The following is a 288,358-nucleotide window of genomic DNA, read 5'->3' as shown; positions in this document are numbered from 1 at the left end:
TATAACAAGTGTATTTAGGTGTGTGTATACTTATAAAAATATAGAATAAGTCAGAACATATGTTTATTGTTTTTACGAAATCTTAAAATCGCCACATATCCTGTCCACGTCCTCGGAACTTTCCTTCTCTCCTTGTTTGCCACTGCTGCCTCAGCACTTGAAACAGAAGCTGACATCAGCTCATCGCCCTGTTTATTTGAAAATATACTTATTTCTTAAAAAATAATTTCAAGAAATATTCCAAATTATAACTATATTTTTTACGATTTAAATTTGCACCTCTATAATGCTTCGCTTTGCACTGATTTAAAAGTCTAAATTATAAAATGACAGAGATTACTAGCAGAAGTTAATGATATTAATGCACCCTCGATAAATAATTTAACTTCCCGACACTCCCTATCAGTTAATCATAGACCACCAGTGGTTCGTGAGTGACAGTTTCATTAGTGGCTTCCAGCTGATTAATAGTTGTGTGACGATATTGATTATGTGACGTGTTAGTAGTAGGAAATAGATTACAGGTACATTAGGGATTATAATTATGTCCTAGAACTCCAAAGCAAATAAACAGATCAATTATAATTCATTTTTATTTATAATATACATCGAGGACTCGTCGAATTTTCTAATATAAAAATAGGACGAAAACCGTTGAATGTTATCCTACATATAAGCTTTAAAACAAATGTTTAATATTTTAGCGGTAGGGAAAAGGTTTTTATAAGGATAATAAGAAATTTATATTTAAAACTTTCCAACTATTGAAATATGAAAAATGTAATTATATCTCGTACCCCCTATTATACCAACTTAAGACGAAGCTTAACAGTATATTATTTCTGGGATTTTCAGACTGTGAACGTACCAACATTATTGTACTAGCAGGTTAAATACTAGTAACCAGTTAACATAGTTCAAACTGATTAAAAAGGTACAAAATATACTACTACAATATCATTTCTTATAAAGTTTGTAAACAACTAGTTTACGTAAAATCCAGATTGTGATAAAGCTACCTCTGGAGTTATCCAGTTTGTGTCTATATTTTGGGTGCTGAAAATCAACATATATCCCACACACTCTTTGGTAAATAAATATACGGACTAGATTCCATAAATTGCGTTATAAATTTGAACCATGAGGTCAAAATAATTTGGTTTATTGCCATTATTATTGCTTGTATATTCAGTTAGAGTTAGAGATAGCGTGGCTCTGTAACAAATCCTATCTTTAACTGTGACACTTTTTATCAGTATCTTCGACATTTTAGAATGTATCAACTCCTCCCCCTTATTCTGTTTGTGACGAACCTCACACACACCAGTGGTCTTTGAAGACTTAAAAGGGAATCGGCCTCTTTTTAAAAAATTAACCTTTTAAACTTTTACTTTAAATTAAATTAAACTTTTATTTCATTGAAGGGAGATCGCTATTGAGTTTAAGTTAAAAATATAAAGGATTCTCTCTCTCTATCTGTGCAATTAATATTAGAAGGAGGATCCTAGAGACTAGAGAAAAAGTTTCCTCTTACGTTTGTAACGTTCGTTTGATCTTCTAATACTCAGTTTCATTGGTATATTTATAAGATTATTATGTATACACTGTTACAGTTCAATTTGAACAAAGAATATTACTTAAAAACTGCTAAGGTGTCCCTAGAATAAGTTAGGTTATTTGAATTTAATACAAAATATTGTAAGTAATAATAAATAATATAGATTTTACAATGTCTTTTGCTATGGGAGGTAGCATCATATAAAACGTGTGCAACTGGAACAATAGAGCTCCCTTGTACAATATACTGGTTCCATAACTCAACATACAGGACACCGACAACAAGTCAGGAGTCGATTAAACAGGACTCATCATGTCAATGTCATCACAACAGCTTGTCAATATGCCATTTGACCGTCAAGTACAGCGTCCCACACCTGGTTGATGTGCGGATCGGTTTGCTGTCACATAGCCTCGATTACTCAAAGAGATAACTTACCTGGATTTAGTTTTAACAAAGATTATTATTTGGCCAAACAAACTACCCTCAACAATTTCTTTTTTCCGATATTTTCATTTTTCATGGTAGAGTAGTTTTTAATATTTTACTTGGTCATGCGATTTCTGTCGTCTTTACAATATGCATGATTAGTTACTTAAATAATCTTTTACAATTCTATTCGAACTTCATTTAATGTTTCAATTCCCTGCAGTTTCAATAATTATTACGTAAACTTCTAAAAAACCTTTCTGTAAATATATTTAAAAAACTTTGCAGAATATATTATCCAACTCTGTACTTACAGTATAAATAGGTTTGATCACAGCTATCAAATAAGTACACGAAAAAAGTAGGCATAGTGTGTGTATTTGTGTAGTTGTGGTTTATAAACATGAACATATGACTTGAACATGAAGTAGTACATATGCCATGTCATAAAAAACTATTAGTATTTTTCATCCAATAGCTTTTATAAATTTAGTTTCTTGCCTGCAGACGGTAACTTGTTTTTTTTTTTTGCCGTGTTCCAAACCTTTTAACTATATGTAATTATGTTTTTTTTATGAAAGTTTTATACTTTTGACTTTATTATTATCTATTGGTAATTTATTTAGTTACGTACACAGATAGGTAGTGATAAAAAATGTATATAATGATTCAATTCAATTTAATGTATTAATCAAAATACCGTAAGGGATGAAGAAGGCTCTAACCTGGTACACGGACGGGTCAAAGACTCTGAAGGGTACAGGGGCAGGGGTCTGGGGAGCCAGACCTAGGGTTAACTTAAGCTTTAGCCTAGGTAAACGGGCAACTGTCTTTCAGGCTGAAGTTACAGCCCTTGCAGAATGTGCAAGAGTTAATGTGGAAAGGGGCTACAAAGGCAAAACCATCTACATTAACTCGGACAGCAGGGCTCCTCTGCAGGCCTTGGCCAACCATGACTGTAATTCGAAGACAGTCTGGGAATGCCATAAAGTCATGAAATTGCTGGTGAAAACCAATACAGTTATTCTAACTTGGGTGCCTGGACATAGAGGAATCACAGGTAATGAAGGGGCAGACAGTTGCGCTAACTTGGGAGCCAACTGTCCTCTTACCGGTCCTGAACCAACGTGTGGGGTCTCATATAACTTAGCACGTAGATCAGTTACCAAGTGGATGGTTAACAAACACCTACAACATTGGAGAAATACTGAGGGGAATGTACAAGCAAAGCGGATGCTCAAGGGACCATCAAGGAACATTGCAGCAGATGCCCTTAGAATGAGTAGAACGGAGATCCGAAAGGTGACTGGTTTTATTACAGGTCATTGGATATTCCGAAGTCACCTGAACAGAATAGGTATTCCAGTTCAGGAAACACTGTGCAGGAAATGTGGCGAGGCTGACGAAACAGCCAAGCACGTCATACTTGAATGTCCGGCATTACAGAGCAAACGCTCAAGATCCCTAGGTGTTCTTATGCATACGGAAGAGGGGTTGGAACAGGAAAGCATTGTTCAGAAGATCTCATGGTTTTGTAAAAGGCCTGGGATTTGATACAGCTTAAACCTGGGAGAGGGTGCACAATAAGCCGGATGGCTGAGAGGCAACTACCAGGCCTAGGAAACCTGGCCCTCTGTTAAAACAAAAAAAAAAAAAAGAAATACCGTATATCTAAAAGTGGCATTAAATGTGTATTTTATGTATATGAGTTGTCTGGCTACACCAGGCTGCCTCTAAACGGTTTTACTGCGATTCCAAAAATGACATGCTCATTAAATTTTTTGCAATGCAAAGGTTTTTACATTGTGCAGAAAATAACAATGATCTTTAAAACAATGCGGAAGCTGAGGCCTCAAATGAAAATATAGAAAAAACTTCCAGGAGTAAATGGTGCCTCTATGAAACTTATCTTATAATAACACATTTCATCAGGAATCACCTATCAGATGAGGATTTAGGTCTTGGTTCTTGAATACACCATCTCGTTATCCAAGTAAATTTACCATTTATCGAAGCAATAGTTACTGTAGTTAATGAAAATCCCAACTGACTAATAAGCTTTTTTTTAGGAAACCTGTTAATAATTTTGTATAGATGGTTAACAAAGTTATACTTTGAACATCAGTTTTGCCTTCTAGGCCTTTGGAAAATAAGGAAAAGCTATAAGCTGAAGAAAGAGGTTAACATGATCCAGCTCTTTTTATTTATAATGGTGTTGTGCAAATGTGTTGAGAAAAAATTTTGTTGCTTTCTCTTGAAACTACGCTTTGTTAATCCAACAGTAACACTATACTAAAGGTTTTTTAAGACAAGAGACATGTTTTATTTGGGATACCTGCTTTATTTACAAAATAAATTAATAACGGGAGGGGTAGAAATAATTGACCAAAGTACTACTCAGTATAGAATTGAGACTCGATTCGAAAAGATGCATCGATTTTAAAATGGGTTATAGATGAATTTGAAAATTCCTGGCAGTCGAGGAGAAGCAGTGACATCACACAGCACCAGATTGACTTTAGAAAAGAACTAGAAATCACTTACACCACTACATAGAGGACGGTAGGGGAGTTGTTATGAACGTTTTCACACTGTCACTCACTAAATGTAATACAGTTGTAGGCTATTTTGTGCAACATATTATTTATTGAAAGACGTTTCTGAAAAAAAAAAAAACATTTAAAGAAATATATTTAGAATTGTTAGTACAACTCTTTTATAAATAGTATAAAGTTTCAATCAAACAGCTGTGCAAAGTCCTAGCGTTACCAAGTGCCAACTCGTTTTTAAGCAAGCAAATAAATTTTAGATGATTTAAAATAATTTTCGATGCGTTTTTAATCTACTAAGTTCTTACCAGATAGTTATACTCACTTAAAAAACTAATTCGCTCACATATCGGATAATTATTGATATTAACACATTTATAGAGCGGCATTTAAGTTTCACTATAAATATTTATTATTTATTCATATTTCCAAACTAAATTGGAAACCAACAGTGGTTATTGGGGATTCTGAGTAATACAAAGTAGATAAATTACTCTTCAAAATAAGTACTACCTAATCATGTAAATGTTAAGTAAGTTTAAAACCTCAGTAAATTTTAATTAATATTTATAATCTATAAGTTGTTAATAAATTTGTTACACTTATTACATTTATTACACTGTTTTTACTTTATCCAATTACAAGTATAGAATCAAAGCATAAATAAGTATAATGAGGGCCCTTTAATCAATCTTTAGGAATACAATAGCGTAATTCAAAGTATGATATTTGCTTTGGGTATTGACTTTCATTATCGATAATACCGGTCAAAATTTACCTAAAGGTTGAAACACATCGCTATGGATGTCTGCGGACGTTTTTCAAACGACAAAACAGTAGACGACTTTTATCTAATAGTTGACGTTTTCACTTGTTCCGAGACTGATTTTGTTAAATAAAGTACCGTCAGAATTTCAAGAAAAGCAGCAAAATATTTGGTGCCAAATCAGTTTAAAAATACAAATACGTTTTTTGTTATTTGCCTTTAAGCATTTTAAACAGGGGCCACTTTGTTAATATTAATGCAAATCACAATATTATTCAAAAGCAACTTTCCTCGTATTAAAATGTATGTGCGAAGTTTCATATCTGTAGTTTCATTGGCTATAGAAAAATAACTTTTTATACACAATACAAAATAGCGGATGGATACCAAACGACAGATTCCTTGATCTACGTTCATACGACTTTTATTTTGTAATAACGAGTGCTATCAGCCTAGGAATGTCATGTATAATAATGTTGCATTAATTCCTATTCAGGTATTAGTGATGCTATCACTAAACGGTACTTTCCTCAATGCTCAATACTCACTAATTTCAAGAATGAGTTCCGTACGTGTATATATATATATGTTTTTATTATGTTATATATATATTACTGCTAAATTCGAAATTTCTAATACAACCTACTCGATAGTAATATAACATTAACTGCATTTTCTCGTCAAATTTTTGATTCTTGCCACAAATAATAAGCCGTGGCCGTCATATGTCTTGTGATGTAAAGATATCTATTGGCTTATTCAATTAATACTTGACTTAAACTTAAAAATTTTAATCGTGTTTAACCAACTAACAATTTAATGTTATAGTTCTAGAATGATTTTCAGAAATAATACAATTCAGTAGCATTAGTTTTTTTAATTATATTTTATTTATGTTTTATATAAAAATTGTACTCATATGATACCAAATAGTGCAAATAAACGATGACGTTTTTATGATGATATATTTTCATCCATTTAAAATATATTATTCATTTGAAATCAGTATCATTTAAATATACTTTATCACTAACATTTCGTATTAGTGTAATATGTTGTGGTTACCATAATTATGCTTATAAAATACTCTAAAGTATTTTATTGATATACAAAACTTATTAATACACTATTTATATGGATGCTCCGGGATTATTTATGTATAATAACTTTACAGTTGGATGGTGCAATAAAGAGGAACAGTTACTCAATAAAACCAGTGCCTGGCTGAAAGATTTATGGTTTGTTTTATGTTTACATAAAGTACGTTCTTTGCATACATTTGTATAAAGAAATGTTATAATCTAATAAAAGTAGCAATATCAATAATATATCTTCTGGTTAAGTCGGAAAGCAGACAGACGGATTTCTATATAGCAGTTTTTATATGTCTTTAAGATGTGTAGCTAAATAATATGCAATTAAAATTACATTCACTGATAACCCACATAATTAAATAGAAAATATTCTACCTACTAACACAATAATTTAATGCTGCACTAATCATGATAATATTAGTGTTATAAAAATAAAAATATACTCTTTTCTACAAAATTAATTAAACATGTATTTGTCTTATTATTCCAAAGCAAATTTTTTAAACTAATTTTTAGACGTCGTGTTCGTTTAAATTGAGATTACCTCAAGAAATTTCTACAAAACGTCTGTAAAGTAGCAATGTTCTTAGTAATTTCTTTATCTAAAATCTATTTCAAGTAAGTATAAAATAAATGTTTCCATTCCTTGAAGTGTTCAGTTTTAAGAATTATTATAACCAATCTGCTCTGTTGAAGTTTAATATAAATTGATTTCTAAACGTTTCTCTAAACTTATGAAAAGAAAATCATTTATATGGCTTTTGTGTAATTATTAAACAAGAAAGTTATAAAATTGACACTAAAAACAGATTTTTACCATCACAAAATTAAAGTACCGGCTGAAAAAAAATAAATAAAACCATAAAGAATAAAAGACATTGTAATTGGAAAATTACTACTAAGTGACGTAGAAAGGTCAGCATGTGTCATATTCAGTATTGACTTTGCGTGTTGGAACCAAAGCGCTATTAAAATCAACAGACAACTATTGTATTTTATTTGAGTAAGCTTGTTTATGACACAAAATAACATTAAACATTGTTATTTCCCACATGCAAGTCAACCATTAGGAACAATGAAGGATAGTAGAAACAATGGCCTGATAAAGGGGATGGTAATAGCTATGTATTTCGATAAATGGTCGATTGGGCTCATTATATAAGAATATATACCTAAATATTTCTATCCAGAAAGGTCACATATCAAGTTTGAAAAACCTTTCACTACACACACAAAAATTTATATTTTTAAATGAGATTCGTTAAATACTTTAGGTTGGTACTTTATCTCAAACCTCATGTTAATTTAAACATTTCATACCAATTCCAAATTATTATTTAGATTTTGTTAGTAGGTATGATTTTTGTTGTTGTTTATGAATATATCGCCTCTGTGCACAAAACACAGTAAGCCTTTTACACAGAGAAAAAAATAATGTTTTAATAAAGCTAAAACATGACAGAAATATTTAAAACCTCTAATAATACCAATAAATTCAAATTTTATCTCCGTCATCTTGTCGCCTTGATGGCCAATTTATGATGCTCCCGTAAAAGGATTTTGCCTCATCAGGTTTATACATTAGAACTTTTAAAATAACTTGTTACATTATTATTGTAATTTATGGCATTTTTGACGTTGAAAGACCGTTTTGAGAGGAATTAAATATATTGATAACTATCGGCTTCTTGAGGAAAAACGCGTAGCTAGATAATCTATTGATTTATGAACTTCCTTTTACAATCCTATTGTTAATTTCTAAGTAATAAAACTCTGATATCTTGATGATATCTAAATTTTTGTTCTTTTTTATAGATATTGATTCTATTGATGTTACATACTTATTAAAGTAATTGGGCACCCAACGATCAAAATTCAGGATCATGCTACTGCATTGCTTACATTTTTCTTTTTTGTCATCTTGTATAAGAGTTTTATACTATTCTGATGTATACACTCTCTTTGATTTTTATGGCTCCAAAGGTTCTGTCACACGGAATAAATCCTCCTACAAGAAAATACTGTTTTAGAGGTATTTTCGTGTCGCAAAATATTGCTAACAAGGCTCTCAACATTTTATGGTTCTTATTTTGCCCTGTACAATCCTCCGAGAAGGTTTTTTGCCTTTTCTGGAACATGGCTTTTTACAAAGTCAAAAACAAAAGATGTTTCACGCTCTTTTCTAACAATTCCCTTGTGATAAATATAAGTTGTGCGTTTTTGTCTTTAAGTCATAAACGCAAAAGCAGTTGGCCCAGAGTTGGCGATAATAAATGACTTCTTGTACCAGGATATTAAATAAAGGCAAGTTCTGCATATAGTTAACACAATTTCCATGTCACTGGCTTAACTTCGCCAGTCACATATCGCTTATCTGTTACAGTTTTCAAAGCGGAATAACATTTTTTTCACGCCTTAAATGTACAATTTTTTGGCTGTCGTCGCTCTTTTTGCAATGTCGTTTAGTGTATTGCTTTAAAATTTGGTAGCTCTACTCAGATACTGTAAACAGCTTGCTGTGGTCTACCAAACTGTAATATTTCTACGCACTGTACCATTAATGTTGTTAATTTAAAAGGAATGAAATAAGAACTCGAATAGACTTTGCAAATAATTTACACCGGCGGAGCGGAGACAAAAAGACATGGTGTTACATGGTTGCTGGAAGAGCATGGAGTGGAAGAGAAATGTATTGAGATAATTTCGATTGAAAGCTTTCAATGTGCTCTTTTGGAGTTTTTGCCTTGCAAGCTTCTTGGAGATTTTTTCAGCACACAATCAATGAAATATCCTTCTGAGTCGTTTACTGGTGTCAGAGTACAAACTGTATACGCCTTACCTGTTTTATTGGTAACTGGTTGTGGTCGATACCTTTAGAAATTTATTCTTTGAAGGAATGAGTGTTTGTTTGTTTGTTTGCTCTCAATTCTGTAAAACTCCGTAAACGTTTCCACTTGGCCATATTTTGATATATTATTCAAACAAACTTTTTGAAACCACAAAAAAACCAATAAAACCAATAAAAATTTAGTTAAGTAAAAATACGTATAATAAATGGAAACTAGTCTTAGGCCATGGCCTAAGACTAGTTTCCAGTCGATAAATCATTATTTACAGAGAAGCAAACTTTGATCATCTTTTATTTACAACTAGCTGACCCAGCGAACTTTGTTCCGCCTTAAAGGCAATATCACATGATCACATTTTGTACTTTTTAAATTTAGGATAATTGTAAATAAAAAAATATAATTATTCAATGATTCTTTATTTGCCAATTATTGTAGCCAACTTGTGATAAACCATTTTTTGTTTTTTTTTATTAGGCGCGAAAATAATAACGCGGAAGGTCTTCCGACCTGTGAACATGCCACATATAATGGACCATGGGAAAAAACATGGATGTTCGAGATTTAAGACCACAAAATTTTAACGATTGCTGGTCTTGTGACTTATTTTACAGTCATGGCGAATGCAAGATGGATCAGAAATTGAAGTCGTTTAAAATTTGAAATGGCATGTCGGTTGGGATCAACGAGATACTCGGAATGACAACTTCCTCACCTTTGAATTTTCCTTTGAGTATTGTGGCGTAAATAAAATTGTTCATCAATTTACTTACCACCAAAAGTGTTTCGTTGCACAGTTTGTGGCTGGTTTAAGTGTTTAAGCATGATTACAACAACCAAACTTTAGTTGTAAATTGTGCTGTGGTAAGCCAGGTACATCCAAAGGAGTTTAAAAATTCAATTGGATAGTTTGGTGGCATCACCTTCATTTGCTACACAGTCAATAGATTTGATAGAAATGCAGTGTACCAATGATCTCATTCTGAATTATGTAGTTCAAGTCATCTACATCTTTATTCTTAGCTACCAAAATTGCTCGCTCACTCAACCATTCATTATTTTTGAGGTTAGTAATGATGTTTGGGAATACTTTGTTAATGAGTTCGTCTTTCGATGAGACAAAGTTATAGAAATTCGGAGGAAATGAAATCAATCCGCTCGATTCGTCGACAGGTACTCGACGATTTACCGATAGTCAGCAATTGCTCAGAGAAATCTTCAGCAGATGTATCGTTCAACAATGCAACTCTCATGTTTGTTGTCAGCTGAAGTTTCTTAACATAGATTCGATGATTTGAGGCAGGCGTTTATCTTGTCGGCAGCAGTCGATCTGGGAATTACTGGCAATGTTTGGCGGAAATCGCCAGGCAGTAAAATCATTGAGCCTCCAAAACATCTCGAGTCATTACGTAGATCTTGCAATGTTCGGTAGAGTGCTTCCAATGCACGTTTATGCGCGATTGTGCATTCGTCCCAGATGATGATCTTCGATTCTGATAAAAACTTTGGCCATATTGGAGTGCCATATTGCATGTTGGTTTTTCAATATATTCCAGATTTAACGGCAATTTTAATGCAGAATGTGTCGTACGACATCCTTTTAGTAATGTGGCTGCTATTCCAGAAGAAGCAACTGCAACCGCAGTGTTGGATCTTGCACGAACAGTGGCTAAAATTACTGGACATGAGGAATGTCTTACCAGTATCCAACCAGGGGCATCAGGAAATAGAAACCACCATTTCCATCATCAGTTGCCTTCATTAATGTATCATAAACTTCCATTTGTTGGGGATTCATCAGGGGTACATTCGTTTGAACTTCTAAATCTTAATTCCTGGTGATCATATTTACGTTTCCGTTCCAATTCTCGATTAAATGCGTCATTCATTTCACAATTTGGCACTGGCATTCCTAACCTGACTAATAAACTACCGCATATGAGATAGCACATGTCTTCAATCAAAAAGCAAGGCCCTATTATGTATCTCCTAATTCATTTCAAGATTGGTATTTCTTGAAATTGACACGAATTTGATGTAAAATATCTTCTGCCATATTATCCTTGTATTTGTGCCATAGGTTAGATGGGTTCGATGGAAAGCATGTCGAAATGATTGATAGCAAATAATGTAATCTGACTTGAGATGCAGAGATAATTGCTTTCAATTGTAAAAAATTAAAATTTGAATTGTATTATCTGGAATAGTAAAGTCTATGTTTAACAGTGATTGCAGAAACAGTTGAAACAAAATTTTGTGTTTCTCTTAAGCTTACTCTATGCTTTCAAACTATAAGTGTAAAGAAATGTAAAATAGTAATTAAATGATATAAACATATGTTTCTTTTGTCGCATTATACATGTTTACAAAGAACAGTTGATTAAAATTTGAAAAGGCTCTTTCACTTAATAACATTATGTTTGCTGCAATGCATTTCTTACGGGTATTTCTGTAACTTTTAGAGACCAGTGGGGCGGAATCCTGAATCGGGAACGGGATAAAAAGTATCCTATGTTCTTATCCCAGTTCTTAGCTACCTCCTACCAATTTTCAGCCAAATCGTATCAGGCGTTCTTGACTTATAAATAGTGTAACTAACACGACTTTCTTTTATATATATAGATTTAATACCCAACATACTAAGCGTTATTTTACTAAACTAATAATTTTCTTAAGATATTTTTGAAAAAAAAAAAAAAAAATTGAATTAACTTACCAGCAACTGTTCTTTGACCATTTATCACAACGTCAGTTCCTTTCAAAATCTTATAGGCCTCTCCACATAATCGAACCTTCTTTATTACATTCATTTGGTACTGATCTTCGACAAAAATTCCCCATATTTCCTTTTCTTGCTTAAAGGGATATCTGATGCTTTATCACTATCAGAACTATTTGAGGTTTCCTATATTTCTCTACTAATAAATTGTAATAAATTCAATAAAGTCAAAACAAGATATTCGCTTGACACATAACATTACTATGAACACTTTTAATTATTCATGTAAAATTATTAGACAACAAATAATAATAAATAGCCCATTATTATATACAAGTACATAATTTGAAAAATAAACAATTTATTAAAAAATATTTCTTTAATATTATTGTAAATCTGTATACATTAAAACAATAGAATATATGCATAAGTAAGAATAATAAACGCTTATTGAGAATACAATTTTTGAGATTACAGTTACATAAAAAAACTTTAAAATAATTGATTTTTTATTTACTTTTGTAATCAAACATGTGTTTTCTACATCCATGTAATATTACTTCATATACTAGAACACAATAAAAAGTGGAATACATCGCTTATATTTTTGATGATCGAGGAGTTTTCAGTAACAACTAATATAGTTTAATATATTTTAAAAGTGCGACCCAGCACGGTATAATACACAATGAACTTTGAACTTCACATTTTGTTAAAGTAGGTATAAACTATTTAATAGTAATACAGGCCTCAGGAAAATTTATGTTGAATGATCTAACAGTTGGAGGGCACCATAAAGAGGTAGAGTCACCCGCTAATACTAACACCTGACTGGAAGATTATAGTCGATAACAAGTTTTATCGTTCGTTTTTATGTTTTTCTTTACGTGATCTGTTTGCATTTGAATATAGCTACTTTATAATCTAAGAAAGTTAGCATTGTTAAAAATATATTTCTTCTGGTTAGCTTTTATTCCGTATTCTTTTAATAAAGGAAAGCAATGGGTCTTAAGATATTTCTACATTGAAATTACATAGTTTGTACGTTTCTTTATAAAAGATTATCCTAAAGGCTATTGAATAAAAAATTTGAAATGGAAATAATCAATTCATTGTCATAATAGTTTAAGGTTATTATAATAATACAAACGTTAAATAGATAAAAATACGGTATTATCCACAATATTAATTATAAATACATTTATCTTCTCAATGAAATCAGAGAACTTCACAACTACTATTCTAAGCCAATATCATATAGAATATTTTTGAACGCCAATTCAGGCTGTAGATACATAGAACTTATGTTTGAGTTTTAAATAAAAGCTCAATACACAGTAAACATACAAGTTTAATTTAGATTTACGCCTGAAAAATTAAGAATTACTTACAATATTGCTGTAAATGTTTAATATAGCTTTAAAAAAAAAAACGTTGTAGCTGTAGATATCCAGTGCCAATTTAGATATATAACAAAAATAGGATTTATGTTACACCAGAACTGTAAATAACTAAAAATATTGTAATTATTATTATAGACAACGTATTATTTTTTTAATAAAAACTCAAACTTTAACACTTGGATTGCAAATTAAATATTTAAATAAGATTATTTGCACAGTTTCAGTCAGCTACCACAAGATGGCAGATTCTGAGGCGTTTAAACTGTAAAACACTACTGTACATATATAAATAACTTTAAATAATTTTGCAATCACCTAAAAGTACGTCTAATTACCCAAATATTTTATGGCAATAAACTAATACACACATCTTGTAATTCTAAAAGAAACGAATAGACAAGATAATTTAAATGTGTAAATTGCAATATTATGAAGTTAAAGGTAGACTTAAAAGTCAAGTACAAGGTCGCACCGTGCTCTGCAAAGAGAAGAGGAGAGCAGATATCAAAACCGATCTAAAGCCAGATTTATGCACCATATCTCTCTATCTCATCGCTTATCTTTCTCTGTGTTGGCTGAATTGGAAATTCTGCTCCGTTAGTCTTGTTTATTAGCTTGGAGGAAGGATAAATAGGATGTTAATATTTCATACAAAACAGATATTGCAAGATACAATATAAGATATTAATCTTTGGAAGTTCTCATCTATTAAAGTTATTACGGGAGTTGTATTGTTGGATCAAACTACTTAATTGCTGAACCCGACTTTTCAAACAGAATGTTCTCATAATATTTCCACATCTTATAATGATTTTTTTATGTACTTGTATTCCTTGTACAAATGTATATAATCTTATGCATTGTTTTCAAACATTTAGTTATAAAAACTACATTATCGTGCATGCTATATGTAAAATACCAACTCATAATTTATAGTGGGTTAAGAAATCAAGAAAGCCATTAGTATTTTTTTGAAATCAATGAAGTAGTAAGAGGTTCTTTAAAATAACCACATTACAAATATTGTATTTTTACACTGAATTAAAATTGATCATTGTTGATTGAAATGTTTTTCTCATCCTGTAATGGCCCCTACAATGTAATTTTAGATCTCTGAATCTGTTATTCATTTAACACATTGACTGCCACCATATTAGACATTTTTCGATCACCCCAGGCCAAGTGTGATTATTGTCCGAAATGCGTCTAAAATGTCATTACAAACATGGATATACAGTTTATTCTTGTTTATTGAGGTTTTATTGCCTTTTTATTGATGTGTGCAAAAATGATACACAAGGCCCAGTACATACCAACTTTACGTTTTTTTGCTTCCCAGGCCATGTGTATCATTTTTGCACACATATATAAAAGTGCGTTTGTCCGTTTTATTTGATCATTGCATGTTTGTATTTACTTTTTTACGTGTACTGATGTTGACATATTAATTCTGGTTTCACAAAAGCTATGTCTTGGTTGAGTTCTTTAGATACAATAATGGTATATCCCTAACGGTGTGTTTTTTATGCAGATTTGATTAGTAATAAAAGTTTTTAATTACTTAGTTAATTGGGAAAATGGAAAAGGAAAAACTTACTCCTAGAAAAATAACGAAATTACTGGACAGTGACAGTGACGATGATGAAGGTCCAACAGACTTGAGTGCGGAAAGTGAGGTGTTTGATTCGGATAAAGATCCAGACTTCAGACCTAGTGATGAAGACAGAAGAATTTACCAATCTTCCAGACTATTTGAACTTAAGTACCAAAGACAGTTAGAACCAGATCAAATAGCTGGTTCATCAGCAGGCGCAGTAGAATATGAATCAGATGAATATTCAGAACCTACTAATAAAAAGGTAAAGAAAAAGAAACCAACTATGAAAAAGACAAGAAAAGTAGAAAGCAGAAAAAGAAAAGTTAAAAACATTTCAAAACAAGGAAAAGATAAAAATGCTAAGATAAAGAAAACAGACAATACTGATGAAGAAATTTTGGACGAAGAAGTACTAGCTGAAGAAATAGATAAGATCCTGAAAATTTTGAAGAAGACGTAACTGAAGATATTTCTGAAGAAGATGAAGCAGCTGATGGAAACGAAACACTTGATGAACAGACTGAAACTGACGTTAGCGAAAGGCTAAATAAAAGGAAAAATAAAAACAGATTCAACAATTACATGTGCACCTTATTTGGTAAAGAAAGAGAAATAACATGGAGCGAATGGAGGGATACACAAAAAGACTTTCCTTTCACAGGAAAATCTGGTATGAACGCTGAATTGAGTGGAAAATTATCTGGACCACAACCTATTGATTATTTTTTGCATTTTATTGATGATGATATTATAAATTTTATGGTTGAGCAAACAAATTTATATGCAACTCAGCAACTAAAAAACATGAAGATGTAGAACCTTCTTCACGGTTACATAAATGGACTCCCACAACTCCTGAGGAAATGCGCAAGTTTGTGGCTTTAGTTGGATACATGGGTCTGGTAAAATATCTATCTTTACAGGATTACTGGAGTAAAAGCCCTTTGTGTGATAACACTTTGGTTGGAGAAACACTATGAGTCGCAACCTATTTGAAATACTATTGACAGTGTGGCACTTTGCAGACAACAATGAAGCGGGGAACAACCGACTTCATAAGATTGAAAATCTCATGAATATGTGTATTGAACGGTTCAAAGAAGCTTACACAGCTGGAAAGAAGATGTGTGTAGACGAAAGTATGATTGCATGGAGGGGCCGCCTGGATTTTCGCCAATACAACTCTAGGAAACGTCATCGATATGGTATAAAACTGTACAAACTATGACTGTGCTAGCAAAGGGTACACATGGACGTTCTCTGTGTACATATGTCAGGACAGATCAGAGAATGACTGGTGCCATTTATGTGCTGGACTTGCTTTAACAATCATGTGTATTGCTTTAACAATCATGTGTAAGAACTGATAACAAAACCACATAAAAACGACAATTAAGTTCATTTTATTTTATAGTATTGTTTTGACATATTTAGTAACATTTTACAATCTGTATAGCCAGTAATTTTAGATTGTAGTAATAAAGTTTATACATGACAAAATATTCTTCAATTTTATTTACAGCCTAAAAATGTAGTACTTTTTTAGCTTCTTTTAGCTCAAATTATACGGCTGGGGCCAAAATTCAAAGTATTTTTGTGTTGGTCCAGGCCACAGCAATGTGTTTTAAATGCTAAATCCAATTTATATGTGTGCGTTTTAGATACACATGGGCCTAGACCAAAACATTGCATGTGTATCAGAAATGATACACATGGCTCCAGTGGCAATCCACTTGTGTATCATATATGATACACATGGCAGTCAATATTTCACATTAACTCTTCTACATTTTAATTATAAAATTTAATATTGGATCCTCCTGCTAATGCTAGACTCAATAAAGAAATAAACCTTAAGCTAACGCATGATATTATTTTAAATACAAAATACAATACAAAAGTGTTTCAAGCGTGAAATTAATGAATAAATAAATAAAATTCCCAGTAATTAATTATAATTAGCTTTGTGATTGCCCAAGGACCCCGTGCCGAGGTATTAGGATTGCCTAAGGTATAACTGTTACCGCAAGATAACCTTGCAGGCGCACGCACAACCACACACATGCACACCAGAGGGAATGAGAGAGATTATCAGTAATTTATTATTATTTACTTTGTGATTGCCCAAGGACCCCGTGCCGAGGTATTAGGATTGCCTAAGGTATAACTGTTACCGCTAGATAACCTTGCAGGCGCACGGACAACCACACACATGCACATCAGAGGGAGTGAGAGAGAGAGAGAGATTATCAGTAATTTATTATTATTTACTTTGTGATTGCCCAAGGATACCGTGCCTAAGGCTTCCCTAAGCTATAACTGTTACCACAAGATAACCGAGTCAAACACTATCGACTGTTGCTGCTGACATTATATGTTTCATGGTAATCAATATATGAATTATAAAATATTTGAATTATACCAGATATCTAGTTTTAAACCCGTGTATAATTTTGAATACGAATTTTTTAGATAATTAAACGTCGTTATGTTAAGTAAATGAGTGTTCAGAACATTTAAAAATTACATGTCGATACAATAATTACACTTTTAACTATTCAAATTTTACATGTGTGCTCATTGTGTTATTCTTGTAATTCTCAAACCTCTGCAATTCATAAATATACTAAATTTATATTTTCGCATTAATACATAATTTATTATGCCTGATCATATATTACTTGTATGCGCTCTGTTTTGCATTACAATGTTACTCTTTCTCTTAGTTTATTCACAATTAAATTCTATACTCAACTAATAATCTTTCCCGTGTATTTGATATAATGGACTATTCCAAATCTTATGAAGACTTATTGAGTATTAAATATATTACAATTTATGTTTTATTTTTGTAGTAATATACATTGTACAATTCAAATTTTGTATGAATGAAGAAACTTTTTTTATATTTTGTTAAAACTACACCTTTTGTGTAGTTTGATACGCCTGTTTTATAATTTTTCCCTACTCTATCTTCAATGTTTACTCTTTTTATCAGTTAACCTTCCAATAAAAATGTGATTCAAAGTATAGTTGTTGCACTTACAGTATATCATTGAATTATTCAGCATTCTAAAGGTATTTATTTAACTGCAGCTATTCACAAAGTAAAGCAATTTTGAAGGTTCTAAATTTCTATTGCTCACTTTTACAATAAAAAAATATATACTATTTTAATCTTAAATTTTTTGTATAACATAGGTTGCTAAGCAAATGCATGTCACTCTTATACACAACACGTTTTAAAAATATCTATCGATCAATACTAGATAATTGTCGGTTTTAGTTTGTAACAATTTAACTGTTTTTGATGTTCTTTTTTGCAATTTAAAAAGTTACATTTTCGTGTAGCATTCTTCATATTCTTAACCATAAATCATTTTCTTTCTGAACATCCTTAGTTAACAAAACAATAACTGTGTCACGTGTCTATCTTATATGTCAGTCACATATGCATTAATGTTTTATGTTAGCAATATAAATTGGACGAGTGTAGGGGAGCTTTGTATTCTAAATGTTTGTGTGTTAGCATGGTATAATAATATACGGAAAAATAGATGATGCAATAATTAATCATGCAGACGATAATTGGAATAATTAGTACCATCTGCCTATAATGGAAGTAGTACCAAATGGTGAATCAGGTTCATTAATTAAAATATTAGACCTGCAATTATATTTTTTTATAATGCTGCAAAACCTATCAGGAATAACTAATATAAATTGCTCGAAGTTTTGCTTCCATAGAAAAAACAATAATTAATTACTGACCTGGTACCAGTGATGAATAATTTTATTATAACAGATACAATTCTTGAGAATTTACTAGTACAAGAGAATGTAATAAATGATTATTGTTCTATGCCAAATTGTACTGTAATTTGAAAACTTATTACGATTTTGTTGCATACATGTATATTTATTAGATTAGGACATATTGCACATCAGTAGAAAAACTAATATTGTATCTTCTATCTAAAATTGATATAACTAACAATGATAAAACTATAGTCGGCATAAGAATAGTAATGTAAGTGTTAAGAACACTTTTTTTTAAACATTTATAAATTAAATATAAATATTTATTTAAAACACGATATTTACGATTACAAATACAACTTTATTAACTTACAATAATAGTTACGTTTTACTTAAAATTACGACCTGCCTATCCCAACAACTGTCACTACACATATTTAATAATTAATTTAATAATTATATATATATATATATATATATCACAAATATATATATATATTATATATATATATATATATATTATATATGTATATTTATACGATGTATTAAAATTATTCATTTTGTTAGGTTAGGTTAGTCTACTTAGTGCAATCAACCCCAGAAATGTTTATTCGGGAGATTTTACAATGTAATACAAAGTTTTAACGTGTAAGCAGTAACAATGGTGTGGATCTTGACCTGTATGGCGGTACTGTAGTATTTGCGTTTACTTAGCTAAAGTAGGCTACTAAAACATAAAACTGGTACTAAATCACTCTATACATCCTCACAACTCTGTAAGCAGTGATTTTGCTTTAGATTTACACATGTGCTTTGTTATCGCAAAAATTGTTTTGACTTATCTAAAGTACGGAGCTGAGTTTACGTAACTAACATTGAATAAGGACCGTATACGTACTGCTTCCACATACACGAAGATAAGATTGGTGATAAATCAAATTTACAATGTATTAACCCGATAAGTAAGAGCACTGTTCTATTACTACCTGTGTGGTGATATACCTTCACTTTGGTTTTACTTGACAAAAGTACGGAGCTGAATTTACGTAACTAACATTGAATAAGGACCGTATACGTACTGCCTCCACATACATGACGATAAGATTGGTGATAAATCCAATTTACAATGTATTAACCCGATAAGTAAGAGCACTGTTCTATTAATACCTGTGTGGTGATATACCTTCACTTTGGTTTTACTTGACAAAAGTACGGAGCTGAGTCTACGTAACTAACATTAAATAAGGACCGTATACGTACTGCTTCCACATACATGAAGATAAGATTTGTGATAAATCCAATTTACAATGTATTAACCCGATAAGTAAGAGCACTGTTCTATTAATACCTGTGTGGTGATATACCTTCACTTTGGTTTTACTTGACTAAAGTACGGAGCTGAGTTTGCGTAACTAACATTGAATAAGGACCGTATACGTACTGCTTCCACATACATGACGATAAGATTGGTGATAAATCCAATTTACAATGTATTAACCCGATAAGTAAGAGCACTGTTCTATCAATACCTGTGTGGTGATATACCTTCACTTTGGTTTTACTTGACAAAAGTACGGAGCTGAGTCTACGTAACTAACATTGAATAAGGACCGTATACGTACTGCTTCCACATACATGACGATAAGATTGGTGATAAATCCAATTTACAATGTATTAACCCGATAAGTAAGAGCACTGTTCTATCAATACCTGTGTGGTGATATACGTTCACTTTGGTTTTAATTGACAAAAGTACGGAGCTGAGTCTACGTAACTAACATTGAATAAGGACCGTATACGTACTGCTTCCACATACATGAAGATAAGATTTGTGATAAATCCAATTTACAATGTATTAACCCGATAAGTAAGAGCACTGTTCTATTAATACCTGTGTGGTGATATACCTTCACTTTGGTTTTAATTGACAAAAGTACGGAGCTGAGTTTGCGTTACGAACATTGCATAAGGACCACATGGAGGCAGCTTTTACATACAAGAAAATAAAATCGGTTGTAAATCTACGGTAAAATCTATTAAACTGGTAAGTAGGAGCACTTTTCTATGGATATGTGTATGGTGATATTACTTCACTTGATTGTACTAAACTAAATTACGGAGTTGGGTTTACGTTACGAAGTTTATACAAGAGTCAAAGGCAGCGAGAAACCACAGATAAGAAGATAAAATTTTTTTAAATCCACTTTACAATCGATTAAACTGGTAACGGATCAAATTGTACTATATGGTTATTCAAGCGTTAATAATCGGAAAGTATAATATTTAAAATGAAATAGTTTACGTGTCTAATTTGTTTGTACGTTTAGCGATACTATTTAGTTCCTTCATACCCTTTCCGGGCTGAGTGCTAATCTTTATATGATTATGTTCCAAGTAGTAAATAGTATTAATTCATCTCAACGGCTTGCTACTTGAAAAAAGCTTCCAGATTATAAATTTTAAAGTAATCTACAATTCTTAGCAAATAGTGTCATGTGTTGGTACTATAGAGACTTATAACAATAATAATCATTAGATACATATATCTAAACAAGTGGCTAAAATATTTTAAAACCATTAACAAAATAATTAAAACAGTGTGTGTTATGTGTTCGTGAATAAGCTCTATCCACAGTTGTTCATTCTAATATCGTGGGTCCAATCGATCATTTATGGAAATACATAACCATTAGAAAAACCCTTATCAGACCATTGCCCTCCTCCTCTTGATTGCTTCTAATGTTGGACTTGCATGTGTGCATGTGGAAATGGCAACATTTAAATTAGTTGTTCATGTTGTTTTGTGTACTAGACAAAATTTACTCAAATCGAATGCAATAACTCTCCGACAATGTAAATAGTACTTTTATTCAAACGTGCAGAGTAAATGTTAACAATTGTTAACAACGCGTTAATAGAAATTGTAATGATCTTACCAATGGTTATGATCTTACCTTTAATTCATGCCTTGAAATGAAGTGCAGTAAATATTATTTTATATTAACGTTGATACAATTTTCATACTATAAATTATGTATTAACCTCTGTTACCTCCATATACGGTTGATAATTTTAGTTTGGAAAAGATAAGGCCAGCTTTAAATTTTAGTCAGTCTAGTGTAATCGTAATTTTCCAGCATGAATATACAAACTGAACTATACTTTTCTAGGACAAAGAGTAAGTTGAAGTGACTTTGCAGTACGTAACACATTTTTCTGAGGCACACATATACCACCACATATTTCACAACCAAAGAAAGATGGTTTTAGTAGTTTTAAACAACTTTTATGCTTGATTCCTTTACATTCTATAATATATTAAGATGGTGGCCGTTAAAGATATTGAAATTGGGGGTTACAATTTAGCTTTTCTGGATGTAGAAGATACATTTTTGAATTTTTGATATTTGCATAAACTTTGGCCTTTTATGTAGTTTTATGCGTAGCAAGGTTTGAAGACGGAGACTGTAATAACTTAAATATAACACACCTATAAAATATGAGTGACAATTACTATTGTATTATATATTGCAACGTCAAAATAGATGATTATATTTAATACACAATCAATATTATTATTTGTACTCCACTTCATCTCATTACGTCGGTAAAATGTGTGAAAAATGGAAGATTTTATTATTTTATCACACGTATGAGCCTGTATATATGAATAATAAAGTGTCTATAAGAAACTACTGTTTTTAAAATGTGTAAATTCCTTCAAAATTTCAAAATTTGGTAAAGATTGAAGAACAACTGATGTGTTACTAAGATCTGAGCAAAACTATGGTTGTTGCAATTATGGTTATCCAAGGAACTAACGTAAAAATATTTAATAGCATAATATGGTAATTAAATATATTAGATACGATAAAACTTAGATTTTCATATACAAAATGTTTCTTAGTCTATACGTATTCGACGCTTCTTCTGGACATACAGGAAGGATTGAAACTTTTTCTAAGGACGAATTAATGTATATAACAAGTAAAATATTTTTATCTCAACCAATTAATAAATGTAATTATTTCATTTACTAGTTCCTTAGCTCTGAAAGTTTTATTCACCAAAATGTGATTATAAAATTATTAATGTACAAATAAATATCATGGGGACTCAACCCTATTTTTTTCAGGCAATGCTTACTTAAGAATAGTTTTGTTCGAACCAGCTCAACTACAAATCTAGAATTTATTAATTCCAGAGGTAAGTTTTGATTTGAAATTGATGTAAAATATCACTTAGTCTCATCTTCCTGGCTTGTTAAAGTATTTTCATATGCATAGAGCTTATAATATTTTATTTATAGGAAAATAAAGTATCGTGTTTCTCCATTTTGTCCCATTATTGAAAAAAAGTTAAGTCGTCGAAACATTGCTAAATATTTATTTATTTTCTTTTTTACAATTTTTTTAAATTTACAACTAAATGAATTTGAAAATATTACAATTTTAACTAGTCCTGAACATAAAATTATAATATCGTATATTTTCATTTATAGAACCAATAAATTTCCAAACTATAGTAAAGATTTAAAAAGTAAATAAAAAATTCAGTAAAAATTGTAATTTATTTTTAAATTTATAATGATTACGTTATATTACAGGTAATGCCTACCATAATTTGCACTTATATCTTTCCGTAAATACAGTAATCAATATTGTCACACAACAATTAATCAGCTGAAAGCCACTAATGAAACTGTCACTCACGAACCACTGGGGGTCTATGATTAACTGACAGGGAGTGTCGGGGAGTTCATTTATTTGCCAAGTTTGCATTACCTAATGTCAGCAACTTTGGCAAGTAATCTCTGTCATTTTATACTTGATGCTATTAAATCAGTTTTAAGAAAAGAATTATAGAGATCTCACCAATTCTGGTAAGAATTATAATTTGTAAAGTTCTTTAAACTTTGCCTTTTCTTATTCGTTTTTTACCACCATACACTATATAAAAATGTATAATAAATAAAATTTCATACAACCATTTTTTTCGCGTTAATGTTATAACCTTTGGACAGTAAATTTAATAAGTATATGAATTGTTATATCTCAAAAGTCTATTATAAGTAATTCTCTAAATATATTCTTTAATCCTTTTTTATAACTGTAACTATATAAGTTGAAATTTAAAATCTGAATATATTTACAGAACTAATGTTACTTCAATTCATATCATATCGTTCAGGGCATATTGTTGTATTGTTTGCTAGTAGTAACTCTAAGCACGCAATATATCTAAATTAATGCTTGATATGGGGAAGAATTATTCAATCTAAATTTTCAAATCAAATCATTTCTTTATTGCTTTTAGACAATATATAACATTGTATAGCAGTCGTCATATATTCAAACAGCAAATACTCTACGCACTCACACACAGTCAGACTTACATTTCACTCATTCACACTAATTCACACTTATCTTTGGGATCCAGATTTTAAATTTTGGTAATTTAAGATATTTTTAGATATCCCAGCGACTCATCATAAACTCCTCTAGCGAATAAAATGCTTTTGACACCAACAGGCATTTGAGACGAGTTTTTGAATTGGATTTGATTAGTTGCATTTTTTACACTTTCAGGGAGCTTGTTGATTAAGCCGACGCCAACCTGATGCGGTAAATGCTGAGATACCACCAGTCTATGACTATGGACTCTAAAGTTGTCCCTGGCTCTAGTTTCATACTGATGAAAGTCCCTGCCCCGGACTAAAGTGCACTTCGATTGACAGTACAGGATCACATGAAACATATAGAGACAGGGCAATGTCAGCAAACCTAGCTCCTTAAAAGAGTCCCTACACGACTCTCTGTAATTCAACTTTGCAATAATTCTAATTGCCTTTTTTTTGAAGCCTAAAAACGCGTTCCATCTTGTGTTTGGCACAGCCCCCACAGTCTCAAGCCATACGCAAAGTGCGGATATATGAGACCGAAATATGCCGTCATTAAAGACTTCAGGGGAACAGTATTTAGCTAGGCTTCGCAAGGCAAATATTGCCAGAAGTAATTCTAGCACATATATTGTTAACGTGGTCGTCCCAGGTCAGACCTTGATCAATGTACATCCCCAGGAATTTCGTGGATCCAGTTTCCTCTAAAAGGACATCGTCCACAAATACAGCAGGTTGCCTTGCAAATTCCCTTGGTCTTAGGCAGAAATTGATGACATTTGATTTTGATTGGTTCGTTTTCAAATTCCTGTCACTAAAATACTGAATGCATGAAGTCAGTTCCACAAATGATGTGATTTCCAAATCTTGTGTAGTTTTATTTCCTTTGAAGCAAAGAGTCGTGTCGTCGGCATACTGAATCAGATCACCATGCTGGATCACTGAGTTAAGTCTACAGACGTAAACCAAAAAAAGAATAGGCCCAAGAATAGAAAACCCTGAGGGACACCGTGGGCTATTTTAATTTTACTAGAGATGACATTCGAAATCTGCACGCATTGATCTCGATTCTTAAGATAAGAAGCAAGCCACGCGTTTGGCAGACCCCGATAAACGCCAACATTTTTGTAACTGGTGCAACAATGTTTCATTATGCATACAGTCAAATGCTTTGGGTAGGTCAAGAAATATGCTGAGCACTTGTTCTCGCCTTTCCAAGCCATCAACAACATTGTTCAAAAGACTGTTTACTGCGTCAATTGTTGATGTTTTTTTCCTGAAGCCAAAATTGTTCAGGATTTAGAATTTCATTGCTTTTCTAGAAAGCTTTCAAGTCTTTCACAGAAAACCTTTTCAAAAATTTTGCTGAAAACTGGAAGAATTGAAATTGGACGATAATTGCTGGTTTTGCAAGGATCGTCCTTTTTTTTAAAATCGGTATAACTTTAGTGTTTTCAGTAGACCATGGAAAAGTTGCAGATTCAAATGAAAAATTTATCAATTTTGTGAGTAAGCCTCAAAATGTACCTAAAGCAAACGTTTGAGTAACCAACTGACATCCCGTTAGCGTCACACGATTTCTTTGAATTCAACCCTGTACGACACGAGCTAACTCCTCCACACCCACAGGGCCAGAGCCATGGATGCAACCGGTTCCCTAACACCAATTTCAATGATATCGAGGTTCTGAAATTGACGAATCAGTTGAGGGCCACAGAAGTAAAATAATTATTAAACTCGTTGGCAACCTGCAACTGATCATCAATTACGCGTTCATTAATTTTGATTGATATAGACTCAAGGTTTTCGGTCCAAGTTTGATTTTTGTGCCGATTCATTGATTATTTTCCATGCAGTTTTTAGAAAATTTTTCACAATTTCTCAGGGCTCTATTGACGTCATGAGCGTTTAGCAGCTTGAATGACTTTTCTATAGACCCTTCGATATGATCTGTAAATGTTTTAAAATTTTCGTTTTGTGTTTGGACAAAAATTGAGTGAAAAATTTAAGTTTATCTCTGGAAATGAGAATCCATTTAGTTAACCAGCAATTATTTTTGGGTTTGAAATTGTTTTTGGTTTTTTTTTAAAAGGACACGAAACGTCTAAATAATAAATGAAACGGCCATTGAAAGCTTGATACATGTCATTGACATTCTCAAAGCTGTTTAAAAAAAACCAGGTTTTCGTTTTTTAATAAATTGTTCAAATTGGAAATTTTTTGGAAATTGAAGAAAGCTCTTTTAATTTTAAAAGATTATTTTTGAGTGTCTATTTTACATCCATGTATCACAACTTCCTGCGCAAAGTGATCGGAGACAGCCGTATTCAAAACAGAGACCGTGACGTTAGGAATGTTTGTAATGACGTTGTCGATGGCAGTACTCGTCATAGCAGTCACTCGTGTTGGGGAGTTCACGGACCAATTTAGATTAAATGAGCTTAAAACATCCCGCAGCCGCTGGGTCAGAGGGGTCGGGGGGGTCGGTGGGATCCAAAAAAACGTTGATATTTAGATCGCCATTATAGTAAATTTCGATGAGTTTAAGAAAAGACCATTTCTAAGATTTTTCGAGGTTTGATAAAAAAAGATTCGGCACATCCATTGGGTGATCTATACAACCCTACGATTGGATATTTTTCCCAAGAGTGTTAGATATGATCTTAACACCACTGGCCTCAAAGTTTAGATCGGTAATGTGATTAATTTTGAAATTTTCAAACTTCAATGGTGCTTTCACGAAAATTGCCACACCGCCCCCTCCCCCTTAAAGTGCGTTCGACAAAAATTTGATGCCAATTCATAATTTTAAAAAAATTATTGTTTCGATTCTGAAACCGTGTTTCCGAGACAAAAAATACATCAGTTTTGAGTTCGTTAACACATGAGCATTAGCTCATCTAGTTTATTGGTTGCACATTGGGCGTTTTGATGTAACAATATAAACTTTTCAGTTTGTTTTGAATTAGAAAGAAAACTTTTGATATTTTGGCAAATTTTGAGTTGGGTATTTATCTAAATTTTTAACTGGATCCAAAGTTTCTCCTAACCTTTCTTTAAACAAGTGTCGACAATTGATTTTTTTTTTTGGTTAGGAGAGCGTCCATTTTCATTTTCCCTTTCAGTGAAGGTTCCTGCTACGGCGTCACCGTAGGTGTCATAATTTCCGGGACGAACTATTGGATGATGTGGAGTGTTGTCCGTGCATGGAGTGTCTAGAGAGGGCACTTGGAATGGGAGAAAGAGAGCTAGTTGATTGGAAAGGGGTGGAGATTGGTGATGACTGCAGTTTGTTTGGAGATGTTGAATCAGGATTTATATTTTATAGGAGAGGGAGGGGATTTAGAGAACGGCAATTGAGCTCTCAATTCAAAATAGTGCGTTAAGCGAGAGAGAAGCTATATTTACGTTTATAGGAATAATTCTCTGTGTTATAAGCAGGCGTCTACACTCAAGAGTGGCGAATAGGGGTGGGTGGATATTTTACAATACCATTGAAGTAATGTTTCTATTTAAAGCCTTGGTTAGAAAATATTATTATTATTTTAGCTATAAACAACGGTATTTTGTGTCTCCTAAAAAACAATATAGAGCAATCAACCAATAGCAAGGATTAACCGATAATAAGCCACAAACAATAACGTATACAATTTCTTCATCTTGGGACCAACAAGTCCGTCTCACTATATATCTCCAAATTATTTTAGACTAAATGCCAATTTTTTCGGCCGAACTAAGTTACCGTGACCTTTATAAGATATTTGTTATATTTTAGTCAGGGAATCAGGGCTAGCAAACTTAACAGTGGGGTGTGAAATGTAATTTATTCGAACCATTATCAGAAAAATATTATTGATTACAAAATATTTTATAATCCTAAATCGTGTAGGATAACAGAAATGCTTACAAATAAATAATTACTAGGTAGTGCTCGAAACACCAATAGAGATATATGCTTGGAGAATGCCGAGAAGCGTTTTACTGAAGATTGGACAAACCGCCTAAGTAAATGTGACCAAGGAATTTAATTTTTTCAAAGTTACAATATACCAGTATATTACATTTTACAGCGCATTAAAGTAATAGATGCCACTATTTTACAATTGTATTAATTGTGTCTTTCATTTGTTTATCATAATTTACTTTCAAAGTGAAAGATGCATGTGTTATGTAGTAAAAGAATACTAAAAATATCAAACAATATGAAATTAAATGCTATAATATTTTGTCAATTTAAAATGTAAGTAATGAATATGTATATACTATATGTACATTAGTGACACTTTTAAATTACGAAACAACATAATTATAAACAATACTTTCCAAAAGTTAACAATTTAAGAACACAATTAGATAGGTAGGCATTGTAATACTTGCTACGAAACTTAACAGATCAATTGAGTTACCTACTTTAGTTTGGTAAAAGCTGTTGTATAATGCAGGTTGCCACCATGCAAGTATAAACTTACAGCAGTGTTCGTACTTACGGGGTTGAGAGACTGTAAAGTGGATTTACAACCAGTTTTATAGTACATTACTATGTGTCTGCTCTCTGCATTTGGTTCATATACAAGTTTCATGACATACAATCAACTACATGCTCTAAAACAATCTAGAAACCTGCTACAATGAATTTCATTAAATTAAAATAAATTTACTACTAGAGATAATAAATTATAACTTTTTAATTGGTTCAAATGGCAAGAAAGTTGATAAATCTAATTAAGACACAACTAAAGAATTTACTTAATAATTTAATATGAATAGTAAGAATGTTATTGATAACAAAACTAAGAATGAAATAAAGTATAAAAGTAATAAAATGTGTTTAAAAATAGTGTAAAAAAGTAAAAGAGTAAATTCTTTATTATTATTGAATATATGCATCCCTTCTCTACGAAAATTATAAACTAATAACAATAAAATTAAATTATTATTGAAATTAGTCATTCAATATGACCATCCTTTACCATTTTTGAGACTCAGTTACAAATTTATAGGAAAATCTGTCTTAATTTTAAAATAACGTTTGACTCTGAAACTCTCATACTTATGGCCTTATGTATTATTTTGTGTAAGTAAACTATTTATTTATAGCATGAAAAATATTTGTGTCACATTTTAAATTTCTGGGACATTGATAAGTTGAAAATAAAAAAATGATTTGAGTCTTAATAACCTATTTTACCCCCTATGGTTGTTTCATCTCATACACATCGTTATATTTTACTGTTAGAACATGAGGTAGATGTGTAAAATTTTATCGTAATAGTACATAGAAAATTAAAAATAACAAGTGTAGATCTTATAGGGTTGCAATCCTTTTAAAACCTCTATGGGCGGTCTTTAAAAAAAATGTATTTTTATTTTAAGTGTATAATAGAAGTGAGTGCCAAATTTCATCTTTCTTGGCCATAGATAAGTTGAAAAACAAAGTTGCCTTCTTTTATGTGTTGCAACATAATTTCAACCCCTATGGATGTTTGATTTTCTTGAAAATGCTTTATATATTTTAGTAATTTATGATGCATACATGTACCATATTTAAACTTTCAGGGATATCAGGAGGTTCGTGAATCAGTGATAAATGAGTGAGTGGCCTTTATTCCTTTTGACATAGCGATTACGAACTTCACTTAGTTAGGGTATGTCAGAAATGTGATTATTTCGATTATGGTAGTCCTAAGGGCCATCATCAAATAAAAATTAAAAGTTCTCCGTATATAGGGTGTATTCTAAAAACAATTTGCTTATAAATTCAAAGGAAAACGTTAAGAAATTTAAAAAATTGTTATGGTGTTTATACATGCAACATATATACAAAAACATGACGTAAAATATTTGACTTTCCCTTGATGCAAATGTTAAAAATAAAATATTTTATTCCCAGTCTTTACCCGAGATGTAATAAAATGTGTCTTAATATCAAATACTTAAATACTTGTCCGAATACAAATATGGAATGTATTTTATTAAGAGCATTACTATGTTATTAACTATTTTGACACATAAAGAAATTTTTCAATCGGGATTTCCTATTTAATAACGTAAATAATATTATTTAAATAAGTGTATTTAATTCTAAGAATTACATAAAACGTACGTTATTATTTTTTGAGATATAGTATTATCAACGTTAAATTCAAAAATTATATTTCCATAATATTAAAAAATGTATAGTAAAATATAAGTTCCTTAATTTTTTAAATGACTAATCTAATAGCTAAGAGTATCCAAAACAAAATTATTTTTCTAATAATATGAACCTTACTTTGTATATCACTTATTATATTCTATTGTAACAATAAAACGCTAAAAATTACCTCTATAAAAATATGTAATGATTTATCATTGCTATCTCGGACAGTAACTAATTATTGTTCTTGTTATGGAAACAAAACTTGGTGTATTTGCCTATGTAATTTGTTATAGTTATTCGTGATAGTTTTTGCAGCACTAGAGAAGAATGGAATTGCAGGTCTGCTGTTTTAATTAATGAACCTGTCTCACCATCTGGCACTACTTGCATTATTGGCTCGGACTGTAACTAATTAATTCAATTATCGTTCATTCGTTCAGTCTGCCTGTGTTTTTCTTTTTAGAAAAAAAGTATAGCCTTAAATTAAATAAAGATATGTTATTGGAACCGAGAAAACTATTCAGTGTAACGGAAGTATTGTAAAAAAATATCATCTAAGGTTCTGAAAACGGCAGCCAAACACATTTTCACACTATAATAACTAACAAAACGGTAGATTGTATGTAACATATGTATGGGCACATATACATACAGGTTTCTTGCTGATGACAATTTCAGTACTAAGTTTATTTCCCTCCATAATATACTAGTACTAGCTGAATGGTAAAGGTTCAACCGAGACGCACTAAAGATAGAAGCTATATTACAAACATACAAAAAACATCGTCAAAAATACTCAAATTATACTTACATACGTAGAAATCAAAAGATATTCTTAATAAATACCAGGTTCAAGCGTAAAATCAATTTTCGTAGAAATTGTTAATCAAAAACCAAACGAACCCTATTTTATTGCATAATTTCCTGACCTAAAAAGTGAGTAAAACATATTCCATATATCTAGCTCCTTTTGCCACAGGAGATAAGTGCTAGTTGAACCAAAACTCTTTGGTGACACTAGGTACTTTAATGTTTAAAATTCAATAAATTTATTAGGTAATTAGCAAAACACACAGTTTGTGAATGAATTGGGTATAGAGTTTAATTGTAAAGAAACATAAATAAACTAACTTGTAATAAAAATTGTAGTTACAACAACTACAAGTGCAGAACTACTAAAGATTTTTGACTCAGAATAAACTTCAACAGTGATTTAATAGCATTCTATTAGTAGTAAGAATGGGAACACACGTTTAACGAATGCTGAATTACTCAAAACGACGTTACTGAATTAAGCCTTACATCGAAAAAAAACATAGATTGTTTTACAGGTACATCACATTAGTAACTCAGGGTATGCGGCTGTAAATGATGTGTACACTGTCTATGTGTGTGTTCGGCTTGCATTGTTAGCGATAATTAGTCGGGTTTGTCTCCGCTGTTCTCTCAGACTGTTTGTACTACAGGCGAATGTTTCATATGTGATCCTCCATATGTGTACATATTGTATGGGCAACTACTGGTGAAGATTGACCACAATCCCTGTATAAGTGTTATGAACGCTATTAGGATGGCTGTTTAGTTTTAGTTACATTAATTATAAATCTTTTGCACACATTCATTTTTTCACAAAATATCTTACCCCATCCTTCAAAACATTCCCCTTTATTAGAAAATTAATATATTATTTTAAATAATATTGGTTCACTCTTGTTTATCCTTTAATATGCCCGATTTCTGTGCTTATGAGAAGTGTTCATCGAACGTGGAATATACCATAAGTGTGGAATCTGGAGCCAACCCCCCTCGGGTCTCGTGACAACTTGTATATAAGTATTACATAAAAATATAAATAAAACATAATATGTATAAAAGATACATATAAATAGGTTTTTTTAAACTGGATTTATTTCGAATTTAGATTTACATTGAGGTTTTGAAGGAGGTTTAGATGGATGAATATTTTGAAGTTCTGTTTAAAAATTAACACATATGGCTAGTGATTATAACTTTGATTATTTCCCTAATTTATTACACTTTATTACAGAATTACATAATAGACTTATCTCGTTTCTTATTAATTATCAAAATGAAATATTGACTAAGTTATAGATGTAATAATAAAATCCTGTTCATTCTTTCTCTAAGAATATATACATGGCACATTTGAAATGTCTAATTTAAGAACGAAGTAGTTTGATGCAATAATATAACTACTGTAATATCGTTTATAGATTAGGTCTTAGAAAATGAGTAAATTATTTGAATTTTACAATAATTGTTTTGTATGCAATATTAACATCCTGTTCATCCTTCCTCTTAAGCTAATATACAAGACTAACGGAGGAGAATTTCCGATTCAGTCAACACAGAGAGAGATAAGCGATGAGAGACAGAGACAAGAAGCATAAATCTGCTTTAGATCGGTCTTGATATCTGCTCTACTCTTCTCTTTTCAGAGCACGGTGTGACTTTATACTTGAGTTTTAACTCTACATTTAGCTTCGTAACGTTGTATTTTTTATACAAAGTGGTCGTCTTTCGTGAAGCATTTTAAACTGACTTAATAGTTTGTATTAGTCCATTCCTATAATATCTCCACTTAATTACGTATTTGTCATATTAGAAAACTGTTATAAAGTAGTACAAGCAAGATGACCAGTTTTACGGTGCCAATTGAATTTAAAAAACAGAAAGGATTTATAGGATTTATTTAATTGGGTACTTTTAGTAATAATTAAAATTAAGATTTTAAGATTTGACCACTATCAGCCAACATGAGTAAAAATTATTACTAATAAAACTGCTTGACTAATACTAGAAATTTAAAATACCTAATTATTTATTACTGTAATAAAATATGTTACAACTTATAAATTAAACTAGCATATTAAGACACTAATGGATCTCTTTGTATTGAAATTTACTCAAAATTGTGAGTTGAGAGTCTTTAGATTTATAAAGTAACGGCGTTGTTTCTAAGCAAGAATACAATTTTTTTATACATTTAAATAGTTTTAAAATAAAGAAAATAATATATTTTGATAATTTGTTTTTATTATTTGTAATATATGAGGGGCATTTATAATTTTTAGTTGCAAGAGTGAGGAGATTGACTACAAAATACAAAATTGATGGTAGATAACTGTTCTACACTTGGAACTTTTCAATAGTATATATTTTTACATGTGGGAACTCACCCATTGAACTTTGGGACTGAACATTCGGGAAAGTTAAGTGTAAATTATTGGATTTATAACGTATGAACTGGAATCAATAATATTTATTTATCAATAACAATAATAGGAAAAGTCGAAAAAAGGGTCACAGTTGAGAGTTATCATTTGTTTGTTGCTCACAGCTTTTGGAAACGTATTTTTAAAGTGGTTGTGCTCGCTTATGCGTTGATGGTTTTCGTTGAGAAAAGACCCGTTGAAATTTTATAAAAATGTGAAAATAGCTGATATGTTGTAAAATTTAACTAACTTATGTAAAGCAGCTGATGCCCATGAAAAGGCAAAATGTTTGTTGCTTCAATCACGGTTGTATATGTATCGTTATGCTACTGTGCTGCAGCAGACAATTATAGTACAAATAATGCATTTCAGGTGACGTTGAAAAACTGGTTGAACTTCATCAGCAATTCATAGAAATCTTTTACGAACATATTATGTAATATTGGGTGAATTTAGGAAGGGTTTACGTAATTGATGGAAACAATGAAATTTGAAGAGCAAATTCCATCTTTGCCTTAAGCTACTGTGTCCTCAAATTTAATTGAATATCTACATTTATATGTGGTTACGTACATTTTTTATTGCTGTAAGGGTAAAGGCTAATGTAATTGAATTAACTATAATGCTATAATTTTTTTAATACGTACTTAAAGTTTTAATAATAAAATGTAACCTAATTTAGAAGTGTTATTTCAAACATTTATTATAAATAGGTAATTATTAATATATAAACTATCAATCAGCTTATTGTAAATTTGCAACGTTATTTGAGTAAACTATCTATGAATTAGTACAATATTTTAATTAAAAATTATAGTATTATAAATTACATCCTTTGTCAAAATAAAACGATATACTTTTATTCACTCTCTTAATATATTGAAATCGATCATTTATGGAAATTCATATCCATTACTACTCCCTTATTGAACCATGGCTCTTGGTTACTCCAAAAACTGAAATGCTTGTGGAAATTAGCAATATTAAATATTTTGTTCATGTTGTTGTGTTATAAAGTTTACTCGTAATTAATACAATCGTCGATACAATAATTCTTTTTCGCAGCCTGGTTTAGTCATACAAATCAAATAGTTATTTGTTTTAATTTTGATAAAAATAAGTGTGTAATATCAGTCCAGAAATTCAACATTTAATTGGTTTTTGTTCATGGCTTTTATTCTTGTATGAACCTGTGATACTTCTAGATGTGGTACATCTATAGTTACATACTGAGGATAAATAGTGGAAATATTTATACATGTAGTCAATTAATAGTAAAATGTAAGAATATTTTAAATACATATTGGGGCTACAACCATAACTGTTCAGGAGAAAAGAACATATGGCGATGTGACTGTGCAGTGAGCGATACTTTTTTAAACTCATCATTTTGAAGGCTTTGACTCTATAATTATTTATTTGAAAACAACCTGTTTTAAACGATCATGTGGGTATGACGTTTTTAATACATTGCTCGGTGTACAATTTTATGTTCATTTCAACGATTGTAAATGTCACAAGGTAAGTTATCTCTTTGAGTAATCGAGGCTATGTGACAGCAAACCGATCCGCACATCAACCAGGTGTGGGACGCTGTACTTGACGGTCAAATGGCATATTGACAAGCTGTTGTGATGACATTGACATGATGAGTCCTGTTTAATCTACTCCTGACTTGTTGTCGGTGTCCTGTATGTTGAGTTATGGAACCAGTACATTGTATAAGGTGTCTCCTCCATTATTTTCAATTAAAACACGTATTATATCATCGTACTTCTAAAATCAGTAAGTAAAATTATATTTGTATTATTTACTATTATTATGATTGTTAATAAATATCTGAACATAAATTTTACGTTTAAAGTTTCTATCAAGCCTAATTATATGAAACAGTTGAGGGAGTATTTGTTTAATGTTTATGTCTGGAGCCGTACATACCTTTATAGGCTTATCTCACAGACGTTTAGACGGACAGTTGGACAGGGCTGCCCTTTGAACTTTTAACCTCATGGTAATATAGTACTTTGTTGGACCAAGAGGAATGCACGTAACAAGCTTCAATATCTAAGACCTTTGTATCAATAGTTATAGCTCGGACAGATGTACAGACGGAAAACACAAGGACCATTGTACCACTAGACGATTTCAAGAAAGCCATGTCTGGTACTTTATATTGATTGGTCGATGGAAGAGAAAGACAATTTTTACAGAATTCTTAGACATACGACAATTAAATTTCAACAAATAAACAAAATCATAAAACTCACCAATCTATTGTGGGAGCTGTGTAAAAGTGTCACTTAAAGAATAACTTTCACGAAGTTATTATTTTAATCATATTGGAATTACAAAATACACAATTTTACACTTAAAGTACAAATCAATACACAAAACCCATATACATTTTGCCGTTTGCTTGTCAAACAAAGGAAACTTAGCAATAAAGAAATTTTATTCATAGTTCCCAGATTTAATGGTTCCAGAGTTTACTTCTAATTAAATAACGACTTTACGAAATAATCAGTTTTTATCCTTAAAAAAGAAAGAGAAAGGTAATATTTTATGTAATTCAGTAATTAGCTTTATAATAAGATAAATATACTTCATTGACCATAATATTTCAAGTGTCCAAACGCTTTTAGTATTAAAGTGTGAAAGTTTTTGAAGAATGACGTTTCGAATTTCTCGGGGTAGACACACAGGAGAATAATTTTTCGAATCGATTTTAAAATAACGTATTAATATACGCTTCTAAACTGAAATATATTTTATGAATCGGGGTAAAAACGAAACTGAACTTAGGTGACGAAAACATAATTTGTTCCAAACTTAATAATACGAGCCAGTCAAAGTAATTGTAAGAATATTTTAATTGATGCATGTCCATTTCCTTTTTTAAAATCATCTTTGGGCTCCTTAAAAATACACTATACAAATTCCTCTAAAAACATTAACATATTGTATTCTGGAATATTACTGTGAAATCTGTTTAAGTCATTGGTGAAATAATTGGAGCTATTTATCATATATCATGGAATATTGTAAAGAAATTTGATTTAATCCACTGCTATTTATAAAATCTGCACAGGCCTAAAACTATTTCTCTTTAAACATGAACTCTAATTATTCTAAAACGGAATCAAGACGTTGGAATATTTGCCAGTGACTATTGCTTAATTATAAAAGGGTATTTTATATATAGATTAGAATTTATACTGCTATGATACCTCTGTTGTCCCGCAATAGTAGTAAACTGCTAGAATAATTATATAGCCTAGACATTATGGTTTGTCATTACATATTATACTCTTTTACGCTTTTATTCAAAGCTGATATATTAGGGATACAAGATTGAATTACTCTTCTATCTTTACTGTAACAAAATTTTGAATATCTATTACTTCCTCAATTAGGCTATAAGGTAAGAGAATGCCTCAGCACAGTACAAGCATTCTTCGCTGAAGTTGTATGCAAAAGTTCAAAAGTTCCTATAGCTTACTTTATTGTCAATAGACAGGCAAACAATGCATTTTTTATTGTAGACATTGATTTGTGAGCAACATATTAGGTCTACATACACAGTATTTTTCTAATATCTTGGTACATGATACACTCTTGTTTTGATGGTTAAATTGGTTTTCACATCAGTGTTAAAATAATAAAATTCTATAAATCAAATAATTATAAAACGATGATGGATCTTCTGGGATACTTAAGCTACGATGTAACATATGTACGATGTTAATATGTAACATGTTTTAATCTCTTATGCATGTATTGAGGTTGTTTTAAAATTATTTTTTCTTCTATTTTCTCTCTGCCTTCATGAAAAACCACAAGACCCATGTAAATAATATTCGTACATGCTCAAACAAATCCCATGGAGTGATAACAACATCGAGCTCCAAACATCCCTATATTCCTCATATAGAAATGAAGCATCATGCGAAATTTAAATTATATAGGACAGTTCGTTTTCAAGATGCAAGAGGGCAGACAGACATACGTTTTTTACAGACAGTTCATGACCGAAAATAGTTTTAAAATTTTACAAATTAGTGTAACACGTAAACATTTAGTAGCTATCCGCTGCATTTTCAAGTAAAAAATTCGAAGTTCATTATAAATTAAAATTATATATATTACTAATATACTTAATTCGTCATTGGACTGCAGCACAATTAATTACTATGAGGACATTTATACTACACATTTCTACTATAATTTTGACTTATTTCTCATCAAAATACAACACGTAATCAATATTGTCACACAGCTATTAATCAGCTGAAAGCCACTAATGAAACTGTCACTCACGAACCACTGGAGGTCTATGATTAACTGACAGGGAGTGTCGGGGAGTTCATTTATTTGCCAAGTTTGCATTACCTAATGTCAGCAACTTTGGCAAGTAATCTCTGTCATTTTATACTTGACGCTTTTAAATCAGTTTGAAACAAAGAATTATAGAGGTGGCAATTTTAACAATAACTCAGGAAAAAGCTAAGAATATAAATGTATCTTAAGTATTCATTTTTGTTTCAGTTTTGTAATACTGCAGAACATAAGAATACATAATAACAGTAATATGTATTTACATGCTTTCCCTGACTTTATTTAGAAATTTCTGTACAGTAATTTAGGTATGTACACAAATATATTTCGCCTCTACTTTTATCAGTAGTTCACATCTCTCATGAACAACTTTCGTGATATATACTATACGCAGACATTATATATTGTCAATAACATCATAGTCTACTTAATTCTGCACCTGATGAGACAATGAGAATTCCAATTCACCTGGATTACGCTACATTTTATATTTTTAATGTATGTGTCTCTGATGTCAAAACGAAGTTAATTGTTCGTTTTGAGCTTCTACCTCGTCAATTTTTTTTCTATTCAGACGAACATGGCTCCAGATTCCAGGAGTCAAGTCTGTAACAGCATCAGATTCCAGACGTTGCATTAAGAGGAGGGCGAAACTGTAGCTAAATGTAGCTACATATTAATTCTAAATCAACCCTTCCCACAGTTGTGCCGTTGTGTCTAGAAACCAATGTAACTGTAAATACTTCATTTACACTTCAGAGAGTGTCTATTTTTCTAGAAATATTTTACGAAGTACACCTTATATCTCTAAATTAATTTTCGATATTGGACAATAATTTATTAGTTACAACCTCTACGAAGCATTTTACGCGATATTGGCATACTCCTAGATTACTAGTAAAATCCCATTATGCTCTATCCGTAGTGTAAATTCAAACATGTCTTCCGATTCATATGGCATTTCTAGTTATTAATCAATGACATTTCCTGGGTCGTTGGTTTCAAGATTTAGTTATTTACCCGTTACATTGGTGAAGCTCTCGAATAGACACGATTTAATGTATAAATTTATATGTTTAGTCTACTTTACATTGCATGATCCATTGCAGAGAGACGTAACATATTAGATCATTGGCACTTTAAGGCAACTTACCTCATAGAATTTTATTGAAACATGTATAAATTTCTCAGAACATAATAAAACCTTAATTGAAATATACCGTAGTGCTCAGTCAAGAGGAAGATGTGTCTCTTCATTTGTTGTCTTTAATATTAATCTGCAGTCTCCATATTTCTTATCTCTTTAATGACAAAAAATGTAAAATAAGGCTTGAAAAAAAAATATTTTCATCTGACTAAATTTTACTTAGTTTAAAAGGTATAAGTATGAACTATATTCAACTAAAATAATAACATGAATTTAATGTAAAATATTAAAAGTAAGTAAATTAGTCAAAAATTGCTGCCGTAATCGTGATGATAATTGACTGAATTTTGTCTCCTATTTTGTCACCTTTTTTTCTGTCTTGACGACCGACCTTCATTACTGAAATTTGGTTATTTCTCAGTGATGGGTAGTTTAATGTAGTGCTATTATAATCTGCAGTCTATTTGGGCTATGATAATTAGTCTTTTATTATTGTAAAGTCTAAGTTTATTCATAGTGTTCTTATAGTTGATTCTTCCTGACTTATGAGTGCCTTAATCCCCTGTTGTGATTTGTTATTTTAACCTGGATTGCAGTTCTGTGTCTGGTTAGTTGTCTACCTGAAAAAAAACATTATATTGTATATCTGATAACGTAGCTCATATTTATTCAATCATTGAGCGATGCCAATGTCCAGCAAATTCTTGTCTTCTTAATAACCATTTATTAACATATTTGTTTAATAACCTAAAATCATTTTTTCATTGGAGTAGCAATCCCTGTTAAATATAAATAACAAATTCCAAATACTCCTCATCCAGATTTGGTTTGAGTAAGCACGGATTTAGTGCTATGTAACATGACTAATACATTTACTCTTTAAAGTTCTCAAGCATAAAATCTGTAAAATTCACTATACTACAATTTCGATCGTTATTTCATTGATTTCTGCGTTATCTAATACTAAATTTAATTTATCTGTACGTAAAAATGCTTCAGCGATGCCAAATAAACGTATTTAAGTAAAAACAGACTATTTGAGGTTCATCGAAAGAGCATAACTGAAAATTATTATTTATTGTAATCATGTATTATAGGACTAATAAAAAGATTTACCGACACTACTAGGTTAAGAAATGACATACCATATATTTTATCAAAATTTGTTAGTCCAAATTAATCAAATTATTCAAAAAAACTTTAAAATTTGTATTTGAATAAAAAATTACTCAAATCTTTATACTTATTGATATTAGCTTATATTACAATTGAAGAATATAATCATTCAACCACCGTTTTAAGTTGATTATCAAACATTTATTTTAAGAATAAACCCATTTTTTTGTTTTTCAACGTTGCAACTAACCTTTACCAACAATTCTAAAAATAATTTGTTACTTGCTACCTTGCTCTTTTGTAACAGTAACACCTCATGGTTGTCTCTGTTAAAAATAAAAGTATTTATCATCTGTATGCCAGAATATAATTAATTACTGCTTCCCCAACGAAAACAAAACATCGCGCATTGCCTCTATAAATTATATTTGTTAATGGTGATAGTTTTTGCAGTATAAAAGAAGAATAGAATTGCAGGTCTGCTGTTTTAATTAGCGAACCTATCCCGCCATCTGCTACTACTTCTATTATCGGTGGGCTACTGATTAATTATCTTATCGTCCAAAATCGGTTCGTTAACTTAATACATGATGCCTGGTTATAAAAATTGGAGGAATCATCATAAGTAACTTTAGAAGTTTTACTTGAAGTATTTAAAAATAATATAATACTAATTCCTGATAAACAAGTTGTCATCTTCATGTCATCCTACATATTAGGCAAAATTGTATTGAAGAATTATTTTTGGTTTTAATCCATGTGTTATATAAATGTGTGGTTTTAAAATTCATGTTACTTAGATTGAAAAACTATGGTGTCAAACCTTTATTTAACTGAATAATATCATGCTGAATCTAGTCATTAATAAAAATTATTTTTGGTTATATCCAATTGGCAAAACGAATTTAAGAGCAAATTATATATAAGAATATGTTTTGGTATTTGATATGGTTCATGTGGTCTGATCACTCGAAGAGCTGCAAAAGTTAAATTTTTGTTTGGCTATCTGTCTGGCTATCTGTTTGCGCGATATCTCGAAAACCAACCTATAGACTAAATTCTACATGAAGCTTTACTTCTTTACAACCAACATCTACTTTCCATTACACCATCTTGCATGTCTCTCCATGGGGCTTAGCTGAGTGTTAATAAACATTTTTATATTGGACCTTGTGGGACTGAAAGAGAAGAGAAAATCCCATAAGAAATGAGTTTTTAACCAAACTCTAACCTAAAATTGTTGTTGTCAGGTTTTTGGAACTCCTAAAAACTAATAAGTGTATATTTTATATGTTTTATTGATAGTGTGCACGGATGTTTCTTGTGATTTATTAGGTATGCGTGTCTCAGCCCGCTTCCATGGTTTTATATTTGTCCTATATCGTATTTATGTGATACGAGAGATATCCACTTGCGGAAGGAAACGTGTTGAAGATTACGAAACGTAGTTTAAAAAGTTCGTGTATCATTGAATGATCATAAATGTCAAAAACACTTTGTTTCTTAATAGAATATATTGTATTCAGTTATTAGAAATTGGTATTTTCTTTGTACTATCAAAATCCGTGCAAAATTGAACAATAAGTCTACTTGCCCAAGTTCCCACATTTGAAACTTATGAGAATCATTGTTTTATAGTTTTGAATCTATTTAGTTTAGCTTTTTGTTTATGTCAAACTTAATTTAATTTATTTTTTACGTAACAAGGCTTCAGCGTTTCGGAATGTACGTAATATGTAAAAGTTTTCACTCTCATATTTAAATAAAAAGGTGATGTTTTGTCATAGTTAAATAGAACGTACCGGATAAAACGAGTTACGTACACTAATAGGATAAAATTATGGGATACCACCACACAGGTATAACTCTACAGCAGTGCTCCTACTTACAGGGATGAGAGACTGTAAAGTGGATTTACAACCAGTTTTATGTATTACTATGTGTCTGCTGTCTGCATTTATCTCTAATGCAATCTTTGGGACGTATCCTGTACTTTAAAATAAAAACCAGTTTATGGTAAAATTGATTATTTTTAAATTAATTTAGGAATTCTACGGTAGAGATGATAAGTGATAATACTTTCATCATATAGAATATTGCAAACTACAACTCCTATATACAAGTTAATAATTAAATAGACAAAATCTTAAAAATAATCACTATACAAATATTATATAACTAATACTCGTAATTATATAATAATCATTTATAACAAATAAGACACATGTAGTAATTTAGATAATAGTATTAAAAGAAATTGTTGAAGCAATAAAAGCACATTGTCCCACAATCTATTAAAACTTTAAATAATATAATCAAAAGAAATGATCAATTAAACGACAAAAACTCTTCTGATTATAACTAAAGAATTCCCCATAATTGTATTAAAATAGCGTTTCAAATGCTGTCTAAAATCAGGCAGCTATTAATAATTGAGTTTTCACGTAACTGTTCATAAATCACTGGATTATAAAACCAGGATTTGAAAATTGAATTAAATAATTCAATTATCTATTTACAGTTGAAATGTTAAAAAATAGTTGTAAATTCCTTTCTACTGGTTTGTATTGTATCTTTCCAAAATGAAAGACCAAGTGTAAAACTAACAGCAAATCTTCGTGGAAAATTACAAGTTTAAAAACTTATCCACTTACAAAAGAATTTGAATGGAACAGGATTGTATGGCATTGCAATTCCTACGAAACATGTAAAATACGTTGAAGAATAAAAGAATAATTCTAATGAATACTCCCTTAAGTTTATATTGTATTTATTATGATTTATGAAAAATAAAGAAATTCAATTATTTGAGTTAAAAAAATGTACAAAAAAATTTATATAAGGAAGCATAAAACAGTATTAAAATAATAATACACTCACGAAATTAGAAATAAGCAAAACAATTTTTAAGCCCCTAAAGAGTTATTTTGATCTATCCAGCATCTGGTTTCATCATTAAGTTATAAATAATAGTTTAAGCATCTTATATATAGCATCTCATTGTGTGTTAAAACTTAAATATTTAACGAACTTCACACAAAACTTTTGTTACTATTTCTTTAGACATGATCAATCAATAACAAGTTTCGCCGAATTTGCATTTTAAGTTTCTAAATAGCGGTTAGTTAACAAATAATGTCAACTTAAATCTCTTGAAAAGAGTTCGAATCATAGATTTCGTTACAATTTCACTACTGTTCAATTAACTAAAAAGGCATTGTAAATGTTAAAATTGAATAACAACAATACTTTTATACCTAGCCTATACTTCTTAAAACTAGCTTCATAATTAAGAAATAATGTATTTTTTCCAATTACGATTTTAAATTGTAGTTATTGAACATTTCTTTTAATAGTAAAACCTTTGTTTGCGTTCTTAATTTGAATTATACTTTTAGCAAAAATAAAAATTAGTTTGCTACAAGCTACCTTTCTTTTAAACAGTAAATTCTCACGACTTTCTTCTGGTAAAAATATAACTATTTATCACAATATTGTATATTGGACAATAATTAATGATTGTTTCTGCTACGAAAAAAAACCTCGCGTATGTGTTTGAATTATTTATGATAGTTTTTGCAGTAATAAAGAAAAATCAAATAGCAGGTCTGCTGTTTTAATTAACGGACCTGTGTCGCCATCTGGTATACCTCCATTATCAGTGGTTAATGATTAATTATCCGATCGTCCAATCGGTTTATAAACTTAATACACGATGCCAATGTAAAAATTGTGTAGAAAGACATTGTACAGGTTAAAATGTTTTACTTTAAGTGATTATATAAACGATACGCTATTTATTTCTGTTAACAACATTCTAATCATAATGCCGTCAACAAAGGTATTATTTTATTTACATATTTATTTATGATTGCAATTGAAACTAAACTAAAGGTTTCTAAATTATTTGTAATATACCATATTATGATTTTACATAACTAATCCATAGTACTTATCCACCTAATTTTCTAGTTATTAAGATATTTTAAAATACTTTTATCGGCATTAAAAAGTTTCGGTATCAATTTAATTATTTATTTGTGAATAAAGGTCTTACGATATGGTTTGGAATCTAATATTTAATAATTAAATTCAGTTGTACCTAATCAATATTCGGTAAAACCTATTTCGGAGCACATTAAATAAGTGTGTGTTTCAGTATGTGATGTGTAAGATATTTATCATTCGAAGACTTACGAATATTTCTTTCTTGTATTTTATCTGACAGTTCGCACGATATCCCAAAAACCTATAACGTAAAAACTTACATTTTATGTATTGCTTCATTGCTACGAGAGAAATATCTACTTTTGATTACAAAATCTTGAATATCAAGGACTAGGCTGAGTGTTCTCAAATGTTTTTACATTCTGTGGGTCTGATGGCAAAGAGAAATCGCATATTAAATTAATTTGTGACTTGACTAAGTACAACCACATGAAATTGTAACATGTGACATAGTAACATAGTACATTTAAAACGAGCTATATATTTGAAATGTTGCATTAAACTTGGGATAAGCCTTACGCGTATTAATTGCAGTGGCATACACTTACTGTTAGTAACATCCCAATATGCTCTTTCACTGCGTAAATACAAAAATTTCTTCCGATTCCAGAGGCTTTCCTGGTTATTAATCAAAGTGGTGTGCTGGGGTGTGGATTAAAAAATTATTAATTTACCCTTTGGGTACATTAGTAATTCTAAGGAAATTAGGAATTAGTTAAGGAGGAATTAGTTAAGGAATTAGCTAAGGAATTAGTAATTTAACTTTCGGGTTGGTTAAACTCTCAGATATACATGATAAAGTTTGTATACTTATATTTTTGTCTACTTTCGATTATAGTTTCTATTTAAATGCACGTACAGTTTAGGATTATTAAGTCATTGGAACTGCTAGAAAACTGATACGTGTATGTTTTATTGATACTGTGCACTGAGGTATGACACATATGATTTTTGTGATTCATGACTTGTGCGTAGCTTAGCACACTACCATGATTTGTGTATTTTACCCTAGGTCGTATTTATGTAATATGTGAGGTCCCGTTACTGGAGGAAGCAGATTGCAGATTTCTATGTATCGTTTTATAAATTTATTGTAAACGATGGAAAAATCCATAAAACACTGCTTTTTGTTAACCGAACACATTATATTTAATTATTTGAAATTGTTTTTTCTAAGGAGTAGCAAGGGCTGCTGAAGTATAAATTGTAATATTCTACTAAATAGATTTTTGCATATGTGAGGGGATGACTTAGTGCCTGTTGTCCTATAAGTTTACATTTTTAAGTTCCCACGTTTGAAAACTGTAAGAGTCAATTTTGTAACATTTATTCTCGTTTGTTGATCTTTTAGTTTATTGAAAACTAAATAAAATGTTTAAATATAAATGCTTCATCGATCTAGAATGTACTTATTATTTAATATAAACAATGTTGAGTATATTGAAAGAACATAATTATAATTGATTAATATAATCATATAAATAATTAGGTTAATTTTAATATTTAAAATAAAACCTATCGGTAAAATGAGTTACCTACATACACTAGTAGGGTAAGAGATGTGATACCACCACGCAGGTATAAATCTGCAGCAGTGCTCCTCCTTTCGGAGTTTAGAGACTGTAAAGTGGATTTACAACCAGTTTTATGTATTACTATGTGTCTGCTCTCTGCATTTCTCTCTAATGCAATCTTTGTCATATAAAAAAGCTATAAACTTACCAGAGATAATGTAAATAATATATATATAATATATATATATTATATATATATATATATATATATATATATATATATTAATGAATGTATTTTAGTAGTCCCTTTATATAATTGTTAACCATTTGATCGATCATTATAAAAATGTGTATGTATTTTTCTACGGATAAGGTTTATATGCTATGCCCATTTATGTGTCTCACTACTAGGTGGCACTGCAAAAGATAAGTTTTAAAAGCGCCTGCACAATATAAACTGCAATTATAAGACAGCTACTAAATAGCCAAACACTATTTGAAGGCGCTAAGCTATCATGTCATATTTGTCCTTTAAATAAATTTTTGGTTGAACTTAAAACTTTAGTGTTGGACCACTTTATAATAAAGTACATGTACTTGTACAATGGCTATAAACGTACATTTTTGACAGATTTTCTTGATCGTGTCAACAAAACAAACTCTACATCGGGTTGAAAATATAATTCACTTGAACCAAAATATAAAGGCAAAGCTTATGAAAAGCGGGCGAAGCCGCGGGAAACAACTAATAATTATGAAAACATTCATTAAAGAATATTATAATCTAAAACACATGTGGGCAAACATAATAGTTACAATACTAAAATAATATACACTATCTCTATACCAATATAATAATAATAATATTACACGTAATTGGATATAAATAATATTAGGCTTATAATAAACATACAAAATATTGTCGTAGTTTATTTAAATTGTGATACAATCAAATAATTATGTTAATGATAGAATCAAAATGAAGGAATGAATGAAAAGACCAAAGATTTTGAATCTCCGTTTGTATAAAATCTGTGTTGGTATTAAACTAAAAAATTCCCATATGTATTAGAAAAAGTGTAAATCTTACCTAACAATGGATAGCTTTTAATAATTCTAAGTTTTCTAACAATGGTTAAGAAATCATAATATTCTTAAAACCTTGAATCCATATTTGAATTAAATGCTCCATTTAATATCCTTACAGTTAAAAGGTATTAGAAAATATTTGGAAATTAGTTCTTTTTAGATTTGTGTGGCAACTTTCTGAAGTACAAAACAAAATAAAAACCTAACATCATGTTTTTATGGAAAATTAAATTTTTAACACTAAGCGACATACACACATATTTGAACGGTAAAGGAAGTTATAGTATTGCAATTCGTAAGAAACATTTGAAATAATTTGAAAAAGAATTCTAATGAATATTCCTTGAAGTTCATATTTAATTTTTCGTGAATTATAACCGAAGAAGAAATGCATTTATTATAGTTAAGAAAGCACAAAAACATTTATTTTAAGAAGCAAACTAGCACTATAATAATAATAATAATAATATCACTCACAACACTAGAAGTAATTTTAATTTATTTAAGCCTCCAAAAGAATTATTGGCATTTTCCCGCCATCCAACGTCGTTTTATTAAGCATTTATAACGTATGATTTAAGATATATACCATACCTACCGCAAATAAGTGCGTTAATACGATTAACTAATCAACCAACACTAACCGAATTTTCGTTAAATAGCTATGTGGATTGGATCTATAAATAAATATCGAGTTTTCATATTAAGTTTCTAAATTGCGGCCAATTAAAAAATTGATTAACATTATTTCTTAAAAAGAGTAAGATTCAAAGGTATTGTTAACATCTTTTGTTGAAATAAAACAAAAGGCATTTTAAATGTTGATATTGAAAAAAAATACTGAGATTATCTTAATTGTAAAAAATTACCTTATTTTTCAACTACCACTTACTGAGTTGCATTACACCTTTTCTAAAAATTGAAAAACAATAATTTGTTACAGGCTACCTAGTCTTTTGTAACAGTAACATCTCATGAATGTGTATCTAAAAAATATACGTATTCATTACCAGTATGCCGGACAATGATTAATTATTGTTTCTGCGATGGAAACAAAACATTGCGTATTTTCCTCTGTAATTTATATTAGTTAATTTTATAAATTAGTGTTTGAACATTAAGGAAGAATGGAGTTGCGGTTCTGATGTTTTAATTAACGAACCTGTCCCGCCATCTAATAATACTTCCATTGGATGCGGACTAATAATCCAATCGTCCAGTAATTAGTAATCCGTGGGCCAGTCGGTTCGTAAACTTACTACACGATGCCAACGTAAAAGTCTTGAAAAAAATCATTATTGACATTTTATTTTTCACTCTAAGCAAATCGGGTAATTATGATAGGAGAAGATTTAGAAAATTTAATTTTGTGTTTCAAAATAAACATTGAATGTGGTACTAATTAGTATTATTAACCTAAGTTATTTGTTAAATTTGGAAATAAAACTAAAAATGTATTATGTAATACAAAAATTATACTCTCAAGGGTCTGGGAAATTTCATTTCCGACCGTCTGTCTTTCTATATGTTTCTTTAACGAAACTCAAGAATGAACTAATCCTATAGACTTAAATTTGCATGGAGTTTCATTTCGATACAGGCAACATGGATTTTGATTATATATCATGCCCATCCATTGAATAATATAATTTCTGTTTTCTCAGCTGGGTGATGAAAAATATCTTTTCCGTATGACTGTCTATCAGTATGTCCGCTGAACATCTCAAAAAAGAAATAATCTCCATACGTAACTGGACATTAAGTGTGTTTGTCTTACTATAACAAATACTTGTAAGAAATATTTTAAATACAAATACTGCGTTGACGAGTTTCTGGGAGACCGCCCAATTCAACGACTGACTCCAGCGCTGGAAGTGGGTTGAAATTGGCGAAGGATAAATGGGACTGGAATGTATGAACAAGGATTTAAGTTTAGATGTGATAGTAATGTGGTATGAAAATTAAAATTGAGAATAATTTATGACATTTGCCATAAAATGTAAAATTGTTACGAGCAATTAAAAATTTGATTTCATTTTAAATACATTTGATAAACAATTAGTGGTAAACTACCAATGCAGCGTTACCAAAAATATATCCTAAGTTTTTTTATTCATTTTTCCTTTTAGTCTTGTTATCATTTCCCACATGCAAGTAGCTTACTTGTTTGATTACTTTTGCGGTAATTGTAATATATAAATGTTGTTCAATCTTATGGGACAACGAGTGTTCTCCAATCACAATTAATTAACAGTAGATCCTGCGTCCTCCCCGGGGTATGGGCTGTCAATCATAACAGCATCGAAGGGTTGCAGGGAGGCAGCAGCAATGCGCATGCTATAGATGCATCGGCCGCTCGTCAAGAGAGGCAGTTTGCCGCGCGCGCTACCCTCGCTAACAACCCTACTGCCGCCGCCGCGACCCACCCTGGTAGTACGTCATCAGTGATACCAATCGGAAATAGGGATTCAGTGAGAACTTTACCGAACTTTTATGTAAGTCTTATTACTTCTGTACAAACCTCCTATATTTCGTAAATAACATTATCCTTTGGGAATACTAGTTTTGTGATGTTGGATGTTTATCACATAGTGTAAACATTTTTACGTTTGATAATTATGTCCAGAAGTCATAGGTCTTCATGTGAATCGAAGAACATTTGACATAACTGTTGTCTATTGAATATACAATAAACACGTTACTGACTTCAACTTGAATGTTGGTCAAGTTTCCTTAACTAGGCATTAATTATTTATTAATGGTGAACATTTTAGATTATTCCTGAGAGTTTCTAACTCGGAGTACTCTAGTAAACAAACAGTGTCGTGTGTTTGTTCATGTGGTATCGAATTTCAGGAAGAATATTTGTATATTATGTTTATCTATACGATAATATAACTGTGCTTACTTGTACTGTTATTGCATAACTGAGAACGATTCCTGATTAGTCAATTAAAGGAATGAAAAATTACCACCGATAGAACATATAGTTTGTGTTATTAATATTAGAAATAATTACAATCTGATTGAAAATAAAGCTGATTTAATTCAAATAATTAGCTCTTCCCTATTACTTGTTCTGATTTTTGAAAAAGTACTGATACCCATGCATCACGATCATCAGCTGATATGAAGAACAACGAAATCTGTAACCGATATATCATTACTTGTTCATTAAAAAAACACATTTGGTTACACAATTTTCTGAAAAAATTGCTTCAATTTCAATATATTTTAAAAAGGGAGATCAAATTAAAAGCTATTTATTTTAACTGGAAAATTTAGGGGGGACCACGTGGCTTTTCTTCGCCGCTAATCTAAACATATACCATTAAAAGAGTTTTTTGTACGCGATTTTAGAAACTTATGTTTATCATTTTCTGTACTCATTTGTAATTAATGAAAAGCTCTTAAATTTCAGCTGAACCGTTTTTGGAATTGAAATACGTCCGACAATTGAGATTGTCCCCACGAGCTTTCAAAGATGCATTAATAATTTTATGAAGATTACTTTTATGTAATATAAAACAACCGAATACTGAAACACGCGTGTTACTCAGGTACTCATTCAACTTATCAACTCAATTTCAGCTTTTAAACTTTATAGTAATGCCATCATTACTATAAAGTTTAACAAGTTATCTGCGGCAGACACACTAATGGGATGTAGCCCCTTGAAACAAACAAGAACAATCTGTATATATCAGAAGTGTAGGTGTAAACCATGAGTATTATACTAGGAGAGTTGGGCGATGAACCAAATAAATAGCTTTGTAACTAACCAAACAGTTAAAAATAATGAAAATGGATATGAAGGTCAATTATACAAAAGTAAATGTAATTATGTAAGTCCTAGACCAGCCAGATTTATTTATAAAACTTATTCTGTGGGAGTTATTAAATGTGGTGTTCGTAGTAATACAGTTCACGTTGAAAATGTCACGCGGATAACAATGTCTCGATCTTACAATTAAACTATATAGGATTCCGGTCCATTATGAAGGAAAAGCGTATCCCTGGCTCATCACTAAGTAAAACTATTCTTCCTGTGAGAGGTCGAATGTGTTATTAGTTGAATATTTCTAAACTCAATTAAGATTAAGGCAAGGTTAAATGTACGCACACGAATCCCCACCCATGCTTTAACGTTTTATTCATAATGACTAAACCATATAACTGTAATATTGTATGTAAGTTTTTGCAGAATTAGCATAAATTTCAGCTCATTGCTATTATTTACCTCCCGATCGAAAAAAATTAATATCGCATATCTGTATCTGTAATTAAGATTTCCTTAGAAATTTGCTCTATTTAAAAATTTTAAACAGCGTAAATATAAGAACCTTCAGTTTTAAAACAGATTATCAATTCAGTTATCAATGAGGAGTTGATGAGTAATACTGTTGTAGGTATATTGCAGCCATATTCCTCATTCAAACTGAAATTCTCACAGTAGAATAAGCGGGATAAATAACTTGAGATATTTTTGAAATTTCGTAGTAATCCTAATGTTTATACTGGACCTTTCATAAGCACTAATAATTAACTAATAGGACTATGATTTTTTGCATAAATGTTTTATTTAACTTGTCAAGAAGTTGAATTGTTATGATTATCTACCTGTTACATAACTAGGAATTAGACTAGCGTGGTACATAATGGTACATAATTCCGAAATAACGAGACATTTTCCGATACTGATCAACTGGCAAATCAGTATACACGTACCATAAGCCTTTGGTTGAAACCACGTATAATAGTAATGGTTTTACCGTACACGCTCAGTTCCAATAGGCTTAACTTGGACACTAATTAATGTAAGAGTATCCGCGTACCTGAATACCGAGGGTTTTACAAATAAAATGCATTGAGATCTGCACATTTGTCTGTTATTCATTTAGTATACAATTAGTTGTAACATTGTACAACTGTAGAGATGGGGATTATCTTTATCTCCAGAATGTTAAGACAAGTTGAATTTGTTGATACTGCACTCAATTTAGACATCACCTTTTGCTGGATGTGCTTAAATAATTTTTGTTTAAATAGTTTTTCATAAAGGCGTAAGAAATAAGATTTCTCTAAAAAACCGTCAAACTCGCTCGTTTAGGTGGAGGTCAACAAAAGTGGGTTTCAATAGGGTTAAAAATATGATAAGTGATAATAATTTTTGGCACATTTTATTTTTGGCTTGACACCCTAAACCCTTTGACAGAAACTGAAATTAATATTAAACCGGAGTCAACATGAATAGACAGATAAATTTCCTTGCTTTCATTCTATTTCTCTAGTTTTATTACAGACATATAAATATTTATGTCAAGTCTGACGGTTGGTTTTAACTACATAAAACTATGAAAAATATTATTGTTTATTATTTATAATCACTTTTATGCATTTTGAAACTTCTTCAAGGCTATACTTTAAGGAAAGGTTTCTCTATCGATTTCTAAAATAACTAAGTTTTGTGCTTATACAGTTCAAACCGACTTATTTCCTTATTTCGTTATTTGTATTGGTACCAGTATTAAAGCACGAGTAAAAACTTTTCTAATATACAAATACAAATTTTAAACTAATCGATGACTGGTGTCATAAAAGAGTTTATTAACCATTTATAATAAGTTAAAAATGATAATTTTACTTTCAAATGTTCTCTAATACTTCATAGATATACAAAAAACTTAAACATGCGTATTTTTTATTGCTTGCAACTTCTAATTTTCTTGGCTCTCGTCCTTTTAAACAGTACCACATTTGTCTTTGCTTTCTGCTTTTGTTAATCAACCTAGTTTTCAACTATGGTAATAGTTTTTGAAATTTTGGAAGACTATAGAAAAAAAGTGCTATCTAATATAATAGTTAAAGTTGCAATGGAGATCGCTTGGTAACTATTCGACGGATAACTGTTCAATTCAATAACTAAAATAGTCAAACTAGTTCTCCTAATTGCTTACTATTAAACAATGCCATAGTACCCAGAATAAAATATCCCAAATTATATGTAGCAAATTTACTTATGAACTACGATATTTTATCTGGAATAAGATATTATTATAACATTTCGATACTTTTAACTAGTTTTCAATAATATAATTGCATTAGTGTTTTATAAATATAGTGGAGACAACATTTTCAGATATGTTTTGAATGTCCCAGCTTGTCATGCTTACGTCAACTTATTGGCACTTGGTGTAGCACCAGATAATTGTCAATTGGATGATTTCATGTAGATTGCACTATCACAGGACGTATGACTTAGTAGTGCAGCAGCACAGCTTTTATCGTCACAACCATATTAGGATTGCTACCAAATATTTCGACTCCCTAGCATCAAGGCAGTAGATTTCCTACGTTCAAGTGATTTCTGACTCAAAAAATTTAAAAATATTGAGATCGAAACATCTTTATGTGTAATAATACTCTTCTGTCAGTACACGAGGAAGTCAGTCGCATTTTGTATCTTATTCAATATTTTTGTACGGGTAAACTTATGAAGCTCGAATCGGAATATCAACAATGATAAGATTTTGATTAAGAATGAAACGGACTTCGATCACAGGCACTATTTAAAAGTACCTTATTTATAAATAGAATCCAGAGTAGAATCTAGTAGATATTTTTAACTAGTGAACATCGGTTCTACAAACTAGCATCTCAATCAAACTGCTTCGTCAAGGACGATTATGACAACTCGAGTCACTCGATTATCAATAACGTTCCTCAAAATTAAGAGTGCCGAATTGGGCTTGAGAGTAGCGATTTTAGTGAAAAATATCCAATTGGCGATACTAATTCACGAGGTTTAAAAAATGAGAAATTTTTGTGTCGTGTATAAATAAGTAATTCTCTTTGGTATCGGTTTAGTTTTGTCTTATTTTTATCGTTTTAACCCTGAGGATGTTCGGCAAAGCTAAGACAGGACTAAAGTTTTAATTTTTTCTAGGAATGTATTTTAAAACCAGTGTGAACATACCTTGAAATTACTATATTTTATGTTATGTAGAATGATAACACTTATAAATCTATGTAGCAGCCATTTCAAAATATCTGTACGGTATTTTCTTCCAGCATATTCGCAAGGAAACTCCAGTGGTTTAGTAGGAAACGGAATGAAAATCAGCTGTTAATAATAATGTAGAAGAAGTGTGATAATGACCTACCGAAAACAATTCTGCGAAATAATATCTGTCCTCTTCTTAAACCATTCCCAAAGCCAACGCGTGCAATACACAACACTGGCAAGCTTCTTTAGTTATCTGTTAGATCGTGCTTTTGTATTGTTCCCTCATTCTTATCAATGGGTTAAATAAACTGCGATAGATAGAAACAAAAAAACAGCGATAAATATCATGTCAACATATTTTCGTAAAATTGTAACGGGCATTGCTATCAAGACGGCAACTATATACATATATTAATTTATAAATTTGATAGTGACAGTGAAATATGGGTGTAAGCGGACGTTATTGTGACTTTTTCGTACCTTAATAAAAAATCAGATCAAAGATAGAACCACTAAAAAAATAAAAAAAAAATAAATTATGAAATATAAATGGTTTTGGTATTGGTTTTAATTACTGCTTTGGTGAGTGAAATATGAAAAAAACAGAACTTATCCATACACTTTTACTATGTAAAGGAAAGGGTAAGTTCTTAGTAGTAGGTTAAGTTTTTGATTATAATCTAAAATTTATTTTTTAGATCACGATTTGACGATTAATTGGGTTGCTAACAATGCAAACATTATTGTTCTTTTAGTATTGGTATTTTAATCAATAAAACTGTGCCATGTTTCAACATATTTTATAACCATTTTTTAAATTTCCTACGTTACGTATGTGAATATTTGAATAAGAAAACATCATTTAATTATATATAACTAAGATATATATAATCTTAATTACGAGCGCTCCTATGTATGTGCGATATAGACAGTTGACATAAAACTAAAGTTTACTGGTAAGTAGTGGTGTATTGGTTAGTGCGCACAAACAATAAGTAAAATGTACGCTGTCGAAGTAAGTACTAAACAAAGTTTGCTTTATTGAAGGTTAAATTCTTATAGTAGTTCTTAATACATTTCATATACCTATAATACCATAACATTCTATTTTATTTTGTAAATATGACATGAAACCATCCAATGGGAATATTTAAAATCATACTTTAGCTAATAAATAGGACTTTATATAAAACGAATACGATATTCATTACTTACACCAATACCGCCAATTATGAGATATACCAAATTCATTAGTACACATATTTCTGACTCTCGTTGTGGTATAGGGAGTAAATAGATTTCCCGCATTCCAAAATGACCAATATTAAGACTACTATGAGGAACTTTTCTTCAGCTCAAAATCTTCAATCTAAAAGCGATATGCTGGAAACTATTAATATTTAAGACATTGAAAATATTCCTCTTGGTGCATCGCATTGTTATTATGTGTGCTTGGATTGGGACAGCTTTTATTTACAATTCAAATATACAGTTTGTTTCCAAATTGATGTATGATCATTTGGTAACATTATAATTGCAAGTGGTAACAAACATACTCCTTGCTAGTTACACTCAATACACGAATGTTTTCGTCACTGCCTGACGCATAATTTGGGGGTGCTTTTTCCCTACTTGTATCCTCCATATTATCTAAAAGAATGATTATGCCAAATTTAAAATTTTAACTCTAAAGAACGTACTAGGTGCATTTGAAACGTAATATATATATATATATATATATATATATATATATATATATATATATATATATATATATATATTCCCTACAAAATGTTTATAGAATAGGGCCAAGTGTTTTGTTTATTTAAGCCCTATGCAAATATGGTTAAAAGAGACGTATTGTTTAAATTCTTGAAAATGATGTCTAAGATTCTTTATTTAAAACGTTTAGGAGAGAAATTTTGAATTAGTTGTAGCTCTCATGAGATTTGCTTTCGGCCCAAATTCAAATGTAAATGTCACATTCTCACCGCTAGAATTAGTGTGAAATTCTCTAACATTGATTTTAAAATTCAACCCGCATTCTATTCTCCGCCTTCAGTACGGAGTTAAGATTTGTAATCATTGGTCCCTGTAGAAAACTTAGAATTTTATGGATAGAATAAGTGTACTCTTGGTTTACAATCCATCAAATTATACTATCTATATTTTCCTTGAGGAATAGTAGAAATTAGTTTTTTATTAAAATTTTATTTCTATTTCCTTAGGTTTTTATTACAATAACTCTATATAAAAATTTGTAAATTTACACTGTATGATAAGTTTTAACTGTAAAGGTGCAATTGATAAAAACAATGAAACGTCTCAACTGCAACTGCAGTAGTCGCAACGTAAACTAACTCACAGGGATATCTATTATCTGAAGTACTTTTCAGCGGAAGGAAGTTTGTATTACAGAGGGAACGAATCTTTTGTTGAATCAGATAAAATGGTTGTAAACCGAACTTATGGCAGTACTTTGGCTGCGTCGCCATTCCGATAGCAACATATTCAGCTTAACTCTGTTTTTATTGTAAGAATAGAGCCGGTTGTTTCTGAGCAATATAAACGTTCTGATTTCTTTTGCACAAGCAATAAGATCTTAATTGTTAATTGTAAGATCTTAACCTAAAAATGTTTAAACAGTTGCAGATGGAAGCAATTAGTATGATCATACTTATGCAAGTTGTCCGAAAATTATAAATATATCCCCATAATACATAACCACATTAATGTTTGTCAAAGATAAATCTATGTAATGGCGAAAATTGTAATAGTGAAAAAAGAAGCAAGCTCACAAATGAACTAAGTGTCCTTTGTTTGAAGGTTATTTTTGACGATGGAAGGATTGTGAAAGTAACAGGATTTTTCCGGACATTTGCCATCGTTCAGTGAAACAATAAATCAGTAACACTACGTTTCGAGATCTGCAATCTGATCTCTTCTTCAGGTAAAGAACTAACCTAATACATAATATTACAAACTAGGTTAAAATAAACAAATCTTACCAAAGCGTTGTGGCACGCCTAAGTCAGGAATCACAACCTAAGATTTGTATAGATTTGATTTGTAAGATTTGTTTATTTTAACCTAGTTTGTAATATTATGTATTAGGTTAGTTCTTTACCTGAAGAAGAGATCAGATTGCAGATCTCGAAACGTAGTGTTACTGATTTATTGTTTCACTGAACGATGACAAATGTCCGGAAAAATCCTTTTTCCTTCACGAACTAAGTGTTTTGAGATATATAATAGTATGTGTCCCACAGGAAGGTTTTAAACATTTAAATACTAGTTTTTACTATCAAAACCCTCAAAGAGTGTAAAATAATTTTAGAAAAAACTGCCTTTAAACACTCTTATAATGTTTTTAAATTTTAAGTCTACAAAAGTTCAAAACTAGTTGACTAGATTTTACTCTAGTCTTCAATATATCAACGTGCAATCAAACGAATGTGTTAAAAGAGTCACTGTAATAACTAGAATGAGTGTTAAATTTAATTGATATTTTCTATACATTGAAGAATAATAATATTGTTATTTAAGCTGTTTTAAATCTTTTATTTTTAGGTTTATTACCTAGATGTAAAAAGATTTACTCGAAAAATAAAAAAATAAGGCGATTAATATTATATTTGTTACAATGAGTAAATGATATGCTAAATAAAACAGTTTAGATTATATAATATTTTTAATTTATTTAAATTTCTACTTGTTCGGTGTATTTATTTTATTTGAAATATGAAGCGTAATCTTTAGTTTTGCAGTACTTTAAGACTTTTATTTAAGCGTGATTTTTAAAACTATAGTATGTTATGACTGCAAAACTTAATGCTTTAAAAATAATAAAACCTTCACAGTCACATTGGCCATATGACATTTAAACTTACGGTCACTTCAAAGTTTATACTTTTTAACAGCCTCTTTAAATATAGGTCTAAGTATTGTGGTGAAAGTTTGTCAAATTATTTACTATAATCATTGTAATATTCATCCTAACTGATACCTTGTTAAAGAAATCGTGTAGAATTTCGGTTGTAATTATATATACTTGCTTATCTGCAGGATATATTAACGCCAGAGATTGTTTCAAAAGATAACGCACTTTATCGTACTTTTACTTACCGTATTTTCCGTGGATAAGTAAACACACCAATTAAAAAATCTATACCAAACTTATCTCTATTAGAAGGACAATACATCACTAATTTATCATACGATTATATTATGACTTTAAAGTTTATTTAACCCCATCCTTATATATCTTTAGTCATCTTTTGAACATACGCCTTGATATAATGCTAACTATTAAGATTTCTTTGTAACCACTAAAAGAAGGGTACACATAGGAGTGGTTAGAGAAGTAGAAATGTAGACGGACATTGCCATTAATGGCTATTGATATAGGTATTAGGGGGAAGAGTTCTCCACAATAAATTCATTGAGGCAATAAACGTAAAATATTGTCCCATTTTGGCGGATAATGGCATTGCGTACCGTGATTGTGGCTTCCAGATTCCGGTAATCTAATTGAGGGCATTTGTTTTATTGTGTTTCCCCGCAATAGCTTTGTAATCAAAGTGTCGTTTAATTACCATGTAAAAACTTTCCAATGATAATGCTTCATGTTCTTGTAAAGGTAAATCAACTTATTTTTATGTGGTGGTACCATTATGTAAATTTGGTAGTAAATCATTTATAAAAAAATATTATTTTGTAAAATCCATAAATTTAGAGACGTATAGTTCAAGCGTTATATGGTACGTTTAAACACATATAACTAATTTTGTATGGGTAAATGCCTGTAAAATAAAAGTTATATTAATTATTACAATAGCTATATTATTTATGATAATATGAATAGCCTAATTATTAATCATAAATAATATTAAATATTAATCAGATTTGTGGCATCCCTGTATATCCATGCAACTCTCAAGAGAAGAGTCTGTAGTCTAATTACATGGCAGCGGCCACAACGTTAATGCTCATTTCCTTTTATTAGGAGATAATCAGTCCAGACCACCAACATTTCGTTGTTTTTATGTACATGTCTTTTTACCTAACGAAGAGGATATATATCTATCCCAATAATGTACTGTTAAACACGTGTAAAATATAACGATGTCGAATGTCAAAAATCCTATTATATGTTACAAATTCAGTGCTACAAAAAAATTAACAAACGATTTATAACATTTTCCATGAATTTCTGTATGGCATTACATTTTCCTTATTAAATTTTCCCCGAATGGAAGGCAATTACTAAGAATAATTTGCAAAAATAAAGGCAGCAAAATAAAGGCAACAAGCTAACTTCCGCTTAATGATATGTAAAACTATATGAGTTCTCTTATATAAGTGTGTACAGCTCCCAACCTAAGTTCAGTTCTACAATAAACTGGTAAATCCATTACAAGATTAGTTGCACATAATCTGAGCAAACTGAAGGCTTATCAAAGCTGTCATAACCTAAGTAGCCGTATTTAAATGCAATAGCTTCTCAGAATTTTATTTAGAATACACGAATCCTGGAATTAATACAAAGAAAATGCATGACATAATTGCATAGTTTTTATTTAATCATTAGGATAAAAAATGAACGTTACAATTTAGTGAATAGAAATTTGCGGTTTTAATTAATTTTCTGTTCATTAGTTTAAAGACATTTAAAAGAATTTCCTGGAAACTATAATATGTTATCTAAAAACAGCTATGGCCATTTTTGTTTGCTAATGGATTATGCTTCTGTGGTCATTGATTTAAGTACAATTATTGACACAATATCGTGAACTCAAAACTTTACAAGAAGGCATTTCTATAACCAATACTGTAAGTAGGAAGTGTCCATACCACCAAACTCTATTACAACTCAAATTGGGGTCATATTAGCCTAACTACATCGGAGAGTTTAGTGAGGGCCGGCAGTATAATTGGGAGCGGTATAGGGGATTATGAAGTGGATTTGGCGGGTATCAATAGATGGAAATATACGTACGTTTTTAATTAAATTTTTATATATTTATATAAACATTTAGAGAATTATAAACATTAATTTAAAAGTAATTTTTTAATTAAAAAATAATAATGGTTACTCAGAACAGAAAAGAGGTACAACAGGTGGTAATAAAACAATTTAAATGATTAAATACGTACGAACCTTAATATTTGGTTAATTTTGTAGCTCTAATTTCACTTCTGACACAAACCAGATATAATTAAAGTTTAAATTTTGAACATTACTGAACCTGCAGATGAAATAAAAATGGTTAAGCAAATTCAAACTATGAAATATTTTACTTTCTGTTTATACAGCCCTGTACATCATATTGAAAGTATTGATATTTACTATAATTTTTATATAAATTTAAATATTTAAATTGATATTTACATGAACATTTGTCAAACTATTCAAATAGTAGACATAAATTAAAGAAGTCTTATTTTAACAGGAGAAGTTAGGGCTAAGTATTAGACATTTTTATCAACAAATTCTATACTATGATTCTGCTAGAGAGATTATTAATACCTTGTAATATTTAAAGGTCTTAGTTTTGAATACTAAAACGACGATAGAAAATAAAATTTGGGAAGTGTTTTATATTAAAAGAACAAGTTGATTCCAATTATGTATTAAACGAAAAACTAAGAATGACAAACTATTATAGGATATTCTCAATAGTTTATGTGGGTAACAATAGTTGGATTAAGAAACATTTGTTTCTGATTTAATGTCAATTAAAGTGAATAAATGTAGGCTTTGTCCTATATTTACGAAGTTCGGATTGCTATATCCTTACATGTGAGTGACTGCAAATGATATACCTGATGTTTAAGGTTGGATCACTATTGCACACGAATGTTATCGATGTTTCTACTAAGTTTCGGCTAAATCAAATGACTATAGAGCGCTTTTAGGTTTATCGAAAGAAATAATATGCTATTATTTTATTTCTTAGCCTTACTTAAGTACGCTTGGTGGCGTAACTAACATTAAAGTCTTCTGGTTCTCATCGCGTCTAAATATTACTTACTCAAATAACATAGCAATATTTTAGCCTCTCTGTGAAGAGCATCCTCATATAACATTTATTACACAAAAACTGACTAAACCGGTTATCGGTTAACATCTCATAACTGAAGATGAGTCACCATAGTGGTTACAAAGTAATTCAAATAGTTTATATGAAAGTAATGTTTCAATGCGTTACGAACCGCGTCTTTGATGCTAATAAAATATCATGATAAAATATCTCAGAGTTGGCTACTGTAATTAAAACAATTTTTTCATCAAAGCAATAAACAATGCTTATCAGTTATTTGTATGACCTGAGATTCGTGAACTGAATTATACATGCAATTTACTTTAACGCCTTTAGCTAATAAATCAGATGAAAATCAATTAAAAGACTTTTCTATTATAATTGATCCTAATCACTTTCATGTATACCATCGTGGGGTATAATTAGGGTGTGATCCAGTGTTTACAAACCATCCAAGGGGAAGGGACGAAGCTGTTGTTTGGTCAGCTTAATTAATAGTAATTAAGACATCAAATTAAACAATAACAAATAATGTTGGAGCTTTCTAAACTAATTAATCACTATATTTTTTTAAACGATTTAACTAATTCAAGCATTATTGTAATTTTATTCAACGAATATCCACTATTATCATGACCAGTTATTTTTCGTTTGTGATATGGAAAAATGTCTTTACTCTTCCTCTTGTTTTACTCATTTAAGAATATTGTGTAGAACGTATATTAATGTCACTATTGTACTCAATTTATTAAATGTTTGAAATCAACGTGAGTGAGAAGTTTTTATCGTGTAGTAGCTTGTATCTTTTATTACTTTCTTGTCACTGCTTAAAAGCCGGTTATTTATATTCTAATATCTAGATGTTACGAGAATTGTTCTGAAAATCAATCCATCTGAAAAACGTTTAAATAAATACATATTTTAAATTTATTTATTTATAGACCGTATTATAGCTATGAACCACAATAACGAAAACATTTCATGAAAAGGGCAAAAATGTAGAAACATGTGCAGTTTCGCACACTTCTATTGTTTTTGTACCTATGTAGTGATCCGATATGAGCTCTAACCAGCTGTTTCGATTCTTTTGTCACTTCATTGACGGTTTAAGTTTTCGATTAAGTTCGTTCTTTAACAATTTATGTCATCCTTCAATAGGATTCTCAATTTAAATTCTAGTGTGGCAAAGGACTTTACCTCTGTGAACAAAGCTAAACAATAATTACAAATCATTAGCATGTATGAAGTTGACGGATCACTATTTATGTTACATGATAATCTTGAAACCCCTCTGCTGACCATAACAGACCATATGTGGCAGAGCAAGTAGGCTACTTGGCATTCTATCACGAGCTGCTAAGAGTGCAGTCTCTACGTACACCATTACATTTATTTTAAAATACATTTTGTAGTCGATTCTCCAGTAAGCTTCAGTCTCATGAAAGCCTTACAACTAGGTCTGCTAAAAAAATACCGAGACTTTTTAATTTTCCGTGGGTTACGTATATTCTTTTTTGTGTTATGTTGGTACACATGTCTCGGACATATACCAACAAGTTTGGCTATTTTGAATATTCTTTTGATTGATGAAAACTGATTTCTTGCACGTTTCGTGGCTCGTCTTCGATTTGTGCCTTTTCAAAAAAATTGGATAAAATAATCTCTAATAAATTTTGTGTTAAAAACGAAATTAAGTGCGCGGACGCATTCCGAATGTTGACTGTGGCTTATGGAGAAGCTTCTTGGAACCGAAGCAACATTTCTCGGTGATACACAATGTTCTCAGAGGGCCGAGATCATGTGAACGACGACCAGCGTGCCGAAAAAATTGATGAAGTGCAGAAAATAGTACTGGCCAATCGTCGAATAACCGTTTGAGAAGTTGCTGAGAAGCTGAAATATATAAACTAGCTCACGCGAATCGTTTTTTTTTCCAATTATCTAGGCATTAGATGGGTCGTTGCGAATAACATTGCTAATGGATTTGGAGCTGTTGGACTCTGACCGCGATGACCCAAATTTGCTCTAGAGGGTCATAACCGATGACGAGTCATGGTTTACGGTTATGACGCCGAAACTAAAGCTGAATCATCCCATTGGAAACTGTTGCCAAAAAGCGCCAAAAAGCGCGCTAAGTTCCGCCGAATATGAAATGTTTGCTTAAAGTTTTTTCTTGCAAGGATTTCTTACAAGGAAAATATTGCTCAGTGGTCACCCATCCAAGCAGCAGCCACGCTCGACATTGCTTGATTCGGTTATCTCATGATAACCGCTATAATCGCTACACTGCACCATTTGCAGTATATAGGGTATCAAATATTTAATTCAAAAGATTCCAACAATATTATTGTTATTGTTTGAGTTAAAACTAATTAATGGTAATCGGGTTAACCATTATACTCTAGTTTTGTTTGTAAACATTTGATTGTCCCACATACGCCCCTGGCTGCGGCCACTTAATCCAAACATGGTGTTAGTTACATTTATTACCTGAACTCATACAGAAATGTTTTTGTGATATTATTCAAGTATTTTTTAATTTTATTGTATATATGTTAAAGTCGCCAAATTATTTTATTTATTAACTTTTCCTCATCCATAAAATATAATAAATCCATCATATAACACTCTTATTTTTTTAAATTATAAGTAAAGTTATATCTGTCACTCAAACAAAAGGTTTAGATAAGATTTACGCCTCGGTTTTAATTCATTACATTTTTTAAGGTAATGTTTCATAATGAATCATACGGATAAATATCTGGAATCATGCATTAGTAAAGACTGTAATATGATCTTACTTTGATAGTTATAGTTGGATAAAACTTTGTAAAATACACGATAACACTTCACCCGTAATTAAAAATAGTAAAAAATTTCACAAATAAAATTGGAAAAGCCAAAATAAATTGTATATAATTTATTCACTAAAGTTCTTATACTATAACAATTTGTAACTGCCAATGAGGTCATATTAAATCAAAATAGCCCGTGATTAAAACTTCTTGTATTTGATATATTTGATCGCCTTATATGTACAAAAACAATATAAGTGAACACAACCACATATGCACATGTTTCTACATTTTATGCTGTTTTGTATAACTGTATTCATTACTGTGGCTCAAAGGTATGATACGGTGTATAAATAAATACGTGTAAAAAATGCTTGTATTTTTTCAAACCTTTTTCAGATGGATTGGTTTTCAGACTAATTCATCTTACATCATTTATGTATATCATATATTAGTATAATTTCAAGTGACTGATTTTCTAAGAAGTGGAAATGAAAGAATATCAATTATAACATGACTAAAACTTCTCACTTATGCTGATTTTAAACGTAAAATAAATTGAATACAATAGTAACATTAAAATATGTTCAATATAATATTCTACAATTTTTCGAAATGCAAAAGGAGACAGATGTATATGGACAGAAAATAAAGCCTTATTCTTCTGCTCTTCCATATCACCTACGGAAAATAACAGGTCATGATTATGTGGGATAATTCGTTCAATAGAGTAACAATAATTGCTTAAATGAGTTAAACAGTTTTAAAAACATATTGAGTAATTAATTTAGAAAGACCATGACTTGTTAATTTTTTATTGGAAGTCATAATTACTATTAATTAGGTTGACCAAACAACAGCTATAAAATAATTGAAATAAAATAATAACATTAAGATATATTCAACGCAATATAATTGATTTGTTTTAATATATTTCGCTTGAGGTTAGCCAAATATGGTTCATAATAGTGTAATGTACTGGAAATAGTAAAATAATTTAATTTATTTTAATATTTTAATCCAATATACGTGTAGTCTGAACAAAATTCTAGGAAGCTGTTCATATTAAACAAGATAGATTAATGTTTCAGTGGTATTTTTTTCTCAACTATTCACTAGCGAGAGTAGAAAGTTTTTTAAGTTATGTTTGATATAATAATGAAAATCAAGAGTGGTATTTTGCACTTAAACTCTAATTTAGTTCTTATTCAATAAGATTGAACCTTGAACAGTCTTATTAGTTATTTAAATTAATCCATTAATCAAAATTTCTTGAATAAAAATGGTTAATTTGTTAGGTGCACTCTTTAGAAAGACTGTCACGTTTGAGCCAGAACGTATATGTTCACTATTAATATTCTCCCACATGTAGAAATAATTCCCACATAACACCTTTATCTTGTTGTAACTAACGGAATAAAAAATAATAACTAAATCATGTAGGTCGTACCGAAGTTGAATTTACGGTAAATATACTGTAAAGGTTCAGCCTCCATATAACACTGCCAGACACCTTTTGTAACCAAAGAACATTATTCCTACTGAATAATGACAGGGAAGGAGTAAGATACACGAAGTATAGCGTAACATGCTTCTCTGGTGTTTCGTGCAAAGCGTTTAATCAACAGACCCATGTTACTACGTCACATTTCATACGTTTTCATAGTTTTTTATGTTATCGTTGTCACTATGTTTACCCATTAGATTCATGAAAACAAACTTTGCTAACGCACAAACCAATCTCTCGGAACACCATGCATCATCAAATGAACTCGAAGTTTTCTATATATAGACATGAGACTTCATGAGAAATTTCACGTGTATAGGTCAATTTGTCTTTTAAATCTTATAGTCCCGATTAGCCAATCCAAGCATTCTGATAAAATCGAGTGAAATATTAAAATTTTATTTCATAAAGATATGTATTCTCAATACTTATTGTGTTTTTATGAATTAACACTAATTATTACTGTAAAATATTTAGCAACTATGTTAAATAATATTCTAGTGTGATAGAGTCAACAGACAATCAATGTATATTTTGAGCGCATGTGGATGATATTGAATAATTATGTAAATTTTGTACAGTTGTGGTTGTTATGGTTTGGGTGATTGAACATTTATTCAATTCCAAAAACCAGGGCATCATCATAAATAATTCGTTGGTGGAGCGTCAGCGAAGTCTATCACCCGCGGGGTTGGAGACATTTAATATTTGTTTGTCCGCCTGCCCACGTGATGTCTATAGACTTGTACTCTTACATGAAACTTCATTTCTATACAAGCAACACGGATAACATTACATTTCACTTATTTAGGCTTGGCCGAGTATAGGGAACATTCTTACATTAGTGTTATGGGTGACGGTAATTTATAAAAAGTCGTAGTGCAATCACATAACATTTTAACACGCGACATCGTAATACATGTACTATAATGATATGGGCTATAGAGTTTACATTTAGCATGTAATTTCATTGAAGTATATTACTCTGAGCGTTGTGTGGTTTAATACTACATTGTAAGTAATACAATCAGGAAAACCCGTACTATAACTTTTACATATTCAGACAAATATTTGATAAAACATTTGATTAAAATAATCTCTTATAGACAACATCAGAGCGTTATTTCAAATACTTTCTCGTCTCTTAAGTTCTTCTTCATATATGTATATAGGCTATATAATATAAGACATCCCTTCTCCACCTTCACATCACAAGGACAAGTACTGTTGGCTATCATATCATGGAGGGATAATCATTTATAATATTGCCAATAATTTATAAAGTAGAGCATCGCTCTTTTACTTGTAGCTTCGAAATTAATCTGAAATATCTCAAAATACAAATATTCAACTTGTAATCTGACTGATAGTCAAGAAGCCTAGAGCCAATTCCCATTGCATAACCAAAGTACGAGAATTTTCTTGGAATTAAAAAATTCATTATTATCTAATAATATTTTGTGAGAGGATATCAACAGTTTTAAATAAATAAATTTATATATATATATATATGTGTGTGTGTGTGTGTGTGTGTGTGTGCGCGTGTGTGTGTGCGTGTGTGTGTGTGTGTGTGTGCGTGTGTGTGTGTGTGTGTGTGTGTGTGTGTGTGTGTTTGAAGAAATTTCTCCGTTAATATTTCGATAATTTGATAAAAAAATGTTGTTAATGTTTCGACAAAATATAATAAAATATAAAGTATAAAAAGGTAAATTCAGTAAGTTCATACATTAAATTAAATTATTAGACTTAATGTGAAAATGGATCTCAGAGAAATACGGAAAACAGCTGCATAGTTAGAAAGATAAAAATATAGTTCTATAATCCAGTTACGAACAGCTTATCCATGAGGAGTTTCTCAAGTTTGCCTTTGTTTTCCGAGCAAGTTGGTTAAATCCAAGACACAACAATAACTCTCTCTTAGGACAATACTCGTTATCTAGTTAACTAGCTTATGAAAACACAGTTATATTATTAATTAGATATTATTTAAAATGGTTTAAACTCGTCTTAATGTTATTAAACAAACTATACTATCTATACAATCTTTTATTTCATGGATAGGGTTTGTTGGTTAATCACATTAAAGAAGTAAACAACTAACTGAATGAAAAGTAACTATGCAAGATGTAGTTCAGATAGGAGAAATTTCATTACTGGATTTCAAGAAGAGATATTCTAAACAAACCTTATTCTCCAAAAGATTTTACGAAGAAGAGTAAGAGAACCCTTTATATTACTAGTATTGATATACTCTTGTTATCCAGAAAAGGTAATATTCTTAAAAGGCATTGATAAATGAGATAATATTCTTTTCACGAAATTACTACACATTTAAGATCATATTTCATTGTCAACCCAGTTAAAATATGTCTACTTGAATGGTCGAATGCTTACATGATTAAGCGTCAACTTTGACTAGTCAAATGAAGCTGTTCAATATGGGTTCAAGCAGTAGAAATATTGTCACGGACTGATCAACGACGATCTCAACCATCTAATTCTATATAAAATTGTAGGAAGAAACAATAAATTAGTTACTTTTTGTCTCGTAGCCCTGACAAAATTCCATTGTCATATACAAGTCAACTTGTTAACACATTTGGACTAATGCTTGCGCTATTCATAGATAATACTCAAATTCAAAGAAGTAGAAAAAAGATAATACAGAATTTCTCTTTCGTGGTACAAAGCACAGCAGGAGTAAACAATTGGCATCTTTCGACTATAAACAAGAATACTAAGAGGAATCTTGTGATGGGAGGATTATAATAGAAGCAAATGATGCGTTGCCATTTCTAACAACAAAAAACAAACAATGGAATATTCTTGTAATTAGGGACGTTTCCATAACCACCGCCAATTTAAATATAGAAAATCAGTAAATTAGAATATAGATTTATCAGAATCAACGACACCTACTTTGATACAACTGTAGTTGAAATTTGGATTTATGAAAGGTTTGAAGCTCCTTTGATTACATAATTAGTTTCTTACCTTAAAATATCTTGGCTGAGAGTCAGCAAAGACTTTCACTCGAAGGGCTATAAAATTACATTTCTGAATGCCTCTTTAGCGAAGGACGTCTATAGAAAAAACTGACAAAGAATTGTGCTTTGCGCTTCATCTCAGTATATTCAACATGGAGTTCGATGGTGCTTGTCATTTCATGGCGCTTGGATGAGTGTTAATGTGGTGTTTTACATGCTTCTTATAGGTAATTATGATGGTGACGGAACACCCTTAGAATAAATAGGACACTGAGTGCAATCATATGGTATTTTATCACGTCACAGAGTAACACCCGTAGCTATAGAGTTAAAGTTTTGAAGCAACCTCCGCAAATTCTGTTACACAAATCGTACAATCGCAGTCCTCCTATATAAAATATCACTATTATGCTGAGTGGGCTGTGTTAATTTTTTATCTTTGAGGCATTAGCATCACATAGTTATTTTATTAGTAACAGGACAAAACAACTTTATTCCCACACTGATGATGATACTCTTCATCAGTAAAAGTATAACAAGAGCTCTACAGGCTTTTATATGATCCAGCCTGTTTTTTTTTCAGTTATTGTCTTCAAAGGACTGAGCAGAGGACTAACTAAAAGGAGCGTAATTTGTTTTCATCACTACGCAGCAAAAACAAGTGTTTTGCCACAAGAAATAACATACACGTTAACGAACTCTTTGTCGATAGGTTTCGTTACAGGCAGTGTTTTTCCCCCGTTTCCACATCAAACAATAAAGGTTGTAAAGAATATATCCATATTGTTTTCGCGATGCATCCAACCAGAGCAGATCAAAGACTTGATCAATTATAACAAATCCTTATTGCATGGGCAAAATTAAAATCTTTTTGTTCCGCTGTAACTTAGTTTACCAATTTTTTTATAATCCGAATAATAAAAAAATAGTAGTGTGTTATTTGTGGCCTTTTATAATTTTTTATTCCGCATTTATAAGGCTTAAATTGATTCCAATTTAGGAATAAAATAAGGGAAATCAACAGATCTGTTAGCAGTAGTACCTAGTGTGCTCAAGTAACTAGCGTGTGTTCATCGTTTACAAGAGTCGATTCCTTATTATAGGTGTAGCCTAAGCTGTTTAGTGTGTGTCTTAATTAATGTGTGCTTCAAGTTTGTTTTTGACGATGGAACATTTTGAAGGTAACGGAGTTTTCCAGATATTTGCCACGGTTCAGTGACACATTATTGGCCTGAAGAAGGATTATTAATTTGTTTATCAAAAAAGATGAAAAATGTCTGAAAAATGATTTGAGTTGAAATTATTGCCAGTGCCATGATGCAGGGACCGCTAGAAGTTAGCTAATTAAACCACTTCTCCGACATAAAGTGACGTAGTTGTAGTAACCAAGAGATAGTACAACAACGCTAGAGTGAGCTGAAATTAAATATTGCCATGTACCTTCACAACTACCATTCTAATATATTATTTTTCTTTTTATTCTACGAATAAAAATGTCACACGTTAAAGCATTATATGATTATAATGTGTTCACCTACGCATTAATTTATTCTGAAATTTTCTCTGTCATCATTGTTATATATCATTAAAATTTTGTAATATCACTAAGATTCAGCCAAGTCCCATTTAGTTACATTAAAACTTAGTATGATAAAACTTAGCTATATAAATGAAGCTTCGTGGAAACTTGCGGCCAGACTGAAAATGCAATTTTTCCGGCCTCTCGAGTTATAAGATTTGCAAATTGCTTAGAAATTATTGTCTTAAATTGTACAACTGAGTCTTCAAATTAAGTAATTGTATTTTAGAAATAAAATTCTATTGCACATACATACTATTACGAATGATAAAAACGTGTAAGCAATTTCCTTGTACTCTATAGAGATTTTAAACACTGTAATTCAGGGTTTCATTCCTAAAAAGGAAAGAAATATTAATTTATTCTAAAAATTTCTAATTATTTATTAAGATATAGACTTATAGTCTAGGTCCTGAAAAATTGTAGTTTATAAGCGCAAAGTTTATACAGTAGTTTTACTTTTAATCGAACTTCTCTTAGAAGGACATCCTAATATATATATATATATATATATATATATATATATATATATATATATATCTGTATTCTTTAATTAAATTTATATTAAGAATAATACGTTGGAAATCATATAGTTGTAAATATACAAATATTCTTACTATTAGAGCTAGAACAATTTATATTTCCCAGAAATAACAGATCTATTGTTAGAATAAAGACAGAGTTAAGCTGAATATGTTGCTATAGGAATGGTTCCCCAAGACAGGAAACGCAGCCAAAGTACTGCCATAAGTTTGGTTTAAACACCATGTTCTCTGATTCTTTCGCCCTGTAATGCAAACTTCCTTCTACTGAAAAGTACTTCAGATAATAGAAACCCCAGAGTTAATGGACGTTTCGACTATTACAGTTGTAGATGAGACTTTTAAACAAGCCTGTACTATAACTCCATCAAAAATTGTAAGAGATCCATCGCAATTTTCACTTTGTCTTGATAAGAAATTGGGATTAGAAATAAAGCCCCTTATTCGCGTAAATGGAAGCTTTCAAGATATTGGTCTTAATATTGAATTAAAATAACAACGATAAATAATGTTAATATGAATGTTTTATAGAAAGAGAGCGCACCTTTATTTTTTAAAATTTTACTGTAGCATGTATTTATCGATACGTGGCGTTGGATACTTCATGGGCTTAGAGACTTGAGCCTTATGTACTTAGTAATTTTACTATATAATGGACAGTTTTAATATAGAGTTAATTTAAATATGAACATTGTAACATTTTAAAATCGCTATGAAATCTATGGTTTAACGAATAAAATACTTTTTTATCATAGCAAACTGAATTTTACTGGTTAAATAATTTAGTTCGTAGCAGTTGTCATGTTCCAATTATTTTATATTACCAATAAAGTGTTTATAAATATACCTAAACAAATCCAATGTTATTTACCAATTTTTTAAACTTCAAAATTGTTAAAACTCAATTATTCACGGTGACAAAACACGTACACAACCACAAAATCTACATCTAGTAAAGTATTGTGGTTTTCAGAATATTGTTGATAGTCTGTACTTTCTAAGTTGTACCTTGGACATGAACCTGCTTTTGTGATGGACATATATGTTTAAGGATACAGTAAATAAAAATTTTTGTCTCGTATTGTGGTACATGTCCGTAAACAATTTCTAGATTTGCTTATGTACAAGATGCATGTCAAATATCATGTAGTGTAGGTATTTATACGGACATTGACCTTATTGGTATTTTTCACAGGCATTAGTGTGAAATGTTCTCCACAGTAAATTCATCGAGGCAATGAAAGTAATCTATTATCCCATTTTGGCGGATAACGGCATTGCGTACCGTGATTGTGGCTTCTAGATTCCAGTAATTAAGAGCATTTTATTGTGTTTTCCCGCAATACATTTCTAATCAATAAGTAGTTTAATAGCCCTGTAAAAACGCAGTATGAGACTTCCTGAATGAGTAATAATTCATTTTTATAGGGACCATTTCTGCAGCAAAGCAGCATGATTTATGTTAACGCCTTCCCTTGGCCTGAATGGATTTCATTTTGCTTGGATCAAGTCAAAATTATGGAAGATACAATAAAAATTCGCGTTTTGTCCCAAACAAGAGCCTTGAATTGATAAAGACATTGTTTAGTAAACAAACGGTTAAATTATAAATACAATTAATACTAATGCAAAATAATTTTTATTATATATTACTAAATGTTAATAAAAACACTACTTTTTCCAAATTGTTTATTTGTGGAGTTGCCTGAAGATGAAACCTTTGGTTTCGAAAGGCCTCGTCCGAAAAATAAACAATTTGGAAAAAGTAGTGTTTTTATTAACATTTAGTAATATTTAAAGAATTTTCCAATTGCTCCAAGAGTCTACAATTTTTATTAATGTTTAAGAACAAATACAAAACTATTATCTTTACTCTAAACCGCGTGTGGAAATGTTCATACATTCGTCTTTGTGTAAATATGATACTACAGTATCCAACTAGAATAATGAATAGACTAATCCATTACATTAGAAGAAAGAGCCAGGAAATAATTAAAATAATACTTCTGTAATAAAGCCGGGTTATCGCGTGGGGATTCACATGTCGTAACGTTTAGCGCTATGAATAAATAACAACACTAAGACCTTGTAAATTGTGCATTGAATGAGATAAAGCCGGCCTAAGCTATGAAAGCAATGTGTTAAGAGAAAACTAGATTTAATTACATTACAACTGAATACATCAAAGGAGTCCTTCGTTGGGGATTAGAGTTAAACCGTATTTAGCCCCTCTGAGCCGGACATGGGAAAATTATTCATTTGGAGAGCAAACTCATTCATAAATATCATCCCTAATCCAAACTTCATTTTTCAAGCTACTCTTCCTGATTTACGAAGTTTTTGTTTTTCGAGGCTTGTTTTAATGTAAACCTTTTATGTGAATAATTTGTATGTATAATAAATATTTGTTTACATTAAATTACTAAAGAACAGAGTATCTTGTTGTATGTGTATTTGAGAATATTTTTTTCGGAAAAAGATTGAACCAGACGTTTACAACGGCAAGATGAAGATACCAGGCAATCAATTATTGCCTATTAATCATCATTAATACACCTTAGGATTAAATATGTTTATTTTCTATTTCACTAGTGTTATGTTCTTATGCATTTATTTTATTAGACGCTTGTTTCTATCTCCGTGAACAGTTGTAAATGGTAAAAGGACAGTGGTAAATGGTTCGTAGGAAAGAAAATACCAGAAAGGGGATTTCTTAGCTGGGAAACTAGAGAAGAATTAGAAAATCCAAAGAACATTTTTGAATGGATTTAATTTATTGATTTACGTAAAGAATTATTGAATTTATAACGAGAGACGTCTTTATTTTATTGAAAAGACTTAACGATAATAAAATAAAAATACAATGTTAAGATTAAGAACCAACCCACATATTCGTACTCCTTACCTCTAGGTATAAAAGGGAAAGCCTTCACTGACTCCCTCACTCATTCATTTACTCACAATTTCTCAACATGCCTTTTATACCATGAAGTTAAAAGTTGCCACAAGTATGCCTCCGGACCTATATATATATATATATATATATATATATATATATATATATATATATATATATATATATATATATGACCTTAAGTACTTTCAATAAGAACTTTTTAAGTACTTCCGTAGGCGCTGAATTCGGAATGAACATTTTAGAAGAACTATATTTTGATTTTATACTTTTCGAAGTTCTTACAGATGAAATTTGGCATAAACGTGCCACATAATGAATGGAACATTGTCACATCGCTTAGGCAGAGAAATAAAAGTTTATAATATTATAGTTTATATAATTTTAATGCAGTTATATTAAATATAAGGAATGAAACAGAGCTTGAACCTCTAGTTGAATTGTCTGTGTCTATTATGCCCGCTAACAGAAATAAAAAGTTTAATAATAATAAATAAAAAAACTTTTTGTTCTCTAGCTTACAGATATCCAACTTTCATAAAATATCAGATACACATTCAACATTACTTACATTAAAAAATAAGAAATGTTCATGTAGATATACTACCTAAAGAGAATGAAACAAACCTTTATGAAACAAAGAACTAGATTTGTTTGTTAGCTTTATGATCAACTAGAACAATACAGGTTAAAAAGATCATAACATAACGCTTGAAACGCTCTCAAAATAAAGATTCAAGAATTTGTTTAATGAGTAACCAGCGAATGGAGTAAAATCGTGTGCAAACCATAGAAGAACTATAGTTTTGTTTACCATCCAACCTCTGTTTTAGGAAATTTAGATTTGTCACTGATCTTTATTATGTTCTCTATAGATTAGCTGAAGATAAATTAACCCAGGAGTCGAATATAATGACCTGAGTTTTGTTTTTTGACCGAAGTAGACTTTTATGAAGAACTTGTGTGTATATACGGTCCAAAATAGTTTCAGTTATAATAATCTACTTCTGGAACCTACTAATAATCTTTAGTTAGAACTCGTTGAACTGATCCAAATGATATATACTCGTAAGTAGATATGGTTGTCCATAAATATAATTTTCAGAATAGTATAAATTAACGTAAAATTCTTGTTTAATGTATGTAAATGAATCTATGAAACAAAAAAGAAAAGCGCATGACGTATTGACTAAAAAAAAAAATAAAAAAAAATAAAATAAAACCACTGTTCGCACAATCATATATGAATCTACAGAAAACGAATAGGAAATATGAAACTTATTTTAAATCGTTATAGGTCTACCATGGTATACTCTGGATGCAAATGTTCCGTTCAGCTCCATTTTACCCTTTGATTAGTTGCAGGTTCTTAAATCTTGAACTGTAAATCCGTAAGCAATAAACCCTTCCCTCCATAGCTGTTAATGTGCATGTAGCGACTACAAATTGAAATAATTCCTATAAAGAGAAATCAATAATATCGAAATATAGTTTATAGAATTTTTAATACTTTATGTATCAAACCGTTTATGCATGTGCCTTATATTCATTGCTTGAATATGCAGTATTTTTTGTAATAATATGTGGCAGATAATTCAGTGTTACGGTTTAAACAAACAACAGATTTACCCATCTACTCGGCAGGTTTGTAAACATTGCCACGCAACTATACCCTCGGCTATTTAGTGATTATAATTGGCACTTGAAATATTTAGGATTCTTTTTTTCATGTAATAATACATTAAAAAAATTGTATATCACATGATCTACACTAATTCATATCTTCCATTTCCATGTACATAATCCCACTCCACTACCTGACACTCAATTATAATAACACCGTATGTATATGGCTGAGGGATTCATCTGTGGAAAGTGAACACTCAACAGCTATATAATGGTTTCTCTGTACATTTTATAGTTCGCATTATTGTAAAAATTTCGGAACTAATAAATACTAAGTAATTTTAAACACGTCATAAGGAAAGTTAACTGAGATTTTCGCAGTATAAGTCGTTAAACGATACCGAAACATTAATTAGCTACTTTGTTTGTGCCCTTAACTTCCTGTTTGAATAAGGAAAGCAATAAGAACTAATATTTATAATCGTTGAATTTTTCGAGCGTAGGTGTGGTCAGGACGAAATTCTGAGAAGCGATTCAGTTGATAGTGATTTCCATCAAGTCATCAGTTGATTTAGATAGTTACATAGCTTATATTGGATCTATATATTCGTATCGTGGACTGAAGAAGATGTAGCTGGATCTTATAGGCTGAGCGTAAGCAAGCTTTTGCCAAAGTATAAGTATAAAAATTGACTATCATGCGTAAAGTAATGACACAAGAATTAACAAATTATAAAAGCACATGTTACCAATGACATACCCATTAGTACTAAAACTTATAATTCCATGTACAATGCAGTTCCACAAAGAAAACTTCAAAATAATCAGTAAATATCCGTTTGTTATGAAGTTATTGTAAATCAAACTATTGGACTTACTTATAGTACAATAATGTTAAAGAACAATGATTACTTTTTTTGGTAAATAATGTAGCAAAATATAAACTCAAAAATTCCAATGCAAACAAGAAATAATTGTGGACAAACTCTTGATTAGTTTTTTCATACAAAAGTGGCTAATAATGAAACCAATTTGTAGCAAATACTTTAATCAACAAGTTAGCCTTACATTGTTAAGAATTTAGCACCTTTTCATATTTACCAAAGCGTAAAATTGTAAAAGTTTCATTATTATTTAAAAATAAAACATAGTAAACGAAGTAGTGGTATATAACCTCTATATTCCCAGCCTGAATGAATAAACTTACCAAATTTATTCAATATAAAAAAAAAAGTAAATTACACATAACAAAATCTAACAAAAACTGCATTTTAATAAGTAAAAGATAAAATTAAATTCAAATGTAACAAATAATTAACTAAAATAATGAACTAAACGTAATGAAAGACACTGTAATGTATACAGACACGTTTAACTCAAATTAAACTGCAGATCTAAAAAGTCTATAGAATATCCTAAAACAACTGAGTTCTAAATGTTCGATGTATGGCCTATCGAATTTTGTCTCGTGTATTGGTTCCACACAATGCCTGCCTTTATATGTAACTAAACTGAAATATTTGATTTAAATATGGACAAATAATAGCACGAGGGAAGTTTACTACAGAAAAATACCCAGCACCCGCAAACGCATGATAACATCATCAAAGTGTACAAGGAGCGTAATTTATTGTTGGTTCTTTATAATATCTGATTAATTACGCTAATTTATTGCACCCGTTCTTCTGAGTCTTACTTATAACTGAAAAAGCGAACATAACGAACATAACAAATAATGTACTGGTAAAGGTACAAAAATATTATTGCTGAACTGTGAATTAAGAGTTATCTTCAATTAATTATGGCCATTGACAGACGGAGAAGTCAACATGAAGTTATAACACGTTCTATGCAGAGATAACAGATTACCCTCTAATGTGATTAACACACGCGTGTGCAATCCCAGACTAGATTTGCCTCCCTCCATTGTTTCAGTTGGCGGTGACATAAAGCCGAGGAACACTGCAAGTAAACCATCCTCGTCACACGACAAGTATACAGTAGATAATTAATATATCGGTTGATAACAACAGCGTCAGTTTTTTATTTGTCTTACATTGACATAAATAATATTTTCTTGTCAATCATGGTTATAAATAGAAAAGTGTGTTCTTTTATGAACTAATCGTATTTTGTCCTACTCATGTTTTTTGTCATAATCAATTTCAATTAAACATTTATTCGTTATCTAAGCTACCCACTTTTATTTAGAGCATCCATAAAAGTGGAGCAAAATCATATCAATAGCCGTTAGTTGAGTATATTTGGAATATTTGCCATCTGCCTTTTGGAGATAGTCCATAGTTAATTATTTATACAGGTGGGAAAGAACACCTTCATCGTATATGAACGTAAAAAAGTTGTTAAATATTAAAATATCCAAATCCAAAATAACACGTCTCATATTAAATGAATGTTGCAAACAATTATAACATGACACATGAAGGCAATGACGTCACAAACAGATGCGAACTTCATAGGTTTGAAACAAGAGATCAAAGATTGATCAGCTTTGTATGGTGTACAACAAAAATACTATACGAATATATTATTAACAACCTTTTCTGTTTGAAATGACAAAGTAAAACAGAACATCGTTTGTAATGAAACCTATCAACAAACAATTCGTTAACGTATGCGTTCTTATTGTGGTGGGACACTTGTTTTACTGTGCGCTGATCACGTCAAACAACGCTTTTTCTTTTTATTTTTCACTCAGTCCTTTGAAGGCATTAATTGGAACGACGGGGATGGATCGTTATAAAACCAGGCTCCTGCAACATTGACAGTGATGTACAATTTAGTTCTTTTACAACGAGAAGTGATAGTTTGCGCTTAGATCCTAAAAGGATCATTGTGCTGCTTCCGGAGTTTTAGGATATTCTGGATGGTTGAGGTTGTGAGTAGAGGCGTATACTTTCGAGATCTACAAAGAAGGAGTTTAAGCATTAACTTCATTCATCTGTCCATGGAAGAAGAGGGAACTTTGACCAGCCTAAAACAAGCAAGTCATGGCACATACTTATGTCTCATGGCACTAACAGCTGTCTTAACCGTAAGGGAGCCTCCGCCTCACCAAATCGCAGTAGACTAGACCTATCGTTGTACCCTAGAGTTTAATATCCCAATATTTGGGTTAGAGCTGTTCTGCTTCTAGATATCTAAAGGGCTTCTCAGATTTAATTGAAAAATCAGTTATTGCTGCACCCAGTTTATGTTTAATTGGAAAGCTCACACAGCTATGAACGTTAAAAAAAATTAATAGATTAGACGTTAAAAAGATGTTGCCATTTAGAGGATATAAAAAATTGTCGTTATAAAAATCACAGTTGTAATAATACTAAATAAGCTTTTCAGTAAAAAATTAAGACTTGCACCGAAGACGCTTGGATAAGACAGAGGCATGATTGAAATCAGTGCAGTAATCGTTGTTTTTCAGTTGGAGTTATTGTATTTTTTAAAGTGCTTGTACTAAAATTAGCGTACTATAATGGTTGGTAAATATATTTTATATTTTGAGGAATCGCAAAAATGTCTCAAGGATAGGATATTTATTTCCTTTAAATTTTAAAACTATTGTACTTAAATAGTTTTAATTATGATTTTCCTAGTTCCTTTATACTACGGGAAATATGATATCAATAATTGATTAATAAAGATATAATATATATATTAGTTCATAAATATGCTCTGTAATAACATGATTAATAATCTATTGTACCTAAACTGTATTATTACAGTGGCATAAGTAAGCTGACAAGTAATTTCATAACAGTTATGTTAGTTTCTTGAATTCACCAAACTTGTACAGAAAACAAAAGCAAACTTGAGAAACTCCTTGGGGTTATAAGCTGTACATAACTCTTTGCAGCAATAGAACTCTTTAATTTTACTTTCTACTTTTGCTTCTTCTTACCGCAACTGCTTTTCAAGTATAGTCCTTTCTTACGTATACCATATTGATACAATTTACATTTAATATAATTTTACCCATCACTAACCATTCAATATACAGGGTTTTTCCTAAAGGTGTTCCAATATTTTGGTATTTTGTTCTAGACGTGAAAATGAGCAAAAAACTTCATATGGAAGTATGTCCTAAAAAGTTTATTTTTCCGTCTATCTGTCTATATGTGATTTTTACCAAAAAAGTTATATCTTTTATACCAGTAAAGATAAAGTTATGAAACTTTGCTGTTGTGTTGGCCTTTTTTATGCCCATTTTAGAAAGAAATATGAACAAATTATCTTTACCCGTTTCAAAATGGCAGGCAATCATAAATTTTGATGTTAAATTCCGCAAAATCGATACCCTGTATGAAAATGTTACCAGAATATTAAAATGTTGTAACCTTTACTCTAAATATAATAGTGGTTGTCTCATTAAAATCGGATAACAAACAACTGATTAGTACTATTAAACATAATACCATGTTTTACCCACTACACAACAGGAAGTATAGTTTTCTAAACTGTTTTACTCTGAACAGCTGATTTAAAGTCAATGAGCTGACTAATGTGAACAGCTGTTTATTTCTTCTGTAATGTAAAAGTTGTTTTGTCTCCATTCCAATTACTTTAGTATAATGTATTGTTTGTTTTAATTAGTTTCTTTTCATTAGCAACAGGAATGGAAAATAATGATATTACCAATTTTATCAACTCAGAATTAAACAACTTTTAATAGCTTAAATAAACAGCTGTTCACAATAATCAGCTCATTGACTTTAAATCAACTGTTCAGAGTAAAACAGTGTTTTGTTACTAAAACATTGAATGTACTTTCTTGCTTATTCTCTAAACAAAATTCTTATACCTAACCAATTCGTTTATTTGTAAGAACATGACAGTTTCATATTTATACACTACTAAAAGTTACCCGTGGCTTCATACGGAGTTAAAAAAATCTAAGTCTGTAAAAGACTTGGAGAGAACACGTATGATGTATTAATAAGGTGCCTTATGATTTTTATAAAACAATTAAGCATTAAGCATACACCATGTAAGTATTATTTCATTGTTCATGATTACGACAATCAGATGCTAAAGGACTGACTGATATATATATATATATATATAAGGTTTTAGATGTATAGGTGCATTTTTCGTTCGAAGGAATTGTAATATCAACACAACAGCTGTGTTTGCCTTATTTCCTATATCTAGTGAAGTTCTTTTATTGAATTTTGTGAAAAAGGTAATTTTCATAACTTGTAAGCTACTTCCATTCTGATATAATGTAGTTTACCATGTTGTCTAGATAATTAATATGTATGTAAACACGTAGGAATATGAAGCCAACTAGGGTAAAAAGGTTTCCACTCAGACCATTTAAATTCACTTCTAGTCTAATTTATATTTGTGTCAAATTTGAGATTGTTTCATTGACCAGATGAAGAAAATATATGTGCACACTTAAAACTGAGAAACACACTACGATAGGTAACACCTACTCCCTAATAATATGGTAAACGCTTACTAAGTTATTCTGCAATTAAAATAAAATCTTATACAATGTGATACAAATGTTTTGCACAATAATGGATCTTGGAAAGTATAAAATATGCAACACAGATTTAATAGACAAAGTCTTGCGTAATGATAAGACCAACAAATTAATGTAGTCAAGTTATTTATTAGTTGCGTCGTTCACTAGTTCAAAACTGATTTTGGTCAAAAATTTAAGACTTTTATAACAATCTTATTATTAAATATTATTTAACGGTTTTAAAAACGAAATATGCGCGAAATGTCTTTCCTATTTTTAAATATTATAATAAAAAAGTTTTAAAACTGGCAAGCAAAGAGATGTAGGGTTCAAAGTAAATCTTTTATAATTAATTTATTCTTCCAATTATTCAACTTATAAAATAATAGATTTTTACAGATACTAAATATATCAAAACTACTAAATATTTTATTCTTTCATCGTGAATTTCATCAGGTAATTCGTAAAACCCATTTTTGTCTGTTTGTATGAAAGGAATTGTGTTCCAATTTTTTGGATAGGAAACCTGACTAATATTTCACTGCAACCAGTGATAGAATCAGCTTTTAAGTTCAGTCTCAAAATTACTGTTTTACTGATATTTTTTTAAATAATATTTTAATTGAATTTGAACACGTTGGACGTTAAAATTGAAAAATGACATAATATTGTTCTGTTTATAGATCGTAGACTCTCATTTGGTTTACCAAGAGTGTAAACGCAGTTTTGGTACCGTTTTTTGAGTGCAGTAAAGGAGTAGCCCTGATGTTTAAGTAAGAAACTAAGTGTAAAATCTAAAGTAAAGTTATTGAATTGTGTTAATGACCTATTTAAATTGATTCCGCGAAATAACGTCTCTCCTTCCATTGTAGTCAGTTCTCAAGGCTACGCGTGCAACACACAATACACAGTCATGTTATTACGCACATTAAAGCTTATTTTATTGTGGTATGTTTCAACCTGCTTCTATTGGTCCCTCGCTGTGGTTATTAAGTTAAATAGACTTCAATTTAGGGGCAAGTGAAAACCAACTGTAGCAAATGTTGAATTAATGTATGGCTTAACAATAAGCTAGACTGCATTCAATCAAACAATAGTTTATTGTTGAATACGTTTAGTAATTAATAATGCAACAATAGTTCAAACGTGTTATACAGCGATATTATCAGTACCGTTTAATTAGCAACAAATGTTACACAATATGGAGTCAATAGCTATTCTTTATTGCTCTACAAAACACACATTGTAATATAAAAACATGGTTTTTAATTCTATCGTGAGTCCTTTACATAAAATATATTATCATATGTCAAATAGGGACTAAAGAATTATTGTTACGAAGTAAAATATTTAGGCTAATACAATTACCACGTAAATTTGGATTTCGATGGTGTACATCAACAAGATGAATCAGTTGGTCTTCTAACCAAATAAACATTTTTGTTTTATTTGTGTATTGGTATACAATTTTTAAATAAATTTGTTCTACTATTCTCTTACAATAATGACCTGAAGAAATAGTAGGAGCTAATATATATCGTGTAAGAATGAGTTTAGAAAAAAACTTTATTTCCTTTGGTCACAATATATCAAAAAGGTAACCCTAATCTGCTTGTATAAAATGAAAAAATGCTTAAAAATGTAAAAGTAGAGTGAATGATGACCATAGTTCCGTTAAACTTTAGAGCAGTGTATGAAATGTGACCCAGTCACAGCTATGACTCCTGAAATCTGGAGTCATATTTGTCTGAAGTGATAAAAACAAGTCACCTACGAAGAAGCTTAAAAAGAACTCCATACATATGTTTAACATCGAGGACACCCGCACTAAAAAAGATAGTATAGTTAAGGTGAAGAGGTAGTCTCATCATCTGATCAGGTGGACAATTAGGTGCATTCGTGGCCGATTTTTTTCATCCCTTCACAACTCCAGAACATGACTCCAGATTCCAGGAGTAAAGACTGTGACAGCATCATAGTTTAGACGCTACATTAAGAAAAGAGGGAAAAGATTAGCTTAGTATTGATGCAACCCATCCCACAACTGCTATGTTATGTGTAGAAACGCAGAACTTATGTGATAAGAATAAATTTGCTTGTTGATCAAGAAGCAATAGTCAATTGATATCTTTTATTGTTTAGAAGACATCATTCTCACTTTAACTATAATTATAAAAGTCCTTAACGTAATTACACTAATACAGCATTTATTTAAAATTACAGAATGTATGTAGCAAATTTATTACTATTATATATATTATTTATTTTCTTACTGCAAAATTTATTTTTTCCGGATCAAGTAATGGAGTTTGTAATAAACCAGCTTTTCCTACAACACTGTTACGTCAGTCTTTAAAAGAAATGCGGATAGTATCTATCCCAAGAATAACGTTTTGTTAGTTCCTGACTTATTCTATAGTAGGATCGTATTTATTTTTATGGAATGGCACGCAAAACACTTCATTTACAGTACTTATTTTGATAGTGTACAGTTTATGCGATTTATAAATAATGTAAAAATATATATGGACGTTTGACGAAATTATTACAAACAAATGAAAGTGTCAACTGCATTTGCAGTAGAAATAACTCGCAGGGATTTCTATTATCTGAAGTACTTTTCAGCGGAAGGAAGTTTGTATTACAGGGAGAAAGGATCTTTTGTTAAATCAGATAACACGGTTGTAAACCGAACTTATGGCAGTACTTTGGCTGCGTCGCCATTCCGATAGCAACATATTCAGCTTAACTCTTTCTTTATTGTAAGAATAGAGCCGGTTATTTCCGAGAAATAGAGATTTTCTTAGTTCTTTATTGCACAAATAAACCGGCAGAATCTGAAGTAGTATATATATATATATATATATATATATATATATATATATATATATATAAACACTTTTAGTTTTTAGATTTTGCCGTTGTATATTTGCTGAGTAACTTCAGTAATAATTGGAAGACATTTGCAATTTTGACTTGAGTCATTACGTATCTATCTGTCTTTAATTATCAGTAATTATAAAATATTGAAGTGATGCAACCAAATGGTAATAACAAGAATTAGGAATATTACTCAGCAATTTGTGTATCAAAAAATGCCAATAGAACAAACATTTTATTTCATACATATTCTGTCATAACTGACATATTCATAATTACATGGAAAACTCCATAATCGTAGGGAAAAAATTGAAAAAAAGTTAACAAATATAATATTTTAATGTATAAGTAACAAGAATATAAACTATTTTTCATTTTGTTTAGGGATGGCATTAATAGGCCTACGTAGGAATATAAAAACTTTTATAGAAACTAAATATTCACAAAAAACTTTAATTCCCTTGGGTCCTGGGATTTGCAAAAAAGTTCTGTTAATTGTGCTAGAAATTTCTATTTTTTACCATTGTTTCATATGTATTAATTCCTTCAAGATATACTGCATGTCAATAAAACATTAATATTTAGGATTATTTTGCAAAACTACAGTACAGTATAAACATACGACTTTGGTTAGGCGGAAATAAGCATTTAGACGGACATCGGCTTTACTGACAATTGATTTAGATACTAGGGGTAAGAGTTCTCCACAATAAATTCATTGAGGTAATAAAGGTAAAATATTGTCCCATTTTGTCGGATAATGGCATTGCGTACCGTGATTGTGGCTTCCAGATTCCGGTAATCTAATTGAGGGCATTTGTTTCATTGTGTTTTCCCGCAATAGCTTTCTAATCAATACATCGTTTAATTGCCCTGTAAAGTCCAGTATTGGAAATTCTTCACATTGGGAATATTCCTATATTTTTGTGTATCCTGGTTCCCCAATAACACACGGTTTGTTTTAAAACTGTAACTAATTGTAGCAGTGATAGTTTATGTCTGGAAAAAAGAAGAAATGGTAAAACAAGACTAGAAAAGTCTATCTTTAAATCATTTACATTTTACAAGACTTTTTTGAGCGCTTTATAGCAGGTGCTGTTAGATTTTATATAAATTAATTAATTGTTTTTCCATATGTAAAATTAAATAGTAAGAATTTTAAAACTTGTTAAGTATTATTTATTACCAATTAAACTTAAACATCATCAATCATCATCAAAACTGCCTTTACAAATATCTTTAAAATTAAACCCTTTATCGCAAATGGGGAATTGTATACAATTACATAATTTTATTTTATTCTAATATCAATATTTGAGCAAAGTATATTAATTGATTTTATTTAGGCAAATAAATCAATTAATTCATTCCAAAATTAATTTGATTGATAACTGTATTGATCCGAAGCACTAGTATATGTTAATTTGTGTGCTTACAGATAAAACCGGCATAAAATGTTTTGGAATAAACCATTAATTATTAGATGGTATGGCGTTTTTATAATTTAAAATATTCAAATCACATACACTTATATGTAATTTGTCTTAATTAAAAAAAATTTATAATTAATAATATGTTTTACGGCATCGATCAGAAAAGAATTTAGTCACACTTATGCAATGCTTCGCCATATACTATACATCATAGGATACACATACTTACATATGGTGCTTTGCATAAATAACCCTAAGGTCTCGTAAATTTTACGATGCATGAGGTGGAGCTATATAACTAATGTGGAAGAGAAAACTCAGTTTAATTACATTACAAATGAATACATCAAAGGAGTCCTTCGTTGGGGATTAGAGTTAAACCGTATTTAGCCCCTCTGAGCCGGACATGGGCAAATTATTCATTTTGAGAGCAAACTTATTCATAAATATGATCCCTATTCCAAAACTCTGTTTAAGATACTCTTCAGTAGAAATTTCAGTTTTTTTTGCTGATAAATACATAAATATATATGTATATATAATATTTATACTTACTAATAAATATACACTTATTATGGTAAATATGAACATTCCGGTTCTAGAACACTTTTGGGACTGACCTAAAATCACTGTAATGTCTGTGTAAATTACCATAAAAATACAACAGAAAATCTGTAAAAAATTAATTATAAAATGAGTTACACCAATAAATGAGTATAACTTTAAAAACTAATTTCAACTAAATATGGTTGAAATTAATGCGTTTAACGGAAATCAATGAAAAATATGTTAAAAGTAATATATAAATTGTAATTCAATGAAATTTAAGTTATTTATCAAATTCAAAAACTTGAAAGTTATTTAAAGAATAGTATAGAAATGATAAATTACCTCTCGCAAACCAATTTTTTAAAATTTTCTTAGTGAATAATTTATTTTTTTAATATTTTAAAAACATTTCTTCAACGATCCTAGCAAAAGTTAAGCACAAATAATCCTTTTCATTATAATTCCATCTAGAACATATAACCTCTTAACAAAAAATTATTGATTTGTAAAAAGTAAGGGCTGTGTTGTGTAGTGGTAGCATACTCACCCGGAAAGTGAGTGATTAGGGTTCGAGTCCCGGTAGAGCATGTACTTTTTATGATTCAATGATTATTTAAATGAAATGAGTTTGTTGCCTTACACAAATTTAATGTACAGTGTGTTTCAGGAGGATTCAACCATACTGCACAAGCTTATTCTTCTCGTCAGACTAATGAAAAACGTGTCATATAAGCATGGGATCGGAAATGTTTCTATGCCGAGTTATACAGGGTCAAAGACCCGGAAATTCAGCTTCCTCAGTGTAATTAATTCACACTTAAATTGTTACGGTGTTAATTAAGTTTGTTATTAAATGTGTTTTATGTAAAATGAGATGGAACATCGTATAAAATCTGTCCCAGAACTCTATCTCCAATAATTTAGGAAACAATGGGGTAAAATAAAAAAAATGTTAGGATCGAAAGCACACTTTTTTGTTTGGACTACAATAACTCCGTTAAATGGCCTAAACGATTCCTTTTCCAAAAGGGATCCGTCAACACATAGTGAGCACGACCACTTTAAAGATAACCTTGCACAAGCCGGGAGCAACAAACAACTGATACCTCTAAACTGTGACATGTTTGTAGCTCACGGCTTGTACAAGGACATCTTTTAAAGTGGTCGTGCTCGCTAATACATTGACAGACTTCGTTGAAAGAAGTGCCGTTGGAATTTTCGTAAGCCTTTCAAAATATTTGGTATATTGTAAAACTTTAGTAACCCATTTAAAACTGCTTATATCCATCAAAAAGACAAAATCTTAAATAAAACCGGCTTCTGCAAGCATACCCAGAAAATGATCGTGCTCGCTTGTGCGTTGACGGATTTCGTTACAGAAGGTACCGCTGAATTGTTTTATAAAAATAATTAATTATTCAGTTTCTTACGAGTTTATTATAAGTTTTCTTGTTTTGTTTTGGTTATTTTACTTTAAAAATGACAAGAGGCGCTATTTTTTTAATATTAAATAAAATAACGCAATTTTTCTTTTAATTTTTATTTTGTAATCCTATGTGCCAAATTTTGTTTTTTACCTAAACTAGTTTTAGATATAATAATCTTTATAAAAAACACAAAATGGTGGCTAGTGGCTAAACGACAAATTTCTCAACCTGTATTTATTTGGCCTTTTTGTGTTTGAAGTTATGAGTACTATCAGCCACAGAAGCTTGTGACACTGTTTGAGAACACCCTGTATATACAGCCACCGCAAATTTAACTCACTGACTTGATTGACTTATAGGGTATAAAAATTATTACCCACTTCTAAAAGTGCTGGAAAGAAGAGACTTTTTACGCCCATAGCTTAGATCTTCAAATCTCCGGGAATCGTCTGAAAACATGAAATTCTTACTCTTGGATATGTAAAATAGTCGTGAAATTTGGCGTGTCTCAGGCCTTTCTTCGAAGCCGCATAGCAGGCGAAACGTTAAAGCAACCTCGGATCTGACTAAAAATCGTTAATCGTGAAGAGAACAAAAATAGTCAAGTAATCTCTTGCCCTATCCTCAATGGTTTAGCAAAAAAACACGTTTAATGCAATACTTTTGTAATTTGTACGTCAGAGTTGTGTTTCTAAGCTCGATTGCAGCCAAATTATTTAACTTAAAACAAAAGTTCATTTTAAAAGCAATATCATATGATATAAAAAAATAGTAGGATAGTAAATTTTTCTCTACATTCATTTCTTTGCTTGAAAAATTAATTTAAATGGAAATATTTTGTAATTTTTAAGTAAAAATTTTGTTTTTTGCGGTCGATAGGGCCTAGTCGTTGATAGTAGGTTGAACCTAAAATGTATTAACTAGGCAATGATGGCTTATTCGAGGGCTGTCCAGAAAGTAACAGATGTTTTAAATTAAAATATTATCAATTGAAATTGGACAATTTTACCGGATAGACTTTTAGGCTATATTTTAACATCACGTTAAACCACGTTCAAATTGACACATTTAACATAAAGCTTTTCGATTCTAGCGTTCTAGAATTCGCGATTTCACGTTCTACTTTACGTTATAGTTATTTAACGTTTTACACTTTATGTTTCACATTCATGTTTTTACATTTCACGTTTTGAATTTGCACATTTGCATATACGGTTCACGTTTACACGTTTCACATTTTCACGTTCACGTTATATATATATATATTTACGTCCTAGTTTCATATTTTCACGTTCAAGTATTATGATTTTAACTTATCACATTTACGTTTAAATGTTATCACTTACGCTTTTCACGTTTTCAACTTACACATTTTCAAGTTTTACATTTTTCGGTTTTACAATATTACCCGTTTACGTTCACATTTCACATTTTGGTTTTTACGTTTGAAAGTTTTACTTTTTCACATTAATATTTCACGTATTATATATTCGAGTTTTCACTGAGTCGGTTTGTTTAACTTTGTACGGTGCACGTTTCATATTTTCAAATTTTGTTTTTCAAGTTGCAACTTTTTAAGTTTTTATGTTTATCAATATTACGTGTTCATGTGCTCGTTTTCACGTTTTACATTTTCGTGATTTTATATTTATTATTTTAGCTGTAAAATATTTCAATGTATCGTTTTACGCTTTAATGTTTTTAGGTTTTACGGTTTCGATTGACGTTTTATGTTTTTTACGTTTCCGTGTTTTTAGGTTTAAAAGTTTTGTTTTAACATACACGTTTTAAGTTTTTACAGTTTTAAGTTTTCACGTTTTACGTTTCATGGTTTACGTTTTTACGTTTTATATTTTCATTCTCACGTTTTCAAGTTGTAAATTTTAACCATTAAGTTGCACATTTTCACGTTTTTATGTTTCATGACATCTGCTTACCATCTCCAAACCGATGATTGTTCATTCTCACTCTTAATGGAGTTATGATTTATTCAATATAATCGTACAAATTCGAAACAGAATATACAGGTTAGATGATATATGACTTTTTTTGTAAATCAATGTTTTCTTTAATGGAACATTACTTTTGGGTTGTTTGACGGAAAGTTGCCACACAAATCTTTAAACACTAATTTCTAAATATTTTCTCATACCTTTTAACTGTAAAGATATACATGGGGCACTTAATTCAAATAATATGCATTCATGGCTTTAAGAATATCATGATTTCTTCACAAATATGTAAAATTTTGAATTGTTAAAAGCTGCCTTTTTTTAGGTTATGTTCACATGTTTTTTTTAAATACATATGGGAATTTCTTTGGTTTTATAACTAAAAAGATAGTTATAACCGGATTTTCAAAATCTTTAGTCTTTTAATTCATCATTCATTTTGATCCTATCGTGAAAATAATTAGTTGATTGTGGCACAATGTAAATAAACCACGACAATAATGTTTTATCTTTATTATTGTATGTGTATCCTAAGCCTAATATTATTGCTATCTAATTACGTTTTTCATTATTATTATACTGCTATAGTTATAGGATTTATTAGTTTAGTATTAATTATTATGTTGCTAATATGAGATGTAGCTTGTAATTTTAAGAAGTTGAATGTTTTAATAATTACTAGCTTTTTCCCGCGGTTTTGCATGCTTTTCGTAAGCTTTGCCCGTACATGAGCAATTTTGTTTCAAGTGAATAATATTTTCAACGCCGATGTAGAGTCTTGTTGCCACGATCAAGAAAATATGTTAAAAGTGTATGTTTATAGCCATCGCATGCGTGCATGTTCTTTATTACAAAGTGGTATAACACTAAAGTTTTAAGTTCAACCAAAAATACATTGTAAAAACAAATAATATACATCATAGCTTAGCGCCTTCAAATAGTGTTTGGCTATTTATTAACTGTCTCATAATTGCATTTTATTATGTGCAGGCGCTTTTAAACCTTTTATCTTTTGCAGTGCCACCTGGTGGTAAGGTACGTAAATGGAGATACGAAATACCTTCTCTGTAGAAAAATGCATATACATTTTTACAATGATCGGTCAAATGGTTCAAGATTATATATGGTACATGCAGAGAAGCATTCATACTTCTTGGTCAAAGTGCGGAAGGTTTACCCCTGCGTTATAGTTCATGGTGTAATACCTAATATAAAAATGAAATAACAGGCAAAAAACCAAACCCACACCAATAGGCCTTCTGAAACGAAAAAAATTAGTAAGACCACTAGGAAATTTTTTTCTAATCAGTAACTTTGATTAATTATATTAATCTCGTAAATCATGTTCAAGCAGATTTATTTCTACAAGACTTATTGTTATTTTTAGTAATATACAAATTAATTTAAAATTCCCGCAGAGGCTAAAGGGTGTTTTTTCAATAACGGAGGATAAAGTTCAATTACGCCACATGCCACAAAGCCCCATAGACAGGCGGATAAGGCAACATCAAGTTATAACACGTTCTGTGCTGAGATAACAGATTATCCTCTAATGTGATTAACAGATGTGTGTGCAATCCCAGACGAGATTTGCTTCCCCTATTGTTTCATTTGTTGATGACAGAACTTGTGTGTAGCACTGGAAATAAACTTGGCTTCAGTGTAAACATTTCATTGTAAATATTTCATGTATCAGTATAGTAAGATAATGTTTTAATAAGATTTTGTGGTAAAACATTTTATAATATATCTCAATGTGCAACACGCTAGGGTGTATTCAACTTAGGGATTAGTTATTTTGTATAAACAAAGTAACGTTAAGTCGGTTTGATTCCATAACGTTGTTCTTCTTGATTGTGCAACAAAATCCATAGGAAATGATCGTTTCACGAACATTATAGCTTTATTAATAACGTATGTGCTAAATTTATTACATCATTTGCATATACTGATTGAAAAATTATTAAATATTCAACGTTTGAATGGAGGCATGTGTTCGTTACTTCACAAGGTAGGAGTACCCCACATTATGTATATAATAATAATAATAATTTCATTTTACTCTCCAGATATTATGTGAACCCACAAACGGATAGACACAAACTATATATTTCAAGAGCCTTGAGTCCTTATTGCTTATGCATCGTCCAACCAATAACGCACATATATGCTATTATTAAATACTATAACTGTTAGAATAGTTTATAAAACACGTATTAATGTTATTATATTTATCAAATAAAGTTTATTGCGAATATTCTGCCATAGATAGTGTGCAATCAATTTGCTTAGTAGTAATTTTCGTGCATTTAATAACATGTGAATGTATAATTTTTATCAATTTGTTTCGGGCTAGGTGGAGAAATCCCCATAGTTTTACATTGAGGAAGAAGTCTCCTATAAGGAGAAAGTTAGTTTACTTAGGAATAAAGAGCCTGTAGAATAAACCAGTTCACCGTCGAAGATATGATTCGTGCATTGTCTGAAGATTATGTTGAAGATGAAGTTTGTGTTGGCCTTTCTTAATTCAATCACTTTATTGAAAACACAACCTACCAATACTTATAACTTTTTAACTTGTGAGGCCTTTATATATCAAGTCTATCTTCTTCAGACACGTTAGAAAAGGGAAAATTGTAATGTGTTGCTAAAACCTTCCATTTTCTTTGCCAAAAGAAAATTTAATCGCTTTATTTCCAATGACGTACACAAACTATGAGCCTGGTTGCATTAGTAAAAACTTTTTCTAATATTGTAATAAAAACGTTTCAATGAAACTAATTGCTAAATGTTTGCAGGAGTTAAACTTGTTTTTATCAAGACCCAATCGTGTTGTTCCAATTAATGCTCTCAAAGTACTGAGCGGGGAACCAACTGGAAAGAGCTGAGTTTGTTTTGATCAGTGAGCAGCGAAAACAAGTGTTTGCCACAAGAAAGAACGTATGCGTTAACGAACTCTTTGTTGATAGGTTTTATTACAAAGGATATTTTGCTTCTCATTTTAACTGTCAAAGACTGAGAAGGAAGTATCTATATTATACTTTCGATAAATCCATACAAAATATATCAAATAATTCATAAATTATATGAAACATGTATGTCGACTGTAAGTTTACTAACTATTCGCCATGCATGTAAAATCATTTACCACAACAATCACGGTATTTAAAATATGAATGCATCATTGTTTGAAAAAAGAAATCGATGCAATCATATGATATTAACCATTCTTATTCATACGGACCACTATTTATAAGCTACTTCCAAATAGTGAGCAGTTGGTTTCAATGTTTTACATCTGATCATTTACGAAAAATATCGTATTCTTGTTGTGTCTGACGACATGGTACACAGTTTCTTCTATAATTGTGCCAAGGTAAATTTGAACAAATTGATACTGTAGCTTGCCCAAACCGACTCTCAACAATTAACAGTTTATGACGTCACAAACGAGGTAACTAAGTTCCACCGTGTTGTTTCTGAATTTAACGCACCTATTGCTATAGCAATATTGAGGAAATTATAACAATTCTTCGTGCTCAAAATCCACAAACGTTTTTGAGTAAAAAACTAATCGATCGGTTATCTGGGTTCTGAAAAACAACGTTTACACCGATTAATAATCTAGGAAGAGCTAGAAGACCGCTAACCATCGCTATTTCTTTATCTCCGTTGTCTTGCTGGTGCGACCGTTGTTAAAAACTTAAAACTTATTGAGGAATGTTTAATGTCGTTTAAAAGGAATATATCCATTGTGCCTCTTTTTTTGATAGGAAATTTTGTGCAAAATAGCGGGTAAGAGTTAGTGAAAACATTATTTTATTTTTATTTAGTTACAAATAGATTACAAAAACTTAAGGTGACGTTTTTGTAGTAAAAACTGTAACCCGTATCAGCCCTGGCAATCTAGAGAGAATATCGCACTCATATATTACGTACTACTGTGACGGTATGGCTACAATAGGCTGATGATTACTAAACCATTACTAGAATAAAGCTATTTACATCATGCAATGTGACCTACATTTCAAAATGAGGGATTATTATGGTTGTGCTCCCAAGTGAACTTGTTTTGCAAGGATTCAAACATATAAGTGAATACAACTAACATTAGAAATATTTGTTCAAGTGGGCTTATTGAGTTTATATAAACAACATACAACAAACCATTATTTTTAATTGGGATAATAATGGTATTTTTAGCTTCGGAATTTTTGTGTATTTTTTTTTTCTTTCAAAATTTTACTATAATAATAGAAGCGAAAGGAAAAATGAAAATGGGTAAACTATAAGGCTTAAATTAATAAACTAGATTGCTTTTGGTTTTTTCGATTTCGAAAATTTAATGCAGGTTAAATAGGTTCTCAAGTTCCGAGAGTGACAGAGCCACGATTCAATGAAATTAGATTTATATTTCTTCTGGCGTGGGAACTCTCTTCAAAATAAAAAACCCCAATTTTTTGAAATATTTGTAAATGTTATACAGAAGACACGCAACGCTAACAAGAAGAAAAGATCAAGACGACTGTTTGCAACGAATGCAAAATATTTCAAGAGTTTTATTGCTTAAACGATATTTCGAAGTAGTGTGAATTGAATACTTAGATATTAATCGAATTTCACAATTTTTATACTTGAATATTAGACTTCAAAAGTAATTTTTTTTATAAAATTTGATTTACGTATTTATATTGTAATGGGCAAGTAATAAATTCAAAGAACAGTTATTGATGAACATATTTGCTCTAAGAAAAAACACAAATATTTTGAGAGTAAAAAAACACGTTTGTGCATAAAAAATATATGCATGTAAAAAAGTTTACATTATATATGTAAGAAGTTAGTAACTTATAAAACTGAGTAACGTAACAGCACTATGGAAAAATGAACAATATACTGCTATAAAGGGTGTAAACTAAGTCCTGGATTTCGGGATATATTCCAAATGGAATAAGGTATCGATATAAAAACTTCACCATACATATTATGATGATTATAAAATTGTGGAAGGATAGAAATATTTCCTCCCTTTTCCAAAGGAAGTTAGATGAAGAGGGGTCAATTTAAATTTGAAATTGAAACCTCTGTCTTGTGGCATGGTATTTGAAAGGTACATTAAAAGAAACGCAATAAAATTAACAAAACTGTCTACAACGATTCGTAGCAGAGGTTATGGGTAAACAGCCCTTTATATCTAATTGAATAATAATTAAGCCCTAATACGCATGGATATATTCCAAACAGATTGAGATATCAATGTAATTAACCATATTAAAAAATTAAAATTAATTTAATCGGTTTGATGATAAAAAATCACCCCCCCCCCTTTTTGAAGTGGAGGGGATAAAAGGAGGTAACTTCAAATTTGAAAATTTCATCCCCTATCTTGTGACATTTTCAAGTGACCCCCCTTGTCCTCCCCTTTAAAAAAGGGGAGAGAGAAGTATGTGTATCCCTCATAAAGTAAAAAAAAATAATAGGTATGGTGAACATTTTACATAGATATCTCAATCCGTTTGGAATGTATCCAGGCGTATCAGGACTAAACTTACACCCTGTATATCTGATTCAGGTATATACAGCTTATACATGAGGAGTTTGATTTTGTCTTAGTTCTCTAAACATGTTGGTTTAATCTGCTAGAATGTGCTTATCATCTTGCTTGTTTTAATTTAGTATATTTTATTGCAAATAGATATTAATAGTAGAAATTTAAAGTCAAGGTCGATTTCCATTTCATATTGGCCAAGGTATAGTATAGTTTATAACAACGCGTAATTCATTGTTTGTTATCAAACAGTAGAAAGTGGTTCTATAACAATGTTTTTGAAATTCTGAGCTGTAATATAAGCTAATAATAATAAGCCTTCGGAATTAATTTGGACATAGATTAAATTTATTTGTAGTCAAAAAGAAATCAAAGAATGTAAAACCAACCTTACCTACAATATACTACTTGCATACCCAATTTAATACTTCAACAACGGTGAATTTAAATGGAAGAAAATAATACAAGGAATTGCTTTGCTTAATACGTTTCATAAAAAAGTTGCCGGAAGAATCTTTACAGCGAAATCAGTAATTATAGCGCCTAAAAGCTTTTGTAGTTTAAAAGCCCCGGTCGGAGACACAACTCTACAGCTTTTCTGCCTCCACCACCCGCCATTATACCTCCTGTGTGAAACTAAGCCTCAGAATCACAGTCGCGAAGGGAAATGATTAATGTGTAAAGAATACATTATTTTTTCACTTACACAGTGCTATTGGACACAACAAAATGTAACATTATACTGAGACAAAAAGAAATAAAAAGTAAAGGTAAATTGCTAAAATTACACAGGTGCATATAGTACTGATTTATTTTACATTACCGAACTTCTAGAAGTAGGATAAGTGGACATATTACATGGTGACACAGACATATTACACGGTGACACAGACATATTACATGGTGACACAGACATATTACGTTTTGACACAGAGCTCCTAACTTTAAAAATGTCTACAGCTTACCTTCAAAGCAGTTAATAGGTGGGAGCCAAAATTATTCATAAGATTTACTTAATATGTCTTTTCCAACAATGAGACAATGCTGAAAAGCTATGCAGATACTTTTTTAATTTTCCTACTACCAGCACATATCTATGGAAACTGATTGATTCCAATAAATGAGCAGGTCTGTCTCTTGATCCTGTATTTCTTTAAATGGAATCCATTGCTGCAATACAAGCACGAGGCATAGTCTCCAGGTTTATTTGATTTTCATTGAAGTAGCAACAATTATTTTGGTCTGTTTTTTAGCATTATGTAAACTACTTTTTTAAACTCGTAGAAACAAATACTTTTTAAGAATTAACACAAACTACACATTTATTATTCAAAATAGCAGTACCTGCTTAATAAAACAAACCACAACAGTGTATTAAACTTTGAAGTAAAAACCTGAAAATCAACATCAAGCATGTTAATGAAACCTATCAACAAACAGTTCGTTAACGTATATGGTATTCTTTGTGGCGGAAAACTTGTTTTTTCTGCGAACTGATCAAACCCAATTACAATATTTCTCGTTAGTTCTCCTTTCAGTCCTTTAAGAGCATTAATTGGAACAACGAGGCTGAATCGCGACCAAAACATATAGGGCTGCTGTTATAATAGAGATGAACTTTAAATAAATTTGTCTTTCAAAATATTATTACGAAAGATTAAGTTATATTTTATTTAAATTTTGAACAATCAGACTATAGGTTTGAGTATAAATTTAGTTTATTTTGCTAGGCTGTATTATAATTAGAAATATTTTTTCTACTTAACATTCACTTTTAACACGGAAACTTGTAATAGTATTAAAAATGAACTTAATAAACACAGACAATATAGATGCGTATTCTCCCAAGCACTTAATTGACATTAAGTACTCTAATTATAACAAAATAAACACCAGATTTGCGGGTATTCTGCAATATAATTTATTACGCCCACTCTCTCTCCAACGATGTAGGTGTCGATTAAGATAAACATGACTCCGTAATGTGGATTCCTTTCAGGTCCTAATTGGCTGAGATTTATAAAAGTGGAAGGCTGGAAATATCTCATTTCTGCCTTCACTTCTGCACGCCTACAGACTACACTTTGCAGCATGTTTCTGTGTAAGCAATATCGAATACGATAATGGTACATGCCATAACACGGATTTACTGAGTATTTTTACATTATCTTATGAGTAAATTTGATTGCATAAAGAAAATTTCAGAGTAAATAAATTCGTAAACAAGAGAGTACAATCGTGTAAAATTTTTTCATTTGACATAGTAACACGTAACCTGAGAGCTTTTGACTAAAAATATTCCATGTAACTTTAGAGAAGCCTGTTTCGCAACACGTGGCAAGGCGCCCTCATACATTGTTATAAACTTACTCGCCCCTATATCTATCTATTTGGCTTGCAAATAAAGCCATAATAGACAAGAATGTGGAATAATATAGTATTACACTATATCTGACAAGTAACAGAGTTTATTTCTAACTATTCTCTTATGATAAGTCAGTTAAGCACGTGAAATGAATTTTAAAGTCCTCCAATAGTTTTATTCTCGTTCATTTTCATTCATACTCTACAGACCAAATAAAAATATCGTACTTATAAGTATCCATTAAATGGTGCTTGTTAAATTTATTAAAAGCAACGTTGTATGCCTGCAAAGTCTTGTCAAAATAGTTGAAAATGAGATTAAGTTCACTTAAATTACACTTATACTGTATTACACTGTATACTTAAATTACAATGTTTACATTTGACGGTAACTGTGCATATAAGAACACATAAAGAATTAAATATGAGATATGCAGTGGATAATACATCACAGTCATAGATTAAAAATAGAATGAAAAAGTGATCAGAAGAAGACGAGAATGAATTTCTTAATATTAAAAGAGAATTAGTTTTTTTTTTTTTCTACTGTTATATAGCCCATGAATATATAATGATTCAATGTACTGTATTTTAAATATTTTTCATAAAATAATGTAAGATTTCCTATCTATTCTGTTATGTTTTGCATGCACATTTATTAATAAAACTTGTCATTTGGAAACTATAACATGAGTCCATTTCATTCTTGCTATAGTATTATTTTTTAGTATACACTGTAATACATAATAATGATGTATTATCGCGCTGATGCTCCCAAATGAACGGGTTTGCGAGTATACAAACCATGTAAGTGAATACTAATTACCAACATTTGGAACATTTTACCCCAGGGATGACATTGTTTCTCTAACTAAAAATATTTCGTACATTTTCTCTACTGATCATTATTAGCATTCTTAGTGATGAGCTATTATCAGAGCATTAGCGAAGTTTTTTGTCAAATTTTATTTCTGTCTGTTTTTATGTACACACGATATCTCGAGAAATAACTGACTTATAGAATTGAAAATGTACTTGAAGCTTCATTTCTGTACGAGGAAAACTGAGTTCGATATGTTGCATGTCACTGTATGTGATTTGGCTAAAAGTTATTAAATATTTTAATAATAGTCTAATAGGTAACTTTTATGGCAAGGAGAAAATCGAAGACGCATGTCACTGTATGGGATTTGGCTAAAAGTTATTAAATATTTTAATAATAGTTTAATAGGTAACTTTGATGGCAAAGGAGAAAATGAAAGAAGCATGTCACTGTATGGGATTTCGCTAAAAGTTATTACATATTTTAATATTAGTCTAATAGGTAACTTTAATGGCAAGGAGAAAATGGAAGAATAAATAAATTTATGAAAAAAAACTCAATACACCCACTAAAGATGTGATATATTAACATATGTACCCCAACTATCTCAAATCATTTACAACGATTTGGTGTGTAGAATTTTATTACTTAAACACTAAAAAACCGCATTAGCGATGAAAAATGCAGCCATCTTGATAACGAAATGAGCAAGAGATATGAAATTATGTCGAAAGTCTGTTACTACACTTATGGCCTACTCCCACCTTGTTCTCTTAATCAACTCACAATCTCGATTTGTTGTCTGACTTGTCAACGTTAAATACAATCTCAGTGTATTATATATAATACATTTTAAATCAACCAATCTAACTGAATAAAATGAAATTTTAACCAACTCTCCAAGGTGATGTAACAATATTTTTTTATTTATTTCTGAGCAATGCTTACACAGTGAGCACAAAATGTATCTAAGCCTGTGAAATACTATTGAAGGGTTTTAAATCAAAATAATTATAATTTCTTCTCAATAAATACTCATTTTAAACTTACACGGTAGATTTTGTAAAAACGAACCAAAAGTTTCTTTTACAAGTCTTCAAATTACATTTTACAATAATATAATAATTTATCACTTTTATTGTGGTATAATCATAACTAACATCTTATATTTATAAACATGTAAAAACGTTGAAACCATTATTGAACTCAAAACGTGGTTAGCATTATAACCTGGTACCATAAATAAGAACTTGGATTTTTAAAATATGAAAACTCGTATAATTTGATAACTGCACTTGCAACGTTTTTGAAGGAAGAACTCGTTAATTTAATAATCATAACGGATTCTACCAGCTATACCGAGACCATTGTACCAGTGAACAAATAAAATGTTCACAATGACAACCCACATTGTTTATTTATCTTTATGACAGTGAATCGTAAGGCTACTTGTTACATAGGAGGTATAATGGCGGGTGGTGGAGGCGGAAAAGCTGTAGAGTTGTGTCTCCGACCGGGGCTTTTAAACTTCAAAGGCTTTTAAGGCGCTATAATTACTGATTTCCCTGTAAAGATTCTTCCGGCAAAACTTTTACGAAAGTATTTAACGAAGAAGTTCCTTTTAATATTGTTTTCAATTTCAATTCACCATTGATAAACTATTATATTGGCCATGCGAGTAGCAGAAATATAGACAATATTGCATTTACGCTCTGTAATTCCTTTGGAAGTAGTCATAAGTTTAATATAAATCATATATAATTTTCCACAGTTTTATTTAAATTGAAATTAAAACAGTAATTTTTATCATAGGACCAGAACCATACAAATGTTATTATATAATCACTTTGCATTGTTTGAAAATATTCTAATCAAAGCTAAACTGCCAAATAAGAGTTGTTATATATAGTTATGTTATATGAAGGCATTTATTAATTAGGAGTAAAACTAGAATTTAAATTATTAAAATTAGTATCTAATTTAAATAAAATAAAATTCATTTAAAACACGTTAAAATAATAAGAACATCCCAACAATCTTACATTTATCTAACTTTAAATGAAAACAAAGGCACATTCTCAGTCATAGGTTAACCTCTCTCGATTATTGATATATAAATATTTTATTTATCTTTCCATCTTCTTCAGTAGTTATTCAAAAACTATGTTTTCACATTAACATTGCTTTAACCACAACAGTTTATTCACGCTAAATATTTTTTGCCTCATGTTTGGATATGTTAATAAATTAGGTTTTGTGGTATTTATTGTTAATTTTTAAATAATGTATTAAGTAATTGTGTATTTCTCTGAAATAAAAATAAATTGCATTTTCTGAAACCTAATATGCAGGTATTGAGTTATTCAATGTATCTCTAAATGATCTGGTTTACACCACGTCAAAATATGGTTCAAATAATGAAATAATAAAGATTAAATAATGGAGTAGATATAAAGAGTGATCCAGATTTGTTTACTTTATTTTGTAATGATTCTGTGTGTTTCCTTTACAAACACCCCTTAAAGGTCTATAACTAGTATAAACAGATGTTAAAAAATAATTTATAAAATTAAAACCAATATTATGTAGCATGGATTTTAAAGAGTTATTTCCTTAAAGAGTTTTAAAATTAAATTCTCCAAACAATGGGTGCAGTTTTTTATTACTTTTATAAATAATCTTAAGCCCATTTTGCAAAATCATACTCTTTTGACTAAAATACCTTATATTGTACCTTTAGAACTCAAGTAAAAATTTACTGGCATAGGATGTTCGAAAATAACGACTAACCAAAACAATCCACTGGGTACCTTTTAAGACTCGCTAGGCAAAAATGCCTAGAAACTAACTAAGTCAATCTTCTGGTAGAATATTTCTAATGTTGGTAATTAGTATTCACTTACATGTTTGTATCCTCACAAAACCCATTTATTTGGGAGCACCAACGATATAATCCCTCATTATTCTGTAACATAGATTACATGTTGAAGTAGAATGAGATTGTCTTGATCCAACTTGTTTAGTAATCTACCCGTAACTGCTTTTTGGTAGCCATACAGTACTGTCAAAGAAGATTGTAGTATTTTCACATATAGGCATTTCAACGGATTATCTGGTCTGATATGGATTTGTGTTTGTAAAAATTACATTTTAAATACATTCTAACATGTTATTAAATCTTGTATTATTTAATGTTTAATAAAGGACTTTTTAAATATATATATTTAAAAATGTCCCGGCGGAGCAAGTACTTTTTGCGATTCAATATTTATTGAAATTAAATTAGGCTATTGTTACTTATACAAATTTAATAAAATAATATAAAAAATATGATAAAATAATATAAAATAATAATATATAATAAATATAAAATTCCAAAGGTGTTTTAGGTCATTATGAATGTACGTGTTAATAACTTAAGTATTTAATAAGGTTGTACAATATTTTAATCAAACATTAAGAAATTCCCTAAATAATGTTTACATAATATACATTTTTAGTATAAGTTTATTTATAACATCAGTTTGTGAACAGGTATTAGTAAAATAGTTCCTTATAGTTCTTTCATTTTTCGACATTTCATTATGCCTACCAGGGGCTACACAACGTTAATATATTTACAATATCACGTTTATACAAAATCGAATTCTCATCGGTATGCTATAAGTTTAAAACGCAAACTAAACATAGTTTGAATTTTAAACCCTACATTGTTATTAATTTAAAAGAAATTATAAAGTAGGTATTTTTCCAATATCCAATCTCTTAGACAGGTAATTAATTATCACCGAGAGAAATTTCTCATTTTTGTAAATAAATGCTAAATAAACTAAATATTCCTGTAGATTATATTATGCATGTTAGTGAAAACAAGACTATTGAGCTTATATTATTGATATAATCATAATTAATGTAATATCACATTAAACTACATGTGAAAGATAACACATAATATCTTAAGAGAGTGAGAGAGATAGTTATGGTTGTGTCTTGGGGATTTAACCAACTTGCTAAGAGAACAAAGGCAAACTTGAGAAACTCCTCAAGAATAAGCTGTTCATAACTGGATTAGAGCTATAGAACTATAATATTTATCTTTCCACTTTTGCAGTTTCTTTACGCAGTAGTAGAGATACACAGCTAACATAAAGTTTATTTGATACAATTAAATAAATTCTGAATAAATTAATCAATTTGATTACATCCAAAAATTTATAAATAAGATATTACACGTTTACAATATTATATTTTGTTTATTACCGAATCAATATTTTTGCATACATTTTTACAATATTTCTTTTCTGGTGGACCATGACCCGAGAAACAAAATTTATTAGAACATCTTTATTCTTTTAATCATAGACAAAATTCACCTAAAAACAAATGATTATCAGATCAAAATTAAAGAGTATTCAATGGGTTACAACTATTAAAGTTATTTTCTAATATTATATTTTCCTTTTCTTGACACACAAAAAAACCCTCAGACACGCAAATAAATCTTACATCAGCATCAGCTAACCATTATACATAAAAGTAATAATAAAAGTAGTGATATTCATTTTATCAATGTTTCTGATGATGTCATAACTATTATTTTTGTGACGACCATTCGTGTTTACATGTACCAATATAAGGAAACATGAACTGAGAAAAAAAACAGATATTTCCGTAGTTGTAACCCTTACTGACCTCCTCCAATCCTGAATTTGCTAAGGATCGTTATCTTTCTTATGTAAACTTTTTCTAAAGATTTAATGATAAACCAGGTTCTCCCTTATTCAATGTGCTCCTGTACTATAAAGACAAAGAAATTTTCTTAATGTGTAAAGTGATAATGTGGAACAATGATTGAAGAATTCATTTGATTTGAAGGAGCTAGGTATAAATAATTTCCATACACCCTGTTTTTCTGTTGCTGCAGTCCAAAGCACATCTCCCCCACTAAAGCCCATGAGGCAGAGAGGACCTTTAACGCTATATACGTATATTACCGCTTTGACGCTATATATATATATATTACCGCTTTGACGCTGACAAGACACGCACTGGATTTATCTGATCACTGCCTAAATTCTTAGACATTTGACGCTTTAATTTCGTTATTGCTCATTACATATTGATTTTGCCGCAGATTCAGGTAGTGCAAGGTTATGAAACCGACGTAACATTACTTTGATTTATACAAACTTTAATTAGTTCCTCAATTGAATATACAATGATGAATTGTATGATAGCATGGTATATATTGAGCAATGTTATTGTATGCGTTTTGGCAACCTAAATAATCGTAAATTTTATTGCAACAGTACATCAAATATTTATAATTAAATGTTGACACTTAATCCAATAAAGTCTATTTCCGGCTTTGCACAAGTTCTGTCACCATTAACTGAAACAATAGTGGCAAGAACATTTTTCTGGGATTGCACACGCGTGTGTTAAACACATCAGAGGACAATCTGGTATCTCTGCACTGAACGCGTTATAACTGCATGTTGCCTTTGAAATGTGATTTATAAAATAACACAAGTTCTCATCTAATCGACATGAGTTCTATGTGCAAATTTATTAATACAAGTTGTAATTTGCAAACTAGAACCAACATGAGACCATTTCAATACTGCTGCAGCATTTTTAGTATAAGCTACATGACAGAATAATGAGGTATTATCCTGCTGATGCTCCCAAATGAACGGGTTTTGCGAGGATACAAACATGTAAGTGAATACTAATTACCAACGTTAGACCCATTCTGCCCCAAGGGTGACATAGATTCTCTAACTAAAAATATTTCATATTTTCTCTACTGATCATTAATAGCATTGTTAGTAATGATCTATTTGCTGAGGTTTAGCGATGTCTATAACTCCTGGAGTTATAAACATTTAATTTATGCCTGTCTGTTTGTATACACGATATCTAGAAAAGTTATTGACCTACAGAGTTAAAATTATACATGAAGGTTCATTACTATATGAGGCTTGTGTTCAATGATGGTGAATATCACTGTATGAGATTTAGTTGAACGTTAATTAATATTTATAAATTATTCCTATGGGTAACCTTGACGGCGAGAGAAAGTGGTATAAGTATAAATTAATATGTGAAAAAACTCGATACACCCACAAGAGATTCAAACATGGGTTATACTAACACACGTACTCTCAATTATCCCATTACATAAACACTTTAAAACTCTAAAACCATTATTGAACTCAAAACGTGGTTACCATTCTAAACTACCTGGATTTTTAAAATATGAAAGCTTGTATAATGTTTTAACTTTACTTACAAGGTTTTTTTATAAAGAATTGGTTAATTTAATAACCGTAACGGATTCTAACAGCTATACCAAACATAATAATATACTATTTGTTTTTGCCTTCATTTTATTAAAGGCATTATTAATGTAATTTTACTACAAAGGTTTATTTTTTATGATTATGATACTTGCGTGCATGACGTAAATAAGTAGAAAACGTTGTTTGAAATTTAACTAACGTCTCATGATCTTTGTAAATTACAACTAAATGAGTGCTTCTCTTAAATTGCAATTTACAACATTTTCAATAACTTGCATGAAACTCACTATTACATTTTATATTTTAGGAGTTTTTTGGTTGATTTGAAAACTTTAAACCAATTGTCAAAAAAATCACGCGAATGTAAACTTAATATTTCTTAGTTGTCAAATATTCATTGCCCACTCCGGGATTTGAACCCAGTTCCCTCGGTTCATAGGCTACATTTTAAGGCCAGTGAAGGCAAAGACACTGGATTACATAGCATCGCCAATCTAAGTAATCGTTTTTTTTTTTCGACATATTTGCCTAATAGAAGTCTTATAAGAGGTATATGTTTTTATTTGATTCTCTGAATTTATAATCATTTAATATATATTATAGATTACGTTCAAAGCAAAACTTCTGTAGTTATTAAGGTAATTAACTTGGTTACATTAATAAAAATTGTTGACAGGAACGGTAGCGTTTTTGATTGAATTATTTGTTGGTTATCAAATGTAACTCGTGTCTGAGAAGGTAAACACTCACAAGCTACCGTTCTGTGTCTCCCAGTTGGGTAGTACTTCCTGCCTCTGGTTTTGAAATTACAATTAGCAAATACCTTAATAAATACAAAGCATAACTTTCAGATACATTTAGATATGAACTCCTGACCATTCCAAAACCCTCATATGTATGTCCTTCCACAAACCTATCATCCCTTTCCTCCCTGTCATTAGTATCGTGATTCCCATTGCAGGGATTTTTCTAAAGTTCTTTTAGACATTTAAACGCCATTATTAGAAAAAACTTACCATTTTATTAAACATTTCAGAAATTTTTAAGAGAATTCAAAATCCATGAAGTTGTCTGAAACTGATAAGGTAAAAATTTTACGTTGAAAGTCTATTTACAAGTGTGACAGTTCCAGAAACTCTCGAATCCATTAGATAAATTTAGATTGCTACTTAATCGTTCATCTGGACATTTACATGGACGTCCAGGATCGGAGCTTCTTTTGCAAATGTCGAGATATTGGAGTAAAAGACCCTTAGTTTTGGTAAACTAGATATAGCTTTAGTTTACTGTAGGGTATATCTGTTTGAGTGGGAGGAGCTCCCTTAACTTTAAAGGCAGCCCATCCCTTTTTAGAGTTAATGTTAGCCTAAACATGAGGGAGTAGGCCTACTGTATACTACAAGCTTTTACTATGAGAGAATGAAACAAAGCTAACCTCCTCTTGTTCCACGATCACATTATTGAGATACGAGGCCTTCTCATGCTGCTTCCCCTCTTCACAGAATCTAGAGGTAGATGGCCCATACCTCCAATATACCCGTACTGAAAGTCATGTCACTCCAGAAGCAATACAAAAGCAATTTTAGTCCTAATTGCAATAAGGGTTTTATAGGTTTTAAAAGTATTATGTAAAAAAACTAAAGAAGGGTTGTGAGAATCTTTAAATTGTATTCGTGGATTATAAGTCCAATAATGGTTAGTATCAATAATTTATGTTATGTTATGCCATAAGCATTATTTTCAGCTTAAACCAGTTAAAATTAACTTTTTACAATTATATCTAATTTAAAATGTAAAATATGTCAAATAATTTGGTATAACACTTGTAACGAATACATTTAAATTTGGTTTCATAAGAAAATAAATGTAATGCACAATTGGAAAACTATATTTTACCGAACTCTCTAAGGTAGCAACGACTGAATAAATTGTGTTGCATACTAACGATATGCGTGTTAGAAATAGTTTAATAAGTGTAGCCATGTTAAAAATACTATAAATATAACATTATAAATTATCTGAATTTAGATTATAAAATGTAACGATCATTTTAATTAGTTAATTATTAATGTATAGTTTATTACCTAAAATAAATCTATAGGTCGTAAAAGAATATGTCAATAAACTGAATTATTTAATTAAGTAAATTTCAACAAAGATTGCTGCTCTTAGTGAATAACAACACGCGACGCGTATGTAACGTTCTAGGTTGGACACACAATGTCACTCTTGGGGCATAATATTTCTAATGTGGGTAATTAGTATTCACTTACACGTTTGTATCCCCGCAAACCCGTACATTTGGGATTGCTACTCTTAGTGAATAACAACACGCGTAAGTGTAACGTTCTAGGTTGGACACACAATGTCACTCTTGGGGCATAATATTTCTAATGTGGGTAATTAGTATTCACTTACACGTTTGTATCCTCGCATCAGCAGGACAATCCCTCATTATTGTGTAATATAGCTTATACTACAAATGCTGTTGCTGGAGTAAAGTAGCTCCATGATGACTGACACTGGTTAACAGTTTAAAACATGTTTAAGTAATACATGTAAACCAAATTCCAAATTATTTCAATACTTCATCTTTGATTTCTTTTACTACTTCCAAAACGTATACTAAACACAATTTGTCCATCTGATTTAGTTAAGTAGTAGCTCCAGTATCATATCATTAAAGGGCATCATTACATGTTTGCATTCTACTTTTGTGAAGACCAATTGTTATCAAATGTAACATTGTAGTGAAACTGTGACCTACCGTAAAACGTTAGTTACAAAGAAGTTCTCATGAATTCTTATAACAAATAAGACTGATAAGACAAATATTTACCTTAACAAGTATAAATTTAATAACGCCAGTCTGGTGAGTGAATTACATCTAATAAAAGACATTTTATTTTGTAAATCGATCACTTTTTAAAATAAATGCTTTTAATATTTTATATATCTATTAATTTATTATTAGAAGAAAAGGATTATTTATTAATCATTTACTGTAAACAATTACAATGATAATACAAAGGGAAAAAGGTAAATATATTAAGTACAGTCTTGCATTTTAGGTTGGATATAAACGATTATTTCTTAGATCTAATAAAAACATGATGTATCGTGCATAAAATATCTATGGATAATATGGAGATGATGAAAGGGTTTTGCACATTTTTATACACTATAAATTATTATAATAGGGTTATGCACGGTTATAAACAAGTTAAATGAAAATTATTAATTTATGACTATAATCTCGCTAAGATTAAACTGGGAAACCGAAGAAGTTAAAAAACAAAACATATACTTAAACGTCTACAATGGTCGAGTATGCCCAAACCAAATCGTCACATAATACAGTTGCATTTATAGACACATCTGTACATATCAGAGAATGAGAGAGACTGTAGAAGAAATATATATAAGCACATCATTTGCCATGGTAGTATGTCTTATAAAAAAAGTTTTCAACAGAATATATCACTAACAAACTTTTTCAAGTAAAAACATGGAAACTATCACTTGTAATGAAACCCATTACCAAACAGTTCGTTAACATACGCGTTTTTTCTAGTGTTAGAAAACTTATTTTTACGGTGCACTGATCAAAACAAATTACGCCCTTTATAGCTAGTTCCCCATTTAGTCCTTTGATAGTAATAATTGGAGGACCGAGATAAAGACAAGTTGACCTATTACACCTTTTTAGTGGCAACTATTAGGGTATCAATGTTTTTCAGGAGAGATTTTTTTATTTTTAAAAATACAGTGGTTGTTTATAAATTTTTTAATTATTTTAAAACCAACCTCTTAAAGCAATTCTGAGAGAGTCGTTTTTGTGCAAAATAAGCTTTCAGTATTTGCTCTGCTCTTACAATTTTCTAAATTTAAGTATAGTTACTCATACTTATATTTAACATATACATCTTAAACCTATCCTAACGGCGTGGAAATAAACCACCACGTTATTGCAAAATTAAAACAAAAATATTTATAATGGTAAATTCTTGTTACTTTTAACTCTAAGAAAATTATTCGAATCTTTTATTTTTTAAATTATTTTTGCATAGGCGAAGAGGCAATTATTAACAATTTAAATAAATACGAATGTTAATTTAATCACAAATTTAATCATACAATTTATCATAATTTTAATCTCAGTACAAAAATGTAACACAATGAATGGAAACATTTATACAATATAAAAAATTAATTGAAAAAACCTACATATATCATACATAGTTTTTTTTATTGACCTTGAAACAAATTAAGACCCATTTCTACATTACTTGATGTTATAATTCGATGATATTTACCCGATATTGCATGGTGATATGCATGGGAAAGTCGTATTTTCTGTTATATCTTTCGAACAATTTTTGCATCAGAATACATAAATAATGTTTATAAAATTATCACGTATCTTTAAGGTATTTTACTGCATAAGTGTCTAGCTTTGAAATAATGTACTTAAGATTCATTGACATCTTGAGTTTTTTTTTACAAATTATAAGCCTTAAGACTGATTACCATGTACTTTATAATATACTTTATATTGTGTCTTAATACTTTACAATATTTATACAGGTGTTGAAATACTGATGCTCCATTACCTTCAATAGTTACGAGTCACAGAAAAAGATTTGTTTTGTTTTGATAGTATTATCTGTCTATTGTTACGACATACATGTAGTATTTATAAAGTCATCGAAAAAATTTCCAAAAAAATATTTTCCATTTCTTAAAATAATATGCGGGTATTTTTGGTAATAAAAAGTAACCTATGTAAACCATAATTTCGTTAAAACATTAAAGTGGTATTCAATGGATGCGATACTTCCTCTATCCCAGATTACAGTATTATCGAATGATCGTTATAGAGATGTGGAGTAGTCTCCAAACTTCAACACAGTACAGTATTAAACTGACCTCAATGTTCGAATATCAGGTATGAGTTACTGCTAAAGGTGATATGTTTATGGCAAACATAGTCTCATGATGCTATGTTGATGTCAATATATTTTGTGGCAACATTCCTTATAAATAAGTAACCTTTCAAATTAGGCCCCTTGCTAAAACAGAAAGCTGACTCTTATTGGATATTACTCCCATATTCCACGTGACATCGTCCTAAATATCGTCTTAAATGTTAGACCAAAACTACCTTGTCGTTAAAATTTATCTGAAAAACGATACAGCCACAGTAGCTTCGGAGTAGGATATTTTTTATAACAAAATAAGAAATATCATCAGCTCCATTGGCCAAGCGAATTTTAAGGTTGTTGATTACTGAATGAAAAATTCCTATACATATACAGAAGGAATTCCAATGCTTTATATAGATGTATTCACTATACACTAAGTTGTATACCTGTTGTAGAAGATTATAGGACACAATTCCACTGTGTACCTCGAAACTATATAAAGTCACTTGTAGCTTTGGCTCAGTCTACTTAGGGGGTCAAAGCGTTTAATACCTACAAGTGTGGGTGAATACACTAGGCACATCATGCCTTAAAGTCCTACAAATCATAATTAACCGAGAAAATTTCATACTATTATCCAAAGATAATAAAGGAATCTTTGGACAAATTCAAGAACGAATAATAATATAATAAGGACGATAGAGTGATGTTGCCTGAAAGTTGGCTATTGGTCATTCATCATAACTTGGTTGTCGGTTAACCTTGAGGCAATCTCTACAAAGCTCTGCCCCCTCAACTTGCCCATGCATACGACTGACATTTATCGGCAGTTTAGTATTTGTTGAATATACTGGCGCTCTATAGCACCAAAATATCTTAATAGGTTAATTGTTTAAGCAATGTTTCAACGATTTGTAAACTGGAAGATATTTATGTTAGTTATAGATCCGGCTGCGTAAGGCTAAGACTTTAACTAATTGTAACTTAGGTTTCCTTGCAAGTGCTCTTCATCAAATTATGGTTCTAAAAAAATACTCTATATCTTCAACAGAACATATTAGTGTCATTTATATTACCAAAACCGATGTAGAATCTTCTTAAAACTTGTTCTAATATTCGTAGAAGCTGCCCATTTTAGGATTAGAATCGCTTTTACCACTTTTAGAAAGATGACCTCATCGTTTATCCAGTTCCATTTTGCTACTATTCGAAATCCTATATACTTAACCTAGCCATCGTTAAATCCAGCTTTCATTTAGAGCAACTATCTCGTGTAGGCAAGGCAAATTGATCAAATTTATTAAAAAACTTGATTATCTTTTCCTTTATATTGGTAAAGGCTACTATAACTCAAGGGACTGACAATAATAACAAAATAGGGGTATGACACATCATGTGTCGCATTACAGGATTTGCTGAAGTGTCATGTCGAAATTTCAAACTTCTAGCTCGTACCATTCTTCAAATTACCTGTGGACATTTAAAAAGAGAGACATTTGTATTAGATCATAAATTAACGCACCACATCGTTTTAACGCGTTGTATTAAAAGTAAATTGAAGGTTCCTTCAAAATTTAAAGTTTACAAAATTAAATATTTTAAGATATCTTGACACTTTATACATCCATATTTTTGTTCATTCAGTCAGGTTTCATAGTAGTATTAAAATAATACATGTTACAGTGGACTATGGAAGGTACTACATCGCGCTGAAGTCAAATCTTGTCAGCGACTTAAGATTGACAGTTTTTACTGTATCTACTATGTTTTATTCTTGATTTTTTTCATAAAATTGCACATATTATATGTGATGGATTCTATTTAGTTTCCTAAAAAAATTCTTTAATCTGATATTTTATCTTTCAAATCATAGTTACCCATACGACCAATATGTAAATATTTTATCATGCTCAGAAGAATCATCCGCAGAGTTTTGTTGTTGTCAATGGAAGGTTTGAAAGGATTTCGGACATTTGCCATCGTTATATATTACAAAAGGTATAACAACGTTTCGAGAATCGGAATCTACCCTTTTCGTCAGATGGGGGAGGTAATAATAGATACGAAAATAAATAACAGAAATAAGGAATTAAGGAAAATAAAAGGGTTGAAACATACCCAAAAGCTGCTTGGAGTTTAGTCCAGTCGTTGTCTAGTAAGTCTATAGGTCAGTTAATTTTCGAGACATCGTATGGACAGACATACAAAAATGTAATTATTTAGACTCTCAAGTGATATTCTTAGCTAACACTGGAAGAGCGTTAAGAAATAAGAATAGTTATTAAAAAACGCTTACTAGTTGTTTAATTTATCAATATTATAAACTATTAGGTACAAAGAATTTGATCAGGAGAGGAATACAGATATCCCAGACTATTATAACTTTTATTCTAGTCTTCGCCAATTGCGAATCAAAAAGTGCATTGGAAATACTTTGTTTAAATGTTTGTCAGAAAAAGTATTAAAACACTGTTATAAAACCCACATGAATAAACAAAGCTGTGCATTTTTGAACATTAGATAATAAAAAGTGGTTAGCTCTCTGAAATTTTGATACGGCATTTTGATTACAAAGAAATATAGTAATGAAAACTAATATCCAACAAAAAGCCATTCTTCTCCAGAACTGTATGCAGATGGACAGGTCTTGAAAAACAACAAGATTTATACAACGCAAAAACTATAATATATGATTACCCTTGTAATAAGGATTTAGCCTTTACGTAGGGAGTAAAAGTTTTTTACCAAAGTAAGATACCCACTCCTAAGTATGTATGTATATACATTTTGTTTATGACGCTGGAAATATCTTAAGAAACTTTAAAGGCCAGACATAGAACGTTTTTAGGTCAAATTAGATTTCTAAGATATACATATTTATTGTATTTATTGGCACAATAATCCAAATTCACATTTCACACCATAAGTACATTAGACTAAAACTGAATTCAAACAGCCGAAAGTAGACACAGTCTTACATATGTACATATATTTCTTTATCCAGACAATAAAGCAAAATCATCTACGTATCTGAACAGTATCTGCATTTAGATTTTAAATCCAAAAAAAGATTGTTTCCAAAGTGACTTGTGATACCTATGTTTATATTTCTTGACCGAGGCAGCAAGGTAGACTCATCTACGACACTGGAAAATCCTTAACCTTGTGTAGATTACAAGACTGAAAAGTAACGTTTTTTTACCTAAGTAACTTTAGAGACAAATATTTATATTTTCCTGTTCAGAAAAACAAGGCATAATTAGTTTTGTCAATATAGTCAATTCGAATAAGAATGTTTCTATGCGCAATACCCAATATAATAATGAGTTAGATGAACACTGAACTATCATAGACCGTATCATAGACCATCATCATATTACATTGTAAGTGCTTTATGCAAGTAGAACTTTGAGTATTAAATAGTGGCAAACAGCTAGTATAATATAAATAGATACTGATAAACCAGGCTACAATTGGATCGATTCCAACATCTGGCATTTTTTAAATGACTAAGTCAGAACCATAATACATTATATATAAGCATTATAATACGAAAATGAGGCTATAGTGTAACTAACAAGTAACCTAGGCAGTGTTAACAGCCAAACTCTATTACAACTCAATTTGGGATCACTTTAGGCTAACTACATCGGAGAGTTTGGTCAGGTCCGATGTTATAATAGACTTTGATGTTATCTTCACCATACACCTGGCTGATACCTATCGATTTCTTTACACATTCCGTTAAAATATTATTATATTTCAATTATTTTACAATATAATAAATAACAAGTTTAATAATAAAGTGTTATACACAATAATAAATGACATTATTTGTTATATTTGTTCTGTTTGTTTGACTGTTAAACTGTTTTACTTGCGTTAAAAAGTGCAGTTTTTTTGCTCAGATCTGAAATGATGATATGAAATTTAATATTACTAAGTTATAAAACTTAAAGTCAGGGAAGGAAAACTGTAGGCATAACTGAAAATATTATAACATTTTAAATATTTGTTTACTATTTATGTTTATTAAAAAATCATCATCTGTAATGTAGGGAATCTCTCTCTTTCGTAAAAAAGATCTCACAAAAAAATGAAAAAAACTAAAATAAACTTTGCGTAGCAAAATTATACAGAACTTCATATTTTAATGAGTTGTGACAATACTAATGCTATCATATTGAAAATTTCAGTCTTAAAGCTAAGGATCAACTGTAAAAATGAAGGGGTTTTATTAAATGTATCACCCTTAAATATAAAAATATAGAATAGGTCTTCACTTGGGTGAAGCTGACGAACGAACCGCGTGGTGTTATGGTAAATTTTATACGTTTTAAAATCTTCCAAAAACAAAATTTTTATTAAAATATTCCACAAATGAATGAGGAATACCGTGATATACGAGTAACCTAACATTGTTTATAGCAGCGCGCAGTTCCTCAAGCTGAAAAAGTGTTTTTAGAATATTGCATAAAGAAAATAATTATTAATTGGTTGAGTGTTGAGAGATACCACAGCCTATAGCCTATCAATTGTAGAACTAGAAACAGTTTTGATTCTGTTTGTATGTCTATCTTTCCTGTTCGGGTGCTATTTTGAGAACGAACTGAACTAAGAACTAAATTTTGCATGAAGCTTCATTTCTACATATGTGACATAATTTTGATGATCCCACATGATTTCGAGCCCCAACAAATATATGTATTATTGTACATATTATGTACAATAATATTATGTACATTGATCTTCTGAGTAACCTTGAGGGTAGCAATAAAACTACAGAATAAATACACTTATAAACAAGCATATTGTAATCATATGCATTTTAACATGTGAGCACATGTAGCTATTTCATACAGTAAAATGGAAAAAAAGGAATTAGTCTATAATAAGATTTGATTTCACTACCCCTCATTTAACATGTATTAAATTCTTTACCTCACCGTAAATTTAGTATTTAAACACTTCTTTGTAACTCAACTTATTTAAAAACTATTTAATTTAGCACTCTCGAGATATTTTGAGAAGAATTTAAATTTCTCAAGCATTTTTTATATGTGGACAATAATGAATTCATAATGATGCATGTTCAACCATCGAATTGGCCTGAGCGTAATTGAAAGCTATTACTCTGTAGGTTGACATATTTAATTTTTTTCTACTGAGAAGACATAAAAATTGTCTATTTGTCCTCAGGACATTTCGATATTTAAATTAGCTATAGACTTTAGATTTCGCAGTTGATACTGGTCATTTACGAGACACTTGGCATGATCATATTTCCACCTTATCTAAGATATTGATGTTATCATTTTAATATACTTTTAGTTCTCCGTGTTAATATATAGTAAACACGTACTCAAATAATTTACTGCGTTTTGCTGAACATTAGTATTGTAAATTGATTTTTATATTAGGGTAAATTTTCTATTTATTTATGATATTTTCAACATTTTAAAACAAATTGATGTTTGCAATCTATTGATGTTTGATGTTGTTAACCATTTTAAATTATGAATCAATTAAAGCATATTAAATACGTAGTGTTTAGAAGTATGCAACTGTTTGATATTTAAATCATATCTATAATTTCAGCACAGCTATGGTGGGAAGGGCTGATTCAATGCGAATGTTGAGTTTACTTAGCTCCATTTCACCTTTCTCATACGTGTAGCATCTTAAACCTGAAATCTGATGCTGTTACAGACTTAATACCGATGCTCGAAATTTAGTACCGATGCAATGTTATTGTATTACCTGATACAAATGTTTAAAGAGGGTTTGGAGGACATCAGACACGGAGGTAATAATGTAAGCAGTTTTAACCGTGGTACGGCATCAGTCCTAATCAACCCAACTGACGTATGTTTGCTTTACGTGTGAATAATATCTGTCAACATGTTGTTAATAAGGAAGGTGTATTTTTTGGTACGATGACTAAGATGGAGAACTTCAAACACGGAGACAGTAAATCAAGCACTTTTAATCATGGTATTGCAGCAGTTCTACTCGAACAGATTCATGTATGTTTCTGTTTTACATGTGAGTAAAATTAAAACTAATCCGTCTACATATTTTTATGTAGGAAGATTATTTTTTGACGAATGGTGACTACTCGCTTAGGTATGTTGATCATGATGGAGAGCATTATGTATTGTTGGAAATCTTATCGAAAATGTGTCATATCAGTCGCGTAACTAGGACTTGCTTGAGTGGGGGGTGACAGCGATTGAAGAGTAAACCACTCGAGGAATATTTAATAAAATACAATTGAAGTCAATTACAATTGCGTAATTCCAAGTCTAGCATTTAACTGCTGTATTTAAAGTAAGCTTTTTGGGTCAGGGAAGTGGGTTATATCACCCCTGATTCAAATTAGTTACACCAAGTTCCCGTAGCTTCTTTACATTTAACTAAATGTGTTCCCAGTAAGCTACACAACAATGAATGGTTTTTCTGTTTGGAGAAGACAATTAATACCATAGTTTTGACGTAAAACAAAACTGGAAAAATTTGAAATTGAATGCTACCTTATATATCGACAAAAATGGAAAAAAATACTTCAAATTATAATAATGTCTTATTAAAATATTTTTTTACATTGCTTTTTAACGGTTATCTCAAAAGTAACAACAATGTTTGATACTTTGAAAAACTAAACTAAGAACTAATATAATAATTTTAAAACTCAATATTTTACACACAAAACCACAAATGATTCTCGAAATCGACTTGTTTTCCTAACTAAAGTAATTTCGAATGGTCGGCCATCACGTGATACGAATTAGAACGATATTGCCTTTTGGGTGGGACAAATTGCGAGTTGTGAATTGCATTGTTGATTAAGCTGGCGGGGAAGGGGACTAATTCCCTTGTATACAATCTGTAGCCACGACGCGTCGCTCAATTCAATTTCTCCCAAACGTGTTACATATCCGTCCCCGCTTGTTACTGCTTCATTGCCTTCCGTATGCAATGCCTTCCGAGAATCCATTACGTTACACCTCATGTATTGTATAAGTGTGACTCCTAATGAGTAGTTAGTGTTTCATCGAGGCACGTTTGTTTCAAATACAACGATTAACACATTTAGTTACTTCTTCCAATATTAATTATAACAGTGAGATATTTCTAACAGAAATTGTTATTTAAAGAATTAGTTTTAGACAAAATATTTAACCTTTTATCTTACGTCCATATTTTCTTAGCTAATTTTTTACTTTACGCTGATACCAAAAAAGGTTCATGCTACACTGAAATTGTATCTCCCTGTAATAAAATCTCAATAAGATTAAAAAATTCTAACTTATGAGCGTTTAAATTTTTTACCAAAGAAGACGTTTTCAACGTCAAATGTGTGTATATATTTTCTTGATAGCAACTACAACTTTAATGCTACTGAGCAGAAAGTTCCATAGGCCACTACAATGACTGGAAAAGGTAGTTTTTAAGAGTAGACTTTTTAGGCAAACGTATTATATATTTTCTTAATCTGTGCAACCATGGAAACACTAAAACGACACTAGAAGTAGATTAAAATAACCTTCAGTAGACGTCTTTTTATGTAAGGAGCCTATACAAACCTATTTATGCGCATAAATGTTTGCTTGAGGGAACAATGAATCGCTAAAACAGCACCTAAAATACTTTAGACTGGAAATAGATGGCGATTGTTGGAAGTAGACCCTTTTTGACAAAAGTAATCTTTTCAGATGATCACATATATATACATACAGTATATATATATATATATATATATATATATATATATATATTTATAAGATATATATATATATATATATATTTATTTATAAGATATATATTTATAAGATATATATTTATAAGATATATATATATATATATATATATATATATATATATATATATATATATATATATCTCATTGAATGAGGGGGCAATGCAAAAGTTACTAAGGCCCCGGGAATAAGTTATAAGCGGAGAAGATTACAAGGCCGGATGAATACTTTTCGACTAAAATAAATTTCTCAGGCCGAAAATGTATGTACATTTGCTTTAATCGTTGAAGCAAGAAACAAGTTACTGTGGTATTTTGTTCGGCTATATCATTCATCTAAACAAGAAATTTTTCTTCTACCTGAGTTAAGAACTAGTGGAAATTTGGTTTACATTTTGTAACTCTTAGGAATGAACACTGAAAACATACGTACCAAATACATTTCTACTTAAGATTGAAAATCGTTAAAGGGCTTCTAATGTATATATTACTTCTAGCATTGATGAGCTGTGCCCTAAAATATTTCCAGTAATCCTTAAGTTTTGTAGCAGTACATTTTAATATTATAGTTCCAGAGAAAACTGTGCATTGCATTGGAGCTCATAAAAACTGTTTCACTCTCTTACTTCACGGCCTCAAAATATTGCTCTTTTAAATTAAATATAGTTATTCTTTAAGTGAGGATTGAAAAGTTTATAATGAAATCATGAGATTTAGAATATCTTACAATAACAGTAAAAATAAAATAAAATAAAATATTTTCTGAAGTTTTTATGGTGATAAGTGATAAGCCTGTGACACAACTATTATTCAATAGCAATTGCATGTAAAACCGCAGGTAACTACTAATTTATTAATAATAAAAATCCTAAAAGCGTTTTATTTAACTATTGCAATTATCAACCCTTTCAACTTAAAGGTGTTTTAATTAACTACTGAATGAGGCAGAAATTGCAAACAACACAGTGATTATCTAGACCCCGAGGACGCACGTTTTTGTTATGAAATACAATTAATCACTTATGTCAAGCGGGAAACAAAACATCTGGTAGATCGTTATACGAGTTATGCCTTTGGGGGTTCACGTCACTATCCACCCCTCGCCTTGTACCTACGTGGAGATATATCTATCTGAGGATACGAGTATTTTATAAATGAGATATATTATAATTCGGTAGAGAAGTATCCAACTGTGCACCTGTCTCCTAATACTGTCTCCTTCTTCAAGTCGATATTCACGGCTTTGCCTATGTCCATCAAAACGTTGTCGATATTCTCGTTCTGGGTTTGGAATGGAATGCCATTTATTTCCAGGCTCGTTTAACAAGAGCACTGCTCCTAGTTCGTAATTTGTGGTTCAGTACTGCAACCTTCAGACTAACGTTGTCTAGGCACAGTCACTCGTTTTCCTCCTTCATTTTCTTGAGATACTCGTCCATTTCTTCCATCAGGGTGTTAGAAGTTTCTGACTCACTTAAAAAAAAAAAATAAGGAACAGCATTTCGAGCCGAAGTTTTACCATGCCATAGGTATTTCATTCTTGGAAATTCGTTAGTGTTAACCAAAAGTTCTTTAGTTACCGCTTTAGATACTGACCTGTTGCATCCAAGAGACAAATTGTCTTTCTCTTTCCGGCAGTCTTCGAATTGCCAGTCCTTTTACGCAATCCACGTTTTAACGAATCTTGAGCTCTCCGCGACAAGCGGCCCATTTGAGCATAGTTTCATCCTCTCACTCGTTATTACACGCGCTGCAGCTAGCCGAAAAGGCAAGCAAAATGTGTTGCTAAGACTCATGTTCAAATGTCATACGATTGTACTCAGTTTGTTTAAACATTTATTTATTTTAAGATTATCTTATTGCGATTATGGTTACCCTTAAAGTAATTAAAAAGTGTTAAAAGCACTAAATCTTAGTCAAATACAGTCCAACATCATAGAACTCAATGTTGCCTATTAAAAATTAAGTTTTCATCCATTTTCAATATCTCTTGAAAGATTATAAAACTCGTTTTTATCGTAAATAATTAAGATTGATAGTTCATCGTATATGTGAATAAAGTATAAGTTACCCGGACCTTAACTATTTTCATTTATTTAGATTGCAGAAAATGTATTTATTAAAGTAAAATAAATCTTCAGAAACTCTAATAATCAGAATCCTTTGGATTAATACCATATCAAATTTCAACTTATATATTTATTTATATATAATGATATTTTATGATAAACTTTGAAAATAATCACTTTATAAGTTTCTTAGTTTGCACGTGATACTTCAATACGAATCTGATGTTTAGGTTTTGCGAGAATTTTGATTTCCTACTGGCTAAACGAATATAGTATTCAAAAACGTAATCTCAGCTAGAAAAAAATAAACTAAATAATAAATTTTATTAATATATTTATTAATAAATAATAAATAAATTTTTTTATTCATAATTTTCTTTTTCTAAAATACACTTGGGCCACTGAAGTTTTGTGATTTTGACTGTCCTGTGTAGAATTATTTGTATCCATGTTCATCTTAAGTCGTTAAATATTTCAAAATACAGGGTTAGCCAGTGAAACGAGGAAGATTTAAATAAGTAACTAATTCCTTTAAGAAAATTAATTTTATTATTTAATGGTTATAAATATAAAGAAAAAAGGTAGCCATTTACTGTACAGTAAGTGAAAAAAATTATTTTTCGAATATAGCACTTGTCATATGTCCTCCATTGGAATCCATGCACTGCTGTAGCCGGGCCTGGAAATGTCTCATGACATTTTGCAGCATATGGACTGGTATTCCTTCGATTTCGTCCCGAATTCGTTTTTTTTCGGGCAGGGATAGTTCTAGGTGGATCGTTCTGAAAAACTCTTGTTTTTTAAGTAACCACATAGAAAAAAGTCACAGGCTGTCAAATCTGGAGAGAGAGGATATCCCCGTTTCGGGAAATTACGCCACCTGGAAACAAAGCATTCACAGCATTTATAGCAACTCTGTGGCATGTTGCCCCATCTTGTTGGAAAATTGTGTGTTCATTGTTGGAAAGCCGGAGAGTTGTGGCGTAAGAAAGCACAATCTATATTTTGTGTGGGTGAAAATTTAAATCTTGATGAAGAATCCTTCTCACCGAAGTGTTACTTATTCCAAGGCGTAAAGCATGTTGTTTGGCAGATCGGCGTGGACTTCTGAGCATTGCCTGTTGAACAGTAGCGATATTTTGAGGGGTTCGAACGGTTTTTGCACTCCCACCTCGTTTTTTAAACGTTGATCCAGTTTGTTCAAGGTTGTTTATCCACGAACGAAATGCGTTATCCGAAGGAACAGGCCTGTTGCACGGTATGTTGAAATGGCGTCGAAAAGCACGTCGCGTTTTCACCAAACTCTCACCATTCGTATAATAAACTTTATGGTGTAGCTGCGATGTTCAAACGTCCAACGATCCATCTCAACTAAATGGCGGAACACGCAGGTAGAAAGGAGCCGGCCACTATTACCACCACCACTCACATTCCAACTGTCAAGGCCATCTCCAATCTTCCCGTTTCACTGGCTAACCCTGTATAACCAGTTAAAATTCATGCAGTTTGCACCATCAATTAGGATTCTTCTTATACCATTATGTTTATTTAAAAATACGAAAATATCTAATAGGTATTTATTTATATATTGTTTGAATTATATATTACTGTTATACATCCCATATTTTTTTTCTCAATTCCGAAGATGATAAAAGTGTTAATTTCCAATAATATGCCTTTGAATACATAAACCAGAATATGATATTTGTTTTTAATTTAAACATTTCATTCGAAATATACATATATGTTTAAAAGAAACTTTGGTCTCTGTAAATATGGAAATAGATTCTAATGGTTTACAGCCCGGAGATATCAAAGTTAGCAGTTGCTGATTAGTATTAATTTACTAGCCGCGAGCTAACATAGTGGGATCCATACTCTCGGCGGGATATACGATCCATCTCTCATTGTCCTCATATGGACACACTGTCTGTGTTATTGCTGTTTACTTTTTAATTACTCTCTATTTGTGGAAGCGTTATTGACGAATGACCTTTAATTTGTGATATGAACTTTTAATTTTATCTTAGTCAAAACCAGAGATTTACTACGTCAGCTCATAGTAATATTAACTTCTAAAATAAATACACATATTGTAGCTAGGTAGGAAGGGTTTATTTAATTTATATGTTGAGTTTAGCTCCAGGTCACCTTCCTTTTATGCAGCTTCTGGCATCTGACGCTGCCTCAAACCCGTGTACTGGAGTCTGGAGACATGTTCGTCAGGGCAGATCCCAATAAAGTTAGTGATGAAAAAACTCAAAACGAAACTTTATATCGTGTTTATATAAGAGACACCTATAAATAGGTGAAGTGGTGGTCTCAATTTTGTACCAAGATCATAACAGGTTTGTTACTCGTTTATGTGGGTGTGATTTTCGCTAATAGCAAAAATATATATAATCTGATCGGTGAATTATTTCATGTTAATTAAATATACAGCATATAATTATATGTTAATTAATCCACCCAACCGTCTTATTTCGTTTTTATCAGGTAATTTTATTGCTGTTAAAATGATCAAAATAATATATGAACCAGGATGTATTGATATTTTTTATGTCTAAGATACCAGTTGGTATTTGGAATCTGAATATTTGTCCAAAAATAATTATATAAGAAACTATTTATCGAGATTGAATTTTAATCGAAGTTTTAAAAATATTTTCAACGTCTTAAATTGGCATGTTCGGTAATACACATTTAATAAAATATTCCAATAAAATTTTCCAGAAAGTTTAACAGAGAAATAAGTAGTTTTATTAAAACTAATAATTTTACTCAAGTTACTCAAGTCCACTAACTCTCAGTAATAGTTCTCATTCCAAGAGAAACCACAATTAGAAACACATTACAGCTGATTTATACTTCAAGAGAATTCATTATGATATTTAACTCACCACAATGTATACACTATACATATTCATATATACTAGATATCTGTAATTCGGGGTGCACAAAAGGCCCTTGAGGCTGAAGTGCATGGAAGTAGCCGGCCCCATAGAAAATGAAGAAGATATCAATATTTAATGAATACGGAATGTCTATTTAAGATTCAGCTGTAATGGCGAATAGCTATATTACATCAATATAAGAAGAATTTTAAAACTCATCGTCTTTTATGAGCTTCTATATAGTCAGAGAATTATAAATTCATCATTATAGAAATATAATTTATGCAATTGTAAATACTCTTTGTTTTGTCGGTATTTTTATACGATACTCAGGACAAAAATTTAAAGCTTTTCTGTATTTCATCATAAAATGTTATAAGATTGCATTTTATAAAAAAAAAGCATTTGGATGTGAAACAATTATACGAGTATATTTAAAATTAGATACCTCACACATCACTACAAAAGAAAATAATGGCATGAAAGTGCATAAGGTTCAACATTGTTCTTACCGGTAAAAACTCAGCTGGGTAAGTCGTTTCACTACAGCCAACTCGTGAGAAAGTTTGCACATCGACATAGCTCACTCCCGTATATTTATCATTCCAAATATCTTTCTAAAACATCCAAGTTTGACTTTTTAAAACATTAACTTTTCTTAAATATACTGCACATAATAAAATAAGTATTTTCATGATTTTTCAGCTTCTATTTTACCAAAATGTCGTATGTCAAGCATGTGTTCAGGTTTACGCTAAAACCTCAAACTAAAACCATTTGCAATTATTGTAATTCACATTTCTATATCAAATAATATAGATAAAGCAAGAATTCCTTGAAGTATGTACGCATGAAATTAAAGGCAATTTTAAAATAGGCCAACTACATTTTATGTCTGATAACAAGTCTAGTACCAAAACAACTAAATAAGTTTACTACTAATAAATATCTTTCTTGTGAGAAGAACATAAATACAAAGTTAAACATATTTTATGTAACACTACCATCAATACAGGTTTCTATTAAATTTTCGTGTTCTTTTATTACATGCGGTTCTTTTGTGCTTTAAATAGATATGACTGATTCAAATTAAATCTAATTCAGGTAAATCACTCAGTTTACACTTAGCTAATAGTTTCTCAACACGCACGTGTTTGATAGGTTTGTTTAGTGTAGACAAACATGCCCATGCCCTTGGTGGTAACTTGCTGAAACTTAATATAGTTGGGCATTAGAAACTTAGCCACTATATATTAAGTTAACATAGATTTTAATTTGGTTATGGTGGTTTCAATGAAATTTAAGCTGAAGATATGTTTATATTACCAGGCAGTAGTACGCCATACCACGTATCGTGTAATAATCTGAGTGAGGATGCACGCAAAATTACGTTTATAGCTTATTACACAATCGAAATATCCAGTGGAAGATAGAAAAACAGGTAATATATTGAAATTTATTAATTGTTTACATCCATCAGTAGATCAAAAATAAATGTAATCAGACCACTGTGTGATTTTCAGCCAAATTTCATTAAAGGACAAGGTACATCATAGAAATTGTATTTTTGTCCATGAAGAAACTGAGTCCTCAGATTTTAGGTTATTTAGCTTATAAAATTTTAAACAGACGCCGTTTTGTTAACATAAAAGAAAATAACATATTTTTTCCCTTATCTATAAAAAGACTATTAGTAAAATTTCTAGTTTTACTGGTGTTAAGAGATAATTTTTTTAATAACAAATATATAATGGAGGCTAGCGGCTAAATGAATCATTTCTCCTACGTTTGTATGACATCTTTTGTTTGAAATGATAAACACTATAATTCACAGAAGTTTGTGAAACTCTTTTGTAAACAACGTGTATATATACTATATGTATACGTTTCTATGTTTATGGTTAAAATAAATAAAGGTTTATTAAATAGCCAGTAATCTATAGTTCAGGTTTTGCACTTTAAGAGCAAATCTAATAAATAATATTTCGGACGCTAAATTTTAATTTGTGAGAAACAATATTTTATAGACATATAAATCTATATATGTATGTCTAAACACAAACATACAGTCGAAAGCAGTCGTGTAGGCCGAGTGTTATCTGGCCAACTGTACTCTAAACTGTTAAGACACCGCGGCTGGGAGCGAGGGTCAGTTGAGTCAGTCCGCGACCGAGGAGACGTGTACTGACTACCGTCGTGTACTGAATACCGTCGTGTGTACTGACTACCGTCGTGTACTGACTACCGTCGTGTACTGACTACCGTCGTGTACTGACTACCGTCGTGTACTGACTACCGTCGTGTACTGACTACCGTCGTGTACAGACTACCGTCGTGTACAGACTACCGTCGTGTACAGACTACCGTCGTGTACAGACTACCGTCGTGTACAGACTACCGTCGTGTACAGACTACCGTCGTGTACAGACTACCGTCGTGTACAGACTACCGTCGTGTACAGACTACCGTCGTGTACAGACTACCGTCGTGTACAGACTACCGTCGTGTACAGACTACCGTCGTGTACAGACTACCGTCGTGTACTGACTACCGTCGTGTGTACTGACTACCATTGTGTACTGATTACCGTTGTGTACGGATAGGTGTTATCGTCGACGAAGGGATTGGCTAAGTACACTTATAATACATTAATATTTTAGTATTCGTAAAGTTACTAAGTTTTAAGTTCAAGGTACGTACGGGGGAGGGTTATTTGGGGGCTTGAATTGGTTGTTTCTAAATGGTGTTAATTCTTATACCTACAGCAGCCTGAGTTACACTATACCTTAATCATGTTATCTAAGTGAAATAAATTACCATTTAAGCTGGCTGGGGAACAGCCAAATCATGATCAAGACCTCTGGAGATATTTACGTAATTGGTAAATGATCAGACCATCCGATCATGTGTCTTACGATAATACGTAATAGTCTTAAAAATAAACTCTGAGATGTTGCGTACCACAAACATATGTACTTGCGATTGAAAATCATTATAGGGCTCCATTTTAGTACATCCTAGTAGCTTCTGCTAAGACTACTACGGACGTAACCTATAAAGTAACCTTAAGTGTTACGAAAATTTTTCAAGCAATTCATTCACATTTTTCAGAACTTTGCAATTAACTTGTATATTTCATTGTTATTCATAACAATTATTGATTTAATCTGCGATTTCAGGGCTTCAAAGCATTATTCTTAAAGTAAAGTGTAACTAATATTAAATTGAATTGGAGATTGGAGTATCTGTTAGTGACAACCAATCTTTCAGATTTTTTTATACGCTATTGTGTTGTTTCAGGATATGCCTATGATGTACCTGTTATTCAATAAGGAATCAGTAAACCGAGTTTATTTGCTTGTATTTATAAATAAAGACACAAAAACACTTTACTTGATTATTACAGTGAAACTACAAATGTAAACTAAAATTTAAAGCTACTTTAATTAACTACCGTAAAATGAAATAAATACATATAACACAGTGGTTAGCTGCAGCTTGAGAACGTAAGTTTTTATTATGAAACATAATTAATCACTTACTGTCAGCTGAGAAACAAAACATCTGGTGGATCGTTTATATACGAGTTATACCCTTGGGGGCCACTGTCCACCCCCTAACGTAGTGCATACGTGAGGATACAATATTCCTATAATATAATCTGGGAGAGTCGTTTTAATTGTGCACCTAACTCGAATTTAATTATAATACATTCATTATTACCTTGTATTTAGTTTGTAATAACAAATTTTTTCTTCAACCATACAAAGTGGAAAATTCATTGTTGCGAAATAGTTGAAGAGTTCGTGTTTTATTCAATTTGTCCGAGAGATTGTCACATTAGAATTACGGTATTTCCTAGTTTAAATTATTACACATGTATGTTTTTGGGCCCAATTTCATAGCCTCTAATATCTTTTAGGCTATCAAACGTCAGATTAAACTACACTCAGTCACTTGTTTTAGTTAATTTTGAACATTTGTTTTATACATTCCTTTATCGATAGCCTCTTCTGCTGGTTTATAAATCTCAATATATCTCGGCTTATTGGATGTATCAATGCACATCTCCCCTATGATTTATACACTCCTTTATCGATAGCCTCTTCTGCTGGTTTATAAATCACAACATATCACGGCTTATTGAATGTATCAATGCCATCTCCCCTATGATTTATACATTCCTTTATCGATAGCCTCTTCTGCTGGTTTATAAATCACAATATATCTCGGCTTATTGGATGTATCAATGCACATCTCCCCTATGTTTTATACATTCCTTTATCGATAGCCTCTTCTGCTGGTTTATAAATCACAATATATCACGGCTTATTGGATGTATCAATGCACATCTCCCCTATGTTTTATACATTCCTTTATCGATAGCCTCTTCTGCTGGTTTATAAATCGCAATCTATCTCGGTTTATTGGATTTATCAGTGCACATCTCCCCTATGTTTTATACATTCCTTTATCGATAGCCTCTTCTGCTGGTTTATAAATCACAATATATCACGGCTTATTGGATGTATCAATGCACATCTCCCCTATGTTTTATACATTCCTTTATCGATAGCCTCTTCTGCTGGTTTATAAATCACAATATATCACGGCTTATTGGATGTATAAATGCACATCTCCCCTATGTTTTATACATTCCTTTATCGATAGCCTCTTCTGCTGGTTTATAAATCACAATATATCACGGCTTATTGGATGTATCAATGCACATCTCCCCTATGTTCTATACATTCCTTTATCGATAGCCTCTTCTGCTGGTTTATAAATCACAATCTATCTCGGTTTATTGGATTTATCAATGCACATCTCCCCTGAGTTTTATTAATTTCTCAAATAAATACTAGAATTGCATTTTCAAAATTTACCATAGTGCAAATTCTTGAATTGTTTACAAAATTCATGTTCAATACGCCATTATAATGGAAGTTAGATATAATAATTCATTAAAATTATACTATTGAAAACAATATTTGTATTTTTGAAGAAGCGTACGTAGTGAAATATTCATGGAATATGGACTTTTTGATAATACCTATCATTATACTAATGCAAACTATTTTAACTATAGTGACTGGAAGGAAATAAAACAAATTATAATAAAGCATTTCTATCTGCATCAAAAAATATGATTTGTATAAGTAAAGTTGCAAGTTATAATATAGATTTGCTTTTAATATAGAAAAATACAAAATTTTGTAAACCTTTATTGAGATATTTTGCGAAAAGTTAGCCTAAAGTGTTAACTTAATGTCCACATATTTAAATGCCATATGGTTATACATACTCTGTTAAGAAATTGATTTATTTTAGGATTTTCTCTTATCCTTCATAGCTACCCATAAGAACATAAAAGTTTTTAATAATGTCCCGTATGTAGAAAGGAAATGTTGTGTAAAATAAAAGGTTAAATGCAATTTTAGCAACCACTTAAGTTAAAGACTTTGCTAATGCTCATCAAATTATTAAAACATCATTAGCACTTGCGTTTTATCTTATATTATTAATATTGGTAGTGTTAAAAATATTTCTTGTATAATTTCCTAAATTTTTATGTTAATATTAAGTTACTTGGAGCTTGAAAATTTTAATTTATTGATAAATGTTTAATTTGTGTTTCATGTAAAAGAAATCTCTAGTTTAACAAACATAACTCTTCTGATATAAGCCGTATCAACATTCCACCTAAATAACTATTTATATATAACTAAAATAATAGCTTAGTCGGTTTTTACTTTGTACCTGATTTTCAATAGGAATCTAATCTGATGATCAGGTTCTTTGAAACATTTGAAATTCCATCGTATATACAACAAAGGTATACAAATAACATTTGTCTTAGTCTACCCAAAAACTCAAATTAACTTTGACGATCATTTTATTTTATTACATAACATCTAGGCACTTATATTTTGTAGATTTATAATTTTCTGTGTAAGTCTCCTTCATTCATTAAATTAGTCAAAATATATCTCGTTTAAATTCATGCACTTTGCACCATAAAATAGAATTATTCTGATTACTCTAAACACCTGTACATATATTTCAAAATATTAATATGTCTAAAATATATTTAATGATATATTGTTTAAATATATACTTTTTTATATATCTCATGTCTTATTTCTCATATATAAAGATGACACAAATGTTAAATGCTGATAATATGCCTTTAAACATATAAACCAGAAAAAAATGTTTTTAACATTACATTACAATTTCAGTATATATGTATTCATAATCAAACATTGCTCTGTGTAAATATGGAAATGGTTCTAATGGTTTACATCCCGGAGATATGAAAGTTAGCAGTTGGTGATTAGTATTAATTTACTAGCCGCGAGCTAACAATGCGGGATCCATACTCTCGGCGGGATATACGATCCATCCCTCACTGTCCGCATATGGACACACTGTCTTTGTTTTTGCTGTTTAGTTTTAAATTTATTACTCTCTGTTTGTGGAAGCGTTATTGATGAATGACCCTTTATTTGTGTTAACTTTTATTTTATTGTATGCTAGTCAAAACCAAAGATCTACCCCTTTAGCTCATAGCAATAATAAATAAATCATGATAATATACATACATAAATAACAATATAAATATTAGTTTAGATACATCAATATAATATTTTATAAATCAAACGTAACAAATCTATGCGCCAATATGATTACCAATGTGGCAATTTGGTACTCGTTTGTGTGAATGTAAGTTTTGCAAACCAAAAAATATATTAACCATCTGAACGATGATATTTTTCACATTCAGTAAATATACAATGAAAGAAACGAAATTTTTTTCTAGAAATTTGTCGTCGTTGATGCAAAAAAATCGGTAACTCTAATGACTAAGAAATAGTACTAATGAATATATAAGATACAATTCAATTTTTTTTATATATTTCCATGGTACCAGTTGGCCTTGGGAATCTGAAAATGTTTGAATTCCTTAAAATATTTATCGGAACATAATTAAAATCTAAAAAAAGAAAAAATATTTCTAAACTTGTGATTTGGATTTTTTCCCTAAAAACATTTCATAACATAATCTAATTGCCTTTGATTGATACATATATAAGTAAATGTTGGGGAAATTACTTTTTTTTACTGACGCTTAGAAACTACTTACTCAAAATAATGCTGAACTAAATCTTTGTACAAATTTTTAATTGGAGAGGAACCAAATTATAAACACATTAAAACTTATTCATACTACAAGAAAATCCATTGATATATATATTATCTGTATATCTACACAATACACATGAATGACTACTAGAAATATGTAAAAACAATTATAAAAGTAATCATATTTTACGACCTTTTTTATCCAAAGAGTTATGGGAAATGTATCATTTTAGAGGTTTATTAATACGATTGCAAACGTTCTACGTTTTTGGAAATTTTTTAGGTTCATCGCTAAATATTAAGAAATTATACTATGCAAAGAATCGTCTGAATGTTCATGAATTATATATTAAAATAGAGACATCTCCCACAAAACGACAAAAAAATAACGGAAAGAGAGTGCATAAGGTTTAACGTTGTTGTAGGGAAAACTCCAGTCGTTTCAGTACAGCCAACTCCAAAGAAAGTTTTACATTGACATAGATCACTACAGTATATTTTTCATCTAAAAGTCTTTCTAAAACATCCAAGTTTGAATATTGAAGAAAGCGACATTTCTTTGTAGTTTATGATAAAACTGATAAGTGGCGGAATAGCTAAAATATCCTTCTTGAAACAAGATAAAAATAAAAATGTCAATATCGTTTATTTCACCTTTTGTGGTATAGGCATATAATCGTTTCATTTTATTTTTTGAATAATGATCTTTAATATTTTAAATAGCAATAGACTAGTTAAAATTTAATATAATTCAGTTAACTCACTCAGTTTACACTTAGTTGATAGTTCCTCAACACGCACATGTGTGATAGGTTTGTTTAGGAAAGACAAACATGCCTTTGACTTTAACTTACTGTAACTTAAGTTAGTTTGGGCATTAGAAACTTAGCCACAATATATTTACTTAACTTAGAGTTTAAAATTTCGTTATGGTGATTTCAATCAAATAAAACTGAATCTATATAGATATATGACCAGGCAGGAGTACGCCATACCACGTGTAGCGCAATATCCTCAGTGACGTTGCACTCAACATTTAGTCCATAGCTTATTATATTCTCGTAATATCCAGTGAACTGATAGAATGACAGGTAATCTTATTGAAAATGATTAATTATTTACATTCTCCGGAAGAATAAAGAAAAATGTTATGAACTTACTGAGTGATGGGCTTCCATGTTCCATGATAGGACATGCACCATCATAGAACTCTAATTCTTGTTTTTATTCTCGGTATGTAGAAGAAACTGAGTTTACAGATGAAATGTTTCTTGCCATATTTTGTCACATGAAACATTCGCACGGTTGTTCATTAATGTGTGTTTAATTGCAAATAATATAAGATAACAAACACTACTATGATATTTTAGTAGCCAGCATAAATATTTGAATGTTTCACGTCTTAAAACATCTCAGGACTCCACAAATTTGTATTACAAATGTATTTATTCCATTTGGTCGATGCCACTATGGTTATCCTTCAGACCAACATAAAAATGTATTTTACGCAAAAGCCTCTAAAATAACTAGCACCTTAATGGAGCATGGTATTACCCACAGATAAATTAAGTTTCATACCCATTTTATGTATATTGGTCAGCATGTTTATCAGAGAACTTGCGGTTTGATAGACAGATAAACATAAATGAATTTAACATCAAATCTATTTCAAAGCTTCAATAACAGTAAAATAATTAAAAATTATTCATTAAAATGATTCATATCTTCTGTAAACTATTCGTGAATAAAAGCTTCACCTTCTATAAAATAGTCCGTATTCAAATTTTTAATCAAATATTTATTAATTTATATGGCAGCAGACTGTGTAAACTTTGTAATTTTGAAAATAAACCCTTTCGTACGGTATTTATTTCCGGGAAATAGTGTGGTTCGACATGTGTTCAGTGTATTAAATTACGATTGAAATGAAATTCGCTTGACTGTCCAGTTCCATTGTTACATTTATAACAGTTTTTATCTCCGTATTTTCCCATATATAAAATGGTAATAGTTTCCTTATTAAACAAGCAATTCTATACAGGCAATAAAATGTTGACATTACTTATTGTTAAATACATTTCCTGCGAGAAAAGTATTACAGTTTTGAAAAAGATTAATTACTTTTCCTTCCTCTTCGAATGACATATACTGTAAGGTTAATTAAAATATATATTATAATAATGTGACTTACATTGTTAAAAAAAGTGAACAAATCACGTTTGTTTTTAATATATGGTAATTAGTCAAGTAATAACTTTATACATACGGAGGTTTTATCCAAAAAATGATTATCCTTAAATTAATATGACGCCTGTGTCAGAGACAGCTGCTGACGAACTGATTGGATTAGGGCTGAATCAGTAGTACAGAGAATATCTTCTACTATAGTGAGTGGCTCCAGTAATTGAATTCTCACTGAACTATGTACATCATACATACCCAGTAATTATGTGTTATCGGTATGTGAAAGTGGAAAATTTTGTTTACACTTATAATGTAAATTGTTACTGAATTTCTTTATATGCAATCTTAACTTAAAATCTCGCACTCATTGTGAGACACGTAATAATCAACCGTGTCATATATTGTGAAAGCTGAGTTTAGGTCTAGTTACCTTCCTTAGTGCTTCCTCTGGAGTCTGAGGCTGTCTCAGACCTGACTTCTGGAATCTGGTAGTAGTCGCATTGCCATTTAAACTAGTTCACCTTCCTTAGTGCTTCGTCTGGAATCTGTTAGTAGTTGCATTCACATTTAAACTAGTTCACCTTCCTTAGTGCTTAGTCTGGAATCTGAGGCTGTCACAGACCTGACTTCTGGAATCTGGTAGTAGTCGCATTCCCATGTAAACTAGTTCACCTTCTTTAGTGCTTAGTCTGGAATCTGAGGCTGTTACAGACCTGACTTCTGGAATCTGGTAGTAGTCGCATTCCCATTTAAACTAGTTCACCTTCCTTAGTGCTTAGTCTGGAATCTGAGGCTGTCACAGACCTGACTTCTGGAATCTGGTAGTGTCGCATTCCCATTTAAACTAGTTCACCTTCCTTTAGTGCTTAGTCTGGAATCTGAGGCTGTCACAGACCTGACTTCTGGAATCTGGTAGTAGTCGCATTCCCATTTAAACTAGTTCACCTTCCTTAGTGCTTCGTCTGGAATCTGAGGCTGTCACAGACCTGACTTCTAGAATCTGTTAGTAGTCGCATTCCCATTGAATCAGTACTTTCTAGCTACGTTATTTGTATAAATCCATTGCTCCACCGTGCTAGGTGCTCGTGTCTATAATATGTATGCATGGAAGTGTACTCAATTGTGCACCTGATTATGCAAAGATGTCGATACGCTGTGATGAGTTTATTTTTAACTCCTTTTTCACCCAATTCTCTTGGATCTCCTTAGGTGAACGTGATTTCAGGAGTCAAGTCTGTGACATCGTCAAATTCCAACGGTGGACTAAAAGGAAGGTGTACTGGAGCTATACTCAACATTCACAATGAGTCAATGCTCACTCTTATAATTTTACACTAAATATTTTACAAATCTAATTTTGTTAAAGGTCAGATAACGAATTTTGAAAATACGTCATTGTTAATCTACCCATCCACCTATGAAATAGTGTTTTATATACAGTTTCAGTAGACTTAAAACATAGAAGAGTTCTTCTTGATTTAAGAAACCCCCGTATTTATTTTGGAATTGAAGCTCAACTTACATTCTCTGTGTTTGATGGATAGCCTTTGATAAAAAGGTTAGTGTTTTGAGTTTAGGTACATAGGTTCTTATTTATACAAAGAAGACCTTATTGATGTTTGTATACTAACTTTGAGGTTGCCTTAAATCGACTGTAACACTGAAGAACCATATTCCGCTGCGTGTATACTCAATCTCACTAGTTTATGCTTGTCGGATGTCTCGAATTTTTAATTCCTTACAATCTAATGTCAGTTTTTGAATATTTAAATTAGAAACATCATTATAAAAACTGTAAAATACATTGCAGAAACATTTTATTATTAGATTTTAATTGCTATTTTAAATCCAAAGACATTATTAAAAACTATGTTTTGTTTTTTTGAGGCTTTTCGTTTTCAATAAAAACATCTTCAGACCCGCATATCAGTCAAACATCAGTTTTAAATTATGTGAATCTTACGATGATTTTATTGAAAACGAAATATATTACAGAAATAAAAGATAAGTGGGAAGTTTGTGTTTAAAATAATTAAAACTTGGCCGGAGATGTTCCTGCTCAATGATGCTATAAATCACGCACACCGCCTCTTTAATATGATCATTACCTGATATGTATTACTAACCTAGCACATAAATACTATCTAGGATAAAATAAAAAATCATACCAGAGCAATGGAAAACGTATATGTAAGAAATCACAAAAGATACGTGTAAACTGCACGAACACTACCTCTAAAACATGCTCTTAATAAAAGTAAAGCCATAATTATCAACACTGAAGAAATTCAACACAATAGGGTTGCACTACACGACCAACCGTTACAGATAACTGTATCACTGAGCTAAAGCAAATCTCTACAACATCCTGTTACATGGTTTGTTTTGAAGTTAAATAATTCACTTATTTTTTGTTTCCATCATGGTTGCCTGTAAGACTAATTCTAACATATTCGCTAACGCTCATCCCAAATGCCATGCAGTGGTATGCATCAAGATCAACCCTAAGGTTAATTCTTAAGTAAATTATACATTAATGAAGCGTTATGCGATACAGAGACAAACAGACAGCCGGACAGCAATGACATTTTTTCTACCCCACTAATCATGAGCTTTGCTACAGCTCGGTCAATAAATCTTGAACATTATTTTCAAATATTTACTTTTTTCTGGTTTTTGTATTAGGTCACAAACAATTGTTACATCCGCACACACATCGGACTCCGAAAGTCTCTAAGGTGTGAATTCAACACAACAACTACATTCACAGCAGGCTATAAAAACCTAAACAATTAAAGCACAAGTGGTGTAAATCACATTTTCCATGTTTTGAGATATTTAACGTTTTACAAGCATTGCTGTACGAAAATGAGGTTTATTCATTTATTTTTATTTTTTTCTTTAAAACCTTACTAAACGTCACCTTTAATCATATTTTAGGGTTTTGAAAAAATATGTTGACTTTTTATTTAATTTTGACCATTAAAACGTAATTATACAACTTGTGTTGTTAATGGGATGTGGTTGGTATTTACAACAAACAAAACTATATGTAGTAAAAAATTACTTTATTACAGGAAATGACTGACTAATTACATACTTTTTACTGAAGATTACTGTCTTCGTATGAATCCATCAGTAGGCTAACATCTGGAGCATCCTGACTGGTAAAAAGGCTATGGAAGTAGTTTTAATGAACCGGAGGGATGAATGGCAAAAGTTTTATCATGTCTCTCTTTTTTTGTTTTTTACGAGCCGCAGACCTCTGTATAGCCTACCCTGAGCAATTTTGAAAATGTTAGTTAGTCGCCCTCTTTTTACCGATGCCTTGAAGTCAAGAATTGAAAACGGCATCTCTTCAGATATAGTGTCCTTGAAAAATATTTTTGATGGCTCACTCTTTTGATAGCGTATCCACTGCATTTGCAGCCAAGACACTGAATTACTTTCTGAGTCTTTCCACAGACAAAAAACCTATAGTTCTGTACCAGTCGTCAGGACTGAAGATTTGTTGTGACCTGCTTTATTTGTCAAGAGATGCAAAGTCACAATCATTAGGAAGGTAATAATGTCCGCTTTGCATACATTTTTGATCCATCACTTCAGTGTGTGACTTTGTACGTGTTTCATCAATGCCAATGGCAACTTTCCAATTCCGATTTTGTTCTGTACAAGTATCACTATACATCAATACATGTTTGGCTGCTGCGGCTCTCTTTTTGATGTGTTTAATTAACAGGCAGCAATTTCTTGCGAACCTTTAGAGCCATTTATTTCGTCCCAAAAATACACGTATCCTGTTTTGGAGGAAAGCTTATGGCAGCCCATGTTGTATACATACATGTTTCGCTTGTAGTAGACCTGCTGACAGACCAACTTGGGGAAAGAGAGGGACTTCTCCAAATCAAAGGTAAATGCATAATAGCTATTATCATTAGCTGCTTTTTCAGAGTCCGCCGTCATCGCATCTCTTGCCTTCTCGGCTTTTCGCAAATGCAGTTCATGGTCTTGTTGAAGCTTTCTTTTTTTTAATCATTGTCAGATTGTTTGAGTTTGTTTGGCAAATATATCACACTTTACACAGGTATCTTTGTGTTGCGAATGGAAATGCAAATTGTACTCATTGTTAAAGGTTCTTCGATAGATGTGCTCCTCAATGGCCCTCCACAAACTCTTTGTACATATAGTACATTAGCCGTACATTTAAATCTTCAGATAAATATTATCCATTAGGATTACGGCGCCTGGTATAGTGAGACTCGTAGGAGGGAAAAGATTAAATGTGCGCTCTTGGTAATGCAATTTTTTATCAGGGGTTTTGTTGCCAGGGACCTTCTTACCACGTTTATCATCCCCTAGAGATTCCCCAGATTTCACCTTCTTTAAGGCTCGTGTCATCCTACCATCAGAGATTTTCAAAGTTTCTAAAAAGTACTTTTTACAAACCATTTAAATTTTTCCATCAATATTGAAATAAAACGTATTTTTAGTTCTTTTTGGATTTTTAGCATTGGTTGTAGGCCTATGACGTTGTGGCGTTTATTGATTTATCAAGCCACAAATTAATGCATTTTGAGCACATTACGTCCCTATTTTCCAAAAAGACTCAAATAGTGTCCTCCGTGCTTGCTCTGTAATTTTATTAAAACAACCTATTTTACAGCAGCAATGCAGATTGCTAAATCGTTTTTCTGCAACAATTTTTCCTTTCCGAGTAACATTAGATTTCCCAGAATTGCGTTTTCTCTTTCTGTGGTCTCGTTTCCACTCATGTATTTGCCTTTTTCGATTTCTTTTTGGCCTACCTTCCACAGTAACCTCTGCTTCATCATCGGGTCTGACTTCTATAAGAGCTTCTGCTTCGTTGCCATAATCTTGGTGGTCATCATCCCCTGAAACAAAAATTTACTGTTGTATAAATACACACAAAAAAATTAATGTGCCACTGTCAGCCAAACGAAACAGGCCTTGGGCGATAAAGTTCTTAATAAAGTTAGTAATTTCTGATTACTTTACTTTCTGTTCTTCTAAATAAAATTGTACGAGCAATCTAAATAGGTTTCCAACTATAGCTTAAATGTTGATAGGAAAAATGGTGTAAATCCATTTCTAGGTTAATAAAAGAATGTTACTCTATAACCCTGAAACATGACTTTACTCTGAAATAATAAGTAAGGAGTTTCTTTTTGATTAAATTACAGCCTTTAAAGGCAAATAAATTACCTGTTATCCCATTAAATTCATGAAAACTGAATGTGTAAACAAAATTTTACCTGTAGCAATAGATAGGTTCGAGTTTGAAGGTAAATGCTCGTCTTCAGATTCATTGTCAGCCACAATACTTGGCACACCAATACTCTCTTCGTCACTAGAGTTCATAATGAAGCATGCAAAATATTCAATAACCACTTTATTATCAGGATATTATTGGTTTCAACTGAAAACGGATGCAGAAAATCAACATTCATAATCACTTAGTAGCATTAGTGACTGCACAAATGGTGTATCTCCCAAATACACCAGTCGTGCTGTCAGCTAAAACATTGCACTACTGACTGCACATACAGGTGCTGCTACCTATGCGATTGCTAGGGGAACTAGGATCTAAACGATTTTTGCTATGGAGAGAGAGGGAGAGAGAGAGAGAGAGAGAGAGAAGCTCTATTTTTATTGTTATTCTTAAAATATTTATTTATTCCTATTATCAATTATGTATTTTATTTGCGTTGTGCTCATTGCATTGCTGTTATTATTTATTTTACTTAAGTATTGTTATTTTCAGCATGTTATGTCTGTTGCTGGTTTAAATGTTAATTCTATGGCATTACTTTTGATGGTACAGGTTTTGGTTTTCATATTATAAAATGTTTATACTTTTGCTAATTTATAAATTTATTGCATGTATTGTTATGTATTTAATTTTATATTTATTTTGCTACAATTTTTAATTCAATTGCAATGTATGTGTGTATGATTGTATATATATATATATATTCATGGCAATATATATGGCATGGTACTGCTATTTTATTTTGGTATTCTGTTGTTGCCACAGATTTATATATTGAACTTTGCGGGTGTTTGTTAACAGTTGTATTTATGTATGTATGTACTTGTATAAAATTGGTGATCACAGTTGAGATAAATAAATAAATATTTTTTTTACCCTTTATATTGTTAGTTACTTCAGCTCAGAGGTAATTACATTAGGATAGTGTCTGGTGGAGGTATTCACATGGTGTAGGGGGATAGAGCTGTAAATGAATTGCTTTGTTAATCAACCCAACGAGACGTGGACTAATTCCGTGTATACAATCTACTCCCATCCTACACGGAATTCAATTTCTCCCACGTGTTACATATCCGTCCTGACTCGTCCCATATTACTGAGCATTTTTGAAAACATTTTTAAATTGTGAAGCTGTAAGATTATATTTAAAGCTGTGGCAGTAAAACCTTTATCAATCAATACACAGTTGTAAAAGCGTCAGTATTCATTATTCATAATATACGTTTTAATGAATAAAGTCTGATAATATATTATAAACATTGCATGGGCAAAAAAATATTCTTCGACGTTCCTAATTTTCTATGAACTAGGACAACTTACACCGGAGGAAATAATACCAAAAACAGTGGAATAATCCATATTTACAGAAAACGTATCGGCAGATATTAACACACGTTATGCTAATTTATCGAAACGAATGCAGACTGTACTCAGTATCATACACACATACACATTGTAGGATATAGTTTTTTGTTAGTTACTGCCCAATACTTACAGTATATAGGCAACTGGTTATTTATAATGACGTAAATAATATCCTTAATTAAGTACTGCCTGTGTCAAAAATGCACAAACATCATCACACTACTCATATCTCAATATAGTGCCCTGGTGCACTTGACAGTAGTTCATAAATAATACGGTCCACAGAGAACACCATGGCGTTGCCCGCCTCATGGGCTCGGAGACTCGAAGATTAATGTTCCAGGGGGTCCCAGAGGTGCTGTAATGTATGAACCACTGATAACTTGGTTATTTTTTGAGTGTTTGTTGCGAAAGCACTTGTGTATTCTTTAGAACTATTGTCAATATTGGTAAACAATGAATGAATACATTTTATAAACTAAAAAAAGACTCAAGAATTTTATAGTTGCAACTTTTTGGATAAGAAAATTAAATCCACATTACTTATTTTAACAGTACTATTTTGTTATTTATTGAACATATTTGGAATAATTATAAAAGTTTAATATTGGATTATGGGCTTGTCGTTAGCGACATTTTAAAATTATCTTATTTGTAACTATAATGTCAACCATAATGAAATATTATCATGTGACGTATTAACACATGGAAAATGAGCTACAATCTTTAATTATTTACGCACCCTCAGTTAAGGCTATCACACAAGTATATCGTTATTGCATACATCAACGTGTGGAATCGACTCTTCATATGATATATTAAGATAGGATTAGTTTATATATTTGTAATTAATACAATGGTGATTGCAATACGATGTTCTCAATTTAGTTACTGCAGTAAAGAATTATTTGAAGGATAATAGGATTTTATACAATCGCCTTTTTAATGTTACAAAATGTAAGTATAACACAAAGTTTCGAAAATTGAAATATATCCTCTTCTTCAGGTGAGTATATAGGCAGTTCTTAGATAAGGAAATGATATAAATGTAAGAGATTGAGAATTCTGTTAATTCCCTTTTACTTTTAATTTATATAGAACTCTAAAATGAAGGTATCTACGCTGTCTTTCTTTCTTTCTTTAAGATGAAAAATGTACATTTTGTACGTGACATCCTAAATTGAGATTTCACCTTTTTATGCAATTTTTAAAATAGATGGTCCTAGACACGCCTATAAACCAAGTTTAAAATTAAATAATGTTTCCTTGTGAAGAAATAATAAGGGCCATAACTACCGATTCGGTCCCAACATACATTGCTCGGTACTTGAGGTGTAATATACTTCCTATAGTTGCCATACAGGACAGTGAACCAGGTATGAACTAAATACATCTAAAACACACATGGAAACAAAGAGTTTTTATTTTCCCACATAACTCCAATAACACTGCTGGTGTGTCAATGAAGAGAACATATCTTGTAAAAGTCAATGAATCTTGGATAATTATGAACATACCATCCCAACTATTTCTCCCTATCTGTTAATCTATCCGTTTGTCTTTATGTCTGCAACAGGACAAATCAAGCGATAAATATCCAGCTTCCTCTGTAAAGCCTGTTGCACAAAATTCGGTGAAGTATACCTCAATCTTGTTAAAATTTGACTGAAACCTTTGCATTTACAAAAATGTAATAAATATTATTTAAATATATGTAATGAAGATAAGACGTGTAAAACTGCTGTACTAACACAAAAACAAACAGAAAAACAATTTAAACAGTGACATATATTGACTTGGATACAAAATACTGGGATACACATGTTTAAAAACGACGTGAATATGAGTAGCGCAATATTGTATAACCAAACTATTCCTACTTTATTACATGATACAAATTTAAAAAAATAAATTAATACTAAATAAGGTTATTAATTAACATTTTACAATATTTAAAAATGAGTACGCTACTTTAAAATATAATATATTTAAGATGAAATGATAATGTAATTGTATTTTCAATCGCAATATAAGATGTAGAGGAAGAAAAGTTTTCAATTGAAACTTGACGGTTTTACTGAAACATCAAACCATCTCAAACTTTATGATAACTTTCAACTAGATTGATTCGGAGGATGGGACAGAATATTAGCTATTTTAAATGTTATTAATTGTACAATGGTGGGTACAACAATCACAATTGTACATCACAGTTTGGGATCCAGAAAGATAAGGAAATTATTGTAAAAACCGGAAGTATTACTACATTTATAGAAAATGCAGTAGACAGACTGTACTAGTAATCCAATGGGAATTAGTTAATAAATATTAAGGCACGTTGTACGGATGATAAAGGAGTCTCTTTAAATAAGGGGATATACATTCTACTTTAAATTCACAGGTATAAATTGCATTTTATATTCTATAAGTAAATGTCTTCTTCTACTTTTTCATGGTAATACCATATGTACAGCGTACGATGTGTATATTTAATCGAGAATCCAATTTCTGATGGCACTCAGTAGGAATATTCTCTGTACGACTGACTCTGGCTGATTCAGCCCTAATCCAATATTAGTTCATCAGCAGCTCGCTCTGACACATGCGATGTTAATTTAATGCTGAACATAAAGTTTTGGAAATGAATTCCGCCGGTTTGTATATAATACACAGTTTTTATTCATTAGACATTTTTTAATGTTTTTAATTCGGTTACTTTTAAATTCATTTAACACTTTAATTCATATTATTTATATATTAAATTTCAATGTATGGTACATTCAAATGATTTTTTCTAGTAATACGAGGTAAAATTGGTCTTAAAAGAGAAAATAACCTGTAATTTATGATCTTTATTATTCTAATTAGATATCTAATGTCCAATGCCAATGTCCCATTACAGAATCTACTTGTCAGTCCATAAATAACATTAAAATTTGTATTAAAAGCTTTTGACACTGAAGCTATTAATTTGTCCCCCGTTCGGGATATGGAAGAGTGTGATGAATAAGTATTTGAAAGCTGTAATAAAGACTGTCTCGTGAATATTCAATAATATTCCATTTTATTTAATATTCTGATCGTCTGAGCTGATACAAAATATTATTGAATGATTAGTTTTAATGGTTTAGCGTTAGCGAAGCCAATCGCTTTTGGAGCTTAAATTTGGTTTATTTCAATACCTTTGACTTTCTATTCGTTAATGTTTCTCTCTGTAACTTTTTGTAAACATATGCATGTCTTATATCCAATGATGGTATTAGTATCTTTATCGGAAAAATATTTTGCCCAACATTAGTGATCATTTTTGCATCGATCTTAAGGGCAGCCATGATGGCACAGGAAAATCGCAGAATAAATACATTTTAAGAAGAAACTGTACAAAGTCAATTTCTCATTGGATATATTAACCCTTAAAGCGCCAAACATTTTCAGCTAAACTCTGGATTAGCGCTCATTTATTATAAAAAAATTAAAATTAGATTTTCTCAACGCTAATTTTAAATTCTTTTTTTAGGTAACAAAATAAAACAGAAACTGCAAAAAAATATCTTTTATCATATTTATTGCCCTAAATACACATGATTTACTATGTAGCGTTCCAGCTCCTTTATAAATTTTACCCAATGCTTACTGTTTCCTTTTTTTTTATTATTTATCTAAATTGCGTGCTTATATGTACTAGAATAGAACTAGAAAATAAGTATATTACATATTTAATACAAATTTATTATAAAAAATTAAATTTTCATGCCAAAAATTTGAAAACCTAATATTTTCCAAATTCTTAGCCCTCTAACGGGTGTTATTTTTATAATTACAAAATGGTTTTCAGATGTTTATAGAAGTAAATAAAAGATTGTAACACTTATTGGAGTAAAAAACAAGCCTAAATATAAATAATAAAAATAAATGTAGAATTTCGGAACAAGAGCCAAAATACATAATTATAAATATTAGGAGTCAAAATATTTCTACGAGGAAAAAAGACTTTTATCGCCATTCAAGAAATTGTTTATTTCAAAAGTTTATAAATATATAACTTTCATAAAAAGATGATCATATAACACATAAAACTACACAGTAGTTTACCGATCAAACTATTCGCACTGCTTCAACAGGATATGAAGAAGAACACAAGAGCTGCCCGGCGAGGCAGTGACGTACGCATAAATGCGCTTGCGGCGTTGAGCAATACTACCAAACTGACAGCTGTTCAACAAAAACCGGTTCAGTATCGATCGATAAACACAAAGATTGTCACGTGATGAGGCACAGCTCCGCTACACTACTGTAACATACACCCCTCACAGTCTAGCGGACAAACTCTGAACTAACAATGCAAAATAGTAAAAAACAAGTATATTGCGCGTCTACGCGCTTACGGCGTTCAGAGCAAAGTCGATCCTCGCGCGCATATGCGCTTACGGCGCTTTAAGGGTTAACACGTTTATATTCACGTTATTTCAATAAAACTGCTTTCCATTCTGTTTCAGTGGAAAATCGTGAACCATTACATTTATCTATTGTACGCATAATCTCCAAATTCAACATGAGAATGTGAATAACATTCAGTTGTACAGAATTTCACTTTAGAATGTTTTAAAAGACATTTTCGAAATAAATGCACAGGTAAAAGCCATATTTTTGTGGAAACTTACATTACCCGATTTGATTTATCAAGACGATCGTTTAAAATTTTGAGTGTTTATTTTAGTTAAGAAATAGTAGTACTAACAGTCTTTATGAATTCTACCTAACCTTTTTGGTATTTATATTTTTTTCAACCTTGGCACGTAATAAACATACGTGAAATTTTTCAAGATATTTATTTTCTTTCGAGCAATTCTAGTTCGAAAGAAATATTTCACTTGCCTTTTATAAATATATTTCCGGTATCCATTCTGTCAAACAATTCTACTCTAAAAGGTGATTATATTCATTTCATTTTTCAATTAAACTTTATTGTACTATACACTCGTTCTGTTATCAAATACTGAGTAAGTAACCGCATAAATAAATATGGACTTACAAAATGGTCTTAAGAATTTCTTTCTGAATGAACCAGCAACACAATTTTCCCTATCTACGGCCATCTTGTTTCTGCCGTCAGGTTCGCTATGTAAAATATTGGTAATAGCAACCATTGAAATTCGGAACATGCGTGTGGATCTAATAAGAATTATATTTTTCTATTTCATACATTCTATTTCATGTGTAATTTTTGACTGCACTTTCTAAAAATATGTACATATTTGCAGATCACTTTTTTTTCTTTTTATTTTATCCACTTAATGAAGAGATCAGATTAAATTTTTTGAAATATTTATACAGTTTATTTGTTTAAATTTATGGAATAAATGTTTAAAATAAACTGTTTACACTCACAAAGCCTATTATTTGAATAAAAGCAGTCTAACTGCGACAATGTAAAAGCTTTAAAACATTTTCTAAATAAATCTCAATCAAGTTTAAACTTTAAGCGGGAACAAAGCTATCCCTAAGTTAAAATTACCACGTATTTAGTTTTCTAGGACCTCCATTAGTATTACTTATTTATTTATGTTCGTTTTACAAATTATTTACAAAAACTTTGCATGTCATTAATTATGAATCCATATAACTAACGGAAAAGAATACCTTGCTTTGAATATAATACATTGTTCAAAACAATTTAGTTCAGAAATTAGAATATAAATAATAAATTACTCAGTATCAAACAGTTAATAGTTTGTTTTAAAACAGTGAAAGCTGGGAAACTCTATCCATATGCGGACAGTGAGGGATGATCCAGATATCCCGCAGAGAATATGGATCCCGCAGCGTCAGCCCGCGGATAGTTAATTAATACTAAACACCAACTGCTAACTTCCACATCTCGGGGGTGTAAACTGTCAGAATTCATTTCAATATTGTTAAGGAGGAGAGTTGATTATGCACTATATTTAAACATTGTTATACATAATACATATTTATTCTCACTTATTCAAAGACGTTATACAAATGGTGCAGACTTACTAGAGAGGAAAATCTAATTTAACACACATCCAGTTGCCGCTAATCCTTAGTGGTACGCCCACAAGGAGTCAGAAGACAATTTAAAATGTAAGTGAAGGATATTATGGACACAAAACTAAATTTTTTATAAGTAGAGAACAATACCGCAAACATAACCTCAAACGGACAACAGAGCTTGAAACAGCAATCGTTTAAACTTAGCAGAATTTACAATTAGGTAAACGTAACCATGGTCATGGTAGTTTTTTTTTTTTAATTCAAAGCCAACATTAGAGCAATTGATGATTGAATCTCATTATAATGGCGTAATCTAGGGATATAGTGACAATACTTGAGATATTTACATTGCTTAACTGAAATTCAAGCCATCTGTGAACGGCTACAACTTCCGGCTTGGTTGCCCGTTTGAGGTCAGGTTTACGGTATTGCACTCTACTAATAAAGAGATTTTATTTGATGTTCACACCAAAATATTTTTACATTTAAAATTCTTTTCTGTCTCCTTGTAGCCCGTAACCCCTAAAGAGGTAGTGGATGAATGGATATGTCTCAAATTGTATTTTCTTGTCCGGTATTTGTGTACTAAGTTTTGTACCTCAATATTAATTATTTTCATAAATATTCAACTATACAGAGATTTTTTAAACACCTTGTATATTGATGGTGAATCGTACCATTCTGTATGAGAGATGATAAAGATCAAAGATTAAAAACTGGCATATTCAATTACTCAATATCACATTCAATGAATGTTCAAATAGTTTTTCTTAAACAGTCATAAGCTACTCGGAATGAAGACACTGATCTGTATTGTAAATTAACTGCATAGTATTTACTGAAGTATTTTTTGACCAATGGCAGTATTTGAGGAGATTTCATGGAGAGATATTCAAAGTAATATACAAAGGGAGATTGTAATTCGCAAACCATATGTTAGGGTTCTTAGATTCAAGCGTAAAACAACTATTTTTCATAGTAACCTGAAGCTGCAACAAGCAGGGCGTTTGTCCAGTACTTGAACAGCACGAAGGAATTTTCAGATCTGAAGATTGGCGCCTGCTACCTGTTTCGTGTTTAAAAATTTTTAAAATAACCTTAGAGAATTGCTTGACTATTACTTTTTTATTATTATTTTTTAAATGTTAAACTACTTTCATCTGATGGGCTACGGATGAAAATTTTATGGTTAGAAATAACTAAATAAATATGCAACATAATATTTGCAGTTAGTAACTGGCTTATAAGACACCGCCATTACACAGGTATATACACCGCTATATCAAAATAACTTTTGGCATAAGAATATAGCATTGCAAATATGTTTTACATGACTTTTCCTTTCATAAAATGTTTGAACCTACGTGTTTTCTCAACATCTCACTACACACAATATATAAGGGGAGGCCAGTTTCAGTTTCGAACCAATGCCAAAAGGATGTTAACATTTAAAACTACAAGGTGGTTACAAAAGGTCCCCTTCTTGTTGAACCTGAAAAATAGCCTGTGATGCCATCCACCAAAATGGAGGAAACCACTGTAGAACATCGCAAGTCTTGTTAGATGAGTCTATTATCAAGGCCAATGTCATAGAAGAAACATTTCAAATGGAAATTCGCTATTCTGACCTACCTTTTGAAGACAACTTGTGGTACTGAAATAGTATACTTCAAAAGGCGGATGTTGGGTGGCTACACCAAAAAGAACAATAATAACTTCATGCACATTTACGAACTTAAATTTACGCCGTATATGGAAGATATCTCATTTTCAACATGTAACTATTACGCATCCAAACGCTATTTAAATGTTATTCTAACGTGGTTCATAATCATAATAACATCTCAAATAATACGCAGTTCATCGTATGAGTATTAAAATTTATACGCTTTATGATAAAAACTGAAAAACTTATTTGGAAGCGTAGTAATAACGTCTCCAGAGACTTCTCAAATAATGTTACGGCAAAAATGAAGTACGGAAAGTTGCATGTGGTAACTTTGTTCTTTCAGAAAAAAACTCAAGTTCGTCTTATAATTGGCATTTAAAGAAAATTGTCATCTTGCTTAACCCTTACACTCAATGTTTATGTTAATTTTCTAAGACATATGTTTATGTAGTTAAACGGGTGTACTGTTAAATTAACTGTCCAAGAATTACTAAATAAAGTTAGTGCTAATAACCGGCTTTATTATTGCAATTCTGCTTGTAATTAATGACAACAGAATTTAGTGATACAAATAAATCTAGTTAATTATCCGTTCTAGTAGTAAACAACACCACTGAAGCAAACCGCCCCGAGATTGTACTTACCTTGAACAACAAGTTGGTGCAAGTAATTACTAACTTCTAGTCTGATGGATCCCATTCAAACTGGTATCAAATAATCAAATATTACTTAAACTAAACAGTCAACAGTGTCTGGTAACAATTCTGACACTCTTACGGGTTAAAGATTTTTTTAAATATGTCATACTATCTGTTACTCGCGGCTTTACAAACAATGTACATTCAAACTTCCATAAAAAAATTATTCAAAGCACTTGCGGTTTAATGATCAGGTAAATATTATTTAAATGTTTATTGTTTGGTAATCAGGTGTTGGAAGACATTCAGACAACTTTGACTAACTATAAATACGCAAACTCGCAATCTTTTGTTGGTCAAAATTATTTCAATTGTCATAGTTGGGTTAACCTTCTTATTTATACATAGGAATAAGACGGCTATTGTCAATAAACATCTACACTCGGTATAAAAGAGAAATACTTTTGAAGTTATGCAACATTTTGAAAATTATTTATAATATGTATAAGGTTGTAAAAGTTCCGTTTTTTTCGGACTGTAGTCTAGAAAATAATGGCTTGAAAAATGTTAGTGTAAAAATGCCACATCACAGTGGTAAGAAATCAACCAGTCTTGAGTATCTAGGCATTCTTGCACATGAACATTCACAGTTTTCCTCGCGTGGTGGGTCTTAGTGTTTGTTAGTTTTTTTTCAATTCACTAGGTGTTTTTAATTTGTCACTGGTTAAAATCTGGAATAAATTATATCGGTTATATTTGTCTTCGTAATCTTCATTCCACTACTATACAAGCAGAAGTGTATTGTTTGATTAAAATGTAAATAAATGTTCCAGCATAACACGTTTGTCAAACCTGAATGAAAGTTTGAAAGAGGCAACAGCAGCTTGGTTTCAGTTAAATTTGGATTATTATCATAAATATTGCCATTAAATCATAGTTAAATTATTTAATACGTGGTTGTGAATTTATAAAACAATGTCGACAGAACAGTTGATTACATTTTATAGGCTTTTTTAATTATCATTCCACAAATTTGGATATCAAGATGGAACTTTTCGTTAATTTAGATACTAGTGAGGCGTATCCCGGAGGGATTTTAGAGATACAATGAGGCCAATATTCGTACCATAGATCCAAAGAATGTACATGCAACATCTCAGTACAATCAGTTGAATAGCTTAGGCGTGAAAGGAAAACCAAGAATCAAATGCACTTTCGCATTTGTAATATTATTACGTTAAAATGTACTGCTACATCTTCTAAGTATTGTTGTTTCTAATGAACAGCTCAATTAAACGGAGTAGTGTTTTTAATTATGGTACGTTTTACGACCCCTTAACAAGTTAATTCAATTACCATAAGTGCATGTGTTTACTTTGATGAGGCATTGTTGTTTAAAAAATAAAATCTACTGCACTAGTGCAAAGAAATATCGCAATACAATGTTTCAGGTTTGACTTTAGTAGAATATTCAAATAATATACCTAAGTAAGTTTTTATATCTTTAAATGTATTAATATTGCACATCTATTAAAACAGAAGACTACTTTTTTCCATTTATAGTCTTTGATTATTCTGTTTCCAATTCATCGTATCTTATGATATTGTGATTTGATGAGATAATGGGTTAAATTATTGAGTGAAACATTCAAATAATGATCTAAACTTGAATTTGTATTATTTCATAGGAAATGAGTAGTACGTTTTTCAGGAGAAAACATTGAATTCTAAAAAAATACTGCAATAATATTTTGGAAAAATGATTCAAAACTATGAACAATAGTATCAATATAACGTTGTTCATGGTAACATAGAGGTATCACACATGAAACATTAATGTAACTAACTCCCTGGAGACTAACCTGGTTTTCAGCAGAACTAAGACAAATGTAACAGCGCTACCTGAGGGATTCCAACACGTACAGCTAATCGTATAGTGTCTAATACCCTTGTTGTTCTCTCTCGTACTGTTTCTATCACACAACGTTGAGCATTTTGTCACATATATACAGGGAGGTTGAAGAGAAACTTCCTATTTATATTTGGTAATAAGTTATTTTTATTTTATTTTACTTTATTAGCCAAAATATGTATTAAATGACATGTAAGAACGTAAGGAATGATTCAGCCAAACAGGGTATTAAATAAAAATTAAGTATAAAAACTCAAAATTCAATGTAATCACCCGTATATTCCGTTTTGGTAGCGTCTTGAAATATTGTAAATGGCTTTCCCAAGAGTTGTTGAGGTACATTTGTAACCATTTGCTGACTCATCTCTACTAGATCATTAAGATTCCAAGGCTTTTGGTGATTGACTTCATCCTTTGTGAGAGGAAAAATAACAAGGCCATTGAGATCAGGCCAGGCATTCATGTGGATCTCGAGGACCACTAAGTTTTTAGGAAACGGATGTCAAGCTATTCTCAAACATTAAATTTAAATTTTGGTGGAGGTCCATCTTGCCCAAAATATCCTCGATTTTATAAACGCTGATAAAATTTCATTAAACTCTGTTTTCAAGTATGCTGTAGTACTGCTATATATTCATTTTTTCTCTCAAGAGAAAAAGGCCAATAATTTAACATTATGTCAAACTACACCAAACTGAGCCGTTAGTATGGTTTTGAATTTTTTCTGTCGTAGGCTAACTTTAGATTCAACCTCTGCCCAGTAATTTGAACTTTTTTGGTAGAACCACAACATGAAAAACTACTTCTTGCGTGCAGTCAATATTACCAAACAGTTCTGTCCAATCTTCAAGTGAAGCATAAATTCTCCATATTCCACTCGGCGATCACGTCTTAAAGAAATATTTACTGGCAGTAATGTGGTTTCCAAGGACTGCTGTCAAAAGACTTGCTGTCGAAAGGTGAGAGACTTCAACACTGCCATAAGACCATGTAAGACCACTCACGAGCTGATGTAGAGGTAGAGCTGATTCTCCGTGAATTCTTATGAATATATCTTCAACGGTTTAAATTTTCTTCTAATCTGTATATTGATGGACGGTTTTTCTGCTATATTTTGCTGATCCCGTAGTCATTAATTTTCAACAGCAGATTTCTATTGTTTTGTGATCAAACACAGCATAATTTAGGCCTACAATGGTATTGAACAACTGCCTTCAAACTTCCATTACTGACTTCGTAACGACAAACAATTTACGCTTGCTCTTGAGGCGACAATTGTCTTGTGGCCATTGTCTTGTACTTTATTTAATTCTCAATCTGTATAGGGACGAAAAATTTATATTTGAAGTATTTGGCTGAAACTGGCAATACTGGTAGTCGAATAAAAAAATTTAAATTACCTATGTTTACCAATGTAAAGGTATTCACTAGAGAACAGCCAAATCCCATAGAGTGGCTTCCTCCAAAATTCCAAGGCTATTGAGTAGTTGGTTTTCGAGGTATCGTCTCGACATACAAAAAGATATACAGAAAGATATGAAATTTTTAACCCCACGAGTAATAAGCGTCGCTGTTTCTCAGCCAATAAAAAATGTCTCATGTTTCTAACTCATTATACTCTCGGTTTGCTTACAAATTAGTGTGTTCTTATTTTTTCACGTCCGCATCATGGTTATCAATAAAACCAATTTGAAATATTCGCAAACACTAAGCCTAATGGAGTTCTGTGCAACATCATCGAATAGAATGAACAAAAGGAAGCCTCATGCAAACTTTCAAGTCTATCTGTCAGTTTGTGTTCCAGATATCACATGTAAAAACAGACAGACAGACAGACATAAATGAAGTTTTTCAGCCCCTCGAGTAATTGTATCCGATAACGCTAAGCCAAAAATGGTATATAATTCCATTCAAAATAAAAATATTTTTTTTCACTTTTACTTGTTATTGAATATGTATAAGATTAACCATAAGGATAAGAGTTTCCTATGATTTCATTCCTTTATAAATTCTTGGGAATAAGAAGACCTTTTTTAATTAATATTAATATATTTTCCAGTTTACATGAAACGCCGTATCGTTTGGAAATTATGGATTTATGAAAAACAAGCTTAAGGTTATACACTTCCTAATAAATTCAGTAATAAGATAGTCGATAATGGTTCATAATAAATACCGTAACCAAACCAGTTGTAAGGCAAAATAATATTTTAACTGCCAAATTCTACACATCACAACAGTTTAAATTCTAAATATAAACTGTTGTAAATATATAAAACTAAATATAAAACTGTGAGTAAAAACGACATTCTCAATCGAGATGACGTTTTTTTAATAGTATTTATTCTAACTATATTGGTAGGTTAGCAAGGATTAAACGGTAGACCATTTTAGAATATCGACTCGCCTTCGGCTCGCTGGGGGCTACGCCCCCAGGCCCCCAAAGTAAAACGCTTGCAAATTCGGGGATAAGCGGAATTCGGTGACTGGTTAAGTCCGGACATTAAGTAAATGACAAGGGATTTAAAAATTGACCTTTTTCATAGATTTTTTTCCGGATTCGTAAAAAACTTTTGACTTTGAGGGCATTTTGCGGTTAAACCGTTAGAGATACGACAAAAAGTGACTGGACCTTTCTTGTTGGAAATTTAATTTTGTCTTTCGATTGTGCCCTTAGATCTGATCTACGACCTATGGTTTAGCCAGAAATGAGCTCGGGAGAAAAGTCTGCACGGGTCAGCTATCTTGAATTGTTTAGTATAAACATAATAAAAACCGACCTCAAGGCAGTATTTTAAGTCGAACAGGGGGTTTAATATCACCAGGAGACTATCTAGTCAAGGCGAGAAATTCCCTGGGTGGGTGATTAATGTTAAGGAGGTTAAGACAAGAGGGGGTTTAATTTCGTCAGGATATTGTCTGGTCATATGAACAAATTCCCAGGGGGGGTTAACGTTACCGGGGGATAAGTCTCCAGGGGGTTATCTGGTCATACCAGGATCTTCCCAGGGGGGGGGTTAAGAGATTTGGTGACTGGTAAAATTCGGACATGAGGTCATGGCAGGAAATTCCCTGGGGGGGTTTAATGTTACCAGGGGGGTTAACACATCAGGGGTTGAATGTACAGGAGGTTATCAGGTCATACCAGGAAATCCCCGGGGGGGGGGTTAATATTACCGGGGGTTAATGACACACTTGGGCCTTTTTTAGAGGGTATTGTGTCTGTGAACATAATAAATATTCCTCTGTCCCTATCTACTATTGACGCTTAGCTAACGCTCAGCCAACTCCCGAAGTCACTTAACCTTTTCTGTAGATCACGTGATTTCCTAAATCCCGATTAAAATTTGTTTTGAGTTACGACCAACCGTTTAGCCGCTATCAAGCCCGGAATGTAAATTTTTAGGCGAAAATGTCCAATATTTTCACTTAATCGCGTTTTGCGGTCAAACTAAGGGAAATATAGTAAAAAGTCACTGGACCTTTTTTGTAGGTCATCTTATTTCCTAAATAAAACGTTAGTCTTATTTTGACCTCCGACCAATGGTTTCGCCGCTATCGACCCCAAAAACAAAAGTTTCGCGTAAAAGTTACAACAAAATTGTACATAATCACGTTTTTCGGCCAAACCAATCGAGATAGGGCAAAAGATTACTGGACCTTTTCTGTAGATCGCGCAATTTGCTAATTTGATGGGTCAATCAGATTTGAGCTACGACCAACGGTTCGGCCGCTATCGGGCTTGAAACATTATTTTTATCGAAAAAATCTCTGGAATTTCAAATGTTCGAGCGTTTTGTCGCTTAACCATGGAAGATAGAGCAAAAAGTCATTAGACCTTTTTTGTAGTTCACTTCATTCCTGACCATGAATTTTCCGTCAGATCCGAGCTAGCTCCAACGGTTCGCCCGCTATCGGGCTTACAAAAAATGCCTGCAGGGGTGAAGAATGCGCGATTTTTTGGGAATTTTTTTGAGGGGTTGAAAATGAAAAATTCTCACTTTTCGGGATTTTCCTGGTGGTTACACGTGGAAAGCTATCTGTGTACCAAATTTCAAGTCTCTAACTCATCTGGAAGTAGGTTAGAATTAGTATACGTGAGTGAGTGAGAGTCAGTCAGTCAGTTACACATGCGGTTGTATATATATTTAGACTCGCCTTCGGCTCGCTGGGGGCTACGCCCCCAGGCCCCCATGATGTACGCTTGCAAATTCGGGGATAAGCGGTATTCGGGGAAAGGTTATGTCCGAGCTTAAGATTTAGGGATTTGGGAGTTAAAAGTTGACCATTTTATCGAATTTTCCAGATTTAATTTAAAGTTTTGACTTCAAAGGCCTTTTGTGGCTTAACCGTTAGAGATACGACAAAAAGTGACTGGACCTTTCTTGTCGGAAATTTTATTTTATTTTTCGATTCTGGTGCCCGATTTTAGCTACGACGTCTAGTTTAGCCAGTACGGAGCTGTGGAGAAAGGACTGCACTGGTGGGCTATTGTGAATTGTTTAGTGTAAAATATAACAAAAAACCCAACCCTGAGTCATTATTTTTAAGTTTTGTAGGGGGTTTAATTTGCTCAGAGGTTTATCTTGTCATGCCAGGGGAAATTGCCGGGGGGGAGATTAATGTAAAAGGGGGTTAAGACATCAGGGGGTTTAATTTAGTCAGGATATTTTCTCGTCATATGAATAAATTCCCGGGGGGGGGTTAATGTTACAAGGGGTTAATGACACACCTGGGCCTATTTTGGAGGGTGTTGTGTCTCTGAACATAATAAAAAAACACTCTGTCCCTATCTACTATTGAAACTTCACTAACGCTCAGCCAACTCCGACGTGGAGGGGGGGTGGTTTTAGTCACTCGTTAACGTAGTTAATAGAAGGTCAATCTGGAACCAGCATGAATCGCACTAATTATAGTTTGCAAAATTAAAAAAACACCTAAATTGACGACAAAGAATTAGTCATTTATAGCATTTTATCAGGCATTACGGAAAGATAAACCACTGAAAGCTGCTGGGACCTTTTATGTAGATCCTATGAATAGCTAGTTATAAAAAATTTTACATTTAAGCTAGGGCTAACGGTTCGGCCAATATCGAGCCCAGAAGGTAAGTTTTTGATGTGAAAACTTTCAACATAATTTACGTTGTACGTCCTAAACCATGAAAGATAGAGTAAAATCTATCTGGACCTTTTTAGTAGAAATACATTGTTTCGTATTAAAATACGATTTTTATTCTACCTTAACTTCAAAGGTTTAGCTAACACAGAGCTCAGAAAACAATATCTCACGTAAAACGTAAAAAATCTATAATTTAAAACGCGTTATGCGGCCAAACCGTTGATGATAGGGCAAAATGTTACTGAACCTTTTTTGTAGATCCACGCGATTTCCTAAATTCCATTGAAAATTTGTTTTGAGCTACGACCAACCGTTTAGCCGCTATCGAGCCCGAAAGGTAAATTTTTTAGGCGAAAATTTCAAATATTTTGAATGTAATCGCGTTTTTGCGGCCGAACCGATGGGGTTAGAGCAAAAAGTCACTGGACCTTTTTTTGTAGTTCACTTCATTCCTGATTATGAAATTTTTCGTCAGATCGAAGCTAGCTCCAACGGTTCGCCCGCTATCGGGCTTCAAAGGGAAGCCTGCAAGGCCAAAACAGGGGTCACCTTCGCGAATTTTTTTGAGGGGTTCAAAAGTAAAGAATTCCGGTTTTTCAGACTTTTCCTGGTGGTTTGAAGACTCCAGCTAGGTGTGTGCAAAATTTGGTGTTTCCAGCACTTCTAGAAAGTGGGTTAGAATTTGTATACCCCTATCAGTGAGTCAGTGAGTGAGTTACACATGCGGCTGTATATATATGGGACTCGCCTTCGGGGCTCGCTGGGGGCTACGCCCCCAGGCCCCATTTGGGTGTTGGCTAAATTCGGGGATAAGCGTAGTTCGGTGATTGGTTAAAATCAGACGTGAAGTTTCCCAAAATTTTATGTATCCGTTCTCGAGAATCTTACGGGTCGTAAATGCTTCGCTAACGCTCAGCCAAAAAGATGTGTGGTGTATAATATTAATTCAATTGATGTGGTAGAAGAGTTAAGTTATGTGTTCGTGAAATTTGGAGACAAGAAGAATTTGGTTTTAACCAAAGTCAGAGGACGTATGTATACCATAGTTTAATTTTCCGGATTTACCCAAAACTTTTGGCCCCCAAAGTAAACGCTTGCAAATTCGGGGATAAGCGGAATTCTGTGACTTTTTAAGTCCGGACATTAAGTAAATGACAAGGGATTTAAAAATTGACCTTTTTCATAGATTTTTTTTCCGGATTCGTAAAAACTTTTGACTTTGAGGGCATTTTGCGGTTAAACCGTTAGAGATACGACAAAAAGTGACTGGTCTCCTTTCTTGTTGGAAATTTAATTTTGTCTTTCGATTGTGCCCTCAGATCTGATCTACGACCTATGGTTTAGCCAGAAATGAGCTCGGGAGAAAAGTCTGCACAGGTCAGCTATCTTGAATTGTTTAGTATAAAACATAATAAAAACCGACCTTAAAGCAGTATTTTAAGTCGAACAGGGGGTTTAATATCACCAGGAGACTATCTAGTCAAGGCGAGAAATTCCCGGGGGGGGGGTGGATTAATTTTAAGGGGGTTAAGACATCAGGGGGTTTAATTTCGTCAGGATATTGTGTGGTCATATGAACAAATTCCCGGGGGGGGGGTTAATGTTACAAGGGGTTAATGATACACGTGGGCCTATTTTAGAGGGTGTTGTGTCTGTGAACATATAAAAAAAACACTCTGTCCCTATTTACTATGGAAGCTTCACTAACGTTCAGCCAACTCCCGACGTGGAGGGGGGTTTTAGTCACTCGTTAACGTAGTAATACAAGGTCAAGCTGGAACCAGCATGAAGCGCACTAATTATAGTTGCAAAATTTAAAAACACCTAAAAGTAACGACGAAGAATTTGTCATATTAGAGCATTTATCAGGCTTACGGGAAAGATAAACGATAGAAAGATGCTAAACCTTTTTTTTTAGATCCTATCAATAGCTAGTTAGAAAAAAATTTACATTTAAGGTAGGGCTAAACGGTTCGGCCAATATCGAGCCCAGAAGGTAAGTTTTTGAGTGAAATTTTCAACATAATCACGTTTTTACGCGCCAAACCATGGAAGATAGAGTAAAAATGTCACTAGACCTTTTTTGTAGATCGCGTTAATTAAAAATAAAAATCAAATTTTTAATCTGTGCTACAATTAGGAGTTTAGCCGCAATAAAACCCAGAAAACAAAATCTCACGTAAAACTTAGAAAATCAATACTCTTTAAAACGCGTTTATGCGGCCAAACCATTGAGGGTAGGGCAAAATTGTCATTAGACCTTTTTTGTAGATCCACGCCATTTCCTAAATCCCATTGAAAATTTGTTTTGAGCTACGACCAACCGTTTAGCCGCTATCGAGCCCGAAAGGTAAATTTTTGGGCGAAAATTTCAAAATATTTTAATCTAATCGCGTTTTGCGGCCAAACCGATGGAGATATAGCAAAAAGTCACTGGGACCTTTTTTGTAGTTCACTTCATTCCTGACTATGAATTTTTCGTCAGATCGAAGCTAGCTCAAACAGTTCGCCCGCTATCGGGCTTCAAAGAAAAGCCTGCAAGGGCAAAAAGGGGTCACTTCGCGAATTTTTTTGAGGGGTTCAAAATTAAAAAAATTCCGGTTTTCAGACTTTTCCCGGTGGTTTGAAGATTCCAGCTACGTGTGTCCAAAATTTGGTGCTTCCATCCCTTCTAGAAGTGGGTTAGAATTTGTATACCCTATCAGTGAGTCAGTGAGTGAGTTACACATGCGGCTGTATATATATGGGACTCGCCTTCGGCTCGCTGGGGGCTACGCCCCCAGGCCCCCATGATGTACGCTTGCAAATTCGGGGATAAGCGGTATTCGGGGAAAGGTTATGTCCGAGCTTAAGATTAGGGATTTGGGAGTTTAAAAGTTGACCCATTTTATCGAATTTTCCAGATTAATTTAAAGTTTTGACTTCAAAGGCCTTTTGTGGCTTATCCGTTAGAGATACGACAAAAAAGTGACTGGACCTTTCTTGTCGGAAATTTTATTTTATTTTTCGATTCTGGTGCCCGATTTTAGCTACGACGTCTAGTTTAGCCAGTACGGAGCTGTGGAGAAAGGACTGCACTGGTGGGCTATTGTGAATTGTTTAGTGTAAATATAACAAAAACCCAAACCCTGAGTCATTATTTTTAAGTTTTGTAGGGGGTTTAATTTGCTCAGAGGTTTATCTTGTCATGCCAGGAAATTGCCGGGGGGGAGATTAATGTAAAAAGGGGGTTAAGACATCAGGGGGGTTTAATTTAGTCAGGATATTTTCTCGTCATATGAATAAATTCCCGGGGGGGGGGTTAATGTTACAAGGGGTTAATGACACACCTGGGCCTATTTTGGAGGGTGTTGTGTCTCTGAACATAATAAAAAACACTCTGTCCCTATCTACTATTGAAACTTCACTAACGCTCAGCCAACTCCCGACGTGGAGGGGGGTTTTAGTCACTCGTTAACGTAGTAATAGAAGGTCAATCTGGAACCAGCATGAATCGCACTAATTATAGTTGCAAAATTAAAACACCTAAAATTGACGACAAAGAATTAGTCATTTATAGCATTTATCAGGCTTACGGAAAGATAAACCACTGAAAGCTGCTGGACCTTTTATGTAGATCCTATGAATAGCTAGTTATAAAAAATTTTACATTTAAGCTAGGGCTAACGGTTCGGCCAATATCGAGCCCAGAAGGTAAGTTTTTGAGTGAAACTTTCAACATAATTACGTTGTACGTCTAAACCATGAAAGATAGAGTAAAATCTATCTGGACCTTTTTTGTAGAATACATTGTTTCGTATTAAAATACGATTTTTATTCTACCTTAACTTCAAAGGTTTAGCTAACACAGAGCTCAGAAAACAATATCTCACGTAAAACGTAAAAAATCTATAATTTAAAACGCGTTATGCGGCCAAACCGTTGATGATAGGGCAAAATGTTACTGAACCTTTTTTGTAGATCACGCGATTTCCTAAATTCCATTGAAAATTTGTTTTGAGCTACGACCAACCGTTTAGCCGCTATCGAGCCCGAAAGGTAAATTTTTAGGCGAAAATTTCAAAATATTTTAATGTAATCGCGTTTTGCGGCCGAACCGATGGGGTTAGAGCAAAAAGTCACTGGACCTTTTTTGTAGTTCACTTCATTCCTGATTATGAATTTTTCGTCAGATCGAAGCTAGCTCCAACGGTTCGCCCGCTATCGGGCTTCAAAGGGAAGCCTGCAAGGCCAAAACAGGGGTCACTTCGCGAATTTTTTTGAGGGGTTCAAAAGTAAAGAATTCCGGTTTTCAGACTTTTCCTGGTGGTTTGAAGACTCCAGCTAGGTGTGTGCAAAATTTGGTGTTTCCAGCACTTCTAGAAGTGGGTTAGAATTTGTATACCCTATCAGTGAGTCAGTGAGTGAGTTACACATGCGGCTGTATATATATGGGACTCGCCTTCGGCTCGCTGGGGGCTACGCCCCCAGGCCCCCTTTTGGGTGTTTGCCAAATTCGGGGATAAGAGTGGTTTATTTATAGGTAAAATTCGGACATGAGGTCATACAAGGAATTCCCAGGGGGTGGAGTTAACGTTACCAAGGGTTAAGACATCAGGGGTTATCTGGTCATACTGGGAACTTCCCAAAGGGGCGTTAAGAGATTTGGTGATTGGTAAAATTCGGACATGAGGTCATGCCAGGAAATTCCCTGGGGGGGGTTTAATATTACTGGGGGAGGGTTCACACTTCAGGGGGTTTTATGTACTCAGGAGGTTATCTGGTCATACCAGGAAATCGCGGGGGGGTTAATGTTACCGGGGGTTAATGACACACTCCAGGCCCCCTTTTGGGGTGTTGTCCAAATTCAGGGATAAGCGGAATTCGGAATAGTATTAGACCTATTTTATTGAATTTTCCAGTTTTAATCAAAGTTTTGACTCTAAGGCCATTTTGTGGCTTAACCTTTAGAGATACGACAAAAAGCGACTGGACCTTTCTTGTCGGAAATTTAATTTTAAAATTTAATTCGATTGTGACCTCAGATTTGATCTACGACCTATGGGTTAGTCGGTACAACGTTTGGGATAAAAGTCTGCACCGGTCAGCTGTTGTGTAAACAGATTTAGTGTAAATAAATTAAAAACTGCCTTTATCAGATTATTAAGTTGATCAGGGGGTTTAATTTAATCAGGAGTTCATCAACCAAGAACTTCCCGGGAGAGGGGGTTTATGTTCTTGGGGGTTAAAGAACGCGTGGTACTTTTCTAGTAAATTTGTGTCTGGGCACGAGGAATTTTTATCAAAATAAAACGTTGATCAGGGGGTTTAAATTACTTCGGAAATTATCATTCCACGCCAGAGTTTTGACAATGAAGTAATATTTCGTAAAAAAAAAAAAAAAAACACTCTGTCCCTATCTACTATTAAAGCTTCACTAACGCTCAGCAAACTCCCGATGTGGAGGGGGTTTTAGTCACTCGTTAACGTAGTAATACAAGGTCAATATGGAACCAGCATGAATTGCACTAATTATTGTTGCAAACTTTAAAACACCTAAAAGTGACGTCAAATAATTAGCCATTTAGAGCATTTATCAGGCTTACGGAAAGATAAACGATAGAAAGCTGCTGGGCCTTTTTTGTAGATCCTATCAATAGCTACTTACAAAAAGTTTTACATTTAAGCTAGGGCCAACGGTTCGGCCACTATCGAGCACGAAAAGTAAGTTTATAATTGAAGTTTTCAATATAATCACGTTTTACGGCTAAATCATGGAAGATAGAGTAAAGGGTCACTGGATCTTTTGTGTAGATCGCATTATTTTGTATTAGAATCAAATTTTTAATCTAGGCTAGAACTAAGATTTTGTCTGAAATAGAGCCCAGAAAACAAAATCTCACGTAAAACTCAAAAAATCAAAACTTTAAAACGCGTTATGCGGCCAAACCGTTGAGGATAGGGCAAAATGTTACCAAACTTTTTTTGTAGATCACGTGATTTCCTAAATCCGGCTGAAAATTTGTTTTGAGCTACGACCAACCGTTTAGCCGCTATCAAGCCCGGAATGTAAATTTGTAGGCGAAAATTTTCAAATATTTTCATTTAATCGCGTTTTGCGGTCAAACTAATGGAGATATAGTAAAAGGTCACTGAACCTTTTTTTTAGATCATATTATTTCCTAAATCTAACCTTTGTTTTATTTTGACCTCCGACCATTTGTTTCGCCGCTATCGACCCCAAAAAACAAAAGTTTCACGTAAAAGTAAAAAAATAATTGCACATAATCACGTTTTTTCGGCCAAACCAATGGAGATAGGGCAAGAAGTCACTGGACCTTTTCTGTAGATAACGCAATTTTCTAATTTGATGGGTCAATCAGATTTGAGCTACGACCTACCATTCGGCCGCTATCGGGCTCGAAACTTTATTTTAAGCGAAAAAATCTCTGGAATGTCAAACATTTCCGTGTTTTGTGGCTTAACCACACGAGATAGGACAAAAAGTCACAGGACCTTTCTTGTAGTTCACTTCATTCCTGACTAACGATTTTTCGTCAGATCGAAGCTAGCTCCAACGGTTCACCCGCTATCAGGCTTACAAGAAATGCCTGCAAGGGGTGAAGAATGCGCGATTTTTGAGGAATTTTTTTGAGGGGTTTAAAAGTAAAAATTCCCAGTTTTCAGACTTTTCCTCCGGGTCATATTGTGAAAGGTACCTGCGTGCCAAATTTCAAGTTTCCAGCACTTCTAGAACTATGTTAGAATTTGTATCTATATGTCAGTCAGTCAGTTACACATGCGGCTGTATAGTATATTAGACTCGCCTTCGGCTCGCTGGGGGCTACGCCCCCAGACCCCCATGATGTACGCTTGCAAATTCGGGGATAAGAGCAATTTGGTGATTAGTAAAATTCGGACATGAGGTCGTGCCAGGAAATTCCCTGGGGGGTTTACGTTTACCAGGGGTTAAGACATCAGGGGGGTTATCTGGTTATACCAGGAACTTCCCAAGGGGGGTTAAGAGATATGGTGAGTGGTAAAATTCAGACATGAGGTCATGCCAGGAAATTCCCTGGGGGGGGTTTAAAGTTACCAGGGGGGTTAACACATCAGGGCGTTTAATTTACTCAGGAGGTTATCTGGTCATACCAGGAAATCCCGGGGGGGGAGTTATGTTATCGGGGGTTAATGAAACACACCAGGCTCCCTTTTCGGGTGTTGGCCAGATTCGGGGATAAGCGGAATTCGGAATTAAATTGGACCCATTTTATTGAATATTTCAGTTTTAATCAAAGTTTTGACTTTAATGGCATTTTACGGGTTAACCGTTAGAGATACGACAAAAAGTGACTGGACCTTTCTTGTCGGAAATTTTAATTCGATTGTGAGCTCAGATTCGAGCTACAAGCTCTGGTATACGAGGTACAGAGCGTGATAGGAAAGTCTGCACCGGTCAACTATTGTACATTGTTGAGTGTACATATAATAAAAACCTACCCTAAGTCAATATTTTTAAGTTGTTTAGAGGGTTTAATTTGCTCATGAGTTCATATAGTCATGCCAGGAAATTCCCAGGGGGGTTACCATTACCGGTGTTAGGTCACCAGGGGGTTAAATTTACTCAGGAGGTTATCTGGTCATACAAGGAAATTCCAGGGGGGTTAATGTTACCGAGGGTTAAGACATCTCGGGGTTTAATTTACTCAGGAGGTTATCTGGTCATAACAGGAAATTCCCGGGGGGGAGTTAAGAGATTTGGTGATTAGTAAAATTCGGACATGAGGTCATGCCTGGAAATTCCCTAGGGGGGGTTTAATGTTACCAGGGGTTAAGACATTAAGGGGTTTAATTTACTCAGGATAATTTCTGGTCATATGAATAAATTCCCGGGGGGGGGTTAATGTTACAAGGGGTTAATGACACACGTGGGCCTATTTTAGAGAGTGTTGTGTCTTTGAACATAATAAAAAACACTCTGTCCCTATCTACTATTGAAACTTCACTTACGCTCAGCCAACTCCCGACGTGGGGGGGGGTTTTAGTCACTTGTTAACGTAGTAATACAAGGTCAAGCTGGAACCAGCATGAAGCGCACTAATTAAAATTGAAAAATTTAAAACACCTAAAAGTAAACGACGAAGAATTTGTCATTTAGAGCATTTATCAGGCTTACGGAAAGATAAACGATAGAAAGCTGTTGAATCCTTTTTTAGATCCTATGAATAGCTAGTTACAAAAAATTTTACATTTAAGCTAGGCTAACGGTTCGGCAAATATCGAGCCCAGAAGTTAAGTTTGTGAGTGAAATTTTCAACATAATCACGTTTTACGGCTTAAACCATGAAAGATAGAGTAAAATGTCACTGGACCTCTTTTGTAGACCTCATTGTTTCGTATTAAAATGCGATTTTTATTCTACCCTAAGTTCAAAGGTTCCGCTAACACAGAGCCCAGAAAACAATATCTCACGTAAAACGTAAAAGAATCTATACTTTAAAACGCGTTATGCGGCCAAACCGTTGATGATAGGGCAAACCATTGTATATTCACTCGTTAACTGGATTAGCGGTATTCGGGGAAAGTTTATGCCCGAGCATTAGATTGGGGATCTTGGAGTTAAAAGAAGACCTATTTTATCGAATTATCCAGATTTAACCAAAGTTTTGAATTTAAGGGCATTTTGCGGCTAAACCGTTAGAGATACGAGAAAAAGTGACTGGACGTTTCTTGTCGAAAATTTAATTTTCTCTTTCGATTATGCCATCAGATTTAAGCTACGACCTATAATTTAGGCAGTACAGAGCTTAGGACAAAAGACTGCACTGGGCAGTTTAAAAATATCACGTAAAAGTTAAAAAATCAACACTTAAAACGCGTTTTATGCGGCCAAACCGTTGAGGATAGGGCAAAATGTTACTGAACATTATTTGTAGATCACGCAATTTCATAAATCCTTTTAAAAATTTGTTTTGAGCTACGACCAACAGTTATGCCGCTATCGAGCCCGAAAGGTAAATTTTTAGGCGAAAATTTTCAAATACTTTCACTTAATCACGTTTTGCGGCCAAACCAATGGAGATAGAGTAAAGAGTTACTGGGACATTTTTGTAGATCACCTCATTTCCTAACTCAACGTTCGTCTTATTTCGACCTCTGACCAATGGTTTCGCCGCTATCGAGCCCGAAAACAAAAGTTTCGCGTAAAAATTACACAAAAAATGCACGTAATTACGTTTTTTTCGGCCAAACCAATGGAGATAGGGCAAAAAGTCACTGAACCTTTTCTGTAGATCGCGCAATTTGCTAATTTGACGGGTCAATCAGATTTGAGCTACGACCAACGGTTCGGCCGCTATCAAGCTCGAAACATTATTTTTAGCGAAAAAATCTCTGGAATGTCAAATATTAGAGCGTTTTGTCGCTTAACCATGGAAGATAGACTAAAAAAGTCACTGGACCTTTTTTGTAGATCACTTCATTCCTGACTAACGATTTTTCGTCAAATCGAAGCTAGCTCCAACGGTTCACCCGCTATCAGGCTTACAAGAAATGCCTGCAGGGGTAAAGAATGCGAGATTTTTGAGGAATTTTTTTGAGGGGTTTAAAAGTAAAAAAGTCCAGTTTTCAGACTTTTCCTCCGGGGTCATATTGTGAAAGGTACCTGCGTGCCAAATTTCAAGTTCTCTAACTCATCTGGAAGTAGGTTAGAATTAGTATACGTGAGTGAGTGAGTCAGTCAGTCAGTTACACATGCGGTTGTATATATATTAGACTCGCCTTCGGCTCGCTGGGGGCTACGCCCCCAGGCCCCCTTTTGGGTGTTTGCCAAATTCGGGGATAAGAGTGGTTTATTTATAGGTAAAATTCGGACATGAGGTCATACAAGGAATTCCCAGGGGGTGGAGTTAACGTTACCAAGGGTTAAGACATCAGGGGTTATCTGGTCATACTGGGAACTTCCCAAAGGGGCGTTAAGAGATTTGGTGATTGGTAAAATTCGGACATGAGGTCATGCCAGGAAATTCCCTGGGGGGGGTTTAATATTACTGGGGGAGGGTTCACACTTCAGGGGGTTTTATGTACTCAGGAGGTTATGCTGGTCATACCAGGAAATCGCGGGGGGTTAATGTTACCGGGGGTTAATGACACACTCCAGGCCCCCTTTTGGGGTGTTGTCCAAATTCAGGGATAAGCGGAATTCGGAATAGTATTAGACCTATTTTATTGAATTTTCCAGTTTTAATCAAAGTTTTGACTCTAAGGCCATTTTGTGGCTTAACCTTTAGAGATACGACAAAAAAGCGACTGGACCTTTCTTGTCGGAAATTTAATTTTAAAATTTAATTCGATTGTGACCTCAGATTTTGATCTACGGACCTATGGGTTAGTCGGTACAACGTTTGGGATAAAAGTCTGCACCGGTCAGCTGTTGTGTAAAACAGATTTAGTGTAAATAAATTAAAAAACTGCCTTTATCAGATTTATTAAGTTGATCAGGGGGTTTAATTTAATCAGGGAGTTCATCAACCAAGAACTTCCGGGAGAGGGGGTTTATGTTCTTGGGGGTTAAAGAACGCGTGAGGTACTTTTCTAGTAAATTTGTGTCTGGGCACGAGGAATTTTTATCAAAATAAAACGTTGATCAGGGGGTTTAAATTACTTCGGAAATTATCATTCCACGCCAGAGTTTTGACAATGAAGTAATATTTCGTTAAAAAAAAAAAAAAAAAAACACTCTGTCCCTATCTACTATTAAAGCTTCACTAACGCTCAGCAAACTCCCGATGTGGAGGGGGGTTTTAGTCACTCGTTAACGTAGTAATACAAGGTCAATATGGAACCAGCATGAATTGCACTAATTATTGTTGCAAACTTTAAAACACCTAAAAGTGACGTCAAATAATTAGCCATTTAGAGCATTTATCAGGCTTACGGAAAGATAAACGATAGAAAGCTGCTGGGCCTTTTTTGTAGATCCTATCAATAGCTACTTACAAAAAGTTTTACATTTAAGCTAGGGGCCAACGGTTCGGCCACTATCGAGCACGAAAAAAAGTAAGTTTATAATTGAAGTTTTCAATATAATCACGTTTTTACGGCTAAATCATGGAAGATAGAGTAAAGGGTCACTGGATCTTTTGTGTAGATCGCATTATTTTTTGTATTAGAATCAAATTTTTAATCTAGGCTAGAACTAAGATTTTGTCTGAAATAGAGCCCAGAAAACAAAATCTCACGTAAAACTCAAAAAATCAAAACTTTTAAAACGCGTTATGCGGCCAAACCGTTGAGGATAGGGCAAAATGTTACCAAACTTTTTTTGTAGATCACGTGATTTCCTAAATCCGGCTGAAATTTGTTTTTGAGCTACGACCAACCGTTTAGCCGCTATCAAGCCCGGAATGTAAATTTGTAGGCGAAAATTTTCAAATATTTTCATTTAATCGCGTTTTGCGGTCAAACTAATGGAGATATTAGTAAAAGGTCACTGAACCTTTTTTTTAGATCATATTATTTCCTAAATCTAACCTTTGTTTTATTTTGACCTCCGACCATTTGTTTCGCCGCTATCGACCCCAAAAACAAAAGTTTCACGTAAAAGTAAAAAAATAATTGCACATAATCACGTTTTTCGGCCAAAACCAATGGAGATAGGGCAAGAAGTCACTGGACCTTTTCTGTAGATAACGCAATTTTCTAATTTGATGGGTCAATCAGATTTGAGCTACGGACCTACCATTCGGCCGCTATCGGGCTCGAAACTTTATTTTAAGCGAAAAAAATCTCTGGAATGTCAAAACATTTCCGTGTTTTGTGGCTTAACCACACGAGATAGGACAAAAAGTCACAGGACCTTTTCTTGTAGTTCACTTCATTCCTGACTAACGATTTTTCGTCAGATCGAAGCTAGCTCCAACGGTTCACCGCTATCAGGCTTACAAGAAATGCCTGCAAGGGGTGAAGAATGCGCGATTTTTGAGGAATTTTTTTGAGGGGTTTAAAAGTAAAAATTCCCAGTTTTCAGACTTTTCCTCCGGGTCATATTGTGAAAGGTACCTGCGTGCCATGCCAAATTTCAAGTTTCCAGCACTTCTAGAACTATGTTAGAATTTGTATCTATATGTCAGTCAGTCAGTTACACATGCGGCTGTATAGTATATTAGATGCATTATGGTAATTTAAATATATTAAATATTAATATATGTTACCAGTTCAAAGTTCAAGACGCCAGCTGGGGTTTCGGCCAGCTAAGCCACTTGAAGGAATGTAATTATCCATCGCAAAAGTTAGACTGAAGTCGTCCCAAGTTGAGTTAGTGGTTAGAACTCCTCAGTTTAATAACTCACTTGTCCCGACCTGACTGTAAGTATGGCGTAGAACTTCGTAGTGCAGTTGCAGCGTCATTTAACGTAATAAGAGTTAATAAAGTCGAGTTCTACATGATCAAAGAGGCCAGATAGTTCTATATTGAAATTATCATCTTTTGATTATAAAGATAAAAGCTTCAATTAAATGTTTGAATTGGAAAAAATGTGCATTTAGTTTGCCAGCTATACGCCATTTGGTTTTTTTAGTTAATTTTATATTTATTTTATCTTTATAATTGTTACAAAATTTTGCAAACGGGCCCATGTCAAAAGGTATTATATCTGAAATTTTTATAAAAACATTTTTCATTAGATTTTCATAAAAAAAAGTAAATGGCTGCTATTTTGAAAATATTGAAACTAATTTAAAAGTTTTATTTTTCTACATAAATAACTACAGACATGGACCCGTTTAGAAACTGTTGTTACAATAATAAAGATAAAACCACGATAAAATCCTGCAAAAATGAAATAGTAAAGCAGAAATCTATCGGATAGCGTACCATGTTTATGAAGAAAACATTGAGTGATGGTGTTGTGCGTTAATGGTATAAAAAGTCAAGCATGTTGATAGATATCAAAAAAATTGCTGAATAGCTTCAGCTTGGACATATATCGAGTTTGCCATTGAATTTGACATTTAGCCATCTTGAAACTGTTAACACGATTATGAAGGGAAAAATCTTTGAATTTTGGTGTTAAAATTATGTAGCAACACTATACTTGGATTTTAAACCAATATTTGACATGAATATGTTTTATTACTTCGCACATTTTGCCCTACAAATAATACTGATTAAAACCGGCACTTAGTATAAGACTTTGATGAAAAAGTTTGTTTCTAACACCTGCGAATTTTACTTTAATGACCATGTTACAATATCATAATATAGTAAGCTTACTACTTTTGCACATTCAGTACTATTACCACGTGCCAAGTTTAAAGCTTTAGCGACCATCACCTAATACATCCATATATCGAGATACTTGTAGGAATTAATATAAGGGTTTAATAACGAAATTACTAATTAAATTAGTTTAAAACTTGTACAGAACAGCAACGTAAAAAAACGCAGGTTTACCGCAACATTTAATAAATCGTTTCTTTTCAGGAAACTGGCACAGTTCAGTTTAGTTACTTTGGTTTATAAAGCGTAACTGTTATAGACCATACTCAGTAAATATTAACTAATATATTATTTATATATATATATATATATATATATATATATATATATATATATATATATATATATAATTTCAATAAACATTGAATCGCAAAAAAGTACTTGCTCCGCCGGGAGCATATATATATGTGTATATATATATATATATATATATATATATATATATATATATATATACACATATATGTTTGTCTGTATGGCCTCTATAGAATCAAATCATATATCAAAAATAAATGTATATGTATTTTTTCACGGAGAAGGTTTATATGCTACGCCTATTGATGTATGTCACCACCAGGTGGCGCTGCAAAAGGAAAAAGTTTGTAAGCGCGCCTGCACAGTATAAACTGCAATTATGAGACAGTTACTAAACAGCCAAGCACTATTTGAAGGCGCTAACTACTATTTGTCTTTTTAAATAAATGTTTTGTTGAACTCAAAACATCAGTGTCAGACCATTTTATAATAAAGTACATGTACGTGTACAATGACTATAAAAATACACTGTAGACAGATTTTTTTTGATCGTGGCAACAAGATAAACTCTGCATTAGCGGTAAAAATACTATTACCTGAACCAAAATTGCTCATATACTGGCAAAGTTTACGAAAAGCGTGCGAAGCCTGCTAGTAATTATTAAAACATTCAATTTTTAATATTGCAAGCTAAAACACAGAGAAATGTAATTATTACAATAATAAAATAAAAATACTATCACTATACTAATATAATATAAATAATACACGTAGAATAATAATAATAGAAATACAGTAATATGAGGCTTATAATACAAATAAAATAATTGAGATAACAAAACTAAAAGTTCTTCTCGTTTATTGATAATTGTGCCACAATTAACTAATTATTTTAATGAATTAACCAAAATGAATGACGAATTTAAAGATCAAAGATTTTGAAATTCTGTTTTCAACTATCTTTTTGGTATAAAACTAAAGAAATTCCCATATGTATTTTAAACAACTATGTAAATATCTTATCTTACCTAAGAATACAGCTTTTAACAGTTCTAAGTATTTACATCATGGCTATGAAATCATAATATAAAAAGCCATGAATTCATATTTGAATTAAATGCCTCATATATATCTTTTAGTTAAAATGTATTAGAGAATATTTAGAAATTAGGTTTGAAAGATTTGTGTGCAATTTTCCGAAATACAAAACAAAATGTTTACCTAACAGCATATTCTAATGATATATTACACGTTTAAGCACTTAGCAACTTACACAAATATTTGAACGGAACAGGAATTTCTGGAATTGCAATTCGTAAGAAACCTGTAAAATAATTTGAAAAAGAATGCAAGATTTCAAATGAGTAGTCCTTTAAGTTAATATTTAATTTTTCATGATTTATAACCGAGAAGTAAATTGATTTGTAGAGATTTGAAGAAATACATAGTTAAGAGAGCACCAAAGCATTTGTATTAAGAAGCTAAACAGCACTATTAAAATAATAATACTCACAAAACTAGAATTACTTTAAGCTTCCAAAAGAATTATTTGCATTTTTCTGCCCTCCATCGTCGTTTTTAAAGAAGTTATAAAGTATGGTTTAAGATTTATATCATACTTATCGTATCTCTCTGTGTGCAAAATATTTACTAATCAATAAACATTAAAACACTTTAATTAACTAATTATGGGGACAGGATACTTTAATAAATAATTACTGAGGTTATATATTAAGTTTCTAAATTGTGGTACTTTAAAAATATGATAAACAATATTTCTTAAAAATAGTTAGATCGATAGATTTTATTAGAATTTTACGTTGAAATAAATCAAAAGGCACTCTAAATGTTGAGTTGAATAAAAAATAACTAAATTATCTTAATTGTTGAAATTACCTCATTTTTTCAATAAAATTTTTATATGTATTGATTAAATTTATTCCAGCAATAAATAACATTATTCATTTTCCAACGTTGATTTATATTTTACTGGAAATTAAAAAGAATAATTTGCTACAGGCAACGACTCTTTTATAACGTAACACCTCATGAATTTGTCTGTAAAATATAAAAGTATTTTTTACCAGTATGCCGGATAAATTAGTGTTTGTAGCATTAAGGAAGAATGGAGTTGCGGTTCTGATGTTTTAATTAAGGAACCTGTAGCTCTATCTAGTAATACTTCCATTGGATGCGGACTAATAATCCGATCGTCTAGTAATTAATAATCCGTAGGCCAGTCGGTTCGTAAACTTGGTACACGATGCCAATGTATTAAAATTGGAAAGAAAATCATAATTGACATTATATTTTTTTACTTTAAGCAACTCCGGTAATTATGATCGGAGAAGATTTAGAAATTACTAATTAAATTAGTTTAAAACATGTACAGAACAGCAACGTAAACAAACACAACGCAGGTTTACCACAACATTTAATAAATCGTTTCGTTCCAGAAACTGGCACAGCTCAGTTTGGTTACTTTGGTTTGATAAAAAGTAACTGTTTGACCAAACTCGGTAAATATTAAATCAACAATCACAAACTCGGAGCGGCCACTTGTGGCCTAGAGACCGCTCAGAGAGGGCGCTCCGGACACTATCCTGAACAAATATCATGTAAGTACTAGTACCTATAGTAAGTACTGCGTTTCAACCATAATATTTCCACACAAATAATTTAATTTATTCTTATGTTTCCGTTTTTTATTAAGCGTTGTGATTATATTTTACAAATACTCTTTATAAAGACAATTGTAGTTTTTGAAAATGAGGTAAAGACTACCAAAAGACGTAATAGAATAGTAAGAATGTTTTGAATCATTTGTATGCACCGCCAAGTTACTTTATTTATTTGTTAATTTCTCTTTGGGTGTTAATTCGAGAAAAATTTTAAAGCAAAAATGTAATTAAATTGCATGTAATTTGTTATAACTATAAAATTTTAACTTATGAATAAATAAGAGGTAATTTATAAATCTGAACATAGGGCTTAAATTAGTTTTTAGTATGAAAATGTAACTTTAAATTGTTGTGAGAACACCCTCTTTTATTTTTTGAAAATGACACGCTTTTAGATACGTGTTACTGTAAAAACCTTCTTCACATGCATAATACCCATTAAGAAGCAAATATTCAAACAGTAATTACATAAATGACAAATAATTACAAGTGATATGTGCACTATTAATTAAAATCGTAAAAAAGTAAGTAGAGTAATAACCATCAATATCCTTTTACCGAGGTAATGAAACTAATATAAAAATATTAGCATTACTTATATTTTTTTCTATATTTACAGAATAAAAGTTTTATAGTGAATTATACAATTAAAATCGACTCTTTGTTTAAAGTTTGTCATTAAAGATGGAAAATTTAAAACGATAACAGGATTTGGGACATTTTCCATCATCACAGGTTACAAAAGGTATACAAAAATGTCGATTTAAGTTAGATGGGAGAGGTAATATCAACTGTCGAAAACACATATATTATTTTCCTAACGCTCCATTTTCAAAGGAACTACGAGTATATAGAACTCTGTATGAAAATGTAGTTGAGAACTTTCAAGTTTTCCTCCTTATAAAATATTTAAAATAAACTAAATCCATAGTTTTAAATTTTTTAATGAACAAAACAAATATTTAAAAAATTAGTCAGCAATAATAACGTACATTGACCTTAATATTATATGAATTGTGAAATTTTGTGAGCAGTAGTTGTTTTGGACTTTTTAATCTTCTGTATCGGCCATCCAATTTCTGGGTTTTATATAAAAAAAAATCGTTATCGCTGGCCTTTGACATTAACCTAAGTAACGTTTACAAGTTAAACAAAGATTGTATAATCAGCCATATCGTCAACCCTGAGTTTGGTTTCTGAACTGTAACTGTTTAACCAAACTGTTAAATATTAACTCAATAAACCAAAACCTGGCGCGGTAATTTTAACCAATACACCCTGCGAGGATGCTGCTTGTCAACGGTGGTGATCACGAACCAAGATTTAACTCTGTTCGTTTTGCTGAATTTATAAAACACGATTTGAACTGAAATAATGAGTTTTATTCCTCCACAAAAATATGGTTTTACACAATCTTTGGTTTATTAGCTAGAGTTCAAACTCTTCTTTACAACTCACTACTCACTCCCTGCCGCCTGCTAATCACTTTAAGTAATCTTATTAATACAATCGCATTATTTGACTAATGTATTTGCTATTTATACTTTTAGCTATGAAATCTTTCTCTTGCCACTATATTAAGAAAACTAATATGTAACTTTACAATACATAACTTTATTTATAAAGTGTATGGTTTGATTATATTAACAGTACCTAAAGGGCAAAGAGAAAAATTCACCAAAAACGAAATAAAAGGAATAAAACGGGACACGTTTCGTTCGAATAAAGTCACTTCTTCCGAGGATGAGTAACGTCAGACACGGAAGCAATAAATCATGCAGTATTTAACCGTAGTGCTGCCACAGTCCCAGTCGGCCCGAGTGATGTATGTTTGCTTTACGTGTGAATAATATCTGTCTAGATACAGTTATGTAGGGGGCTGTTATTTATTTTACTGCTGGTGACGACCCACTCTATCGCCTCAAAATCATTTTTGTGAGTACGAGAGTATTTTATAAATGCTAAGTCTAGTTTTAGAACAATAGGATAAATTATTATTTTGAATATTTATAAATTTTTATCAAAATTTATTTGTATACATAATATTGTAATGAACTGTCTGACCAAAATTAAAAAAAAAATAGTTATGTTTTAATTAATCGAGAGTGTGTGATTTTTGGTTTATTGAATATTATTATTACCAGAAAAAAATGTTGCATTTCTGCAAGATAACCAGAAAGTACGAAATGTATTGTAATATACTGTATTATACTTTAAAAGGAAATGGTAAATTACTCTAACGATATACATCTCTGGTTCATACAGTAAAAGTGTATGTTACTTTCTAGTTCGAGAGCAAGAGAAAACAATACTATACTTACCTAGTCATTTTTAACATAGAAAGCTATTAAGATTACGTTAATGTTTAAACCGAGATCTAGTAAAATTTCATGCTTATTTTTAATCTAACTAAATTCAAATTCAAATAATAATCCGTTTAACAAATTATTGTATCTGCTAAATCAAACCGTAATAGAATGAACTCGTTCAGACCGTGACAAACCTAGTGTCATTAGAGTTAACACTAATAGGTTCCTCTGTTTATTACTAACGATGATGTAATATGTTTGATAATGTTTGCGCTTCCAACCTGTGGTCTCGTTTTTTACAGTTATTTTAGTTATCAAAATATTGCTAGCCGACATATCCACACTAAAAAAATATGTTGCATATTATTGAAAATATAATAAAACTGATCAAAAGAATAGGTAACTAAAAATTGGTTAGTTCTGTAAGGTAATAATAATAATACAAAATAAAATAAAAAATTAATAAAATAATGGACTGGATACTAATTTAATGTCTGATAGTTTACAGATATTTGTGGGTGAAATAATGAGGTGTAGATAAAAAAAACGGCTTATATACTTGTTTTTATAAGAATTACGATTCAATAATATCTAAATGATGTATTTACTGATTATTTAATACTATTTTTCTGTAATGGAGTAGTAAGTTACAATATCCAGAGATTTATTTTAGTTCTTATAGCCGAAATTTATGTAGCCATTGCAAATATAACAACTTATGCTCTATATACAGGATAGTTTGTAGTACTTGGTTCATGCAAACAAGTTTTTCGTTCATATTGAAGTACTTAATAATAGTAGTAATTTAAAATATAATTTGGATAGAATTAAAAAAATATGGCTATATTTATGCCATTAGAAAATTGTAATAAAGTATATCTGTTAAAGAAAAAATTATATTCATATATAGGTCTATTATATATTAATTATTCAAATAGTGACAAAATATTCCGTGCGAATAAATATTGTTTAATGATTATATCACAATTATATGCTACATCGCCAATTTTAACTGGTCTGCAATTTGAATAATTTAGATATGTGGTCACTGTCATTAAATCTCATTTTTAAAGAAATCTTTCATCAAAAATATCCTAAAATTTACTATAAATTACCACGTACTGCATGGGTTCATTGAGGTTGCACGTAAAATTTCGTCTGTGGAACCTAAATTAACATGTGTTAATACAGCGCATGTTCAAATGTTATATGATTGTTATCAGTTTGTCTATATTTTTATTTTGCAATTTTCTCATTGCCATCATGGTTAACGATAACGCAAGTATAGAAATCTTCAATAACGCTCAGCTAAATCTCATGGAAGCTTGCACAATCATCAATGATGCCTATATACTTAGGAGTGATGAATAATTTCAAACTTCATGTCTTAATGTCAGTTCATGCCAGAGATATCGTATGGAGAGACGGTGAGATGTTATTTTTGTCAGCCACTTAACTAAAGTTTAGCCAATAAGTAAGCTAAATAGTGTTTTTATACTTTGACTGTATAATACATTTATAAATTTCTTGATTTACCAGTTTTTCTTTAGTCCTAAGCTGTGAGGGACGGACATGAAACCTCATTTACGTGAAATACTTAGTTGAAGTTAACTAACACTCTGCCAGAAAGTACATGTTTGATAGGTTTGTTTAGGAAACACAAACATCCCTGAGACTTAACTAACTGAAACTTAAGGTGATCGTGCATTACAAACTTCACTACAATGTACTTAGTCGGCAGAGAGTGCATTAGGCTAATGGTGAGCTCAGTCAGATGTAAATGAAACTGTACCTACAAATAAGTTATAACTTAAAATTTCTTTTACAAGAATAAATATTAAAACCAAGCACACAATGAAATAGAAAGGAAAACTGCAGGTTCAACTTTTTTAGTTTTAACTGCCATAAACATATGTGAAGTATAAGGTACAAAACAAAAAATCAGTATTTTACAAGCTTTTTTTCTGCGATTTTCTCATTATCACCATGGTATCCAATGTAAAAATGTTCAATAACGCTCAGTTAATTCCCATGAAGTGACATTCACAATCGTGAAAACTCTATATTACCTATATAGAAATGAAGTAGCATAGCAGCAAAGCAGCTTACTCTGTGTTTTTACATTATAAATATAAAAAAAATGGATTTTAGTATTAAAATTAATTAAACATATGGTTGTGCTGTTTTAAAAAATGTGTACAAAAACCATTTATAATACAATTATAGTATTTGCTTGCTTTAACGCAATTTAGAGACCAAGAGACCAAAAGTCATTGTGTGACTTTTTCATGTTATCAATATTAGTTTTATATGTTTTACTATGACTAACCTTTGGTCATATAAAACCCTGAAATTTGTCTATTAGTTTTGGTTTAGACTTAAATTAAAAATGTAATCGAGAAGTTATTGATACTTTAATATCGTGGAAAATATTGTTAGTACTTTTTAATAAATAAATTTGTTAAAGCTGACCTTTTTAACTGTTACCCAATCAACATAATAATAAATTAATTATAATTATACTGCATTTATGACAGGTAATATCCCATTCCACGCTATATATTAGAGAGAGTTGGGTATTTCATCAATGTGCCAACTAAAACTTATCTTCCCTTGTATCTCGTAATGTGGTTCAAAATACAGCTACTTTAATTTTAAAATATTACCGGTGGTCTTAAAATCTTGTGCATCTTTCCTTTAAGAATGAATTTAAACTTAAAATTGGGTTATATATACTCCTTATACCTTAGAATTACACAGATATACTTGTTATTCTATTACTTTCTGAAATAAAAATGGAATTAAACAAGTTAAGAACTATACGTTCCTAATTTCTCAAAAATTCACATTTAAATAATGGTTTTTAGTTTTATTTAATAAAGTACCTATTTAAATAAATTATAATAAAATTCACTGTCCAAGAACTGTATTATACTCTAAACTAAGAGGAATATTCACCTTCCATAGGTGTGAAACTATAAGTTTCAAGTTCTTGGATAAACCTTTGATCAAATCTTTGTAACAGATGATCAGATAGAAGGGGGTTATTTGCAGTTATGTGACGGTGCAGTATTTTAAGAGCTTCTGTTTTGACAGCTTTCGTTTTGGCTAACTGCGCTATCGTAGGATACAAGAATACGCGCAAACGTACTTTCAAAGGCTCTACGCCTTTTAGAGATAACCTAATTTTATGTGTTAAGAGTACACATGTGTTAAGAGCATTGCAGATTTGGGGGGAGGGGGAGGCAGCGCTTCAATCTTAAAAAAAGTGACATTTGTTGTAAGTAGCGCCTTATTAAAGTAATTAAATTTGCAGTACCACGCGTTTAAGTTCACGAGGAAAGAAAAGCTATTGTATATGACGCAACACAGTAAATGTAAGAATGAGCAATAATACACGGAAACAGTATTTGAAGAAGGCCCGTGTAACTAGCCCTAGATCATACATAGGGATGTATAAGACCGGTAAAAAATCCTAAGAAATAAGGAAAGAGTTCAAGAGTGTTCAGATTAATTGAAAGCACGGAAATTAATTTAAAACCATTAGGGGAATGAGGGTATAGAGTTCAGAAAATGACAGAGGTTCATAGTAAAATGGGATTGAATTTAAACAGCTAGTACGTTTAAAGGGTGGAGCATTAAACTCGTGGCACGAAGACACATTCTTGAGGTCCTTGGAACTCAACAAACCCCGTTTATCTAAGAAAGTCCGTACTCGTATTGAAGCAGAACAGAATATGACCAACAAGCAAGGAACGTTTAAGAATATTATCACTATTATATTGTAATAGGTAAAAGACAAAATATTACATGATACATAATCAAGAATGCGGTCTGCATATGTTAATAAGAACAAGAGAATCAATGTTTCAGAAACCTAATTTCACAATGATCCGTTCTTATAGTTTGGCCACAAAACCGTAAAATCCAGCACACTAGCTTCTAGGAATAACTTTTGGAACAAGTCCATACTTGTCCCCATGGATGTCCGTAGACAAATTAATTTCAGAAAATTAACAGTTTGCTTGTTCAAAAATTTAAGCTCATATTTTGAGTACACATATAGCATGACCAGAAAAAAAACGCAAGAAAGCAGTTACGTTCCAAAATTAAATTTTAATTTTGTATTTAAAGTAATTCAAAACAGTTAAAATATTTACAGTTTTAAAAACATTTATTGTATGTACTCCTATGAAGGAAGTTTTAATGAATAAATACTGTATATTACTATTGATTTTAATTTTACAATACATAATTTCAACACCAATAATTGGTTTAATTGTAACACCAATACCAATAGAATAGTAAACAGACCATTTAACAAAACACTACTAACAGAACAGAAGAAATAAAATGTTAATAAAAGTAGCTGTCACAAATGACGTTAAATTAAAGCCGCTTCTTCCGAGGATGAGTGACGTCAGACACGGAAGCAATAAATCATGCAGTATTTAACCGTAGTGCTGCCACAGTCCCAGTCGACCCTAGTGATGTATGTTTGCTTTACGTGTGAATAATATCTGTCTAGATACAGTTATGTAGGGAATTGGTTAGATTTTACTACTGGTGACTACCCGCTCAGGTATGTTGTCTTAAAATGAGTGTTTTTAATCCTCTACCTTTCTTAATTCACGATATTTATTTTAAAATTTACTGAATAAGTTAGACAGAAAAATACCCAATTACATAAAATAGGTTATAAAAATAACTATGCAAAATAATAAAAGAAACTAAGTTAAAAAGAGTAAGTTTTAAAGGGGTGATATTCTGTAGCAATCGTAATCGTCGAAGTTAAATAATTATAAAAATATTATTTTTAGTATTTATTTTATTTTGTCCACAAATTAACACACAGTGGTTGTACGAAGGGCTCAATACGTTGTCTACTAGAATTAAAAAACATATTTTACACAAATAAAGGGTCTCATGACTTGTTGGTTTGTTCTTAATTATTATTAGTAAAAGATATTGTAATATTTCTGCGAAAACTGAGGGTTTATGGAATGTGTAGTACAGCATACAATTGTTATTTACATGTTTTGAGGTTTTGAGAAAATTCTAACTCACTAACTCTAACATCAAGTATAACTTCCTTAATGTACGCTTGTCAGCAAGAACGTACAATTAAACAATAGCATTTAACCCTTTGTAGACCGACTTCTGATATATCAGTAGTATGCAATTGTAGCGAATACGGCGAACTTCTGATAGAGTGAAAGTTTCTTAATAAATGTTTTCCGTTCATTAAATGACACATTTTGATAAAATTTTCATGAAAAAAGTTTAAATAGTTAAACGAAGTAACAAAATATTATGGTATTGTAAATTTGATTTGAGTTATCGATTGTTTATTCTACGTCTGTATGCATGCAATGTCGGCTGCTTTTCGGGAGTAAACACACAGTGGAAGTAACTATTTTTTTAGTTTTCCTTGTTGGGGATCCAAATAAATTACAGTATTAAAAATAACTGAAATATAAAATTCATTTACGAATGGTTATCGTATTCAGCCTCCCAAAAAGAAGCAATGTCTGCGGGAATTGAGCTGAATACATCGCCATCAGTCGTTGTCAATAAAAAGACATTCCTCGATTCAGTCAGGTATTTTTGATTCGTAATGAAACAAGGAAAGAACTAGTCGCATATAAAGAAGTCTAATTTCGTCCCCGATAAGGAAAACTCGTCCTAATAGTGGCCTTGTATAATTCCAAAGTATTCAGACAGTTGCTAAGATGTATTTACATTTTAAATAGAATAATTTACGCTGTATTCTTTTCTGAGTTTTTTTTCTTTACGAACAATGAGTCAGTGTACTGAACTAGAGTATAGTCCGGTCAATGTAGCCCAAACATAGGGGCAACCTTGCATTAAATCCCAGAAAGAAGAGCAAATTACATATATGTTAGGGACACCATTGTTATGAAATCATAAAAAGTCCCCATCGATCCCGTGTCTGCAAAAGTTTTATTCGAGGTAAAAGGTTCCAAAAATGGGTTTTTGAATTATTCAGCGAAATAATTAGTTTTATGATATAATATGTTATACAAAAATTTTAGATCATGCAAATATCTACCAAAATATTCCTTACTCTTTTTTTATAACACTAACCATTTTTGAGAAAAACCAATTACAGAACTTTTTTACGCTGTATTGTTCATAATAAGCATGACTATACTGCCTATGATGCCTAAATGCTTGTAATATATGTAGAACTATAAGTCTGCATGAGTATTATATTTATATTGACCGATAATTCAGAGAATATGATGTTAAAAAGAGAGGAGACCCTAATTTAAGAGACCATGTGCCATTGAACAACATCTGACTGCCATACCATTGTTCGCGTAGCCGTTTTTCTGAAGTCACAACTAAATCACTGTTAGTCTTGAAAATTCCTTCTTAGTGAAAATACGTAGTTATTTCAAAATTTTCTCAGCTAAGGTTTGTGCTGTATTCACTTTTTGTTGAAAATATCTCGCTTACTTTAACGTACTATTGGACGTGTAAGTTATTTTATTTTAAAAATTGTTGTTCATTTTGTTGCGATCAGTTGAATGAAAATTCGAAAAGAAGCAAGCACAGAAATCTCGTCGTAAAATGTGTGGCGTTACAACTCCTTCATTTATATACTTAGTTATGAAAGCAGCTCAGTCTCGTTCTGAAGACACTACAAAAACTATTTTGCTCGCATCGGGTTTGAACACGATTTAGTTGCTGCTGAAGCTAAGTAACCATTGACCTTGAATAACAATTTTTGCAGACATGGTATCGATGAATACTTTTCAAAATTTTACAAAAATGGTATCCCTAACATCCATGCAAATTTTCAGGTTTCTTGAAATTTTTATCCATCCATTGTTGGAAAACGAGATATATAGGATTTTTTACAAAATCTATATAAATATATAACATACCTAACTGAGAATTTTCTTGAGAGTCATACTTTGTGTAGTTGTATATACACATATTTACTGTTAGAATACATAAAGCTTTATGTCTCAACATTTTAAATCACTGGCCAAGAGCGGTTTGAATTTTTTTATGTAAAATACTTATGTTAACTGTAAAAAATTCATACAAATATGCTTTTTGCAAGTAAATAACATATATTCTGGTAGCCCATTATATAATGTACAAAAATAGGTGAAGGATTTGATTTGTGGTTCGTAAGATATAGCCATTCCTCAGAAATCATTTAATTTATTCTATGACTATGATATCCGTAAAACTTCATATTTATTCCTAATCTATTAAAAAAGCACGTATCCTTTTTAATAGTTAATTTAATTAGTTAAATAAACTTGTATAGCACCAAAACCTCATCTAGGGCGTTGTGAATCCTTAAGTCAAAATTAGCACGGGAAGGTTTATCTCTTTAATACCACTGACGATGAAACATGTTCAATTTAATAAACATGTATTGATCTATAGCACCATTTTTACGGACAATGACGTATAATAAACTTAGGATTTAATGAGAAACACTCCTAGTAACCCTAAGCTATTGTGATAAGCATCTTGACGGCCGAAGCAGAGCCAGGTTTACTCCGATCAAAGCAGTTCGCTCTGGCACTTAATTAGAAACTCCCAACTGTCAAACTGCCCACCTCTGGCTCTTTACCTCCTGAACCAAACGACTATAAATTGCTTTTAAGAGATTCTGATATATTGCCATCGAAAGCCTTTCGATTCAAAAGTCTAACTGATAGCTTTTTACAAAAGCTCGTTATAAATTTAATTATGTTTTTGTAAATATCTCTCAGTCTCTCTATATTTATATACTTTTGAAAATCTTGCGATCTAATCTGCTTGTTCATTATATTCCATAAATACTTAATTTTTATCTTATAATGGCACCAACTTTAAAAGTTTAATTATATATAAAAATGATTGAAAAGAGAAAAAAATATTCCTTACACCTGTGAATAAATACTATATAAACTGTATATTTCATATCTTAGAATGATGACAACTTTGTACATTTATAACTTAGGACTTTAAATATATACGCCAAAACTAATTATTTTATAACTAAACCAGTTTTATGTTGTGAATAATTGTAAACCACAGTTTATACCCTCTAGACATGAAAGTTTGCATTTGGTGAGTCACTAGTTGATGGCTGGCCGTGCTGGATCCAATTTCCCTATTGGATTAATGAACCATCCTTCACTTACGCCGCTGTTTTGAGATTAATTAATTGATGTATCGTTTGATTTTGAGAATTCATTCATGTATTACGTCTAACCTATGAAATGAAGTTCTTTATTTTAAGTTTATTATTGACGATGAATACGAGTATCATTCAATAAGTAAGACAAACTACCACTGCTCAAAAATGGTTTATTATATCATTGCAAAACTGTTGATGCTTTTTACCACACTAGCCAGCAACAGTATATCTCATGTCTCATCTTTCTGCTAGTTTTTAAATGCACTTAGCATAAAATTCTTAGGTTGATCTCGAAGCCATTCTTGACCTCTTCATTGGATTGAAAATGGATTCCTTGAAGACCCTTTTTAAGGAGTCAAAACAAGTGGAAGTCTGACGGGGTGAGGTAAGGGCTGTAGGAGGAACGAAGAAGAATCTCCCACCCCGGTATCTGAAGTTTTTTATTCGTCAGCTGTGTTGTATGTGGACGGACGTTGTCATGAAGCAAAATTCCGCCTTCAGTCAAGATCCCGTGGTGTTTCGTTCGAATTTCCGTCTGGTAGAATAGTTTATTCTGTTTAGGTACTCATGAAACACCTTATAAGAAGGCGTAATGCCACGAATTTCATAAAAACCATATTAATTTGATCAAAGCAATAACTTTTTTGTAGTTCTTTATAATAATACGGTATATGACTTGGATAATATGTTCTATGTAAGAGAAAATTGAGCAATTGATATGGTATGTAAACCTTATTAATTAAAACTATATTTATATGTATTCAAGACAGTGTTAAAAAAACACTAAACTAATGAAAGGCTACTGAATATTTAATAATATTTTTCTGACTCCAAAATCTAGAGAATCTGACAACACTTAGGCATATATTGCAAAAATGAATGATTTATTCATAAAAAGCCTAGAAAAGCAATTTGAATGTGGAACTTCGTTTTCTAAATCCCACTTGTATTTGAATTTCGCTTGTTTAAACACTTTAATGGTAACTATCAAAGTATGGTTTTCTTGATTTACTAGTCTTTTAGTCCAAAGCTCTGTGTTGCGGACATGAAACCCCATTTACTTGAAATATTTAGTTGAAGTTAACTAACACTCTGCCAGCAAGTACATGTTTGATAGGTTTGTTTAGGAAACACAAACATCCCTGAGACTTAACTAACTGAAACTTAAGGTGATCGTGCATCACAAACTTCAGTACAATGTACTTAGTCGGCAGAGAGTGCTGCATTAGGCTAATGGTGGGCTCAGTCACATGTAAATTGAAGCCCAGCAGATAAATTATTAATCGAAAACAGTGACACAATTAAATAGACAAAAATTTCAGATTAAACTTCATTGCTTCTACTGAAGCTTAAGAATATATATCGTATAAAATACAAACAGACTCGCAAAAAACTAAAAATTATTAACATGTTTTAAGACGAGTTTTTGTTTTTTTTAACATATAAAGTTTGGAGCTATATTTTTGGATCAATAGCTATATGAGCTACTTTAATAATAAGAACTTATAATATTTGATCAAAATTCCCTTGAGTAAATGAAACATCTCATCTTGAATTTCAGTTTTAAGAAATACTCTCAAATTTTAATGAATGTTGAAGTTTATAAACTTGAGAAATGGATTTAATGATAGAATAATAAACTTAATTAATTATTAAATAATATTAAATTAATATTTGATATTAATTAATAATTAATTTAATATTTAATTAATTAAATAATGAATTAGTATGAAGTTGCTTCTGGATTCTTATGTTAAGATCATATAAGTGCTTTAATAACGATCTTTATGGTTTGGTTTCAAAAATTCAGTTAGTAATATCATTGAATTTGGCTACCATGCGTGAAAAATGTATTATTTGTTGAAAGAAGATTTAATTGTCATTAATTGTTAATTTTATCTCCTTCACAATTCTAACGATAAAATAACGTAATTGTAGCACACGATGTTTCGTAATATTCGACCCGCAATAAGGGTAGAAACCCTAAAAATTTGATCTAATACTTGCATGAAACAAGTATAAATAGTTGGATAAACATGCAAGTCAGTCATAAATTAACTGAACTGTGGTCAGATAAGGAGTAATAAATAATAAATTAAGTTGCAAAAATTTATGTTAGTATTAAATTAATATCACATGTTTTACAAAAATTAAATATATCGTTTAACATTTTTTACACATTTATAAGTAAACAAATAACCGACATTAATATTTTTCTGATTAATAAAAATAGCATGTTATGAACAAACCAGAGGAGTTCATTTACTAAACTTTATTTCAGCATTAAATTAACATCGCATGTGTCAGAGCGAGCTGCTGATGAACTAATATTGGATTAGGGCTGAATCAGCCAGAGTCAGTCGTACAGAGAATATCCATATTGAGTGTCTGCAGCAGTTTGATATCTCGCTAAAATATGCACCTCGTACATTCTAATTATAGAGTATATAAAACGCTAGCTCCTCTAATATAACCTAAAATTAATACAACTGATTGGCGTAGCTCACTAACAGAGCTGTGCAAGATAAAATATGAAATTGTTAGGTGCTTAGTTTAGGAATTGAAACTTTTACAGTTTATCAACTGAATATTTTCATTTACTACCGTTAGAGTTTCAATGAAATTGTATACCGATGATAATAGATTATAATGTGTAAAGGTTCGAAAAAACGCTAATAACGGTACGCCACCAATTTTTATTACACTGGGACTAAACACCCACTTCCGTTAAAAGCTTGCCTCAGCCACGGACAAAAAGTCCGCGAGCTCTGTCATTAAGTATTAATTTTGGGTTCTATATCAGTTTTTAACCTGAAAACTTCTTATAAACATAATACTAATATAATCTACAGTAAATGACGAGAATAATTAATGTTTACCTTTGGTTCCAGACGATTAAGGCCATAGTGAACTTGCATGTGCTCAACCCTTCTGGTTATGCGGTTTTGATTTTATTAATCTTAGCTTGAAGCTAGTTACTTTGAGATTGTTTGAGGTGGATTAGCGGCAGCGAAACTTGGTGATTGAGGACTTCGTGGTCCTCAATTTTCGTGGCAGTCATCCTCAAAGCGTGAATCCAGTATTTTTAGTCGCTTAATTGAAGGGAAGTATATTCATGTGGAAATTTACTGGGAAAGTCTGTGATAATAGAGAGGAAGTGTTCAAGGTCATGACATTATGGCTATAATTTTCTCAGTAACTATGTTATATAATAATTTATTATTATAATCTCTGAAGACTAAGATTATTTATTCTTGTACAACCTGCCACCACCACATGCCTAAGGTATATTTGTCGGACTAATACGTAATAAATATTTATCACATGCAATGTTTAAGGATATATGCATTTACAAGATTTAAAGTAGCTGCTAAAATGGAAATAAAGCTTGTACAATATTTTTGCTTTTTTATAATTAGATCATAGTTGCATATTACTGCATTCAAAATTGTACAAACTATTGTATTTCACTCTTTTAGAGTGGAAGCCAAATCATATTTTACATGATGATTCAATAATACTTAAAGCCACATTAGATGTTACATAATGAATCATATATAATTAAAAACTGAATCATATTTAACTTTAAAAACCACTTACAATAAAAGAAAAATCTGATTTTACTTTAAGAATCAGTCACACTTAAAGCTAAATTACATTTTTAAATCATGGTTTTTTTAAAATCTTTTGATAACTCATGTATTAGTTATTCCATTTAATTGTTTTGGACACTTTTGTGATACAATTTTTGAGAAAATAGTAAGTTGAAGAAATGTCTAATTTTAACTTCTAACTTCTAGATCAATGCCACAAAGTTTACATTTATGTAGGTAGTTGTCGTGAAATAAATAGTTAGTCGTTTAAAACAATACGAAGTGGCATCATTTCTAAAAATATTTATTGTTTAGGCACGTCATTACTTAAAAAAAACTAGTAAAAGTAATTTTATTATTGTTATTAAATTTAATTACGTTGTAATTCTTGGTCAGTAACCACTTTGCTGAGGCTGCTTGCAAAAGTTTAAAGCCTGTAGCTCATTTTGTTCTGATATTTAGGTTACATGAGGTACTATGCCCACGTTAAAATGTTATATGATTGTACGCAGTATGTTTAAAAATATATTTTCTGTAATTTTCTCTTTGCCTTATCATTACCCATAAGGCCAATGTAAACATATTAACTAACGCTCAGCCAAAAACCTTAAAGCGAACATTCTCCATTATTGAATTTAACATTTTATATGTTGAAAGAAAGCTAAATGCAAAATTCCGTTCTTTCCTGAGATATCGTGCCGACATACGAGTCAGAAATTAAATTTGTCGCTTCCCTTGACTGATAGTTTTCTCTAACGCTCAGCCAATTTAATGAAATATCGTAAAAATAAATTTGACTTAAGTATTTTTAAACATTATATTTTAAAAGCTACGATCGTTTATAATTGGTAACAAAATTTATTTTTTTAATTGTTGGGATATATTAATGAAAGCGACAAACATCTGGATAAAAAAATTATATATATTTTTCTGTTGTTACCTTTGGTGTATTAATTCTGATATTATATTGTATCTTAAGCTTTATTTGAACAATACTACTTTTATAATAAATTATATTTATTGTAAAACATGTTAAATTCGATAAGTAGATGGCCTTCAGACTTGAATTTTCGATCAAATCCAAACGCTGCATATAATTCAGTTGTTGATAGTATTTTTAGTCATTTGTAAGTTGAGTCGATGAAATTCAAGGAGCTTGTTTTTAAAGGTGACAACTTTTTTATCTTAAGTAAAGTAAGTTTTAGTCGGTTTTACTATTTAATTAAATATTAATAAAGAAGCTTGAAAAAATCAGTAAGGATTTTCGAATAGAAATCCTTCCGCATACAATTCATTTTACATTAAAACAGCCAATATCCCGTTTCAAGCTCTGGAACAATCTGGTTTAAAGTTATCATAAACTTTGAGAGAGTTTGATGTTTCAGTAAAATCGTCAAGTTTCAAAGTAAAAGTTTTCTTCCTTTTCATCTCATGTTGTGTCTTAAAATAAAACTATTGAAGTATGAATTTTCAATACTTAATTAATTAAGTATTATTATTCAAAATAACTCACACGCAGTTTACTGGTAATGAATATAATGAGGATTTGAATAAAATAAACTTATATAACAAAATAAGCAAGACAAATATGCTTAAAACCTACGTTAGGATGAGTAAATTTAATTTTGATTTATAATATTTATTATTTATTTACACAACATACATTTAATGTAAGTAAATAAACAAATACATTATTTTTCTTATTATTACTTATAATCTTATTACAAATCACAAAATATTATAAGCATTAACTTCAAACACCAAATATTAATTTAGTTATAAAGTTAGTGCATTTATTTCAGATCTAAAACTACTGCAAATACTAAAGCATTATTTTATAGAAAAAAATTCAAAAATATTGTGTTTACACTCGAAAGGAAAACGTATTATTAGTTTTAAATGTCTTAAAACTAAAAATAAATTTCTTTATTTAAAAACTGTTATGACTTCGTACTAATTTAAATTTTACAATGTGCAAATATTCACGTCGATTCCGGAGGAATACAAACAGTACACTTTGGGAAACAAAAACCAAGGGATTTCATATGACGAAAGGTAAATATTTTACTAGTTTATGCTAGTACTAACATATGTTCAAATAAAACATAATTCCTTGATTGTTACTGGTGAAGGAATATTTATCGTGGATTTTGACGTTCAAAATTAAAATGAAACTGGATAGACTATGCTCTTATGTTCACTTATGGATTCAGATATATATAAAAAATAAATGTATATGTTTCCAAATTGTATTAATACCATTTATTATATAAATGAATAGGAATAATACCTTTAAAATTAATATTAATCCTATAGCGATTTTAAAATATATTTTAAAGAGTGTCCCAAAATTTGTATGTTCAGTTACTAAAATTGACTTGTTGTTTATTTATTATTTTAAACCTCCAGATTAAGCTACTATCAAACACTTCCTTAACGAATCAAAATATTGCTTAGCGTTTTAATACTATAAATGCAATCTAAAATCGTGAAGAATATTTACAATACACCTAAATAACTCGCTGTAAGAAACGAAATTTTTAGCAATTCGCATCAGAAATAACCGAGTTATCAGTGGTTCATACACTACAGCACCTCTGGGACCCTCTGGAACATTAATCTTCGAGTCTCTGAGCCCATGAGGCGGGCAACGCCATGGTGTTCTCTGTGGGGAATGTTATTTATGAACTACTGTCAAATACACCACAGTAATATAATTAATGGACCACAAGTCAATGTTGCTTTATATCTATAGATTTTAATACGTTTATAAAATGTTTATTGATAACGGTTACTAAAATTAGGAATACTTTTTTAAGTTATTGTGGATACCTAGATGGTAATTTATACATAGAGTAGTTTTAAGTTGTATTTTTCACTCAGCAAGATATTAGGTATATTATTGCAGTTCTGTGCCCACAAAGTATTAAGCTTAAATTCAAATGTTTAAATACAATTATAAACCAATGGTACACTGTTAGAGAAATTTTAATATTTTCAAACCAATAAAGTAGAATCGTATTTGAATTTATTAATTTATAAAAACATACATTTTATATTGACTCTGGGTTAACAGATTGGAAAGGGCACCAACATGTAGTAAATGTTTCAAGAGGCTCACAAGTGTATTTTCGGTAAAACTAACGTATTTATACCTTTTTTAAGAGTAGTAGAACAAAGAGAATTACTGAAAATATTCATTTTGTTGGATTAGAAACGTCTGCAGACTATAAAACTACGATTTTAAGATTGCTTAGTAGGATCGTTTTATATAATATAAGTTACATGTGTAATAAATGTTAGATATTAATATATTCTTTGATATTTGCATTAAAGTATTGACCAAGCACTTCATACTTAATATTTGCAAATATATAATAAAAATATATTTTAACTCATTTGAATTTTTTTTTATAATCGATATTTTTATACAATAACCTTTTTAGTTTATTATATTATATAAAATTCTTTTTTTAATCATCTAATTTTTACGTACACGTTTACGATATTTTAATAGTAATTTTGCTATTCGGGGTGGAGATGAATTCAAAAATCAGAGATCATGATAATCCGTACAGACATTCTTGAGTTATGAATGGCGTAACTAAACCAAATTTTGTTTTATGGTTTGGTAGATAACGCTAACAAATAACGTACGTCATCAATTTTCAAATTCTAACTTTACCTAAAAAATCCACCGATTAAAAAATTATTATTTGTGAATATTATAACTTACATAATTTCGGAATAAAAGATAAAGGTTTATCTTACAGATTTTAAAATATAATCTTACAGTTTCACAATTAAATAATGTTTTCAAAAATGCTCAGTAATATGGGACGAGTCAGGACGGATATGTAACACGTGGGAGAAATTGAATTCCGTGTAGGATGGGAGTAGATTGTATACACGGAATTAGTCCACGTCTCGTTGGGTTGATTAACAAAGCAATTCATTTACAGCTCTATCCCCCTACACCATGTGAATACCTCCACCAGACACTATCCTAATGTAATTACCTCTCAGCTAAAGTAACAAACAATATAAAGGGTAACAAAATTTTTTTTGTTTTTATAGTCTGGTATGAATTAAGTTATTGTTTGAAATCATATTTTATAGACATTTCGAGTAGGTTAAGTTCTATAGTTTTTCAAAAAAGGCAACATATACTCTGTGTGTATGTGTGTGTGTGTGTGTGTGTGTGTGTGTGTGTGTGTGTGTGTGTGTGTGTGTGTTTTACTTGGGTTTAGCTCCATTCCACCTTCGACTAAATGCAGCGTCCGAAATGTGACACTGTCCACCATACAGAAAGCTACGCAATGTTTATAATAGTTAGTTGCTCCACCGTAATTTGGAATCGTGTCTGAAACACCGTAGTGCGCTGGCTTGTGCACCTGATGAAACAATGAGAATACTACATCATCTGTATTAAATGTTTTGTTTTCTAGGTATATCTGATATCGAAACGATGCATCGCGTTTTGAGCTTATTTGTCGTTGACACGAATGTCAAAAAATCAACACAAATGTCACTTTTGTTTGATTCCAGAATCCAGAAATCACACATATGTGACAGCGTCAGATATAATCCGTGGATTACAACATACAAAATTTTATTTGTAATGTTTTTTTTTTATATTTGTTGGAATAAATTAAGAAAAATATTTAGTTCACAAGAGTTACAGAGATACCTTAAAACTTGTATGGCTTTTTAAAATACAATAAATATTTATTTTCCAAAAAGAATTGTGTTTTATCTGGAGAAACAAAGATCTTAGTCAGACATTCCATAATGTTTCCATATAACCTGTGATAGCTTAGATGCCATTAAATTGTAAAGAAATAAATAACAAAACTGCAATCATGGGATTTGGCTGAGTGTCATGGAAGCCTATAACTCAATAGGCTGACACAATTTATCTTTGTTACCGGGGAGGAATAAAAAGATTTTTTTCTGTGGCGCAGAATATCTTTAGAATGACAGAATATTTTGAAAATTACAGGCATAGCCTGTATTATATGATATAGTAACATATCATTTTGAAGGGTGATGGAGAATTTGTATTGCTTTGCAGAGAAGTTTTTAATACTGGTATATTCTGTTTAAGCTCATTTAGATTTATGAATAATTTATTGTTTATTTTATTGTTATAGTTTGAGATATTTTACGTTTTACTAGGTAAGATGTTAAGTTCAAAACTATTCATAGAAGAAATGCACTACTAAACCTTACCAGTTTAACTTACCATCAAACAAAAGTATACTAAAAACTCGCCTTCGGCTCGCTGGGGGCTACGCCCCAGGCCCCCAAAGTAAACGCTTGCAAATTCGGGGATAAGCGGAATTCGGTGACTGGTTAAGTCCGGACATTAAGTAAATGACAAGGGATTTAAAAAATTGACCTTTTTCATAAATTTTTTTCCGGATTCGTAAAAACTTTTGACTTTGAGGGCATTTTGCGGTTAAACCGTTAGAGATACGACAAAAAGTGACTGGACCTTTCTTGTTGGAAATTTAATTTTGTCTTTCGATTGTGCCCTTAGATCTGATCTACGACCTATGGTTTAGCCAGAAATGAGCTCGGGAGAGAAAAGTCTGCACGGGTCAGCTATCTTGAATTGTTTAGTATAAACATAATAAAAACCGACCTCAAGGCAGTATTTTAAGTCGAACAGGGGGGTTTAATATCACCAGGAGACTATCTAGTCAAGGCGAGAAATTCCCTGGGTGGGTGATTAATGTTAAGGAGGTTAAGACAAGAGGGGGTTTAATTTCGTCAGGATATTGTCTGGTCATATGAACAAATTCCCAGGGGGGGTTAACGTTACCGGGGGATAAGTCTCCAGGGGGTTATCTGGTCATACCAGGATCTTCCCAGGGGGGGGGGTTAAGAGATTTGGTGACTGGTAAAATTCGGACATGAGGTCATGGCAGGAAATTCCCTGGGGGGGTTTAATGTTACCAGGGGGGTTAACACATCAGGGGGTTGAATGTACAGGAGGTTATCAGGTCATACCAGGAAATCCCCGGGGGGGGGGTTAATATTACCGGGGGTTAATGACACACTTGGGCCTTTTTTAGAGGGTATTGTGTCTGTGAACATAATAAATATTCCTCTGTCCCTATCTACTATTGACGCTTAGCTAACGCTCAGCCAACTCCCGAAGTCACTTAACCTTTTCTGTAGATCACGTGATTTCCTAAATCCCGTTTAAAATTTGTTTTTGAGTTACGACCAACCGTTTAGCCGCTATCAAGCCCGGAATGTAAATTTTTAGGCGAAAATGTCCAATATTTTCACTTAATCGCGTTTTGCGGTCAAACTAAGGGAAATATAGTAAAAAGTCACTGGACCTTTTTTGTAGGTCATCTTATTTCCTAAATAAAACGTTAGTCTTATTTTGACCTCCGACCAATGGTTTCGCCGCTATCGACCCCAAAAACAAAAGTTTCGCGTAAAAGTTACAACAAAATTGTACATAATCACGTTTTTTTCGGCCAAACCAATCGAGATAGGGCAAAAGATTACTGGACCTTTTCTGTAGATCGCGCAATTTGCTAATTTGATGGGTCAATCAGATTTGAGCTACGACCAACGGTTCGGCCGCTATCGGGCTTGAAACATTATTTTTATCGAAAAAATCTCTGGAATTTCAAAATGTTCGAGCGTTTTGTCGCTTAACCATGGAAGATAGAGCAAAAAGTCATTAGACCTTTTTTGTAGTTCACTTCATTCCCTGACCATGAATTTTCCGTCAGATCCGAGCTAGCTCCAACGGTTTCGCCCGCTATCGGGCTTACAAAAAATGCCTGCAGGGGTGAAGAATGCGCGATTTTTTGGGAATTTTTTTGAGGGGTTGAAAATGAAAAAATTCTCAACTTTTCGGGATTTTCCTGGTGGTTACACGTGGAAAGCTATCTGTGTACCAAATTTCAAGTCTCTAACTCATCTGGAAGTAGGTTAGAATTAGTATACGTGAGTGAGTGAGTGAAGTCAGTCAGTCAGTTTACACATGCGGTTGTATATATATTATAGACTCGCCTTCGGCTCGCTGGGGGCTACGCCCCCAGGCCCCCAAAGTAAGTGCCTTAAATTCGGGGATAAGAGGGATTTAGTGATTGGTAAAATTCGGACATGAGGTCATGCCAGGAAATTCCCTGGGGGGGTTTATGTTACCAGGGGTTAAGACATCAGGGGGTTTATTTACTCAGTTGGTTATCTTGTCATACCAGGAAATTGCGGGGGGAGGGCTAACGTTACCGGGGTTTAAAGACACACCCCAGGATCCCTTTCGGGTGTTGGCCAAAATTCTAGGATAAGCGGAATTCGGAATTAAATTGGACCCATTTTATTGAATATTTCGGTTTTAATCAAAGTTTTGACTTTAATGATATTTTACGGGTTAACTGTTAGAGATACGACAAAAAGTGACTGGACCTTTCTTGTCGGAAATTTAATTTTATCTTTTTTATAATTTTAATTCGATTCTGGTGTCCGATTTCAGCTACGACGTCTGGTTTAGCCAGTACGGAGCTGTGGAGAAAGGACTGCACTGGTGGGCTTTTGTGAATTGTTTAGTGTCAATATAACAAAAACCCAACCCTGAGTCATTATTTTTAAGTTGTTTAGGGGGTTTAATTTGCTCAGATGTTTATCTTGTCATGCCAGGAAATTCCCGGGGGGGGAGATTAATGTTAAAGGGGGTTAAGACATCAGGGGGGTTTAATTTAGTCAGGATATTTTCTGGTCATATGAATAAATTCCCGGGGGGGGGGGTTAATGTTACAAGGGGTTAATGACACACGTGGGCCTATTTTAGAGGGTGTTGTGTCTGTGAACATAAAAAAAACACTCTGTCCCTATCTACTATTGAAGCTTCACTAACGCTCAAGCCAACTCCCGACGTGGAGGGGGGGTTTTTAGTCACTCGTTAACGTAGTAATACAAGGTCAAGCTGGAACCAGCATGAAGCGCACTAATTATAGTTGAAAAATTTAAAACACCTAAAAGTAACGACGAAGAATTTGTCATTTAGAGCATTTATCAGGCTTACGGAAAGATAAACGATAGAAAGCTGCTGAACCTTTTTTTTAGATCCTATCAATAGCTAGTTTACAAAAAAATTTACATTTAAGGTAGGGATAACGGTTCGGCCAATATCGAACCCAGAAGGTAAGTTTTTGAGTGAAATTTTTTAACATAATCACGTTTTACGGCTAAACCATGGAAAGATAGAGTAAAATGTCACTGGACCTTTTTTGTAGATCGATCGCGTTAATTAGTAATAAAATCAAATTTTTAATCTGTGCTAAAATTAGGAGTTTTAGCCCCAATAAAACCCAGAAAACAAAATCTCACGTAAAACTTAGAAAATCAATACTTTAAAACGCGTTATGCGGCCAAACCATTGAGGGTAGGGCAAAAAATTACATGACCTTTTTTGTAGATCACGCAATTTAACTAAATCCCATTGAAAATTTGTTTTGAGCTACGACCAACCGTTTTAGCCGCTATCGAGCCCGAAAGGTAAATTTTTAGGCGAAAATTTCCAAATATTTTAATGTAATCGCGTTTTGCGGCCAAACCAATTGAGATAGAGCAAAAAGTCACTAGACCTTTTTTGTAGTTCACTTCATTCCTGATTATGAAATTTTTCGTCAGATCAAAGCTAGCTCCCAACGGTTCGCTCACTATAGGGCTTCAAAGGAAAGCCTGAGGGGGCAAAACAGGGGTCTGTTCGGGAATTTTTTTGAGGGGTTCAACAGTAAAAAAATCCGGTTTTCAGACTTTTCCCGGAGGTTTGAAGATACGTGCGACGTGCGTGCAAAATTTCACGTTTCCAGCACTTCTAGAACTATGTTAGAATTAGTATGATTATATGTCAGTGAGTGAGTGAGTTACACATGCGGCTGTATATATATAGGGACTCGCCTTCGGCTCGCTGGGGGCTACGCCCCCAGGCCCCCATGATGTACGCTTGCAAATTCGGGGATAAGCGGTATTCGGGGGAAAGGTTATGTCCGAGCTTAAGATTAGGGATTTGGGAGTTAAAAGTTGACCCATTTTATCGAATTTTCCAGATTAATTTAAAGTTTTGACTTCAAAGGCCTTTTGTGGCTTAACCGTTAGAGATACGACAAAAAGTGACTGGACCTTTCTTGTCGGAAATTTTATTTTATTTTTCGATTCTGGTGCCCGATTTTAGCTACGACGTCTAGTTTAGCCAGTACGGAGCTGTGGAGAGAAAGGACTGCACTGGTGGGCTATTGTGAATTGTTTAGTGTAAATATAACAAAAACCCAACCCCTGAGTCATTATTTTTAAGTTTTGTAGGGGGTTTAATTTGCTCAGAGGTTTATCTTGTCATGCCAGGAAATTGCCGGGGGGGAGATTAATGTAAAAGGGGGTTAAGACATCAGGGGGTTTAATTTAGTCAGGATATTTTCTCGTCATATGAATAAATTCCCGGGGGGGGGTTAATGTTACAAGGGGTTTAATGACACACCTGGGCCTATTTTGGAGGGTGTTGTGTCTCTGAACATAATAAAAAACACTCTGTCCCTATCTACTATTGAAACTTCACTAACGCTCAGCCAACTCCCGACGTGGAGGGGGGTTTTAGTCACTCGTTAACGTAGTAATAGAAGGTCAATCTGGAACCAGCATGAATCGCACTAATTATAGTTGCAAAATTAAAAACACCTAAAATTGACGACAAAGAATTAGTCATTTATAGCATTTATCAGGCTTACGGAAAGATAAACCACTGAAAGCTGCTGGACCTTTTATGTAGATCCTATGAATAGCTAGTTATAAAAAATTTTTACATTTAAGCTAGGGCTAACGGTTCGGCCAATATCGAGCCCAGAAGGTAAGTTTTTGAGTGAAACTTTCAACATAATTACGTTTGTACGTCTAAACCATGAAAGATAGAGTAAAATCTATCTGGACCTTTTTTGTAGAATACATTGTTTCGTATTAAAATACGATTTTTATTCTACCTTAACTTCAAAGGTTTAGCTAACACAGAGCTCAGAAAACAATATCTCACGTAAAACGTAAAAAATCTATAATTTAAAACGCGTTATGCGGCCAAACCGTTGATGATAGGGCAAAATGTTACTGAACCTTTTTTGTAGATCACGCGATTTCCTAAATTCCCATTGAAAAATTTTGTTTTGAGCTACGACCAACCGTTTAGCCGCTATCGAGCCCGAAAGGTAAATTTTTAGGCGAAAATTTCAAAATATTTTAATGTAATCGCGTTTTGCGGCCGAACCGATGGGGTTAGAGCAAAAAGTCACTGGACCTTTTTTGTAGTTCACTTCATTCCTGATTATGAATTTTTCGTCAGATCGAAGCTAGCTCCAACGGTTCGCCCGCTATCGGGCTTCAAAGGGAAGCCTGCAAGGCCAAAACAGGGGTCACTTCGCGAATTTTTTTTGAGGGGTTCAAAAGTAAAGAATTCCGGTTTTCAGACTTTTCCTGGTGGTTTGAAGACTCCAGCTAGGTGTGTGCAAAATTTGGTGTTTTCCAGCACTTCTAGAAGTGGGTTAGAATTTTGTATACCCTATCAGTGAGTCAGTGAGTGAGTTACACATGCGGCTGTATATATATGGGACTCGCCTTCGGCTCGCTGGGGGCTACGGCCCCAGTCCCCCTTTTGGGTGTTTGCCAAATTCGGGGATAAGAGTGGTTTATTTATAGGTAAAATTCGGACATGAGGTCATACAAGGAATTCCCAGGGGGTGGAGTTAACGTTACCAAGGGTTAAGACATCAGGGGTTATCTGGTCATACTGGGAACTTCCCAAAGGGGCGTTAGAGATTTGGTGATTGGTAAAATTCGGACATGAGGTCATGCCAGGAAATTCCCTGGGGGGGGTTTAATATTACTGGGGGAGGGTTCACACTTCAGGGGGTTTTATGTACTCAGGAGGTTATCTGGTCATACCAGGAAATCGCGGGGGGGTTAATGTTACCGGGGGTTAATGACACACTCCAGGCCCCCTTTTGGGGTGTTGTCCAAATTCAGGGATAAGCGGAATTCGGAATAGTATTAGACCTATTTTATTGAATTTTCCAGTTTTAATCAAAGTTTTGACTCTAAGGCCATTTTGTGGCTTAACCTTTAGAGATACGACAAAAAGCGACTGGACCTTTCTTGTCGGAAATTTAATTTTAAAATTTAATTCGATTGTGACCTCAGATTTGATCTACGACCTATGGGTTAGTCGGTACAACGTTTGGGATAAAAGTCTGCACCGGTCAGCTGTTGTGTAAACAGATTTAGTGTAAATAAATTAAAAACTGCCTTTATCAGATTATTAAGTTGATCAGGGGGTTTAATTTAATCAGGAGTTCATCAACCAAGAACTTCCCGGGAGAGGGGGTTTATGTTCTTGGGGGTTAAAGAACGCGTGGTACTTTTCTAGTAAATTTGTGTCTGGGCACGAGGAATTTTTATCAAAATAAAAACGTTGATCAGGGGGTTTAAATTACTTCGGAAATTATCATTCCACGCCAGAGTTTTGACAATGAAGTAATATTTCGTAAAAAAAAAAAAAAAAACACTCTGTCCCTATCTACTATTAAAGCTTCACTAACGCTCAGCAAACTCCCGATGTGGAGGGGGTTTTAGTCACTCGTTAACGTAGTAATACAAGGTCAATATGGAACCAGCATGAATTGCACTAATTATTGTTGCAAACTTTAAAACACCTAAAAGTGACGTCAAATAATTAGCCATTTAGAGCATTTATCAGGCTTACGGAAAGATAAAACGATAGAAAGCTGCTGGGCCTTTTTTGTAGATCCTATCCTATCAATAGCTACTTACAAAAAGTTTTACATTTAAGCTAGGGCCAACGGTTCGGCCACTATCGAGCACGAAAAGTAAGTTTATAATTGAAGTTTTCAATATAATCACGTTTTTACGGCTAAATCATGGAAGATAGAGTAAAGGGTCACTGGATCTTTTGTGTAGATCGCATTATTTTGTATTAGAATCAAATTTTTAATCTAGGCTAGAACTAAGATTTTGTCTGAAATAGAGCCCAGAAAACAAAATCTCACGTAAAACTCAAAAAATCAAAACTTTAAAACGCGTTATGCGGCCAAACCGTTGAGGATAGGGCAAAATGTTACCAAACTTTTTTTGTAGATCACGTGATTTCCTAAATCCGGCTGAAAATTTGTTTTGAGCTACGACCAACCGTTTAGCCGCTATCAAGCCCGGAATGTAAATTTGTAGGCGAAAATTTTCAAATATTTTCATTTAATCGCGTTTTGCGGTCAAACTAATGGAGATATAGTAAAAGGTCACTGAACCTTTTTTTTAGATCATATTATTTCCTAAATCTAACCTTTGTTTTATTTTGACCTCCGACCATTTGTTTCGCCGCTATCGACCCCAAAAACAAAAGTTTCACGTAAAAGTAAAAAAATAATTGCACATAATCACGTTTTTCGGCCAAACCAATGGAGATAGGGCAAGAAGTCACTGGACCTTTTCTGTAGATAACGCAATTTTCTAATTTGATGGGTCAATCAGATTTGAGCTACGACCTACCATTCGGCCGCTATCGGGCTCGAAACTTTATTTTAAGCGAAAAAAAAAAATCTCTGGAATGTCAAACATTTCCGTGTTTTGTGGCTTAACCACACGAGATAGGACAAAAAGTCACAGGACCTTTCTTGTAGTTCACTTCATTCCTGACTAACGATTTTTCGTCAGATCGAAGCTAGCTCCAACGGTTCACCCGCTATCAGGCTTACAAGAAATGCCTGCAAGGGGTGAAGAATGCGCGATTTTTGAGGAATTTTTTTGAGGGGTTTAAAAGTAAAAATTCCCAGTTTTCAGACTTTTTCCTCCGGGTCATATTGTGAAAGGTACCTGCGTGCCAAATTTCAAGTTTCCAGCACTTCTAGAACTATGTTAGAATTTGTATCTATATGTCAGTCAGTCAGTTACACATGCGGCTTGTATAGTATATTAGACTCGCCTTCGGCTCGCTGGGGGCTACGCCCCCAGGCCCCCAAAGTAAACGCTTGCAAATTCGGGGATAAGCGGAATTCGGTGACTGGTTAAGTCCGGACATTAAGTAAATGACAAGGGATTTAAAAATTGACCTTTTTCATAGATTTTTTTCCGGATTCGTAAAAACTTTTGACTTTGAGGGCATTTTGCGGTTAAAACCGTTAGAGATACGACAAAAAGTGACTGGACCTTTCTTGTTGGAAATTTAATTTTGTCTTTCGATTGTGCCCTTAGATCTGATCTACGACCTATGGTTTAGCCAGAAATGAGCTCGGGAGAAAAGTCTGCACGGGTCAGCTATCTTGAATTGTTTAGTATAAAACATAATAAAAACCGACCTCAAGGCAGTATTTTAAGTCGAACAGGGGGTTTAATATCACCAGGAGACTATCTAGTCAAGGCGAGAAATTCCCTGGGTGGGTGATTAATGTTAAGGAGGTTAAGACAAGAGGGGGTTTAATTTCGTCAGGATATTGTCTGGTCATATGAACAAATTCCCAGGGGGGGTTAACGTTACCGGGGGATAAGTCTCCAGGGGGTTATCTGGTCATACCAGGATCTTCCCAGGGGGGGGGTTAAGAGATTTGGTGACTGGTAAAATTCGGACATGAGGTCATGGCAGGAAATTCCCTGGGGGGGTTTAATGTTACCAGGGGGGGTTAACACATCAGGGGGTTGAATGTACAGGAGGTTATCAGGTCATACCAGGAAATCCCCGGGGGGGGGGGTTAATATTACCGGGGGTTAATGACACACTTGGGCCTTTTTTAGAGGGTATTGTGTCTGTGAACATAATAAATATTCCTCTGTCCCTATCTACTATTGACGCTTAGCTAACGCTCAGCCAACTCCCGAAGTCACTTAACCTTTTCTGTAGATCACGTGATTTCCTAAATCCCGATTTAAAATTTGTTTTGAGTTACGACCAACCGTTTTAGCCGCTATCAAGCCCGGAATGTAAATTTTTAGGCGAAAATGTCCAATATTTTCACTTAATCGCGTTTTGCGGTCAAACTAAGGGAAATATAGTAAAAAGTCACTGGACCTTTTTTGTAGGTCATCTTATTTCCTAAATAAAACGTTAGTCTTATTTTGACCTCCGACCAATGGTTTCGCCGCTATCGACCCCAAAAACAAAAGTTTCGCGTAAAAGTTACAACAAAATTGTACATAATCACGTTTTTCGGCCAAACCAATCGAGATAGGGCAAAAGATTACTGGACCTTTTCTGTAGATCGCGCAATTTGCTAATTTGATGGGTCAATCAGATTTGAGCTACGACCAACGGTTCGGCCGCTATCGGGCTTGAAACATTATTTTTATCGAAAAAATCTCTGGAATTTCAAATGTTCGAGCGTTTTGTCGCTTAACCATGGAAGATAGAGCAAAAAGTCATTAGACCTTTTTTGTAGTTCACTTCATTCCTGACCATGAATTTTCCGTCAGATCCGAGCTAGCTCCAACGGTTCGCCCGCTATCGGGCTTACAAAAAATGCCTGCAGGGGTGAAGAATGCGCGATTTTTTGGGAATTTTTTTGAGGGGTTGAAAATGAAAAATTCTCACTTTTCGGGATTTTCCTGGTGGTTACACGTGGAAAGCTATCTGTGTACCAAATTTCAAGTCTCTAACTCATCTGGAAGTAGGTTAGAATTAGTATACGTGAGTGAGTGAGTGAGTCAGTCAGTCAGTTACACATGCGGTTGTATATATATTAGACTCGCCTTCGGCTCGCTGGGGGCTACGCCCCCAGGCCCCCAAAGTAAAAGCTTGCAAATTCGGGGATAAGCGGAATTCGGTGACTGGTTAAGTCCGGACATTAAGTAAATGACAAGGGATTTAAAAATTGACCTTTTTCATAGATTTTTTTCCGGATTCGTAAAAACTTTTGACTTTGAGGGCATTTTGCGGTTAAACCGTTAGAGATACGACAAAAAGTGACTGGACCTTTCTTGTTGGAAATTTAATTTTGTCTTTCGATTGTGCCCTCAGATCTGATCTACGACCTATGGTTTAGCCAGAAATGAGCTCGGGAGAAAAGTCTGCACGGGTCAGCTATCTTGAATTGTTTAGTATAAACATAATAAAAACCGACCTCAAGGCAGTATTTTAAGTCGAACAGGGGGTTTAATATCACCAGGAGACTATCTAGTCAAGGCGAGAAATTCCCTGGGTGGGTGATTAATGTTAAGGAGGTTAAGACAAGAGGGGGTTTAATTTCGTCAGGATATTGTCTGGTCATATGAACAAATTCCCAGGGGGGGTTAACGTTACCGGGGGATAAGTCTCCAGGGGTTATCTGGTCATACCAGGATCTTCCCAGGGGGGGGGGTTAAGAGATTTGGTGACTGGTAAAATTCGGACATGAGGTCATGGCAGGAAATTCCCTGGGGGGGGGTTAATGTTACCAGGGGGGTTAACACATCAGGGGGTTGAATGTACAGGAGGTTATCAGGTCATACCAGGAAATCCCCGGGGGGGGGGTTAATATTACCGGGGGTTAATGACACACTTGGGCCTTTTTTAGAGGGTATTGTGTCTGTGAACATAATAAATATTCCTCTGTCCCTATCTACTATTGACGCTTAGCTAACGCTCAGCCAACTCCCGAAGTCACTGAACCTTTTCTGTAGATCACGTGATTTCCTAAATCCCGTTTAAAATTTGTTTTGAGTTACGACCAACCGTTTAGCCGCTATCAAGCCCGGAATGTAAATTTTTAGGCGAAAATGTCCAATATTTTCACTTAATCGCGTTTTGCGGTCAAACTAAGGGAAATATAGTAAAAAGTCACTGGACCTTTTTTGTAGGTCATCTTATTTCCTAAATAAAACGTTAGTCTTATTTTGACCTCCGACCAATGGTTTCGCCGCTATCGACCCCAAAAACAAAAGTTTCGCGTAAAAGTTACAACAAAATTGTACATAATCACGTTTTTCGGCCAAACCAATCGAGATAGGGCAAAAGATTACTGGACCTTTTCTGTAGATCGCGCAATTTGCTAATTTGATGGGTCAATCAGATTTGAGCTACGACCAACGTTCGGCCGCTATCGGGCTTGAAACATTATTTTTATCGAAAAAATCTCTGGAATTTCAAATGTTCGAGCGTTTTGTCGCTTAACCATGGAAGATAGAGCAAAAAGTCATTAGACCTTTTTTGTAGTTCACTTCATTCCTGACCATGAATTTTCCGTCAGATCCGAGCTAGCTCCAACGGTTCGCCCGCTATCGGGCTTACAAAAAATGCCTGCAGGGGTGAAGAATGCGCGATTTTTTGGGAATTTTTTTGAGGGGTTGAAAATGAAAAATTCTCACTTTTCGGGATTTTCCTGGTGGTTACACGTGGAAAGCTATCTGTGTACCAAATTTCAAGTCTCTAACTCATCTGGAAGTAGGTTAGAATTAGTATACGTGAGTGAGTGAGTCAGTCAGTCAGTTACACATGCGGTTGTATATATATTAGATAAATAACCCTTTAGAATGCTGAAAGTCAAAATTATGATTGACGTACTTCGAGCCAGGTTTATTTGAATCTAAATACTACATATCTATGTAAGTTAGTGTGATCTGAAACTAAAAATAATATTAACAAATAAATATAATATCCAAAAATTTAACGGTACACTATAATCGGTGAACGGTAAACACTTTAGTATTTTTCAAAAGAATTAACTACCTTGTAATTTAGTAAACAATTTCGGAAGTTTTCCAAAATTTCCTATACCACTTCTCAAGTTCATGCAGATATTCATGTTGTACTTTTGTATTATCCTGTTTTATATAGTTTTTAAAATTCCGGTAACGTTAATAGTTGAAGGGAGCAAAAGTTCGAATATAAAAGAAAAGGAAACTAAAAGAGTGACAGACATTTCAGCCGACAACATACATAGACTCATAATCTGTCCTCTGCAGCTTTTATAATTCTAGTTGTGTTGTTCCATCTGTGCTGGAGTTAAAAATTTAGTATTTCGGTACACCAATAGTCCTTATTTGCGTTATAAATGGAAATTTACAAAACAGTGTTGAAGTTTTTGTACATTCACACCTTCAGTATAACAGACATAAGGGTAATAACAAAATAATAAACACAGTAAGTACAGATTGTAAGTATAAAGATAGTATTTCACACCAATAAACAAGTTTTGGTGGGCAGTTAATTTTTCAAAATTTAATTCTATAACAACAATAGCAGAATGAAAAAGTAACTACGATGTGGAATTTCACTCTGACGCTTGCATAAGCGATGAGCATTCCATCACAAATTGTGGCACTATAGGAACAATTCACAGGAGATAATTGATATCTCACAACAATACGGTGTCTAGACACATATTATTCACAATTCACACATAAGGCAGCCATACATCATACTGGGGAGTTGGAACTGGAGAGAGTAACCGCTAACGCTGTATGATGTATGGGGCTCTTGTATATGTTGAATTACGAGCCGCTCCCCTATTTAGGCTCGGCGGCGACGGGCTCCCCCCTTTCTGTAATTGAAATTACAAATGACTTTCCTATCCTTACAACCTGTTTCACAATGTATTTATATCGATTACAGTGGTAAGAAAGTAAATCTTGTGTTACGTAATGTGGTTATCAGGTCTAAATTTGAAAAGTTTTATAAATTTTCCGTTGTACTGTACTAATGTGTTATAAATTTATATTAATATAATTTGGTTATACAGGGCGACAAAATAATAACTATAAATTTGTTTTATATCTCAAACATACAATTTTTAATATTTGACTGCTAAATAACATATAAAGATTAATGCTATGCAATTTTACTTTGTCAAAGTCATTTTTAAAACTATATAATTTAAATGGCCATCTTCAACCCACTGAAGGTTCCTCAAGACGGCTAAAAAGGCAGCCCAACACTTATTCCAGCATTTCTTGAAGAAACTGCCTCTACAATCCTTTGATTTAATCATGCAAATTTCTTGGACGAATTTGAAAAATCCTGAACTTTAAGTAGTCTCACAGGAAAACAGATACATCTGATGATCGAGCTGGCCAGTTTATGTCAAAATATCGTGTAATGAATAAACCATAAAAAAAACACTTCTCATAGCGGTCATGGATAGGTCTGCACTGTGCGCCGTGGCCTCATATTGCTGAAAGTACAGAGCACCGTTAGGGATATCCGCTCAGCTCCTCTAGAATTGAATAAAAAAGGTACTCACCATTTCAAAATACCACACTGAGTTCACAGTAACCGTCGTACTCCAATTATCTTCTAAGAAGTAAGTTCCAAAAATAGCTCTGTCGAAATTGCATCCGTATTGTTACTGTGGGGCTATGTAAATGCTTAGGTTGAAGCTCTCTGAGGTTATAAAAACTCCAATAATATTTTACAAAAATGAAGGTCCTTCTTCAAAATCCCCAGCAGGGATCTGTTTGAAGGCCCAAGTTCCAACGCTTTCTTCCTGGCCGTCCCATTCAGACCGCGAGTAACTGCAACTCTCACTACCACACTGAGTTCACAGTAACCGTCGTACTCCAATTATCTTCTAAGAAGTAAGTTCCAAAAATAGCTCTGTCGAAATTGCATCCGTATTGTTACTGTGGGGCTATGTAAATGCTTAGGTTGAAGCTCTCTGAGGTTATAAAAACTCCAATAATATTTTACAAAAATGAAGGTCCTTCTTCAAAATCCCCAGCAGGGATCTGTTTGAAGGCCCAAGTTCCAACGCTTTCTTCCTGGCCGTCCCATTCAGACCGCGAGTAACTGCAACTCTCACTACCACACTGAGTTCACAGTAACCGTCGTACTCCAATTATCTTCTAAGAAGTAAGTTCCAAAAATAGCTCTGTCGAAATTGCATCCGTATTGTTACTGTGGGGCTATGTAAATGCTTAGGTTGAAGCTCTCTGAGGTTATAAAAACTCCAATAATATTTTACAAAAATGAAGGTCCTTCTTCAAAATCCCCAGCAGGGATCTGTTTGAAGGCCCAAGTTCCAACGCTTTCTTCCTGGCCGTCCCATTCAGACCGCGAGTAACTGCAACTCTCACTCTTTCTACGTTGTTTGGTGCGCGAACAGATTTTTGACTTCCCCCAATTTTCTTATGTGTAGAGGCCATACTTTTCTAAATAAATGTAACGAATAGCATGAAATCATCAACAAATTGTGCAGTTTACCCGTACGTAAAATTTGAATATCGTAGATAAATTTAAATATGGATAACTTTTTAACGATGAACTTGTAAGAGATTGAAATTTAGCAATGAATATATTTTATAATTAAATAAATTTGACAACAAATCCAGGCTTTTTGTTACTCCAACGATCAGTTGTTCCCAGGACGATTAAGAGGGAGGCTACTGTACTCTAATAGCCTCCTATTTGGCCATTGAGCCTATAAATAATGAGATCTCTTTAGATTTTGCACTACTCAATCAAAGCTTCACATATATTCCCTTTAGTTTTCTTCAAGATGTTCCTCTCTTGAACTGATTACTTACACACTGATCATCCCTATAAGCCTCTCTAGAGATTCTCTCTGTGTCCGACATCAATTCTGTATTACGTTATAATTATTACACTTCCCACGAGATCCTTCCTTAGTACTTTTCATTCCCTAAACCTGCTCGGTTTGATCTTGTCATCTCTGTAGGAGAAGATAAAATAGGAAAATTGAATTTTTATGTCATGTAAATTTGTATCCACTAAAGTGTACACTCAGACAGAAAAGAACAATCGCATAAGATTCATTCAATTAGCACTTTTCTTGTATTATTTAACCCACAATATCTTCTATGCGCCTCCTCTTTACAACTAATCTATGTTTTCCTTAGTTCTTAAATAGCTTTCCTTCCTTCACAAAACCTTGGTTTTTTTAATACACCTATTTACTAAGTAAAATGAAATGAATTTCAAGCCACGAACTGCACCAAATCCGTTGCTAAAAAGTCAAACAACTCCGTCACAGAACTCTCTGTGCTGTTGGCCTTCAATAGATAGACATTTCACTTTTCCTCTTTTTTATTTTTATATTTATTATGGAATGAAAAATTTATGGTACGATGGAGTTATAAAATAACATTGTATTAAAGTCCCGCTCATGTACTTGAGAGAGATATCAGATTTAAAAAAGACGAGAATAAGACATATATACAATCATAATAAAAGCTATTAGTCTATGTATTATATTATATAGCTTACTACATCCTATATAGCAGTAAATAATTGTTTATTTCCACTTTAAACAACTTAATTTAAATATACGATTCTTATAATATTTACAATTAAACTCTGAGTTTATATAAATGTTTAATAACGTGTACTTACCCTTAATATTATAAATTTATGTAAGCATAATAATGATTACTTATATCAAATTGCGAGTTAAAAATGCAATGTAAATTTAGAAAATTTTATTTATAATTTTTCATATAAACAGAGAGTTTATTTATTTTTCTCCACGAAGATAGAAAAAATATTTACTATACATGAAAGTTATGGTCGACTGTTCGATTATTAAACCTATTAAAAGTGATACTAAAGAATTTTTCAAACATAGACCTGTTATAAAGGTATCATTTAGTTTTATTTATATTTATGATTTCTGACGTATATTACGCTACAAAATTACCGAGCTAGACTTATCACACTAACCTGTTTATAAACCTTTGACTTTATAATATTTTTTTGTATATGTCCTCCTTCCTTGTTATTAAAAACAGGGATATAACTATCAAAGCAAGGCAAATTAAAACCTGTTATCAACTTTACTCATATTGACCAATGAAGTAGAAGTAAAGTTATTTTACGAGTTTGATATTAGTTTATTCACAGTAAAAACGCCATTGCATATTTCTATTACTTTCTCAGCCCTTGTTAATATTTAATCCAAACTGTTGTGGCCAATGACCTATTTTCAAGTTCTGTTAATATTGGAATTTACTTTAGAGAGTTATTACATGAAGGGACAGGAACATTAAGAAAGGGACAGAGTTGCTGGTTGGAAGGGGTGGAAAGAGAGGTTTAGAAAAATGTAAGTGAAATATTAATAAATACTTTTCGTGAAATCCTGGTAATATTTAATAATGAAATCCGTTTTTATGAAAATAGGTAAATTTTATAGTATAGAATAAAGTAATCACATTTATAATCAGTTTTGGGTAAAATAACTGTTACACCGTTGAATTGAAGAACGTTCCATGATAATATATTTGCAGGTCTTAACCAATTTGTAGTCGTTTATTTTAGGTTTTAAAAAATCAGAGGAGGGCAGTGATTATCAGTTTAGAGTTTCTAATTAAATTTCATAACGAACTGCTTTATATATATATATATATATATATATATATATATATATATATATAAAATATATATATATATATATATGTGTGTGTGTGTATATATATATATATATATAACCAATTAAAAATTAACTAATAATTCAGTTATCTTAAAATCTAACCAAATCCCTACATAACTGTATCTAGACAGATATTATTCACACGTAAAGCAAACATACATCACTCGGGTCGACTGGGACTGTGGCAGCACTACGGTTAAATACTGCATGATTTATTGCTTCCGTGTCTGACGTTACTCATCCTCGGAAGAAGTGACTTTAATTTAACGTCATGCATGTATGTTACTTTTAATATTATTTTGTTTCTTTTATTCCGTTTAAATGTTCTGTTTACCATTATATTGGTGTTGGTGTCACAATTAAATCAAGCATTTGATATACAAATTTTATTTTCTGAAAAATAAATTCAATTGTAAAAGATTTAATGCACCTAATCGATACATTTCCTTTTAATAAATTTTAAGTTAAAAAGAACTAATAAATGGAATGTATAGTCAGTTCATCAAATATATCCCCTTAATATGTAAAGCATATTTAAAAACTATCATCCTTTAAAAATAGTGGCTAAACACACGAAATAATAATATAACAGAAATTGAATAAAAGAATTAAAATGTAAGTGAAGGCTGTAACTGTTTTGTTAAGTTTTTATGAACCCGGTCTGAGATTTATGATCCAATAATTAGCTCAATTTTTAATCAGTACAAATTTTTTATTACTTGAAATTAAATCCTCTTCTCATCCTCGTTCCAAAATCAAATTCCTAGAAGCTAGAGTGCTGTTCAAATAAACAACTTCGTCTTGTATAACATAACAACGCGTGATGTACTATACTGCATGATATATAGCCTACGAGTCTGACTTCCTCCATCTTTGACAACATACCAGGACGTGTAATCAACGACATTAAAGTAAATAACATCGTGATGTATGATGCGAGTGATGTACGTTTCTTTTAATGTAAATAAGTATTTAACTGCAGTGCTGTTTCAATCCCAGTCAACCCAAGTGATATACTATACAGCATGATATGTAGCCTGCGAGTCTGACTTTCTCCATCTTTGACAATATACCAGAACGTGTAATCAACGACATTAAAGTAAATAACATCGTGATGTATGTTGCGAGTGGTGTACGTTTCCTTTACGTGTAAATAAGTATTTAACTGCAGTGCTGCTTCAATCCCAGTCAACCCAAGTGATGTACTATACTGCATGATATATAGCCTGCGAGTCTGACTTCCTCCATCTTTGAAAACATACCAGGACGTGTAATCAACGACATTAAAGTAAATAACATCGTGATGTATGTTGCGAGTGATGTACGTTTCCTTTACTTGTAAATAAGTATTTAACTGCAGAGCTGTTTCAATCCCAGTCAACCCAAGTGATGTACTATACAGCATGATATGTAGCCTGCGAGTCTGACTTTCTCCATCTTTGACAACATACCAGGACGTGTAATCAACGACATTAAAGTAAATAACATCGTGATGTATGTTGCGAGTGATGTACGTTTCCTTAACTTGTAAATAAGTATTTAACTGCAGTGCTGCTTCAATCCCAGTCAACCCAAGTGATGTACTATACAGCATGATATGTAGCCTGCGAGTCTGACTTTCTCCATCTTTGACAACATACCAGAACGTGTAATCAACGACATTAAAGTAAATAACATCGTGATGTATGTTGCGAGTGATGTACGTTACCTTAACTTGTAAATAAGTATTTAACTGCAGTGCTGTTTCAATCCCAGTCAACCCAAGTGATGTACTATACAGCATGATATGTAGCCTGTGAGTTTGACTTTCTCCACCTTTGACAACATACAAGGACGTGTAATCAACGACATTAAAGTAAATAACATCGTGATGTATGTTGCGAGTGATGTACGTTTCCTTTACTTGTAAATAAGTATTTAACTGCAGTGCTGTTTCAATCCCAGTCAACCCAAGTGATGTACTATACAGCATGATATGTAGCCTGCGAGTCTGACTTTCTCCATCTTTGACAACATACCAGGACGTGTAATCAACGACATTAAAGTAAATAACATCGTGATGTATGTTGCGAGTGATGTACGTTTCCTTTACTTGTAAATAAGTATTTAACTGCAGTGCTGTTTCAATCCCAGTCAACCCAAGTGATGTACTATACAGCATGATATGTAGCCTGCGAGTCTGACTTTCTCCATCTTTGACAACATACCAGAACGTGTAATCAACGACATTAAAGTAAATAACATCGTGATGTATGTTGCGAGTGATGTACGTTTCCTTAACTTGTAAATAAGTATTTAACTGCAGTGCTGTTTCAATCCCAGTCAACCCAAGTGATGTACTATACAGCATGATATGTAGCCTGCGAGTCTGACTTTCTCCACCTTTGACAACATACCAGGACGTGTAATCAACGACATTAAAGTAAATAACATCGTGATGTATGTTGCGAGTGATGTACGTTTCCTTTACTTGTAAATAAGTATTTAACTGCAGTGCTGTTTCAATCCCAGTCAACCCAAGTGATGTACTATACAGCATGATATGTAGCCTGCGAGTCTGACTTTCTCCATCTTTGACAACATACCAGAACGTGTAATCAACGACATTAAAGTAAATAACATCGTGATGTATGTTGCGAGTGATGTACGTTTCCTTTACTTGTAAATAAGTATTTAACTGCAGTGCTGTTTCAATCCCAGTCAACCCAAGTGATGTACTATACAGCATGATATGTAGCCTGCGAGTCTGACTTTCTCCATCTTTGACAACATACCAGAACGTGTAATCAACGACATTAAAGTAAATAACATCGTGATGTATGTTGCGAGTGATGTACGTTACCTTAACTTGTAAATAAGTATTTAACTGCAGTGCTGTTTCAATCCCAGTCAACCCAAGTGATGTACTATACACAGCATGATATGTAGCCTGTGAGTTTGACTTTCTCCACCTTTGACAACATACCAGAACGTGTAATCAACGACATTAAAGTAAATAACATCGTGATGTATGTTGCGAGTGATGTACGTTTTCCTTTACTTGTAAATAAGTATTTAACTGCAGTGCTGTTTCAATCCCAGTCAACCCAAGTGATGTACTATACAGCATGATATGTAGCCTGCGAGTCTGACTTTCTCCATCTTTGACAACATACCAGGACGTGTAATCAACGACATTAAAGTAAATAACATCGTGATGTATGTTGCGAGTGATGTACGTTTCCTTTACTTGTAAATAAGTATTTAACTGCAGTGCTGTTTCAATCCCAGTCAACCCAAGTGATGTACTATACAGCATGATATGTAGCCTGCGAGTCTGACTTTCTCCATCTTTGACAACATACCAGAACGTGTAATCAACGACATTAAAGTAAATAACATCGTGATGTATGTTGCGAGTGATGTACGTTTCCTTAACTTGTAAATAAGTATTTAACTGCAGTGCTGTTTCAATCCCAGTCAACCCAAGTGATGTACTATACAGCATGATATGTAGCCTGTGAGTTTGACTTTCTCCACCTTTGACAACATACAAGAACGTGTAATCAACGACATTAAAGTAAATAACATCGTGATGTATGTTGCGAGTGATGTACGTTTCCTTTACTTGTAAATAAGTATTTAACTGCAGTGCTGCTTCAATCCCAGTCAACCCAAGTGATGTACTATACTGCATGATATGTAGCCTGCGAGTCTGACTTTCTCCACCTTTGACAACATACCAGAGCGTGTAATCAACGACATTAAAGTAAATAACATCGTGATGTATAATATAACCTAGGTAGATATTATTTACACGTAAAGCTGTTGCGAGTGATGTACTTTTCCTTTACTTGTAAATAAGTATTTAACTGCAGTGCTGCTTCAATCCCAGTCAACCCAAGTGATGTACTATACTGCATGATATATAGCCTGTGAGTCTGACTTTCTCTACCTTTGACAACATACCAGAGCGTGTAATCAACGACATTAAAGTAAATAACATCGTTATGTATAATATAACCTAGGTAGATATTATTTACACGTAAAGCTGTTGCGAGTGATGTACTTTTCCTTTACGTGTAAATAAGTATTTAACTGCAGTGCTGCTTCAATCCCAGTCAACCCAAGTGATGTACTATACTGCATGATATATAGTCTGTGAGTCTGACTTTCTCTACCTTTGACAACATACCAGAGCGTGTAATCAACGACATTAAAATAAATAACATCGTTATGTATAATATAACCTAGGTAGATATTATTTACACGTAAAGCTGTTGCGAGTGATGTACTTTTCCTTTACGTGTAAATAAGTATTTAACTGCAGTGCTGCTTCAATCCCAGTCAACCCAAGTGATGTACTATACTGCATGATATATAGTCTGTGAGTCTGACTTTCTCTACCTTTGACAACATACCAGAGCGTGTAATCAACGACATTAAAATAAATAACATCGTTATGTACAATATAACCTAGGTAGATATTATTTACACGTAAAGCTGTTGCGAGTGATGTACTTTTCCTTTACGTGTAAATAAGTATTTAACTGCAGTGCTGCTTCAATCCCAGTCAACCCAAGTGATGTACTATACTGCATGATATATAGCCTGTGAGTCTGACTTTCTCCACCTTTGACAACATACCAGAGCGTGTAATCAACGACATTAAAGTAAATAACATCGTTATGTACAATATAACCTAGGTAGATATTATTTACACGTAAAGCTGTTGCGAGTGATGTACTTTTCCTTTACGTGTAAATAAGTATTTAACTGCAGTGCTGCTTCAATCCCAGTCAACCCAAGTGATGTACTATACTGCATGATATATAGCCTGCGAGTCTGACTTTCTCCACCTTTGACAACATACCAGAACGTGTAATCAACGACTTTAAAGTAAATAACATCGTTATGTATAATATAACCTAGGTAGATATTATTTACACGTAAAGCTGTTGCGAGTGATGTACTTTTCCTTTACGTGTAAATAAGTATTTAACTGCAGTGCTGCTTCAATCCCAGTCAACCCAAGTGATGTACTATACTGCATGATATATAGTCTGTGAGTCTGACTTTCTCTACCTTTGACAACATACCAGAGCGTGTAATCAACGACATTAAAATAAATAACATCGTTATGTATAATATAACCTAGGTAGATATTATTTACACGTAAAGCTGTTGCGAGTGATGTACTTTTCCTTTACGTGTAAATAAGTATTTAACTGCAGTGCTGCTTCAATCCCAGTCAACCCAAGTGATGTACTATACTGCATGATATATAGCCTGCGAGTCTGACTTTCTCCACCTTTGACAACATACCAGAACGTGTAATCAACGACATTAAAGTAAATAACATCGTTATGTACAATATAACCTAGGTAGATATTATTTACACGTAAAGCTGTTGCGAGTGATGTACTTTTCCTTTACGTGTAAATAAGTATTTAACTGCAGTGCTGCTTCAATCCCAGTCAACCCAAGTGATGTACTATACTGCATGATATATAGCCTGCGAGTCTGACTTTCTCCAACCTTTGACAACATACCAGAACGTGTAATCAACGACTTTAAAGTAAATAACATCGTTATGTATAATATAACCTAGGTAGATATTATTTACACGTAAAGCTGTTGCGAGTGATGTACTTTTCCTTTACGTGTAAATAAGTATTTAACTGCAGTGCTGCTTCAATCCCAGTCAACCCAAGTGATGTTTTATACTGCATGATATACAGCCTGCGAGTCTGACTTTCTCCACCTTTGACAACATACCAGAACATGTAATCAACGACATTAAAATAAATAACATCGTTATGTATAATATAACCTAGGTAGATATTATTTACACGTAAAGCTGTTGCGAGTGATGTACTTTTCCTTTACGTGTAAATAAGTATTTAACTGCAGTGCTGCTTCAATCCCAGTCAACCCAAGTGATGTTTTATACTGCATGATATACAGCCTGCGAGTCTGACTTTCTCTACCTTTGACAACATACCAGAACATGTAATCAACGACATTAAAATAAATAACATCGTTATGTATAATATAACCTAGGTAGATATTATTTACACGTAAAGCTGTTGCGAGTGATGTACTTTTCCTTTACGTGTAAATAAGTATTTGACTGCAGTGCTGCTTCAATCCCAGTCAACCCAAGTGATGTACTATACTGCATGATATATAGTCTGTGAGTCTGACTTTCTCTACCTTTGACAACATACCAGAGCGTGTAATCAACGACATTAAAATAAATAACATCGTTATGTACAATATAACCTAGGTAGATATTATTTACACGTAAAGCAAATACGAGTGATTTATGTTTGTCTTACGTGTAAATAAAGTATTTGACCGCAGTGATGCTGTAGTACCAGTCAACCCGAGTGATGAATATATGATATATATAGCCTACTAGTCTGACTTTCTTCGTCCTTGACAACACCCCAGAGCGGGTAGTCAACAACAGTAAAATAAATAACCTTGTAATGTATAATATAATCTATGCAGTTGTTATTCAAACTTAAAGCAAACATACATCACTCGAGCTGACTGAGGCTGAAGCAGAACTGAGGTTAAATACTGCAAAATGTATAGTCTCTGAGTCTGACATTCTTTATCATCACAAAAGTATTTGTGTATCAAATGCTATTTTTAATAAAAATTTTATCGAGTTAATAATGTATGGGTGATTGATTATGTCCAATCGTATTAAGTTTTAATTAAAATAAAATCTTGCATGCATATTTAAGACAATCACGTACTTTTTAAATTAGATGTTACGTAAACATATTTTATTTTGTACACAACTCATACAAACCGAAATTTACATTTTAAAATTAATTAATCAATTTGAAATAATCATAATAAATATTATATTTATTATATAATAGTTATTTATTTAATAAATATAACTATAGAACTTTTTGAAACCTTTCCTAATTTTATCTTTATTTGCATGTTAAAATTTTATTGCAGTCATCTTTAATTTGGCGTAAATTGGTCGTAAATTCTTAATGTTGGTTTTTTATATATTTTTAATGTAGAGGAAAACAAAACAGGTAGTTTGTATGAAATAAGGAAAATTAGTTGTCTTTGTGTGGGTTTCACTGCTACGTGTCTTAAATCCATTGAGAAAATCGGTTTACATGCCTTGATAGAATAACACTATATACAGTTAATATATTTTCATATAAACAAATAGTTCGAACGATATGATTTGTGTGTAAATAAAACTCATCAAGCTTATTATAACGTTAAAAGTGAATCAATTCCCATGCAGACTAATTTTGTTACAAGACTCGAAATCTGATGTATTTTTTGTGTGTTTGGAGTATAAAAGCGGTATATGTATTGTTGTATCATTACTAAGCCAATTATTTCAATTTTCAGACACCGATCAGAGTGTATTTCGCTACATAATTTGTATAATTGTTATAAATTGATGAAAGCTGTTACGTATATTCATAAACAAGAAATAAGTGGATACATTGCGCTAATTAGAATATAGTGGATTCACTTGCCGAGCGTCATTTCAGTTTGCTTGAAGTGTCAACTTGTAATAGTTCTGCGCTTACACAGTGTTCTGTACCGCTATTCTAAAAATAATAATAACTTCTGCAATTGTATTATTTGCATTTTTATTTCATGGAGAAGCCGATTCCATTTTAAGCCTTATTCTGCCCGTCATCATAGGCCACTGGCCTGTTTCTTTAGATTATTCTAATTTCTATAAATATTCCAGCATGACAAGTGATCCTTTTTCATTACGGTACGTGATCTGTAACTGGCAAATTATTTCAACCTGCTATTCTAATCAGAGCACATTAACTCCCTTGTTGAAATATAACTTTCGCGTTTAAATAATGCCCCTATCTCCTAATCTCCTTACTATTATACTTAAGCGTTCGTCACTACTAGTTTCTTGATTTCATACTATACACTTATGACTAGTTAACATTGCGTTATTTCCCCAAAACAATCTATGCTTCATCTCCTGGATAAATAATAGCCTCCCTCTTCTACGCAGATTTCATTTATTTTGCGCTCCATCCAATCAAATAAATACTAATAACGGCAAATAAAAGTGAGTTCAAGTTGCATTTGTCAAAGTGAAAGTAAATTTTCTGTAACTATAAAGGTTGAAACATAACATATAATGTTGGGTTTCAATATTTATTCAGGTTAGAGGGACCGGAACGCTCTCTTTAAACGGCGTGTGGGCAGCGAGTGGCCGCTCCGAGTTTATTTTGTTGGATTAATATTTATCAAGTTTTGGTTAACAGTTAAGAAAATAAAGTCAGAGTTTACGACAGGTTGGCTCTACAAACTTCATTTTAAATTAAGTCGAAGTAAATCACCAAATTTGGAAAGTAACATTACTTCTACGTTCCCTTAAGTTGAACAAATAGTATTGAGTGAGTAAAATATAGACAAAAAAAATATATAACAACACATCTGTTTTTATAGTTTTATTACTTCATGTAATTAAATTATTACGTAAGCGTAATGGGCAGTGATTTGTCAGACGATGCTGAACATGGGGAGTCGCTAATCGATGATGATGATAAACGTGTGACTCGTGTTGTTCTACAACATTTAGGAATATCCATTCCGATTCAGTCGGAATAAAGGTAGATTTCATTACGCTGTGATCGTGAATTTTCAAACTGAGGATGCATTATTAGTTTAGATGTTTAATTTGCACAACACTGATTTGGTAATAATGCTGAATTTCGTACGTGAATATAATCGTAACTCTTTTAAACATTCAGAATGTCTATAGTTTTAAAACTTACTATAAAAAACGTTTTATAATTATAAAAATTTCTTTGCGTAATCGTTTACCTAATTTAGTTAAATTTATTTCGGAATTACTTTTTTTAAATATATTTACTTATAACGCTTCAACTGTATACTTATATGCATTTAAACGTCCACCTTCTTAAAACCTGAAATGTTCTTGAAAAATAAGTAGGGGTAAATTTTGCTTTGAATTACTTGAGAATTTTATAAATAGTAATTTAATTTTCTTATATCATGTGAAATATTTTTGATACAATATTTGCCCATTTGTGAACATCTTGGAGCATTTTGAAGTTAAGACTGGCTAACGAACACAACCCATCTAGATTACAAATACTGCGACTGTACGAGGTTTAGTAAGTATCGATTAAGAATTACCTTCATTATAGTGTTCATAATTGTTCCTGTAGTGTTGAGTACTTATCGAAATTTTGTACACCGCAATCTAAAAACCGTAAGTGTTATCAAAAACACATGGGTGCATAAATTATTACAAATTACCCGAGAATTCTAAAACGCTACTTTATTTTGCACGATATTGATACAATAACTGATACATAACAACTATATTTTTTTATTTAGAACGGCTGACACCCTAGAACCCTAATAAATATAAAACAAATAATAAAAGTATGTTTTAATATCATAACATATCTAAAGGAAATACCTTTTTCTCCCTTATAGTTAAGTTAAACCCTACCTCGAATGTAAATATCTTTATATAGCAGCATTATTTATTTGTGTATATATATATATATATATATATATATATATATATATATATAAACTATGCAATGTCGTCCAACACATATAGGGCATAAATTAAGTGTGGTTCTTAAATGCATTATATAAATTCTATATTGCGTTTGGAAAAATCCCATATCATTGGAAACTTTACATATATACGATCACTCTAGTGAATTAAAGCAGCCATTTTCTACGCCTTGATAAATGTGTAATGCCTATTAAATTATTTCACATTATTTTGAGGGTTTATTTTGCATACACCAGGTTCCATGTATATTTGTTGTATGTAGTATTTGACTTACGTGTTCATCCCTTCTTGGAAACTGTGTAACCAAGAGATCAAGGTGTTAATATGAGATGTAGAATCATATCTTTCTATTTTTGAAGTAAACAAATAAAGTTCTAACACAATTATTCTAAAACCGTTATTCCTAACCATTTTCTCATTTCCTAAACTATTCATAAAATATTTCATATTTATTAATTTTGCACTTATAATTAACAATATTAATAGTAAAAATATTTTGCAATGTATCAGACTGAAAGAAGAAGAAAATACTTTATAAAATAATAAAATTAAAAAAGTCACTATTTTTTTAATATTATTAAGCTTAAACAGCACTTATAAATATATGTAAGTAAATATTCCAATTTAATATTGCAACACAAAACTGCTGTATAATTTTTCAAATTTTCCGTAATTTCAGTTACGATTTTTCTTAAATCTTTATAACTAATGTTTTAAAAGTAATCCCAAAAGAGGTATTATCGTTTCATTAATTACTGTAACGGAAAGTAAAAGGAATTTTTCTCCCCGACTATAAAGCTTGAAACATAGTATGTAATGTTGGGTTTCAATATTTGTTCAGGTTAGAGTGTCCGCCCTCTTGAAGTGTCCGCTCAGAGTTTGTGTTTGTTGAGTTAGTATTTACCGAGTTTGGTCAAACAGTTACGCTTTATAAACCAAAGTAACCAAACTTTGAGTTCAAACGTTCCCGAGAAGAATCTTTTAAATTTCAAAGTAAACCTATATCTTTTACTGTGTTGTGTCTGTACACATTTTAAACAAGTTTTAAATATTAACTCCGTTGTCAATACTTTGCTTAATCTCTTCTCATGGCTATTTAATGTTGTAATGTAAAAACTTACATTTCTATGGATGAAATTTCGTTGTTGTTTAATGAAGATAAAAAATATTACTGCATAAATCTGTTCTTACTTATAGCAATCGTCAATGGAACCATTATTAGAATTGGTTCCTTTAAACTTTATATGATATTTTAATAATCGTGTTTCATAAGTAATGTAAATTTTATTTTGCTATTCATTTCAAACAATACAAATAATTTTATAGGGTGAGCGTTAGTGCAGCGTATCACTCGTGGGGATGGTTCTTGTGTGCCTATTTGTACATCTGTCCATTCGATATTTCGAAAACTAATTGATATATAGACTTGAAATTGCTTAATTTCTATGAGGAAATCAGAGTTCGATTATATTGCATGTCACTCCATTGGATTTGTCTGAGCGTTATTAAATACTGTTACATTGGTCTTAGATCATTAGAATATAATACCTTCAATTGTATTGATTACACTAGAGATAACGCTTCCAATGCTATAAATTGAGGCACGGAAAGAGTAAGATTTTGAGGCTCAGGTAGCAGAAGTAGTGCAAATTTGAACGGTAAGAATAAAATTATGCGGCGCGGTCATTGTGTATGATCTCTAATCGAACTCATTTAAATCCCCAGACCTCAGAAAACCTCATCTACATTCATGATAACTTTAAGTAATCTAATAATAATAATACATAATATATAAATTTGTTTCAAATAACGATTTGTACAAGAATCTTACTATAGATAAGAAACCAGAAGTAAAAAATTTTAAAATGTTGGTCAAATGTTGAGCACAATAATGTTATATTAACTACGTCATTGTACTAGAGGTCTGTTTCCAAAATAAAAATTGGAAAACAATTTAATTTCTTAAATATTCCATGTTTTAATCATAGACTTAATACATTACTTTGTAACACGTAACTTTATGTAATGAATGAGCTTGTGAACTAATATAATTATTTTTTTGGTCATGTATTAGTAACAAATTTTTAATTTGGATTAAATATGTTAAATGTAAAAACACATTATATATATATATATATATATATATATATATATATATATATATACAGGGTCTCTGAAAGGGATAACCAGGATTTCGAAAGGATTTAAATTAATACTTTTAACTTTACTCAATTAAGTTGATGTTCTATCAATGAGTTTTGATTTATGACAAATTTATATTTATGTATGTATGTTTATATCCAATGTATGCGTATTTAATGTATATAAGAAAATACACGACGTTTTTATATTTTAATATTTATATTTTGTTATTTTTTACAATATGTTTCAATAAGCACTGAGTGAAAATTAATAATTAAACTATTTTTTAAAAAATAATCGAAGGGGTTAACACCTATCTCGTACAATTATATCATTACAACAGATATATAATTATCCAAGCTCTTTGATCTTGTTCATTAGTACTCGACTTTATCAACTCTTATTACGTTAAAAGACGCTGTAACTGCACTCCGATGAGCTACGCCACACTTGCAGTCAGGTCGGGACAAGTCAGTTAGTTATTAAACTGAGGAGTTTCTAACCACTAACCAACTTGGGACGACTTCAATTTAACTTTTGAGATGAGTAATTACATTCCTCCATGTGGCTTAGTTGGCCGACACCGCAGTTTGGCGTCTTCAACATATAATATATCTTATATTAATCATTAGGTTTTATAAATTGCCCTTCATCCTCAAGAACTAAGATTAAGACACGCTGGCTTATATCTACAATTCAGAGAAAAATCAGTGAAGTTATGCATGAAAAATTTAATTTATACTTTTATAATGCTTTTAGTTTTAAACAGCTATAAATCATAGTTATGATGGTTGGAACGCTTAGTTTGGTTTTATTATTTTTCAGTTTAATAGTACTAAAAAACATTTTTCCCGTAATCATGTTTAATTTTTATATACAGGGTGTAACAAAAAGGTTGTGAATTTTCAAATTCGATGTGTGATCTTAAACTAAAAGTGAAGAATACTATTTTAAAAATTTCCTCTTTTTTATCCTGTATACGTTTTTTTAACAACTTTATCTTTGTTGTTATCTTTTCAATTTTTACAAAACTTGAAAAAAGGGTCCATGTCAGGAGGTTTTATATCTGAAAAAAAATTTTGAAATAAATTTTGATATTTAAAAAATGGAGGCAATTTATTGTTTGAAATATTTAATAAACCACTGTTTTTGTAAAACATATCTATAATGTATAACCAAGCTTTTAAATAACTTTTCTGTCCAAGAATACCTTATTTGTAAAAACTGGTTAATAAGTAACTATTTCAAGGTTTTTATAACGCATGCAAACTAAATGCCCCATAATTTGACGGTATTTGTACAGCTCTTATTTACATCGGTTACTGCCTTACAAATGTAAAATTGAAACTGATTATTGAACCTTTAATATCTAAGACATTCCAAGAAAGATTCCAATCCAAAAACAATAGATTTCTTGTTGATAAGGAAGTACAAGGATAAATTTTCATTGCTTGAATATCCGAAACGAATTTTCCCTAATAGCAGAATATCATATTTAACGACATAATGGTATAATAATCATGTTGCTCCTCGTAACTGATTAGGACATAACATATATAATCATATTACCATATACTTGTTATGTAATTCATAATAATATTGGATAATAAATATATTATGTGGTATTAGGGTGGCCCGTAACTCTAAGGACAAACTTATATCACGTTATTGCTCAGATCAGGACAAAGTATTTCACCATATTTATTGGGTCTCTGACGCTTAGTTTCCAATCTGTCTATCTGTATGTGTTTTTATAAAAAAAATTGTTATCTTAAACACTGGTGAATTAAATTATACCAAAATTAACTAAAATCAAATGTGTATGATGACAAGGCCTGTTACTGAAAAATATATCATGACATTATTTTTAAGATTTTTAAGATGTCAGTCATTAAATCCTTTAAAGTTTGAATACCTTAAGTAATAGCAATTTTTCTCAAGAATTAATTGAATAAAACCTTTTAGAGGATTTTATCACAACTATAATTTATTTAAATAGAATACCTGATTTAGAGCAGATTTACTGTGACAAGACATGACCCACATACAATACAAACAATGAATAAATGGCAGCAATATATGTTTTATGATATTCAGAAAGAAGTAACCTAGAAACAAGCAATACAAATGTGAGAATGGAAAATGTTGTATGATGAAAAATGGGCATTAGACACTATACGATTAGCCGTATGTGTTGGAATCCCTCAGGGAACGTAGCTACATTTGTCTTAGTTCTGCTGAAAACCGGGTTGGTCTCCAGGGAGCTACGTTAATGTTTCATGTGTGACATGTCTAGCTTACACGTATCCAACATTGTTACTGTTATTCATAGTTTTAACTCTTGTGCTCACTTTATTTCAAGTACTTCTAGACTTTAATACTCATCTTAGTATTAATGTATTACTCATTTTCCTTTAATTAATTCAATAAATCACAAAGCATGAGCGAGTCATTTAATGCCATTTGTAGTATAGGTTATATAACTATGAAACTCGTATGAATAGTTTTAAATACCATTTATAGAAACTTACAAATATTTTTGATTGTCGTGAAAGAATACTGGGTTGCAGATGCCAGAATATAATAACTACAATACTTAATTTGAATTACAAATTTACTTCTGTCATATAAAATTCATATTTTGTATAAATAAAATTCAATATATAATATATTAACATATTTATTATTATGTAACATGTAGAAAATTACAGCACAAGTTATTTATAGAACAACAATGAATCATCACTTTGGTCATCAAAGAAGCAAATAAGGAAGTCAAACTTGTTTCAGATACACGCAGTAGTTGTGGTTATTTAATTAACTGTGTAAGATATCATAAAACTGACCGTTACTAAAAACAATACTACTTGTAACTGAGCTTTATGTTACAAACTCAATATAAGTTTAACAAGGCTTTACTCTAGTTCGATATCGTCAGGTAACTCATTTGTCTTTATGACCGCATGCACTAAAATATTCCTATCCTCAAGGATCTCTTTATGACAGGACTTAACTTTGTGTACTAAAGAATTAGGTAATTAATCGTGAAAACTATTTTTTAGGCACTGATATCACGTTGTATCCCTGTCTAACACATACAATTAGTAGCAAGATATAATTATACAAATTTGAAAAGATGGATTAGAGCGATGAAACTTGATTTTATGTCCGATCACAAACACTCCAAGTTTTCACAATTTTATTTTATTCAGACGTAAACACAAAAGACGTGATACTTAAAAACGTAAATACTATGTTTATAGTCTAAACGGTCTTAAACCAAACCGGATAGATCGTTTGATTGATACTTTTCTGACATCGTATAATGTCACCTTCTTAAACCAAAAACAAACTTAACACCGAATCATCAAGAACTTTATGCATGTTTCCCAATCAATATGGTTTTGGCACTGAGTAAACAATTGCTCAACAGAGATAAGGCATGTGTAAATACATAGATATTTTACCATTTTGTAACTCCATATTAGTTATATACGTATATAAGTTGTTTAGTAATAGTTTTTGAGCAAATTGGACTGATCTTGTTTGATTATTGTATTATATTAATTATTTGAGACCACTGTAGACAATAAGTATACACCTGGTGTCTTGAAGCCCATCCCTTTATTTACTTTCTTATGAATAGAGACGGAGTGATTGGGGAATGTTTATATGACAAACTGAGGAGTTCTTTGACGTATGAAAATTTTTGATTTCCCCCCAAAATGGGGGGTTTAGGAAGCAAGGCAAAATTTTTAAATAGCAATTTTATTTTTAAATTATTTAATTTTATAACACCTATTTTAAGGTTTTATAATCATAATAAGAAGAATGGCGCAAACTAAAGTTCTCTAATTTTACTCTCTCAAATTCGGTGGCCAATTAGAGCGTGAATTGTTTAAAAAATCTCCAAAGTTTAAGTTACATTTAAAGTTATTGTAAGGTAGATGAAAACATTCACTCATTATTTATTTTAAGATGGGACACAAAAATAATAAAACAATTTATTTCAAGAATCAGCAAACATCAACAACCATGCTTCACACAGCATTTATTAGGTTTTGTTTTGTCTGACCGAAGCCCAATAGGAAGTTCTAAGAATACGAATAACTGGTTTTGCCATGTCACATAATCTTATTGTTTACTACTTAGTATCTGAGGCACATTTAGACCACTTTGACACAATAACTTTTAAGACACCTGGTATATCGTGCAATCATACACGGTATAATAAGTAAGGATTGGACTATACTCGTAGATGCTAGATTTGGGACTCTCAGACTAGATGTTAGTAATTATAACTTGTTGTTCTAGGTAAGTGTGGTTTTGGAACGGTTTTCTTCAGCATTCCTGTGCCCTAATTGTAACGAATAAGTAAGTAAATATTAAAATCCATAAATCTTACTTAGTAATAAAATACTAGAACATATCGGTAAAGCCATCATGTTTATCAATCACTACCTAATCCCTGTTATAGAAATTATATCTATGTCAATTATTTTGGTTCGAAATAATGTATATCCTTCAATAGGACTCTGATGATATTTACTAAAGTCTCAAGTGATCTCTCGATAATGCATGCTATAAACTTAAAATTTTGTATTTTTTCCTTAGTTCTGGCAAAACACACTGTATATTTGTCTGCATATCTGTCTGTCTGTGTCTGCTGGATATTTCAAGAACGAATTTCACTATGTATATACAATTTTGGATATAACGTTATTTCTAAGTAGTTAACGTTGATTTTGATAATGGACATATCCCTCTAAGGGAATCAAATGAGCCTTACATAATCATGTCAAACAAAGTTGTTCTTGTTAAAAAAACATGTAAATAAATAGAACATAGTCATGAAATAAATGTTATTACATAATATAAGGCCTATAAGTATATAACACTGTAAATTTTAAAACACCATTAGTTAATACAATTAATTATGAAACAATGTCAATAAACTAAACAGAGAAGAAAATTACTTCTTAAACGCCCAGATCCGAAATATGAACCCATAATAAATGCAATAGCTTGAGCTAGAAATAAACCACGGGCTGCTTTATAATATTTTCAAAAATATTCTTACTTGAAGAGGTTTTCAAATTATGAGGCAGAAAATTGAATATTTTGGTACTAAAATAGAGATAGAGATATTTAAGATATTGCGGTGATTTTGAATGATGACTGTAGCATAGTTAAAGGTATAATAAAGATAATAATATTTAGGAAAATACTGAATGTTTCAGATGGTAAATGTGGAGGAAGGTAATACAGACAGGGCAGGTAAAGTCAGGGGGTTTTTTGTGTAAACTTTCCAATAAATGACTCGACTACTAAATCACATCACTTTCGCACCATTTTGTAATTTTTAAAAATCTTTCACCTTATTAGAGTGAGCCTTTTCTCCGAAAGATTTTCAACTAATCTAATTTAGAATCTAAGTATATAATCCTAAATATTAATTATAATATCCTGATTAAGAATGATATGAATAAAGATAGCTTTCTAATCCTATTACTTTAGATTTTGTACTTATTTATTTTCTATTTTTTCATTGTTTTAAAATCATTTAATGAAACCCATTAGGTGAGAATTGTCAAAGATACAGTATAGTTGGTTGCGTGAATGTAAAGTTATTCCGTTTGAATTACGAGGTGAACTATATCTGCAACACGGAGCAATAATCTATAAGGGCATTTAAAGATAATACAATTGCTTAACGAAGTTAGGGCAAGTGATTTCATTGAGAATTCACCACTAATTAACAACGTACGTTTCATAGACTTAGACATATTAATAGAGGGCTTGAACTATTTTTGCGTAACCTAGTTGGGTAGGTGTTAGTAAACGCTTTTTATAGAAATATTCAGTAAGTTTATTATAAAATAATCTCAGAACTAATTTGTTCAGCGTGGGAACTAATAAAAAGATCAATATTGTTTAACTGGACTTTTTTCTACAAACGCTGACAAAATTGAATAATTGTCCTTCATATGTAGAGTTTTTAACAGGAGTGCAAAATGATAATATGGCGGATCAACAACCATTCTGATGACTAATGGGTAGCTTTCGAATACTTCAGAAGTGGAAATAGCTTTTAGGATTACACTCTTATCTCAAGGGAAGTGTTCAATAATTTTTTTTAAGAGAGGAAAGGTACAGTTTGTTTTGTGCCTTGGAAATTTACATGGTTTAATAAATTTATTAAATGCTCATAGAATCTTGAAAGAACATAATTTGGTCATGAGACAACCCAACAGTTATATTCCAATATTTCAATATATTTATATATTACTCTTATTTTGACCTGAATAATTAGGAGCAATCTGCAAACCGTTCCGCTAGTACTGTTGCTATTTTCTGTATATTTTTTGTGACTAAAGTCTGAAATATAGTTTTAAATAAAATTAGCATTGTTTACAGACTGTTTTTTTCGCACAAGTACTTATAAACTTATTTGAGGGCAACGGAAATTCGTGCTGAAGGAAATAGAAATTTCACGCTCGTTCCTTCTCAGTAAGCACCTTGGTGTACACGTACGTTCTCTCCTGTGCTTCGTTTTTTGAAGGAAAGGCTTAGCTAACCCATTAATGTAGGGGTTTATGAATCAAGAAATTTGTTTATTAGTACTATTATTAAAGACAAACTATTTTGCAGATTTTGCAGAATATCATAGACATTTTTGAGGAGTAATGCTTAAACCTGATCCATAAGTCTTGCAGTTTATTGAACTATTATCTTATAAGATCTCCATGACTAGGCATCGTGGTCGGACAAGTCAGTGGAACCTATTTTAAAGCCAATGCAATTTGATTCGATATTTATTTATACATAGGATGTTATGCAGTATACCTTACAAAATTTTACTCTACAGACTTTAAATTTTGAATGTACTTCATTTATAAAGAGGCAATAATGTGATAGAAGACGCTGTAAGTTCATACAGGGGGTTTGACATGCCGCATTTTATCACTCAGCTGACTGTAGATCTTCTCTTCTATCTGGGAGTTGCAAACATTTCTTTTATTTCCGATTGCCTATTGATCCTCAGAAAATTTCGACAATGAAATGAACAATAGATTTGCCAGATATTCCTTAAGAAGCTCGGTTGGTGTTTCATTAATCCTTCAGTTAACAATGTATCACTGTCATTCTGTATATTGGCATATTTTGTCCCTAAAATATTATATTTAACTCCTTTTCTTACAAATTTAAAACATGTATAAATGAAACAATATTCCGTGCTACCTAAGACATAAAGAAAACTCGCATCGTGACACACGCCTTTAACAAACAAATAATTTCTAAGCGTATGGTAATATTCAGTTGAGTCACATCCTACTCTAATGTAACTTGATACAAGACTCAAATCAGACTTAATATGCAATATAACAGTATATATACTGTTGCTTTATTACTAAACCACTAAATTATATCTGATAACAACAACCAGGGTAGACCCTTTTGGAAAGCATTCATCGCTTGTGAACACATGCATTTAATTTACCAATATTACGCTGCTGACAATAGCGTGGTTTCGTGCGGTGCGTAGTATTTCAGTTTACCTGAAGTGCCGACTTGTAATTATACTACGCTTGCATGCAACCACATTCTCCATCTTTATTAATGAAATAATATTATCTTATTGGAAAGCTCATATTAGCATTAGCTCCCTCTTATTAATCTAATTTCTCTCTCTCTTAGGATGTGATTTCTTCTCTTTGTCTACACACATGTGCCTGACATGATTTCAAGTTTCTGTGTGAATCAGAGTATATTCGCTCCTTTGCTTTAATATTATTTGTATAATTTTACGCTCTGCATAATGTTAAAACTAATTTTCTAGTAATACTCGTATGTTTTATAACTACATAAACTCAATGTATTATACACAATCAACATGTCTTGTTGTCATTAGGTGATTGTTTTCGTTTTCTATTATATCGCCCATTTATTTTTTCGCCTCATTCAATTGAGCACCAAATAATTTTGGAAATTAAGGATGAGGTGAAATTGTATTTAGCACTTATAATTGTTGATGAAATAATAATCCAATCCACCCATCAATAGCCACTCTAGATGAAAGGAAATCAGGATTTCGGAATTTTACATCGTTTAATTTAACGTTTTACATTTCGTTTAGTGGTTTGAAATCCATCCTATTCTTCAGGTGGAGGTGGTATTAGTACAAACAAAAATAAAGAACAGAAATAAGAAAAGAATACAAAGAAAAGGGTTCAAAAATTCTCAAAAGCTGTTTGGAGTCCAGTTCAGGTTTTCTCACTGCAAAGGATTCAAGTTCTGAGCGCGTCACGAGTACGAGAATCACAATCACACCAGCACACTAGAGTTTATGGCTAGAGGATACAATTTAACCGTCAAGATGAGGGGATTGACAATGACATCTCCTCTATTGCCCATTTTCACCAATATATTATAGATGAATTGAAGCTAATGCCCTGGATTCAACGAGGTTAAGTGTAAGAAAGGGCCATGAGATCTAAATTTAGCCTCTGTACTCATGTACAAATAAATAAATTATAATGATTATTTTGATAAAAACGGAGGATCTGGTGGTGATGCTTTCGTCGCCTTCCTTCATGGAGACACTGAACTTAACGAGATTTTGTCCCACATTAACATACTTTCTTCCTCCATTCGGCTTACCATGGAGATAGAATTCCCAAACAAACCTCCCTTTCTGGATGGGTGTGTGTGTAGTAAGAGATAGGGACGTCCATAAGACAACAGTTTATATTTCCACGAAGTATAAATTTTCAATAAAATCACCAGAAGTCTGTAAAAGAAGTTTTAGTACACTCCTCGTTTTACAAAGCAAAAGCTTGTGCTCAAAGAAAGATGGGTTAAAATAAGAAATAAAAAGCGTTGAATCGGATTTGGTTTTAAACGGATATGCTCAGTCTATCATAAATAAATGCACAAGAAACATTACAAAATTCAAGAGTCATAGAATTAAAACAATACCAAATTTACGGATATCGATTCCTTATATGTCGGGATTATCGGAGGAAATTAAAAGAGTGTTTATAACAAAAAACACTCTTTCACAAATTCTTGTAAAACTCAAACAAAAAATGGAGGACAGGGCTCAAAAACCGTGTTTAAGTATAAAATGTTCTTGTAAGAGGGATCGCACAGTCGAGACAAAAAGACCACTAAATGTGAGAATTGAAAAACATACAAAATACGACAACATACTAATGGGGAAGCAAGTCATACTTGTTTCTTTGTTACTTAAGATTAGTAAATAAATACATTAGGGTTTTCTAAGATTTAAATTCTTAAATAATTTCAGGACTTAAACCCTCCCTTGAGATAATTCTGTGAAATCTCACAGATTTATTTTAGCAAAATATAAATCACTTATGCAAATAATACCCTTCATTTTCATTTATTCTCTGTATGTATAATTAATTTATACTATCCTGTGATCCTGTGTGTTTATACTGCGTACACAAATCTCCATATAAGATGTATTTACTTAATAATATAAAGAAAATGATTTGATATTTTGAACACAAAGGACTAAGGCATTTTGTAATACCAGGTATAGAATCAAATCTGTTGTATTAAAAAGAAAAGGATGTCACTAAACAATTAAATTTGAAATTTGAACATCGAAGACTATGAACTGTAGTTTTTTATTGTTTTGAGGTACCCTTATAGACTTCAAAACTATCAGTATGATAATTTATTATTATAATTTTGCTATATATAACAGCAATAGTTCCATATATGATATTAAGGAAACAAAAACGTAAAAATTCGTTTTTAATGTATGGAATAGTAATCAATAAATAACTATTAGAAATATTTTTAAGCAGTCAATGTTATTTAACATGCAAAGCAAAGACTATAATTAATAACTTTGTTGTAAATTTCTAAAGTTTCTATTACCTCATTCTCAGTACACTGTTTCTGAAAGGCCACTGCAGTATTGTATGTATGATAAAACCGAATAGTATTATAATTACTTAATTTGTAAATATAGATAAAAAGTATATGGATTTATTTCTCAATTCTTAAAAATGTTTGAAACGTAGTATTTACTACAGGGTCGTAAAATTTGTTCAGGTTAGAGTGTCCGCCCTCTTGAAGCGGTCTGTGGGCCGCGAGTGTCCGCTCAGAGTTTGTGTTTGTTGAGTTAGTATTTACCGAGTTTGGTCAAACAGTTACGCTTTGTAAAGTTAGCAAACCTTAAGTGTTAAGTTTCCTGGAACAAACCGATATTTTAAATGTTATGAAAACCCTGTTTTTGGTTTTGAATGGTTTAGAGTCTGTCCACATACAAAACCAATGTAATTATTAATTTCTTCTTAAGATTCCGAACATTTCTCAATATGTAAAGTTGTTAGGTTTTAATTACAAACCACATATTTATCACATAATATAAAATATAATATAGTTAGTATACGATGTTGTGCAAAATAATAGTAAAACATTTGAAAACAATAATAAAAGCGAAATTAAAATTACTCAGTTGATATTAAAACCTTTTTATTTAAATCTTGTTTAGTATGATGGATTAAAGTGTCTAAATTACAAATTATTATTGTCTGAACGAAATATACAAAGAAATAAAACCTACTCATACCACTTATTTGTCTTATTTGCTATATATTCTTAAAATAAAATTACCTAAGCAGTCTTCCTTATTATTATCCATATTCAAGATAGTAAACAATACTCGATTTCGTCAAATATTAAATTGTAATACGGAACTTTATAAGCATTCTTATGATTACTATTTTATACCAATAAACTATGGTTTGATAATACATTTAACTAGAGAATCGAAAATTTAAATATTGGGAATCATAATACTGTAATCACATGTTAAATTTCGTAGGATAATATCATCCTTAGTAAACAAACTAGAATTTTCTGTTAACCAAAGTGAAAATACAATAAGGTACCTAATATTGATTTTGGTTAAAAATATGTCTACATATTCTTAGTAGAATGCCTAATATTGTTCTGATTACAACTTTCTTTCATATTTTTCACTAATTCATTGTGACCCTTACTGTTTTCAACGATTAATTACCGGTTTGGTTAGTACATCAAGGTGCAATAATTAAATTACTATTATATCTAAAATGCTTGAATACATACTGTCATAGATTGTTGCATGTAAGCTAAAATGCAAATAGGTAACTAATCATGTATTTATGAAACCTGCCAGTCAAGCTCCTAGTTATTGCATACCGGTCTTTGTGGTCTGACACGCTACACTGTGACCTTGCTACACGACTGGGCGTACAGTCCTTAGTAAGATGTAATATATTCACAAAGTTATATGCATTCCTTGGGTTACACAGTTGAATACAAATGATATTAGTTGAACAGATAAAATAAAAACCCTGTAATAAGGATACGGTGAGCACCACAAAGTCTTACTAAAAGAAATCACGCATGCATCGTGTTCATATGCGCAAGACATTGGCATTGTTCCTACAAATTATTATTTTTTAAGTTATTTCCCCATAACTTTTGCTAGAAAAGGCGTAGAGGTGTTTTCTTAGTGTTATTGTTTTTCTAATGAGTAGAATATTGGTTTTTTTATATCACCAATTTAATTTATAGGCTCAGTTAATATTCATGAAATTATTGTTTGGTTATATCTAATAAACACTGTATACATGTATTAAAGTATAAATATATACTTTACCCTAGTAGTATTGTAAAAATATAATTATAAAAACCCTTAGATCCTGCACTACTCAAAATTGATCAACTCTTATTGCGTCAAATGATGCTGCACCACGAAGTACTACGTCATACTTGCAGTCAGGTTGGGACAAGTCAGTTATTAGACTGAGGAGTTCAAACCACTAACTCAACTTGGGACAACTTCAGTCAAACTAGCGATGTATAATTACATTCCTGCAAGTGGCTTAGCTGGCCGAACCACAGTTTAGCGTCTTGTACAACGGAAAAATACATTATATTAATCGTAAAAATAGTTTTATTACGTTATATCACTAAAACAGGTCTAATAGGAATATATCCTAACTTATCAATATAATTGAAAGAAATACACTTAAGGTGTATGTCGCTAAAACACTTCCTTTTCGTTAATTTTGCATTTAGCTACGATTCCCTTATGACTTATAAAACGTTTTATTATATTAAATTGCTTTAAATGCAAGTTGTAGGTATTAGATTGATTACTATATTTTCCAAGTTTAACATTATTTTCTTATTATTATATAATCATTATTATTATATTATTATCAACAGATATATATATAGATATATATAATAAATAATATATATATATATATTTCTAAGTTGCGGAACCAAACTATTTCTTGGTTGCAACAAATATTGCTGCAAAATGGTATATTTGTGAAGAAACATGCATGATTCATTTCTGAAAATGTTATTTAGGCATTACATTAATTTTACTTTAAATATCAACAATAAGTGCTCTGTTTTTGCTAAATTTTTATTGAAAACTTAATTATATACGTTTTATATGAACTCATGCTATATAATTATTATGAGGTTTAAATTTCATTTTTAGAATTGGAAAAGAATGATGGACAGGGCAAATTATACGGATAAGCTATCCGAATACAAAGTGGTAAATAATGATTGTTTTAATAACGCTTTTATACTTAGAAAGAACTATTAATTCCAAAATTTCTGATAAATCTGGTTCTGAATGGAACCGTAAGGAACATGTTAGCCACAAATCAGATGCACGTCAGAAAATCTCTTAAATATTTCAATAGTTCGTCACTGAACGTCTAATTTCATCACAAAGTATACAAATAATACCAACACTTCGTATTTTCGTCTACACTGATTAATTTACTCAAAAACCCATCTTCTAGGACTGCTGAGTCTATCGTCTCTACCGTTTCGCCAGTATGATTCTGCAAACCTTACTTTGATCTTTACTTGAGTGACACAGGACCATTTCAACTAGATGACACAATTATCCATTTTCTTGTTATCCCTTTTTTTCGTTTTCTTTCCAGTTATGTCGTTGTAAATATAAGTTAGTAATAGTAGCTTGAAAGCTCTTGATGTTGTGGTGCTGAAAAAAGTAATAAACCAATTCATCGAGGGCTCTAATTTTACCTTTATGTCCCTACTACATTAATAGAAGAATTTGTTGGTCCAAGAGTGACCTAATTTCTAAGTTTCATGTCTCTATGAGCTTTCCGTTAAGAGTGATCTCACAGACAGCAAACAAAAAGACTCAATTTTACGCACAAACTGTTACTTAAGTGTTTCTGGTAGGCTGCTTACTTGAGGTAACCAGTCAACCGGTGTGTTACTAACTAGCATTCATGGAGTGCTTTCTACTGCACCTCTTCACTAAACTTGCCTGTCCAATTGAGGTCAAACTTATACAACAGTATGCAATACTTTTAAGGACCTTTAGCTATCAAAGAACAAACCTTGGAGTGCCGGTTTATATATATTTGCAATGGGCATATTAATTTAGATTTGTATACCAATGTTTGATATCAGACCACCGGGATAAATGTCCATTACCTAAAACAACCTAATATCTCTCCGCGTATTATTTCTGATTACGACCTGCCCAGTGGGAGTAGTATACTTAAATTATGCTCTAGCTAGATATTAACTATTTATTTTATAACATATTTAAAAATATATGATCAATTAAGCCTACATTATTTTGCAATATTTAAATTTGGACTGACGTACCAGAGTTTTACATGCAGGTAATTAATAATAAAATAAATTTAAAATAATGTATAAAGCTACTAAAATATGAGCAGCGTACACCATATTAAAATCGTGACCCAATGCAACGTGTTTTGTGATAGAAACAGTCAGTGAGAGAACAGCAAGGGTATTAGACACTATACGATTAGCTGTACGTGTTGGAATCCCTCAGGTAGAGCTGTTACATTTGTCTTAGTTCTGCTGAAAACCAGGTTAGTCTACAGGGAGTTACATTAATGTTTCATGTGTGATACGTTTAACTTACCATGCAAAACTTTATTTTGATAATCTTATTCAATATATGTAATTACTTTTTTTTAAGTAAGTGCTGGCCTGATAATAATGTATTCCTTAGTCTATGTGAACTATATTGAATACCACTCATGATATAATTAGCTGTGGGGAATATAAGCATAATGGTCAAATATTAAAATTTATGATTTTATAGCAGGCAAAGCTTTATTGGAGGCAGGAAACCTTTACGGTAGTAGGGAAAGAATACTCAGTCCCATATGTTGTAAAGAGTTAGTCCTATGGCAATTTTAATATGTTTTAAATATTAAATCGTAATGTAAAAAAGTTAAATACAAGGTATTTGTAACATAACAATGACCCATCCCTCAATATAATACAGTAAGCTAAATTTGTGGGAGGCTTACACAATAGTTCTGGTAATTTAATTGACTAGATAAAGGGCCATACATGTAGAAAAGCACTACCATGATTAAAAAACTAATGATTTTACTTGACTTGTTTAGAGGGAACATAACCACTTAGAAAATATTTCAATACATTCTGATATTGTACGTAAACCTCTGTAGAACTTACAGACATACTAAGTGCTACCAGATGTGGTTTAGTTACAAGGAATTCGTCATAGACTAGTAATTTGTTAGTAATTAATAACTTTTTACTCCAGATAGGGAAGATAATGGGGCAGTTTAATCAATAATCTTGTTCGGTAATTAAAATGAATGAGTAAATCCTAAATTTACAATAATCTTATTTTGTAAGTAACTAAACAGTTATTGCAAATGCTAAAATTCACTTTAATACATAATTTAATACAGTTTTCAAAATTTTGCACGAACAAAAACGTGTCAGTGAAAAACAAACATGAAAATCTATGACGATGAGGAAGGATAACTTATGTGGTGGATTTTTATTTCGGTGGCTCAGACTGAAGAACCTCTATTTAACTCTGATTGTGACATTGCCCTTGGTAGTAGCTACATCTGGAAAGGCACGCTTTATTCTACAATGATATCCTCCCACTCGGTTGAATGATTCACAGGCTTTGAGGAGCAAGAAGAGGAGTTCTTGTAACGAACGTAAATTTTACTCTTCAACAATAATGATAGGAGTATTAGCTTATGTGTATAACATGTATATGTACATGATTTATTTTTGTGTCAATTATGGTGTAACATTGTAATAGACACCAATTCCAGGTTAAACAATTCTTAACATCAATAACAAATTTAAAACAAAAGTAGTGTTGAAATGATAATTGTAAAAGAATTATTTTCGTTTTGGAATCTCTGCTTTAATATAGTAAACCCCGATTTGAAATGATTTATTGCATAGTTCTTCAGTACTTGCCAAGCTTTTTCCATTTACATCCGCTACTTAAGAGATTGTACACAAAAAAACTACTACAAAATATTTATAATAAAGTAACATTATAACTATCTTTCCAACCTAAATATACAATTATTATGGAGATGGCTGAATATGTATGGCCAATTTCCACATCTTAATAATTTTGTGAATCTACACCACCATATTTACAAACACATAGTTATCCATACATTGTATGTGCCTAACTGACCTCTGTGTTGTTATTGAAATTAATTCTGACAGTTTGCACCCTCGAGATATGGAAGTTAGCATATGGTGATTAGTATTAGTTTACTAGCCACTGGTTGAGGGTGTGGCATAAAACCTCTGTTCCGGAAATCTGAGTCATCCCTCAACGTCTGAATTTGGAGTTTCCTAGTTTCCCTGGTTTGAAACAAATTACTATCTATCTAATTCAAAATCCTAACTCAGTTTAAGTTAGTTAAAGTTTTTTTCTCTCAAAAATAACATTATTTTTTAATGTTGAAGGCAAAAGCTTTCCTGTTCAATGTTTCTCGTTTATTCATGTTTTACTCCATCCAATTCGACATTTACTATTTTTAAATTAAATTTGAGGTGACATTGAATATTGTAGCTCATTATTTTAAAAATATAATAGTATACAGGGGAAATATTCAAAGTCCACTCTCGGTATGCCAAAAGGCAGTTTTACAAAAATGGTTTCCAAAAGTTTCTGTAATTTTTTATTTTTAAGTTGAGCAGCGTTGAATCTGGCTGTGAGTACTTCACCATTTATAATAATAGCAGCATTCCCGCAGGGTGTACAGATTGAAGTGGCCGTGTCAAGTTTGGTTTGTTAAGTTAATATTTAACAAGTTTGGTTAAACAGTTATAGTTCAGAAACCAAACTCAGGGTTGACGAGACGGTTGAATCCACAAACTTTATTTAAAATGTTGTAGATGTTGTAAGGAAAATACCAAACGTACTAACGTCGGTACGAGGTTCTCCTACGTAAAGTAATTACTAAATTAATTAAATTAGAGAACCCAAACAAGACGGTAGTTACTACGTACTCGTACATCGTGTCTGTATTTATAGTTTTTCTGCAAGTTCATGCTCACGTCTGCTACATGAAATACATTGATTGTTTAATGGTGTAATTATTGCTTTTACACAACACCAACAAGAATCATATTTTAATTATAATTCGTTGAGAATCTCATTAAGTATTTATAAAATTATCAGTAAAATGTAATCGCAAATCCAATTGTTACTTTTACCCAATATCTTAAAGAATGTATTTGTTATACTGTATTTGTTATAAAGATTGTACATTTTTTTTTATTTTAAGTTTTTTTCGACTGTGAATAGAGAAATAAAACCAATTAATCTTTTATCTAAACTACACATTTATGAATTTATTAGGACACATAAAACACAGATAAAATGCACATAACATTTTGGTGTTTAATGTATTGTATTAATCCTATATTAAATGTTTTAAAGCTTAATTTAATTAATAACGAAAAGTACATATTATAATTCTTTTTAAATTATACAGCACATTTATTTATATTTATTTACCTCCATAAATTCAGAATAATATTTATATACGAATTTAGTTATTTTATAACTTTTGGAGTGCTGATGTTACATTTACCAAGCTATATTTATGGTCGATTTATTTATTCATTTTGATTTTGATGATTAATTATTATTAGAAATTATTAGAATATCAAAGAACCAAGGGATTGTTAATTCCAGATATAGAACCCGATATTTTATTTTAAAAAATGAATATAGAACATCCTCATGTAATTATTTACCAAAATTCAACGTCAAAACAGTTATTCATTTCTGATAACACTGATTTTTAAAGTATTATCAGAAAATTGTATTGTTAAAAGTTTTAGATCACGCAGTTTTTTTTAAGTATAAAATTACCAAAATAGGATTGGTATGAGTACATGAATATCGATATAATTTTTCAGGATGTACCAAAGCAATACAGGTATAAGTATTTTTATATTGTAAAATAAAAAATTAATCATTGCAGTTATTAATATTATATTCCAAAAAATGTAATATTTTGTAGAAAATATTTTAAATAAATGTGCTTAATTAAATGCCTATCGCAGATACTATTAGTTGTTTAAAGTGTTTCTGAAAGCCCATTCAACTGCAGAATTTAAATTAAAACCATATATCATTGTCATGGTTTAATATAGAACTGTAACTGGAAATAAAATAATTTATTTTACTTGTAGCTATAAAGGGTAAAACATAATACTCTACTGTTGGGTCTTGATATTTGTTCAGGATAGTGACCTCTATGAGCGGTCTGTAGGTCGCAAGTGGCCGCTCCAAGTTTGTGTTTGTTCAGATAATATTTACTGAGTTTGGTCAAGTTATTACAATTTATAAACCAAAGTAACCAATCTTTGAGTTGTAGCAATTCCTGTGACGAAACGATGTTTTGAATACAATGGCAAACCTGATCGTTTATTCAGAGTTTGGTGTCTTTATATCATTTTAAACTAATTTAATAATAATTGTGTCTTAAACAATTAAATTTCTAAAAGTATCTCAATATAGTTTTGTCGTACGTCCTTAAAATTTTTGTGAATAAAATATAATTCATGTAGAATATAGTGCTAAGTTAGATTAATAAAGTAATTAAAACCAAAGTAAATAGAACTCTCAGTTGTTAGATAACTTTTCTCCATCTAATTTCATCCATTATTTGTAAAGGGAAATATTTAAAGGATTGACAACTTCCTTATGCCATACACGGGTTATAAAAATGTCTTAGGTATTTCCATATAGCTTTAATGCAAAAATTTAAGGAATTTATTTTCTCATTTGTATCTATATAAAATCTACAAATTAGAAGGAACGCATAGTCTTGAAAAATATTTATTTTAATAGAAGAGTTGCGTACTTTTTCAACCTGTAACACGTCTTAAAACAAACAAAATAATGGATTCAAAATCATTTCGATCAGCCGGTTTTAAGACTAAGTAATACTGATTCAAATATTAGAGAAATGTTAAATTTCCTATTCTGATACAATTGTTACAGGTAAAAATATAATTTGAAATTCTGAAAAAAGGTAGATACGAAATTGAACATAATTTTTACTTTGATTTAAAATATAACTACACAATTTAGGAGAGTGCCTTTAAAAAAAACTAATATTCTTTCATATTTAATACTAACTTCTCCACTAATTCCTTAAAACCATTCACAAACTATTTCCAGATATTTCAGTTTATTTATAAATTTGATTAAGGAGTGTAAATCCAGTCATTAGATTATTATTATATCTGAAACATTTTATTAAATAATGTCATAGATTGTTGCATGTAAGCTAAAATGCAAATAGGTAACTAATCATGTATTTATGAAACCTGCCAGTCAAGCTCCTAGTTATTGCATACCGGTCTTTGTGGTCTGACACGCTACACTGTGACCTTGTTACACCACGGGTAACACATTTAACTTCAATTAATAATGTATTATACTGTATTATATTATTAATTAAGACAACTCAAGTTTTCTCTTTATTTATCATAAGAAGAAACAACCGTAGCATAACCACAAGAAACAAAAAAAATTGTTTCTGGTGAGCATATCGCTACTAAAATATTTTACAACGCTATTAAATTAAGTGATTATTAGTGTTATCAGTATTATAGATTTAATTATGCATGAAACAGTACTACGTAATCACTGTTAGTATTGCTATGAGAAGTATTAATTTAAGCTTATTGTATTTACTTTTACCAAAACTGAAAGGAAAATTGGGATATCTGTTAAGAAAAAATATATACGTTAACATCATTATTTACAAGAATAAAATTTAAACCATGTTAACAGACTTAAATGAAACTCAATATATTCGAAATTAGAATTAAAACTAATTATTATATCTCCTTTATTACAGTATATTGGTCTCGATTTGGTTCAGCGAAGGAAATTAATATTTTTTACGGTACGTTAGATTGTTTTAAATGTAATATAACTTATTATTTCCTCAATGCAGTTGCTGTTACTTTAATTAAATTTTCCGTTTGAAACGTATATACTTAGTTGGGCTAATTGTGACAGGTACGTCATTCATGTAGTTCACACTTACATACATTTTTATATCATACTAAAAAAACACTGCTGTAAATGAATTAATACATGTTTCTAAAAGTTTTATAAAAAAGCACATTATTTAATTGCTAAAATATGCAATATATTTACATACGCATTTAATATTCTATTTTTATACTAATAGAAAGTGTTCAAATTAAATATATAACTATCTAACCTTATTACGTGTTACTTGATTTTATTAACTCTTATTACGTTAAATGACGCTGCAACTGCACTACGAAGTTCTACGTTATACTTTCAATCAGGTCGGGACAAGTCAGTTATTAAACTGAGGAGTTTCTAACCACTAACTCAACTTGGGACGACTTCAGTTTAACTTTTGAGATGAGTAATTACATTCCACGAAGTGCCTTAGCTGGCCGACACCGCAGTCTAGCGTCAGAATTTTGAAATGATGACGTTATAGCCTTTTATAGACAGGTTATCGGTCTATAAAAGGCTATAACGTCATCATTTCAAAATTCTGTAAAGTAAATCTAAATACATCTAAAGCAGGAGCGGAGAACCTGTTAGCTATGAATAAGCACGGAGACTTGTTTATAAAAATCAGTATATACGTTTTGTCTCAGAAAAATTTATTCGTTAGCTTTAAAGATTAAAAGTAAAAATATAAAATAATAGTTTATAAACATGATAATTTTCCTCCCACACTCAAACCAACCGTAAAGCACTTAAACAAACATTTTAAACCATCACCATCTGACCATATAAAGCCGGTCACATAAACTTTCGACTTTTAGTCCCTTCTTCTAGTCGCTTGGCGGTGATATCTGTGTCTGACACTATATTTGAAGTAGAAACAATTTTCGATCCATACTTTTAAACATTTTCGTATCCTCCCTTGTCGACCTGCATCAAAACTAGTACGTATGAAGATTTATATTGTATTTATCAGGAGAACTCCTCTACAGATCACCAGAGAAACCAAGTTTTATCTTCATAAATTCCAAATTGCTTCTAGCTCCCAGATTATTACGTCACGATGTCTAAACAATATTGGTGAAATAATCATCACGTACGTTAAATTTTAATGAAAGTTTTTTAATTAAAAATACTTTCAGAAGTTAACACTGATTTTAATACGATTAAGGTAGTTAAAATGAATTTGTTATTTGGCAGTTTTAAAATATAATTCAATATAAATAAATATGTTGCATATAATCATGTAATATTATTTTATTATTATTAATTATTGTATTAAATTGTATTATTTAATAATTATTATTATTAAATGTGTACTCATACACTATGGAATCCTCCAAGAAAAGTTTCTGCAAATCGTTCCTATGGGTCTAATGTTGTTTTTCTGTATTAAGACTTTTTAAACATTAAAAAATTAGTACATTCATAATTTTTACTATAAAATCTTTATTTGCATTAAATTAAAGATTCATGCTATATATTGAAACCGGTAATATGTGAGCGTAATACAGAGTAAGATTTAACCACGTAACTATCTTGTAAATATTTTGAATGAAAACTTAAATACATTGATAAAAAGCAATAAAGTTCACGCCTTAGTGCATTCTACTCGCTTTCTCAGCATTCTAGTCCAAAAACGGTTAACTACAGAAAAATGCAAGAGACAGTTTTTGTAGATAATTTTATGAGAAATTATTTTTATAATGACCTTTAACGTCCTCTAAGCCATAGGTCACGAGATATTCGTGAAAAACTGATTTTCGTGACCTTTTGACCATTATAACTCTTTTAGCCGGCACGTCACCAATTTCGACTTTTCATATTTTCATTAAAAACGCCATAATGAAGGCGTATTCCAAAATTCAGCTCACTAGGAATTTTTCCGCACATAAAACTTTAAATGACTGGACTAATAATAACGTCGTTTTAATATGACTCGGAAATTCATTATGTACCATCCCGTCTTTAATCTCGTGAAAATTTTTAGTAGGGTTGTTTAAGGTAAGTGCTCTAACTGATGTGACAGCGGACCAATGGAACTCTTATGTTTTGTAGAAACGGTCGGAACGTCAGCCTATTACAATGTATAAATTAATTGAAATAGGAATTATCTAAACAACACTGTTCCTAAAATCGATTTGTCGTTGCAAGAATTGCACAAAATAGTAAGATATGATGGAAAAATGCAATGCAATACAAATTCTTGTAAAATAAAAAGATTTTGAGACTAAAAACCCGTACTAGACTGCCTGAAAAGAAAACAAATCAGGGAGCGCTGCTAAATTTGTCTTAATTCTGCTGAGAACCGTGTCGGTCTCCAGGGATTTAAGGTAATATTTTATGTGTAATACGTCTAATCCACACGTATCGTATAAATGTGTAGCAATGTACAACGCTATGTCACCCAGCAGGGATCACTTCTGGCTGGTTTATACCTACCAGTTGAACCCACCACTGGGCACAGCAAAAACCGATGTGCCACTTCAATCTGGGCAACCTTATGGATGTCCAGTAGCGGCACATCACTAACCGCAAATGTTGAGATTCTGGGATTCATGGGCAATTCGATAGGTCTAGCCTACTGTGGAGGATGGCTGTTGGAGTTGGTGGGGTTTTTTCCCTTACCTCAGAGGCTCTTGTTAACCTCAACAAGGGTGTGCCACCCCCTGCCTACTTTGACTGGAGAGGCTGGTTCACAACTGACCTCCCTTCTTCCGGGATGACTTTGAGATGTAGTGCCCTAATTCTACCTCATGGATCTCGATAGGAGGCGGCCCCTACTCCCTAGCCTTACTCATCCTGAATATCCTATCACTCTGGAAGCAGCGCAAAGGTCCTTACAGGACTAAGTGCAATTTATAAGCTTCTTGTCCTAAGAGAACAAACAAAAAAAAAAAAAAAAACAATGTACAACGCTATATTATGGTATAAGAAGACCGAGATAGAACAACAATGTATCTCTTTACGATTAGCCGTATGTGTTGGTATCCGTCAGGGATCGCTACTGCATTAAATTTGTCATAGTTCTGTTGAAAACCACGTTGGTCTCCAGGGAGTTTTAGACAATATTTCTTGTGAAATACGTCTAACTTACACATGTACAAATGTGCCACAATGTACAACGCTATATCATAGAGAAGAAGTGTGACATAGAACAACAATGTATCTCTTTACGATTAGCCGTATGTGTTGGGATCCGTCAGGGATCGCTACTGCATTAAATTTGTCATAATTCTGTTGAAAACCACGTTGGTCTCCAGGGAGTTTAGACAATATTTCTTGTGAAATACATCTAACTTACACATGTACAAATGTGCCACAATGTTCAACCCTATATCATAGAAGAAGTGTGACATAGAACAACAATTTATCTCTATACGATTAGCCGTATGTGTTGGAATCCCTCAGGGATCGTTGCTACATCTGTCGTAGTTCTGCTGAAAACCCTGTCGTTTTTCAGGGAGTTAAGGCAATATTTTATGTGTAATACGTGTAACTTACACATTTCGTATAAAAGTACCTCAATGTATAACGCTTAGCCGTATATGTTTCTCTCAGGGAGCGCAGTTACATTTGTTTTAGTTCTTCTGAAAACCGGATTGATCTCCGGGGAGTTATGTTAATGTGGCACGTGGGATACGTCTAGCTTACACATATCTGATAAATGTGACACAACTCACAAACTAGTATGATAGAAACAGTTCGAGAGTGAACATAAAGTATCTCTGTACGCTTAGCCGTATGTGTTGGAATCTCTCAGAGTGCTGCTAAAAACTGGGTTGGTCTCCAGGGAGTTACGTTAATTTTCATCTGTGATACGTCTAAATTACAACCGGTAAGGGTAAAGCCTTCATTTTAATGAGCAAAACTATATATGGAAGGTAAAAATCATTTGGGTAACATTGGTAAAATCATACTGGTATTTTATTAGTTACGATAATTGTTATATACAGTTAATATAATAATACTACATGAATGTTGAGCCCAGTTTATTTTATTTTGTTGGCTGAAAATTACATTAATATTAATTTTTGATGTGTCATAATCAAAATTTTGTAACATCAAAATATCCTTTAAATGCTAAAGATATCCTATGTTTAATGTTCCGTCTATTAATTATAATAATTTAATTAACTCAGTAAGTGATAAAACAAATTAAACAATACTACGACAAATTAATTAACTTGTTCAGTGTATTCAGTGGCAACTTCTAATAAATCTTCTATTGCTCGCGGGACTGGAAAATTACATTTCGGTTCCTCCTCACAATATTTCGAAAATAAACTGACCTATAGAATTCAAATGTTTTATAAAGTTGCATTACTATATTATATGTAAGAATTAATGGTGCATGTTACACTCTGACATTTGGCTGAGCCTTAGCGAATTGTTTACATAGTTATTAAAGGTAGCTATGATAGAAACAACTTATAAATAACTGAATGCAATATATGAGACTTGACGTGTGATAGAATTATAGAAAATTAATAGAGTGGAAAATAAAAGTCGGAGACAAGATTTGATTTTGGCGTTCGCTTGCTTCCTAAATCACTCAAATATTTATTATTTTAACACTTCTATGAAACTTAACTTACTGAGCACAAATATTAACGAATCATGTCGCTAAATATTACGAAGTATATAACATCTGTAGACTTTAAACTTTGCATGAAACTGTCTACATAAAAAAGATTGAGTTGTGTGATGGAGCATGTCCAACCAAAAAATTTGTCTGTGCTTAATTTTGGGTGAAGATTTCTTTGCTGTATAACCTCTGTTTTCTATCTAACCGCAGAAAGAATTTAACTATAGATTAGAAACGTTGCATGCAACTTGAGCAAATCCTGTTACTCGACACGTATTGTGGTGTATCTTTATCTCTAATAACATTTTAATTGTTATGTAACGTACTAATAATTGTTAATACATTTATAGCTTTTATAATATAAAATTTAAAAAGCTTTCACATTTGCTTATTATGAATCCGTTGTAAGTCTTATAAGACAGGCAATAAATTATTCAGAGGTGAAAGCCTTAAGTAAAAGCGACAAATATAGCAATACTATTAGAAAAGTTATTTTGATATACATTGGAATATTTGAATTTATATTACGTTCAATATATTTGTACATACAATTCGTAATATCCCAGGTATATTTTTCAGTTCAACAAAACGTGTTACACAAGGAAAGCACAGGATTTATACCGACACCTTATTGGCATTCAAGGTAAGGTATCTCATTTGTTTACAATCGATTCTGCATTTCACATTCTCTGTACGTTTTGTAGCTGCCATGGAGGAAACGCTATGCAATACATCTTTATTACATATATTTTAGTTGCTTATATTTTACTTTCTTGTTATTGCAGGGTTGAAATATTTTAAAAAAAGGCTATCAATAGATGGCATTAATTTAATATTGATTTAAATATAACATTAACTGCATACATCTATACTTAGAGAGATTTATTTAATTGGTTTTTGGAATGAGATACCGCGCCGCAGTTCATATGCATATATTAAAATATAATTAATTTTGAGATCGTTTGGAAAGGGTAATTTTAAATCACCTTTATTCCCTAAAAACACAATAGAAAACGATAAATTACTTTATAACTATTAAAATTCTTGCCTTGCCAAATATAACTAAAATAATATTATTTGTAAATATCCGAAAAAGCCTTCATAAATCGCCTTTCTCTCAAAAGTCAAAATCCTGGTATAAAGTTCTAAACTTGATTCTTGGACTTAAAACTTGAAAAAACCTTCCTCTTTGTCCAGGGAGGAAACCCTATTTAGTTCTAAGTAAAAAGCTTCAAAGGGCAATCCGTCAGCTCGACCGTATCTTCGTCTACCCATCTGTGTGATAGCTGTTGATATAAAGAAATATAGAGACTTAAAACTGGGTACATATGTTTATCTAAGTTGAAGGAAGTAACCTGATTTTTAAAAGGTCTGATGCAGCCCATCTGCTTGCCCTTCTGTATGCTAATCTGTACGATAACTCTATGTCAAAAAATTCAAGAGACGAAGTTTTAACATATATTTATCTAATTCCAAGGAAGAATCCTGATGATTTGACAGGGTCTGATGCAGCATATTTGATTGTGCGTTTGTATGCTAATATGAAGGATAACGCTTCATCAAAAAGATTAAGAGATTTAAGCCTCAATGCATATTTTTAAATCCGAGGAAGAATCCTGATAATTTTAAAAGGTATAAGGCAGTCAATCTGATTGTCCGTCTGATAATCTGTACGACAACTCATCAAAAAGAGACGTAATAATTGGTACTTTTCCTTTTGCTCCAAAAGGAAATTCAGTCCACCTGTCTATCCATTTTTACGATACCTGCTTCACTAGCTCTATTGCGTGCTTCAATACTCTGTTGTATTGGTTTATATATATATATATATATATATATATATATATATATATATATATATATATATATACTTGTTGAATCATTTCGACGCAATGAAGTTTACGTTATTTTTCACCAGTATATACGAAATTTAAATTTATTGATACATATTAAAATAAAGTAAAGTAAAGAAGTCTTATTTTACCAGGTGAAGGGTGGGATCAGAAGCCCTCTCTAACACAACCTGGGGACCTCCGAACCACCACCAACGGCTGGACAGGGGGGCTGCTTTGCAAGGACAGGATCGCTCAGCGGTCACCCATCCAAGCAACAGCCACGCTTGAAATTGCTTGATTCGGTTATCTTGCAATAAAAGTTTGTACCCACTACACTATGCCATTGACAAATAATAATAATAAATAGTATCCATATAGTTATTATGTTATAAACTATATCTCAACAGTTCCTTTCCCTAAATAACCTGCTTGAACTATATATTAATGCCAGTCTTAGTTTAAATCTAACCTTCTCGCTTGTAGCTACTATGCCAGCTACAAAATAGCTCACTTTTCCTACTATAATTCCCTTAAAATGTGGCTGCTAAAATATACTAAGGTGTCAATTAAATTTTTTTAATAAGGAGGTAACAAGTTGTATTATGAACATACTGTAAACTTCACTCTAACGTTGTAAAAAGTGCAACACATTTGTTTGAAAAAGCACTGCATTGTCACACATTGTTAAGGAATGTTTAATAAACAAGAACACATTATTCTCCATTAACTAGTGATAAATAGTGGGTCCGGTACACATGCGGTGTTATAAGCCACATATATCTCTAATTTGATTACCTCTGTTCCCCAAGGCAAACACGTACATTTGTCCCACCTTGGTTACGCTGGCACTGGTCCTCTCAACCACTGGGTTTCCCGGTTGTGTTACAAATCAGTCTTCATTTTAACACTCTGCAAGTGTCCATCACAAACACGTACATTTGTCCCACCTTGGTTACGCTGGCACTGGTCCTCTCAACCACTGGGTTCCCGGTTGTGTTACAAATCAGTCTTCATTTTAACTCTGCAAGTGTCCATCACAAACACGTACATTTGTCCCACCTTGGTTACGCTGGCACTGGTCCTCTCAACCACTGGGTTCCCGGTTGTGTTACAAATCAGTCTTCATTTTAACTCTGCAAGTGTCCATCACAAACACGTACATTTGTCCCACCTTGGTTACGCTGGCACTGGTCCTCTCAACCACTGGGTTCCCGGTTGTGTTACAAATCAGTCTTCATTTTAACTCTGCAAGTGTCCATCACAAACACGATTTTGGTTACGCTGGCACTGTTCCTCTCAACCACTGGGTTCCCGGTTGTGTTACAAATCAGTCTTCATTTTAACTCTGCAAGTGTCCATCACAAACACGTACATTTGTCCCACCTTGGTTACGCTGGCACTGGTCCTCTCAACCACTGGGTTCCCGGTTGTGTTACAAATCAGTCTTCATTTTAACTCTGCAAGTGTCCATCACAAACACGTACATTTGTCCCACCTTGGTTACGCTGGCACCGGTCCTCTCAACCATTGGGTTCCCGGTTGTGTTAAAAATCAGTCTTCATTTTAACACTCTGCAAGAATCCATCACAAACATTTTCAGCGATTTACTCGTTCCAAAAAGGCCACCAGTAGGAATTTTGACCACTTTACCTATTATTAATATGGACTAAATTCTATTTTATACTATAAGAATCCAAAGGCTTGAAATTGTTACCGTAGAAAGGTAATCAAAACACAATATAGTGCATGATGTTGATTTAATAAACTTACCAAGCAAAAGTAAAATATCTCAAAAGTTCTACTTTACGCTTTTTCTTGTTTGAATACACCCTTAACATAAAATTGTACGTAAAACCTTATAACATTATTTTTCTATTTTCAGCAATACAATTACCACAATTTGATTATTTTTAATTTAAAACTAGTAATCTTATAACATGTAGATAATTTTACTTAAGACTTTTATATATTTTCTTTACTTCAAGGATAACTTTTAGACGCCACATTAAATAAAAAAAGAATTTTATTTTTATATTTATATATTTTTAATGTAACCCAACAACTGTTCGTAATAAAAATGTAATAAAACACGATATACACCTACAAAGGCTAATACTTTTATTATTTTACATAGTAAGCCTGTAAAACCTTTTAAATTTGCGTCCGTTTTTGGATTTCTTATAGAAGTTGCCGTCAATGAACTATGGAGCATTTTAAAATGTCTGCCTTCGTATACCAAGAAAGTTGTGATATAAATCTTCTGGAGAGCTCAAATCACCGGTGGTTTCGTTGATTCCTGCTATTATAACGTAGTAGGGCATCCACATTTTCCAGCTCTATGGATAACTCCAGTTATTTTTTTCATATTTTTTCATATTTCTCGATGATACGGCTCGGGTTTGGATTACCTTCCTTTGCTTGCCCATAGTAGTGCAAAGCATGAATTTTCAATCCCATTGTACATTTGTACTGTATATTATTTCAAATACAATTTTTGAGTGGAAAATTATTTTCATATAATTTATTTTTTTGAAATATTCAGGAAAAACTATTTTTAGATCTAGTAGCATTGAGCATATTTTAATCAAGTTTTGCTATAAATGGAGTATTTTCATGAGTGCTTGTTTGACTTACTTATATTTAAAACCCTATAAAACTATGAAACTTGTCTAAGTATGTTATATTTTTTCACAAAAAAAGTGCTTCTTCGCTCGTGCTTTTTCGTGTATTTCAAAAGTGGAGAGATTTCAGGGGTGATAACAAAATAAAATACCTTTTAACACTATAGCCTCTTCGCTTCGTTTAACGTGTCTGTAAAACACGTAATTCCTATCATAGTTTAGAAACAATTTAAGTTACGGTGCTGTAACATCGGATATTGTATGTTATAATTATCATGTTACTTTATAATGATATAAAGAAGTTCTATTGTTAATAGTTTCAAAATATATAATAATGATAATAATGCCGGCATGTATTTTAATGCCAACTTTCATGAATACCGACTAGAATAAAACAATTGTTACGTTACACAATTGACATCTAGTTGAAAGGAAAAAGATTGCATACCGTATTAGTTAAAACAGATGAAAAATAACAGAATACATTAAAAAAAAACAGTAAAGCATTAGTTTGCTATAACCATAGAAACTATCTTCTTAAATATTCTAGAAGAGTTTTGAAACACTTTTATAATGCTAAATAAATAATTCTAAGGTAAAACGAATTAAACCACAGATTCTTCATGTAGAAAATAGTGGAAATAATTTGTGTTATGTATATTAAATTCGTTTTGAAATATTGATGTCAATTAGATGATTTTAAACCGAAGTATGTTTCCAAGAGCTATATACATAAATACAGTTTTGGACAGAGGCAAAAAGGCAAACTAAACTATGGTAACATTAAGTGAATTTCAACTCGAGGCAGTAGGGACCTTATAGCCGAAGTAAGCTTACGAGTATTACGCATGTATGTATTTTTTCTTGTCTGGAGAACGAAGAAAATTCCACCAGTGCACTAGAAATATCATAGACCAGAAGTATACGAAAATGGCTAGCAGTAAACACTAACAGAAAAACCCGAAATGAGTTTCACAGATTTGTCTATTAGTATTTTCTTTGTCGTGTAATACGGCAGACTTACCACATTGTGGTAAGGGAAGATTCAATATGAATGTTAAGTATGAACAAAGTTCACCTTCCTGTCAGTGTAACGCCTGGAACCTGAGGCTGTCACAGACTTGATCTAGATTACCATTGTGTACCTGCAGAGGAAATGAGAATACCTCTTCACCTAGATTCCACTATCATAACTTTTGTATGCTTTCAGTCCTAAATAATATTCTTGAAAAATGTTCAAATTTATGTAGAAAAATGTTGAATTTTACCATTATTTTACATCACGTTTATTGACATTATGTTGCTATCAAGATCAAGTAAGGTACAGTATACAGTACGATGCAAGTGACTAGTAACATTTATTGAACGTTAATATAAAATATTTAGATATTTATATTTTCGAGTGTTAGGAAAACCAACCAAAATAATTATAATACAACTATTTCTAAGCAGTAAGTGACATAAATTTTTAATGTATGTTTTAAATACTAACAACTTAGATTCGAAGGCAAACCTTGATAATATAATGCCCATGTAACTTACTATAGTAAATGCACTTTACTAACAGAGAGTTGTAGGAATATCTGTAATAAAATTAAATGCTAGTGCTGATCTATGATAAAGTATTATTTAATGATTAATTAAGTATTATTTAATTATAATTTAATTAGATGTTTATTTCAAGTTTATCGATCTACTCAATTCTGTATTTAGAGAGTTGGCTAGAAACAACATACAAAGTAATTAGCCGATAAAGCAGATGTCAGTAAGTTTATCATGTACATTTCAACTCTGAAATGATTGTCAGTAACTCGATTCTTAAAGTAATCAAGAAAAAACTAGTTTTTTGCATATAGTTTTAGAACTCATCAGCGGATAGAAAAATTTCGAAAGTACTGAAAACACTATATTATATAAACATATGGATAATGTGAAATATGGGAATATAATTTTGCATATTATTTATAAGATAAGAAAACCAGCAATCGAAGGCTTCTATATACTTCTATACAGTTATACTTCTTTATACTTCTAGTTATGTGTAAAAGTTTAAATAAGTAGCTATGTTTTACGTTAGCTACACTTTAAAATGTCATAAGGTTATATTCAGTTTATAGACTGTAAAAAATTATGTATTAAAAATTTTAGAGACTGTTGCTAAGGTTCAGCAAAATCCCGTGAAGTGACATGCACCATCATTGAAATCCATGTTTCCTATATAGACTGAAAGGTTCAAGAAATTTTTCAAGTTTTAAGGTCAGTTCTTAGGTTATCGTGCGGACAGTCAGGTAGAAATAAAATTGTTTCAGCCCCTTGAATAGGCTTGATTAATATTCAGCCAACTAGAGGAAATACTAGAAAAAAGTAAATAAACTACTAACATAATATCTTGTTAAGCAAACGAGGACAATTTCATTACAAAATCCTGACAAGCGGACGACTAATTCTCACATACACAATCTGGAACGTGCCAAATCCAATTTAACCGGCGCGGCGCTTCTAATCCGCCGACTTGTTGCCGGCGAGCGTGACGCGCATGCGCGGCTCTGGGGGGCCGACAATCGGTCAGTTTCCCGCCAACCTTTCGCGGCACCCCGCGTTCGATCGTCCTACACCTAGAGTGCGTGTTCGCGTGCCAGGGAATTACGGTTTCAGGTAAAAGCGACAACTTATTTTAGCATATCTAAGCAATAATTGAGCTACGTGTTTCGACCAGAACACGCATGCGAGGGCAATTAGCTCTTAAATTGAGGCGGTTGGCGAGCCAATAACACACGAAAAATTCTTTGTCCGAATATACAAAGAAATTTTATACTCTAAGCAAAGCAGTAGATAGGTCATGCAGTTGTGAGCAACGGTCCTAGTACTTATTATCAAACAAAAAGTACACTGTTCCTTGTGTGATGTCAGTTCAGAAAATCTTCGCATCGTTAAATATGGTGACTTTTTTTAAGCATTATTTTGGACAAGATGTACACTACGTAGGTCTACGTTATATTTATATTACAAGACTCGTGTTCGAATTTACTAACAATTAGTAAAAAGTAAGGCTGTATAAAAATGCATACACATTCTGTAATTTAATATTACTATCGGAAATGAAGTGAAAGTAGTAGCCACAAACTATGAGGAAATATTTATTTAAAAGTACATCTGTTACACGCACACCTTCTTTCTTTACATTTGTGGGTAAAAATTTTGATTGCAAACATTAAGATTAACACATTATTTACACGCAATTAAGAAATTTAATATATATCCCAAATACGATTTAGATACACTGCAGTGTTACCTTTTATTAGCACTCCTTCGCTGAATTGATCGAGCCAGGGAGCTTAACAAGCTAAGTGAAAGATGAGAGCCGGTGTAGTACATGTGGACTGCGCTGATAAAAGATTGACGAATTACTTTCCTTGTCATATAACTTTGATCGGCTCTACACTCATTCATAGAAGGTATTTTTCTCTGAAAGGAATCCTCAGCTCAGTTTGATGATGGACAAAATGGAGCATAAATGTTAAACAACTTTTTTTCTCAAACATTGAAACATATAATCTATCCTCTGCGTCAATAGGCACCACAACATTTAAATTCTACAGCGTATAATCATACTTTTTCATGTAGAACCTTGGAGCATTGGAAAAACTATTTATTGTAGTATCACTAGATAAAGGAATACGACATTTTCCAATATATAATTTTTTATTTTGTGCAAGGCCTTTCTGAATCAAAGATTCCATCATCAGGCACTTCACACCTGATCACATCAGGCACACAAATAAAAAAATTATATATTGGAAAATGTCGTATTCCTTTATCTAGTGATACTACAATACTTTTTCATATTATATCTTTATACATATTGTTTTTGCTACCTTCCATTGCTTTGAACGATTCATATATAAACTGCAATATATAAGTTTGAGGCCGACGACAATAGCCCACCACACTTATATACTATAATCTCAGTTTTTCCATTGTACTTTTATTTTTACCTTCATTTACCATAGTCTAAATATTTAAAAATTCGTTTTAATATTACTAAAAACTCGTCAAAGTAAAACGAAATACAAGAAATTGGTTACAAATAAAAAAAAAACGAAAGAAATCTCAGTCACTAACACCTTCGTTGCTGTGAACCTAAACATTTTAAAAAGAGAACAACTCATTTCGCAATATATTACGTAGAAAGCGCAAATAACCTAAATCATACAAAAGAAATTGCTTTCATAATATTTTAAACTTTATAAAAAGTATTAATGATAATTCATAACAAAATTATTTGGCAAAAATGCATTTGGCATCAAATTTCTCAAAGAGAATTGTATACTTTTCAAATAATTGCAATGCAACCATCTGTGGTTCTCCTTATTTAATAAAATGCTTTTTGAAATAATAAATTTGTTGCCTAATACCTGATTTATAAACATTCAATTTGAAAATTTTAAGCATAATAACAAAATACATGTGAGCAAAAATTAAAATGGCCTAAGAACACGAATACTCCATATTTTAACTCAACAATGCGTAATAACTGAGATATAAATATTTGTTCTGGAATTCTTAGACAACTGACATCTTAAAACCACTGTTGGATCTTGATAGTATTGGGTTTGTGGCCATTTTTGAAAGTGCAAATTATGATGAGAATTACCACTATTACTATTTAAAATACATCAAAACTATTAGTTAACGTACCGTACAAAATATACAATTCCCTTATTGCATTCCTCATTTATAGTTTCATACCTTAAACATGTTGCCTTTTTTAATAGATGTTCAGAAAGTATTACAAGTGCCAACTTCAAAGAACATTTATTAGTTTGGGAGTGATCCACAGCAAAAGAGGTTATTGGACATGAGATTTAGCTGAGAACCAAAAATTTCTAAAGTCCATAAAAAGTGCAGGATGAGTTTCGTCTACAACCAATCCTAAGCATATGAAATGATTATAGGTCTAAAACAGATTTCGTTGTGCTAGAAAACATATTCTGGAAATCTTTGTGAACTTTTAAATCATGCGAATTTGGTAATATTGCATTAGAAGACAGTAATATTACCATGTTAAAAATGCCATAAAGGTGTAGCACAAATTACTGACTGTTTTTTATAAAAGGAATCATAAAAAACATTTTGCCTTTGGTTCTATAAGGTAAAAGTGCTGTAAATGTTAAAATATACTTATTTTGTTACAAATACAAATATTATAATTTTTTACAGTACCTAACAACTATTTTGTCTTTTTTATTTCATTTCTGGAAATACCTTAAGAAATTCTTTTCAAATTCATCTCTATTTATCCAATATCAGTACGCTGTGTGAATACCACAGTAAATTTACCAGAGAAGAGATCGAACCCTTTTGTTTGTCAGAGCAACATCGTAATAGTAGGAAAATATTTATCTATGCAAATAATAAAATCAACCACTGATATAGGAATTACCTATTTACCTATTTAAGTTATACACCTAGAATTGTTGCATTCATTAATGCGTATAGATTGAGACCATACAAAACGAAAGGAATCTATTGATGAATTCACATAGACTATAATTGAATAGTAATGAAAAGGATAAATTTTCATTACCACAAGTTTTTCAAGCTTTTAATGTTCAAAAATACATTTTATCTATGTATAATGGTGAAAGCTCAATATACACTATTTATATAAAACAACGTCACATATAAATATTACGGAATCGAGGATTGAAAATGGTTTAGCTTTACTTTGATTAACAAATCAAACAAAATATGCATGTAATATTTTATTAGGCACTAAAGTCTCTTTTGCTATGAACAGCTTTTAATTAAACTCTAACTGATTTTTAAAACAACAGCATTGCTTGTACAGCTACCGATTGCAACAAAATACATCAATCGTTTCTCATTAATCGGTTATTTACTATTTGTAATAAGAGTGTATAAAATTTTAGTTAACGGAGACTGCAAAATACCTTTATTCAAATCTGGAGTGACACGTATTTATAGTCACGTGTCTATCCATATTGGGATATTTCCATTGTGTATTATGGAATAGGGTCATACAAGACCGGTCTGACCTATTTCATAAGAGAAGACTAAGCCCCACCATGTGTCGCATATCAGGCTTAGATGAGATTCCATGTAAAATGTCATTTCTATAACTCATTTCTTTAGGCTACATGTGGTATTATATCACATGTTAAAATGATTGTACTCAGTGTATTTAAAAATGTTTCGGCTAAATTGTAAATGTTTACCTGTTTATGGTGTCATTAACAGTGCATTACAGCTGCTAAAGCATTATGTTTACATTATGTTCTGACTAATTTTTATGGTATAGGCGTCAAAATGTTTAGATTAGATTTATAAACTTTGATTATTCTAAAAAAATGTCATAATCTTATAAATTTTAGTTTTCAATGCTTTATCCTTTTTCCATTTTTAAATGTATTGTACTATTAGTTGTTCTCTTGCTTTTAAATTCAGTAGAATCAATTGTGACAGTTTTGAGATTGTGTTTTCTTTACTGTTTACTAAAATAAAAATAAAAACCTAGCAAACACATGCATACTGACAGGTTGACTGTAAACTAAGCACTTCTGATTAACGTAAACGTTTTTATAACGAGTTCCAAAAATATTGCTGCAATATTCCTAAGCTAACAGTATAGAAATTTAACTTTATGCCACATTTAAAGTCTATAATGACAGTTAAAAGCGTACATAACAGCCCCTATCCCGCTCCATTTCCAGCACTAAAAAAACCCACTGGGGATGGAAAATTTACATATCTGTCCTACGTCTGTTCTCACATCATTAGATCGAACTTTTCCCATTGTTAGTGGTTTGGGATTCACCTTTAAGCCGTTGGTTCAGTTAGGTGTTAGAGAGGACTTCTAAGCACTTCGCTTGATAAAATAAGTAATTTTTTAACTTTAATTTTTTTTACGGTCATATAGAGTCCAAACGACAGCCCATTATAAATTGTCCAAGGGTGTGTAGTTCTAACATGTTAATTACATCTGTTAATTATATCTGTATGGTAAATATGAAAGAAATTTAACTATTTGGTCAGTTTTGTATATATGAGCTGGTTTTGAAATCAGAACACAGCATTCAATATAGATTGATAATGTTCACAAATACATGAACGGCCGTCCAATCAGATACCACCAGGATTATTCCACGCTTCGTCGGATCTCTCTCACAGATAGATTGTTTATGTCAGCAAACAGCAGTTGAGGTGTTTACCTGCTGCATGCAATATTTATTTGATTTTCACTTAATAAAATGTTGAAACAATGTTTTATCACAACAATATACTGCAGTTTTATATATTTCGCTAGTGTAACAAAATTGTAATTTATTTCTTCTGATATATCGAATGTCCCGAAACTCTCTGGACGAAGCTACTTCACATTATTACTCAGTTCAAGATAAAAACATTTCACCACATGATCATAGGTCTCTGGTGCTTCGTTTCCCATCAGTCGGTTGGTATGATTATTATTATTAAAATAATAGTATCTTAAAAAGAAATAAGTTGAAACCGTACCAAAATTGGGGCTAGTGTAACAAGGTCCAGTTACAGCAAAACAAAATATCTTTAATGCCTTAAAAGTAGCGGCCATTAAATACTTTATCTTCAAATATCTTAAAAAGCAGCAAATTGTAACAATTAATCACCTGAATATTATTATTTATTGTATTTTATCTCAAATATAATGATACCAACACTATTTATAATCAAATATCAAAGCAGATCTACTGTGATAAACAACGTTTGAAATTGGGGTTCTCTGAAAGTAGTTTAATATACAACAATGTAATAAACGGCTGCTCCAGAATAATGTAATAAACGGCTGCTCCAGAATAATGTAATAAACGGCTGCTCCAGAATAATGTAATAAACGGCTGCTCCAGAATAATGTAATAAACGGCTGCTCCTGAATAATGTAATAAACGGCTGCTCCTGAATAATGTAATAAACGGCTGCTCCAGAATAATGTAATAAACGGCAGCTCCAGAATTATTTTATGCCTATTGCACTCAAAATCGAGGTATTTCGTTTACAGGGATAAAGTATACTCAGATCTATTGCCAAGTCACGTTTATTTTATCTTATTCATAAAAAAGCAATATAGAAATTTAAAGATTTATTAACAAAACGGACGTCTTTATGAACAATAACAAAGAAAACCAAACTTCTTGATTTACAGTAAAGTTATGAACTGCATTATCCATAATAATGCTTCTTTTAAACACAATATCTCTTATAAAACGAAATAAAAGTGACTTTAAATAGTTATACTGTTTAATTTTTCGTTTCATAATAAACACAATCTTACAGTAATGTTCACTTAACATCGTTTTTATAATTTTAAACCTTATAGATTAGCTGTTTTTATGAGAAAGACAATTTTAGAGAATTTGTACGACTTAGTGTATTATTTTTTAAGGTGTAAGTTTTTTAAACACATACAGGTATAGTAAACTAAGCACTGAAGTTCCATTTTAATATTGGGAAATAAGTTTATACTGCTCAAATCGTGTGATTTACCTTAGTCCACACTACTTACGGCACACGCTGTATATTTGATTACTCCACTTCAATTTTGCACTGTAAAGCAATTTATTTAATGTACCATAATTTCTTGTTATTTTTCCAATCCACACAACTACTAAATATTAAACTAGTGCACAGTTGACGGAATAACTATTATTTGTAATAAAATACGTCAATAATATCAATCAATGTGTACTATCAATGATTTTTTTATAAATTACAGTGAAATAAATTAAAATATATTTGTTATAAAATATTTTAGAAGTAGTGATTAATATTAAGCTTATCACAGAAAATATATTATGACCATTTAGGCTTGCTTAGAACGTGTCCCTTAACCGGATTTTCAAGTCTACGGCTCATTTCATTCTATGCAGGGTGTTTGAAACCTCTGTACTCGTATATGTCCTGCGGGCAGATAAAAAGACACGCAATTCGACAGAAAAGACATTTTACGTCCCCAGGCAGGCGTAAGAAAAGAATTTGACAGCCTACTGAGTTAATAGGCTTTGGTCAAATTTCATCGATGGACATGCTCCATCATCATACTCTACCCCGTCTATACACAAACAGATACATACAGCGTAGTATAGAGTGACTTGAAGTAACGCAACGAGAATCTTACCTACTAACCAGAAAAAATATATATTTTAAACGCATATGATTCAGTTCTGTCTCTTTAGAAAGTTTAGTACGTAACAATTTTCCCTTTATCATCATGGTCCCTATAATACAAATATAGATTGTCCGCTAACACTCAGCCACCCCAATCGTGTGAAACACCATAGTCGAACTCAATATTCCAGCAGTGAAACCAAATTCTAGGACTACAGGTATGTTTTTTCGAGATGTTTTACGGATACACAGACAGAAATAAAATATTTCCAACCCCAATGATTGAAAGGCTGAACGTGAACGAAGACGTTTCTGTCTGTCTGTCTTTCCTCACCAAATCTCGAAAACAAGCAGACCTGTAGGCTTAAGATTTTGGAAGAATATTCATTTCTATAAAGGCAATATTGAGTAGGATAATTGCGCATGCCAGTTCATAGGGTTTGACTAAGCGTTAGGGAATATATTTATATTAGTTTAATTAATAATCTTAATATAACCCGAAAATTTTATATATGGATAAATTTGTAAACAAACTAATTTAAACCATATAACATTGAGCATGTAACATAGTATTACATATAGACTAATGAAATGAGCTATATACTTAAAATTCTGCTACCACCACATATAATTTGTTATGCAGCAGGTGTTACGCATACTCTAACTATGCTATTAATGGGCCACGTAGGAACTTTATGTATGTATATGTGTGTATATATACGCGCGCGCGCGCGCGCGCGTGTGTGTGTGTGTGTGTGTGTGTGTGTGTGTGTGTGTATGTGTGTGTGTGTGCGCGTGTGTGTGTGTGTGTGTGTGCGTGTGCGTGCGTGCGTGCGTGCGTGCGTGTGTGTGTGTGTGTGTGTGTGTGTGTGTGTGTGTGTTGTGTGTGTGTGTGTGTGTGTGTACGATTAAAACGCCAAAACTTTGGGAAAGTGTAAGAATATTTTAAATACTTACTACTACAACAACAACAACTACTACTACCTCATACCGGAATGCCAGTACGGGGATTCGGATTCGGACGATGCCCTGCACACCTTCTTCAAATGTAGAAGGTGGGAAACGGAGAGAAGGGAGCTGGAGGCAGCTATCGGGCGTGTTTCGCCGGAGACCCTTATAGAAGAGATGTTGTCCAGTCCCGAATCGTGGAGCGCTGTCGCTGCGTTCTGCAAGAGGGTGCTTAGGCAAAAAAAGAAGAGCGCAGCTATAAAGCACCAGAATAGCTCATGTCGGTGGATTTTAGAATGAAGTAATGCCCATTGGGCGAACGATGGCACCCTCTTGAAGTAGTTGCAGAGATGCGTTCCCAAGAGGGTTTTCAATGCCTGGACCGGTAGGTTTGTAGTGGGTGAGAGTCCCACACATCAGGGCGAACATCTGTCCCTGACGGTGCATAATGCATTTTCCTATCGTAAAAAAAACAAACAAAAAACTACCTCATACCACCTTTATACTATTTGGAATGATAATTTTATGTTAATACCAATTAGTTTAATAAATATATGGAATGAAAATTCCTAGTAATAATGCAAATGCAAAAGTGCCTTTTTTAGTTTTTTTGTTTTTATTTCTATATTTTTAGCTTCAAGCGTAAATTATTCAACCCATCGTACTGAAATTTTAAATTACATTACACTAATGACATTTTTAGCGTCCGAGGTATGAATATGCCCCTATTTTTATTTCAAAAAACCCTCCGGGCTACATCCCACTGATATCTAAAGTTGCGAAAATCCTATCTTGTTCTTTATTCTTGAGGTATACCAATAAAAGATCGAATTAGATATAATCAACTGTTTTGCTCAAACATTGTTTTAAGAAAGAAAAATGGATTGTTTAATTAGTTTAACTATAATTTTAATGGTAATATTTATGTTTGATACCTGTTGACACTTTTTTATGTATTAGCTGAAGCACGTCAAAGAGACTAAAACATTTGTTATATTTCAATTAAATAATATAAGTGCTTTAATAGCTATTCAATTTTAATAACAACTAAGACTAAGATATCTGTATAATTTCTAATACTTGATAAAACATTTGCTTTTTAAAATATTGTTAAAGAAATATTATAAAAATCCACCTAAATAAGGAAAACTTTGAACGTTTATGTGCAAGAATATCTAGGTACTCAAATAATTAGAATATGAAAGAATCTAAACATCCGTAATTAAACCCTTTTGACAGAACTGGCTTCTCAGTTCTAAGAAGTACATTTAATATTTCATGCATCGGGACAACGGGGAAAACTCAACCATGGCTCAGGTAATATATTAGACCGGAAGCAGATCAAATTTCTTGTAAATAAGCGAGTTTTCTTAACCAAAGCAGGGTTTTTATAGTTATGGATACAAATACATAATCAGTACAAAAATATAGACCTGTATATACTTTTACTCGGAGTAACAACTCAAACTCAGTTTTAATATCGGAAAAAACTATTTTCATTTGAACCAGAAATGCTTCTTTACGCGTAAAACTGGATATAAGAGTTAGTGCCTTTATCTCTTATCCTATAACCTTAAACACTGAAATAATGAATATCAGATTGTTTGACTACTCGCGTTTGAAAAATTCCATTTCGGACCATGGAACTAAGTAGGGTCCGTACTTTGAATTTAAAACTTCCGTGCAAAGCCGAGAGTATAATTAGCTACTGTTTAATTGTGTTTAATTGAGTATAATTGTGTTACTGTTTTCTTGTTTCACTGAACGATGGCAAATGTCCGGAAAAAATCCTGTTTCCTTCGAAAAATGCCATTGGGTACCATGGAACTAAGTAGGGTGCATACTTTGAATTTAAAACTTTCGTGCAATGCCGAAAGTATAATTAGCTAGTTATAAAATAAACTGAACTATAATGAAATTCTAACATTTAGTAATTATTGGTTCGGCTATAGAGAACTGGATTTTATCAAATCCTTCGATACTGATGAATAAACATATAAACGGCTTATTAAAATCACGCATGTTGATTCTACAGTATTTAAATACACCTAAAGCGACACATATCACTTGACAGATCCTATTAACACAATTGTACAGCAATTACACACTGTATAACACACGCCGTTCCAGTAATTGCTTTAGTAACTGTAAAATACCTCGTTTTTATGTCCATTACTGCGAAAATTCTCGTTTAAAACAACGCTCCAGTGGTTGTATGTTTGAATGTGGAGTGGGTTAATAAAAAGTGATGGGTTAGGGTTAACTGGATTAAAAATGGTGTTTTGTATTTCTAATACTATGCAAAAGCATTATTTACGTTATCATGGATTTTATACAATGTGTGGACTGAACTAGCCAGAAAGCCTATACTTATTCCAATGTGTGAATGCCACTTCTCTCTAGTTTCACAAGTGTGTGTTAACAGATTGCTGTGATAGTACCATGACAAGTACAGGTATTGTATTTGTATTGTCGGAAAAGCGTCTAAGAAACCCATGTCACGAGGGCTATAAAGATTTTATTTCTGTTTTATCACACAATACGTTGAAAATAAACTTCCATATAAGTTTGAAACTGTTTGTACAGCTTTATATAGGCTTCATATGAAGCTTTGTATTATTCTGATATAGGCAGCGTCTAGGTCAATGAGGCTGTCATTCACTCTGCGGGAGTTTGCTGAGCGTTAGTTAGAATTGTTTTATTGATCCTAGAGGTAACCATGATGAGTAAAACCACCTGTTATTTCAACAAGTGACATAGTAACACTTATTACTATAGAACTGAAACGTTTAGTTTACACACATGTACAGGGTGAGATATAGTAAACTGAGTCTACATATCTAGAATTGAAATCAAAGTAAAGGAAGTAAAGAAACCCTATTTTGCTCATTTTTGACGTGACAACGTCTTAAATTAGGTTGCGGCTCGGAGTCACTCATGAAAAAGTGTAACGCCCGGTAACGTTACGATGCCCGTCCAGTGGGTCCGCCGCACGGGATCCGCACGGGATAAAGCAGATAACTGTGGGTCCGCCGCACGGGATAAAGCAGATAACTATGTTTATTCGTGAAAATGTGGAGTGCTTAGATTCGTCATTTACAACAACTACAACAATAAAGGTAAATAATTGTACACTGATATTTCATTATCGTAAACTATGATTGATTGATTAATTGTTAGATTGACACAAAAGTTGAGAAACTGAGTTTATAGGTTATGTCATACTATTGACAAATGTACAACAATAAAGGTAAATAATTGTACACTGATATTTCATTATCGTAAACTATGATTGATTGATTAATTGTTAGATTGACACAAAAGTTGAGAAACTGAGTTTATAGGTTATGTCATACTATTGACAAATGTTGATAGTGTTAAGTAAATTATTAGTTTAAATCACTCTGCAATCAATCGTAATTCAGTCGATTGAGAAGAAACAGCGCGTATTGCTAGTCAAACATTTAAAATAACAAATTATAACCTCTAACCTGTCATAACAGTGCGACCAAACAAACGAACTAAACCGACCAATCACCACGCGCGGAGTTAGAATTTAACTGTGTTTAGCAAGAATTTCAAATTCCAATTTTAGTAAATGTTTTATTCAACTTTACCATTTACAATAACAAATTTTAATTAATTTCAAATTATGTACAATGTCTTAGTAAACAAAATATATTTCTATAGTTAAAATTTGTGCAATTCTTATTTTCATTCAATTCCTTGTTCCTATTGTGCAATTTAATAATATTCATATCAATAAATATTCTACCGAGAAAAAGACTTTGTCACGTAAAATCTTCGCCCGTAAAACCGGCTTTACAGGCAACCATAATTTTTTACGAAAGTTACTTGTCTGCAGTGACAAAGGGTAGAAATCACACTAGCAGTTGGTTCTCTATAATATATTATAGAAATATAAGAATATAGAGAACCAACTGTAGTAGTCATTATAATGACTATTCAGTTCTTAGATAAGCAGCAAGACGCTATATGAATTAGATACCAATTTAGAAAATAATATATTACACATAATTTACTATTCAGAAAGAAAAGAATAACAATTTTGGAATTATTATGTGAATGCTCATCCCAGGAGTATTCGTTTGGCTTGCATAGAGGAAAAAAAATAACTATACTATTAAACAAACGTCTTCAATCACTGATCAGTATTGATTTGTCATCGCATGTACTTACATCATATCTCTCATAAATTTTAATTCCTGCCACGCTAGATACAAGTGTTTAATAAATTCTTAAACTCCGTTTGAAACAAAAGCACTCTAATTGCTTGATTCTGTGCACAGTGTGTTACAAATTTTATGCACACTGAATGGAACTAGGAAACTATAAGAGATGCAGCAAAGATTAAATAGGAAAGTTCAAGTCGTGCACAGAAAAATACCAACAAATCAATGTGATTAAGTGAATTATGGATTGGGTCGTTCATGTGCTGGACTATAAAACTGGTTTTGCTCAAAACTGTTACAGCTCTCTTATTAGTACCTGTAATGGAACGATTTTGAAATGAAATTTGCATGAAAGTTCTTCTACTTTTTAAATATTATAGTTATGAAAATTCAAGACCAGCAAACAACAGCTGTAGGGATATTTTTTTTTTTTTTGCAAAGACTATTTTTTCACAAATCAGAAGAGAGTAGATTTCGTACTAATTAAAAAAATACCAAATTCTTTTATACTTTCCTTGTAGTTTCAATAAATAAATCATGAAATCTTAAATAAATAATTCGTTTTTTGCTAGCGTAAGGTTGCTTTAGGGGAATTCTTATTCTACTGTTAGTGTGGTTAGTGCATCTGACAGATATTTAACTGCAACTAATGTTGGAATCTGCTGTTTAGTGAAGCATAGAATTAAAACCAATTTCTAAAATTGACTGTTCCTCACATAACTGTAACTGATTAGAAAAACAGCGTGTTAGGTACAATTTTTTTATATCAAGACTTGACGCTACTGGATTTTTACTTAAATATGTATAGGAAAGTTAGTTTAGGATTTGCGTGACGCTGAGAGAAGGGGACACATTGAAAACGTTTAGTAACGAAGAAATTACAGTAAATGTGGATAGAACCGCAGGTATAGCAGGTATAGAATACACAAGACTATTTTATGTCTATAATCCCGTGAGCTAAGGTGCTTGGTGTTATATTATTAAAAAGTTTACTGAAGTTGTCTGAAATAAACCCTTCCACCTGGTTGTAAACATGCTATAAATGCGCTTTGCTCCACCGCCCTTTGCGACTCTATTCTCATTTTTATATCTTCTTTCCTTTCCATAAAATCTTTAATTAAGAACACAACCGTAGTGTGCATAGCGTTTATGGGTAATTATAAAAAGTTTCGTCGAATTACGATTCTAACTCATACATTTTTTATATAACGTGATGGTTGTACTCATAAATTTCAGCTTAGTATACTATGAAATTTTCTTTATAATAAATCAATTAAAATTGTGTACAAAGGTTTTTAAAACCTTGTCAACTTACTGGTTTAGACTGGATAAAACCGTCTTGAGTTAAATAATATTCATTAAAATGGTATATTTTTAATTTATAGTGTTTTTTTAAAGCAAGAAGCACTTTATTTGCACTTAGTGTTAATAGGACCTTTGCACTTCTTTCGATGTTACTGGCCATTTAGGATGGGTAAGTTTTGGGGTAGGAGCCTTCTTGACAAGATCCCATGACCAGGAGTAGTGAGCTTTATCTGCCGAGTCACATTAGCAGAAAGGGAAGGCCTTCGTATGCTATACTGTTCCATTTTCAGGTTTGAAGAAACTTAACATTAGGGGAACTTAACCACTGCAACAGTAATTTTCCACAATAAACTGCCGACCAATCTTTTATCTCTAATATCTCAACAATTGTGATCAGAGATGATCCGCTCTTGGCACCATTTTGGCTGGCCAGATTTAAGTGAAGCATCAGTTGTTGCCGCGCCTAGTGCAGGTTCTAATGGAGGTGTCAACCAGCGAGAAGTAAACTTTCCGGGGGAGTTATTGAGAGAAATAATATCCACGTATTTTAAGCTCTTGAGATGGTTTGTAGCAGATCGTCAATGGAACATCATATTTTGCGATGATAACACCAAATTTCAATAATACGCTTTGTTATAAAGTAAAGTGCTGGGTAGCAAATTTTGTTTTGTTTGATAAAATTAACCATACCGGTTAGTTTTGGTTCAATTTATATCTCAAAGTAAGACCTTCTTCTGTTGGTCTGCTGCACGTATGATTTTCTTGTAATTAAGTTTGAATAAGTGTTAGCACGGACTGTCTGTATATGCACTATGTTATTCAAATTCCTTTTTAACGAATTAATTTTATTTATGAATTATTAGCGAAAGTTGATTATTAGGCTACTACCAAACATCCTGTCCAAATACATCAGTCTTCTTTTCAATTTTCAAAAAAATAGATATATTTTTCACATGATAGTGTTTACCATATTCTAAAAATGCAATGCAATCTTTATTAACGTTACTGAAAAGTACTTTAATGTCTGGCAGTATAAAACACTTATATGTGGCAATAACTTTTCAAGGTAAAAAAGTGTGGTGAATGGATAATAAAGCCTATGATATAATGTAGTACATCTTTATTTCAAATTATAAATAAAAGCTTTAATAAGGTTTGGTATATAATACAATAACAATTATTGTATAACATGTTGGCTGTACAGGCATTTGAAATGAAATGTATATTCCATATTTTTATAATGTGATTTTGAATAGGTTTATTTTTATTGTTTAAAATATGAAATCAAAAACCTTATCCACCCGAAAAATACATTACAGTTTTAAATGGTCTAGAGAACCTTTCACTGCCCCAATATCCATCGTATTTTATTTTTAACAAACATTTAGGCTACATATTATATCAATAAATATGATGGTTCAATAGCTGATTACAAATATGAAATTAACAACGGATTTTTAAAAAGTTTAGTTGAATAACCTTAAAATGTTTTGATGTTTTCTAAAACTTAACAATATTAAAAAAAAAAAAAGAATCTATAACATTATTTCTAGAATCCAAAAATAAATTTTCACCTACATTTAGAAATTTTATAGTCTATAATTTTATATACTTTATTGTGTTAAATTTATTTTGATAAATTCAATAATACACTTTATGCTTTAAGTTAATGAAATACTTTTGTTATGTAAATTAACGTTGGGTATTCTACTTTCTGGTATGTTAAATATCACACATATGAAACAGTCTGTAAATATGACAGACTGTTTAACTCGACAATATATGATTGGGGTAGTTCTATAACAGCAAGGGAAGATGGTGCAGATAAAGCAACAAACAGCCCGCACTGCGGAGACTATGAGTGAATCAAATGCTCGCCGTCTGTCATACTTAGTCTAAATCATTCCAGGAACGGAGTCACTCGCTGTGAAATCATCTTGCGATCAAGTAACAATAAAGTCTCGGCTTTCATCCCTTTTAAAGCAATAAAGTAACTCTTCTCTGAGGTACGCTGGCATTGAACTTATATTTACTGTAACATTTTAATACCCTTCGTTCCTCTGATATTCAGTTTCTACATTATATTACTGCAAAAAAATACTTAAATGTGTTTATTAATCTTTATGATGAGACGGATGTGATTATTTCAACACATTCAATCATATTGATATAAATGTTCCTTCTGTGTATATTAATCATACTTTATTTCCATGAACTAGCATGTTTACTTACTTTCCTGTCGCGTAAGTAAGTTATGTTGATTTATTAACCCACTAGTCAAATTACTGTAAACTAGAAGTATCCAATGAATTAGTCGAATTATTCCAGAACAAGTCATTTTACAACGAGAAGGATAAAAAGAATGTAGTCTTACGGCTGATGAGTTTAACTTAAAACATAATAAAGAATAATTCAAAAAATGCAAGCGCTATGTGCCCAATAAGTGTCAAAATTTACTGTTTTTCAGATTTCATGTTATTAATTATTATAAGTAATAAACATATCGAAATACTTGAAGGTTATTACAAATGATATTATTATTACTTCAAATGTATAATCATAAAAATGCTTCCAATTCATTCAGACGTAAAAATTAAATGTTTTAATAATTAAAACAATGTACTCGATCTAAAACTAACAACTTTCTAGAATGATCTCAAAATAGACCATCTTGAAATTTTAACAGAAAAATTGTATTTTTAGTTGTGGCAAAGTTTTATGTCTAATTCGTAATGGAATACGTATGGAACAAAATAGGATGAGATATCCATCGCTGCTGTATTGGCGTATAATTACTTATAGGGTTAAGGCTATTTCATGTCCAAAATATTGGAAAGTATACAAGGCTTTTATAAGCTTAAACTCACACTTAAACAGTGGATGTTTGATTTATATCTTGATAGTTTTAGCGACCCGTCATTCTTAGGTTTTAAGGATGCCATATTTTGTCACATATGAGTTAGATAGGATGACATCTGCAGTGAATAGCCTAATATTCTCACGGGTAGAACAAGTATAGCCCTGTCTACAATCCATAAGTCACCGATATTGAAGTGGCCCCCACCCACGACGACACTACATTCAGTTTGATCTGTACCACATGCTGTGACTTGCGCGGGTGCGTTGGTCTTGCTTCACACTACATGGTTGAACTTGTACAGAACCACATACTGGTGTGATGTAGCTAAATGATGCTTAGTGTCATTAGGATATCGTGGTGCACTATTGCGAAATTCTTGTTTTCTGCAGGCAGTACGTATAAATTTGCTTGATATTTTGTAAAAAACATTGGTCCCAACATATTACCTTGAGGAGTTCACAGCAGAAATCTCCACAACTTACAGATAAATCTAACTTCAATATTTTTACTCCTCCAATTTTGCAAACTTATAATTGTGGCAAAGCAAAAGTATTCAGGTTCAGTAATAAGTTCATCAATATCAAATGAATATACACAGTCAGAATAAGGTTATGTTTTAACGAATAAGATACAATACAGGCCAAAGCGAATAATCATAATTGAAAGAACAGAGTTCTTTTAACTCAAACATTCAGGGTATTTTAGATTGATCGGTTTATAATCGTGAGGCGCAATTTACTTCAGACTATAATTCAACTGGCTCTCGACAATTCTGACAAGCTATCATGTTGTTTCGCCTTAATTGCTGATAACCATAGTAATTACTAATCAATCATATAACAACCCTTAAATTATGCACTGTCCTTTCTGGCATATCGTTTTATTCAAAGCTTCTAAAACCCTGAAACCGTTAAGTTTATTGTCATATGCTATATGTATACCAAACATTTAACATGATAGTTTTGTAAAATTAGATTCAAACTTAAATAACTAAAGTTATACATTTTATACTTAATTTAAATTTTTATTTTGTAGAACTCATGATACTATATCAGGAACATGCATTTGCAAAAGGCTAATTAAGACTTCATATATTTTTATTTGCCTAACATTATTGTTGAAAATTTATAAGAGAACTGTACATACATTATTACCGAATTATTAATGAGATGAAATTTAGCAAGTTTTCTGACATTGGGGTGAGAAGAGTTTAAAATTCTTCCAAATATATGAGTTACTTTTGGCAGAATAAAAGTTATAAATATTTTACAAATCTCAAATTAATACTAACTCTAATATGTAGTATTACAATGTAATTACATTTAAACCTATTTTGGACTAGACGGTAATTAGATAAATGTTTCTATAAATATATACTCATCTTACTACTGTTTGCCTCATTTTTAACTGCTTCAAAAATTATAATGGTCTCTACATATCCTTTCCGGCTTAGTCTAGTGAAACGTATATTTTAAATGTAACCGTCATGCCACAATTTCAATTTGGACATACATTACTAATTTACATGTTTAGTTTGCACAATCCTGATCGGAGAATAACTTTCAAATTTGCATTTTAATATAATACCATACATTGTAATGCCACCTAGAAAAAGACACCTATGACCAAAACTGTGTTCACCAGAAACATAAATGATACATTAAATGTCACATAAGCTGGACTTCTCAAATTCTTACTAAAAGATATCACGAATGCGTGTGTGTGCGCACAATAAATTGGCATTGTATGTACAGGTTATCATTTTTTGCGTTATTTTCACTTAAATTTGGAAATTTATAAGTTACCCTCTTTAGATAGGGGGATTTATTTGTTTTACCATCAAAAAGATCTAAAAAATTTAGTCTAATTAACATAGTGAATGTTGTACATTAATATTTCTATCCGTTTGGAATATAAAGACTTAAATTGTAATGGGTTGTTTGCCCTAAACTTTTAAGCATTGGTTAAATGACCATTGTTCTAAATCCACTTTAAAAAATTAAAGAGTTATTTAGTACGAAGTGGCTTTGTTTTGGCGTCAGCAAGATTCAGGCTAAGTATGACGGACAGAGAGGTGCTGATCCACTCATAGCCTCGACTCTGCACTGCGGACTATTTGTTGGTTTATTTGCGCCATCTTTCTTTGTTGTAAGGGACATTGACTTCGTTTAATGTTGTTTATTTAAAACAGTTCGTTATATTTTTTCTCAGGTAAAGACGGTTGAATGGTTATGTTATGATACATTAATTGCTGATATTACGTAGGTAAATCTGGTCTTATAGTATGCTTTATATTAAGATTTTTATATTATTATTTATATTAAGGATATTCCTGTGGTCAAATCACCAATGTATCGGATGGAAAGCATAAACCTCACAATGTTTTGGTTAACAGAATAATTTCTTCTTCCAGACCAAGATAACAATACTAATTAATTGTAATATATTATATTGAACACTTAGCAATTTAGAATCCTATCATCAAAAATATCATTTCATCGTTGATTAGTAAAACTATTTAGTTAAAACTGGGCAGAAATGTACAGTAATGGGCACATTAGGCATAAAAATCCCCAAATATATATAAATAACCGAACACGTGTTAATAAAGAAAACTGGTTTTCCCGCATAAATGTGAATGTTGAGTTGTTGTGTTCTTCAATTCACATTAATTGAACTCATCTCATCATAGCGACGCTATGTGTGGAAAACTCAGTTGCTCCACCGTACTTAAACACCGAGTATAAATCATCGTAGTGCACTAAATTGTGCACCAGATGTGACAATGATAATACTAATATTATATTTTATTTTTTGTAGCCTAAGCGTTTCTGATGTCGAAACGATGTAAGAAACTCATTTTTAGTTTCTTCGTCTACGACTTTTTTATCTGTTCAGACGAACATCACTCCAGATTCCAGGAATCAATTCTAAGACTGCGTATCATTTGATACCCTTCACTAAGAGGAAGGTGAACTTGAGCTAAATTCAACATCCACATTAACTCAACCCTTATTTCCATAGCTGCGTTGTTTATATATGGGTTTAATTTTACTATTACTCATTTAGACATACAGTATATGATATTTCTAGATATTTGGCCTTGAATATATATGAACTATAAAGCATTTTTTAATTACGTTATTCACAAAACATCTACAAACATTTAATATACTATTCAGTCTTAAAAGAATGAAATTATGACAGGTTAAAACCTGTTTTGAAACAACGTAAAGAAAATTTTACTTATTTGTTCCTCTTTGCTTTTCAGGTCACACCGATTCATAACTTTGCTAATACAATTACTATCTCTTGATATATCTTCACGATGTGAAAAGCCATTTTTCAAGGTATGTTAAAGTAAAAAGTATTTTTCAAATAGTAATTTACCCGTACAGTTAACACTGGCGTTCAATTCTGTAACCACTTTATTCACCTCTCACTACCTATACAATTTTTCCATCACTAAATTGCTTTCAAAAATGAATAAAATTAGCAAATAGTGTTTTTAAACATAAAGAAATGTTAGAAAATATAAGAACGTTTTACAAAATTTTCTGGAAACATGTTCTTATCGCCAAACATTTTCCAAGAATGTAAAAGCACGAATGTTTTATCTAAACATATTATCGTCTTTACGCCCGCAGGTTATGCGATCATTACTACATAAGCTCTATCTGTAGAAAGTGTAAAACAAATAATGTTTGTGCATTTTCGTTAATCTTGTCCTGTTTATATATAGATTTATAATGTAGATAATAAAATTTGACCGTTCTTTAGCGAGATGGTGAAAAAGGCCTTCATTTGTGAAGAATTGGCTGTTAGTTTGGCAATTTTTAAAATATTATAGTTACAGTTCTTTACGATGAGGGACAAATCATTTAAACACTCCAAGAAGAACTGAGCGCTTAAATTAGTCTTCCGCAAGAGCCGTAAACATCGAATATTTTTATAATTAACCAGTAAATATTTTATATGCATAACCACATTACTTCCGTGCAAATAAACCTTCACAATACTTCCTGTATATTTTTCATTTATAATATAGACACCTCATATCCAGTTGCACTGAGTTCGGAAAAAAATCCCAAGAACACGTTTTTACCTAAATCTATTGTCGAACCTGAGCCTACACATCCGATTAAATCACTGTAGCATAATAAGCGACCACCACGAAAATTGAATCAGTGAATCAAATAATATTTATTAGAAATATTTTTTGGGAAATTTTAGCTTTTTAAGTAATATATTGAATACTAAACCTATCTTATAACATTTGTTTAATATTAATTTAATACTAGCTATTTTTAGTGTATTATAACGATATTGAATTGTTTAATAACAATTCAAACAATGTATGACCATTTGTGTGGTGTCTAGGCCTATTAGTGCGCATCCTAATATAACAAGAAGTAAGTTTTACAAGCAGCTTATTTTATTCAGATACATGTGTTTTAAATTATCATTGATAGTTGAACTATACGACAAAATAAAATATTATAATGTAGATCGGTTTGTTCAGCAGTTTAGGCTTAATCAGAAATATCAATGAATTGATTGTCGATATGGCTTCTTATACGTTAGCCAAAACAATATATGTGTATAAAAAACAGTATGGAACTTGCTTCTTAGTATTTTATATTTTTTAGTTTTCTGGCAGCTTGTGATACAAATAACAAAGTTAATCGCCATTGTAATTGCGGCTTTTTACTCAAATACAACTGAAATGATCTAACCGTTGACAGAACAATGTTGTTATAATACACTAAAAAAAGGCTAGCATTGTAATATAAAATTTTAAATAACTATAATAAAAATGGATTTCTATTCGATAGTTAACGTATTTGTAACCGATCATTTGTTTCTTTGATACGATGTATTGATGGCCGTTTATCATATATTATAGCCAATTTAATATAAAAATGTTGTATATTTATTTATCCGTGCTATTGTTAAATCAACGCCTGAATACATTATTAGAATGTATTATTAGATATACACTTTTAGAATGTCAAGAATTGTGAAACGTTCGTTGAATAGATAAATTTAATCAAGTTTTAAGAATTAGTTGAAGGAAAATTAATATATCAAACGTTTTGTTTTTAAGAAAAGTACTCGATGAGAATTTTAATATTTGAGATGTAGTAACTACTTTCATAACAATAATATCAGGTGAAACATTTCTCAGAACTCTTACAGACAAATTGTTATTGAATTGCTTTCTGTAACTCGACTCCTTTGTTAATTATGCCAAAGGTATTTTCCAGAGGGAAAAATTATAAATATGACGGATTTTAAAACAAAATGCACGTAAAAATATTTAATATCTGAGATATAAATGATTAGTTTCTCGGAATTATCCTAAGTGAAACAATCACAATATTCTCAGAATTGCTGTCTGTATAAATGCTTGCATCAAATTGTTTGTGTCATAATATACTTAAGAAAAAAACGAAGTTCCTTTGTTATGTCAGTCAAATAATGAATTAACTATTTTTTCTAATAAATAGAGATTTGAGTATGAGTGTGTGTGTGTGTGTATGTATGTATATATATATATATATATATACACTAATAAAAGTTGTATAAATAGCAATAGCCAAATAAATATGTACTTTTCGCGATTCGATGTTTATTAAAATTAAATTCGGCACAAATTTGATTAATGTAAATAAAAGCTGTTTGACAGGTATTTGGTCTTCCGATCATATGTTAGTTTGGTTATTTAAACTCATATGTGACAGATACGGCCAAATACCAAATAAATGAATGGTAAAAAGTAAGAGGTCTGTGGTTTAATGGTAGCACATTCACCCGGTACATTCAAGTGAGAGATCCGGGTTCGAGTCCCGGCGGAGCAAGTACTTTTTGTGATTGAATGCTCATTGAAATTATATATATATATATATATATATATATATATATATATATATATATATATATATATATATACATTTATGAATTAATGAATAATCTTTCTTAGATGAAATAGCTATTATTTTATATATATATATATATATATATATATATATATATATATATATACATCAGCTTATGTATAGAAGAAATATAAGATAAGTATAACGAATAGAACAATAAATATAGCAATACTGAAAAGCCTACATGGGCAATCTGCCTGTGCGTAGGCCTAGTTGCATCTAGCCGCCAACATAAGATTTAAATAATACGCTGGATATGATAGTAATAGAGTAAGAATAAGGTAAAAAAGATAAAGGGATATACCTGTATGTCTATTACTTCTTGAATTTTCCTGTAAGTTATTGTTTTTATTCAAGCGGTGGAAAACAAATGAAATAAAAATGGTATGTGTGGCTAAACTAAATAATCCATTTATGACGGAGTGAGGAGTGTGTGTGTGTGTGTGTGTTCGGTTAGTAATTAGTAACAACGTCATGGCCAAGGGTCAGGTCCCCTGTACCCGGCAATGATAATGATCTCCGCCTCTGATACGCCTAATTGAAATAGCCACTCATTGATACGATATTTTAAAACTGACAAGGATTGTGCGTTAAAGAAATTATAAGCGTAAAAGATTCTAGAAACATTTCTAAATAGTATATTTGATATGTAATACGAATTAGTTGTAGAGAAAGATCTATATAGTATATATATATATATATATATATATATAAGGGGATTAATTATAAAATAGCTTATTTTTAATTTCTAATCGTCCACTCACTAGCTTTTCTTTTTGTGATAAAAAAAGTAAATTTTATAATAAACTTATTGGATTTTGCTCTAAGTAATAAGACGATTTTGATACTCTTACATATATTTTGCAGGCATTAAACTCATTATTCCCCCTGTTTCACCGCTCAACCCGTGATATATCATGAGCTGCATGTGAGAAGAATGTGTTTAGCCGAATGTATTCAACCTCCCTCAGGGAGTGCGAGGCTCATAAAAGCAACATTTTACCGCGACGCGCCGCGCCGCCGCACCGAGGAGAGCAGTGGTGGCGCAAATCGTTCGGAGCCCCAAGTATGCTTGGAATATTGATGACGCGTGTTTGGGGAATTCCTGTCGAAATCCAAACACTTCTGTATTCTCTGAATAAACAAGGTGCACCTTTCTGTCTTGAAATATTCTCTTGGTTCAAGCCACATGTAAGGAAGTGCAATGAATACTTAAACTTATGTGGCGGTTAAGGTGTACTAATAAATTAACCAGTAAAAGTCGGCACATGTCAAGACAAACTAAAATTTACCGATTCATTGACAATAATGTCAAGCACCAGCAAACGGAGCTCGCTTCTACTTTGATCTAAAAAGAAATTAATGTCTCATAGATATTTACGTGCCATATTACATTGCTATTTGATCCTGGCACTGTAATGTAATCAATATAAATTATTATCAAAAATCTTAATGAGAATTTATGAAAGTATGTAAAGACGTACTACAAGTTAATGACAGGTACATTCTGCTATTGGATGTTGTGGTATTGAGGAAACTGTAGCCCTTCGGCCAAAATATTGTTCATACCATTCTAGATACCCAAAGTTTAAGTGAAATACATCGTCTAGTTAATATATTATGAAAAATTTGCTCCAGAACATGTCCAGCACCGTTTGAGCCAGCTAGGTGAAGATAGTTGTTAAGAATGTTTCTACACTACATGATTTTACAATGCCATAAGATAGTCAACATGGTAAAAACTCTGCAATTAAAAGAAATTTGCTGAGAATTTGGTATCAATGCCTTTTGATTTAAGTACAAAAGCATTTTCTGCTAAAAAATTATAACCTACGATCCATGCATTTTAACCAAATTTCCATTGACAACCCAAGTCTAAGGATGGCTGTGGTTCTCTACAATGAATTGGCACATTAAATAACACTTGTCTTACGGATCATGAAATATTATACAAATACAAACACACGAAGGAATAAGTTTTTAACAACAATAAGTCAAATAATTGTTTATTCAAGTTGTGGGGCTCTATGGGTATTTTTCTAGGACCACACGTTTCTTCAATCATAAATACCTCATATATGTTATATTTTCATAGATATTAATCAATACGAGTGCGAAACTTATGTGGAACAAAAGCCAATTAAAAAAATTATCATTATCCTTTAGATGAAAATATACAAAAGTCGTAAGGTATATAGGCTATAGTGCAGAGGCTTCACTGGTGTCTGAGATAAAGCTATAAGAAAATCAAGTAATTCAAAGGCCTGGATACTTACAGGATGTAAACTGAAAGTGTCCATATCTTTCAGGCATGGTCGGTTTTTTCAGACTGAAAGAGTGTAGAATTTGGGAGTTCATCAAGGCCATAATCTGTAATAGACCTCACAGTAAAAGTGTTTAAGAATCACCACTGTCTAGGACATCTATTATAAAGAAATTCTCTCAACGGAAAACCTTATGGATCAGGACGTATTATTAAATAAAAGTATCCAGTAAGTAGAAGCTTTAGTAATTTTCAAACATTTTCTGGAAATTTCCATACAATTGAAGTTTCGATAGACGGTAGATTCCCAAAAATTTTAAATCTTAGTCTATGAAAATTAAGATAATTTACACAGTTTAGGCACACAACTTCGTTTTTATAAATCGGTGGAAACAGTGTTCCAGTAAGGAAATCGATCACCAGGTTTGCTAGTTATCTAGAAAATCGCAATAGCCTGTAAAGGATAGGGAAAGGGTTAGAACATCAAATTAACAAGGTTTTCATAGATCGTATTTGTATTACCTGGAATAGAGACACCGGAAAAAAATAATTATATCACGACATACTACTAGATATACTGAATGTCACCAATTTAAGAGTCTGTATGTTTAGGTGACGCTTATGTTTATTTATATGGTGCCTGACAATTTACATTTAAGCAAAGAAACATACTGTATGATCTCAGAAACAAATGACCATTTTATACTTTTAACCATTTTGATATTCTCTAATTTTTAAATACTCAAAAACAAATGTGACTGACAATCTATTTATTTCTTATAGGAAGTTTTCATATCGAATTTGATTTTGTAACCAATATACCTAGGTTTTTTACTTAGACGATGTAAATAGGCTTTCGGAAATTTACATTGCCCCACATATGCTGCACTGCAAATTTAAGAAAGAAGGGTTTCAGAGTAAAAAAATCTACGTTTTTAAAATAATGTGGACATCTGTTATAGACTTTGGTGGGTAAGAAGAATATCTTGTAACGAATGAACCTAATGTCTGTTCAATCCGGTGTGTGGTAATAAAAAAATATTAATACTACACTGGTTTTCATAGAGGATAATTTGTCTCTCAATGTCGTATCGCCTAAGGCATTATGTTAAATGTGTACATGTGGTAAATTAAATTAAAAATTACTTCACCAAAAAGTAAAGTTAGGAGTAGAATTTTTATAACTAAGAAGCAAGGTGTTACTATCACTTAAACTTAAAAAATAGAACCTTTTGAACAACTTTAAGCACCTAGGGTAATTGGGATTAAACAAGATCTAATTATTACAATTTAGGAATTACTGCTATTAATGATGATTAATTGTGCCTCATAGATTAATTTATTATACACTTAATGAGAAGTTAAAACTAAGTAATTGATGTTTAAAATTACAATTAAAAACGGGTTTGTTTTGTATTTCAGACGATGGTGATCCGGGATCACGAGTTCTATGTGGAAGAGAAATGAGTCGCCACGAGTTTCAGCAGGTGATCACCACATGATCCAAAATGAAGGAAGAGCTGTTCAAGTTCATGCACGGATTGTTAGCGCTGGCTGTATTGCTTGCGCCACAGGGTGAGTCAGAACCACAAATAGTCCTAAATGTTTATTAGGGCTATGAATGTGATTATCTTAATTCATCGTGTGTCGATGTATAGTCCAAACCACACGGAGGCCAATCATTCGGGTTTATTCAGGTGTACGTGTTTATAGTATCCTCGCATAGCCTATTTACACGTTTCTTTCTCAGGCTACAATGGCCAATTACTGAATATATATATATATATATATATATATATATATATATATATATTCATTACTGTATATATCTTGACTATTGATATTTGTTCTGATCTCAATTGTATAAATAAGAATCTAGTTATAACAATAATTATTTGAGTTAACGGGCCGCATTAATTAGCTCAATACTTAAATGTTTTGGAGCCGACAAAACTTTGTTGTCCAATTTCTTTTACTTTATTTATAACCACTTTAATATTCTTCTATATAAAAATGAATGTTTGTGTGTTTGTCCTTTATGTAATCGTGAACTATTTGAACAATCATTATGAAAATTTGTATGTATATGTATTTTTCCACGGAGAAGGTTTATATGCTATGTCCATTGATGTAACTCACCACCAGGCGGCGCGGCGCTGCAAAATATAGTTTATCAAAGCGCCTGCACATTATAAACTGCAATTACAGGACAGTTACGTATATAGAATAGCCAATCATTATTTGAAGACGCTAAGTTTTAGTCCCTTAATAATGTATTTGTCTTTAAAGTAAATTTATGGTGGAACTTAAAGCTTGAGTGTTTGACAACTTTATAATAAGTACATGTATGTAATAGCTATAAACATACACTTTTGACAGATTTTATTGATCGTGGCAACAAGATAAACTCTACATCCGCGTTGGAAATATAATTCGCCTGAACCAGAAGTGCTCATACACGGGCTAAGCTTACGAAAAGCGTGCGAAGCCGCAGGAAACAGCTATTAATTTAATAATATGTATAATAGGTACCATATTCGTCTATAATAAAACATTATACTCCAGATAATAAAACTTTTCAAAATTTGAACAGCACGCTGATCTTATATAAATAAAACAGAAGAAAATTTAAAACAAATGGCTTACAAACATAATTTTGTCGTGAATGTATTCGTACGTAAGGCCTATAATGAGAATAATGGTTCCTTGAGTACGTTAAAATGCGAAATGTCCATATTGTACTTATGAGTTCTAATGTTTCTACAGACTCAGAGTGTCTGAAGCTGATCAAGGTGAAGGTGCCAGCCTACAAGCTGAAGGGAGAGACGGCGGTCCTGCAGTGTGTATATGAGATGGAAGGTCTGGAGAAACTGTACACTGTGAAGTGGTACAGGGAGAACGAGGAGTTCTACAGATACGTCCCCAAGTACAAGCCATCCCAGATATCCTACAAGGTTGAAGGCATTAGAGTAGATGTAAGTACTGGTATATTCTTTATTTTTGATTTATTATTCCAACGAAATTACAGCAGTAGTATAATAAAATAAGTAAACAAATAAACGATTAATAACACTAATAATATTTACTTACATAGCTAAATAACAAAGAGTATTAAAAATAAATAACCAACAAAACAATGAGTAAGTCAAAAATATAAATTAGGTAGGTAACAAACAATGAACAAAAAGTTAATATAGAAAAAGGCAATAATAGATAGTAAATATAAAACGAGAAACAGTAATATATTTGTGATATGATAAAGAACCACAGTAAAACAAAGTGATACAAAATTTTGCTACTCGCCATATGCAAAAATAGCAATATTTAACCAGGAAAATGCAAGAAAAGATACATAGTCAGAAACATGCGTAAACAAAAAACAATAATAAACAGCAATCTTAAATAATTAAAAATAAACATTAACACTTGTGAATACGCTACTAAATCCGCTATAAAACATACTAAAGTGACGTGCTTTCTTTTGTGTGTGTGTGTGTGTGTGTGTGTGTGTGTGTGTGTTAGGTCTTCAAAAGGGAAGCCACTTTTCTTCCGAATGATGCGACGTTCTCATTGAAGAAGTTATCTTATGAAGCAGCATCACTTCCAGTTCTAAGAAGTCTAGCGAGACCGCTGAAATACACATTAAACACACAAAAAAACACACTTTGGAGCACATTCAAATAATGAATGATACACTTGAATCGTATAGAAATTTCATCATTCATAGATACTTTGAATGGTTAAGTACAGTAAAGTAAAGTTAATATTTAGTAAAGTCACGTGTCTTTTAAAAATATTTATAATTATCTTCCATTAATTAAAGCATAGTTGCTGATATAAGTGTTTACATTATTGATAGTGCTGATGGAGAGGCGTTTAAACAAGTCGGGCTTTGATTCTGAGATAGAGATAACGCATGTTCAAATACTGTCTGGGCCCGTATAATTTTTTATCAGTACTATTGACCTTGTACAGAACCTACTTTCCCCCTTATTCTGAATTGATACGAACCTCACACAGGCCGTTGGTCTATGAGGTCGGGCAGTATAAAGTTAAAAGATGAACGGCTTAGCCTTAATATACTATATTAGACTTTAGCACTCAAAGACCAAAAGAAAGCGATCTTAAGAAAACGTACAGACTGATCAAGATGAATACCATACATGATACAGATGAATAATCTTCTGGTGATTTATTACAGCATCAAATGTCAGATGACACCAAAGTTACCCTCAAGTCCGTCAGCCTCAAGACGACTGCCAACTATCGCTGTGAGGTCTCTGCTGAGGCCCCCTCCTTCGCCTCTGTCCAGGGTTCGGGCCGTCTAGAAGTCGTTAGTAAGTATTACATTGTATTTACTAGGTGCTATCCTGTTGAAATCCAAAGATAAAGATCATAGTCGTGTTTTGAATTCCATGATATGTAGATATGAAAAGACCACGTACGTTACAAAGTCAGCGTTAATTCTAGTTATATTGATCATATTCTCAACGTGACCGGTTTCTTGAAACTATTGAAAAAATAGTGTAGTTGAAAAAATTCCATTTCGTTGTGCTACACTGAAACCATTTGCAACCCTCTTCGCACTCAACAAGAAGAAATAGCCTTACTAAACATGTTCTTAGGCTTACACAACATGTCTTTGAGGAGTATGACTTTAAGAGTTTGTGCATTGTTCATTAAAAAATTAATACTTCTGACGAATAACATTCTTTGTTTTGAAGGACCAGCAAGAATGTAGTAAAAGAGGTTGTGCGTAAATGGATGGATAGACGGAAGCGTTGTCATTTTGTTTTTTACGTTAAAAATAATAATATGGTTCTTCCTTTAACCAAGAGGATCCTGTGTATCGAGTCCCAGGACCTTTCTATCAAGACATCAATCACAGACTGGGAGACGGACGGACAGTGTCACGCGTTTAAGAAGGTGTTTTAGATAGGTTCCTTAACAAATGGACCACATTGGTTATTAGTAATATATTTTAACACCTTAACCAGATTTTCATTTGTGCATGCTTTTTAGGGTGATTTTGTGTGCAACATCTGCTTATTGTGTTCGCGCTCATGGCAGCACTTACCGTTAACTTTTGTATAACTTCAAGTAAGAAGACTCTCAGAGCCCAAAACCAACCAATGCTAAAAATTTGTTATTTTATGTGAAAATTGTAACTGAGCCAAAAAAAGCTGTTAAATGTTTATATTATAAATGTATCATCTAAGTTCATTCAACTGCTTGGTACGTAAATTCAGAGCAATAAGTGGGCCATTTAAACTTAAAAAATTCCCATGTACTTTATTTATGAACCTGCGAGAAAAATATAATGTATTGGGGAATAATTAAACGAGCTACTAACAACATTTTTACATCTTTTTTTAATCAAAACACTGATTGAGTATAAATACCATGAGAATAAAGTAATAACAGTTAAGTTTTAGTAATTAGTTTAGTTTTCAAAAAATATACCTACTGCTTTAAATAAGTCATAATGTTCTTTTTAATTATGACTCAGTCATAAATTGAATCACTCAAACTCTTCTTTTGTAAACGTTTTAAATTTCACATTTATATTGTCAATAAACTTTCATGAGAAAAACATAAAGCTAGATATATGTTGGTCTGAGTGCACGTACATTTGTTTCACTGGTTGAAAGATGGATGTAGAAGACGAGACAGGAAGATGTACGAGACCCCGTTATCTGACAACTTGTACAATATAGAAGACTGCTGACCAGACATACGCCAACGAGATGTTGACAGGTTGCTATGACAACTGCTGCTGTGAGACGACCTGCTGCTATACAATTCTATTATTCGTTATTGCCTCAACCCTCCTTTCTTTACTCTACTCGAGTAAGATATACGGTTTGTGCAAGATTGAAATTTAATTTATAGTGTGTGTTGGGCTCACGTTCTGTACAGTAATTGGAACGTTATTATTTATAGACAATATCATTTTATTCTGTTGTTTGGCAAATATAAATTGCTAAATAAAAGAAACTAAGATATATATGTTCAACTTACTTCAAAACTGAAGTAACAAAGAGGAATATTTGTGGTCAAGATATGTCTTATTAGCATGCAAACAATTAAAATGGAAACGTACAAAATCAATATATTTACTGTAATATATTCTTATTTGATTTAATCAACCGATATATGTTACAGTTACAATAAAAATTTCAATTAAAAATTAAGTATAATAATATTTTTTTATAAAATTAACAGGTGATAATGCCATATTATGTACTGAAAATTATATTCAATCAGTTTGTTCGATATATTTGCAATATTTTTTGAGATAGTTTTGAAAGAATATTTCGTAAGTAAGGGGCATAATTGATTTATGTTTTATAAATAAGGAGAGGCCTTTCCCTTTATAAGCTTTATTCTGCCCGTCCTCATGGGCTACTGGCCTGTGCGAGGATCTTATCAAACATAATAAAGGGGAGTGTCGATACAGTACAAGATCGATGGTACTGATAAAAAGTGCAACGGTCACAGACAGGATTCGAACCCGCGCTATCTCTAACTCAGCCCCAAAGTCCAGCGATTTAGACCGCTCGGCCATCGGCACTCCCATATATTGTGAGATGTAAACAGTTGGATATATCGTACTAGTATATTAGTTATTTGTAAATAATCAAACATTTGTTACGTATGCATCTCAATTTTATTGAGATATAACTATCTAGAAGATCCGGTCATGTTTTTTTAGTTTTTTTTTACTTAATAATCAGAAAGACGAAGTAGTAATTGTATAAAATCAAAGTAAAGTAATATAAGTCATTCTAACCAAAAGTAACAAAAACAAATCTTTCTGACAACTGTAGTAGCAGTATACTATTGACTACACTTTCTACAAACATTTATACACTTTTTGTACTTTTCCTGTTACAAAACTGTATCCTCATAAAAGTTATTTTTTCATTAGGAACTTATGTTGTATGATTATATTTTTTAACCCCAAAAATAAATTTAGCATTCATAGAACGGAGTGAGTTTCCTTCATTTAGCAAAGTTTATCACTCGAAGAGCTGGAAAAGTTATTTCACCCATACAATATTTCGAAGATGAACTGACGTATAGACTGAAAACTTTTTAAAAAGTTTAATTTTTATGTATGCAACATTCATTTTTATAGTAGTGCAAACCACTACATGGTTTTTTTTATTGTTAGTGAAATTTTTTTTATTTTCAGTTTGATATAATACAAAAATAACAAGTACCAAATTAATAAATTTGTAATTAAAATGAGTACAACATATCTATTTGAAAATTTTACAATGCAGATAGAAAATAGATGCAGCAATATTGGATTTAACAATATTTAGAAGCCTAACGGCTGGATTAAATCATGTAGATTAAATCATAAATAACTCGAGAAAAAACTAATCTTTTAGTATTAAAATAGCCTTAAAAAGACTTAAATCATCTCTTCCTTAGAGGAAACCCCTCCATCAGTTTCATGGTTCCTAGATTTATAGAATAAAAATTGGAACTCGCATTCTGGAATATTACAAGATATAAGGAAACAAATGTGATACCTCCGACTGAGTGACTGTACCTCTGTCTGTTCCACTGTTCCAGTACTGCCCAGCAGCGGTCCACACATAACGGGGGAACGTAGCCACTACATGATTGGGGATGAGATCGATCTTAACTGCACCTCGGGCAAGTCTTATCCTGCTTCTGAACTCCGATGGCTTATCAATGACCAGGAGGTTTGTTGTATCAACATTTTTATGCATCAATTAGTTCTCTCCGCTTGGCACTTGTATCTGGTTAACCCTTTGGATGTCCTAGAGCGACATGGGGTGGAAGAAGGGATCTGATTTCCCTAATTTACTATGGGTGAAGCTGAGACAGAGATGACCTTCACTTCTTCCAAAGTGACTGATATATAGCCCAATTTTCCTCCTCCTGAGATCTCGACACGAGACACCCCTACCTCCAAATTACACATGACGACACTCTAGAAACAAGATCCTTCTTCAAATGAGAGATTTTTCAGATTATTTTACTTTGCAAAAAAGTATACACGAATAAAATAGTAAATAGTATATTGAAATTTCCATACACTTAGTACATCTATATAATTTTGTAAACATGTTATTCATCAACGCACATTTCATTGATTTTACCAGCCGTCTTTATGAGTATTTACAATTACATTTAGCTTATAGATACTTAGGAATGTCAAAGGGAAATGGAAAAAATTATAGAGTATAAAAAGTAACAATCTGAAATAGATTAACTACGGAGTAATTAAAATATACTAGTCAGTTTTATCAAAGAACATGCTGGATCTTTTAGGTAAGTAACTTTATAACCAAATAACATAACTATGGTGAGAAAATTTGATCCAATGCGAACGTTCAGTTCAGCTCAATTTCAACTTCCGTTTAGTGCAGCGTTTGAAATCTGACCACACCAAAGAGTAAAAAATAACTATTTACATAACTGTCTTCAGCAAGAAGTAGTTTAGCTGGATTAAAATTAAATATGAAAAGCAATTCCTAATATTTGTTTTGGTTTCAGTACTTGGTTCAGTACTATGATATTTCAAAAACACTATTCTTTATGAACTTTAATATAAACTTACTTCGGAGGTAAATTATAATAATGATTTAAATTAAATATAGAACTATATCATTTAAAGATTTTTTACAATATTGATTTAAGCCCAGAACATAATTTTAATTTTAATATCTGAGTTCTAAATAATGTATAATTGCTATTTTTCATTTTATGTGTTAGTTTTAAATATTATCTTAATTTTAGAAACCCATATTATCAGCATGTTTTTTTGTTACTGAGTGTAGCATGGTTTATTTTGAATTCAGCGTTATTTAAAAATCTTAGTCTGAATTGTTCAGTATCTCTTTCTTGACATAATAACTGAATAAACTTAATATCAGTAATTAAGTTATTATTAAAAGTTCTCATTTGAAGAACCTGAAATTGAATACTTATCAAACTATTATTACATTTTTATGTTGAAAGTACGTAATCATAGCAGGAATGTTTTAAAATCTGTTTTTGGCTTCTGCTAGTATATATAGATCTCTTACACTTGTTACTGATTCCCAGTGGTTTGCTCTGTTACTTATTTAAGAATATTTTTTATTTATTTTTTTTTTAATTTTTTTTTTGTTATTTTTTTATTCATTTATAGATGTTTTCTTTTTTTACACTTGTTATTCTTTTTCAGTTTATGTACTGTTACTTACTTATGGATAGTTTAATTGCATTGTTATATATATTTTCTAGATAGTTTATTTGCACCTTTTTTATATAGCAGTTTTTCATGCTTATTTATCCATAGAAAGTCATATCATGCAGTTTACATGCATATTAGTCAAATAGTTTTCTCATGTTGTATTTACCATTACCATTATATTCATTATAATTAATTATACATATTTGATATATTGTTAATTATGTCTAGGAATATAAAGTCCAGTTGCATGTTTGGCTAGTCCCTATGGTGTTAAGTAAAGTAGTAGTTAGCTACCATGTAAACTGTTTATAATTTTAAAATGGTTTTTTGACTGTTGGAAGGAAATAAAATAAAAATAAATAATTAGTATTTGCCTAATGTAGAAGAATACAACTGATGGGCAACTTACCAATTTTTCCACCTCTGCAGGTGACTGAACCAGAGTACCTCCAGAGGCACCCTCAGATCGTGCACCCTCACGGCCTCATCACGACGGCCCTCGGACTACGCCTGCCTGCCGTCCCCGGCCACTTCCACGGTGGCAGCATGAAGGTGCGGTGTGTCGCCAACGTGTCGCCCGTCCTTTGGCAAGGAGACCGGGAGAGTGTCGTAGAAACCCCCCTTGTCGCCAACAGAGAGGCTATGCTTCTGGGTAATACCAGCCTAATATTAAGCCAGTAGCATTCGTTATCCTCGATAGAACTCTAATTCGAACACAATGTTTACTTTAAACATGTTTTTTTATCACAAAACACTCAAATTTGTATCAGGAAATACTATAAATGCAATTATTTATACTTTTCAGAAGTAAAAAGTAGCAACTGATGAAGAAAGACACTTGAACGTGCAAAAAGGCTTAAAACAGTATGCTTATAAAATAGCGTTCTTACTTAGCCTTACTGCAAATTAGGTAGAAGTGCGACTTAACATATTTTGTGTAACAGCCATCATTGAGGTGTTACACAACATTTCTCTTTGTTCAAATGGAACGTTTTTGACCAACCCCCCTACAGCCAGTGATTTCCATCTTTTCCCGTACATGAAGCGGTGGCTTGCATCTCAGAGGTTTGCGAGTGATGAAGAGTTTCAAAGTGCTGTGACAGGTTTACGTAAGAGTGACGGAATTTCAAAAACTGTTAAAAGATATGATAAGTGCTTGAATTTGTATGGTGAATATGTAGAAAAGTAGAGAAAAGCTTTAGTTTTAACATTTATATAATAAACTTTTTGTATCTTAACTGGTTTATTTTTTATTTCAAAACGGAGGTTACTTTGTGGACGACCCTCGTATTTTATATTAATATATGTTACTGTGTAACCTGTCAAAATTTCACATAGTAGTACTCAGTCTATTTAACCACTAATATTCTTGTCACTATCAATGTAACCCGTAATGCTTCATTTGAAAAGTTTACTAACGCTCAGCCAAATCCCAACCTTTACAATAATCGAACTCAATGTTGCTTTAGAAATGAAGCTGTATGCATAATTTCAAGTCTCTAAGTCAGTTAGTTCTTGAATTTAGAGTGGAACAGACAGACCTACATGGAATGATATTTTGTATCCCCTCGAGTGATTGGCTTTCCTAGGAATTCATCCACAGTAATTCAATTCAAAACGTATTCAAATAAAAAGTATTGTACTAATGGATTTTGAAAGTTTAAATAATATGATATACATTAAAGCGAAATTCCCTTTGACAGAAGTAAAGATTTAAACAAACGTTTTAAATGCTGTAAACCTGTGTTTTTTGCAACAAATGATTCTGAATGCTCGTGTAAATATGTCAATATTGTAAATGTTCCACATGTATACGCCGATGCCAGTTAAGAGAATGAAACACGGAAACGCCATCAAGTAAGCCAGACGTGGCTCGTTTTATTACTTGCGGTAGTTTATGAGATTACCGCTGACGGACACGGACACGTACACGTACACTCTGCGACAGTGCGACAGGCGATTTATTGCTGGGCTATCGGATGTTTTGGTTATTGAAAAACTAGACACTGTCTACTCAGTTTTATACGTGGATCTGCATGTGCTTCAAATATGTCACCTCTGGATATTGTTGTTTTGACCCCACCTGCCAGTGGCAGTTGGAATAAAACACTCAGAATGACGTTTTATTATTTCGCCTCTTAAAATTGTCACTTCTAAGTATATTTTAAGATCAGTATTAGAGAAAAATGTGTTATTTTAATGGTGTATTTTTATAAACATTGAATATTTGACACATACCCTAGCTAAGGTAGAAAGGGTTACTTCAGTGCGAATGTTCAAATTCGTCTTCTTTGCGTTTGCTCCACTCCTTGGGGATAGTTTGGAAAAATCTTAGTACAATCAATTGTCTACCTGATAAGGTAATGAGGAAAACATTCTTTATCTAGACTTTGTAATCCTAGCTTTACCTAGACTATTTCTTTGTAATCTATGTGTCCTCGTGTCTAAAAGATGCAAAGAGTTCATTTTGAACTTCTTCACTACCAAATTTTTTGGCACTTCAGACGAACGAAGGCTAATGATTCTAAGAGGCAAGTCTGAGGCAGTTTCAGACTTCAGACACAAACTCAACACTGCATCAAAAAACTCAACATTGGTAGTGTACATTTTATCTCTTATCATTTAGCTACGTCTAAATAAATATTTATCTAATAACAAATAAAACTCTGAATCACTGAAGCTGTTAAATTTAATATTATTTACCGGTTCAATCCCCTGTATATTATTGATTAATAACAAATCTTAGATTACGCAACTTAGTTTTATATATATATATATATATAAATATATAAAATATTTATTGTTATATATGTACGATTCACTGTTTTGAAATATTCCCGTTTAACCTCCGCCACAACTAGAGTGGTTGATAATTCAATTAATTTCTTACAAAGCATTTTCTCTATCATGTAAAACCAAGTTGTGTTCTTATAAAGCACAGTTTGTGTCCCGGCTACTACTATACTATGAGGAATCCGCAGTTACAACCCATTGAAGCGTGCGTCAAAATAAATGACTAGTTATTGTAAATATCAATAGTGATGATTAAGCTAGATAAAGCGGTGGATTAGTGTAAGCCTAATATGGGTACTATTAAAAAGCACAGGCTCATAACTGTTAACTGACTGAAAGTTAGCAAAGCCTCACACTCATGGGGATGAAATAAAATCTGTATGTCTTTCCGCACAAAGAAGTATCGAAAACAAACTGACATGCGGACAAATTTCTCATGCAGCGTTATTTCAATATTGGTAAAATATGGTGCATGTCACTAAATGGTATTTGGCTGAGCACTAGTGAACATTTATACATGGTAACAATCAGGGCCTGATTTATAAAGTACAGGCCTCTAGGCCACCTGTGGTGAGCGTCTTGGACTTATGGTTTTGGGGTATGGAATATCCCCGACGAAAGGGGGACCCAAGGCTCTACCCCTAAGAAAAATTTTAAAAATTAGTTTCAGATTGATTTGAAACAGAATTTGTTATGCTAAATATTCTGTATTACCTGGCCTTAAAATATTACTACTTCCTCAGTTATAACATAATATTTGTACCCATATGGATAAGATCATTTAAGACATTAAACAACTTTAATGTCGTTAATTTATCTCAGGTTTTCTAAGTAAAGATAAGCCACACACAAGTAAAAAATTACTTTAACCAATTTAATTTACATTATTTTGTTAACAAGAAAAGTCTATATATTCTTATGAATAAAGTTTTAGCCATAAATTAAATGTACTGCAAATCATGTTCACTTTAGTTAGTATTGCTGAATTTTTTTGCGTCTAAGTTTCTCTGCAATGAAACCGTTTATTGTCATTTTGGTTGACTTTTCTCAGTATGTCTTATTCTATAAATAAGTCCAAAACGTTTTACCTCTTAATCTTCCGATTCTGATCTTGATAAGCTTCAGCTTAGAGAATGATCTTTCTGCAGAGGTATTAGTCACCATCTTAGAAAGGTACATTCTTAACGCCACTTCTACATTAGGAAAGATATCTTTAACGTTGTTTTTCAACATAAGTTGATACATCCACCTTTATTTATTAATGTGTTTTTTCACTTTTCTCATATTCGTTTCGAAACTAGTTGGAAAAGTTCTAGAGTTTCTAAGCTTTGTTGCTGAATTCTTTGTATCTACTACTAACACCTTATCGTTAGAGAGCATGTCCAATATGTTAAGGAACCCAAACCTCATATCGATAGGTACGTATGCTTGTCTTTGTCAGTGCACCTTCAAGTTCATCTATAACTCTAATGAAGTTTTGTGTCCGGACCGTATTAGATCGGGTTAGGTAAGACTGCGGAGATTGTTGACTCAATCAAGAGAAGAGTAACGTACATTTGTTTTCCGTGAAGGTTTGGAATCAAATTTATACTCTAGGTAGTCAGTTAGTTTGATAGCTTTCTGCTCATACTCCTCAAAACTTTTCCGTTTACCTTGAATCAGGTTTCTCGAAGATTTCATCAATGATGCGGCTTTTCCTGGTCAATTCTAGGGGTTTGTAAAGATTCACTAGTTTTGTTTACTTGACCCAAAATATCATCCCAAAAAACGGCATGAAGTCCTGTCTCCAACTTCTTCATTAATTTTGAACTCTCCCAAAGGATGTTACATTGATTGCAAAGAATGAAATATAAAACAGGTGGTATAACAAGATGTATATTAGATAAGAAGGCAGGTGGAGATGTGTCACTTCGTCCTCGTTAGCTATCATTTTGTACGTCGATGTTATATAACAGTCTATTTGTGATTCTGCGTTCTGGCTCCCTTTTTCATCTTGATTCTCTTTATTACGCTAGAATATAAAAACATTGGTTGAATATTTTTTTAATTAAGTCTATATAACAATATATTTCGTGATGCTACTTTTTGTTCTGCACAAATTATTATCTACGATTGCCGATAAAAGTAACACAATATTTTATGTTTACTTAATATTCCCTCTTTAAATAATTCTACATTCTAACTTGCATTTCAATTGGTTATGTTTATCTAAATGTAATGAGATTTGAAATTTATTATAATTTAAAATTATTTTAAACTGCAATACACATCTGAGTATATTTTCTGATTCCATTCCCTCATAATAATCTAACAAAATCCAGCACAATTCAAAAAACCAGTCAGGTACGAAAACCGACATCCATGTAACTTATAGATTTCCGTGCCGAAAATTATTTTGCCTATCGCTTTTTTTTACCCAAGCATAGGTTATAGATAGATTGTTTGACACATTGCTTCTTATATCTACTTAATATAAAATATGGATCCATACTATACGTAAATTATTAATAATTCCCCTCAGGTTCTAAATTTTTAATCGCTCCATCATAATTATGTGTGGAATTTTTGTATTAATGCATTTAATGTTATTACATTATGCGTTTATTTGGATTTATAATACGTTTTATTAAATTCAAGAGATTCTAGAATTATACATTGTGCCTGCTTCCAGAAATTTAGTCGGTATAAATAAAAATCAAAAACATATTAGATAGTAATGTTAATTGTATCGTTGTCGTTTATTGATATGGTAATGGTAATGGCGCGTTTATTAAAAAAATATAATGTTTATTCATTCTTACAAATATTCACCTACATTTTTTCCTATACAAATATTCTAAATTCATTACTATCTGTTGCAGTGAGGAGTGCAGCCAACATCGAACATCTGTGCCCATCAGCTCTAACATTTCTTATTCTTCTCATCGTTATCACGTGATCTCGACTCCATACAGATATTCACATTACCATTCATTACCGTTATTGTTCCGTTTAAAATTGTTATTTTGTGGGTTATGATTTTGTGGAGTAAAATAAAACAGTCATTTTGATCAAAATCAATCCAACCCAACAAGTCATTTATTAATTGTAAAGTAAATTTAAACGTCTAGTGCCTAAAGTGAGTTTTGTAAGAAAACACAAAATTTGAATATAACGTCCAAAAAGTAAAATGTACACACATACAAAATACTTATAATTGCGTTTTATTTCTCATTCTTTTCCTTATAAAAATTTATTGTTTTAAATACAAGGACTTGTTATTTTCTTAAAATAATAAATAATATATTTTTAATTACAATCAAACCTACGAAAATTCGCAAACTGTTCACTTTTTAAGATTTACTTTCGGATTAATAAAACAATTCCATAAACAAAGTTCATAATATCAGTTTGTTACTTTACAATTTATAAAATAGTTAAAGGAAATTAGCATGTCTCTATATGTATGAGCAAAGACAATTATCGCCATTGTTGAAGAATATGTATGGTGTTCTGGAGATCTCCTTACACACTTTGGTTATTATTTTTTCGTAGAAAATAAAATGAAAACGATCTAATTTATTTTATTTTTGGATATCAAATTTTACAATTTATCTTGAAATTATGAGACAAATTAATAGAGAAAAATCTTTAAAATGTATTACTCATAAGTTGTAACACCTCAATCCTGCATTAACTTGTCTTTTAAAATATAATAACAAATTACTATAATGTTGTAACTGTTTCATTACATGCAAAAGATTTATTCACATGAATACCGTAAAAAAATTTTAAATAATTTAAATACATTCTTGAAGCTCTTTTCTTATTAGAAATTATATAATAATTTAAACAAACTCTCCAATAATATAAGTTTTTATTTTTGTGGGCCTTTCGTACTCAAAGAGAACATCTTCGGACCCACATAACTGAATAAAATTTATATATATATATATATATATATATATATATATATATATATATATATATATATATATAATTTAAATAGTAAAAAAATAAAGAAGTTGGATATAGGCTAGCTGGGGTGGTAAATATTGCCGTCAAACAGAATCCATCTCAATTATATTCCATTAAGTAGGTTTACAAATTCGTGGTTATCGTGATACATTTATTTCGGTACTTAAAGTTTGTATGGAGAGTAATGAAAGACACTGCACATCTGAATGAATAGATGTTTTCTAAACTTAGCATTTATGACTGGTTTATTTATGTGTATATATTTCAATATTCTTTAGCCTGTAAATATTTGTATTTTTTCAGTCTTTAATTTATGCACATCTTCATACCATAATTATAATTTTCAATCAAATTAATGTGACAATGGTAAATGTTATTAAAAATGATCTGAGAAAACTTTCTAAATATCTGGATGAAAAAGTTCTTAACTAATTGTTGGTAAAGTACCATAAACACAGGGTTATATCGATTAAAACATTCGTATATATTGTAAATAGTTTTAGTTTATATAATACTTAATAGGATGTATTATTTTAAATATTAAATGCTTCCCTGCTATATATGTGACCTATCTTGAAAGAAAATGCTATTTAGATTCAAGTTCACTGTTTCATTGCGTAATTCTAATAAATAATATATTTTTCTTTTAACAGTGTAGAGTTTTATTTATAGTATCCTCTAAATATTTGTTACATCTTTCGACTAACTTTTTGTCATACATATTGTTATTATCACAATGATTAGTTTACTACTAGTTAGCTGTGGATTTGGGCGCGATTTCGCAATGATTAACAGGTCCGAAAGAAAAAGAAGAAGAAGAAAGAAAGAAACTTTATTTCTCACAAATAAAAATGACAGATACGATTTTTATAATATTGTACAGACTGACAATAAAAACAAAACATTACATGTACTTACACATAAACAATACATACATATGCAACTACAACTACTATTACATTATATATCACTATGAGAAATAAAGAGGAAAAAAAACTCCAAGGCAAAGCCTGTTTGGAGTGATAAATATAGAATTAACAGAAAACTAGCAGCATTACAAACAATACAGTAAAATCTGAGTGGAGTTCTTGAAAAACTTTACTAAATCAATACAAAAATCTTAACTATACATAAAATAATCAACTAAGCCTATATGTAAAAATAAACAAATAAACATGGAGAACATAATGAAAATAACTAGAACATAATTAGATGATGCATTATTATCATTATTGGAAACAGATTACAAGGAAAGGAAACAATCTAATTTTAAATATTAATTTTAAAAAGTACTTCTTCAATATCCTTCATAGACAATGGCCACTTTTTAAGCTGTTTGAGAAAAATATTAATTGAAAATTGACTCTTTTATATGCTGTGGTAACAGATTAAAAAGTTTTGGTGCTAAAACAATAAACGTTTTTGTGATGAAAGTATTTGAAGGTTTTGGTACTAATAAGTCTTCTGCATTTCTTAATTTAAG

At 31.9% G+C, this 288,358-nt stretch overlaps 1 protein-coding gene across 1 annotated transcript; it reads left to right on the top strand.

The window, feature by feature from the left end:
* Positions 1–49,085: 49,085 nt before the first annotated feature.
* Positions 49,086–286,799, top strand: LOC124368001 (cell adhesion molecule 1-like). Its single transcript, XM_046825267.1, has 7 exons — positions 49,086–49,197; positions 272,328–272,480; positions 273,672–273,880; positions 275,107–275,242; positions 278,493–278,626; positions 280,555–280,777; positions 285,780–286,799. The coding sequence occupies exons 2-7, from the start codon at positions 272,414–272,416 to the stop codon at positions 285,854–285,856; spliced, it is 846 nt and encodes a 281-aa protein (XP_046681223.1). The 5' UTR covers positions 49,086–49,197; positions 272,328–272,413; the 3' UTR covers positions 285,857–286,799.
* The last annotated feature ends 1,559 nt before the right edge of the window (positions 286,800–288,358 follow it).

This window comes from Homalodisca vitripennis, chromosome 8 (genome assembly GCF_021130785.1).
Source record: "Homalodisca vitripennis isolate AUS2020 chromosome 8, UT_GWSS_2.1, whole genome shotgun sequence".
Lineage (NCBI taxonomy): Eukaryota > Metazoa > Arthropoda > Insecta > Hemiptera > Cicadellidae > Homalodisca > Homalodisca vitripennis.
Note: the sequence above shows the minus strand (reverse complement) of the source record. Positions and strands in the feature narration are given on the sequence as shown.

What these genes read in the sequence shown, in the direction of transcription:
- LOC124368001 (XM_046825267.1), top strand. Translation starts at nt 272,414, where the DNA reads ATGAAGGAAGAGCTGTTCAAGTTCATGCACGGATTGTTAGCGCTGGCT. An exon ending in GGGCCGTCTAGAAGTCGTTA is followed by an intron (nt 275,243 to 278,492) that starts GTAAGTATTACA and finishes CCACTGTTCCAG; the next exon opens with TACTGCCCAGCAGCGGTCCA. An exon ending in GGCTTATCAATGACCAGGAG is followed by an intron (nt 278,627 to 280,554) that starts GTTTGTTGTATC and finishes CCACCTCTGCAG; the next exon opens with GTGACTGAACCAGAGTACCT.